Genomic DNA, 288,358 nt, shown 5'->3' on the forward strand with positions numbered 1-288,358 from the left:
TTGGCAAATCGTTTTATACAAAATTATTTGAGCCCATCTGCCGCACGTCAAGGCGATCTCTGTTAGACAGGTTCCTACACTAAATTCTACCTGTTAGGTGCCATGACGGCTACCATACACTTCAGGGAGTGTAGGCTTCACATGCATGCTGGGTCTGCTTCAATAACTGTGATTTTGGGTGCCAAAATGGCCTCCACTGTATCCAATGAGTGCAGGTACCAACATGCATGCAGGCCCACTCCACAACACCCCCGGCGCCAAATGGCCACCAAAGACTGCAGTGAGGGTCCACAAACTATCTCACTCCTGGTGCCAAATGGCTTCAGTGAGTGAGGGGGAGCAGGCCTGACTATATACTCACACTAATTAAAATCAGCCTATAGAGCAGACAGGGTGGTCAGGAGTGCATGACTGAGGAGGCAGCCACACCTCCAGTACAAACTGCAAAGAGAGACAAAAAAGGGGGTCAGTCAGCACATACCAAACCGCAGGAGCACATTGCTATGGCAGGGAACAACATTAAAAGACAAAAACATGCAATGCGACAACTCACTGCAATATAGTGTACAAAATTGCATAATAATTACAAGTGCTACACTATAAGTGAGAGATACTTGGCAAATCGTTTTGTACAAAATTATTTGAGCCCGTCTGCCGCACGTCAAGGCGATCTCTGTTAGACGGGTTCCTACACTAAATTCTACCTGTTAGGTGCCATGACGGCTACCATACACTTCAGGGAGTGTAGGTTCCACATGCATGCTGGATCTGCTTCAATAACTGTGATTTTGGGTGCCAAAATGGCCTCCACTGTATCCAATGAGTGCAGGTACCAACATGCATGCAGGCCCACTCCACAACACCCCCGGCGCCAAATGGCCACCAAAGACTGCAGTGAGGGTCCACAAACTATCTCACTCCTGGTGCCAAATGGCTTCAGTGAGTGAGGGGGAGCAGGCCTGACTATATACTCACACGAATTAAAATCAGCCTATAGGGCAGACAGGATGGTCAGGAGTGCATGACTGAGGAGGCAGCCACACCTCCAGTACAAACTGCAAAGAGAGACAAAAAAGGGGGTCAGTCAGCCCATACCAAACCGCAGGAGCACATTGCTATGGCAGGGAACAACATTAAAAGACAAAAACATGCAATGCGACAACTCACTGCAATATAGAGTACAAAATTGCATAATAATTACAAGTGCTACACTATAAGTGAGAGATACTTGGCAAATCGTTTTGTACAAAATTATTTGAGCCCGTCTGCCGCACGTCAAGACGATCTCTTTTAGACGGGTTCCTACACTAAATTCTACCTGTTAGGTGCCATGACGGCTACCATACACTTCAGGGAGTGTAGGTTCCACATGCATGCTGGGTCTGCTTCAATAACTGTGATTTTGGGTGCCAAAATGGCCTCCACTGTATCCAATGAGTGCAGGTACCAACATGCATTGAAGCCATTTGGCACCAGGAGTGAGATAGTTTGTGGACCCTCACTGCAGTCTTTAGTGGCCATTTGGCGCCGGGGGTGTTGTGGAGTGGGCCTGCATGCATGTTGGTACCTGCACTCATTGGATACAGTGGAGGCCATTTTGGCACCCAAAATCACAGTTATTGAAGCAGACCCAGCATGCATGTGGAACCTACACTCCCTGAAGTGAATGGTAGCCGTCATGGCACCTAACAGGGTGCCAAAATGGCCTCCATGTTGGTACCTGCACTCATTGGATACAGTGGAGGCCATTTTGGCACCCAAAATCACAGTTATTGAAGCAGACCCAGCATGCATGTGGAACCTACACTCCCTGAAGTGTATGGTAGCCGTCATGGCACCTAACAGGTAGAATTTAATGTAGGAACCTGTCTAACAGAGATCGCCTTGACGTGCGGCAGACGGGCTCAAATAATTTTGCGCAAAACGATTTGCCAAGTATCTCTCACTTATAGTGTAGCACTTGTAATTATTATGCAATTTTGTACTCTATATTGCAGTGAGTTGTCGCATTGCATGTTTTTGTCTTTTAAGGTTGTTCCCTGCCATAGCAATGTGCTCCTGCGGTTTGGTATGTGCTGACTGACCCCCTTTTTTGTCTCACTTTATTTTAGTGAAGCAGGTATATCGCAGGCCTTAATCAATATTTGGTGGAAGTTGGTTATATCAAACCCCTTAATCAGTACTTTGTGGAATCAGGTATATTACACCCCTCAATTATTTTTTTTGCCACAACAGTTATATCACACCACCCTGTTTATTTGGGGCAACAGGTATATCGCAGCCCTCAATCAGTATTTTGTGGAAGAACGTATATCACACCCCTCAATCAGTTTTTTTGGTATATTACACCCGTTGCAATCAGTTGTTCCAATAGCGTTTGTCCCTCTATATAGCTGCGGTATCGCAGCAGAACCGCACACAACTGCTGCACAATACAAATGCACTATAATATACTTTCTATGTTAGAAAGTATATTATAAGGATATGACACCCCTCAGTATATCACACCTATCGATAGCACACCTATACCAGTCCTTAAAAGGTCTTTTGTGGCCCTATTAGCTAGCGTTTGGTGTCCCTAACAGCCTGTCCCTGCTCCTCAAAACAGCCTCTCCCTACATTGGCAAAACACAGAATTTAAAATGGCTGCCAGATTGGGTTATTTTACAGGGTGGGGGTGTGTCCATGTGCTGAAACATCTCAATTGGCTGTCCTGTCCCACCTGATGGATGTGTCATAGGTCAAAGTTCGGCGCAATGCAAAAGAATATGGCGCCGGCGGACATGGCCATATGTTCGCATGTTCGTTGAATCGCGAACACGCAAAGTACGCCGCGAAACGACCGCCGGGCGAACCGCAAGGCCATCTCCACTCTCCATTCATCACTATGGGAGTTCAGAAAATAGCCAAGCAATTGCTCGGCTATAAGGAACTACCAGAAATAGCTAAGCCAGCACTTGGCTATTTTTTCAACTCCACAAAGGTGAATGGAGGGGGCCACTCATGCATTGTTACTCTCTGTTCACCTTGGGGGTCCAATTCTGCAGACAAAAGTGTGCCCTAGAGATATGTCATCAATGTCCCAGATGGGAATATCCTTTTAAGGCCTCATGCACACGACAGTATTTCTTTGCGGCCCACAAAACGGGCTTCCGTTGTTCCGTGATCCGTGTCCGTTTTTGCTTCCGTTGTGTTTCCGTGTGTCTGTGTTTCCGTTTTTTTTTGCGGACCGTCATTAAAGAAGGAATGGTGTTAAAAATTAAATTTTACGGGGCGTGGCCTGGCTATGGAGGAGTAGAGACGTTCGTCGCTTCAGCTCCCGCTCCTGAATCTTTGGAGAGACCGTAATATAGCCCTAATAGCACTGCAAACATTTCAGAATGGGACCTAAAAGACCGAAGAAAAGTGGGTCTGCGCTTTCCAGCCAACCCGAATACCTCACCCCGCAGGGAATTGAGAAGTTCCTGACCTCTGGTTCACAGCGCGATCCACCGGCGCCATCATCCTGGGATTCTCAGGACGCACAGACAGAGACCTGCAGAGCGGGATCTCCGCTCGAAACATCGGCGGTCCGGAGGTCTGACGAGGTGGTGCCGTCGCCTCGATACAGCCCAGCAATGTCCTCAGAGGTAACGGGGGAAAGAGAGAGGCGGGATACCGCTCCATCTTGCCAGCAGCACCAGCCTCAGGAAGGGCGGGAAACCACCATAACAGAGGAGTCGTCTGACGCATGGGGAGAGGGGGAATGGGAACAGGGCCTGATACAGGGCAATAATATCTCTAATCCTCAATCCCCTAATGCACCTTCAACCTCCCCTATATCTGAAGAATGTAGTGGTTCACTGGCTGCATCTCAAATCGTCCAGGGCTCACCTACCCTGGCTGAAATAAGGGACCTTCTCACTAGAGTCGCCTCAATCCCCACAAAAGATGATATGGAGACCTACGTGTCCAGAATAGAAGCAGGATATAAAAATGAGGTCCTCAACATTAAAAATGAGATACTCGATATGGGGGAAAGGGTGACATGTGTGGAGCAGGACATTGGGGCAGTGTCCACCAGACAAGATCAGCAGGATTTCAAGATGGAGTCCCACACATACCAGCTGCAATACCTAGCAGACCTACTCGATGATATTGAAAATAGAGGGCGCCGCAATAACATCAGAGTGAGGGGGCTACCTGAGTCTGTGGCCCCTAAAGATTTGGACACTACCCTGCGCCTCATCTTTAATGATATATTGCAAGCACCACCCGACACTCCGTTGGAACTGGACAGGGCCCACAGAGCCTTAGGTCCTAAACCGGATAACACGGATAGGGTTCGGGACGTTATATGCCGCGTCCATAGATACCAGCTGAAAGCAGCCATTATGAATAAGGCTAGACAAGCCGGTCAAGTGCTATATAACGACACGCCACTTCAAATCCTGGCGGATTTATCCAGAGTCACCCTGCTGAAAAGGAAGGCCCTGCGCCCTCTTTTGGAAGTCTTACAGCAAAGCAAAATCGCATATACCTGGGGCTTTCCGTTTTGCCTACAAATCCGCATGAATGGCAAATTGGTGTCACTACGTCACCCCAGGGACATACCATCTTTTGCAGAATCCTTGGGTATTGCCCCAGTGAGGATACACGATTGGCCATCCTTACCTAATGGCCCCATGAAAGGGGGGGCACCACTCCCTCAGAGAGCTTCTAGATCGCCTCGCCAGAAGAAACAACACACACCCAGAGGCTTGGATGCGGATGACGGGTCTCACACGGAGTAGACTCTCGATTTATTTGATTGGGCAACATTTATAGGACTCACAGGTCCTACACAATATGATCTGGCGATCCTAACTCTGGGACATGAATCTTAGAGGCGCGATATTTGAAAGTGCTAACATGTCTGTATAGTATGGGATGCGCACAGTCAGTTCTTTGGTTGATTGATGTTCCTATCTGTTCTGTGTTCATGTTCCACTCAAGATTTCATGTGGTTAGAACGCCATATACAAGACTGACCCAGGGTTTGAAGGGTGGTCTTGTGTAATCACATGTCCACAACAGGACGTGTAGAAAATGTGGTGTTTGGGCTACAGTTCCATATAAGATGTTCTATTAGGCAGATATCTGTTGGAATCGTATGAGAAGCCTTTATGTAAATTTCAGACGCCTCAGTCAAATGTAGTTATCGGCACATACCCAGCATGGTAGATATAGGTATACTTTGGCAAATTATGTTATACAGTTTGAAGATTGCTTCACACCCTTGTGTAGTGAAAGGTATGCAGCATTAAGCATGTGCCTGACTCAACCTTTTATGGGTCATCACATATTTTTGCAAAGAGTCTCCTCATAGACAGCAGTAGATACTAGTATGGCGACATTAGCAGATTGGGGCGTACTGAAAAGCTCATGTGGGTAATCATATTGTAGTTCATATTAATGTAAAATATAGCCAGACGAGTCAGTGATACAAAATCAGTTTTTATTGATTCTTGGGGTGACACTGGTTTTTCATCCTTGGCCGCCTTGTGGGGATCTGCTCCCTTGGGGTTTCCTTAGAATTTTCTGGGGGGCGCCCGGGGGGGTCCTCATGACCGTGGTTAGGGATGGAATATTAGAGGGAAGAGATTCCAGATACATTATATTCAGTGGGTCTCACTCTAATTAGTAAGTAAACCATAGACAGGTCTGCTTATACACGCCGTCTCATGGTGTGCAGGTGTTAATATACCCAGCTCAGGGATTTAAGGCATAATGGTCTGATCACTTACTTGTGAATCTGTTAATGTACATTGGTCCTATTGTTACTGTGGTTCTGGTCCATTGTATTTAATTAGTCTATTTCATGCAGTGTTTTTGGTGCTTTACTTACCAAGTTCAGAATATTTGTTCATGATCTCTCCGGGATGGTTGGAGGGGAGTAGCTCCTCTATTGAAAGTCCGTCCCCACTTAGGGATCACGTCACATAGTTGGGGTCACACTTTTCCTTGTGTCCTCACCAGACGTGTTTAGTACCCTACTTATCTTATTTCTACTGTACCTTTTCTTTAATTCCTTTTCACCCCCCTTTCTAACCTGATCTTCTTCCCCTACTTGTTTTTCCCATTCCATCCCCTCTTCCCCATTTACAGTATCGAAGAGAGATGGCTACCCTAAAGCTAGGATCTTTGAATGTCCGAGGTTTCAGCACTCCCCAGAAACGATCTAAGATTCTTTACCATATGCATAAACAGAAAGTTCAGGTGTTATTATTACAGGAAACACATTTTAAAAAGAACCACATACCATCTATTCGAGATAGATATTATTCTCAATGGTTCCACAGCCCTAGTTTGGATTCTAGGTCCAAGGGTGTATCGATAGCATTGCACAAATCTGTACAGGCATCGGTGGAGGATGTAAGGGTGGATGGAGAGGGGCGCTATATCTTCATCAAATTAAGAATACATTCCAACCTGTTTACTATAGTTAATTGGTACTTGCCTAACCAAAAACAGATTTCTATTTGCAGATCTTTCCTAGATCAGATGTCCGACTTTGCGGAGGGTCGGGTGTTGATCGGCGGAGATTTTAACTTCACACTAGATCCAGTTATGGATTCCAGCGCGGGTCAGGGATCCTCTTCAGGATGGCAACTGAGATCTTTGCTCTCGCGGATTCACTCCCTTCAACTTGTGGACATATGGAGAACTATATACCCACAAGGTAAAGACTACACATTTTACTCAACCCCTCACAATTCATACAGCCGTATTGACCTTTTCCTGGTCAGTCATCAAACACTGGCATGGAATCCAAAGGCATCCATAGGAGATATTCTGTTTTCAGACCATGCTCCCATTTATGTCTCTGTAGACCTTCCTGATTCAGCACACAAACCATGGAATTGGAGACTGAATGATAACCTTCTCAAAGACGTAGTTTGCGCCGCAGATATACATAAAACAGTGAGTGAATTCATTCAGATCCACTCCACAGACAGCACCTCTTTACCAATGCAGTGGGAGGCATTAAAATGTGTTCTGAGAGGAACATTAATCAAACATGGGGCCAGATTAAAAAAAGAAAAGGCATTCAAGTTAACCACACTACTATCTCAGGCTCATGACTTAGAAATACGGCATAAAAGAACGTTATCCCCAACAACGCATGTAGAACTACTAAAAGTCAGGGACTCTATTAAATCTCTGATTGATCAAAAATATAAAAGATATTCGGATAGAGGGAAGGGCTTCTTCTACGAATACTCTAACAAATGCGGCAGACCGTTAGCACGTTTTATACACCCTAGGTCGACCCAAACCTTTATCCCTTTCATAAAAAAATCTAATGGCCTTAAAACTCATAATCCTACCGAAATAATGGAAGTGTTCCATTCATATTATTCCCAATTATACAACATAAAAGGGCAATTTGCAGACTCACCTGCTGAGGCTCTAAATACCCGTATTTAAGATTATATACAGGAAACAGCTCTTCCTACAATTTCAACGCAGGATAAAGAGACTATAGAGTTAGACTTTACAACTACCGAGGTCGCAAACGCCATTTCCGCCTCCCCTACTGGGAAAAGCCCCGGTCCTGACGGTTTTACACCAGCACTTTACAAGCAATTTAAGGACCTTCTGTCTCCTTTTTTGACGAAGGTTTTTAATAGTATTGATACTAACTCGCCATTTGTAACGCAGTCCCTGGAAGCCCACATTAGTATTTTACCTAAACCTGGTAAAGATCACTCTGTTCCAACAAATTACAGACCCATATCCTTAATTAACATAGATATCAAAATATACTCAAAAATGCTCGCGGATAGGTTATCCCCTTTACTTCCATCTATAATACATTCGGATCAAGTTGGCTTTGTAAGAGGTAGGGAAGCTCGTGATAACACAATAAAGACTTTATTGCTAACTAATGCGGCGAAATGTAACTCCTCCCCTTTGTGCCTATTAGCGATTGACGCCGAAAAGGCATTCGACCGCGTTCACTGGAGTTTTATGGACGCCTCCCTAAGACAAATAGGGCTAGGGTCTAAATTTATGAGTAGAATTCGTGCATTATATTCCACTCCCACAGCAAAGGTGAGGGTAAACGGTATATTCTCACCATCTATAAAAATAAGCAATGGCACTAGGCAGGGATGCCCACTATCTCCCTATTTATATGTTATTGTAATGGAACATTTGGCCAAAGCAATTCGCATGAATACCTCAATACATGGCACCACGATAAATGGAACACAATATAAAACAGCCTTATATGCTGACGATCTGATGCTGTATGTTTCTCAACCGCATATTTTTCTTCCTTCAATCTTAAAGGAGTTTGAGCGCTTTGGACACTTAAGCAACTTTAAGGTTAACTATTCAAAATCGGATATCCTTAATATATCCATACCACAACAAGAATTCAGCAACTTACTCACATCATTCCAATTTAAGCATCAATCCTCAGCAATAAAGTATTTGGGAGTCCAGATACCAGTGGATTCGGATTCGTTGTATACTTTAAACTACCTCCCACTATTAGATAGAACGACAAAAGACCTTGCCAACTACAATAAAAAAGGGTTGTCATGGTTTGGGAGAATGAATGTCTTAAAAATGGATATCTTGCCAAAATTCCTATACATCTTTCAAACAGTTCCGTTGATACCCCCTTCTGCATTTTTTCGCTCTATGCAGACTTTAATTACCAGATTTGTATGGGGCTCGTCCAGTCCTCGAATCGCACGTTCCACATTGACCAGACCCAAATCCTCGGGTGGGGCGGGTCTTCCAGATTTGAAGCTTTATCACGCGGCCTCCTCCTTTCTCAGATTGCTTGACTGGCAGCATCATAGGCGTTCTAAACAGTGGGTTCAACTAGAACAGTCCCTTTACTCCTCTCCACTTCACCATACTCCTTGGATTGCGACAGAGATGCGTCCCAAGTTTAAAAAGTGTAATAAACTGACACAACAAACTTTGAAATTATGGGATTCATTTATACAGAGAGGCATCTGTTCTAGAAAATTCAGTCCCTTAACTCCACTTTTCCACAATCCAGCTTTTCCAGCTAGTTCCAATAGGGATTTCTTTCTGGGAATGCAGGCATCTGCAGATCCACGCTTTTATCACATCCTATCAGGATCTCCTTTGCCGTCCTTTCAGGACTTGTCCGCAAAACACTTGAATGCTCGTGTTTCCTGGTTGGAATACGAGCAATTGAAATCATACATTTCCTCGAAGGGTGAGGAAGGTTCCTTTGGAAAATCCTTATCTGAAACTGAGAAATTATTTCTGTTATCATCTCCGCCGACTCACCTGATTTCTTTGCTATATAGGAATCTGATGGAAGATACATATCAGGGCAGACCGAGTTTTATTTCAGTTTGGGAACAAGAACTAGGTGCCTCCATAACAAAGGAGGAACAACAGAAAGCATTTATATTCTCTCACAAATTATCAATGGCCTGTTCTGCACAGGAAAAAAACTATAAGATTATGGCTCGATGGTACAGGTACCCAGTTAGATTACATAGGATATTCCCGTCAGTACCAGAAACCTGTTGGAGATGCAGCACAGAAAAGGGGACTATGTTGCATATCTGGTGGGGCTGCAATAAGGTAAAACCTTTCTGGAATAAAATCTTTGACATATATAGGAAAATGACTGGGAAGTCAATAGAAAACACACCTAGAGTGGCGCTCCTCTCCATCCTACCAGGTTCCATCGCTTCTCAGAAACGCAATGTGTTGAGATTTTTTATCTCTGCAGCCAGGTCCGTGATCCCTAGACATTGGCGCACTGTACATGCACCTAACATTAGAGAATGGTATCAAGAAATGTTGCATATAAACAGAATGGAGGAGATTTCTGCAGAGGCTTCGGACCTTTCGAATAAATTCCAAAAGGTATGGTCGCAGTGGATCGAGTTTCAAGACTCTCCAGAACTTCTGTCAATACTCACTTCATAAATGGCAGGCACTCTCATCATATACTTCCCCTCCCTCCCCCCTTCTTCCCCCTTCCCCTTCTCTCTCCTTATCTTTACCTTTCTTACCCTCCTTCTTTCTTTTTCTCTTTCTTGTACGTTTAGCAGTGGCGTAACTACCAGGGAAGCAGGGGAAGCGGCTGCTTCAGGGCCCGGGCTGACAAGGGGCCCGGGAGCAGTGTCTCACACACACACACTTACTGTGTGTACATCATTTTACGTTTTCAGGCCGGCCCCACCCCCGAAAACAACACCTCCAAATCCCCTCCCCTTTACATTTGGTGCGGTCACATAGGGGCCCGCCCCCCTCCCATCCATCCTACTTCCCCATTCATTAACACAGGGCCTGCTTCGGCGGGCGACTCCGTCCATGATTATCTGCTGACTCGCTGCCTCTTCTGCCTGCATAGTGTGACACTTGCCAGAGAACAAGTCGGCAGCACACTATGCAAATGAATCTCTTCAGGCAGCACAGTGGCAGCCCGCCCCCAAATGAAGTCCTCCTCAAGGGGCGGGGAGAAGAAGCACAGCAGAGGGCGGAGGGAGGCACAGCAGGCATGCACAGCACTCGTTTTTTCAGGTATGTGCCTGGGCCCCCATGTTTCCCCCTCCCCCCCTTGCCTGCTGCAGCTGCAGCTGCACTAGTGCACAGTGGTTCTGGGGCCTCTCTGGGCATGAGGAAAGAGGAGGGCAGGGCAGAGTCAAAGTAGTTAACCCTTTCCTCCTCTCCCAGTCTGTCAAGTTCACAGACTGGGAGAGGAGGGGAGGTAAGACCAGGTACAGCAGCAGGCAAAGTTCTGAGTGTGCAGCCATGGCAGGCTGCAGCATGTAGCTGCCATCCCAGTCCCACCAGCCTCCTATATAATAAAATGCATTCATCTGCTTCTGTTATAGTACAGGAGGCTGGCAGATGCTGGGATCGCCCCCTGGCAGCTGCATGCTGAAGCCTTCAGCATGTAGCTGCCAGGTAGCCAGATCACAACCTCTGCCCACGCTTCCTCTGCCAGCCTCCTGTACTATAGCATGCGGGACATGGCAGCCTCCCCTCTCTGCCTCCACTGCTCTGCCATGTACTAGTGCTTATTATGGCACTCTCTTAAGTTACATATACACAAATGTGATGCCAGGATGGTTCTGGGCTGGCATCGGGTGCATGCATATGTGTGCCATAATAAGCACTAGTACATGGCAGAGCAGCGGAGGCAGAGAAGGGAGGCTGCCACGTACCGCATGCTATAGTACAGGAGGCTGGCAGAGGAAGGAGTGGGCAGAGGTTGGGATGAAAGTTCCAATCACCCCCTTTCACAGTGTTTTAAATATAGGTAAATAAACATAAAAAAAAAAGCATTGCCATGTCCAAAAATGCCTTCACTATTAAAAAATATAAATAATTTTAATTCAAAAAGGGTACCAATAAAAACTACAATTCATCCACCTGAAGAAAAGCTTCAGCTCTTTAGGCAGAAATCTAAAAAAAAGTTTTAGCTGTCAAAAAAGTGATACAAAGAGAAAGAGAGGTTTTTTGAAAGGTTTTATTTTAAGTAAGGGTCCATTCACACGTCCGTTGTTCTGGGTCCGCATCCGTCCCACAATTTTGCGGAACAGGTGCAAACCCATTCATTTCAATAGGGCCACAAAAGATGCGGACAGCACACCGCGGACCCCGCAAAATAAGATGGAACATGGCCTATTCTTGTCTGCAATTGTGGACAAGAATAGGCATTTCTATCATAGGGAACTATCAAAATGCGAAACGCACGCAGCTGGTATCCATGTTTTGCGGACATTTTGTGGACCGCAAAACACTTGCGGACATCTGAATGGACCCTAAGGGAGGGGGGCCCTGTAAAAAATTTGCTGTGGGGCCCAGTCAGTTCTAGTTACGCCCCTGACGTTTAGTATCTTCTTTCTAAATTGTGGTGGGGTTTATTCCTCACGCCCTATTAACATGTCACATTACAGGGATATTTTTGATAGTATGTAATTTGTTTTTGCATATATATTATGTACTTCATGGATTGAAATGTGAACATGTTAAATGTTTTTGAAAAATGAACTGAATAAAAACAGTTTAAACATAAAAATTAAATTTTACTAACTCCACCCAGGATACTGGTATAAATGAAGTTTACCTGAGTTTGGTTTTGTAGCCATTTTCTGGAGTCTTCACAGAGTACAGAGGTTATTTTGGTTGCTTGTCTTTGCTGTTTCACCATGGATGATGCATGTGAGGACGAGGTCTTAATGCATTGGCTTGTTTCTCGGCGATGGGGACCGCGCACTCCTTTGTTGCCTGAGGAACCTAGTAGAAGGCGTAGATTTTGGGTCCATCCGATTGTTTCTCAACGTTACCGGAAAGGACACTTTCATACCCTATACAAAGATCTGCGGCTGCATCCAGAGAAGTTTTGTTCCTTCTGCAGGATGACAGTCAATACATTTGATTGTTTGCTGTCGTCTCTACGTACTGTCCTTACTTTTATGGACACCAATATGAGGCGCAGCATTTCTCCTGTGGAAAGGCTCATCGTCACGTTGAGGTAAGCAATATTTAATTTGTCAAGCTTCAGCAGTAATGTGCAGTGCTTCTGTCTGGAGGAACATGTCTTTTAAAATGGCTGCTGTTAGACATGTGCTTCTGTTTGCTGAAGTAACCTTTCTTTGGCCCTAATGTTTTGTGCTATTTAATTGTTTGTTTTGGGATTGAATAACCGCCAATCCCTGCCACATATCCAAAGATTGAATGTTGTCTATTCTTTGGTGCAAGTTTCAAAATTGCTTTAAGCTAACGTCCTCCAGACACTCCACTAATCCACAGCACTTGCCTGTATTTTGCGACAAAATGGAGTTTTTAGTCAGTCAGGCAGCCAGGTTACAGCAGCCTGTATCCTGGCTGTGTGAGTGACTAAATCTAGATTTTGAAACAAACTATTGTGGAGTGCATCGGATTATTGGAGTGTGTTGAAGCTTTGGTACCCTCACTCAGGATCACTAGCTGCATGCAACACCCTGCTTGAAGCCTATCTACCGGTCTGTACCCTCTTTTGTGGGATTGTGGTGTTGGAAAAACCCAGTGTTTTTCTACTTTCGTCCTCATCATGCATAATGTTCCCATAATTTTAAAGTCACCAATAGCTTACAGCATTTCCAAAGTGCTAAAGACAGTACTTGGAATTTAGTTGTGGTCGTACTGGCCACACCCCATTAGCTGGTAGTGTTTTGCTCCTTGACCCCAAATTATTTCGTAACATTTTGGATAAGTCCACCATGGACATAGGGTGTTTCAAATCATATCTTGTGTACAACATTATACGTCATTCATGTATCTGATGTTCCCTTTGATTTGCTGTTGTCTGATTTTCTTTGTCTACATTTTTCAACAGATTCCTTGCAACGGGGAACTCTTTTGCAACCCTGCATTTTGAGTTTCTTTTGGGAACCTCGACGATCTCGCGAATTGTACGACACACTTGCCAGGTCATCTGGCAGCAACTCCGAGAGACGGTGATGGCGCAGCCCAAGGTGGACGATTGGCTTTGGATTGCTGAGGGCTTCCAAATTTCTGCGCAGTTTCCAAACTGCCTCGGGGCAATGGATGGCAAGCACATCCGTGTGAAGAAGCCTCCTCACTCCGGGTCCCGATTCTTCAATTATAAGCAATATTTTTCGATAGTGCTGATGGCTGTTGCTGACAGTAAATACCGGTTTATAATGGTTGATATCGGGGCCTATGGAAGTACTGCTGATGCTCGCATCTTTAGTTCTTCTAGAATGGGTGAGCGGCTTCGTGCCAACCAGCTTGCCCTGCCTGAGTCCAGAAGACTGCCCGGATCTGCTGGTCCGCCGGCTCCATTTGTTATCGTGGCGGATGAAGGGTTTGCATTGACTCACCATGTTATGCGGCCCTTTCCAAAGCGTGGTTTGGATGTCAGGAGGCGTATTTTCAACTACCGGTTGACTCGTGCCCGTCGGTATGTTGAGTGCGCTTTCGGGATACTCTCTAGCAAATGGAGGTTGTTTTTGTCATCCATACAGATGGATCCGGAGAATGCTACCCTGGTGATTCAAGCTTGTGTTGTTCTACACAACTTCACCAGGATTCACGAGGCTTCCTCTTCTGTTGACATGGAAGATCTTCCTACGTCATCAGATTTGGGTTTGGAAAGGACCCTGCATAGACGACCTGGGACTGCAGGCATTGCAGTTCGAGAACTCTATGCAGACTACTTTTTAAGCCCAGAGGGGTCCTTGCCATGGCAGAGGGACGCGATTCGTGGCAGTGTTTGATTTCTTCTGTGCTCGCTAGTTTTTTTTTTTTTTCTAGATAGCTTCTGTAATTTCAGACATAGTTGAGTGTAGGGACTCGCAAAACAATGAGGACCCTTGACGTGGGCTTGCGGGCTGAGGTTTTTAGGAACTAAAAGTTATTCAATCTATTTTATCCAAAAAAAGATGTTTCTGTTTTTAAATATTAAAACATCATTAAAGGATTTGCTCTATGTTTCTAAAAACCTTCTAATACCTCTATAATTTGCTTTTTGAAAGTGGGCCACACCATGTAAAATAAACTTTGTTTACTACTACAAGTATTGTTTGTGTCTTTTGGAAGTGTCTTATTAGATTGGAATGTTATAGATTTCATATCAAGCTGTAATTTATCAATTAACACTATCACATTCTACATGTATTCCATGTATATAATCATGATATGTTTTTTGGGCACACAAACACTCAATAGTAAGTGTTGTTTGTTTGCAAAATCACATATCCAATAGGATTTCAGTACAAACATTAGAATAATATTATATTTCTCAACCAACCAAATCGAAATCAAAGGGAGGTTTGTGCATTTGTGCCTTCTACTCTCAACTATTATTAGTTTCCATTGCTCCCCATACAAACTGATGTTGGGACGAACACCAATTCAAATGGTCTATCACAGTGATGGCTAACCTTGGCACTCCAGCTGTGTTAAAACTACAACTCCCAAGAGGCCCCCCTTGCTTCGCTGCTTTCCAAACCCGCTACTAAAAAATGGATCATGCTGGGTGCTGTAATTTGACCACAGCTGGAGTGCCAAGGTTTGCCATCGCTGCCCTATATAATTTGTTTGGCTACTACACCATCCAAAGGTTAAGTTGGTTGTAAAGCCACATCACATAGTTTTTTGGGTTTAGTTTTCAGTCCCAATTGTTTTTGTTTGTTAAAAAAAAACAAGACACATTGGGTTGTAGGAAATTTTTTAACATAGGAAACACAAGGTCTCCATAGAGATTAGACCAAATGTAGTATGGTCCAAAAAAGGCAATAAAACATTAATAAACACAACATAAACTAAAACATAATTCGAACTCTAAAGTTCAAATAAATCCCTGGTAAAGGGACCAGGCTGGAAAGAACTACCTGGCCTAGCCTGAGGCTGTTGCTGTGGGGCAGTGGCATAGGTTGCAGCCTGCGGATAAAAATGGGATGGCTGTCGGCTGGGTTCCTGTGCCACCTGGTAAGATGGGCCAGGTACAGGTGGGCCATGGTGTTGGGGTTGTGGTTGTCTTGGCATCGAAGCCTGGTGTGAGCGCGCTGCCAGAATGTTGCGCCTCACATTATATATTTCCGAGACAATGTCTTCCTCGTAGGGGGAGGAAAACAATTCTATAACCATCGCAAGCCCTGCGACACAAGGGCTGAATCTGTGGGCAGGGACGCCCCTTAGTAAAGGACCCAGGCCCCTCACCACTGCTTCTTCCGGTCCCTCACTCCTCCTCTTGGCCAGAAATTCTATGACTCGAGAGTCAATTTGCTCTCGAGCTTCTGGGACCGAGGAAGCCTGGGGGACACTTCGACGCCGCCTTGGGTGAGGCTGCTGTGTCGTCTCCATTGTCCCCTGGGAAAGGGTTGGCGGCGCAACTGTTGGCGTCTCCTCAGCCTGTGTATGGGTGGGGCTACTTTCTGGCGAGAAAATAGCTGGTGTGTCGCTCCCACCCACATCCGATTCCTCTGGATCATCATCCAAGCTGTCCACTGTACTGTATGGAAACATTCAAAAGAAACATATATTAAATCTATGTATTCCCAAATTTTGGCTTTGACATTAGGTTTAAAACTAAATAAAAATAAAAAATTGGCCTCTAGTCGTAGTGTCTACAAGTCAAAATTGATAAAATGTGCAAAATCAGCGTGAGATGATAATGTAACACATCCATCTAAACACAAATTCTCGGAGGATTCCTATTTGGAGCAGCAACCCAATTTTACAAACAAAATCGAAGCTCAATGATAGTAGTTTGGGTATGTCCTGGACAAAAACTGGTGGACACATTCTAGGAGCTAACCAAGTGCTGAAATTCGGTACATCTGCATTGGACGTGTTTGTACACAGTCACACTCGTTTATGTATATTAAAGTTTTAAAAATACAACTTCCTGAACATTTGTAATGCTTCATAAGACCATGGTGGAAGTTTATAATCAAATTGTGCAGCAGGAACGCAGTTGGTGCATCATTAATCAATGTATAATAGTACAAAGTATTGTGCCTTTTTATTATAATCTGATCACAAACAGATTTTTCCAAAGAAATAAAACTTGCGAATACTGTAAAATGAAATATACATTGCGACGAGGTCCTTTTTTTCATTTTGTTTTGAACAGAAAAAAAAACATTTAGGTCCAAAAACAAAGGAATACAGAGAACAATTCCAAAATGGGAACACTATGCAGGCACCTAGTTTTGCTAAGGCCTTGGACAATCGTTATCATATTTGGAAGATATCCAATGTCAAGGTACACATTATCATATTGACGAAGTACAAACTCATGGAAAAATATATGCCAATCAGCCATATGAAGAGAAAATACGTGCAGTGCACAAGTGGCATCTCCCTTCTCATTTCCAGCACTGATAGTACTCTATTCCATCAAATATCTGTGACTACATTTAACATAAAGTGCCACACAGGAGGAAGAGAGACGGCAGAGGGCAGGGCAGGTGTGATGTGCTTGTGTTGACTCGTCAGACTGCTGAAGAGCGTGGGTGTTCGTTGGTGTGTTTATTTGGGTTTGCAAAAATTGGACCTACACAGAGGTGAGAGATGATCAATAGTCAAACACCATAATAACCATACTTACGTCCTCAAATCCATGACTGGTTTCAGGAATTCCAATTGGGCCGTGTAAATATAGGGCCTTTTCCTGGCTCCACCTTCACCACTGCGTCCCCGATCATTTAGCTCCCGCCTAAACTGATCCCGGCAGCTGTTCCACCGGGTCTTGGTCTGCTTTACTATTGGGATAATTTAAAAATTCCAGTTTAGATTTATAAACGGAAAAAAAAACATTTTGACAATTGAGTAGAAGTATAAAATGGAAGAAAATACACCACATGCTACAGTAGTGCCAGTGTAGCTATACTAATGAAATACGTTCATGAAAGCATAGAAAAATTGTGCGAGCCATTGGTATGTAAATTTAGGCACAATATGCGTAAAGTACAAACAATTGTATGCTCAATTAAAACTCAAACAAGTGCCACCAACTAGCAGGTGCACATGCATAGTATCCATTACTACAGTTTACAGTATCCTAGCTAGGGCCAGGCATTTAAAATACACCCAATGGTAGTAGTATATGGTATTTAGTTTCCATTTCTTTTCGAATTTCCAAATATAGACGTTTATAAAGTAAAGAAGACAATTTAAATATACAGTTTAGAAACATGGAGCTAAGCGTTCCGCCGTAACACGGCCTAGCATCGTGTTGAGAACAGAAGTTCACACCATCATTGGTTGCTATGACGCCGTGCGCTTAGTCCCGCCACTGCAGTACCATTATACACTCGTATGATCTATACCAGTGTCTGACTGTACTTCATTGTCGACACAAAGCACACCGCATCATAGCAATAAAAGAGGATGCCAGGCTGGGATAACGCAGAACGCTCACCTCCGTGTTCCACGCTCGTAAGCAGTTGTTAAGACATCATGGAATTAATAGCAAGTTCAAAAGTGACAAGACTGGGGCCAGGACAGTGCAATAACATTGCTGGCACTTACCTAAATCGGCCCGGACTCTGGCATGGGCTTTTTGCCATTCCACCCGCCTCATGGAACGGGCCACTTTCTCCCACGAGACCTCCTTGCGGACCTTGTCATGGTACACATTCAGCCTGCTGTCCCAAAGCTCTGGCCTCTCCTGTAACAGAGTTATTAATTTTTCCACATTCCATTTTGGCATGATGAAAAAAGTTAGCAAAATGCTCCACCAAACACCACACCAGCAGTATCACCACAGGTCACTAGCAAACTGCTATGAGGTAACCTATGACCTGCAGCTTCCTTCCTGTATTGAATTTTTTTTTTTTTTTTTTTATTTGGCACAAATCTGGCAGACAGTTTTGCCATGTTAAAGATTAATAAAACGGACGTGGACGCGGACACGGATGACAAACGGTTGTGCATCCGTGATTTTCGCGGACCCATTGATTTGAATGGGTCCGCGAACCGTTGTCCGTGAAAAAAATAGGACAGGTCATATTTTTTTGACGGACTGCAAACACGGATCACGGACGCAGATGACAAACGGTGCATTATCCGAGTTTTCAACGGACCCATTGAAAGTCAATGGGTCCGCAGAAAATCACGGAAAACGGAACAACGGACACGGAACCCAACAACGGTCGTGTGCATGAGGCCTTAGAAATAAGATTTAAAATCAATCAGTAGGTCTACAAAAAGTTTCTGTGTAGCCCCAGCCTAACCGACAACTGTTCTTACTATTGTCCTGTCCATACTGTCAGACTATATAGGGACACAACCCTTTCACAATAGGACTGGTAACAAGCAGTTGTCAATTTATTCACAAATATCCAGTAGGAATAACAGAAGAACAGCACAGTGCATAGATTTATCACAAAGACAGAATTATTTCATAAATAGGGCACATGTTTCTTCTGCCATCTTTATAATGCACATTATTTGCAGCAGATTTCAGTTGATAAGTTTCCAATGAGTTCCCTAAAAATCACAGTAAAATGGAAACCTAAATCCATTACATTTCATAGAGGAAATGTATTTTCAATAAATATTATGTTCAAAATAAAGATGGCAGAAATGGCTGAACGCTATTGGTCAGTTCCTGCTCACGTCACAACCGTGTCACCAGGGCAACTGTGGTGCCCGCATCTGAATGGTAGGTGGCAGTTGGAAGTGGCAGTTAGAGTTGACTGGCGACGGAGGACATACCTGTATCTGCTGACCTGATGGAAAGCGCTACAATGGATTCGGAGGAAGAGGAGATTGTGAGGAAGAGAGGAGCGAAGAAAAGAAGAGGAATTTCTGACTCATCGGCTGATGAGCAGAAGGTAAGGGAGGAAGAAGAGGAGACTCTCATCAGGAGGAAAGGAGGGAAGAAGAGACGGACCATCCTGACCTCAGCGGATGAAGAGAAGGAGACACCCAAGAGGAGCAAGAAGAGGAAGAAGAGAAGAACATCCGGCTCCTCTAAGAAGACGTCTCCTAAGGATCAGCTCATTCAAGTGGATAAAGATGTGACTACACCGCCCAAATGTGCCAAGAAGAGAAAATTCATCCTTATCTCTTCAAAAGGAGCAAAGAAGTCCCTGATCAAGAAGGAGGACAACGTCCTGAAGACAGAAGACCAGCAGGAGGACCAGAGAGTCTCAGGTAGATGCATAAATGCAGGAATGCAGAAGTTATACGTCCTGGACACATTGGGCCTCATTTATCAAAACTGTCTATAACAGTAGAGCAGTCTTAGTTGCCCATAGCAACCAATCAGAGCAGAGTTTGTTAATTTTTAATGGGCCCTGAAAAAATGAAAGGAAAGTAATTCCACATTTAAATTTATAGCTGGGGTGTTACTAGGAGTAAGGGAAGTGGTGCTAGCGGCCATGCACCCTGGGTGGTCAGTTCCATGGGAGCGACAACAAGCCATTCTGTCTTGGTCAGGGTATTTAGATACTGGGCTGGGACAGTGGTGTGTGAATTAGGCCGTACACAGTCCCATTTAAGAATTTCATGTTATTAAAGGAATTATTTCTAATCCCCCCGATAGTGTCCTGTATGAGTTGTCAGCAGAGCCTGTGCATGGACAGAATACAGGCTGTCATAAAGAGCAGCCTATAGCGTGTACAGTACACACTGTAACAACCCTGCATGCACAGGAGTGATCCTGATACATGGAGCAATGTGCCCCTAATGGAAATGGTTAGAAGTGGTCAGGAGCTCCATGTCCATAGAAATGTACAAGGCCACATGTCAAGCACATGTCTACACATCACTGGCCTCCAAGGTGACTTCTAATATTCCGCAGCTGCTGCAGAACTTCTTTCTTTAGGCCATTTTCACATGAGTATTTGGTTAGCATTTGTCAGCTCTGGGAAAAGAAAATACATAAGAAATGTAGAGGTTTCCATGATCTCATGGCTCTCTGGGTTTAGTCTCCCCAATACTGACCTGTATATGTAAGTGGGAAAGAGCCCCCAGTAATGGACTGGGGGAAGGTCTGCAGCATCTGAGCTGTGTAATGCTGTTCTGCAGCAGCTTTGGCCCAAAACTGTAGTTATTTAGGTGGTTTGCGGTCTGTAATTATTATGGGGCATGTATTTACTCCGGGGTTTGTATTCGGGGGTCTGGTCTGTAAGCTTACAAACGTTTTGTTTCTGTGTCATTCACTGTGTAGTAAAAATGGCGCCATCTTTATCCCGCAGGTCAGTACAGTTATGGAGATACTTAATGTTCAGAGTTTTTTGTTTACTACATGTATAGAATAATATATTCTGAGACCCAGAACCTGTGCACTTATTCTGTGAATGGAGCGTGTGAGGCTGTTTTTTGAAGACTGAGTTGTAGTTGTTAATGATATCATACATCCAACTTTTTGACCACGTTTTATTCCATTTTTTGGGCGGTGAACTGACCAAAAAGCAGCAATTCTCATGTTGTGTTCACCATGTGGGATATTTTATTGGTTGGAAGTTTACAGACATGGTGATAACAGTTATGGGTATATGGTTATTGTTTGCATTTTTATATGATAAATGTGAAAGAAGGTATAATTTTTGCGTTTAAAATATTTTTTTAAATGTTATTGAACTTTTTAGAAAATATTTCACACCCACTGGAGGAGATTTATCAAACTGGTGTAAAGAAGAACTGGCTTAGTTGTCCATAGCAACCAATTAGATTCCACCTTTGTTTTTGACAGCTCCTTTGGAAAATGAAAGGTGGAATCTGATTGGTTGCTATGGGCAACTAAGCCTGTTCTACTTTACACCGGTTTGATAAATCTCCCCCATTGTGTATGAAGCCTACTCTGTATATTCCCTTATGAAATGTGTCATATTGTATATGATAAAGCGGTTGGTCCACCATTATTAGGGCCAGTTCACACAGAGTTTTTGGAGCTGATTGTGGAACGTTTCTGCCTCAAAAGGAGCTCCAAAAATGCCTCAAATCAGCCTCCCAATCATTTCAATGGGAAGCCGCACTTGCTTTTTTTTTTTTATACAAGTGAAAGAATGCCTATGCCCCCTTATACCTTAAACTGTGCCCCTAGTCATATTCTGTACTGTGCCCACTTATATCCTATACTGTGCCCCTTTATCGCACCCAGTACTGTGCCCCCTTATACTCTATACTGTATGGCGGTGTTATCTGGTCACTGTATGACAGTGTTATGCTGTCCCTGTATAGCTTTGTTATGCAGACACTTTATAGTGATATTATCCTGTCACTGTATGGAGGTGTTATCCAGTAACTGTATGGTGGTATTATCCTGTCACTGTATGGAGGTGTTATCCAGTCACTGTATGGTGGTATTATCCTGTCACTGTATGGAGGTGTTATCCAGTCACTGTATGGTGGTATTATCCTGTCACTGTATGGAGGTGTTATCCAGTCACTGTATGGCGGTGTTATCCAGTCACTGTATGATGGTGTTATACAGTCACTGTATGGCGGTGTTATCCAGTCACTGTTTGGTGGTATTATCCAGTCACTGTTTGGTGGTATTATCCAGTCACTGTATGGCGGTGTTATCCAGTCACTGTATGATGGTGTTATCCAGTCACTGTTTGGTGGTATTATCTAGTCACTGTTTGGTGGTATTATCCAGTCACTGTTTGATGGTGTTATCTAGTCACTGTTTGGTGGTATTATCCAGTCACTGTATGGTGGTGTTATACAGTCACTGTATGGCGGTGTTATCCAGTCACTGTTTGGTGGTATTATCTAGTCACTGTTTGGTGGTATTATCCAGTCACTGTATGGCGGTGTTATCCAGTCACTGTATGATGGTGTTATCCAGTCACTGTTTGGTGGTGTTATCCAGTCACTGTTTGGTGGTATTATCTAGTCACTGTTTGGTGGTATTATCCAGTCACTGTTTGGTGGTATTATCCAGTCACTGTATGGTGGTGTTATCCCGTCACTGTATGATGGTGTTATCCAGTCACTGTATGATGGTGTTATCCAGTCACTGTTTGGTGGTGTTATCCAGTCACTGTTTGGTGGTATTATCTAGTCACTGTTTAGTGGTATTATCCAGTCACTGTTTGGTGGTATTATCCAGTCACTGTATGGCGGTGTTATCCAGTCACTGTATGATGGTGTTATCCAGTCACTGTTTGGTGGTATTATCTAGTCACTGTTTGGTGGTATTATCCAGTCACTGTTTGATGGTGTTATCTAGTCACTGTTTGGTGGTATTATCCAGTCACTGTTTGGTGGTATTATCCAGTCACTGTATGGTGGTGTTATACAGTCACTGTATGGCGGTGTTATCCAGTCACTGTTTGGTGGTATTATCTAGTCACTGTTTGGTGGTATTATCCAGTCACTGTATGGCGGTGTTATCCAGTCACTGTATGATGGTGTTATCCAGTCACTGTTTGGTGGTGTTATCCAGTCACTGTTTGGTGGTATTATCTAGTCACTGTTTGGTGGTATTATCCAGTCACTGTTTGGTGGTATTATCCAGTCACTGTATGGTGGTGTTATCCCGTCACTGTATGATGGTGTTATCCAGTCACTGTATGATGGTGTTATCCAGTCACTGTTTGGTGGTGTTATCCAGTCACTGTTTGGTGGTATTATCTAGTCACTGTTTGGTGGTATTATCCAGTCACTGTTTGGTGGTATTATCCAGTCACTGTATGGTGGTGTTATCCCGTCACTGTATGATGGTGTTATACAGTCTCTGTATGATGGTGTTATCCAGTCACTCTATGGCTTTGTTATGCAGGTACTGAATGGTGGTATGATCAAGTCACTGTTTGGTGGTATTATCAAGTCACTGTTTGGTGGTATTATCAAGTTACTGTATGGAGGTGTTATCCATTCACTGTATGGCAGTGTTATCCATTCACTGTATGGTGGTGTTATCCAATCACAGCATCAAGTTGTTATTCAGTATGATAGTATTATGTAGTCTCTGTATTTTGGTAATATGTAGACACAATATGGATTATTATTTGGGGATAGGGCGAAGCTCGTACAGTATAAAGATTCCACTATATTATCCTGTAGTGTGCCCTGTTATAAGCCTTGGGGAACACACCACTGATCACAAGGACCCGGCTGTGCGCTACGTAGCAGGGAGCGGTGATTACCTTTATTTTTATCGCATCACTGCTAATATTCAGTGATAAACCATAGTTTTATCATTCATCTTCTCCTTTGTTAACATTGACCACTTTATCATGACACTTGTGGAGAAATCACTGCAAAAGGTGCACCACAATGATATGCAACTGACAATACTGGCTAATCCCTCAGGCTGATGTTAAAAATTGAGACTTTAGCCAATGTATTCCTGTCAGGAACACAACGGAGCCCTTTTGCCCAACCATCAAGGTATCTGTGTGGCATGGGTCCTACCACTAGACTATCTATGGGACTGCTGGAGGTAGCCAAGCTCCGTACTCGGCTATGCAGATTCATGACTGTTGTCAACTATGGTCTATGAGAGTAGCAGAAAGGGCCAAGCCAATTGATATGGTATAAAAAAAAATGCCTAAGATAGCAATATCCCTTTAAATGTCTTCTCATGTTTTTCTATTATTTCCCCCTCAAGTTGAGGACAGTGGTGTTCGGCCAACCTGCTCTAGAAGCACAATCTCCGAGAACATCAGGGAGAGATTAATATTCCATCATGTGCTCGGGCAGGGAAGTTATGGAAAGGTCGTCTTGGCTGAGGACACTTCTAACCATCAGAAGTATGCTGTGAAGATCATCAGCAAGAGAGCCATGCTTGCCGACTGTGATGAGGCGGATGTGTTGGTGGAGCACCGAGTGTTACAGCTGGCATCTGGGAGCCCCTTCCTTGTCCACGCGGCCTTTGCATTTCAGACCAAGGTACACTACTGACAACTTCACTTTTATCAAATGTCTCCACTTGTAACCCAATCAGTATAAAAGGGGCAGCAGCAGTCGCTGGAGAACCCAAGACCTTTCACTGTAACACCTGACAGAATGAATAGCCATGTGAGAGCAAATGGGTCTGATAGGACTGCAGGGACCCCCAGTGATCAGAAGAAAGGAGGTCCCTAAGTCCCCATGTGAATTAAGAGGTAGTTTGAATCAGTGACCACTGCCCCATTTACATACTTCTGTGGGACTGTCAGAGATATAGCTATCTCTGCAGACTCGAGGACCTCTGGTCAGGGCCATACACAGATCTCATAGGACCCTATAGCTGTTGTGTAATCTGCCTCCACAGTAGCCCCACCACTGCCTCTGTTCCAGTAAATTAATTACAATTACAAAAAATAATTACAATTTAGAACCAAATATATTTATTATAACGACAAATTCTTCTTCATATTTGCATTAGTTACTAATTAATACTCTAATACAACTTAGCTACTCGAATTTACAAATAACGACAATACCAAGAAACTGTTATAAAAGTTTTGTTTATTGATCTATTAATTTATTTATCACATAAAAAGATAGTAATGTAACTTTTAAATACATTATAAACCAATAAAAATTTACAGATGAAATTTGTTTTTAGAATCTTTGACTATATAGAAAGAATAACCTTTACTTAATGAAACTGGAATATCTCTTCAAGGATTTCAGAAGCCACTGTTATATTCTGTACAGTAAATGTGTAAATGTGATCTGATGGTTGGGTAATGAATGGCGTCTTCTATGTCACAGATGCTTGTTCTACTTGGGCTGGAATACATGAGCTGCGGGGACTTTGACCAATTCCTGAGGATGAAGGGGCGGCTTGACATCCCCAGCGCAAGGTAAGGCTGAATATAAAACCTCATCAAAACAGTCAGAAGATGCCATGAAAGATGAGATATAGTGTCCGGCCTCATGTACATCACTCTGATGAGATCTCCTCACTTGTTTGGAGAAACATTCCTCATGGAATATTAGGGAATGTTTCCCCTCTTCCTTGTGCTGAGATCCTCCTACTGATATTAAACACATACAGGAGAACAGATCTCCCCAGTGTGATGTGAAGGAGCCTTAGTCACATTCCCAGGTATTAAAGGGGTTCTCCGGGAATGGTTATTACTGGCCATAAGTAACCTGTCCTAGAATGTGACTAGAACTGGTTTCCTCCAATTGCAGAGCTGTTTAAGGCGGTGAGGGTAGCGTCCTCACTATACACTGAGCTCTGCTACTGACTGCACTTTACATTGGTGAGTGTTTCTGTAAGGGTCATAGGATGGATCCATTACTGTGTATTGTAGACCAGGATCCTGTAGGTATGATATGCCATCAGGCCTTAGTAGATGACAACCCATCCTAGTCAGGTTATAGGACAGGTTGGTTTTGGCCATTAACAATCATTCCCACCCTTTAGCCCTAGCCATAAGAAATTGCCTTATCAGTTGACAGTGATGACATTGTTTGCCTCTTATTCCAGTGACTGGTAAGAATGTGTAAGAATGTGTAAGAGTCTTCTGTGTTATCCTCGCATTATATTCATTTAATTATTTTTCTGACAGATTCTATGCCGCTGAGCTCGTGTGTGGCATCCAATTTCTCCATTCTAAGGGCATCATCCACAGAGACCTTAAGCCCGAGAACATCCTGGTGGCTGAGACGGGCCATGTTAAGATCACGGATTTCGGTCTCGCACTTGAGAACATGCTTGGAGACCGAACAGCCACCGAATATGCTGGGACAAAGGGCTATGTGGCTCCTGAGGTGAGAAAAAGGGAGGTTTCACTGATCTATTTGAATTAAAGGGGTTTTCCAGGTTCATTATATTGATTGCACATCCTCAGGATAGGTCATCAATATCAGATTGGTGGAGGTCTGACTATTGGCATCCCCAACTATTACCTCTTTGAAGTGTATACTTCTGCTTTGCTGTGAATAGTTATTTCACAGGCATTCATTTACTGAGTGTACAGAGGTAATAGGTCTGGTAAAATGGCAGGCCTGGGGCCCTTCTAAGAGCGCCTGGCTGCCATGACATCCATTTGACAACTCGCGATTTCAGAAGCACCTCCCTCTGTCTAGCCATTTAGACACTCTGGTCATTATTGACTGTGGCATCAGAGAGGTTAAACAGCCAGGAGCAGAGTGATCACTGATCCCATCTGTAGCAGGTGGGTGTTACTTGTATAACACAGCTGGCACCCACCATCTATGGTGTAGGCTTAGCTCTTGAGCTTCCTCCATACACTCCTGGTGTACATGGGATGTAAAATTAAGTCCAGGTGCAAAAAGGGGATAATAGCAACATCAAGTTTTCATGGAGTTGTTCTAGTTATTGTCATGAAATGTGGACAATACAGGATGAGACAGGCTTCTTTCCATGACAGTAGATTTTCTATTCACTTAGAGACATTTATGAGGGCTAAGTGATCTTCCAAGTGATTGGATATTTACTCTGGACACTTCTTAGATTAAAGCCACCCCAATAGTCCAGGGATCACAGTGCGTCTGACTTTTCTAACCCTCAGGGATCAGCTGTTATTGCCAGGGGAAGCTCAGTGTGGCTATTCATTTTCACTGCAGTGGGTTCTGGTGGAGAAACCTAATATTGTAATGCACCTGTTCCAATGAAGGACCCACCTTGTAACACTTGGTCACACTGAGCCTGTAAGAGTGAGGTTCCCTCTGTCACCTTCATATGAAAGCCATTTATCAGAAACATAAGGGCTACAAGGCAACGTCTGTCCCTACAGCTGCAGATGACTTTGTGGTTACAGTTTATCTGCAGCTGGATGGAGGCAGAACATCTTGTCCTCATTCAGCTAAACACCTTGTGTGACCCAATACTACGCTATGCCGGCATGGCCACAGCCTGAGCACCTACAGTGCGGGTTTATAGTATAAGCCGTGTAGTCACTCTTCTCTCCTTTCTGGCAGATGCTGGCTAAGGAGGAGTATGGCGTCGGAGTGGACTGGTATTCATTTGGTGTCATCTTAAAGGAAACGATTACCAGTCAGTGCACTTACCATCCTGCACGCTCCGGCGCTAAAGACATCATTAAAAAGGTCAGTATGTTCCTACATGACACTACTGTACTGTATACAATGTTACATGACAACCTGTGATAGGAGACATCTCCCCGACAATACCCCATAGTGCACCATGATCTCCTTCACTAATACTCACCACTGTAGTGTTCAGGAGGGGTTGCCCCCGAAGAATTGCTGCTAGCAGGATAGCAATACACAACCAGCACTTCTGTAGTATACAAGGTGACAACACTGGTCTCCGCCAGAGAGGATGCCGAGTAGTCACCCCTGGAGCCACAACTTCTCCAGCACATACTCAGCAATCGCACAATGTCTGCCTAGAGTCCCAAGGGCTGCCCTGGAGCCAGGTTAAATTGGAGCAGCAGGAGCTGCCATTTTTATCAGCATGGATGCAAATATTATTTTTATTCTCCTATGGTTACATTTTTGGGAATTACTGACCTAATGGATATCTGGAATGAGAGCTTCCCTTTAAAGTAAGAGTCTGTTAGTGAATGTACTAAGGACATGTCTACACACCTAGTCCACCCCTCCCATTGCTGACACTACATCCTGAGTCCAGCATTTAGGCAGAATAAACATTAGGGGCAAATTTATCAAAATTAGTGCAAGAGAAAAGTGAAGTCGCCCATAGAAACCAATCAGATTGCAGATTTCATTTCCCAGCTAGCCTCTGAAAATGTAGGATCTGGAGTCATTGTACTCAGACGTCGTTATAGTCACTAAGTTATAATTACATTCCTCATTTTCAGCTCCTCCAGAGAGATCCTGCCAAGCGCTTAGGAGTCCACGGGAACATCAGAGGCCATCATTTCTTCCAGCATATTGACTGGGTCTCTGTGGAAGCCCTTCGGATGCCCCCACCACACATCCCTGTAGTAAGTAAATGAAGAGAAGATCTACCCTGATCTAGATACACTTTATATACTACATAGGATTCTCTATGGGCTTGATAGGGGGACATGTTGGCAGGTGCTGAGGAGGGGGGCACAGGACATGGCAGTTTGGTGACTGGGTCACTGAACTCCAAATTCAGGAATACATGTCACTATACAGAGCTTTTATGTATGACTTAGTGGAGAAGAGCACCACAACCCTCATGAGGCTGTAGCGGAGGACAAACACTACTGAATTAAAATGTCAGGTTCTGGACAGTGCTTGAGGTCCTGTTCTGCCACATAAATCCTCCATGGTGTTCAATTATTCTTTATGAAGCTTTTAGTGGGGGTTTTTCAAGATGATAACTTCTGTCCATAGGGCTTAGTAGGGTATATATGTACATGACATAGAGTAGTCCAGAAGGGAAAGCTGCTTTGGCAGATCTGATGCCTCCAAGCACTTACTCTATTAAGGAGCTGTTTCCACTAGTCCATGTACTTAATGTATTTCTGAAGGTAAAGTCATGATTATAATTATAACTAATAATTGTTATAAGGAGATGGTCGTAGGCAGACCTCTGTAATGAGTGCAGGCTACTACCCTAATATGGCATTTAAGATGCTTTATACTCATGTAGAAAGACTATGGGGTCATTTACTAATCTGAAATATGCCTAAATTAGGCGTATTTCAGGCGCAGACAACAGCGCACCAGTTAGTTGCGCCGCTATCTGCAACCTTTCCCCTCTCACGCCAGGTCTCAAATTGTGAGCATGGGGTGGGCGTTAAAGGGAACGGACGGGGAGGCCCTTCTCATTCATCATTTTCTAAGCCTCTTTTAGGCGTAGAATATGGTCTAAATGTAAGACAGCTCGGAAGCTGCTTTATATTTAGAATTGGCGCTGGATGCACCAAAGTGATGAAGAGGCCGGCGCCTCTTCATAACTTTGCTGGATCCTCCGCCAGCTATAGGGCTTTATTAAGACTGGCGTCTAAAATGTTGATCTTAATAAATGTGCCCCTATATCTTAATATGGTGGAGAATGATCACATAAAGTCTATGACAACTTGTGACAATTATATCCTCAATTTCGTCTATTTCTTTTTCTTATAGCCATCTATACCTCAACGCCGTGCCAGACGAATTAATCTGGACGGAATGGAGGCAGCAGCGGCCAAGAAGGGACCTTTACCATCTAAACATCAGGCCATTTTCAGAGGGTTTTCATTTGTCACCCGGTAAACCCTCCACCAGCTCTAATGTCATCAGAGCAAGATGTCCTCCTGAGCTCCTGGAGAAGATGGATGCACGGACAGAAGAATGGACCCAGGTATATAACTGGAAATAAGTGGTGTTCCTATACAGCTGTATGAATATCCTAATGATTCAAGATTTAAGGTGCCCCAAATGCATAGCTTCAGTTTTATGACCATTAGGCCTCATGCACACGTCTTACAGCAGACAGCAAACCGATGACACCAATGTGCTGTTTGTGGCCCCATAGTAATAAATGGGTCTGCATGCGATCTGCAAAAAATGCAGACCACACATGGATCGAAAATACGGTCATGTGCATGGTACCTTAAATGGTTGTGTAAGATCTCTCATCTTCACATGTAGCACATAATCTTTGTATATTATACCACATTATATGGTATCTGTACTGATTCATCCTGTCATATATCCTACAGTATGAAGATCATAAAAGAATATGAAGGCTGGATAGCAATTGGCACTGGACTGGAACATCTGGAAGACCCTTGATGAGAGCAGTGATGGCCAGTTCGCAGTGTTCGCCGACGAACACATGCGATGTGCCATCTTTTTTCCCAAGTCCGGCGATGCCGAGGTAAGTCCTTACCTGTGCCTGCCCCGCGAGCCGCTCTGAAACACATGTGGTCACCGGGAGCAGGCAGTTCTGAGAACAGCCTCCGGGGGCCTTCATCGGGCTGTTCTCGGAACTGCCTGCTCCCGGGTGACCACATGTGTTTCAGAGCGGCTCGCAGCGCAGGCACAGGTACGGATTTACCTCTGCATCGCCGGACTTGGGAAAAAAGATGGCAGATCGCATGTGTTCGTCGGCGAACACTGCGAACTAGACATCACTGGTCCTGAGCTCACAGATCTACGCTGGATTACTGTGAGTATGTGTACGGGCATTTGATCCAGGGACTATATTCCCACTGCCATATTTGCAGTCAGGAAGGAGTGTTTTTCCCCTTAGATCAGGACAGATTGGCAAATGTCATAAAGGGTTTTTTTCTCACCTTCCTCTGGATCAACACAGTTGCCCTCCCCACAATTCAGCCATTCCCCTAATTAAAAGTACAATTCGGACCACCTTTTGTGGACAGATTATTTAGTCATTGATTCAGGGACTAATCTGACTGCCATGCGTGGAGTCGGGAAGGAATTTTTCCTCATGTGAAGCTGATGGCTGAGGCTCAGTGAGGTTTTTTCGCCTTCCTCTGGATTAATAATATCAGATCCAGGGAAATAGTCTGACTGCCCTAAGCGGAGTCGGGAAGGAATTTTTCCCCCTACAGGGGGTTTTTTCGCCTTCCCCTGAATCAATAAAAGTCAATAGATCTAACATATCCTTGACTTTGATTTGGAGTTTACACCAAATCATCTGTCCCATCATTAATAAAATTATAAATTAAATTAAATTCTCTATTCCCCCCTATATCGTTGTGTGCCTGGTTTTATTTCCACTGACGAGCCATGTGCTGCTCAGGTCTGTATTTCACTGGTCTCCTCATATGGTTGGTTACATATTAAGCTTCTGCTCTTTACTTTCTGTAAGTAAAAAGAGAACATAAGAATTCATGGTTAAGAAGATTAATATTGAATTTTAATCTATATTCAGCAATTTTAAAACTGAGAACATCAGTATAGAACAGGGATGCTCAACCTGGGGCCCTCCAGCTGTTGTAAAACTACAACTCCCACCATGCCCTTCTGTAGGCTGATAGCTGTAGACTGTCTGGGAATGCTGGGAGTTGTAGTCTTGCAACAGCTGGAGAGCCGCAGGTAGAGCATGCCTGGTATAGAAGATAAAAACGTAATAAAGAGGAGCAGATTGAGGATTTCAGCAAAGAATGAATACAATTACTATTACAGATCACAGCAGGGGCCACATTCACAGTCACCTTATAATGTACCTGTACCAGGTCACATTTATACAGAAGCACCTATCCAGGGGTGTACATAGAAATCATTTGGCCCCATAGCAAAAATTTGAATTGGACCCCCATATCCTGCCCCATCCCACTACCCATCTCTAGCCTCTCTCACTACCTGCCCTGGCTACTCTAGAACAGAATACTGGAATCTGATTGGAAGTGTGCACCTAGCCTTACCTGATGAACTGTGCCCACTACCTTTTATATAGTGTGCCATCCTTCCCCCATGGACTGTGTCAGGTGGTGCTTATTATATAGTATGCCATTAAGGGCTGTTTCACACGAGCGAGTCCATTGCGGGAATCACGCTCCGGACTTGGTAAAGACTTGGTAAAGTTCAACAGGTTTACTTGAATAAACTTGCATCGAGACAATATTTGATCTGGCTCTGGCTCCAGCAGGTTTTGGGGTAGACTGGCAGGTAAATTTTAATATCTCTCTGCTGTGCTAATCAATGGTTCCAGGCTGTTTACAGGACTTTGACAGTTCTGGTAACTTTGAGTGGGGTGCCTTTTACGTTGACCACCTCGCAATACTCAGTCCATGAACTACAAGATGTCAGAGTGCTTTAAAAGCTGCTTTCCAGGGCTCCTGCTGCAGGTGGGGGCGGGGCTCCCCCTCACTGCACCATGTTGTCTCATCTCCTTCCAACTCTCAATTCCCACTATCGACTCATCATAGCTTCCTGCAACCTTTCCCATGGTAGGAAGCAGGACTAGCCCACTTCTGCCTAAAAAGGGGTAGAACTAAATGGTAAGTTCCATTCTATCTAAACATCTATTTTTACTAGGTACACTGCCACCTGCTGGACAACCAGGCACATTACATGTAATACAATACATAAGTTAAGTAAAAGAATGAACAGGCACAACCACCTCCTGGATTGTATACTAGCAGTTTAATTCAGCAAAAGGCAATAAAAACGTAAATAAAATAGGTAATAAAATCTGGTATATGTATGAATATGTATTTACATATACCAGATTTTACCGACCCGGGTCTGCTCTGCATCCGCTGGTGACTGTGAACCGAACAAATGCCTCTCCAACAAGCATGCGGTACCGCAGTGTATGTTGCTTTGCTCATCAGCTCTGATCAGCATTCCTGGAAGCAATCCTCGTTTCTCTGGACAGGATCAGGGTCTTGGACATGATCAGCTTCACATAGCTGCAGCTCTGGTCACTGAAGTATGCTCCCACACCTGGATGCCGACGGATCCTCTGTTCACACAGTTCCTCAGTCTCAGGTTCCTCTAAGATGGTTGCTCCCTTTCTTCTTCAGCTTCTTCGTTAGCTGTGTTTAGGAAACAGCAACATCTTGTGGCCAAACAGCAGAATGTCAGTCCAGATCATTTAACTTGATTTACATAGTGTTCAGACAATGAGAGCTGTTTCCCCATCTCACATGCAATGGCAGATTACAATAGGGGCGTTTAGGTCAGCAGCCCCGAGCCCAGCATCGCTGGGGGGCCCAACGCCAGCCCGAATGCCCACATACTGTGGCGGGGTCACTATTTTTTCAGCAGTATAGTACCTGGGGCATTGGGGAGCACCACGGGCACAGTATTGGGGATGGCAGCAAGATGAAATTTTCAGGGGAAACCAGGATGGGGAGGTTGATGGAAAAATTTAGAAATCTAACCTGTTTGTGTAACAAACTCTGCAAAGACGAGATGTGGCTGAAAGAATTTGTCATAGCGGTCTGGGTCAAACGGAGGAGAAGAAGAAAGAAAAGATCTACATGACAGGAGATGTCCCTGGATGTAAGAGGTATGTGGTGCTGTATTCTCCTCCAAGTCTTTTTTATTATAATTATATGTATTTTAAATTTGGCGATCAAATTTTTGAGATTAGGAGCCAATTTGGTGTAATTTGGGTTATTTTTTTAAGTCTGGAGTTGTCATATGGCCTAGGAAGAGACTGTGGTGCTCACAAAGCACCGCAGCCTCTTCATACAAAACAAAAAATGTAAATAAAATGGAGGGAGAGGCCCAAGTTCGGTAGACAACCCCGGGTCTATCATGCACTTAATCCGCCCCTGGGGTTGTCATCCTCAGCAACCCTCCCCATAAAAACTCATCCTGGGCATAGCTATGTGGGGACACACCAGCATTGAGCCTGGTTGACCTTCGCAGAGTCATAGGCTCAGAAGCACTGGGGAAATCAGGCATATCTAATGGGGGAGGAGCTGCTGACTGCTCAACACTTTCCCTGTGTGGCAAACTTGCCATGGCCGGAGCCTCTGTGGGTACCGGGGCAGGGACAACCCACCATTCCTCCTCCTCCTCCTCCTCTAAAGGGATTTCCTCTGTACTCGGAGCAGGAGGAGGCATCTCCTCAATGCACAAGGCTCATCAAAATCATAACGCCTCAACATGTTACGGTGCAAGTTTCATGAGGGCCCCTCAGTCCCTATTGGCTCTACCTTATAGACCAGGATGGCAGAGTCTACCCTCCTCTTCACAGTGTATGGGACCAACTCCCACTGCCCATCCAACTTCGACCATCACTCGATCATCCAGGGCATGCTCATCCCTCTGCACTGGTCTTGGGTTAGGGTGTACCACTTGTCTCAGGCACTCCCCCACAACCTTGTGGATTGCTCTCAGACAGCGACGATGCTCTTACACCCATGCAGTGGCCTTTCTCGATCAGTTCAGGTAGGTACTTAGGTCACCGAGCCTTTTGGCAGTCCTCCAGAGTCCACATCATCTGGAGCAAGGTGCGGTTGATTCGCTCGCACGTCCCGTTCCCCTGGGGTGATATGGGGTGGTGCGGGAACGTTTGATCCCATACAGTTGGTACAGCTCATTCATTAGAGTACCCTGAAAACATGCCATCTGGTGCGAATGTATCCTCCATGGACACCCTAACACCTGTATAAAGTGTTTGCAGACCGCTTCAGCGGCCGACTCTGTTGTCTGGTCTCTGGTGGGTACAGCCACAGCATACTTTGTGAAATGATCTGTCATGAGTAGACAGTACGAGTGTCCCGAGGTAGAGTACCCAATCTGTACATAATCAATCATAAGGAGCTCTAGGGGCACGGAGGTCCAGATGGCCTGGGCAGGAGCCCGCTGTTCAGTACTCTTACTCAGCTCGCAGGGTAGACACTTAAGACATTCCTCGGCCACCATGTCTGCCAAATCTGGACGGTATACCAGCCCTTGGAGCCATTTTAACTATTTGTCGCTCACGAAATAGGTACCCCCCTCATGGGCTTCCCAGGCAGCCTCTGGTCCCAATAACATGGGGATGACAATCTGTTGCCGGTACTGCAGCTCTAATTGCAAGTATATGGTCTGACACAGGAGACCCTGGGCAACAGTCAGCTTATCCCACTGCCTCAACAACTTATGGTCCTCTGGAGGCAGTCGGGCCCGCTTTTCTGGCCGAGGCCAGATCTTGGTCCGGACCCATTCTTTCACTTTTCACAGGTCCAGGCAGCCATTCTGGATCCTCTCCCAATCAGCCAACGTCTTTCCCAGCACCACTGGCATCCCAGACGCCACCCCACTTGAATGTGCCACGTCCTGGAACATGGGCAATCGACCAAGGTCAGGACTTTCAGTGTACTCTAGCTCCTCATCGGCACTCTGAGTTGATAACTCTACAGGGACTCGGGAGAGTGCATCAGCGTTGCCATTCTCCCTCCCTGACCAGAACTTGATGCGGTATTGGCACTTAGAAAGGCGAGCCATCCCCCTCTGCTCAAGCACACCGAGCTTGGCATTATCCAGATGGGCTAACGGGTTGTTGTCCGTCATTACGGTCACCTCTGCACCTTTCGGTCATGGCCCACACCAGCGCCAGTAGTTCCAATTTAAAGGAGTTATAGTTGTCAGGGTTGCGCTCTGACTCCCTCAGAGACCGGCTGCCATAGGCTATAACTCTCTCACATCCATCCTGGACTTGGGATAACACGCCTCCCAGACCATGCAGACTTCCGTCAGTGTACAGCAGGAATTGGGTGTCGAATCGTGCATAAGCCAGAATCGGAGCACTGGTCAGCGCCTCCTTAACTGCTTCAAAGGCTTCTTGTTGCCGGGGTCCCCACTATATGGGACGATTCTTTGGGCCCCCCACAGTGCCCCTTGATAACTCATTTGACGGGCCCACCAAATGAGCAAATTTAGGTATAAACCTATGTAGTAGCGAGCCAGTTCCACGAATGCCGGCACCTCTCGTAGTGTACGTGGCTGGGGCCACTTCTGGTTGTACTTCACCATGCTGGGGGACGACTTTACCCCCTCCCGGGTGACCAAATGTCCCAAATACTCTATCTGCTGTCGAAACAGTTGGCACTTCTTGGGCTTGATCTTAAGTCCCATAGGTAGGATGAAGGCCGTCTTCGCTTTGTCCTTCTTTGCCACCGGTACCTGCCAATACCCACTGGCCAGGTCAAAAGTCAAGAAGAACTTTGCAACGACTCCTCAATCCGTGGAAGCTGTAGGCATCCCAGATGGTCTGGACATTCAGCTTCCAATAATCCACGCAGAATCGGAGACTCCCATCTTTCTTCGACACCAAGACTACTGGAGCAGCCCAAAGACATTGACTCTCCTGGATCACCCAATTTTCCAACATGCTGGCCACCATGTCCTTCACCTCCTGGTACATTTTGGGCAGGATTTTCCGGTAACGTTCCCTGATCGGCGCAGCATCGCTGGTGGGGATTTCGTGCTCGATGGCGGCAGCACACCCGAAATCCTCATTATATCTCAAGAACGCCTCCTGAAATTCCCAAAGGGTGTCTTCCAGAAACTTCTGTTGTCCTGGAGTCAGGGTCTTGCAGTCCACCCCCATCCGGGCCATGATCATTCGACCGTTCCACTCCACTGTCGGGGTCTCCCTTTGATGGACCTCTACAGCATAGGTCCAGGCTGATCTCATATCTGGCTGTAGCATGGAGCCCCTTTGTCGAGGTATGTCCCCTTTGGATATATAAACTTTGGCCAGCAAAGTATTCCCAGGAACGGTTAACTCGCAGTCTTTTTGGGGAAGTTTATCAGCTCTCCAGTGTGAAATGTCACTTTAAATTGTGGAGTTATTGCAATGAACAGTATCACTGCTGTGATACTGACACAAACAGAAACCCTAACTAACTACAGGCCTGGTCTCAGTCTCTAGGCGCCAACACTGTGGTGAGGTGCATGCACGATCTGACCGACCCGGGTCTTCTCTGCATGAGCTGGTGACTGTGAACCGAATAAATGCCTCTCCAACAAGCATGCTGTACCACAGTGTATGTTGCTTTGCTCCTCAGCTGTCATCAGCATTCCTGGAAGCAATCCTCGTTCCTCTGGACATGATCAGCTTCACATAGCTGCAGCTCTGGTTACTGAGGTACGCTCCCACACCTGGATGCCGATGGATCCTCTGCTCACACAGTTCCTTAGTCTCAGCTTCCTCTAAGGCTACTTTCACCCTGGCGTTTTTGCTGGATCTGGCAGGGTTCAGCAAAAACGCTTCTGTTACTGATAATACAACCATCTGCATCCGTTATGAACGGATCCAGTTGTATTATCTTTAACATAGCCAAGACGGATCCGTCATGAACTCCATTGCAAGATCCGTTTTCTATTGTGTCCGATTGTGTCTGAGAAAACGGATACATCCCCATTGACTTGCATTGTGGGTCATGACGGATCTGTCTTGCTCCGCATCACAGGAAGGAATGAGAATGGAATGGAATGCATTTTGAAGCATTCCGTTCTGTTCAGCTACGTTTTGTCCCTATTGACAATGAATGGGGACAAAACGGAAGCGTGTTTTTTTTTTCCATTATGGAGACCCTATGACGGATCTCAATACCGGAAAATATTAACACTAGTGTGAAAGTAGCCTAAGATGGCTGCTCCTTTTCTTCTTCAGGCTTTGTAACTCCACCTCTCATGAATATGGAAAATATGCAGTCTGTTAGCTGTGTTTAGGAAACAGCGGCATCTTGTGGCCAAACAGCAGAATGTCAGTCCAGATCATTTAACTTGATTTTACACAAACAGTGTTCAGACAGTGAGAGCTGTTTCCCCATCTCACAAATTAAACTTGCTCACCAGCGGATTGCTGGGCATGTAAAGTTGTTTCCTGGCCACGCATGCCATAATCAATGGCTGACGATGGAGCAGAGGAGGAGGAAGAATCTTAGCGTGAGAAACAGAAAGGGATGATGACAGTGTGAAAGATATTATACTGCCCATGGATGCGGCCTGGCTGCCGCAAGGGGGACCGTGAGAATTTGGGAACACCTGTTTCGGAAACTGGCTGCCACCTTTGCTTGCTCTTCATGTGATTCAATAGAGCTGTGGTCCCTACATTTGTGTTTGCCTGCCCTCTTGTTATTTTGTTCTTGCACATGGAAATTCTCCTTTCTTCCGGCAGCGTGAAGAAAAACTGCCACATAGGAGATACTCCAGCAGAGCTAGAGGCAGCCGAGCACGGCTTAGTGCTGGCACATTTTGGGCTTAACCCAACTACAACATCAGTGGCATCACTAGATCCCGAAAAATATGTGGCTTTAGCTGATCTTTGAGAGGTCCGGGGCCTTTGCTTTTTATTGCTGCCGCCACCACCCATCTTCTCTAATGTTGCCTCCTCCTAAGCACCCGATAGGGCTCCCAGGTCCTATCCAGCACACAATCGTCATCAGAATCCTCACCCTCCTTGCCGCTGTGGGATATAATGGTAGGTTTTTTGGCCTCTCCTGCTTTGCATTTGCCCTGACTGCCACTGTCGCTGCCTCCAATACCATGGTTATGGGTGCCACTAGTACCACCACCAACACAGTTATGTAGGGGGTCTGAAGCCTCCTCCTCAACTTCCACCTTAGGGCGGTGCAAATGCATCTAAAATGGCCGCCGAAGGACTTGTAATTGTTTGCTGCACCATCACTGAGCAGCTTGGCGGTAAAAAACTAAAGACACTCCCCCTCTGAAAGCGGGAAAATTTGGCGCCACTGCATTTTGAAAGTAAACGGTAGAAATATTTCTGCTGCGCCACAGACCAAGCCTCATTAGCATGGATTACAATATGTGCACCGCCTCCCCTATACTGGATTACCTAGGGGGCGTGCCCGAACAGAGAGGAAGTCTGACGGAGCAATGGAGAGAGTTGTTGAATGTCCTGCGGTCTGCAAGCATGTCAGAGACTGCGCTCCCAAGAGCGACGGGCACCGGAACAACTACCGAAACTCCAGCATCTGCCGATGCACAGCCCGGAGCCACAGTATGTGAAATGGGTGAGCCACCAGCTTACTCTCCGGGACCGGAGAGGCCGCCCTGCCCCTGCCTAAATTTGAATGGAGGTTTTCCTAGGCCGGATCCCTTATGGCCTACCTTGATGCAAGAAATACGTGCCGCTGCTGTACGCAAAACGACACAAGCCAAGATCTACTTCGAAAAAGAAGTTGCCAAAACCATATATGAGAATGTCAGCCCCGCCTGGAACGGAGGTCGGGCACCGTCATCACCTTTGACAAAGATCGTGGGTTTGGCTTTATAAAAGATCTTACCACTGGCCATGATTTATTCGTAAATCGCAGATCGGTGAAGCGGAGCTACTTGCCGGGATACATGCACAATCTCCGAGAAGGTGAACCCGTTGAATTTACCCCTGCGGAGGGCCTGAGAGGTCTGTACGCCACTGCTGTGACGCGCCCGCGGCCTAAGTCTGAAAACTGGGAGGAAGCTGATGAACTATCCGAAACTATCCCAGAGGTTCCTAGTAAGCCGATCCATAACACCAACCAAGAGAGAGCCACCTTTATTGGACCTAATATTTTCTGGCAACCTACAGTCTTGGAGCACCCTATCAGCCCATATCCATCACCGGAGCTGCCGCGCAAAGTTCAAACACAGGAAGACCTTGTAAACCAGAAACGGTTCAGCGCATACTTATATCAAATGCGTCAAGACAAAATGAAACCTACTGCTGCCAAAGTCCAAAATCTACAAGAAAGAATTGCCAGACTAGAGGTACATCTAGAAGATCTATGCCACATTGCTGCACTCCAAGCAGACCAGACTCGACATGGTGAGTGTGAACAAATGCAGTCACATGAGAAAAACCGCACTCCTATGGACTCTGCTACATCAGAGCCAATTGACACTGTACCTTTAAACACAAAAGCTGTTCCTGATGAGCCTATGATTTTAGCATCTGCAAGAAAATTATCCTATGCTACCAGCAGGGTCCATCTACCAAAAGCATCTGCCCCACAACCCAAAGAACCAATGCAATGGGTATGTCCTTTCCCAATTTACTTACCAGCAAATGCCATTACAAAGGTTAACCCTTTATTTGATCCAAATTACCGACCACAGCTAAAAGCAGAGCCTGGATTCACCATCTTTGATGACCATGGAGGAATGGACACTAAGGCTAGGTCTACACGACGACATTTGTTGCGCAACATTTTGTTGCACCAATGTCGCGCAACAATTTTTATAATGGCAGTCTATGGTGTCGCACTGCAACATGCTGCGACTGCGACGCAAAAGTCGCAGAAAATCCAACGAGATGGATTTTTCTGCGACTGTTGCGTCGCAGTCGCAGCATGTTGCATGTTGCAGTGCGACACCATAGACTGCCATTATAAAAATTGTTGCGCGACATTAGTGCAACAAAATGTTGCGCGACAAATGTTGCGCCTTATTTGTCGCGCGACTTATTGTCACGTGACAAATGTCGTCGTGTAGACCTAGCCTTACTTGTAATAGGCCTGCTCACTTAATCCAATTTGCCATGACTTTTCCAGTTTGGGATTTCCATTGTTGCTACAATGTTTAGCTGCTGCCAGTTCACCATGGCTAGTGACAAGTTCCTGAAGTCACTCTTTTGATCCAATGCCACATTGTGCCTGTTTCAGGATTCCCTACTGAGCAACAAATATTCTTCATCACCGTTGTGCCTGTTTATTTTTGCACATTTTTCCCTTTTAAACCCCCTTTTCAGGTTGATTAGGGATTTTTGCAATGGACCATGTTTTATAATGTTTTGAGCCAAATGCCCAGAAAGAAATTTTCTGTGATTATTGCACTAAACTATTTCTTAAAAGTTTTATATTAATATTATATTTGCACTTTGATATATGCCAATGCTTCTAAGGACTCTTTATTGCCTGCCATGGACTCTTTTATTGCTCTTACTTATGATCTTCGCCCATATTTCCCCGTCAAGCACTGAAAGATATCAACGCCCATTATTCACCCAAACTACTGATATGTATTATGTGACATATTTGCCTATAATGTATTTGCATTACATTGGCAAAGTCAACATTTTATATTTGCTCTCTTTTTGGAGGTGATTGTATATGGCGTATGTATTGGTGTTTTTCAGATGACCATCTTCCTACTACTGGATGTGTCGGGGGCGACACATATTATACTACGGATCTGTAACGCCACAGAGGTGCATTACCACCTTTTACACCTCTCTACTATCTCCTATGGTTGATTCAATGTCATCCCCTTTATTTATTTCCAGGTCCTGCACATTGTGTACTTGCATTTCTTATTTGGGTACTGTTAACATGTAATGTACCTGGTTTACCAGCAGATGGCGGCATCAATGGCAGAGCTATTTTGCCTAGAATGGAGCCCTTCTTTCCATTCTAGCCCTCTCTAGAGAGGGAGGAGTTTAGTTAGGAGAGTTTAGTCTAGCCTACAAAAACTCACTGAAAAAGCTGAGAACTTTGCCAATATCTTCCAGTCAGGAACATATCGGAGCCCCTCATGCACCACATCACGGTGTCTCAGCAAGCATGAGGTCCTACCACTCAACTGCCCGTGGTGTGTGAACAGGGTCTGAACAGTGCTAGAAACAAACTCACAGCCAGACTCTCACATACCTCCATAGTGGTATCACCAATGCACTGTGAGGTAGGATAAAGCTGTGAGCCGCACCCACAACAGACCATGTGACACAGAAGTTACCAGGTGCAAAAGAACGTTACCAGCAAAATGAAGTGGCACATTCCATACACATAAAGACAAAAACTCACTGAAAAAAGTGGCCTAAATCGGTGGAAATGCTCCAAATCCAGACACTGTAGCGTGTCTATAACCGGGGGAGCAGTTCCTCCCCATGCGGTCCAGCAAAAAATGCGTACAATGGAGGATGCCGGGGCGGACCGCATGCACCACAAGGACATCTTACACAAAATGATACATTGTGCAGATGAAAAAATATATACATACACAAATCACTGCAGAAAATGCACCAAAATGATACGCAACTGACAATACTAGCTAATTCCTCAAGCCGATGTTAAAAGCTGAGAACTTGGCCAATATCTTCCAGTCAGGAACATATTGGCATGGGGCGATTAAGACCCTGAGATGCAGCCAGCAACCGAGGAAATTTATGTCTCGCAGTGGCAGCGACCCTCTCAACAGGTACTGCGGGCATTCCCCGTGCCAGCTGGCGCGGCGGAGGCGGTCGGAGCTTCCACTCTGCCACCCAGAAGACACGGCTCGTTCGAGGGACTTAACCCCATGGTCCCCAAGGAGATCATGGCCCAAGCGCAAAACATGTGGCAATACTGCAAGGCCATAGAGGACTGCGCAGAAAGAGTATGGGACCGGCCTCAGCCCTGGGACCCGGTATTTGAGAGGAGGACCGGAAGTGTTGTATGGTTTTCGGTCGAGCGGGGGTCTGGACAATAGGACTTACCGAGAACTATACGTTAAGCCCGCCACAGCTCCTACATGGGGCCCGTTTGCTGTGGCGGTAGTCTGTCTGCCAAAGCCCATGGTACCCTTGACCACACCTGAGGAGTGACCAGACGATCCCAATGCTACCGTCAGAGTGCACTGTCTACAAGTGGCAGACGATGGTGTGCTCCGTTTTTGAGAGAAACCCCAGCCAGAGCCAGAGACGCTCATACCAGACCTGCCAGCGCCCCCAACACTTCCTCCGCAAACGTGTATGTCTACCACGTCGGTGACCATCAGCCCAACCGTTGTTAACTATCACTTGCCGTGGAAGGTGGAAGCAGAGATGAGGAGGGCAGCGCAAGATTCACCGCAAAGAGAGGAAGACTGTTTGCCGGCCCGTATACAGCTGGACATACTGGACCCCTTTGGGATGGTAGGAGCAGCCACCTCCGTGAAGCAGAAGATGACAGCTGCTGTCAAAAGTGTCATGACCCGGCCGACACCAAGTTCAGCCACAGGAGGGCAGTGACGCCCCACCACTAGAGCCAGAGTGGATTACCAGAGGCAGGACAGACCTCTCATGAGCTTCAGCAGCTCCAGCAGCGAGGAGGACGTCAGGCCCTTCTTCTAAAGAGCTGTTTTCCTTGGATCATCATTTAAAAGAACAGTAACATTTGGGAGCCACTTCGTGGACTGGATCTGAAGGGTGAGGGCCTGTTGGCGTGTTCTTTGTTTTTATGTTTGCAGGTTGCCCCTGTTTTTAGCTCTCACCCAGATGGCCATGTGATTTAGGACTCCCCCAAGTTACCATCATCTACCTCCCAGTTGCGTTTAACAGCACCAATTCTTCCTTTCCCCCCCCTTCTCAGGTTATTTGGGAGCCCCTTCGCCTAAAGGTTCTCATAACCTGTGCTGCTATTTTATTGCTACCCATGTGAATTACAAATAACTTTGCTATTTCCCGTGGATTACAAATATTGCCTTATTACCTCATTTGGATTACAGATAATGATATTATAATTTCCCCTGGATTACAAGGGACTTGGTTGTACTTAAAGTTCCCGTTTGGTGCACTTTACCTACAAGCACTGAAGAAAGTGACTCTAATGTGTTTCTATTACATTATTGCACTATTCTATTGCATTAAAGATGTGCCTTATTGTGATTTGCACTAACCTTTTAAGTTTTCAGCAATGTTTCAAGTATATTGCCCATTGTGTGTATTCTCTTGCAGGAGCCGCAATGTGATCTCTTATGCACTTTTTGTATGGACTTTGGTGTAATTATGCAGTTAACCAGATAGTCAGCACTTTACTGCTTAGCTTATTATGGACTGCCTCTGAGGACGTTAATATACGTCACAAGCACGTCTAACATCGCCGTTGCTCATTATAGACTGCCTCTGAGGACGTTAAAATACTAATGGTTCTTATTCTCAGCTTGTGTTATATAGCCTATCGCTACACAGGGGGAACCAAGTGGTAAAGGTCACAAGCAGATCTAACACCGTGAAGGGTAACCCGCTGCTATTATGTGTATGGAGCGATTGTCTTGTCTCATCCTCCTAATTGTTATATGTTTCAGGGCCTTGTGCTTAGCCAAGGTTATTTATGTCCTAAGGCCTTGTGCACCGCCTTAAGGAAAATTGTGTGTAGCTACCTGTTCAGTCATCAAGGTGACAAAGCGTAAAGCATTATAAGGCCTTGGTGCTAGGAAGGGAATATGGGATGAAGCCACCCTTCTATTTGCGGGCGTATCATGAGGGATTACGGTACATGACACCCCCACGCTCCATATACAACTATGGCCAAGTCGTAGAGTATTGAGTGCCTTGTTCAGTAAAGTGCTGGTAACCAAGACAAAGTTGGAAGATTGTTTCCTGATGAATGTTTATTCAAGTAAAGCTGTTATCAACTTCAATACAAGGTCTGGACTCCATTTCTTTCTTCATCCCTTTCATCAACTACCCCTTGATTTGCTTCGCACGACAACGCCTGAGATTCCAGCGTATCCAGGTAGGAGCACTGTGACAAGTGCAACACCATTAGGGACATTTAGGCCACCCTACACCACTCTGGCATTCCTACACTGCGTACCATCATATCACTAAAGAGGGTCCTGTGCCCTCGTTTCTGCAATGCAACTGGCGTCACGACAAACACTTTATAACATCTTAAAGGGATCCCATGGACGTTAACCTCCCATGCGCTACAGATCCTTTTTCTATTGTGTCAGATTGTGTCAGAGAAAACTGATCCATCCCCATTGACTTGCATTGTGGGTCATGACGGATCCGAGGATGGAAAGCAAACCACAGCATGCTGCGGTTTGCTGTCCGGTATGAGAACGGAATGCATTCTTGTGCATTCCGTTCTGTTCAATTACGTTTTGTCCCCATTGACAATGAATGGGGACAAAACAGAAGCGTTTTTTTCAGGGAATTCAGACCCTATGACGGATCGCAATACTGAAAAATGTAACCGCAAGTGTGAAAGTAGTCTCAGCGCAGGGCGCACTATGAACGGCACAGGCAGTGCACTGAATGTAGGCAGACTGTTATAGCTAAATGATAAAGTACATGGAAGATATAATGTATTGGTATTCAGGTTAAATTGCTGTGTTGGCACTTTGTGATAAATATGTGGGTTTTGGGTTGCAGTTTGGGTACTCGGTCTCCAAAAGGTTCACTATCACTGCTATAGAGAATTGACTGTTGATATCAGTGTTTCACTTATTATAATCGACCTATGCTTGAGCCTCTCTGTGTTGCCATTCCCAATGTTTAACCTGATGAACATATTTTTTTCCACCATACTATCTATGGAAATATGTTTCTATGTAACGCTAATTTGAACAGAGCCTAATACACTGATCTGTACTAAATAGAAAGCACCACTAGGTGGCACATGGGCCTTGTTCTCCTGCAAAGACAGCAATATGTGCTATCACATGTGTGCTACCTGATAGTTTACTGCATATTATGGTCAGTGTTGTTTTCTTTTTCAACATCACAATAGCTTTCTAGTTTTTATTAACCTACCATCCGAACGACACTTTCTCCCTGTATAGATGTGTGCTTCTCCACTAATTCCAGTATACTTTGTGCCATCTTGATCCATGGCCCCTATTCAGAGAAATAATCCTTTTTAGTTTATTCTAATGAGCCCTTAGGTGCAGGAAAAGCATTGCTTTTATTCCTCGTTGCACCCAGAGGTTCTGCTCCTTTTCTTTGCCGGTCACGTCCCCACCACTTTGACGGACAGGGCCAGACAGTGTAGATGTAATCACACCTGGCCCTGAAATCTCTCAGCATTCGGCACACTGCAGTACAGGGCTGGAGATCACCCGGCGATCTTTCTAAAGGCAAGAAATCCCCTTTCTCCACTGGTCTCTGTTTACTTCATGCAGCTACATTCTACACATATGACTTCTGCAACCAGTCACTGGCCTCAGTGGTGTGCATACAAAGGAGACTGCTAAGACTAGTGATTGAGAGTGTTGAATTTTTTTATTTTAGATTTTAAAACATTTGCTGCTGTTAGATACAAAGGGGAGATTTATTATCTCCCTTGCGCCAGAAAAGGGGCTTTAAAAAGTCGCAAAATCGTGGTGGCATAGCTAGGGTGGGAAAGAGGCATAGTCAACAGCAGAGACAAATGAAGCCAGAAATCTGGCTATGGTTGCTCAGAGCTGTCGTAGATTTCTGTTTAGGAGCAAGGACTGCCGGAGGATGCATCTAATTTATGATGAGCCCTTCACTTCGTCATAAACGTGGTGCATCCTCCGACAGTGCAGGGGACATCAAGACCGGTGCAGAAAGCACCTGTCTTGATCAATTTCACCCAATATATCATGAACAACTCCTTTAAAGGGTGAAGAACCTTTAGTAAAGAATGGCTCCCTCTCTGGCACACCTGGCCTGTACAGGTATTACAACAGTTTTAAGTTTTAGGAGGCAGATCCACAACAATCAGCTGAGGATGTGGACAGCTAGTTTTGGAGACGGGGCTGTCTAGATGAGACAACCACTTTAAAGCCTAGTGGACACTCTAGGGCTTCAATACAAAACCTGTACAAGTTCCTACCCCCTATCCTGGGCTCTCCAACCAGGGGCGGACTGGCCATAGAACTTACAGGGAAATTTTCAAGTAAGCCGATGCCCAGGGGGCCGCCTGAGCCCTCCTTTTGGGTGGCCAGTGGAAGTTTTTGGGGCAGTATTTTGTGCTGCTGGGGCAGTATTTTGTGATGGACTGTGGTATTTGGCTCTGTTGGGGAGGTATAATGTGCCACAATATGGTATTGCTGGCCCTGTCTACTTCTGTTGGCCCTGCCTTCCATCAATTTGTACCCGAATACAAAACAGGGCCACTTTTAGTATTTTTGCCAGGGCCACTTTAAGTTCCCAGTCTGCCCCTGCCTCAAGCTGTTGCAAAACTACATCTCCCAGCATGCCTGGACAGCTTACAGCTGTTTGGGCATGCTGGGAGGTGTAGTTTTGCAACAGCTGGAGGGTATCCATCCAACACCCTAAGTTAAGAGATTCATGGTGAGATTTTTACACAATTTTCTCTTGGGTCCTATACTTTGGGTCTGACATTGACACTACTGCCGGCAGGGCTGTAGAAGTAAGTACCCCAGCTCTTGTGCTGGGAGATGCTCAAAGGACATTCTTCCACATTGGAAGACACCAGTATGATAAATGGCAGGTGGAGGCTCTGTTAGATTGCATTGGGGCTAGGAGGCTGAAGCTGCGTCTCTGATCACTGGCCCCGGTGATAAAGACGTTGTGGTTGAATCCATCACTTACATATCTAGGAAATGAACATCAGGCAATTGCCTCTATCCTTAATTTTTATGTCCTAAATATACAGTAGTGGGCGTGCTTACTGCAGAGTCATCTTGTAGCTTGCAGATATACCACGCTATGCTTGCAGAGCTGCTGCATACTCACTAAATCTTTATCAGGCCTCAGAATCAACATATTGGCAAAACTGAAAAGTCATCCTCCCTGGATCACTATCTGTATAAAATACTACGCGCCATAATACACTCGCAGACCTGCGGTCATCATACTGTACTTGTAGCATGCAGAATCCCAGCTCTGCACAGCCAGTGCCTGTTCTTTGCAGACTTGCAGAATCACGGTACCAACAAAACGACAATATCATTACCCCGTAGCCCTGCAGTATCCACATCCTAGATTTGCAGCAGAATCCCTGTAGTAGGCCTACAGCCCAGTGGAAAAATGTACTGACAGAACTGCTCTATCCCTGCCTCCCCTGGATCACGGTCTAGTTTTGCAGTCCTTAGAATAGTTTTTAATTTGAAAAGTCTGCTGTCCTTCAAATAATCAAATCATGGCTTTTCTCCCAGGATCCCGGTACAGAGCATATTATCGATTGCCCGGCACTGCCCGATACGTTTGTATTAGTGACTACTTGCATTCCCCATGCAATAACGATTCTGCGGCATCTTTTTATATACTAACTCTACATTGTGTCGTTCCTCAGTTATTGCTACTAGAAGATTATTCATGAATTTGCATCTGGGTGCAGGAGCTTAACTATGATTCATAGGGCCCCATAGCAAATGAAGATGGGGCCCCACCTAGGTGTAACAGCAGCATAAGTGGTAATAATAAAGATATGTATAATAGCCCCTTATATTAAAGGGGTTCTGCAATTTGTTTAAACTGATGATCTATCCTCTGGATAGATCATCAGCTTCTGATAGGCGGGGGTCCGACACCCGGGACCCCTGCCAATCAGCTGTTTGAGAAGGCAGCGTTGCTCCAGCAGCGCCGCAGCCTTCTCACTGTTCACCGCAGGCCCAGTGACATCACGACTAGTATCAACTTGCCTGGGCGGGGCTAATCTCTGTTCACTTGAATGGAGCTTAGCCGCGCCCAGGCCAGTGATACTAGTCGTGACGTCACTAAGCCCGCGGTAAACAGTGAGAAGGCCACGGCGCTGCTGGAGCGCCGCTGCCTTCTCAAACAGCTGATCGGCAGGGGTCCTGGGTGTCGGACCCCCGCCGGTCAGATGCTGATGATCTATCCAGAGGATAGATCATCAGTTTAAACAAAGTGCAGAACCCCTTTAAAAAAAAACACATTTTAGCAAAAAGCCACCATATTATTATTTCCCACAAAAGGTACAGTGTTCTTGCACCTGATAGGGCCCCATAGCGAGTGCTTTGGCTGCTATGGCTATAGTTTTCACCATGTCTGGTTGTTACCGGTTGGAGAGGTGTCTCTGCACAGACCCCCCAAATGATAACACCCAGTTTCACAATCATTAATAAACTTCTCGAAGCAGTAATTGAGGACTGGAACAACATAGAGTTCTATGAAATGATGCTCCAGATTAGTTATTGCATGGAAAATAAAATTATTTAGTAAAAATAAAAAATAAAAAAGACATGTCAGGAGCCCCTCTTTAAATGACCCAAGTGCTAGGTGACAATATTGACAGATTTCGATGACCTCTAAGTTGAGACACAGGTGACACCAACAGGGGCTGCTCCCTCCCTATTGTATAACCTGACACCCGGCTCTCAGGCACATCCTTCCAGGGCCAGAACTGCAACCATTGCATTAAGTTTTATCTCTGAAAGTTTTTTGTTTTTTTTCATGTGAATGAAATGATTTTGACATTGCTGGTTCAGTAGAGAAAAGGTTAAAAGCAGCGGAGTGGCTTCCTGCCTGATCAGTATGGATGCAGAGTGACATCATAATTCAGCCAGCAAAGGATGGGAATAATGAGGAGGAGGGGAGTTTGGAAGCAGCCAGCGCGCACACAGATCTGCAGTCAGAAGCCAGCAGCTCAGGCGCCTGGTCCCCCTGCTCTGACACAGCTCTGTATGACTGTCACCAAGGTAAGTTGAGCCAGTGCTGATGTATGCGGAAGATGGAGAGGGACAAGGAGGGGCAGAGACCGAGATGGAATAATGCATACAAGGATGTCATCATCCGCTCCATCTGGAGATTAAAAGCTTTCATTCTGCAGGAATTCCCAATCTCCTGGGGTAAATATTGCATTTTATGGGGCCATTACATGGGATGTGGGAAGTCATTGCGGTTATGCTCATGGACTTTTGAGACTGTAGAAAGCTTCTGCAGCTCTATGATCCCACAAGGCACAACCGCACAAGAGTACCCAACAATCAGCCGGTAATCTCCTAGATCCAGACCAAGCAGAGGATTAATCAGGGGATAGCACATAATGCTGCTTTGCATGTAGTGGTGTCTTATGGTCTCCCCTGTTAATCTTCAGACATCTGTAGGGAGAACACATGGCAACCGAACCTCACCATTTGTGCAACCTGCTGCTTAAAGCTTTGTGACGTGGGGGCGTGGGTGAGGAATAGCTGAAATTCAAGGGAGGGGAACAGTTAGGTGTTGAGCAACGCAACAGACTGTAGTAGGGTACAATGAAATGAGGGGGGTAGTAGTTAAAGGTGGTGAAGCTAGTTGTAATATGCAAGGGATCGTGGTACGTTGGCATCTGAGAAATTATAATACAGACTGAGATACCGGCATGTGGTTGAGTATCAGGGTATAGACAACATAGGATGAAAATGTAGCTGAATGCAACGGAACTGGCTGTAGGAACAGTGGCGAGTTTAGGAAATCACAGGTTCATTGGCAGGTACAGCTACAGAAAGGAAAAAAGGAACATTGACCTATCAGAATATGAAGATTAGGGTCAGAGAAGCTGGATACTGGACTAACATAGTTGCCAAGAGTCCCGAATTTGACTGTCTCTAATTTTCAGAGGAAAGCCCAGGCAAATTTGGGCTGTCTCAGGTCTAAAAACAGGCATACATAACCCCATAAGCCCTGTCAGATTTAGAGCATTCACGGGGCGAGGCTTACATTTCCCAATTGCAGTGTTAGTAAATATTGTATGACCAGGGACTATGACATGACCATTGGTTACTGGATTAATTAACAGAAGACTGCTTGAGTTTTAAAGGGCATCTGTCAGCAGTTTTGTACCTATGACACTGGCTGACCTGTTACCTGTGCACCTAGCAGCTGAAGGCATCTGTGTTGGTCCCACGTCCATATGTGCTTGCATTGCTGAGAAAAATGAAGTTTTACTATATGCAAATGAGCCCCTAGGAGCAATGGGGGCGTTGTCATTACACCTAGAGGCCCTGCTCTCTCTACAACTGCTCCGATCAAAGTGCAGGGGGCTCAGCAGTTGCAGAGAGAGCAGAGCCTCTAGATGTAATGGTAACGCCCCCGTTGCTCCTAGAGGCTCATTTGCATATTTTGCATATTAAACATAATTTTTCTCAGCAATGAGGACACATATGAACATGGGACCAACACAGAGGTCTTCAGCGGCCAAGTGCACATGTAACAGGTCAGCCAGTGTCATAGGTACAAATCTGCTGACAGGTGCCCTTTAAAACAAGTTATTTTTCTGTTTTCAGGATTAATATAACAGGGCGGTATGTGTGAATGTGGGGGATGGAAAGAGTGGGAAGTATCTGCACCTGAACCTTGGATTTCTGCCAACTGCATTTCACAACTGGCCCTGGTCTGCATATGGATTAGCCTCATTGAATGGGCCTAATCTGTGTGTGGCCACCTGCCACAGTTTTCATGTTTGGAAACCATTTCAAAATAGGACATGACAATTTTTTGCCCGCGACACAGATTTCAAATGTGTTGGTGGAAAATCCCAAACAATATAAACTACGCCGCCGATTTTAAGACAGATTTTAAGCCGATTCTATAGACTATGCTCCAAAATATGTCATCTGAACATAGGGATAAGTCTGGTCTGCAATACATGCACACCTTGTAAATGAGCTTGTTCAGGAATACATACCTGTGCTTGTAATAAAATCGTGGAACAGTGTAGAGAAGTATAAACGGATTCAAGCTGATGTCCTCCGGCTTTTCAGGTTTCCCCCTACCCTCTGAAAGCATACTCATAGGTAACTTGTTTCCAATGAAATTGTCGCCACTGAATATGAGAGAGAGAATGTGAGCCCCATTGGGGATAGGGATGGATGTAAGTATGATGATCTGTGTACAGCGCTGTAGTATATGTTGGCACTATAGAGAATGGCTGGTAAACAGATATGGATCAATAGAGTAAAAAATGTAGCTGAGCCACAGAAAGTATAGCAGATGGATGAGCTGCTTTTAGACAGAGCAGCTGATTCAGGGAAATAGGGATGGATCTACTGGAGGTGCGTTCTGATTTATTAACTCTGCCATAGGAACTGTCAGGGAATTACTGGTTTAGAAGACATGGATGTGTTTAGGAGAGGGCAAACATGTCAGAAGTTCTTCTGAGGAGCAAGAGGTAAGAGAGTTAGGACTGCTGAGAAGAGTGGATTCGGGAAGGTACACTATAGTTGGGCATTGCATAGAGTTGAAGAATGATATATGTTTAATGTATTCAGAAAGTGATTTACATGAAAAAAAAACAACGAATTTAGGCCTGTTTCACACTTGCATTGTGGCTTTCCCGTTACGAGATCCGTCAGAGAATCTCAAAACCGGAATTAAACGGATCTGTGTCATTTAATTAATACATCCGGATGCATCCGTTTCTGTCGGCTCCAGTTGTATTAAATCTAAACTGAACACAGTGGATAAAAAAAAAAACTGATCCAGCACCATTGGCTTATATTGATTTTCATGCCGAATCCAGTTTGTTCCGTTTCGTAGACCGAACACAAAACCGCAGCTTGCAGCGGTTTTGTGTCTGGTTAAAAAAAAATAATGGAATGGAAAGGAAAGAAATGGAATGCATCCTGATCAGTTTTGTCCCCATTGACAATGAATGAGGACAAAACTAATCCGCTTTGGCCCGGTTTGAGATCCTTTGCTGGATCTCCAAACTGGAAAGCTGCAACGCAAGTGTGAAACAGGCCTTAGGGACATGCATGAATCTGGATCTGAAGAGATATGGATTAATGAAATCCAGGTACAAGATATAAAAGGAACATAAGGAGAGAAGTAATGGTAAAAGGAGTAACATAAAGTATCGATGTGGGCAATTAAGTGATTGATAAAAAAAAAAAATAATAATCTAAAAGCTAATATGGCCTGTGTGTTGGCCAGATCTCCTAGACCCACTGCGGCTCCTCTGACCTAAACTCACTGCATCACAGTGATTTATGATGCAATTGAATTTGGGTCAGAGGAGCTGCCATCAGTCCAGGAGATGCAATGAGTTTGGGTATGAAGAATCGCTATCAGTCTGGAAGATGCAGTGAAGTTTGGGTCTGAGGAGCCACCATCAGTCCAGGAGAACCAACCAACAGACTGGCCATATTTCCCGGAGTGAGCATGGTCGCGTTCATGAGCCCTAAGAAAGTGCAGAAATGTATGAGAAGGTTTAAAACGGTTGTCCGGGTTCAGAGCTGAACCCGGACACACCTATAATTTCACCCCGGCAGCCCCCCTGACTTGAGCATCTGCGCAGTTCATGCTCCGATGCTCTCCTTTGCCCTGCGCGATTTAGCAAGGGCTCTTTTGTTTACAATCACACACTCCCGGCTGGAAGCTTCCGCCCGGCAGTGTGTTCGGTGACGTCTTCGGCTCTGATGGGTGGGCTTTAGCGCTGCCCTAGCCGTTTTACTGGCTAGGGCAACACTAAAGCCCGCCCATCAGTGCCGGTGACGTCACTCGGCTTCCTAGCAGCCCCATGGAGAGCCCGGTACGTCACCGGATCTCCAAAAAATGCGTTTGCCCTGCGCAATTTAGTGCAAGGCAAAGGAGAGCATCGGAGCATAAACTGCGCAGATGCACAAGTCAGGGGGGCTGCCGGGGTGAAAATGGAAGTATGTCTGGGTTCAGCTCTGAACCTGGACAACCTCTTTAAAGATAAAGCATAGCTAGAAGCTGTTTATGGGGAAAATATATGTAAACTTAAACTAATGAGGTTAAAGTACAGATCCACCTTTGAGGTACCTGCTTCATGTAATATTAAAGTGTAACTGTCATTCTGTTTTTTATTTATGCAATGTATAGGGGCAGTGATACCGACCATTTTTGTAATATACTTTTATCAGTGAAATCATATATTTCTAGTAGAAAAATTGCTGTAAAGTGGCCCATTTTGGTCCTTAGCAACGCTCCTCTGCCTTCTGTTTACATAACACAGTCAGTGTTTACAGTGTTTACAGAAGACAGAGGAGCGTTGCTAAGGCTCAAAATGTGCCACTTTACAGCTACTTTATAATAGAAATATACAATTTCAGTAATAAAAGTATATTACAAAAATGGTCAGTATCACTGCCCCTATACATTACAAAAAAAAAAGAATGACAGTTAAACTTTAAAGTGCTATTCCCTTAGCAAATTGGGACCTTCCACAAGCTGACTACATGCTGCCGGAAACCATTGTCAAAAATCTGTAGTCAGCAGGGGATGAACAGCTGTATGAATGCTGAATTCCTGTCCTCGATAACAATGCATACATCCGATTCTGGAGAATATTTACAGATACAAGAATATAAAAAAATGTTATGAACACTGCAGCTATACTATATGTAAAACCCCTTTGAGATGACCATTCAAATTTGCATTGAAAGTGGTCGTTTTAGCAAATAGGACCAGTTTTAAAATATCCTTCTTCCCACATACCCATTCATTTGAATAAGTGAGTCGTGTGGGGAAAATGGACAAATATATGAGTCTATTTTCTCAGCATAGATTGATGATCCCCACAGAAAATTGCCCATGTGAATTTACCCATTCAATTGAAAAGGTTAGTATTCAATCCGGATGCTCCATGTTCTAAACTCAGACAGCACCCAGAAGGAAACGATGCCCATGTGAAATTAGCCTAAAGGTTAGTCTTCTCAGAGAAGACCAGTATCCATCAAACATGGTGGAACTGAAGATCTGTTACAGGGTTAGGAAATCCAGTCTGTAGAAGGTGGTGGTCTTACTAAAGAGGTGGTCTTTTGGAGAAGCTCCACTATATTTTAATAAATATGATTAAAAATAAATTAAACAAATTCTCCCTAAAATCTTTTGATCGAAGACCATGATGCAATGGAGCAAAACATATGATTTCCTAGCTTGGCCTTCCTTCATGGATAGCTCTGCCTTCACTAGGTGGCAGAAGCGAAGGGACAACCCATCTGGGCACCATGTGCCGTCTTTACAATGTTCAAAGAGCAACAAAAGTATGAAAATAATTCCCCCCTTTCCTTGAAATATAGCTGTAGAGGTATCATAGCAAGTTATGGGGACATGTTCATGATGCATGGGCATGGATTTGTAATTTAATATAAATACGGCCCTGATGGTACTGTATACCCTCACATATGACAGTACCAGGTCTGTACTGAGAGAGTTAATGCATGTTTATATACCCCGCTGCTCTTGCATTAATTATCATGCTAGAAGCACGCCAAAGGCACTCTAGGTTTCATGGTTGCCTAACTATCAATACATTCTTAATCCCTAACTTTAACCATTTGTTTTTGGTCTTGTTCATGCCAATGATGTTAATTGTTCAGAACTGAAATGAATAAAGTAGTTCAACTATACCTAAAGGTTCTGGAAGTAACACGTCCTCACATGAGGTGTCCTGTCACCTTGAATATTTCTGTGTATTCCCGTACATGGGGAATGCTGCAGTGGGGGAGGTTCCTTTATATTTATACTGTCTGCAGCAACCAGGCAGAAAAGGTGGCATCACGGAGAACTCTGTACGGTGACGTGCAATGTGTGCGTGTCCGGGCCATGGCAGAAGACTCAGGTCACCATTATATATCACCATTAACCCTAATAGCTGTATACAAACAACATCTAATAGTGGTTGGTTTACAGGATTGATCCAGAATATTGAGCAGCTGACAATTTTCCAATGACTGTGTTTTTTTGACCATGTAAACCCTATAGGAAAAAGGAAGATAGCAGAAGTAGGAGTTAATCGTAAGCCATTAGCGATCAGACATCATTAATAATGCATGAGCTGGACGTTCTGCTTATTTATGGAAAAGTGGATGCAGACGGTTTGGTTCGGTTATGTTCCTGCCTTGCCATTGTAAAGTGATTGCAAGGTCATTTCTTAAAGGAGTTAATTGAAAAGCTAAATATATGTCATCCTTAGCCACAAAAAAAAAGGAAGAATTATGAGCAGTATTTGGGTAGAGACTCTTGGGATTGGAAAAATTAGTGGAAAAGTTTATAAAGGGAAGTAAGAGGCAACTTGACAGAGCACAAGCATAAAGTATCTGGAACATTGATCTCAGGGACTACATCCGCAGGAACCCAGGAAGAGCTGGAGTGGAGGGTGAGAGTGGTAGTGTCTCTGGCTGTTACAGTCTATCACAGTGGCTATCCTCACACCGTTGCTCCCTAGGGCCATGCAGTGAAAGGAGAGGCACTCCCTTATTCTGGGGCTCCTGCCTGATGGTAGTTGGGGTGTCTATAATTTAGGGTGCTTGCATGGGTGCAAGGCAGGGAGTGTAGAGTGTAATGGCCAGCGTATGGTGTACGAATCAGAAAACCAGGCCAGATGTAGAAGAACAAATTACTCTTTTACCTAAAGGGGTTTTCTGAGATTTTAATATTGATGACCAATCCTCAGGATAGGGCATTAATATCAGATCGGTGGGTCCGTGTGGGAGCAGCCTTTCCTTCATTGTTTATCTGCTCGCCGTCGACAGCGCAGCAATGAGCAGGTGTAACTACAATCCGTCCTATTCACTTCTAGCTCGTTGCTATATACTTGACTAGGAAGGAGTTGTCCCATTAAAGTGAATGGCTTTTTTACTTAAAGGGGTTTGCTGGGTGTCGGACCCTCACCTATCATGAGGATAGGTCATCAATATTAAAATCCCGGAAAACCTCTTTGAAGTGCAAAATGGGTTGTAGTACATCCATCAACAATGAAGCACAGTTCCACACTGTTCCACACAGTGCAAATCCTTTAACCTTTGAAAATGAAAGGTGGAATCTGATTGGTTTCTATGGGCAACTAAGCCAGTTCTATTTTACACCAGTTTGATAAATGACCAATGCACAATGCCTGTGCCTGTTATTGTAAGTGATAACCAGCACAGGTTTACCAAGAACAGAAGTTGTCAGACTAACCTGGCATTTGATACTGTCCCTCATATGCGTTTAATAGGTAAAGTAAGGTCTAGAGCACGGGTGTCAAACACAAGGCCCGCGGGCCGAATCCGGCCCGCCAGACCTCGTCATGTGGCCCGCGCAGCGAGCGAGCTGGCGGCGGCGGCTGGGCACAGGGAGATGAGCGCTTCCATTGTGGAAGCGCTCATCTCCAGTCATCTGTATCGCCGTCCTCAGGACAGCGATACAGATGCCTGCCTGTGCTGCGGTAGGGGAGGGAGAGGCGTGTCCCTTTCCCTTCCTCTGATAGGCTGCCGGCCTAGTGCCTGCAGCCTATCAGAGGCCGGCGCAGGCGGCGCGATGACGTCATCGCGCTGCCTGAGCCATACAGCGTGGGACACAGGCCAGAAGAGGCCTGCATCGCATCACTGACATGGAGGTAAGTATGTGTTTTTTTTTATTATTTTTATTATGTACAATACTTTTACTGGCGGGGGCTGTTATTACTGGCAAAGGGGGGGCTGTTTGTTATTACTGGCAAAGGGGGGGCTGTTATTACTGGCGGGGGCTGTTATTACTGGCAAAGGGGGGGCTGTTATTACTGGCGGGGGCTGTTATTACTGGCACAGAGGGGCTGTTATTACTGACACAGAGGGGCTCTTATTACTGGGGGCTGTTATTACTGGCACAGAGGGGCTCTTATTACTGGGGGCTGTTATTACTGGCACAGAGGGGCTCTTATTACTGGGGGCTGTTATTACTGACACAGAGGGGCTCTTATTACTGGGGGCTGTTATTACTGGCACAGAGGTGCTGTTATTACTGGGGGCTGCTATTACTGGCACAGGGGGGCTGCTATTACTGGCATAGGGGGCTATTATTACTGGCACGGGGGGGGGCTGTTAATACTCGCACATGATTGGGGGCACTATAGGGGCATCTACTGAGGCCACAAAGAAGGGGTATTTTATATGGGCTCTCTGTACAGTACAATTTTATAGTGGGACACATGGTGGGTACTATGGGGAAGGGGGGAGAGGAGTACTATGGGGTCATCTACGGGGGACACTAAGAAGGGGTATTTTATACTGGCACATTATGGGGGCACTATTAGGACATTAGCTCAAATGGGGGCATTACAAGGGGGTATTTTTTGCACTGTCACATTATAAGGAGAATTATTACTACTGGGGGGGCATTATGGTGGGCTTTATTACTCCCCCATGGTATGACCCCCTAGTAGCAGCACCAGCCTCTCCCTGCTCTGCTATCCCTCTGCATCTTCTCCAAATACTTATTATGAAATCTTTCTCATTAGGATAAAACACCTCAAGAGCTCCACAGAGCCCCCAGCCAAAGTGTGGAAGTGGCGTCAGAGATCCCCAAGGGCCAAGCCAAGTTTTCCGGCCCTTTGAGGGTGACCAAACTGCTGATGCGGCCCCCGATGAATTTGAGTTTGACACCCCTGGTCTAGAGGCTTGGAAAGTATAGTTTGTAATTGGATTGAAAACTGGCTGATGGACTGTGTCCGATAAGTTGTGGTCAATGATTCCCGGGTTATAAGTGGTGTACCCCAAGGTTCAGTGCTGGATCCTCTATTATTTACCGGTAATTTATTTATTAATCTTATCGAGGACAGGCTTAATAGCACAGTTTCTACTTTTGCAGATGACACCAAGCTATGTGCAGTCTATGGAAGATGTCCATAAACTACAAGCTGACTTGAACACTCTGAGTGTTTGGGCATCAACTTGGCAAATGAGGTTCAATGTGGACAAATGTAAAGTTATGCATCTTGGTAGTAATAATCTCTGTGCTTCATATGTCCTAGGGGATGTAACACTGGGGGAGTCACTTATAGAGAAGGATTTGGGTGTCCTTGTAGATCACAGAGTACATAACAGCATACAATGTCAATTAGCTGCTTCTAAGGCTAACAGAATATTATAATGTATTAAACAAGGCATGGACTTGCGGGGCAGGGATGTAATACTACCACTTTACAAAGCGTTGGTGCGGCCTCATCTGGAATATATAGCTCACCTTTGGGCACCTGTCCATAGAAAGGATGCCCTGGAGCTGGAGAGAGTACAAAGGAGAGCGACTAAACTGATAAGGGGCATGGAGGGTCTTAGGAATGACTAAAAGAATAAAATGTATTTAGTCTTGGGAAGAGATGTCTAAGGGCAGACATGATTAACCTATACAAATATATAAATGGGCCATACAAAAAATACAGTGAAAAGCTGTTCCATGTAAAATGCGCTCAAAAGACAAGAGGGCACTGCCTCCGACTGGAGAGGAAAAAGTTCAGTCTCCAGAAGCGTCAAAGCTTCTTTACTGTAAGAACTGTGAATCTGTGGAATAGACTTCCTCAGGACGTGGTCACAGCAGGAACAGTGGACAGTTTTAAAAAGGGTTTAGATGAATTCTTAAAAGTAAATGACATTAATGCTTATGAATATATGTAGAAATCTGGGTCTCATTCCCCTTTTTCTAAAATTCAATCCCTTGGTGGAACTTATTGTCTTTTGTCAACCGTATTAACTATGTAACTATGTAAGTATTACATAACATTAAATAACAAACCATTTGCAGATGTTCCCTGCTCTGGGGTACTGCACATCGGAGCGGTGTGGTGAGGGAGCACACAACTTTGTCTCATCTATACTTTAGGGATAAATAATGTGTGTAGCAGGAACCTACATAATTATTCTGATCTGTACAGTATTTTCAAGTCGATTAGCAAGTATGTACAGTACAGACCAAAAGTTTGGACACACCTTCTCATTCAAAGAGTTTTCTTTATTTTCATGACTATGAAAATTGGAGATTCACACTGAAGGCATCAAAACTATGAACTATGAACATGTGGAATTATATACATAACAAACAAGTGTGAAACAACTGAAAATATGTCACATTCTAGGTTCTTCAAAGTAGCCACCTTTTGCTTTGATTACTGCTTTGCACACTCTTTGCATTCTCTTGATGAGCTTCAAGAGGTAGTCCCCTGAAATGGTTTTCACTTCACAGGTGTGCCCTGTCAGGTTTAATAAGTGGGATTTCTTGCCTTATAAATGGGGTTGGGATCATCAGTTGCGTTGAGAAGAAGTCAGGTGGATACACAGCTGATAGTCCTACTGAATAGACTGTTAGAATTTGTATTATGGCAAGAAAAAAGCAGCTAAGTAAAGAAAAACGAGTGGCCATCATTACTTTAAGAAATGAAGGTCAGTCAGTCAGCCGAAAAATTGGGAAAACTTTGAAAGTAAGGGCTATTTGACCATGAAGGAGAGTGATGGGGTGCTGCGCCAGATGACCTGGCCTCCACAGTCACCGGACCTGAACCCAATCAAGATGGTTTGGGGTGAGCTGGACCACAGAGTGAAGGCAAAAGGGCCAACAAGTGCTAAGCATCTCTGGGAACTCCTTCAAGACTGTTGGAAGACCATTTCAGGGGACTACCTCTTGAAGCTCATCAAGAGAATGCCAAGAGTGTGCAAAGCAGTAATCCAAGCAAAAGGTGGCTACTTTGAAGAACCTAGAATATGACATATTTTCAGTTGTTTCACACTTGTTTGTTATGTATATAATTCCACATGTGTTAATTCATAGTTTTGATGCCTTCATAGTCATGAAAATAAAGAAAACTCTTTGAATGAGAAGGTGTGTCCAAACCTTTGGTCTGTACTGTAGTTAGGGGTGTTTCAGAGGTGACAGTCTCATGAGTGTCTTTGTGCTGGAGGAGGCCTAAAGGTTCCTCTACTACATACTAAGACACCTGCATTATGAATAGCATATGGAAGATGAGGACTCTGGTACACAGCATTGTGATCAAAGACAGCAACAAAGAGAAAGAAATTTGATAAAATGAGTAGATGTTTACTAGATACAATAACCTGCGTTCCATTAAGGTTAACCCATGCAGCTGATGTGGGACTCTGCTCAAGTTACCTTCCTTTCTCAACCTCACTTTGCTCACTTTCAATATAGACCCCATAATGTTAACAAAAAGGGAGGGGGAACAGGAGCAATACTGCCACAGCAATGTTCTCCTCCAAGGGAATCAACAAGAGCAAACATAGGGATGTGATTGTGTCAGCATGCACTACGATGGTGACACTGTATTGATGGTTGTCTTGAAAGTGGTTTCTGAAGCTCCACATACAGTAGTTTATCGGTAGAACTGGCAGGATCACTTACCACAGAAAAATCTAATGAGATCAGTTTGCATTTACCAGACATAAAACAATATGAGTCCTTATTACTAGTTTACTAATTATTACTACTTTACTATTACTATCATGTATTATATAAGAGCAGCTGGCCTAAACCATTTGTGATCTGAACTGTTCCAACCCTTCATTAGACAGTAACTAGAACAGACAAAGCCCAGTAAAGGTAGACTAATTCTTCTTAGTATATCTACTCTTTGCTTGCCTATTGGTATTAAAGGGCATCTGTCAGCAGATTTGTACCTACTATGACACTGGCTGACCTGTTACATGTGCACTTGGCAGCTGAAGACCTCTGTTTTGGTGCCATGTTCATATGTGCCCGCATTGCTGAGAAAAATGAAGTTTTAATATATGCAAATGAGCCTCTAAGAGCAACGGGGACGTTGTCATTACACCTAGAGGCTCTGCTCTCTCTACAACTGCCGTGCCCCCTGCACTTTTATTGACAGGGTCAGGTGTGGTGACATTTTCACTGCCTGGTCCTGTCAATCAAAGTGGAGAGGGCTCAGCAGTTGCAGAGAGAGCAGAGCCTCTAGGTGTAACGGCAACACCCCGGTTGCTCCTAGAGACTCATTTTCATATATGCAACAGGTCAGCCAGTTTCATAGTTACCGATCTGCTGACAGATGCCCTTTAATCTTGTTAAGATGTCCATGAAATTCTATGTTGGACCATTAACACAAAACGGCATTCTTATTGTTACCTATGTGCCCCAAATTAAACATTTTTAATCAAATGTTCATCAAGTAATAATTGTCCATTATCCATAAAAATCATGTGACCAAAAGGAGAGCCATATTCATCTTAGATACCCGCTGAAATGAAATGAAGAGTCTTGGGAACTGTTGTCACCATGCATAAGTGTCATATGGAAAAGCCACAGCTGTGTCTCTACTCCAAGGGGACCGACAGCCCAAGCAGCAACCATGGGAATTTATTACCCTCATCTAGCAGATATTATTCCGCAATTGTAGGCAGTCATTTAGAAGAGAGTGGAGACTGAACCCATCAGTGATCCCATAAAGGTTGTCAGACACACATGCACAACTTTTGTTGAGTAGGATTTGATAACGTTATTAAAACAGGAACAAATAATCATAGAAACTGTAAGCAAGAATGTCCAAGATTTAGTAACAGGTCATGGTGGGCAATGCTTAACGCCAATATATGCCACATGCTAGGCTGGGGCTGCACGGCGACATTATGGGGTGGCAATTTGACTTGCCACAACTACAAGGTAACAGTTGGACACAATGGATCATGGACACAATGCAAGTCACAAGCAATGTTGACCTGCCTGTGACTTTTCTGCTTTTAACTATCGTAAAGGGGACAACTGTGACCTAAATTTAAAGTGCAAATCTTCCTATGACAGAAGAATTAACATAATGGGGGCATCTCTGCACAAGGTCATAAATAGGAAATGGTTGACCCCCATAGCAAAGGTTTACCCCAGCCCAAAGTTAACTGTCACTTACACTCAGGGGCATAGCTATAGGGGATGCAGAGGTAGCAGTTGCTCTCGGGCCCAGGAGCCTGAGGGGGACCAAATACCCTTGTACCACATAAGAAGACACCGCTATTATAGAAAGTGCATGGAGGTCAAGTTACACCTCTGGCTGGAGGGAAGGGGTCAGGTCGAGAATTTGGCATGGGGGGGTCGTTTCAATTTTGGCCCTTCAAGCAGCACTAAGGCTATGTGCTTCCCTGCCCCTGGCCACAAAGCACTGAGGGAAGCATGGTCCTCTTGAATGGTGAAGCAGGAAGACTTCTCCCCACTCCACCATTCAACCTGCAGACACAGATCGCGCTGCCGGCCTGTGTGGGTGGAGCCTGCAGCCCGGAAATCTGCATAAGCTCTGCCCACACAGTGCTGCAGAGCGATCTGTGCCTGCAAGGAAGAGAGGACTGTGAGCTTCAGGAACGGGACAAGGTGAGTAGTTACTTTGTTTTTCTTTTTCTTTTTTAATACAGAGGGGGCACAGAGAGCTTTATTACTATGGAGGGGGCACAGAGGACTTTATTACTATGGAGGGGGCACAGAGGGCATTACTACTATGGAGGGGGCACAGAGGGCATTACTAATGTGAAGGAGGCACAATGGGCATTTCTACTAAGGAGGGGGCACAGAGGGCATTATTACTGTGAAGGGTACACAGTGGGCATTATTACTGTGAAGGAGGCACAGTGGGAATTTCTACTATGGAGGGGGCACAGAGGGTATTACTAGAACAGTGGGCATTACTACACAGTGGGAATTTCTACTATGGAGGGGGCACAGAGGGTATTACTAGAACAGTGGGCATTACTACTATTAAGGGGGCACAATGGGCATTATTACTATGAAGAGGGCACAATGGGGATTATTACTACAGTATGAAGGGGACACAATGGGGATTATTACTATGAAGGGGGCACAATGGGTATTATTACTCTGAAGGGGGCACAAAGAGGGCATTACAACTGTGAAAGGGGCACAGAGAGGATATAACTTCTATGAGGGGGCAAAATATGGACATAAATACTGTGAGGGGGCACACATCTGTACATAACTACTGTGAAGGTTGTACAATGAGGGCAATACTACTGTGAGAGGGTACAATTTTTTCAAAGTATTGGGGGTGTCACGATGGGAAGTGGGGGGGAAACTCCCCATCAAACACCGTTGGTAAACAGAAAATTAAACTAGGCCTGGATGCCGGGATAAGGGAGCAGGTCACCTCCTATTGCAACCCTGTTCCTAGCCCTGACTCCTATCCGTATGAGCGGACCCAGATGGTAGGAGGGCTCATACACCGGAACCTCGGACCCTGAGTCACCCTGATGATCCCTGAAATTAAGGTCAGGAACTAGAGACGACCTGTTCCTCCGCAACACGGATGAACAGGAGTCTCCACAGGCCTAGCAGCAAAGAAAGGGGAAGACAGTGAACAGCAACAGGATCGGCAGGTAAGAACCCAGTGATACAACAACACACCGGAACAACAAGCACTTACCTGCCGCAGTAACAGGGTAGAACACCAGCACCAATAACTAGCTGGACCCCTATGCGGACAGGACGCGTGGTGGCACCAGGCAAAACTGCTCTCTGACTTGTAGTTCCCCCTCCGGGGAACCCAGGAACCCTCTCACCGAAGGCACAGACAGACACGGGAAATGTCTAGCAACCATGCTGGACTACAAACACCAAACAGACCAGACATGGAACACCAAACTAGACATAACAACACACCCTGAACATAAACCACACCAAACAAAACAACAGGTGAGCATGGGTAAAGGAAATAGAAACAAAGGGAAGAAATAGGAGAGACATTGATGTCAAACTTAGGTGGCCCTCACACTGGACAGATGGAATCTCCAGCACAGGACCATAACTCCAGCGCACACCAAGGCTGGAGTGCAACTAAAACTTCTGCTACCAGCCACAGGCAATATAACCTAGTAACCACACCCAGCCAGGTAGTTAAAACCACACACACCAGACAGGGAAGGGAAACCAACCATAAAGGGAAAGTGTACACACATGCTGCAAACAACACGTTGCCCCTGGCAACCAGCATGCATGGCTAACGTGTCACGGTGCACAACAACAAGACTGTGACACAGCCGTGACAGGGGGGTGCCAGAGAAAGGACCCGCCCCGGGTGCCAAAAACCGTAGGCACACCACTGATGTCTGGCAAGGAATCTTGGCATAATTTTCAAATATTACCTTTACTATGTGCCAGTAAGGTATAAATATAAAAGGAGGTATCCAGTAACTATCATAATCAATATTTAACAGCAATATTTTCTATGCCCTTGGACAGTTCCCTGTTCAGGATCCAGGGACACAAAAATTCTCTCACATCTAGCATGATCATGCATTACATAAACACCACATTGATTTACATGAGAACAGTGTAATTCTTTATTTCTCCTGTGGGGGTGCTGCTGAGAAATTGAACATTTGCTCCCAGGCTCCCCAACACTTCACAACTGATTGCTAGGTACCCCAACAGCAGCAAACCTTGTGATCATTTTATCATCAGAGGATCCTTGAAATAAAAAGTGATTCTCCAAAACAGAAAACCAGTTTAACGATGCCTTGTTTCAATTTATGCCTTAGGGTCCTTTTTTTACAATGGGCCAATAATGAGCAACAATTAACTATATTTAAAGGGGTTGTCTCACTTCAGCAAGTGGCATTTATTTTGTAGAGAAAGTTAATACAAGACACTTACTATTGTATTGTGATTGTCCATTTTGCTTCCATGCTTATGACCACCCTGAAATCTATCAGCGGTGGTCGTGTTTGCACACTATAGGAAAAAGCACCAGCCTCTCTGGTGGCTGGAACTGTGGAGGCACACATAGGCTGGTGCTTTTTCCTGTAGTGTGTAAGAACAGCCACTGCTGATGGATTGCTGGGTGGTCGTAACCATATTGTCAGCACAACATTCCCTGATGCCAGGGACAATCTTCGGTGAAGCATGAAAAATGCAATCACTCAGCAAATGAGCATTTGACTTATTTGTGGGTTAACTGGAGGCTGTACACGGGCAAGTTATCTGGAACAAGTGTTTGAAGCCATCAACATACCTCCCTGATAATTGGTACAATCCTCACACAGTGTAAAAGGGCCTATAGAGAGGGTTTATGCCTCCACAAATTGAGGGACTCGTAGTAGCTACAGCTGTAACCCCCATGCTATGCATATGCAAGTTTTTTTAAACATATTTTAACTGCATCAGCGTAATATGTATATAAAGATACATGCTTTGACAAATTTTGTGTAAGTCTTTTGTGGGAAAAAAATTGTAGGGAAAGGGGATAGGGAAAATAGGATAAGGATAGAGAAAAAGAGAAGAAAAGAAAAAGAGGAAAGAGAGGAAGACTAGGAGAAGAAGAAAAAGGGACAACAGAAATTATTGCAGGCGTTCACTGTTGTAAGGGCATAAGCAAAAAAGTAACCAAATAATGAAAACTACAACAAATAGAGCCAACCACGCCAGCACCTCTCCAAGAGCCAGTGTGAATATTGACCCATGTCATGGTGCACACTCCCTTTATTAGTCTAGGGAGGTCCATCTTGTCCAGATCACCCTGTTGGTCCCCTATCCACTAAATTGTCAGTCTACAAGGGTAGGGAACCTCAAGTCAACTGTTCTTGATGCCAGGTTGTTACATAGTTTCCTTATGTAAGGATGCTTTCACCCAATCCATTTAAAAAATATATATTCCAATTTACCCAGACATAAGCAGAAAGGTGAAGCCTGTTTTTGTAACCAAACTTGTAAGATTGCTTTAGTACCCACTGTAGCCATGAAGTGTAGCAGTTTCCGAGCTCCTGTGGATCAGGTATAGTTCTCCAGATCCAAGTAGTCAAATATGGTCCACATTGGATCCCTAGGAACTAAGTTACTGTATTTAAATTAAAGGTGATGAGAGACCGCACTCTCTCCCAACATGGCTGCATCAGTTCCACATACAGGGAGCCCTCTAGGTTTACACCACATGCTTACACCCATTTGACAATCATTTTCTTTGTGCTTTATAAACATTTTGGGGTGGCTACCTAACACTGTAGACACCCACTTGCTTGAATCATTGAATCTGTTTTATAATGTGTCTTGTACAGGTTTACTTTGGAAATATTTACTCCACATAATGCGTAAGATCATGTATGGAACTGTGTGGATTTATTGGAGGATAATTGAGAACATTCTTCCAAAATATTCACAAGGGAACAAAGATCAAGGACAAAGATTTGCTCAACCTTCATTTTAAAAGCCTGAATTCTGTCAATTGTGTAATCATCCTATTTATGATTGAGACAGTATCTCATCAAGCTGTAACCTTGGCAACAAATATTGTGTGATTTATATACTCTTCATCTCTTCCTATGGAAACTGTAGCCGTGATATTACATAATTATGTAAGTAGAAAAAAAGAAACGAGTCCACCACATTCAACCTTTCTCATATAATTTATACAGTACATCAATGTCATTTGTTTTATCATCTAGTCCCCTTTTTTTAAATGCTGCTATAGTGGTTGCCATTACTACCTCTTGGGGTAGGGCATTACCTAGTGTGACTGCTCTAACTGTAAAGAATCCTTTTCTTTATTCATGTCTATTGCCTTTCCTCCACCCGCAAATAATGCCCCCTAGTCCACTGTGAATGTATTTATACATGTAAATTAGATCTCATCTCAAGTATCTTTTTTCCAGTGTGATTTTCAAGCCTCTCTTTGTAAGACAGACCTATAGAATATAGAGCCCAAAGCTCAATCCTTTATTCAAGATAAGATCTTAAGAGTGATTTATAAAGTGGTAATATTACATTAGGATCAGTAGTTTATTATAATAGACACGATCAGAGCTGAGATGTCTTCTAGGTATAGAGGAAAGCTACCAGTGTCCTCTTCTCCCCAGAACCCTGCAGGGACCCCCATATTCAATAATCTGGTAGCATCTCACTGCCGTGTGAGCAGGTAATATTTGAATGTATGCATATGGTGGGCCCCCAAAATACATTTTACTGGTGGGCCCTAGGCACCCCAGTCTGACACTGCTTATGTGTATTAGTTTACTTTTATCTACATTACCATTCGTTTGCCATGTTCTTGCCAATGCTGACTGCTTCTCTCGGTCTGTCTGTAATATTTTAGTCATACTGAGTTTTAAGTATGCTACAAAATTTTGTGTCATCAGTAAAAAGTGATTCTTTATTTTCCCGTGCCACAAATTTTAGCACATGTCCTATTTTTGTCAGTTTTGTGGACAAAAATAGGCATTTTAGCAACAAGGCCTGTGAAAAGTGTGGGACCACAACCACATTTTTCGTTGAGAACCACAAAACGGTTGTGTGAATGTAGCCTATGATGACATTCACATCAGAGTTTTTCTCACTTGGTTGTCCTTTCTGAGGTACAGAGGTTTTGCACGGGTCATTACAAATAATTCACAAGGGATTATAAATCATTCTCCAACACCATGAATTATTTTGGTGGGATCGATTGGTTGATCTACTAGTCCAATCATACCCTGGGCAACACATCTTTTGGTGGGGAAAATTCCCATCCAAACCAAAGGCATCCACATAGGATGACTATAGGCCCATGTGGATCCCTCCTTACAGCTGGGCTCCTGCCATTGCAAGTCTATAACCCATTAGAGGCATTCATTTTCTTATCGTCCATCAGGTACATTTTGCATTAACAGCAGAAACATGCAGTTAGGTAGTATGAAGTGAGAGGTGGAATAGCAATCTGCTTACTGCTGCTTACACTGCTAACAACTGTTGCTTACATTGATTACAACTACTTCATATAACTACATCTTATTACTACAGGTACTTCTTACACTGCTTACAACTACATCTTACTCTTATAGCTCCTTCTTACAACTACATCTTACTACTACAGGTCCAACACTCGGCCATGCAGACTCTATGTTCTCTAGTTCTCTCCTTCTGTAGATCATGCAGAGATCAGTGAGTCTCTGTAGCTTCCTGGGCCTATGAAGAGGAGGCATAAGTCACAGCTTCCTCTCCCTTCCAAACTCTAGTCTATATTGACTTAAAGTTAGGGGTGGGACCAACCCACACCTAACCTCCTACAAGGCCTCCAGGATTGTTAACCCCGGCTATGCCATCCATACCTGGTTATACATAGCATGTGCAATACATAGCATGATATAGCATTACATTATATAACATAATAAAATGAACAATTTGGAGATATCCCCTTCTCTGGGGTACTGCGCTTACAACTACTGCTTACTCTGCTTACCACTACTGCTTAACCAATCACAGCACAGTTTTAATCTGTATTCTGCTCTTGAAAAATTTTAGTGATTGGTGCAGTGATTGGTTGCTATGGGAACAAATAATACTTTTATTTTACAGTTTCATTAATCTGCTCTATTTGTCCCTGAGTCCATACTCTGGTCAGTACATATTATACAGACATGTGACGCTCACTTATTCAGGAATACGTCACCAATCTCAGTGGATCATTTTCCAATAAAAGTGACGTACAGGGTTAAATAGATAGAGAGAGTGTGAAGGGATATCAGATGAAAAGAGTTTGATTACAATCATTGCTGTTAAAGTGGTTTATCCAGTTAATAAAGGGGTTGTCCAGGATTAGAAAAATGATCCTTCTTCACTTGAATGGGGCTTTGATGCCAGACCAAACACTGGGCAAAAGTGACGACCGGTCTTTCTAACTCAGGACAACTCGCTGTTTCTATCTCACATGGGTTATAAAGTTGGGGGCTAACTTTTTGCATTAAAGGGGTTGTCTGGGTTCAGAGCTGAACCCGGACATATCTCCATTTTCACCCAGGCAGCCCCCCCTGACTTGAGCATCGGCGCAGTTCATGCTCCGATGCTCTCCTTTGCCCTGCGCTAAATTGCACAGGGCAAAGGCATTTTCAAGAGTTCTGGTGACGTACCGGGCTCTCCACGGGGCTGCCAGGAAGCCCGGTGATGTCACCGGCACTGATGGGCAGGCTAAAGCACGCCCATCAGAGCCGGTGATGTCACAAACACACTGCCGGGCGGAACCCTCAGCCCGGCAGTGTGTTATTGTAAGCAAAAGAGCCCGTGCAGTGAGCGATCTAGCGCAGGGCAAAGGAGCGCATCGGAGCATGAGATGCTCCGATGCTAACATCAGGGGTACTGCCTGGGTGAAAATAAGGGTATGTCCGGACAACCCCTTTAAGATATAAAAATATTATGACTTTTACTTAGTGCACAGGGATATAGTAATAGAGGATGCAGAGGTAGTCCATAGGACCCCTCTACTGCATACAAATACACCAGCATTATACATGGCACATGCTCAGTGGGCTCCATTAGAGATCATGCATTGGGGCTCATGAGGTCCGATATACACCTCTGTTCGTTCCCTTTGTTTGATAACTAGATAGATAGATAGATTGATTGATATTAGATGAATAGATGGGTATTAGGTGGATAGATAGATAGATAATCTATACATAGATAGATAGATAGATAGATATTAAATAGACATTACATGGATAGATATATAGATAGATAGATAGATAGATAGATAGATAGATAGATAATTTACAGTCAGGTCCATAAATATTGGGACATTGACACAATTCTAACATTTTTGGCTCTATACACCACCACAATGGATTTGAAATGAAGCTAACAAGATGTGCTGTAACTGCAGACTGTCAGCTTTAATTTGAGGGTATTTACATCCAATTTAGGTGAACGGTGTAGGAATTACAACAGTTTGCATATGTGTCTCCTACTTGTTAAGGAACCAAAAGTAATGGGACAATTGGCTTCTCAGCTCTTCCATGGCCAGGTGTGTGTTATTCCCTCATTATCCCAACTACAATGAGCAGATAAAAGGTCCAGAGTTCATTTCAAGTGTGCTATTTGCATTTGGAATCTTTTGCTGTCAACTCTCAAGATGAGATCCAAAGAGCTGTCACTATCAGTGAAGCAAGCCATCAATAGGCTGAAAAAAAAAAAAACATCAGAGAGATAGCAAAAACATTAGACGTGGCCAAAACAATTGTTTGGAACATTCTTAAAAAGAAGGAGCGCACCGGTGAGCTCAGCAACACCAGAAGACCACAGAAAACAACTCTGGTGGATGACCGAAGAATTCTTTCCCTCGTGAAGAAAACACCCTTTGCAAAAGTTGGCCAGATCAAGAACACTCTACAGGAGGTAGGTGTATGTGTGTCAGTCAACAATAAAGAGAAGACTTCACCAGAGTGAATACAGAGGGTTCACCACAAGATGTAAACCATTGGTGAGCCTCAAAAACAGGAAGGCCAGATTAGAGTTTGCCAAACGACATCTAAAAAGCCTTCACAGTTCTGGAACAACATCTTATGGACAGATGAGACCAAGATCAACTTGTACCAGAGTGATGGGAAGAGAAGAGTATGGAGAAGGAAAGGAACTGCTGATGATCCTAAGCATACCACCTCATCAGTGAAGCATGGTGGTGGTAGTGTCATGGCGTGGGCATGTATGGCTGCCAATAGTACTGGTTCTCTTGTAGTTATTGATGATGTGACTGCTGACAAAAGCAGCAAGATTAATTCTGAAGTGTTTCGGGCAATATTATCGGCTCATATTCAGCCAAACGCTTCAGAACTCATTGGACGGCGCTTCACAGTGCAGATGGACAATGACCCAAAACATACTGCAAAAGCAACCAAAGAGTTTTTTAAGGGAAAGAAGTGGAATGTTATACAATGGCCAAGTCAATCACCTGACCTGAATCCGATTGAGCATGCATTTCACTTGCTGAAGACAAAACTGAAGGACAGTTGAACTGAAGACAGTTGCAGTAGAGGCCTGGCAGAGCATCACCAGGGATGAAACCCAGCGTCTGGTGATGTCTATGCGTTCCAGACTTCAGGCTGTAATTGACAGCTAAGGATTTGCAACCAAGTATTAAAAAGTGAAAGTTTGGGTTATGATTATTATTATGTCCCATTACTTTTGGTCCCTTAACAAGTGGGAGGCACATATGCAAACTGTTGTAATTCCTACACCGTTCACCTGATTTGGATGTAAATACCCTCAAATTAAAGCTGACAGTCTGCAGGTAAAGCACATCTAGTTCACTTCATTTCAAATCCATTGTGGTGTATAGAGCCAAAAATGTTAGAATTGTGTCGATGTCCCAATATTTATGGACCTAACTGTAGATAGATAGATAGTAGCAGCTTGCTGGTTTATTCTATGTGCTCCATACTCATCTGCCGGCGGTCTGAAAAGATAATCTTCTCTGCCAGCTTTGGCGTTTATAGGGTAAGCCTCTTAGAGGTGGAGGTAGATAAGACAGAAGCATGGGTCAGGTCTTAGTGTGAGGAGTCAGTAACAGATAAGCGGCTCGGCCATCGACTGCTGTATTTTCATTTGATGTGGACTCCAAAGGGAAAAAGGGGTTTGCAAAAGCTCAGAGCAAGTAACTGGCACAGACTCAGCTGATCTTCCTCCAAGTTTTTATCTCTGCAGGTTCTTTTTTTCTGCTAGGAGGTTTGGAAATTTCCACTAAATTAGTTGAAGACTCAAAATTAAGAAGTAAAAGGAAAGTAGATACGAAAGCATGCAGCTACCTGGCCAGAGAATGAACTCCTTAAGCGGCTTTATTTTTAAAGATTGGGTACAGTCTACGGTTATAAAGAACGCACCTTATAAGGGCTCATTACATAACATTGTGAAATACTTAAAAAAGGGCAGTAACATAATATAGGGGTGTCCAGGACTTACCGTATATTAATTAAGTACCGTTAGGATAGGTCATCGGTATTGGAGGGGGTCAGACTCCTGGTACCGCACTCTATTTATTTCTATGGGAGAGCTCAAAATAGCTGAGCACTATATCAGTATTCCCATAGAAATGAATGGAGGGCGGGCGCACATGCGAGGTGCACTGAACTTTGGGCGCTCTCTTCTAGAGACCTATCTGACATTAGTTTTAGCATGGCAGTTATATATAATATAATGATATTCAGAGGTGATGACTGGTATGTATTCATAATGATGGATAAAGGAGGACCTGTCACCCCTCCTGTCCTGACATGTCTGCTTTAGTATATACTTGTATTACTCTTAAAATAACAATCCCGAGGCATCTTTATTAGAGCTCTGCAATATACCTCTGTTATTCCTCCTGGAAAAGTATGAGTAAATTGACAACATGGCATTACTATACCATTGCAATTTTTAAAGATCTGGCAGCTCTCCTTACATTAGTAACTACTTGCGTTCCCCAGGTAATATCAATTCTGGAGCATTCGTTCTTATGACTCCGTGTTGCACATTTCCACTATTATTCCTACTAGAAATTTATGAATGAATTACCAGCAGTCTGCAATAAAGGTACAACTGTGTGTTACCTGTTGAGGGGGTGTCCCTGCACAGCGTGACACTGGCAACACTGATTGGATAGTGTCATGTGCAGGGACACCCCCAAAGGGTAACACCCAGTTGAACATTTATTGCTGGCAATTCGTTTATAAATTTCTAGTAGGAATAAGTAGTGGAATGCCACAATTGCTCCAGAATTTTCTATTACATGGCATTACTAAAATAGACATGTCAGAAGAGGTTACAGGTCTCTATAGCTGTATATAAAATATATCAAATTTATACACAGTGCTAGGAAAAAAGGATGTAACGTAGAAGGAGGGTCGCTGTTAGTGTACCGCAGCCTAGAATGCTTTCTACTGTTTAGTGCTGTTTATGGGTCAGCACACAATGGCAGCACTGCTGCGCTAGTGAATATGCTGGGGAAGGGGGGAGATCTTTGCTAGGTCATTCCTTGAGGGGACTCTGGTACGAGCCAGGAGCATTGAGGACCAAGGTCATTGTAAGCTGGAGCTGAACCGTGTTTTAGAACTGCCTATTTTATTGATTTTAAGCTACCATATGGGGCTTGGAAAAGTGGGGCAGTCAATGAGAATTAGGCTACACAAGGCTGCACTAAGCCATTACGTGGAGCCAGGTTAAGTGCCTGAGCCCCATTCCAAACCCTGAACCAGGCCTCATGTACTGTACATGACGATGGTATTAGTTATCCTGCTCGACCTTCTCTACCTAACTACAAATACCCCCCATAAAATAAGACTCAGACACCAGGTTGGATTGAATCGGCCACATTAGCCGTTGTGTTTAAACCAATTAAAAATAACATTACAGTAACCCATATACAACAGCATATGAAACCCATTCAACCGATATGTATAATATATAAATAATGACGAGGGAGGTCATGAAAGCCTCAAGCCTCTATCTTGCCAATGAGCGCCACCTCGGAAGCACCCGCCACAACAAACCGCCAACCATGGGAGTCCAGCCCCACCGTGGAGCCCTTTCATCCTCCACAACCTGCGAGTCTACCAACTTTGAGGACTTCCCACCGCCACGACTGACTCCACAAAACCATACAGAACCCAACCACCCGCAGAAACCGTCAATAATATCAAAACATACCAAATAACAAGGGTCGGAAGGCAGGAGCTGTTAAAAAAAAAATACTTAAAATGGTGTCTGCTTCCTCCCTTTCCTCCTCACTTGAAGGGGTTGTCCGGGCTCAGAGCTGACCCACCGACATAACCCATTCTTCACCCAGTCAGCCTCTCCGAGAGGAGCATTGGAACATTTCATGTATCGCACAGAACAAGGGCTGTTTGTTTAAATTTTTACACTGCTAGGCAGAGGCTTCCACCTAGCAGTGTTCCCATTGACGTCACCAGCTCTATTAGGCGGGCTTTAGCGCTGTCCTAGCCTGTTTTACATTACATTAGTGACGGTGACATCACTGAGCTCATTGCTAGGCGGAAGCCTCTGCCTAGCATTCCCATGGTAAGACCTGGTACATCACCGCATCTGCTAAAAAAAAGCCCTTGCTCTGCACAATTCAACGCAGTGTCACGCTGTGCAGGGACACCCCCTCAACAGGTAACACCCAGTTGTACCTTTATTGCAGACTGCTGGTAATTCATTCATAAATTTCTAGTAGGAATAATAGTGGAAAGGTGCAACACGGAGTCATAAGAACAAATGCTCCAGAATTGATATTACCTGGGGAACGCAAGTAGTTACTAATGTAAGGAGAGCTGCCAGATCTTTAAAAATTGCAATGGTATAGTAATGCCATGTTGTCAATTTACTCATACTTTTCCAGGAGGAATAACAGAGGTATATTGCAGAGCTCTAATAAAGATGCCTCGGGATTGTTATTTTAAGAGTAATACAAGTATATACTAAAGCAGACATGTCAGGACAGGAGGGGTGACAGGTCCTCCTTTATCCATCATTATGAATACATACCAGTCATCACCTCTGAATATCATTATATTATATATAACTGCCATGCTAAAACTAATGTCAGATAGGTCTCTAGAAGAGAGCGCCCAAAGTTCAGTGCACCTCGCATGTGCGCCCGCCCTCCATTCATTTCTATGGGAATACTGATATAGTGCTCAGCTATTTTGAGCTCTCCCATAGAAATAAATAGAGTGCGGTACCAGGAGTCTGACCCCCTCCAATACCGATGACCTATCCTAACGGTACTTAATTAATATACGGTAAGTCCTGGACACCCCTATATTATGTTACTGCCCTTTTTTAAGTATTTCACAATGTTATGTAATGAGCCCTTATAAGGTGCGTTCTTTATAACCGTAGACTGTACCCAATCTTTAAAAATAAAGCCGCTTAAGGAGTTCATTCTCTGGCCAGGTAGCTGCATGCTTTCGTATCTACTTTCCTTTTACTTCTTAAGGGAAAGCATCGGAGCATGACATTTTCCGATGCTCATATCAGGGGAGCTGGAGGGGTGAAGATGGGGATATGTCCAGGTTCAGCTCTGATCCTGCTAAAACCTATATACCCCACCCAATGCTTGTCCCCTTTGTCTCGCTAAACCAGACCTCCATCATGCTGGCCTCCCCTAAAGCTACGCCCCCAGTCTGGCCTTACTTTATAGCTCCCTGTATGGCACTGAGATAGCGCTCTCATAGGGATCCACTAATGTGGTTTGATGGACATTTTCTCCTTATGAAGCAGAAAACCTCTCATATACAGCACCCAACAGTGGCACGCAACTCCGTGTACTACTGATGATGAGGCCTAACCATTACATGCCATTGTATATATAGAGTAAAACAGCTATATATTTAGAAAATTGTACAGTATGTCTACAGCTTTTACATTATTCTGTCTTGACATCATGAACTGCTACCATTCTCTGTCTAGACTCTGGGTCTGAGCTACAGCTATGCCCCTGCATGGGGTGCAAACTACAGCTAAACCCATGCCAAAAGTTATCAAGTTTATCTTTCATTACGTTGACCTGCTTCCCACAATACACTGGTGTATGTAGCATGTATGACTGAGGACAACGCATATTGAGTATACCAGGATATGATCTAGATCAGGCATCCTCAAACTGCGGCCCTCCAGCTGTTGTAAAACTACAACTCCCACAATGCCCTGCTGTAGGCTGATAGCTGTAGGCTATTCGGGCATGCTGGGAGTTGTAGTTTTGCAACAGCTGGAGGGCCGCAGTTTGAGGATGCCTGATCTAGAAGGACCATACACCAAGGAGGGAGGACCCCATATTAATATCAATGAGAACCAACCTCCTGGAGAGGAACCTGACGATAAATCATCTCCATACCATGCTTTCACTATGTCGCTGTATGACATAGCGTCTGTGGTTCTGCAGATGTACAAAGAGATGGTGTAGGGGCAGTGTCCATGGCACCCTCCTGCCCAAACCCAAATGATTTACAGCTGCATAGACTCAATCGCCTCATTTATAGAAAAAAACGGAGGTGTTGGCCATAGCAATCACATTTTTTTTATAAGGAAGCTAAAAAAGTAAAATAATTTCTCTTGTTGATATTTTTCATGGACAAATCTTCCAGATCTTTTTGTCAGCATTAGTGAGGCCCTTATGCCCTGAGGATATTGCATATGCTCTCAACTGAATGCAAAGTCCCATGAGAGGAAAGTCACATATGAACACAATGTCAATTATTTGTGAGCTTCCTGCACTCATGGTGCATTTGTTAAAGCGGCAGAGGAGGGGGAGTCAGACATTAGAGATGGGGCTTCTTCTATTCAATCTGATGGGATCTGTGTTCACTTCATTGTCAAGTCTGATTGAAGATTGTGAAGCCAAAACATCTGAAAATAAATCAGTTGATTAAAAATAAAAGTACAGAATACCCTAAAGATGACTTATAGTAAAAGGATTCTGTCCAGTCAGGATGATGGTGGTTTTACATGAGTTTTTGTCAGGGTCCTCTGATGGAGCAAGATACTGTTGTGGCAAAAAGTGACTTAAAGAGCTTGTCCCATAAAAAATATTCTACAGTTTTCAAACCAGCATCTGAATCTGAATTATTTTGTAATTGCATGTAATTAAAAATTTAGCATAGCCACTGAGTTATTCAATAAAATGTATCTGTATAGCGCCACCTGCTGCTTTTTTTTTTCTTATTTCTTTGACCTGCTCACTGAGATGGCCGCACATGCTCCTGAGCTGTGATAGGGAGAGCATGGACACGCCCCCTTAGCTGCAGCAGAAAAGACACTCCCCTGAGCTGTCAGCTTGATATAAATCTAGCAGAGCAATGAATGGGGAGATCTCTGGATCCATGCGAGGTACAGGGCTGGTAATGGCTTTGTTAGAAAGAGAATAGCATGTACTACATGATGTCTGTTTTTCATTTTTTACATTAGTCATGGGATAACGCCTTTAACTTTTATGCTTTTTGTTTCCAAAAAAGCCAGGTTGGTAGTCATGCCGTGTCTCCACTGTATATAAGTAGCTGGGTCCTTCTCATGGTTTGTAAAATGGCTGCACTTAGCTGCAGTCTTTTCTGGCACCGTCAGTGTTTGGCACAGATCTGAGCAGCCCCCTCACCCAGCTGCAGAGGTCTGTGAATAGGATCTTTCTCTGTCTTTCCGTCTGCACCAGCTTCTGTTCACTCTGCCTTCACCAGCCTTTCAGGACACGCAGCTTTACAGACAAGACAAGAAGGGAGTTGCTTGTTGTCAGCTCTCTGATCTGGCCTAAATTCATATTACAGATCTTTATTCTGCTCCCAGAAAAGAACAAAAAGTTACAGAACCAGAACCAGACTAAGGGCTCATGCACACGAATGTGTGCAGCCCGTTCCGTGCTATGGGGACTGCAATTTGCAGTCCCCAATGCACGGGCACCGTCTGTGTGGCTGGGAGCAAACGGGTGGATCAGTGATCCGTCCGCAAAGCAGAAAAATAGTAGTGCTTCCATCAGTTTCATGTGGTTCTGTGCCTCTACTCCGCACTGCGGGCCACAATACAGGCATCGGCCGACAACGGTCGTGTGCATGAACCCTAGGGCTCCACAGCACCACTATTGTAGATGGCTGTGTCTGGTACTGCTTTTGTAACAGTCCGGACAGACGCAGTTTCCAGTTACACCTAGGACCCAGGCTTGGAGACATAAACCTATTTGAACGCCTGTCAATCAAGGGGTTATAGGGACCAATCTGACACTGAACATTATAATTAACCCCTAAACCCATGTAGTCCACCAAGCAATTTACAAACCAACTGTAGAGTTATTTGGGCAGCTTTTTTTTACCACTCCATGTTGGTATTAAAAATTATATTATAGTCAGGGAATCAGTTAAGGGTCGGAGGCTGACTGGGCATGTTTCCCTGGAGCGGGGTGCCAACAAGCCACTCCGGCATTGCCAAATCCATACGCAGGCCAGGCGCCTGGTGGAGCATTCTGTAGCCCATGATAGTCATCTAGCTGAGTCGCCTGATGAAGCAGTAGTAACGACAGAAGAAAAGCATAGGAATCTTCACAATTTAGCCCTAGGTCAAGGGTTTACAGGGCTTTCTAGTGGAAGGTGTAGGCTTCTGACGGGGTCACTCTTGTCAGGGTGGTTACTCCAATGCTAATAGGGAGGAACACGGACAGTGTCTCCCATGCTCATGGATGCACCAGAAGAGCTGGCATTCTTCCAGTAGATATCTTTGGGACAGTTCTTCAGTTGAGGCACCAGTCACCTTATTATTACCCAGGCCTCCTAGGCGATACTTGGCCCAGTAAGGACTATCCCATTTGCATCCTGAGATTCTATTCTGTGATATGGACAGTTGCTGGTGGCATGATCACTTATCACTTGTTTTGTTTTGTTGTGGTTTTTCATATGGTGTTTTACAATGAAAGGTAAGTTTTAATGATATATGTCACCTATTAAAATAAGATTGAAATTCTGGCGTCAGATCAAAGCCTTTGTACATGTGGGACCCTTGACTTGGATGTGCCTGAATGATCACATTAAGGGCTCATGCACACATCGTCCGTGTGCATTCCGTATTTTGCGAAAACGGAACAGCTGGCCCCTAATAGAACAGTCCTACCCTTGTCCGTAATGCGGACAATAATAGGACATGGAATGCACACAGAGTAACTTAATTTTTTTTTGCGGACCCTTTGAAATGTATGGTTTCGCATAACGGACACGGAAAGAAAATACTTTCGTGTGCATGAACCCTAACGATCATTCAGGCACATACAGTGCAGATGATTGCTCCATGATCTACATGCTATATCATTGATCGGCACTTGTTTTGGGCAAAAAAATCTGGCCATATAAAAGGACTTTGTGGACCATTAAAGGGGTTTTCCGGGAGTACAATATTGATGTCCTATCCTCAGGATAGGTCATCAATATGTTATTGGTGGGAGTCTGACTCCCAGCCCCTGACAATCAGCTGTTTGAAGAGGCCACAGTGCACCGAAAAAGTGCCGTGACCTCCTCACAGAATACCAAGCATAGTGCTGTACATTGTATAGTGGCAGGGCTTGGTCCATTCAGTTGGGCCAGAGACCTGTAGGCTCTTTAAACAGCTGATCAATGGTAGTCACCCACTGATACATGATATATATTGATGACTAGTGATGGCCAGTTTGCAGTGTTCGCCGACGAACACATGCGATCTGCCATCTTTATTCCCAAGTCCGGCGATGCAGTGACTGCGCCGCGAGCCGATCTAAAAAAACATGCGGTCACCGGGAGCAGGCAGTTCCGAGAACAAATCCCAAAATTCCAGTTTGCATAGCAAAAGTAATTTCCCACTAAACAGATCCAGTACTGAATAATACGTTTCTCTGATGGCTGAGACAGCAGCAGTAGATAGTGATGGCAGTGTTTCTTCACTGAACAATAGCCCTCTTGTCATATCGTCCCCGCCATGTCATGCAGTATGGGGGCCGATCTGTTCTTCCCTGACTACAGGACTGAGGATGCAGGGTCATTGTCTGTGCTGGGCTGCAAATCCAGGAAGCAGGGCACACTAGAGAGAGAGTCCGGACATGTGTAGGACATATGTTATGTCTAGGGATACAGATTATCAGGGTATATTCTTCATCTATGGATCGTGTTCAGTGAATACTAACTCATATACTGGCCTGAAATCCTAAAGATTCACTTGTATCTTTCATTTGTCTGCACCACATTGTCTTTTGCAATTGTTATATCTTAACCCAGTACGACAATATTGTACTATGTACTACGCTATGGAAATTGATTCTACAATAAGAATTAACGGGATGGTCCAGTGTTTAAAAAACACTAAAAGCAGGGAATGTGGTAAAATAAAAATAAATTTATATTTTCTCACTATACATCACTTAAAGGGGTTGTTCGGGTTCAGAGCTGAACCCGGACATATCCCCATTTTCACCCAAGCAGCTCCCCTGACAAGAGCATCGGAGCAGTTGATGCTCCGATGCTCTCCTTTGCCCTGCTCTAAATCGCGCAGGGCAAAGGCATTTTCTGGAGTTCCGGTGACATACTAGGCTCTCCATAGGGCTGCCAGGCGGAGGCTTCCGCCCAGCTGTGAGCCCGGTGACATCACCGGCACTGATGGGCGGGCTTTAGCGCTGCCCTAACCTGTAAAATGGCTAGGGCAGCGCTAAAGCCCGCCCATCCGAGCCAGTGACGTCACAGAACACACTACTAGGCGGAAGCTTCCTCCCGGCAGTGTGTTATTGTAAATAAAAGAACCCTTGCCCTGCGTGATCCAGCGCAGGGCAAGGGAGAGCATCGGAGCATTTTATGCTCCAATGTTAACATCAGGGGGGCTGCCTGGGTGAAATTATGGGAATGTCCGGGTTCAGCTCTGAACCCGGACAACCCCTTTAAATGGGTTTATTACATAAATCAAGACATAAATCTATCCCCTATCTACAGGATAGGGGATGAACATCTGAATGTAGGGGTTCAAATAAGGGACCTTATCTAACCATGAGAAAAGGGGTCTAGAGTCTCAGAATGATTGGAGAGATGGTGGAGCATCTGTGTTCACTATGAGACTGCCAGAGATTGCCAAGTACAGCAGTCTGCTAGCTCCGGCAGTCCCATAGAGAATGAATGAAGCAGCCGTAAGCATGCTTGATCGCCTGTCTATTCTTTCTGGGAATTCAGGACCCCTATTGTCATAATCAATGAAAAAATTAATTATCTCCTATCCTGTGGATAAGGGATATGCTTATATCTTGGGACAATGCCTATAATACTATTACAACTTGCATGGGGAACTGGTTTTCAGGACCTAACAAGTCTTCAATATCTGACTGGTGGGTGTCCGACTCCCAGTGCCTCCACCAATCAGTTGTAAGGGGTTTTGTTCTCAGCCTGTGACATCACACAGTGGCATGCCAAGGGGGGTTCATCCCAGGTGCCAGCTCTCAGGGGGGTGCCGTATGCAATAAATCATTGCTGAGAGCTAGCGGTCCTTTCACTTACTGACCACTCAGCTCCCCGCGCTCCTTCCTTCCTCTAGACAAGTGCACTAAATGGTGAAGCAGGGAGACGTCTGCTCTCTGCTTCACCATTCAGCCCTGCAGGCACAGATAACGCTGCCGAACTGTGTAGGAGAAAGGTGCAGGCTCGGGAATCTGCCTGTGAACTCCTCCCACACAGTGCTGCAGCGCGATCTGTGCCTGCAGGAGAGTGCCGGAGGTGATCTGATCATCAATGGGACAAGGTGAGTATTACTTGTTTTTTTTATTTTATTAAGGCTACATGCACACGAACGTTTTGTGTTTTGTGGTCCGCAAATCGCGGATCCGCAAAATACGGATGGCGTCAGTGTGCGTTCCACAATTTGCGGAACAGCACGGACAGCCTTCAATATAACTGCCTATTCTTGTCCGCAAAGCGCGGACAAGAATAGGACAGGTTATTTTTGGGGGGGGCGGACCACGGAACGGAGCAACGGATTGAAGTGAATGGGTCCACATCCGAGCCGCCAAAACTGCGGCTCAGATGCGGTCCAAAACAACGGCCGTGTGCATGAGGCCGAACACTGAGGCGGCACAATGTTAGAACTACTACTGTGAAGGGGGCACAGAGAAGGCCTTACTACTGTAAAGGGGGCATAGAGAGGACATTACTACTGTGAGGGGGCACAGAGAGGGCATTACTACTGTGAGGGGGCACAGAGAGGGCATTACTACTGTGAGGGGGCACAGAGAGGGCATTACTACTGTAAAGGAGGCACAGAGAAGGCATTACTACTGTGAAGGGGGACACAGAGAGGGCATTACAACTTTGAGGGGGGCACAGAGAGAGCATTACTACTGTGAGGGCGCACAGAGGGCATTACTACTTTGAGGGGGGACATACAGAGGGCATTACTACTGTGAATGGGGGCACAGAGAGGGCATTTCTACTGTGAAGGGGCCACAGTGATGGCATAACTACTCTGAAGGGGGCACAGAGAGGTCATAACTACTGTGAGGGCGGCACAATGAGAGCATAAATAGTACCCATCTGTAAGGCCACCCAGAACAGCACTATACACCGCCCACTTGAGCCAGTCACATCACGGGGATAACTGAAAGGTGGAAGCCTCCGCCTAGCACACTGATGTGAAGCCCGCTACGTCACCAGCTCAGAACAGGCCTTGCGATACAGCGCAGGGCAAGGGGAGCATCAGAGCAAGAAAATGCTCCAATGCTCCTATCCTACATGATAAAGGAGTGAAGGGGAGCTTATGTCCGGGTTCAGTTCTGAACCCGGACAACCCCTTTAAATATCTCTAGTTTTCAAACACTGCATAAATCCTAGGGATGTAAAGCCAAATTTCAGATATCCTATATAATTAGATACATGTGTAATGGATATAGGACATGGATTTATTAAAGAAAAAACATTACTAAAATGCTGAATTTATAATAAAACCACTATGAAAGGGGTTTTCCAGTGTAAGTAAAGCCTAATCATTATGTAAATTAAAGGTTCCACTACTATCTAATATACTTTGTATTCCAAAGCATCAATGGATATAGTTTGCTATCAGTGAATGAGAACATGTGTTTATTTTCAGAGATAGTAAGGGCTCATGCACACGACCGTATGTATTTTGCGGTCCGCAAAATACGGATCCGCAAAAAGTACGGATGACGTCCGTGTGCATTCCGTATTTTGAGGAACGGAACAACTGGCCCGTGATAGAACAGTATTATCCTTGTCCGTAATGCGGACAATAATAGGACATGTTCTATTTTTTTGCGGAACGGAAATACAGACATACGGAAACAGAATGCACACGGAGTGACTTCCCTTTTTTTTGTGGACCCATTGAAATGAATGGTTCCGTATATGGTCCGCAAAAAACCCAGAAAGGACATGGAAAGAATATACGTTTGTGTGCATGAGCTCTAAACATGTACAAGCCATTTCCAACTGAGATCCGTTATTTTAGATGGAAAAAAAAAACATATTTAAGCCTCATGCACACGAACGTATTTTGTTTCCGTGTCCGTTCCGGTTTTTTTGCGGATAGGATGCGGACCCATTCATTTCAATGGGTCCGCAAAAAAGTATGTCCGTTCCGTAGCCCTGCAAAAAAAATAGAACATGTCCCATTCTTGTCCATTTTAGGCATTGTGGCATATGGATGTCATCCGTTTTTTTTTCCAACAGTGAAGGGGCAGGGAAGGGTGGCGTGGTTACCGTGACTTGAAGCAAGGAGGCCGCTGCCTCCGTGACTTCAAGCCTGACTAGAGAAGCGCGCCGGCAGGGGATTAAAAAAACGTTTTTACAGCTTTTGCTTTATCTGCCTGCAGGAAGAAAATTATCGTTACAAACATGCTGCTGGCTACTCTCAGGTACTGCTGCCGGCTTGGGATGTTTGTTGGAGGTGACAGGTTCCCTTTAAAGTTGCAGATGACTAATGATGCAAAATTCATAATAAAAACGAACGAGACTCCTCCATGATAACTAGTTACGCGACCCCCGGCGGGTTAAGGATTGTGTTAACCAGACTCTTGGATAGTGAGACTGGACTTGTAGATGAGGGCCTGCTGGTGAGCTGACCCTCTAAAAAATTATATGCAAGCGCCTGCAGGTGAGCTGACCCTGTAATACTTTATATGCGTGAGCCTGCAGGCGAGCTGACCCTGTAAAAGATTGTAGGTGAGAGCCTGCTGGTGAGCTGACCCTCTAAAAAAATTATATGCGAGGGCCTTCAGGTGAGCTGACCCTGTAAAAGATTGTAGGTGAAGGCCTGCTGGTGAGCTGACCCTGTAAATAATTATATGCGAGGGCCTTCTGGTGAGCTGACCATGTAAAACATTATATGCGAGGGCCTGCTGGTGAGCTGACCCTGTAAAACATTGTAGGTAAGGGCCTGCTGGTGAGCTGACCCTCTAAAAAATTATATGCGAGGGCCTGCAGCTGAGCTGACCCTGTAAAACATTATATGCGAAGGGCATATATGTGAGGGCATTATATGCAACGAATAAGCATGTTGATATGATGGAAGAGAAGGAGGATGAGAAAAGGAAGGAAGTGGAAAGGGTGCATGGGTATACAGCGTATTCAGTATATTATAAACAACACATTTAAAGTGCCTTTATGTTCATCAGCTTTCTTCTAGGGGAGTCGAGAAGTCTTGGTCAATCCAGGCCTTGTTCATTTTTATAAGAGTCAACCTGTCAGCATTTTCAGTTGACAGGCGGCTACGCTTATCTGTTATAATGCCACCAGCAGCACCAAATACCCGTTTAGACAAAACGCTGGTGGCAGGGCAGGCCAGCAACTCCAAGGTGTAGAGCGCCAGTTCGTGCCACATGTCCAGCTTGGACACCCAGTAGTTGTAAGGCACTGAGGGATCATTGAGGACGCTGACACGGTCTGCTATGTACTCCTTCACCATCTTCCAAAAATTTTCCCTCCTTGTGACTCTAGGCTGCGCATCAGGGTGAGGGTGTTGGCGGGGTGTCATGAAACTGTCCCAGGCTTTGGAGAGTGTTGGAACTGCTGTGTGTTCCCCTTGTCTCCCCTCTTCGTCTGGCCAAGGAACTACCGACTCTGCTGCCAGAGTTGTCAGATGGAAATTTTTGGAGCAGTTTTTCAACAAGGATCTTCTGGTATTGCACCGTTTTGCTCGTCCTCTCCACCAGAGGAATGAGAGATGAGAAGTTCTCTTTGTAGCGGGGGTCGAGAAGGGTGAACAACCAGTAATCCGTGTTGTCTAAAATGCGTATAACGCGCGGGTCGCGGGAAAGGCAGCCTAACATGAAGTCAGTCATGTGTGCCAGAGAACTAAAGAAAAATGGAACTCACACAATACCATTATAAAAATATAAACTTTTATTGTAACATAGTATAAAAAGTATATGCCATTAAAAAAGGGGAAAAGAGTGACAGAAAAAATGCCATCCTGGCGCTACACACGTACCAAAAAAGTATAAATGTATCACAATATATGTAAATACAACACCTAATAACAATAATGGATAAGATATAAATAGGAAGAGTCAGCCTCTGCAATAATAGCAATACCCCAATGTTAGTGGTGCTGGCAAACAAATGCTCAAATGCTGGAGTAAATATTCAAAAGTAACTCGGTAAGAAATTATCCAAATGAACAGAACCAGAAGGGAGACTACCAAGTTGGCGTTACCCCGACGCGCGTTTTGGCGTGCCTTCGTTCGGCCCCGGACGAAGGCACGCCAAAATGCATGTCGGGGTAACGGCATCCTGGTTGTCTCTGGAAGCGGAGGAGGAGAAGTGGGGGTTGGAGCCACTAACGTAGGTGCTGGCGGTAACCCTGATCGATGTAGGGCCCGCAATCCTTGGCGTCGGTAGCAGCTGTACCATCCCAGGGTACGACTTGCTCCCGGCCTCCACAACATTCACCCAGTGTGCCGTCCCTGGCCGAATGCACTTGTCCATGTGTCCGTGGTTAAGTGGACCTTCCCAGTAACTGCGTTGGTCAGGGCACGTGTGATGTTATGGGACACATGTTGGTGTAAGGCGGGCACGGCACACCTTGAAAAGTAGTGGCGGCTGGGGACTGCGTAACGTGGGACGGCCGCCGACATAAGGGTGCGGAAGGCCTCAGTGTCCACAAGGCTAAATGGCAACATTTCCAGGGCCAGTAATTTGGAAAGCTGCACATTTAGTGCTATGGCATGTTGGTGGCTGGGTATTTGCGCTTGCGTTCAAATGCCTGGGGTAAGGACACCGTCAACGGAAAAAGTACACTGTATGTCACAGATAAATTTTAGAATCGCACACGTTACACTGCAGATGTGGCACAGCTAATGTCACTGTCCGCAGCAGACACCGTCTATTGAAAAAGTGCACTGTATGTCACAGATATTTTTTAGATGTGCACACTTTACACAGGAGATGTGGCGCAGCTAATGTCACTGTCCGCAGCGGACACCGTCTACAGAAAAAGTACACTGTATGTCACAGATAAATTTTAGAATCGCACACGTTACACTGCAGATGTTGCGCTGGTAAATGTCACTGTTTGCAGTAGACACCGTCTACAGAAAAAGTACACTGTATGTCACAGATATTTTTTGGATGTGCACACTTTACACAGGAGATGTGGCGCAGCTAATGTCGCTGTCTGCAGCAGCCTAACTATTGTACGCTATTTAGCGCAGGATGCGCTAAATATAGATATTGCTGCCACACACAAGAGTCCTTAGAAGGACTTTTGGGTCTGTAAAGTTTTAGCTATTTAGCGCAGTTTGCGCCAAAAAAAGATATTGCTGCTGCAACACACAATAGTCCTTAAAAGGACTTTTGGGTCTCTGAAAAGTTTTGGTGGTAATAATATTCTTAAATCACTCCCTACACTGTCTGTCCCTTCCTCAGCACAGCTCTCCCTGACTAAGAATGAGCCGAACATGCGTCATCGGGTGCTATATAGCACCCGATGACGAGTTCCGGCCAGCCAATCACTGTAATGCCATCAGCCAACATGGCTAAGGCATTACAGTGAGGGCAGTACTTACCTGCACGTTTATTGGCTGCGTAGCAGACTCGAGCATCGCTGGTGGAGACTCGAGCATCGCCGAGCATCGAGATGCTCGAGCCGAGCATGCTCGATCATCACTAGTAACAGGAAGACCAGTCTTACAGCTGGTGGACTGATGAGGAAGGAGACAATAGTGAGTCTGACACTGGATGAATTGTATATTAAATGCGGGTGCGCAGGAAGTTCTGTCTAAATATAGAGTAAATTTTGATGGTTGTAGAATTTTTTGGAACAGGGTCATCAAATTAAGCTGAAAGTCACAGAGGAAATGGTTAACATTTTGTATCAGTGGGAGATGCCACAAAGAGAACACCATTCATTATAAGGAAGATTGTAGGAAGGGGAGTAACAGGAGGGCAAGGGGCAATAGACAGTGAAGCTTTTGTCACCCCTCACCCTGCGGCACATTGAATTCTTGAACAAGCATGTGATACAGACCATGCTTTCATTACGGGCACTCAAGGTCAAGACTAAGCTGACCTTGAGCCACATGCTTAAATATCATACGTTGCCCTGTAACATGGAGTCTTATTATCTATAATGTAGTAGGAGTACATTATCCTTAGAAGAACGCCCAGAGACAAATGTAGAAATGGAGATGATCTACCAGATAAATACCATCTTCTTAGTCCCATCTTCTAAGTATCTAGATACAGAATTATGAATGAGCAAAGGGGCCAAAGTTAAAATGTCGTCTCCCTGAAAAATCTCACTACTCAAGAGCAACTTGGTACCATGACCAGAGTTCTTGGAAGTGCACAGAAGGGATGTCTACCTCAAGTGACAGCTGACTCTTTATCACACCCATAAAAATACACCCTTGGCCCCATGTCCCCTATGGGGAATATATTGCATCCAGAAGCCTGGAGCATGCTGTGGGAAGGGGAAAATTTTAAATAAAGGTAGCGACTATTATAATAGGGGCAGTTATTGATTGTAATCCAGTTACTGTTTGGATTGCCATTTGTTTAGAATGTGTCAGATTCCCAGCAACAGAAATCAGTACCAAAGGGGTTTGGTTTTCTCTAGAGTCCTTTAATTATGAAAATCAATGGTGGTCTGAGATCTCATATATCAAGAGATCTTTTAGATTAAATTTCCCCTTCAACAAATCTTATGTCCCATCAATTCTGAGGATTTATAAAGAGTCTATCGGTGTAGACGGCATTCGAGTTGAAAGTCAACCTTTTCTTGCATCCTTTTGATAAAGTAGTCTAGAGTCAAAGGAAAATCAACATCAAATGTACATGTACCAAACCTCACATCACATCACTGTACTCATAAAGGTTGTCTAAAGGTAAAAATCATCTCAAAACAGAGTCTACTTTAAAATAATGTGTCATCTAAAATAGTTTATTGCTTGAATCAAGTTGTTTTTTGTTAAAGAACATTTTTGTGATTTTTATATTGTTCACCATCTCCTGTATATTGAAAAACTCCCAAAATTCTACAGTTTTTGCACTGGTCACTGAGCTTGACACCTCCTGTTCTGTAGAGATGACTTGTCTTATCTCCTCATCATCACAGGCAGGATTATAATAAAAGATAACAACTATGTACAAATTGAATACAATAGGTGATGTTACAGCTCAACTCTTCCCCCTCCCTGCACAATGAACTCTGCACAGAGCATGTCCACAACACTCTCCCATAAATGTTAATATATATATATATATCCAGATCAAAAGTTAAATGCTGCTAATAGCAGCTCTTCTTTACAGATTAGTAGAAAAGAACATGTTTCAGTATCTGGTTTTAATTAGTAAAACTTTTAAGTTATATGTTCCCTTTGAAGGGTTTGCCTTATTATGGGACCTGTGGCAGTGTTCAGCTGATTGCCTGGGGTCGGGGTTCTGAGACTATTGGAAAACAGCTGATTCTGCCAAGGGAAGTCACAACTGGCCAGATGGTAAGAGTAGTAGTACATGGTGGGCCAGGTCTGCATTGCTCTATGATAGTCCATAGGCCTTAATGGCGAATTTCAAGACCATGGGAAAGGGAACACTATTAGTATTACCGTGTACTGTATCTTCTAATATCTGATGCATTAAAATTTACATGGGTCAGCCTTTCCTAAACTGCTGTATTTGATCCAAACTTTCTGATATTAAATCTCTTCAAAGAACCTTTCGACGTTTCATTTGGGGCAATACCTGGAGAAGTCATATCAGCCTAAATAAATTTCAGCAATCTCGTATATTGGGGGGTCTTAACTTCCCCAATACTGCACTGTATAACCTGGCTGCCAACTTTAGATATGTTCTGGATTGGATTCGAGGTCGAACACATTTTGCCAACGTGGAAATGGAGAAACAATTCTTCCCTTATATTTCCCTTACGGCATTACTGCATCTCCCATCAGCAGTATTACCTCCTAACATAAGAGATTTTCCTGTTCTATGGAACACGATACAGGTTTGGCATAAAGTGAGGAAACTCAGTAAGTTGGATGGCATACACACATATTTTCAACCCTTTTTGGGTCATCCGGGGTTTCTGGAGGGTAGACCATCTGGATATATGACACTTTGGCATCACAGGTTGTATATGGATCCTTGACATGTTAGACTCGAGTTATTCAGTAATTTCTTAAACAGAGGCCTCACAGAAATATCCTGCGTTTAGCCATAACCAATTTATATATTTACAAGATTGTAGTTTTGTTATGTGTTGTATGAATAATATCCCAGAGAACTCAAGAGGGGCATGTTTAAGCATATTTCTTGAAAGAGCCAGAACTATCTACGGATTTATTAGTCCATTAATAGACTGGGATTTAGTAGATACGGGACCCAAAAAATTGATTAAAGACTTTCCAAATCTTGAAGTCAAAACATTATTGGAGGCTACATTAAAAATACACAAGCATTCCCTGGTTAGCAAATACGCAGATATGGCCTTAATGATATTTCATAGGGCCTATGTGACGCCCTATATCAAAAATAAAATGTCTCCTGAAGGCACCTATTCTTGTCCTAAATGCAATACGCCTAATACTGACCTATTCCATCATTTGTGGAGTTGCGCATGTATTCAGGATCTGTGGGGGCAGGAGGGATCCCATATACTAACGACTTACAATATATCCTTTACTGCTTCTCCTCAGTGGGCCATTTTTAACATAATATCTGAGGAGCAGCAGTGTCTCTCTAGACGAGATAAAGCTTTTTTACATGTTTGTAAGGAAAAGTATTCTACAAAAAAAAGTATTCTACATCAATGGCTGGACCCGGGGACCCCTTCTATCCCCTTTATCCAGGCTAAAATAACATTTCTATTTAATATGGACTGGATAATCACTTTGTCAGATAAAGAGAAATTAACCAGACGATTTTTTGAAAAGTGGTCTTTATTTATAGGTCCCCTTACCACTTCTATTAAATCCAAACTCATTTCACACTTTGAACACACCACCTGGTATTTGTCTTGCACGGACGCTCGCCTATTAAGACATCAACTAGTACTTGAAGGTTTCCCAGAGGGGCTCAATTTCCTGGGAGGTTGCGCACTGGATTGTGGGATGGGGGAGGGAGGGAAAGGGGGTTATGTTCTTGATTCATCTGTTCAGCGATGTCTGTACTCACCAATACGTATTGACATATTGCATGCTATGTTGCTATGCTTTTGTTGACTGATTTGATGATAAACTAATAAACAGATTCGGAAAAATAAAATAAAATTACATGGGTCTTATTGTTTTACCTGTAGATGTCATGGCGCCCACAGTACCGAAGCTCTAAATTCCGAAATGTGTACGGCAAGGTTGCAAGCCGAGAGAACTGTTATGAATGTATCCCAATTACCAAGAATGTGCATGATAACCCCTTCTGTGCTGTCAACACCAAGTTTCTAGCAATTGTCACCGAGAGTGCAGGAGGGGGCTCATTCCTTGTTATCCCCCTTCATCAGGTAGGTGTCATAATAAATGAGTATTACAATTACACTTACATATGTCAGCTCCTGAAAATGGCATCACTGCCTACAGCTACATTACTGATCCAGGACCACCGGTATGACAGGGGAATTCAAATTCCTGGCCATGTTACTAAGAGTCTTCTTACCTTATGCCAGGCCACTAATGAGCATCAGTCTGATCAGTGCTCGTTTACAGGACTTTTCACACAACCTGATGCAAATTAAATGGGAGATAATCAATTGTTATAATTGTTTGTCCCCATTTAGTTTGCATATTCCTGGTCGCACCTCCTTGATTACATAGGGCGATTTAAAGGGGTTTTCTGAAACTTTTTAACTGATGACCTATCCTCTGGATAAGTCATCAGTATCTGATCTGTTGGGGTCTGACACCAGGACCCCCGCTGATCAGCTGTTTGAGAAGAGTCGTGGCCTTCTTGCATCTTACTAAGCACAGCGCCGTACATTTTATAGAGACTGTGCTGGTAACGCAGCTCAGCCCCATTCACTTCTACAGGACTGAGCCATGTGACCAATGAACATGACATCACTGGCTGCAAAAAGGCAGTGGTGCTTACAGGAGCCCGATGGTCCCCAGTGTCGGACCCCCACCGATCAGATGAATAGGTCATCAGTTAAAATGTGTCAGAAAACCCCTTTAAAGGGGTTCTCCTAGAATTAAGAAAATGGAAATACTTAAATATGACTTTATTATAAATATATTCCCAAATACCGTTCATTAGTTATAATGGCTCATTTTGTCTAGGGAGCAATCACTAGGAGAAATAAAATGGCCGCCGTCCTATTAGTACACACAAAACCTGTCCTAATCACACAGGAGAACAAGTTACTTCAGAGCAATGAGCTAAAGAGCTGCCTCATCCTCCTCTCTGCTTGTCAGGGATTATGATCCGGAATACAGTTTAATAAGATCTTCAGCTGAATCTCTGTAGGAGATCTCTGAGGAGATATGAAGTACAGAGAGGACAGACAAGACAGACTGTGGTAATGTAGGGCTTTGGTAATGGAGACTGTATACAAAAGCTGCTGCTCATTAGTCACATCCTCACCTCCTCTCTGTACTTAATGTCTCATCATGATCTCCATTCCTACAGAGATTCAGTTGAAGATCACATTAAACTGTATTATAATCCCTGATAAGCAGAGCAGAGAGGAGGATGAGGCAGCTCTTTAGCTCATTGCTCTGAAGTAACTTGTTCTCCTGTGTGATTAGGACAGGTTTTGTGTGTAATAATAGAACGGCGGCCATTTTATTTTTACTAATGATTGCTCCCTAGACAAAACGAGCCATTATAAGTAATGAATGGTATTTGAGAATATATTTGTAATAAAGCAATATTTACGTTTTTTCATTTTCTTAATTTCCAGAGAATCCCTTTAAGGTGCATGTACGAATGGGGTGACCACCTGACAAATCAGCATCTACTTGTTTGTCGGGGATCTGCAGCACCTTTACACCAGCCAATTATCAGGAATAAACTTCCTATACCCAGCCGCTGTAAAAGGGCCCTAACTCTCCATCAAGACAGAGGAAAGCATCTGTGGTCTAGGCCTTACTTGTAACATATGGTGGGTCATAAACACCAATCTGCAAATTTTAGACAATAAAACATTAGGGTGAATTTGATTCCCCAGAATACAGGTCAAAAGTTTCCAGCCCTTCCCACAATTAACAATAATACAAATGAAATTCTATTCAGGTAATTGATGATATTAAATGGGTTTTCTGGGCTATGGATATTGTTGACCTATCCTCAAGATAAGTCATTCCTAACAGAACGCAGGGATCTGACAACCTCCACGAATCAGCTGCCACCAGAACTATCACAGGGGACGCAGTCAGAAGAACAGCTCCATTTTCCTTGTAGTGGCCATGCCAGATTACTGCAGCTCAGCTCCCATTCAAGTAAGGCTACATGCACACAACCGTTGTGTGTTTTGCGGTCTGCAAATTGCGGATCCGCAAAACACGGATGGCGTCCGTGTGCGTTCCACAATTTGCGGAACGGCACGGACAGCCATTAATATACCTGCCTATTCTTGTCCACAAAACGGACAAGAATAGGACAGGTTATATTTTTTTTGCGGACCATGGAACCGAGCAACAGATGCGGACAGCACACGGCTCAGATGCGGACCAAAACAAGAGTTGTGTGCATGTAGCCTAAGGCCCGCTTTTCGCATATCAGTTGTGTCCAGCCAGCTATTTTAGCCTGAGAGCCGGACACAACCAATATATGCGTCATGCACTTTATGGCACAGATCCGGCATCTATCCACTGCAGCGTTTTTCTGTCCGGCTCTTTTTGGCATCTGGTATCATAAGTGGTGCGCTGGATGTATGAGAACAATCCCAAAGGAAACTGTGGGATCAGTTCTACCTTCAGTTCTCCTCCAACGTTTTCTACACCACGTCAGAGGGGAACTGAACCGGATCACTGGACATATATGAAGGGGGCCTAACCATATGTGAATGGGCCTAACCTGTGCTTTTGGCTCCTTTCTCTGTGCTAGTTCTGGTAGTTGATCAGTGGGGGTTTTGGACACTTCTTCCAGTTCTGGTATGGATGACTTATCCTAAAGATTGGTCATAACTATCTATACACATGGAAAACGACGTATGTATTATTTCACCTACATATGTATTTGACCTTTGAGTAGGATAATGTAGAAGACATGGGGTAATGGTTGCATGGAAGCTTGGTGGTTGTATTTAGAGATGATAGATATGAAATATCAGACGGTATTAGACAGCACTTTGTAACCTGTGTGCAGGTGGAGGGAGGAGCTACTGACAGGTGTATCTGTCTGTCCTCCTCCCCCAGGTCTGCATGGTTGGAGGTTCACCTGTGAAATCTTCTGTGCCTCCCCCAGACTGGACGCATTGAGTTCAATCATCCCAAGGTGTGTGGGCACCAGGGCACAGTGCTGGATATTAAATGGAACCCCTTCCTTGAGAATGTCATCGCCTCCTGCTCCGAGGACACTTCGGTAAGTATTTCTCTTCTATAGACATTATGGCACTATTATTAATCGTGAGATCTTATAGAATTTTCCTTATAAAACCTTATACACACAACATAAAATGTGAACAGATATATTCCTAAGATAAAGTGGCAATATTCCTTCTCCCTTTATCTTAAAAGGGTTGTCCGGGTTCAGAGTTGAACCTGGACATATCCCCATTTTCACCCAGGCAGTAGCCCCCCTGACTTGAGCATCGGAGCAGTTCATGCTTCGATGCTCTCCTTTGCCCTGCGCTAAATCGCGCAGGGCAAAGGCATTTTCTGGAGCTCCGGTGACGTACCGCAAGTGCTCTCCACAGTGCTGCCAGGCGGAGGCTTCCGCCCAGCAGTGGGCCCGGTGACGTAAAACGGCTAGGGCAGCGCTGAAGCCAGCCCATTAGAGCCGGTGACGTCACTGAACACACTGCTGGGCGGAAGCCTCCGCCCCGCAGTGTGTTATTGTAAATAAAAGAGCCCTTGCCCTGCGCGATCCAGCGCAGGGCAAGGGAGGGCATCAGAGCATGAAATGCTCTTGTCAGGGGGGCTGCCTGGGTGAAATTATGGGTATGTCCAGGTTCAGCTCTGAACCCGGACAACCCCTTTAAGGAGGACCCACCAGATATCTGATGTGTCTGTTTATAACAATTGTGGAATAACTTTTCTTGTAACGTGTGGATTTTCCACACGGATTTTGGTGCTTCAAGTCCGCAGCGTAATACAGTACCAGCTAAGTAGATGAGATTTTAAAAATGTCATCTACACAGTGCGGAAATTTCCTGAGTGGAACTGTGGTTCTTTGTGCTGATTTGTATTGCAGATTGCATTTTGACAAGGATTAGTGTGAAAAAAACTGTGAAATGCACTTTAGACAATCTGCATCAAATACATTCCTGAAAGTGACCATTCTGTAGGCCAAGCCAAATCTAGTTATGAGACCACTGATACAAAACTCACCTACATATCATCCCAGGCTGTAGTTATATTGTTGTAATTCTAGTGCATCCTTTTCTAAGGTGAGGATATGGGACATTCCAGACGGAGGTCTCAAGAGGAACATGACTGAGGCAGTACTGGAGCTCTATGGACACAGCCGAAGGGTGGGACTCATAGAATGGCATCCTACTGCTAACAATATACTGTTCAGTGCTGGATATGACTACAAGGTCAGTAATACCTCAATTTATAGACTTATATTTAGATATATTTAATCAAGTGCTACATATCTTGTGTGGAGAGGGAGCTCAGTGTAGTATGGTATCCTTCTTACCTGGAGTATATTCACAGGGGTCAAATTTGCACTATATCTTACCTCAGAATCCTAGATGTGTGATTATGGCCCTAAAGGGGTTACCCACAATTTAATATATACATTTTTTTTTTATCTTCCTACCTAGCACGTGGGACCTGTAATGGAAACCATACTTAAAGGGGTTGGCCAGTTTCTCACTACTATTGACAAATGTGTTTGCAAAATGACTATATGACACTTACTAATATAACATTTCTTTAAATTTTGTGCCTTTTTGTATATTTAATAAGGTTTGCCCCATTTTGCCAAGTCTTTTGTGCTGTCCACAAGGAGGGTCCATAAGAGGCTGCTGATGTGACCAGACACATAACTCAACCTCCTCCATTCAAACACTCTACATCTCCACTAGACTCCCAACAGTATTGGCTTCTACCTCACAGGTTTTTTTTGCCTTCCTTTGGATCAACTTGCAGGATAACAGGCCGAACTGGATGGACAAATGTCTTTTTTCGGCCTTATGTACTATGTTACAAGTGCAGATAGCAGGCGCAGTGTATGCAGGGGCAGATCGGGAACTTAAAGTGGTCCTGGAAAGAAACCTAAAAGTGGCCCCATGTTGTAGGCAGGTCCAATTAGACAGAAGTAGACAGGGCCAGCAATACCATAGAGCAGAACCAAATACCATAGTGTAGCACAAAATACTCCTGCCCGCACCACAGTATGAAACTGTATCATGGTCCTGAGGACAGCAATACAGTTGAATGCAGGAGGGCACTTTCTTCTGCAGGCCAGGTGCATAATTGCTTGATTCTCCTAAACTAATTAATGCTGAAAACATCAGATCTATATATACCTGGCTGGCGGCCAAGCGGAGGGCTCACCGGGAAGTTTCCCTGTAGGGTCTACGGTCAATCCACCCATGAGTGTATGTCAATGGAGAAAACATCTATTAGATGTGATTTGCCTGGTCACATGACCCTCCATCTGCAGCCATTTTATGGACAGGACCACTGTATGGACAGCATAAAAGCCTTAGCAAACAAGTGGGCAGCATACTGTATAAAATATAGAAAATGGTGAAAAATATCAACAAAGGCAGTGGTTTAACTGTAAATGGCTGGGCTGCACAGCAAATTTTTGAATGGCGTTCCCCAGCAACTTCTTCACAACCTCCTCCTCCTGTGCAGCACTAGTCAATATCACTTTCTCAGACAAAGGCCGGCAGCCGCTCCGTCCGTTTCCTATAGCGTCTGTATATAATGTCATTTTATAACACCATCGAGGTGGCCCAGACAATAAAATCTTTTAGTCCTCCTCCTGGGTGGGCCCATTCTGAGTTCGGGCCCCAAAGTAGCCGCTTTCCCTGCTTCCCCTATAGCTATGCCCCAGAACAATGGCTATATTATCCATCCATCCAACAATGGTCAGATAATCAACAGTAACCAGAAAGTGGCCAAAGTTGACAAAGTGGAATTCAATCTGAATTTCAGGAAAAAATCGATTTGCACTGAATCCGAATTTCCTCACGCTTCGTGGTAACGAAACGCATTTTTTTCCTAAAATGGCTGCTGCACGTGTGAGGACATGGAGCAAGGAACTCTGGGAACACGGGATCACCCATAATGCCATGCATGCAGCCAATCAGCAGCCAGCCCTGTGATGTCACAGCCCTATAGAGTGCCTTGCAAAAGTATTCACCCCTTGACTTTTTTCGTGTTTTGGTGCCTCACAACCTGGAATTAACATGGATTGTTTGAGGATTTGCATCATTTAATTTACAGAACATGCCCACAACTTTGAAGATTTTTATTTTATTTTATTGTGAAGCAAACAACAAATAGGACAAAATAACAGAAAAAGTCAATGTGCATAACTATTCACCCCCCTAAAGACAATACTTTGTAGAGCCACCTTTTGCGGCAATCACAGCTCCAAGTCGCTTTGGATAAGTCTATATGAGCTTGCCACATCTTACCACTGGGATTTTTGCCCATTCCTCCTTGCAAAACTGCTCCAGCTCCTTCAAGTTCGATGGTTTGCACTTGTGAACAGCAATCTTTAAGTCTGACCACAGATTTTCTATTGGATTGAGATCTGGGCTTTGACTAGGCCATTCCAACACATTTACATGTTTCCCCTTAAACCACTCAAGTGTTGTGTGTTTGGGGTCATTGTCCTGCTGGAAGGTGAACCTCCGTCCTAGCCTGAAATCACACACAGAGTGGTACAGGTTTTGCTGAAGAATATTCCTGTAGCACCATCCATCTTTCCCTCAACTCAGTCCCGGCTGCTGAAAAACATCCCCACAGCATGATGCTGCCACCACCATGTCTCACTGTGGGGATGGTGTTCTTTGGGTGATGTGATGTGTTGGGTTCGCGCCAGACATAGCGTTTTTTTTGATGGCCGAAAAGTTCAATTTTAGTCTTATCAGACCGGAGCACCTTCTTCCATACATTTTGTGAGTTTCCCACATGCCTTTTCACAAACTCACAACGTGCCTTTTTGTTTTTTGCTGAAAGTAATGGCTTTCTTCTGGCTTCTCTGCCATAAAGCCCAACTCTATGGAGCGTACACCTTATTGTCCTCCTATGTACAGATACTCCAGTCTCTGCTGTGGAACTCTGCAGCTCCTCCAGGGTTACCTTAGGTCTCTGTGCTGCCTCTCTGATTAATGCCCTCCTTGCCCGGTCCGTGAGTTTTGGTGGGCGGCCGTCGCTTGGCAGGTTTGCTGTTGTGCCATGTACTTTGCATTGGTTATGATAGATTTGATGGTGCTCCTGGGGATCATCAAAGATTTGGATATTTTTTTATAACCTAACCCTGACTTGTACTTCTCAACCACATTGTCCCTTACTTTGGAGAATTCCTTGATCTTCATGGCAGTGTTTGGTTAGTGATGCCTCTTGCTTAGGTGTTGCAGCTTCTAGGGCCTTTCAAAAAAGATGTGTATATTTAATGACAGATCATGTGACACTTAGATTGCACACAGGTTACATCATTTCACTAATTATGTGACTTCTGAAGGAAATTGGTTGCACCAGAGCTTTTTATGGGCTTCCTAACAAAGGGGGTGAATACATACGCACATGCAAATTTTCTGTTTTCTATTTCTAAACAATAGTTTTATTTATATATTTCACTTCACCAACTTAGACTATTGTGTTCTGATTCATCACATAAAATTCAGATTAGCAAAACATTGAACTTAAGGCTGTAATGTAACAAAATACGAAAAAATCAAGGGGGTGAATACTTTTGCAAGGCATTTGTAAATAGCCTCAGCCATCTTGGATTCTGCCATTTTCCAGTGTGCTTAGTGCAGGGAGAGATGTGACAGGTGCCAGGGACAGTGGTAGGAAAGACTTTATTGTGCTAAAAAAAAACTATTTACAAGTTCAGGGAAAAATTATTCCAGGTGTAGGGAAAGGATAGGGAGGAATCATTCCACAGCATTTATGTAGAACAGGGTTCAGTAGGGGAGGTTACAGCCTGGGTAATAGGAACAATCCTATTATACCTTGCTGCACTGACTGGGGATACAAATTGCCATTATACAGCTCTGTAATTCCAGCAAACCGTTGTTATTGGGGTGCAAGTGCTGTTTGATACAGCCATTAACAGGGTTTATTACAAGGAAATATTTCTATGTCTTATTTGCCCTTGTGCGGTGCAGTTATATGTTCTATAGCATTTTTTGATGTGTATTAGTGGCCCAAATTTTTTTTATTTGCCATTCAGCGGTGCAGTTATATGTTCTAAAGCCTATTGTCGAGTGTATAAGTGGAAAAAAGTAAGGGCCTATTTGCCGTTCAGCGGTGCAGTTATATATTCTAAAGCCTTTTGTGTCGTGTATAAGTGGAAAAAAGTAAGGGCCTATTTGCCGTTCAGCGGTGCAGTTATATGTTCTAAAGCCCTTTTGTGGAGTGTATAATTGGAAAAAAGAAAAATATATATTTGCCATTCATCGGTGCAGTTATATGTTCTAAAGCCTTTTGTGGGGTGTATAAGAGGAAAAAAGAAGAATATATTTTTGCCATTCAGCGGTACAGTTATATGTTCTAAAGCCCTTTTTTGCATATTAGTGGCACAAAAAAATTATTTGCTGTTATGTGGTGAAGTGAGAAAATTAGAGCCCTTTTTGGCATGTATTAGGGGGAAAAAAGGGCTTATTAGCCGTTGTGTGGTGAAGTGAGAAATTTACAGATTTTTTGGGGGTGTTTTAATTTCCTTTTTATTTATTTATTTGATCTAACAGTATGTCAGACAGAGAAGTGCCAGGCCCTGCACAGGGGAGTGGCAAAGGCCTAAATGTTTATGGCGCAGGCACAGGTCTCAGCAGAGTAAGGGGGCGTGGCAGCAGGAGTAGCAGAGAGAGGCCTGAGCTTCTGGTGTCATCTAGCAGTCGTGTCTTGACCAGAAACCCAGTGGTTCTTGAATGGTTGACTCGGTTGTCCACTTCTTCCCAAGTGACATTAGACACCCCCAGCCAAGAGTCGGTGGGTTAGTCAGACACAACACCTAGTTGGCATGGCCCGGGAGCAGGCCCTGTGCCCTTACCTGTCCTCAACCTGCCTCTGTCCTTTTCTGTTCCCTCAGCCAGAGAAGTATTATATGCTGTAGGCTCGGCCCCACTATATAGCGAGGACGAGCTACTAAAGAACAGTCAGCAGCTACTGGCCAGCCAAGATGTGGAGGAGACATCCGCCTCTTTCTCCGCTAGGCGGGCAAGTAGTGATGAGGAGAGTGGCGTGGGAGCTGGTGTTGCGAGTGGTGGGGCTCCTGACCAAGAGACCGTTGAGGAAGACATCAGTGACGCGCAGACAGTACAGACAGTACTCGATGATGTAGCTGATCGCACTTGGGAGCCTGGTGAATTAGGGGCTTCATCATCATCGGGAGAAGAGGGTGGCAGCTTGCCCGTGAGGCATCGGCGGAGCCAGCAAGTTGCTAGCGTGGCCGGGAGTCAGCAAGGTGGCAGCAGTGGGAGGTCGGTAGCCAAACGTGCCCGGGGTAGACCACCCGCTTCGCAGGAGCCTACCTGCCCAGAAAGTAGTGGTGCACGGGTTCACGGAAGCAGGGGCGGTAGCAGTCAGTCAGTGCGTAGTGTTGGGGGTAAAATCACCTACTTGGCGGTGTTGCAGTTTTTTAAGCCGCCAGAGGAGGTGAACATGGCCATAAGCAGAATCTGTGGGCAGAAGTTGAAGCGTGGCCACCAGGGCCCTGCGTCAACATATGCAGCGTCACCATAAAGTGGCCTGGGAGAACCATGGCTCCAATGTGGTGGTCCAGCCTGCTCAGCAACTGCTGCATCACTGAGTGGCACGCATCCGGTTTCAGGCATTTAAGGCTCCACCACCTCAGCCGAAGGGAGCTGTCTGTCCTTCCCATCATCTGCTGGTCCTGATGCTCCTTCTCCTCCTCGTCAGTCATTCCGTCAGCAATCGATCACCGAAGCGATTGTCAAGAGACAACAGTATGCATGCACTCATCCAACGGCGCAGTAGCTGAATGTGCTCCTGTCCAAGTTGCTGGTGCTGCAGTCCCTCCCTTTCCAAGTGGTGGACTTTCAGAGAACTGATGGCTTGTGCAGAGCCGAGGTGGAGAGTCCCAAGCTGTCATTTCTTTGCCAAAAAGGCAGTGCCAGCCCTGCACACACATGTAGAACGGAAGGTGGGCCAGTCCTTGAGCCTGTCGGTGTCTGCCAAAGTGCACGGCAGCGCCGACATGTGGAGCTGTAACTACGGTCAGGCAGGGCCGGATTAACGTAGGGGCGGATGGAGCTGCAGCTCCAGGCCCCTGCATAAAAATAGGCCCAGCAGCCCACATAGGCCAACCGGAGCTAGGCCCGCATAGGCCGCCTCGCTGAGGTTGCCTGGCGGCCGCCCCGCTGCCCTTTAGTAGGCGGCCGCCCCGCAACCCTTTAGTAGGAACTCACCAGGACAGTGACAGCTGACAGATCAGGTCAGGTGACAGGTCAGCTGTGCATGCCGCGCTGCGTCGTCACGTCAGACTCCTCCCCTGGGGCCTAGGCCATGCCGTAAAGTGAAAGACAGTGACGGCTGCTGCGCGCGGGAAGTTCAAAATTCTTCCTGCATGGAGTCAGGGGTGCTGCCAGTGGTGAGTCGCGTTCAGCAGCCTTCAGTGTACTGCCCAGAAAACAACTCATAGGCGGTAAGTAAATCAGCATTGGCTCACCTCACCTATTATACTGTATACTGTATAATTTATACATGTCATTCAGGAGCATGGAAAAGCTGGGTGATGATTTTTTTCACCTAGCTTTTCCATGCTCCTGAATTGCATATCTGCTTATAGGCATATATATCTTTATAATAGCTGAGCCTGATCTATTATAAACAGATATGCCATTCAGGAGCATGGAAAAGCTAAGTGAGAAATAGTCACCTAGCTCTTCAATGCTCCTGAGTGGTATATCTGCTTATAATAGATCAGGTATTATAAACAGATATGCCTAAAGGCAGATTTGCCATTCAGGAGCATAGCATGGAAGAGTTAGGTGAGAAATTGTCACCTAGCTTTTCCATGCTCCTGAATGATATATCTGCTTATAATAGTTCAGCTATTACAAACAGATATGCCTAAAGGCAGATCTGCCATTCAGGAGCATGGAAAAGCTAGGTGACTGTTTCTTACCTAGCTTTTCCATGCTCCTGAATGGCAGATCTGCATATAATAGCTTGGCTATTATAAACATGTATGCATATAAGCAGATCTGCCATTCAGAAGCATGGAAAAGCTAGGTGACTATTTCTTGCCTACCTATCTTTTCCAAGCTCCTCAATGGCATATCTGCTTATAATAGATTAGCTTTTATAAACACATATGCCATTCAGGAGCATGGAAAAGCTAGACGTGATGACATATCCAGCAGCACTAGTTAACTCCTTGGGGGGTGGCTATACATAATACAGCCATCTATATAGATGGCTGTATATTTAAACTGTGGCCAGAGATGTACACTTAGGCTAAGTTCACACAGCAGATTTTTCACACGCAAACCCGTGCGTAAATCTGCTTCAAAATTACGCATGAACTTTAGTCCAATAGACTTGAATGGGATTACGCAGACCCGTTCACACTTCAAACTTTATGCATGCGTATTTTCACATGTGTAATTTTGCGTAAATTCACACTTTATTTGTGCTATAAAAAGTTGCTCTGCGTTGCGTTTTCATTTTCTATAAAAAGGCCCATTAAAATCTTCTGCACCAGGCCCATGATGCTCTTAATCCGGCCCTGCGGTCAGGGACAATACATGTCCTTTACGGCCCACTGTGTGAATGTGGTTCCTGCACAGCCACACCAGCAACTTGGCCAGGTGATGCCGCTTCCGCCTCCATGTTGTCACGCTGTTGGTCCTGCGACAATGCCCGCCTCTGCCTCCTCATCCTCCACCGTGTCCTCAGCCTCCACTGCAGGGACAATTCACAGTGCCTTTCCAGCATACCAAATATGCAGGGCGAGGCGGTGTCACGCTGTTCTGCACCTCAGGAAATCGAATCCTGGCTTTCTCTGCGACAACTCAAAATCGGAACCATGGTAACCGACAACGGGAAGAACATGGTGTCTGCGCTGCGTCAAGGAGGGCTGAGCCATGCGCCCTGCATGGCATGTGTTCAATCTGGTTGTCTAGCGGTTTCTGAAGTCTTCCACCCATCTGCAAGACATCCTAAAAATGGCCAGGAAACTTTGCATGCACGTCAGTCACTCGTACACCGCAAAGCAGACCCTCCTTGACCTGCAGCGGCAGAACTGCATCCCCCAACATAGGCTGTTATGCGACATTTCCACCCGTTGGAATTCCATCCTCCATATGTTGGACTGACTATAAGAACAGAGAAAGGCCATCAACGATTTCTTGATTATTCAAGCAGACAGGAGTACTCCTCTGTGTCACGCTGTTCTGCACCTCGTTTGCCTGGGCGACCGGAGTCACACTGGGGAGTAACTGCTCCATGTCTTTCATCAGGAAATTGAATCCTGGCTTTCTCTGCGACAACTCAAAATCGGAACCATGGTGACCGACAACGGGAAGAACATGGTGTCTGCGCTGCGTCAAGGAGGGCTGAGCCATGCGCCCTGCATGGCATGTGTTCAATCTGGTTGTCTAGCGGTTTCTGAAGTCTTCCACCCATCTGCAAGACATCCTAAAAATGGCCAGGAAACTTTGCATGCACTTCAGTCACTCGTACACCGCAAAGCACACCCTCCTTGACCTGCAGCGGCAGAACGGCATCCCCCAACATAGGCTGTTATGCAACATTTCCACCCGTTGGAATTCCATCCTCCATATGTTGGACTGACTATATGAACAGAGAAAGGCCATCAACGATTTCTTGATTATTCAAGCGGACAGGAGTACTCCTCTGTGTAACTTCAATGTCTGCCAGTGGCAGCTCATGCGTGACACCTGCTGTTTGCTCAGGCCCTTTGAGGAGGCCACGTTATTGGTCAGTTGCTAACAACGTCATTCCACTGCTTCATGTCCTGGAACAGATGCTGGTAAATCTGGCTGGTCAGGGGACTGGAGACGTGGCACCTAGATCTCACTGGACATTGGAGCACAAGCAATGTGTACCAAAATGGGTGGTTTTTACACACAGGTGACAGGAGAGGAGGAGCAGGAGCAGCCAGAGGAGCTACAGGCCGATGAGGAAGACGAGGCAGAGGACCCAGACACACCTTGGCAGTATGCAGTGGAGATGGAGGATGCAAGTCCCTACGAGTCACTTGCACAAATCACCCAATGCATGCTCACTTCTGGCTCTCCACCTTGTTGAACCCTCGCTACCTGTCCAAAATGGGAGCCTTTTTTACACCCACTGAGAGGGAGGACAAACTGAACTACTATAGAGACCTCCTATGTAGTGAGTTGGCCGCTGCCGATCTGCGCCATCGTCCATTCTCTCACAGGTCTTACCGGGGGGGCCCTCAGCGCTCCATCAGCAGCAACTTGAGTCTAGAGTTGCTGATGCTGGTCTCCTGATGCTGCTGCCACCTCCACACTATGTCACCTTGCCACTCTGTGGTCTCCTGATGCTGCTGTCACCTCCAAACTATGTCACCTTGCCACTCTGCGGTCTCCTGATGCTGCTGCCACCTCCACACTGTCATTGTGCCACTCTGTGGCCTCCTCCTGATGCTGCCGCCACCTCCATACACTGTGATTGTACCACTCTGTGGCCTCCTGATGATGCAGCCACCTCCACACCCTGTCATTGTGCCACTCTGTGGCCTCCTGATGCTGCCGCCACCTCCACACTCTGTCATTGTGTCGCTCTGTGGCCACCTGATGCTGCCGCCATCTCCACACTATCATTGGGCCACTCTGTCGTCTCCTTATGCTGCTTCCACCTCACCACTATGTCATAGAGCCACTCTGTGGACTTCTCATGCTGTTCCCACCGTCCCCACTTCATGACTGGGCCACAATTTTGCCTTTCGGCCTGGCTGACATAATCATTTATCTGACCCTTCTTCTGATCTGTCATAAGGAAGGAAAAATGAGACGCACAACGGATCCTGTCTGTGTAGCAGATGTAAGGCCTGTATGGTCCCATTAGAATTGGCTTGTTATTTGGTAGACAAAAGCAGGAGTGGGTACAAAACACATATTCTATTCATGTGTCATCTCTGTTTTGGATCCACTCCTGTTTTTTTTTGGCATTAGCAATACTGATGGATTACTGACCAAATGCTGACCGAGTGAAGGCGGATGCTCCACAGACAGGATCCGTTTTTCGGGGGTTATTGTTCTGACGGATCAGAGGAAGGGCAAAATAATCTGTGAAGTCAACACAAACGTACTGCTGACACCCTCTCCACTCTGTCGGGGGAGGGGGGGCTCTACTTGTATAAGCGTTTAATAGAACAGGTTCTGTAGACATCTATGTGGAATCAGCTGACGACGGTGTAAAAGGAGTGCGCTTCTTCTTTACGCTAACATCGACCTGAAAGGCTGAGTTCATACTTGAGTTATTTGGTCAGTTTTGGCCCCGTGACTGCCCAAATAAGTGAAGTGTGCAGTGATTCTAAGAGCGATGCCTGTCATCTGCATGTCATACTGACTCACAGTATTATTTAATTACCACAGCAGACTCCCTATGCGTGTTACTGCAAGGCACAGTGTTCTACACCACTATAAAGGCTCTCTGCAGCCAGGAAATAGCTGTTTTTTAACGCGATTCGCCACTAATAAATTCGGCGAACCGGACGAATAGAATTTTTGAAAAATTTGCTCATCTCTAATCGGGAACCAACCGTTCATTGCTGATCATAGTCTGATCGATCAGCTGCAGAAGACCTTTCCTGTACAAGCAGCAATAACCACCTCTGTATGGGGATGAATGATCACAACTGCCATTATTAGTCTCTATACATATTTAATGTTTGTCAGCAGCACATCCATTTTCACCGTGTGATGTGCTGTAGATAAATTAGGATTTTAGGTGTCGAAAGATCACCTGACGAAAAAGTGTTTGTTTGTTGGATGACTGATGGCACCTTTACACTGCGCAATTATTGGGAAAAGCTGTTGTACCAACATTCGTCCTAAGGGCCCTTAGTATTTTAGTATTGTTGGTAATGTTTATTCAGTTTCCTTGGTGGTAATAACAATATCTGTTCAGATATTGATATGGAATCTGGAAGAAGGGGAAGCAGTGAAGATGATAGACTGCCACACAGACGTCATCCTCTGTATGTCGTTTAACACGGATGGAAGTCTACTGGCTACAACCTGCAAAGACAAGAAATTGCGTGTGCTGGAACCTCGCTCAGGACGGGTGCTGCAGGTAATCACTAAACACAACTATTACATTTGTACTAAACTTCAACTAAACAATCTATTGATCTGTTGCAACCTGAGACACATCGTATACATTTTGATCAAAATACATGGGCCTGCCCACCACGGCATGGTGGCCACGTACGAGTCGGTTCCTACACTCTTTCTTCCTAGATTTTTTAAAGCTTGAGGACTGGGAAACAAATCAATTTGGCTATATCTGTAGGTAGCCAAACAATGTATGATAAAGTAATTAAAGAGGTTCTCCGGGCTTTTTGATATTGATGACCTATCCTCAGGATAGGTCATCAATATCAGATCGGCGGCGGTCCGACACCCGGCACTCCTGCCGATCAGCTGTACTGGTAGACGGCGCAGGCTGTGTGCACATGCTGTCTCCCTTATCTCTTCCTGCCCGCTGCTGCTGTCCCATACTCAAACAGCTGATCGGCGGGGGTGCTGGGTGTCGGATCCCTGCCGATCTGATATTAATGACCTATCCTAAGGATAGGTTATCAATATTAAAAAGCCCGGACAATCTCTTTAAGCCCTAGCTGACTTTCACCTGGCCAATATTTTTGATCAGTATCTGTTTGCCAAAACCAGATGTGGTTCTAACACATGGAAGATCTGCAAATCTTTCAATCATGGTTTTTCTCTGTAGTTTCATTCCTGGTTCTTGCTTACAAATACTGACTGCATGAAAGCGACCTTAGGCCATATTTCATCACTACTGTACAGCTGCAATATAAGATCTGTGCTTGGAAACATTTCAAGCGGCTATAGTGGAGATGGGATGTGGATCCAGGGATTTATTCCGATTGTCAGATTTGGATTCAGGAAGAAATTATCCTCCATTAACATTATGCAATTGATTAATCAATGATTATATGTACCGAAAAGGGTGCATTAAAAACTATAACTTGTCCTGCAAAATTAAGCCATCATACAGGAACATTGATTGAAAAACAAAACATTTTTAGATGCTAAAAAATGTGTGTGGTCACTAAGGGGTTACACCTCCAGTCATAGTGTACTAAATGGTATCCTTCATATAACAATCTTCATTCTCTTACTCTTTCAACAGGCAGCAAGCTGTAAAAACCACAGGATGACACGTGTTGTGTTCCTGGGAGACATGAAACGTCTGCTAACAACAGGCGTCTCCAGGTGGAACACCCGGCAGCTAGCATTGTGGGACCAGGTGAGCAAAACTGGGCTACAACAACACCTGCATCCTCCATGAGAGATTCCCATACACTTATGATGTTGTAGATATTCCACATGATTCACAATGTGGTCGTTGCCTTAAAACATGATGCCTACAACCCATTGCTATGGTCAACATCTACTGAAAAGTTAGCCGTTCACTTGCCACTTTGTACAAGTGCATTTTGCTATCTCCCAGTTAAGGGTTTGTTCACATCTGTGTTCATTGCCTCCATCATAGACTCCATCAAAACCAGTGGTGAGAGGTCCTTCATGCACGCAGGACTTTTCTCTTTGCCAATAAAGCAGATTCCCAAACGGAAACCAGTTGAACCCCATTATAGTCAGTGGGATCTGTTTGGCTCTTTTGGGGTCAGCTATGTGCCAAATCCAGCACTTCCATTATTTTTTGTTGTGATACTCCTATAAAGGAGCAGAAGAATGGTAATTAATAGCAGTGGTGTGAATCCAGCCTTAGTCTGTTTTGGATCAATTTGTATGGTGGACAATCCAAAACGTATGTGTACTGCCAGCATAAAGAAGCACTAGCACAAAAATCCTATTCTTTGGTCCATTACTGAGTTACATGATGTAAACAGTAGGACAGGTAGTCTGCTTACCGGTGGCTTTATTTGGGAGAAAGAGCTCCATTCCGGCTCTCCGCCGACCACCACTCTGACTTATTGAATCTTACAGCATTTCTGTGTCTACAACGCTCATGTGTACAGTTAGCCTTGCCTATTGGAACAAAACTGTGACATCTGTATGCAGGAGGACCTGTCAATGCTATTGGTTGAGGAGGAGATAGATGGGCTTTCTGGACTGCTCTTTCCCTTTTATGATGTGGACACACACATGCTGTATCTGGCTGGAAAGGTAAGCTGCCATCTTAGTTATCTTCTCCGATGCTACCTACACACATTCCCTACCTAGTTCTCACATCACTTCTCAAACATTCTACATGTCTCGCTGACACAATTTTACATCATTGTCACCCATACTTGGTTTCATAGACTAACTTTATTCCCTTAGCTTCTGAACATCATCTGCTTTATTTCTGGTGACCTCAAAGTATTTACGATTGCCTTTATTTTTATGTAAGGGAGACGGGAACATACGGTATTATGAAATAACAGTGGAAAAACCATTCCTGACATACCTCATGGAGTTCCGTTCTGCTGCGCCTCAGAAAGGCCTTGGTGAGACACAAAACAGTAATATGGGAAGGGAGTCTAAAAGCTGGTGAGTTTGGCTGATCATCTAATGTGTACGGTGGTCTCCCAACTCTCCTCCAATGGCTTTCGAGGGAGATAAGGGTGTTGGACTGCAACACCTGATCCTTCTGTTAGCAGAGAAAGAAGCCATTTCCAGGAGTCTGTCAGCAGCTTTCTCCCATTTCCCATTGACTACAAAAAGATAGCTTTCTGCTCATCTCTGTGTATGGCCAGCTTAGTGAACCTGTCACTATCAAAATGTGAATTAATCTACAGGCAATATGTTATAGAGCGGGAGGAGCTGAGCAAATTGATATATAGTTTTATGGGAAAATATTCAGTAAAACTTGTATTTCATTCATTTAAATTCCTACTCATTCTGGGCTTTGAAGTCCAGAGGCGGTCCTATCAGTGATTGACAGCTATCTGTGTATGCACAGTCATAGAGGGAAGTCTGTCAATCACTGATAGGACCGCCTCCTGGACTTCAAAGCCCAGAATGAGCAGGAATTTAATTGAATGAAATACAAGTTTTACAGAATCTTTCCCCATAAAACTATATATCAATCTGCTCAGCTCCTCCTGCTCTATAACCTGCTGCCTGCAGCTCAGACACCATGTTCTATGTGACAGGTTCCCTTTAAGTGGTTATTATAAAACTTTTCACAATGAGCAATAGTGTAAGGTATTGTGAAGAAAGTGAGATAATGAGTGTTATACCTACCTGTATAATTCTCTTTGAAAACATCATACTAGGATCTTTCTTTCATAGGGGTGATGCCAAAACATGGATTAGATGTGTCCGCATGTGAGGTATTCCGCTTTTACAAGCTCATCACTATGAAGAACCTAATAGAACCAATATCTATGATAGTTCCAAGACGGGTGAGCTTGTATGCATACATGCAGTTGTGCTCCAAACACACTAATCTAGAAAATTGTCATATGTTAAAATAATGATTTCTTTTTTTATAGTCAGAAACTTACCAGGAGGACATTTATCCTATGACACCAGGAATGGAACCTGCACTAAGTCCTAAAGAGTGGCTAAGCGGCATGAACAGAGGTGAACATGGTGCAAGTCAATTAGAGCTAGCGATGGAGTTGGCACATCATTGATGGGCTGTGCGTAACGTGTTTAAAAGGAAGATACATCATTGAAGCAAGTTTAACCTTTTCAGGACCGAGCCATTTTTCATTTTACGTTTTCGTTTTTTATTCCCACCTTCCCATAGTTATTTTTCCGTTCACATAACCTTATGAGGGCCTTATTTTTTGAGGGACCAAGTTGTACTTTCTAATGGCGCCATTTATGGTTGCATTCTATGTAGTGGGAAGCGGGAAAAAAAATTCCAAATGGGGTAGAATTGGGAAAAAACACAATTTATTTTTTATTACACTGTACACTGTACACTATGCGGTAAAATTGACCTGTTATCTTCATTCTCCAGGTCAGTACGGTTCTAACGATACCACACTTGTATAATTTTTCTTGCGTTTTAATAAAAAATTAAAACCTTTAAAGAAAAAAAAATAACATTTTATAACCATATTCTAACCCCTATAACTTTTTTGTAGTTATGTGTATGGGGCTATGTGAGGGCTCATTTTTTGCAGGACGATCAGTTTTTTTTCACTGATTCCAATTTGAAGTGTGTACGACTTTTTGATCACTTTTTATTAAAAAAATTATTGGGTAGTTGAAGTGACAAAAAATGGCTGTTTTTTTTTTCCGTAAGCCCTTAATTTTGTTATATTTTAATAGTATGGGCATTTTTGCACGCGGCAATGCCCATGATGTTTATTTATCGGGCGCCATGTTTAAAGACTGGACCGATGACGTACATGTACGTCATCGGGCGTGAAGAGGTTAAGATATGGTGTAGTGTATGATGAGTAATTTTCTAATTTTTTCGTAAGTACATTATGACAGCTCACACTGGTAAAAGGAACAATTAGATTAGAATGCACACGTTATGTAATTGTGCATTCTTTCATATACAAGAGAAGATCCACCAAAGGTTAACCTTTAGCTAACAACAGTGATTCTCAAATTTATTAAGGGGGTGCCAAACAATTGTTTCCACCTCTGTGGAACTCTTATTCTCATATCACCCTCAAAGAAACTTGATGCAGGGGTTGGTAAAGCATGATATAATTACATACACCAATCACCATAACATAAAGCCACCTGCCTAATATTGCATACAGCTCTGACCCATCAAGTCATGGACTCCACAAGACCTCTGAAGGTGTCTTGTGGTATCTGGCAGCAAATCCTTGAAGTTCTGCAAGTTGAGAATTGAGGCTTCTGTGAATTGGACTTGTTTTTGTCATATGTCCCACAAATGTGTGATCAGATTGAGAGCTGGAAAATCTGGAGGCCAAGTCATCACCTTGTACTATTTGTCATGTTCCTCAAACCATTCCTGAACAGGTTTTCTGCACTGGGGCAGGATTCATTACCCTGCTGAAAGAGGTCCCTGCCACTACAGAATAAAGGGTCTTGCAAATGATCATTTGCTCAAACAACTTGATGATATCATACATTACATAGATGCCTGAATGAATATGAATTGTGAATGGTGCTATAAATGGGCCTCCTGTTTTTTAACTGCTGCACATAGTCCCCACTGTTATATCCATAAAAGTGTTCCTCCAGTTTAATATAGGAATAAGAATGTGCTAGGATTTACACGTATAAGCACGCCTTCAATATAATCAGTGAACCTATATATTAGTGGCAGGCAACCCATATTTCCTTTCTGTGCACTCTCCATGAACTGTGAAAATATGGGCCAAACCAAACCAAGCTTGGGCTATCACGTTACATCCAATCACAATCAATAGGAACAAGATTATGTGCATAAATAATGTATGGGCAGCCAAGAATACATTTGCACGGCATGCAAAAAAATAATAAACTGGCTCACAAAGGATTGTAAATTTGGTACTCAGCATATCAACAGTGTGTACACTAGCAATACAGATAACATACTGTATATTAAAGTTATCCAAGAGTAATCAAACCTCTTTCAATAGATCCTGTTCTGATGAGTCTCAAAGAGGGGTACAGAAAGGAGCCCAACGCTGCATTCAAAGCACCAGTGAGGGACAAGAAGAGTTTAGTAGTAAATGGCATCGATCTACTAGAAAATGTGCCACCTCGGACTGAAAATGAAGTGAGTGATTATTACCTTCTACTTTTCATATAATATCATTTTGGAATTTAAAGGACACCACCCCCCCAGTTGTAAAGGAATGACACCTGGGGTTGCACTGCTGCAGATTCTTAAAGTGTAACTGTCATTCTTTTAGAATACTTTTATCACTGAAATCGTATATTTCTATTATAAAAATAGCTGTAAAGTGGCCCATTTTGAGCCGTAGCAACGCTCCTCTGTCTTCTGTTTAAATAACAGTCAGTGTTAAGCAGGTCTCCACAGTTATGCAAACAGAAGACAGAGGAGCGTTGCTAAGGCTCAAAATGGGCCACTTTACAGCTATTTTTATAATAGAAATATACGATTTCAGTAATAAAAGCATACTACAAAAATGGTCAGTATCACTGCCCCTACACATTACACAAATAAAAAAAAATGATAGTTACACTTTAAGGCAGATTTGCCACTCAGGAGTTTGAAAAAGCAGAGTGACAAAAACAGCCATATTTTTTTTTTTTTTTTTTTTTTATCCTTTAAATGATGGAATCCTTGTTATATTGTGAGGGGGGAATTCTCTCTAGCCTCCTACTATCTTCACAAAACCCTATCAAATGCACGGCTAATGACGGTCACCCACAGACTTCTGCTCTAAACACTGCACACGTTGTATGGCATGTATGTTACTACTTGTGCTTTTCACCTGCTCACCTACCTGTGCCCTGCAGTTGCTGCGCATGTTCTATCGACAGCAGGACGAGATCCGACGTCTGAAGGAACAGCTTGCCCAGAGAGACCTCCACATCCGACAACTGGAACTGGAACTTAGAAACCTGAGGAATAGTCCCAAGGAAAGCTAGCCACACTCATCATCACTAAAGAGATCATAAATTATACGAGAAACAGACAACTTCTCCATATATAAGAGCTTGGGAAGTTTCTGCATATAGATTAACTAGCCCTACAATGGCATGTAAAGGACTGGGTATCCAACTGCACTAATTGCACAGATTATCCATTTATCCAGCAGGGTTCCTGCATATAACCAAATGGAACTAATTCCTCCATCTTAGTCGACCACAACCAATCTAGATGGATTACTCCCAATAACTATATTCAACCAAGACACAATCAAGAACAAGGGGAGCAGGAGGAATCTGGAGGTCTCATAATGTATTAACTTCTTTCAATCTTCTCTTACCAGCCTTGGGGCAAGATTCGAGAAATATATTTATTTATGCAACCAATGACGATGGAGGGTACCTCCTCCTTAAAGCAGGGGTTTTTACAAGACCATAAAGCCATAAAGATTATTTCAGATATAAGAAATAAAGCACTAGGGGGCTTCTCCCTCAACCTTCTACCATGCTCATTCTCTCTTATCCTGTAGTATTTCCCATGGAACCACATCCTTTACTACTCACCTTTCGCACATTCTCACGCTAGTTAGCCCATGTTTCTCACCTCCAGCAGAGCACTTTAAATCCGACGGACCTGACTCTAGCTGGTTGGCCTTTTATTTATTGCTAATCATCACTTCCTATGCAAAGTGAAATATTAAAATAATTAACCTTCTAAAAAGACCGTGGACATTTATTATAAAGAATGTTCTGTAACTAATGCTGAGAATAAAGGTTGAAAGCCAGTGTGCTTGTTTTCTTTTCAAATGTAGTGCAACTATAAAAGTAAAATGGATCTGTACAATTTCTGGCATGCATCTACGGCACTGAAGATATTACTAGTGATGAGCGGCATAGGCAATATTCAAATTCACAATATTTCGCTAATTTTTAGCTGAATATTTGCCATAAATTCACAAATTAAAAAATTCGGAATTGCAAAAATCGGCAATGTATTATGCACATATTGCACGCACAATTTCATTACCTATAATGTATAACAAACTATTACACAAAGGATATGTGCCAAAAGCCGGGTATGTGCAAACCAACAACCTATCCATGAGACAGGTACAGTCAGCATACCTTACAATAGCAGCCTTGCATGCAATGAGACGTTCAAGACCAGCTCTCATCTGACTGAGAGCCAGTAAGCCTCAAAGTTGCTTAAAGGGTTTCTGTCACCCCCGCAAAAACTCTTTTTTTTTTTTTGGATAGTTAGATTCTTCATAGTGCGATATAGCAGAATATAATGCTCTTACTTACTTTCATGCGGCCGATTCTTTATAAAACAAACTTTTATAATATGTAAATGAGGGCTCTACCAGCAAGTAGGGCGTCTACTTGCTGGTAGCTGCTGCAGAAATCCGCCCCCTCGCCGTGTTGATTGACAGGGCCAGCCGTGATCTCCTCCTCCGGCTGGCCCTGTCAGTAATTCAAAAATCGCGCGCCTCGCGTCACTCCTCAGCACTCCCTCAGTGCGCCTGCGCCGATGACGTCTTCTCTTTCGGTGATGTCATCGGCGCAGGCGCACTGAGGGAGTGCAGAGGATACGAGCCTCCTCATCTCAGAGCGCCTGCGCCGAATGACCAGAAGCGTGCGATTTTTGAATTACTGACAGGGCCGGCCGGAGGAGGAGATCCCGGCTAGCCCTGTCTATTTCTGCAGCAGCTACCAGCAAGTAGACGCCCTACTTGCTGGTAGAGCCCTCATTTACATATTATAAAAGTTCGTTTTATAAAGAATCGGCCGCATGAAAGTAAGTAAGAGCATTATATTCTCCTATATCGCACTATGAAGAATCTAACTATCCAAAAAAAAAATAATGAGTTTGCGGGGTGACAGAAACCCTTTAATTTGAGTTGGATGGCTTGGGGGACCTGCGAACCTAGATCATTATCAGTAGAGTAACAAAAAAAATTTTTTAAAAAAATTATGCCAGCTAACTCTTCTCTCACTGCTTAGGGCCGCATAAAAAAATTTCTGTTTTCTAATGGTCCTAACATTTATATTCAGTAACCTTTCTATACTGTTTTGTCATGTAAACTCATTTACATAAACATGACATATGGGAAGAACATGTAAATTAGCAGAATCTGCCTTGTTTTTAGCTGAAACACTATTTGCGTGTCTTTCCTGAATGCTCAGATTACCACCTCCCATCCCATCTTTACAATACAGGGGTCCCTCAAGATACAATAGCCTCCGGATACAATATTTTCAACATACAATGGTCTTTCCTGGGCCATCATAAGTTGAAACTAGTAATATAGAAAAGAATGGGCACTCTTATAACTGGACCGCAGAGTTTGTAAAGTGACACTGATTTAATAATAGCGGTATATAGATTGGTACATATAATTATATATTGTCACTATAAACAGATTAAAACGAAATAATATACCCTAAACAGAACTAGGTCTCTAAAAATACGTTAAAATGGTTGATAAAACATTAATTGATAAAATACTGTTCAATCTAATATCAGTCCACTGGTATGGCTGGTAGATAATAGGCTGCAAAGTCTGGTTTCCCGGCCAAGAGTAGATGGTATCTGAAGTCTGAAACAAGTCTATTCAGGCTGCAGATACACCGACAGACTGGTTGTGATCAATTAGCTACAGCATGACTGATACCTAATGAATATCCGTAGAATACAAAATCCAAAGTGCAGAAGTGTTGAAGATAATACAAAATGAATAAATCAATAGTGGTCATACATGGGTGCTAAACAGAATGGTAAATAAAAAGAGTGATGCAAAAAACAGTAATCAATGCAATAAAAAATGTAGAAAATAGTATCATGAAACGGTCTTTGGCTTCTGATACTGCTGGAAAGTGCACGTGCAAATTTAAGTGAAATATAAATATAAATATAACAGTGCTCAAGTCCTTGGAATATTCAATATCAATAGAGCTAGGTCGGCAATACTAGTGGACAGTCCGTCTCACTGATTTGTTATATTGTTGATACTCAGTCTTTCTGCTATAGTATAGCAAATCTCCTGGGAGTTGACCTTATATTAAAATGTTGCAATCCACACAATTCCTGGGAGTATGCTCAATAATGGACAGTTGCTATCCACTAAATTATAGATTCAATAGCACCAATGCGGTATAAATGCGGTAAAATTGAGCGACGATCAATGCAGTTACAGCAGTGTTGGTTTGCTACTCACATTTAGTCTTGCTGTTCACACCGTGGCGTCCCACGTAGTGTAAGTTCAGGGTAAGCTTACCTTTTGGCAGCGTATATCAAGGCTGTCTTACTGCTAAATGAAGTTACTATGCAGCCTGGTCTTGCGGTTTTACAGGTCCGGCTGTAGGTGAGAGCGATGCTCTATCACACCGCAGATTCACACTGGGCTTCTTTAATTAGTATAGGTGTTCCACCTCTCTCTGGCAGCACAGATGGATCTGTTTCACCTGTAGATCGCTAGGCTGTATCCAGAAGGGCCGCGGTTCCTTTTTCTTTAAAGCGCTTTCTTATTACAGCAAATAATAGCAAGCTGTTGTAATTGCAGATTAGCCGGTTTTTGTCAGGTCCAATTCCTCCACGCCAGACGCGTTTCGAAGGTTATCCACCTTCTTCCTCAGTGGACTGATATTAGATTGAACAGTATTTTATCAATTAATGTTTTATCAACCATTTTAACGTATTTTTAGAGACCTAGTTCTGTTTAGGGTATATTATTTAGTTCTAATCTGTTTATACAGGGAGTGCAGAATTATTAGGCAAGTTGTATTTTGAGGATTAATTTTATGATTGAACAACAACCATGTTCTCAATGAACCCAAAAAACTCATTAATATCAAAGCTGAATATTTTTGGAAGTAGTTTTTTAGTTTGTTTTTAGTTTTAGCTATTTTTAGGGGGATATCTGTGTGTGCAGGTGACTATTACTGTGCATAATTATTAGGCAACTTAACAAAAAACAAATATATACCCATTTCAATTATTTATTTTTACCAGTGAAACCAATATAACATCTCAACATTCACAAATATACATTTCTGACATTCAAAAAACAAAACAAAAACAAATCAGTGACCAATATAGCCACCTTTCTTTGCAAGGACACTCAAAAGCCTGCCATCCATGGATTCTGTCAGTGTTTTGATCTGTTCACCATCAACATTGCGTGCAGCAGCAACCACAGCCTCCCAGACACTGTTCAGAGAGGTGTACTGTTTTCCCTCCTTGTAAATCTCACATTTGATGATGGACCACAGGTTCTCAATGGGGTTCAGATCAGGTGAACAAGGAGGCCATGTCCTTAGATTTTCTTCTTTTATACCCTTTCTTGCCAGCCACGCTGTGGAGTACTTGGACGCGTGTGATGGAGCATTGTCCTGCATGAAAATCATGTTTTTCTTGAAGGATGCAGACTTCTTCCTGTACCACTGCTTGAAGAAGGTGTCTTCCAGAAACTGGCAGTAGGACTGGGAGTTGAGCTTGACTCCATCCTCAACCCGAAAAGGCCCCACAAGCTCATCTTTGATGATACCAGCCCAAACCAGTACTCCACCTCCACCTTGCTGGCGTCTGAGTCGGACTGGAGCTCTCTGCCCTTTACCAATCCAGCCACGGGCCCATCCATCTGGCCCATCAAGACTCACTCTCATTTCATCAGTCCAGAAAACCTTAGAAAAATCAGTCTTGAGATATTTCTTGGCCCAGTCTTGACGTTTCAGCTTGTGTGTCTTGTTCAGTGGTGGTCGTCTTTCAGCCTTTCTTACCTTGGCCATGTCTCTGAGTATTGCACACCTTGTGCTTTTGGGCACTCCAGTGATGTTGCAGCTCTGAAATATGGCCAAACTGGTGGCAAGTGGCATCTTGGCAGCTGCACGCTTGACTTTTCTCAGTTCATGGGCAGTTATTTTGCGCCTTGGTTTTTCCACACGCTTCTTGCGACCCTGTTGACTATTTTGAATGAAACGCTTGATTGTTCGATGATCACGCTTCAGAAGCTTTGCAATTTTAAGAGTGCTGCATCCCTCTGCAAGATATCTCACTATTTTTGACTTTTCTGAGCCTGTCAAGTCCTTCTTTTGACCCATTTTGCCAAAGGAAAGGAAGTTGCCTAATAATTATGCACACCTAATATAGGGTGTTGATGTCATTAGACCACACCCCTTCTCATTACAGAGATGCACATCACCTAATATGCTTAATTGGTAGTAGGCTTTCGAGCCTATACAGCTTGGAGTAAGACAACATGCATAAAGAGGATGATGTGGTCAAAATACTCATTTGCCTAATAATTCTGCACGCAGTGTAGTGACAATATATAATTATCTGTACCAATCTATATACCGCTATTATTAAATCAGTCACTTTGCGAACTCTGCGGTCCAGTTATAAGAGTGCCCATTCTTTTCTATATTACAATTTTCTCTTGGTGATCGGGGTACAACATCTGTTTGGTGCACCTTGCCATCTTGAGCCAGGGAAGAGCCGTCCTTTACCCTAGTTTATAAGTTGAAACTAGACTCAACATACAATGTCTCAGATTCAGATCCAACCAATCAAGGCCACTTCTCTGGTAAAATAGCTGGATAAGGCCTCATGCACACGACCGTTGTTCTGGTCCGCATCCGAGCCACAGTTTTTGTGGCTCGGGTGCGGACCCATTCACTTCAATGGGGCCGCAAAAGATGCGGACAGCACTCAGTGTGCTGTCCGCATCCGTTGCTCCATTACGTACGTAGCCCCGCAAAAAATATATAACATGTCCTATTCTTGTCCGTTCTGCGAACAAGAATAGGCATTTCCACAATTGGCCGTCTGTTCCGTTCCGCAAATTGCGGAAGGCACACAGGCGGCTTCCGTGTTTTGTGGATCCGCAATTTGCGGCCCGCAAAAAACGGAACCGTCGTGTGCATGAGGCCTTAGTTGCTAGTTATTAGCTATTTCTGACTATTATATGTAAGGACTTGTTTTATCTGCCTTAGTTATCTGCTTATTTTTCTTAAATCTTCATTTTCTCTTATCTTGGATGACATTTTGGGGCTTTGGAACCGATTACTCAACTTACAATGGTTTCAACATACAATGGTCCTCCTGGAACCAATTAATATTGTATCTTGAGGGACCACTGTGCTATACATGTTGAATGTGATTATATAGTATGTGTTACAAGCACTCAGTAGACAAACACTATACTAGTCTGGTCTTTTGTTTGCCACCTTAAAACTCTGAAACTATCAGGATTCTTATTGTACGCCACTTGCCCAAACAGGTAATGTATTTTGTAACCGGATAGTTCAAAGTCCAAGTACATGGAACACATCACTTTGATATCAGGCCTGAATTTTTTACACTAGGCACTAGAGGTCCAGTGCCTAGGGTGAAACGTTGAGGAGAGTGGCAGCATGCCCCCAAAATCAAAAATTATATATACTCACACATAAAGACCACTCCAGTTTCTTTGGTTCTCATGGGAGGAGGAAAGTGTATGAGATGAGACCTCATCTTCCATGGATCTTCAGTGCAGGTTTTTATGGCAATATGGCTCCTAAGGAGTGAGCACTTAAGTGCTTAGGTTAGGTTGATACAACGAGGCAGTAGTAGAACTTGCCAATTTTTATAGCATCTGCCACCAATCTAATGTGTGTAGTAAATGCCTGGTGGTGCCACAAAAATCTGGCTCAAGATAAGCAGACACAAAGGCGTCAGGCAGCTGCTTTTCTCCCTTCCAGTACTGAAACAACATGCTCATTGGGCCAACAGACATTTATGAGGGTGTTGGGGCTGAAGTGATATGCCACAATGAAGATATTAGATTATTTAGCAGAGCCTAAAACTTCAACAAGATCCACAGACAATCTTCTAATATGTTCGCTCCCAAGGATTAGTAGTGACAGTAGCACCATATTTATAGGTGAAAATCCCCAACTAAAATCACACTAGTTCGCCTACTGGAAAGGGTAGAACCAGCTGCTGAAAATCTGGCACAAATAACATATAGTGGATTTCAAAATCTGCAGCACATCCTAAATTTCCTTCTGCAGTTGATAGGACTCTATCAATAGCAAGTGCTGTCAAAACCTCTGAAAAATTAGAGTAGCTTGCCAACACATAAGACAGCTGACAGCCAAACAACCAATTTTCTTATAAAACTGCACAACAGTCTCCGCCAAACATGTACCGTATGTTTTTGTAGCACGGGAGAGAGAAAAACTGACAGCAGTCCTGCTGAAGCCCAACAAGGTCAACCCTTCCATATATTTGCCATCAGCTCTTGAAGTGCCCTCATACATGTTATAGTACATTGATGTCTAATCCACAAATCTTACGTGTATGGGCAGGCCACCAATTCCACCTTACTGCATACAACTTAAAGGGGTTTTCACCTGGATAGGTCATCAGTGCTGCTGCCTTCTTGCAGCTTTCCGTAGGCCATGTGACATCCCGCTAATCAGTTACATGGCCAAGGAGCAGCTCTGCCTCACTGAAGTGAATGGGTCTGAGCTGTAATACCAAGCACAGCCACTATACAATGCACGGCGCTGTGCTTGGTGAGCTGAGAGAAGGTTGCGGCACTTACAGGAGCGGTAGGGTCTTCTCAAACAGCTGATCATCGGGGAGCGCGGATGTCGGACCACACCGATCAGATACTGATGGCCTATCCAGAGGATAGGTCATCAGTAGTAAAGTCTTGGAAAACCCTTTTAAATGGAATGTGTTGAAAATGTCCCATGTTAAATCAAGTTTTTATGTTTTAAGTTTTCCACGTCACTATATTTGCTAAGTTATACCATTTGTATTCCTACCATCACAGGCAGTATTACAAATAACATCTACATACAGTTGAGTCACATTATTATGACCACCTCCTACTTTCAATGTTGGGAGCGCATAGCTCATGAAGGAATTCACATGTGGCTAGCTGGCTTGGTGGGTATATAAGGTGTGGTAAACTGGCTTGGTGGGTATATAAGGTGTGGCGAGCTGGCTCGGTGGGTATATAAGGTGTGGTGAGCTGGCTCGGTGGGTATATAAGGTGTGTGATAGGCTGTCTGCACACACATCCCTCGTTGCTGTCATGGGTAAAAGGGGTGATTTAAAAGAGTTACAAAATGGAATGTATTGGCTTTCAGGCAAGGGTGGCAGTATTTCTGAAACGGTGCAGTTTTTAAACTGTTCTTTGCTGTGGTGAAAGTGTATCGTGACAGGACAAATGGCAGCATTGTGAATAAGCGACGTGGAAACTGCAGAGCACCACACACCATTAAAGGGGTTGTCCGGGTTCAGAGCTGAACCCGGACATCCCTCCATTTTCACCCCGGCAGCCCACCAGACATGAGCATCGGAGAAGTTCATGCTCCGATGCTCTCCTTTGCCCTGCGCTAAATTGCACAGGGCAAAGGCATTTTTAGGAGTTCCGGTGACGTACCGGGGCTCTCCATGGGGCTGACAGGAACCCCGGTGACGTCACCGGCACTGATGGGCGGGATTTAGCTCTGCCCTAGCCAGTAAAACGGCTAGGGCAGAGTTAAAGCCCGCCCCTCAGAGCCGGTGACGACACCTAACACACTGCCGGGCGGAAGTTACCGCCCAGCAGTGTGTTATTGAAAACAAAAAAGCTCGTGCCCTGCGTGATTTAGCGCAGGGCACGGGAGCGCATCGGAGCATGAGATGCTCCGATGGTAGCCTCAGGGGGGCTGTCTGGGTAAAAAAAAGGGTATGTCCGGGTTCAGCACTGAACCCGGACAACCCCTTTAATGTGAGAGGTAAATGTCAGCTATGAAGGTGTGTGAGGGGGACCGATACACTTCAGTGGAGCAGGTCAATGCTAAAATGCACCAGGAGGCTAACAGATGTGTCTAAAACAACAGTTCAGACAACCCTACTGCGTATGGAGCCTCAAACCAGACCTGAAAATGTTTAAATTTTCGTGTCAGTATCAGAATTGGACCTCTGCAGATTGGCAAAGGATTGCCTTATCTGATGAGTCACGTTTTCTGCTTCATCAAACGGATGGACGTTGGTGTGTCAGGAGAGAAACATCAGAGAACAAACAACCATTACTGGAAGAACACAAGCTGTTGGTGGCATCGTTATGGTCTGGTCATTGTTTTCATGGTATTCTCTAGGCCCAATTATCCATGTGGAAGGCACTCTCAACTGATTTGGGTGTGAAACCATCCTTGCAGATCACAAACACCCACACATGCTGATGGTCTTCACTGGGGCACATAGGATCTTCCAGGAAGACAATGAGACATGTCACACGGTTAGCAAAATCTGACATTGGTTGGAAGAGCATGACCAAGACTTCCAAATACTACCCTGGTCCTCTTATTCCCCAAACCTAAACCCAACTGTGCATTTGTGCGATCACCTTGATCATCATGTGTGCTCTATGGATCCTCCACCACGCACCCTCCAGTAGCTGTGGAATGCGCTGCAGTCAACATGGCTCCAGATACCTGTGACAGGGGCGGGGCGGAGCCGGACCGCAGTGCTGGATGGCTGCATCTGTTTGAGCTCCCTATAAGAACTGGCCTTCTAACCCACTTATCAGCACTCCTGATCTAAAATGGGGAAAAACGGTAGGGAGAAGCTCAGAGATCCTGTGGAAACCACTCCTGCTCGGACAAGGCAGCCAGATATGGAGATATTAAAAAAAAAAAACTTCCCCAAGATGGCACCGGGTAGAGCGCACCACTCTGACGCGGACGACCTTTCCGAAACTGGCAGCGTGTCAGATGCCTAGACAGGAGAACCTCTTGAATAGACCCACTGATCTCTAAAGCAATACTCCAAGATGTTGTGGAGTCCACGCTTACACCCCTAAAGAGAGACTTATCAGACATTAAGGAAGACCTGCGCCACTTGGGGCACAGAGTTGTGGCCCTAGAGAACACTCAGGAAGCTATTCTGTCATTTTGGGAAAAAACAAGAAATGCCCTTCAGGCGCATAAAGACCTGCTGAATGATGCCTTCCTCCGGCTGGAGGATCAGGAAAATCGCAGCCGCAAATGGAACCTATGAATCCGCGGTCTACCTGAATCGGTAGCGCCAGAGGCGCTGCCTAAAATTGCGAGGGAGATCTTTCGACCTCACTGCTGGGGACCGACAGAGCTGCCTCAATTGTTATAGAGAGGATCCACAGAGCACTGCGCCCAAAACCCACACCGAATGAGCCACCATGAGATGTTATTTGTGGGCTGCTCAGCTACGTGGACACCGCAGCGCTCTTGAAGAGTAGCAGAGAAACCAGTCAGCTCTGGTATGAAGAAGCCGACATTTTGATTTTTCAGGACCTGGCAGCTTCCACACTGGCAAAATGCAGAATGCTGCGCCCTCTCTTAGAAGCGCTGAAAGCGTCTGCTACCCCGTTCCACTGGTTGTACCCATTCGGTCTGGCCCCCCAAGACCTAAGAACAGCCTGGGAGCCACTTGGTATCACACCTATAGATCTACCATCATGGATGCCTGCAGATCAGGGAGACCCACTTCCATCTCCACCACACCCTGAAACATGGCACCTTGTCTCTCCAGGGAAAACAGAGAAAGCCAGACGTGGCAACCCCTCTAAATTCAAGACCTAAGTGAGTTATGTTGACTTGCTTGTTACTGCTCTTTGTCTGAGCTTCTCAGGCGGTTACCCACCCGCTTATAGGCCCAGTACGTGGCAATGACAATCTCCATCCCTTTCTGTTTTCTTGTTCTCTGTTTTACTTTTCCTCTAACCAGTCATTTTAGGGTGGAGACTGCACAGTGGCCGAGGCTTGTATACTGTGCATACAAGTGGCCCTCAACATCAGCCCTTTTCCTATGGGAGCAGTTTTTTTTTTTATGGGAACTGCTGCCCCATATGCTGAAGGATTTACTTTCTTCATGCATGCACACCACTGGGCCCACATCAACCTGACAAGACATGGCGACCTAGGCTTGGACCCACCTTGGAAACTTTAGAGACTCAGGACCTACCGTTTACACACTCTCTACATGAAAATGTCAGAAGGACTATTATATAGTTCCTTTTATGTTGTTTTTCTTTTCTTGTTTTTAACCTGTTCGATGTGTTCATTTCATATCAGGGTTTTAGCCAGTTGAGAATCCATTCTGGTTTCTTTTCCCCGATGGCTTACAACTGGCCCTTGGGTACTATACGAGGCCCTCCACCTGGGAGGATACTTCTCCTCACTAGGGATATGAGATACCTCTTGTTGACCAGGTGGTCGGTAGAGTACTCATTTTTATTAGCCTTATGGCTCTAAGTCTACTTTCACACTCACGTTTTGGCTTTCCGTTTGTGAGATCCGTTCAGGGCTCTGACAATCGGTCCAAAACGGATCAGTTTTTGCCCTAATGCATTCTGATTAGAAAAGGATCGGCTCAGAATGCATCAGTTTGGTCTCCATTCTGCTTTGGAGATGGACACCAAAACGCTGCTTGCAGCGTTTTGGTGTCCGTCTGATGAAACTGAGCCAATGGCACACAATGTAAGTCAATGGGGACGGATCCATTTTTACTGACACAATCTGGCACAATAGAAAACGCATCCGTCCTCCATTGACTTTCAATAGTGTTTAAGACGGATCCGTCTTGGCTATGTTAAAGATAATACAAACGGATCCGTTCTGAACGGATACAGACGGTTGTATTATCTGAACGGATCCATCCATGATAGATCCGCACAAAACGCTAGTGTAAAAGTAGCCTTAGCCATTCATTGTGCACCTTATCATTCCTTTCCATTTCTTCAACTATCCCCATCTCCACCCAATATATGGGAATCCCATAAATCAGTGATCCGGGGGAAACTCCTAGCCCTAGGCTCCAGACTTAAAAAACAAACGCTCTGTCGCGATCAATTCCCTATCGTCCTAAATCTCCAAGCTAGAAATTTCGCACAAAAAGACCATTGCTGAGGCCACAGCCCAAGAACTTACCTCAGCACTGAGTTAAAAAAACATGCTTAATGTCAACTCGGCAAAGATCCTACTTAGGGCTAAATTTAAAGCTTATGCTCATGGAGACAGAGGCAATAAACTTATGTCCGCGTGGACGAAGAAGCAGCAGTCTGACTCCTTTATTCCAACTATCAGAGACGCTAACAGTCTTCTACATAAATCCACCCCAGACATTGCAAAAACATTCCATCAGTTTTACGCAGCCCTTTATAACCTCCCTTCCCCATACACATCCTCTCCAACCACAGTCGCTTCAGCCACAGAAACCTTCCCCTCCTACAACTACCCACTCTCTCCCAGACTGACTCTGCTCAACTATTGGCCCCTATCACTGAAACAGAACTTTGCCAGGTTCTCTCCTCTATCCCTTTGAGGAAGAGTCCTGGACCAGACGGTCTTCCAATTCAATACTACAAAACTTTCCGTGATACCTTAATCCCTCACTTCCAGACCCTGTGCAACTCACTTTTTCTTGGAAACAAACTACCAGCTCAGGTATTGGAAGCACATGCTACTGTTATCCATAAAGAGAAAAAGGACCCACTAGATTGCGAGAGCTCCCGTCTGATATCGCTGCTCAACGCAGACGTCAAATGGTGGGCAAAGATCTTGGCCCATCGCCTCTAAAAGGTGTTACCAAACATTATTGGTCGTGAACAGGTTGGCTTTGTTTCTGGCAGACAGGGCAAGAAAAACACCATTTGCTTAATTCGCCTGATCTCATGGGCAAAACGCTTCAATACTCCTCTTACATTGCTGAGTATGGATGCGGAAAAAGCGTTTGACAGGGTTAGTTGGCATTTAGGGCTGCAGTAAACAATTATTTTAGTAATCGAGTATTCTTATAAGAAAAAATGAATTAATAGACAGTTTTCCTTTATAAAAACTCATCAGACCCCCTGCCATCAGTCCCCAACACCCTTCGTTCCTCCCTGTGAGATCAGCCCAAGTGCATCAGTTCCCCCAGTGCCATCAGCTCCACTATCCCCCCAGTGCCATCAGCTCCCCCACCCCAGTGCCATCAGCTACATTCCCCCAGTGCCTTCAGCTCTCTTCCACCCCAGTGCCTTCAGCTCCACTCCCCCAGTGCCATCAGCCCCTCCATGCCATCCATTGCCATGTCCCCCACTCCCCCAGTGCCATCAGATCAGCCCCAGCCCCTCCATGTCCCCCACTGCTTCTTCCTTTTCTTCTCCGCGCGCTGCACTGGATCCTGACGTTACACAGCATTGGGTCATAGTGTGCGCGCTTATGTGCACTATGACCTGACCATGTGTCAGGATCCAGTGCAGCGCGATACCGGCCGGCGGGTGACCACGGAGTGGTAAGTAATAGCAAGCGCTTTACTCCCGCTCCGTCACATGACACAAACGAATCCTCAATGCAAAAAATTTGCATTGATGATTTATTTTGTGTCGAATTACTCAATTCAATTGAGTAACCGTTTCAGCCCTATTGGCATTACATGACCGCAACCCTATCAAGCTTCAGTATACCCCGCCAATTTCTCAATGCAATACTCACTCTGTATACAGCCCTCTCTGCCAGGATCAAAATCAATGGGACACTATATCCTTTATTTTAAATACTTAATGGCACCCGTCAGGGTTGCCCATTATCCCCGGCACTATTTGTAATCGTCATGGAGACTATCCTACAGTGGCTTAGACAAGACCCACTCATTAAAGGGATTACTATTGACCCACATACATACCTGATGGCGGCATTTGCCGATGACCTGCTCATTTTGACTCAAGTATCCTTCCTTACGCTACTGTCCATCTTCAAAGACTTTGGTTTTATATCCAACTTCAAAATCAACTATAGTAAATCAGAAGCATTAAACATCTCTTGTCAACGATTATACAACATTTCAAAAGGTCAACCCCCTTTACTTGGACGTTGAAAAGTATACAATATCTGGGGATCCATATTTCAGCAAATCCAGCCAAGCTATTGGCTCTCAATTATACCTGTACGTACTCAACTTAGATCTGTAAAAATCCCATTTATCTCCTGGATTGGAAAAAAGAACTTCCTTAAGACATACATAGTCCCTAAGTTCCTTTACCTAATTAAATCAATCCCTATTTGGCTTCCACTTACCTATTACGCTGACATCCGCAGGCTATTTTCCTCCTTCCTCTGGTGTGGTAGTGTCACGGATGGTGTACAGGAAACAAGACAATACCATATAAACAATGTCTCTCTGGATCCACAACTAAGGAACAAAGGGAGACCCCTGCAATAGACCTGCCGCTCTCCCTCACTGCTCAGCCTATGCGAACACCCCAAAGGTGGATGGCCGCATATCCACGTTCCTCGGCTATCTATTACCTGAAGACCCTACAATAGTGAAGGGACACGACCACCGGCTCCCTACACTGACACGGAGGGAGTCAGGGTCACCTGGATCCAGAAAAGACAAAATCATAAATACATAAACAGCACTTATCTTGCAAACGAATGACGACTGACGACTGGGAACAGGGAACAGGGAACTGGGAACTGGGAACTGGGAACTGCATGCACACACACTCCAGGAAGTTGTATCAGCCGCACACTACTGCATTATGGGGAGGAACTTAAAGGGTAGCGATCAGTCTAACTGCATGACAGCTGAGATAGACTAACGAGATGACAAACTAAACCAAAACAAAGAAATTCAAGGAGGAGGATCGGAGAAGCTCCTGTGAGCGCTTCTCAGCTGTCTGGCTGTGACAGGTAGACCTCCTAGAATTGCATATTCAATTCTTACTAGAGAGAAAAGATTTGGGGGCTTTGGGCTACCCGACCTGCACATATACTACTAGGCAGTGCAAGTGACTAGGGGCATACTACTCACAACCTACTCCCCCGAACTTTGCTCGGATGTTGAACAATATCTCCTGACCCCGGCGGAGAAACTTGTCCTACGGGGGATACGACAGGTCTCACCCAGCGTTTTAACTCAATCCCCCCTGATGAAAGGGACCCTGATAATATAGTCCACACTCTTCAAATCGCATGAGCTTAGATTTCCACTCTCCAATACTCATCTAGCTTTACTACAAGCCTATATCCACCCTCAGGTTCAGGAGCCCTCTGGAGTATGGTCAATGCTAGCTAATGTCTCTGAGAAGGAGATCTCCCTTACCGATGGCTCATTGGATTGGGACAAAGTATTAAACTTACCCAGAATATTAACAGCACCATTTTTACATCTTCTCGACTTTTGCAGGGACATGAGAAAGCTCACACTGCCACACCCACCTGGCCAGAAAAGCTAATCTCTGTAGAGCAACTTTCCAAACGCCTATTATCTCTTTCTTATAAATCGCTCAGATCTGCGGTACCACCTAGGTATACTTTCTAGCGGCTTGGGAGACAGAACTTGGGATAACACTTTCAGACCCTGAAAAGGCTTTCATTTTGTCTCATTCCCATGAGTTTAATAGGTGGATTAAGATACACGAGAACCCGTACAAGTCACTGACTAGGTGGTACAAAACCCCCAAATTCCTTCATAGGTTGAATGCTGATATACCTGATTCATGTTGGAGGTGTTGCGGCAGAATAGGGTCCCTATCTCATATCTGGTGGACTTGTCCACACATCCAACCATTTTGGTCAGAAGTGGAGAAGGTAATAAACAGCATTTGCCCTACAACCCTCACCTTGAACCCCAAACTGGTATTACTTTGGTGTCCAAATGCAAACTTCACCCCTACCAACTATAACTTACCTACTATGCTCATCATGGCTGCCCGGTACTCATACCGTATTTATGGAAGAGCAGCTTCACACCCACTTTGTCGGCCTGGGTAGACAAGGTAGACCAATTATTCCACTTTGAGGAACTAGCACACTGGGAGACCCATACCCGATCAAAATTCCTGAAGATTTGGAACCCATATAGAGGCTTCGGCCCTTAAATAACATATAATTATGGTCTTAAGTACCACTAATGCTTATCTGCCTGCCGACCCAGCCGAAATCGTGAGAGACCTGCAACCACATAGGCATTTGCCGTGCCCCACCATGGGTCTCGCGCCCTGGTTAGGATATGATCAAGCCACAACAGACCCCGTCCGCTGTATCAGCTGCTACATAGGTTCCTCCTTCCTCAACTCATCATATCTCTAGCAATAGACTCTACCTACCCCACTGCCAACCCCACCTCACTTCCTATGACTACCCCCTTATCCTCTTCTCTCCTGTCTTTCATGACCACTTACTTGGTCACTACTATAAATTACGTTTCACAGTAGTGCTCCTTCTCACTCTCATACATATGCAAAACATTTACCTGTGATACTAGTACTTATATGCATGTTACGAGATCAGAAGCTTGTAAGCGCCGTTTACCATATTTGTTTTGTATCCATGCTGTTTTACAGACCGTGTGTTTTTATGCTTCTACTCTTTAATTATTGCTTTTATTATTGTTTGTACATTCTTATCTCTTCTCAATAAAAAGATAATTTACAAAAAAAAAGATACCTTTGACAACCTACCAGGACCTTATTGAGTCATTCCCATCCTGTCTAGCTGCTGTCCGTACTGCACACGGCGGATACTCTGGATATTAGCTGGTGGTCAGAATAATGTAACTCTACTGTGTATGTAGATAGATAACAAAATGTTAAATATTCACAATAGGTAATAGTCACAGCTTAAAGAGGACCTTTCACTAGTTTAAAAACTAACTATATCAGTGGGCAGAGCGGCGCCCAGGGGTCCCCCTGCACTTACTAGTATGTCTGGGCGCCGCTCCGTTCTCCCGGTATAGGCTCCGGTGTCTGCAGCTCCCTCTGTTGTACGGGGCAGAGTTTTTGTATTAGGGTTGTCCCTTGCTGCAGCGCTGGCCAATCGTAGCGCACAGCTCATAGCCTGGGACTCCCAGATGCCTTCTAGACTGCACCTTATTTATCCAGTGGATTCTCTTTTATGTTTTAGGGGTTGCCAGGAAATTGGTAATACTTTACATATATGGTGGACCTGTACAAATGTTAGACGATTCTGGATCAATATCCGGAGAAGATTATTTGAGGTGTTTGGGAGAGATATCCCCTTGTCAGCACCTTTTGGAGGTGGAGGCCCCCTTCACTTTCTATCTCGGCAGTTATCCACAGGGACTACAGGATCTCATTATATGAGAAACTTAATGCTACTCTAAATGATACCAGAGAACGATTTTCAACAATATGGAGCCGATGGATGACCTGTGCCAATTCTCCTAATTTATTGTACTTTCTCTCTTTATGACCCTTTAGGATGTAAGCCTTCCATTTAACCACCAGGCTGGTCTGACTGCTACTCATGGAAAGTCAGGCTGTACTTGAAACTTCAGTAGAAAGATACTGCTTCATAACAGATTACACCTGAACATGCACAAAAAGCAATTTTTCTCATATGTGAATACAGTTGCATCAATGACAGAGGCTGAAGCATGGTTACAGAACATGCACACTTGGCTTTACTAAATGGGTAGCTTAACACGTGCCAACCTTGTCCTTGATCTATTGCATTCTACACCATAGGTGTCATGAACCAGCTGCAGTGAACCCACTGTGCCACGTGTCCTACCTCTTCTAAGGGCGTTGTCTAAGTGAACCCCTCGATCTTCACAGTACCCCTGATGGTGGTGATAGACTTTCCCGAGGAGAACACCAGGTCACTACCTCTTGAGGAGGATAGGCACACGAGGCAGCTGGTCCAGGCGGATCAGGAGGTACCTGAGAAAGGTACCAGAGGTGCAGGACCCAAGGACGAGGCAGAGGCGTAGTCAGACAGGCAAAAGGTCAGTGCAGACGGCACAGGTACAGGTCAGGCAACAGGAGAGTCAAGGCAAGCAGGCAGGGATCTAACAGAAAGCAGAGTCCAGGAATTCAGGTCTGAGTCAGGAACACAAGCGGAAATCAGGAAGCTTTGCAGGACACAAGGACCTTGACACTGAGGCATCTGGGAAGGGGCTGAGCCACTTATATATGAGCAGGAGGGCTAGGATTGGTCAGGGAGGTCACATGACCTAACCCATAAAGTCCAGGAAGTGACACGCGCCGGCCCTTAAGGAAGTGCTGGAGGAACAAGCAGCAAGCATGCCATGGTCAGGGCTGAGAGGAAACTGTGGAGCGGATCCCAGAACAACAGTATCTACACAGATAGATCCCAGGAGTGCAGCGGTGAATGAGAAGCACTGGCCGCAGATCACCGCTGAACACGGCACCTGGAACCGCGGCAGTAAGCAGGGGAACAGCGGCACACAGCAGCCGCTGTTACAATAGAAAAGGGCATTGTCACAGGGGAGCATGTCTCATGATAAATCCAGCTTCTAAGAATAGAGCTAATTTTGTAAACTGTACTGGAAAAATAAAACCTAACCATAACTGGTGTCCATAACAAAGCCACAAATCATGTCCCCGAATAAATAATGGTTTAGTCTTAAAGGAGAAGTTTGAAGGGGAATGTAACTTAAAACTAAAGCTTCATGCACACAACCGTGTCTATGTAGAAAGGGCTACAGTTGTGTTCAAAATAATAGCAGTCACACATCCCTAACCTGATCAATCACTGTTTTTGGTAGAAATTATATTTATACATGGCAAATAATTTACTAGCAGGTGTAGTAGTGTAATAGAAATCCAACAGACCCAACAGTTATGCCATGCATGCTGCTGATTCTCTGTAATTCAATCACTTATTGACAGGGGCATGTTCAAAATAATAGCAGTGTGGAGTTCAATTAGTGAGGTCATTCATTCTTTGAAAAACAGGTGGCAATTATTGCCCTTAATTAAGGAAGGAAGGCAGCAAATGTACATGCTTGTTACAGTGCATATCTCTCTGAAATTCTGAGGAAAATGGGTTGTTCCAGACATTGTTCAGAAGAACAGCGTACCTTGAGTTGATCGGAGAGGGGAAAACATATAAAGAAGTGCAGAAAATGATAGGCTGCTCAACTAAAATGATCACAAATGCTTTAAAATGGCAACTAAAACCTGAAAGACGTGGAAGAAAGCGAAAAACTGCCATTCGAATGGATAGAAGAATAGCCAAAATGGCAAGGACTCAGCCAACAATCAGCTCCAGGAAGATCAAAGAAGGTCTAAAGTTACCTGTGAGAACTGTTACAATTAGAAGACGCCTATGTGAAGCCAAGCTATCTGCAAGAAGCCCCCGCAAAGTCGCACTGTTGAAAAAAAGACATGTGTTGAAGAGGTTACAATTACCAAAGAGCACATTGACTGGCCTAAAGAGAAATGGTGCAATATTTTTTGGACTAAAGAAAGTAAGATTGTTCTTTTTGGGTCTAGTGGCCGGAGACCGTTTGTCAGACGACCCCCAAACACTGAATTCAAGCCACAGTACAATGTGAAGACAGTGAAGCATGGTGGGGCAAGCATCATGATATGGGGATGTTTCTCATACTACGGTGTTGGCCCTATTTATCGCATACCAGGGATCATGGATCAGTTTGAATACATCAGAATACTTGAAGAGGTCATGCTGCCTTATGCTGAAGAGGAAATGCCCTTGAAATGGGTGTTCCAACAAGACAACGACCCCAAACACACCAGTAAACGTGCAACATCTTGGTTCCAGACCAACAAGATTGACGTTATGGAGCGGCCAGCCCAATCCCCAGATCTTAATCCAATAGAAAACTTGTGGGGCGACATAAAAAAAATGCAGTCTCTGATGCAAAACCAAGAAATAGAGAAGAACTGTGGAATGTAGTCCAATCATCCCGGGCTGGAAGTTGGTTGACTCCATGCAACACAGATGTACAGCAGTTCTCAGAAACAGAGGTTATACAGCTAAATATTAGTTAAGTGATTTAAAGGAGAGCTAAATCTTCAAACATTTTTCAGTTTATATAGTAAATGTTTGAGTTTGTAAAGAATATAAACACTACTATTTTTTTGAACAGTCTAATATTCATTTTATTCAATTTTTTAAGAGGAACAACACGAATTTGATATATTTATCTTCATGTTTTGATTTGGAATAGAATGTGTAGTGTTCCCAATGCATTTGTGTGTATGGAAATAAAAGCTATTAGAAGGATTTTGAGCTTTATTCACTTTTTTAAACACACTGCTATTATTTTGAACACAACTATATGTCCACAATATGGGCAAGAATAGGAAATGTTCTATAATTTGCAGAACAACCACATGGATCCGCAAAAATCTGTATGTGTGCAAGGCCCCAAAACAGGAGGAGAGGACGCGGATAAAATAAAAAATCTGGTCGTGTGCATGGAACCTTATTAAAGTATAAATATGGGAATGACTTTAAAAAAAATAATAATAATCTGGGTCTCCCCTCCATGACTACCAGTACATAGGGAAATGCAGAGAAGACACAAGTCGTGTCTCCTGTGCATTCCCTTCTGCAATCACTTCTTATACTTGCCAGGAAAGGAAATCTATAACATACCATGGATGAAGAATAGAGTAACTGGAGCCATCATGTGACAGATGTGTTGCAGAAATTTCTGCAACTAATACACTCATCTGTATGGGGCTTCCAGAAACTCATGCTACAGAAAATCTCCATTCAGAATTATAAAATACAATTTTAACTCCCAGAAATTTCTGCAAGACATCTGCTATGTGTGAATTCAACCTAAGAGGGCATAACAAAGTGATGGCCACGTACGAGTAAACTAGAACTTAAAGGGAACCTGTCACCGGGATTTAATGTATAGAGCTGAGGACATGGGATGCTAGATGGCCGCTAGCACATCCGCAATACCCAGTCCCCATAGCTCTGTGTGCTTTTATTGTGGTAAAAAAACGATTTGATCCATATGCAAATTACCCTGAGATGTGTCCTGTATGTTAGATGAGTCCAGCGTGAAGGAGCCCAGCACCGCCCAGCATCCTCAGAATCTCCTCCTTGCTCCCCGACGTCACAAAGCCAGAGCGCCATAATCTCGCAATGCGCGAGCTAGCGCATGCGCAGTTCCTTCCCTGAGGCTGATGCCAGCACAGGGAAGGAACACTATGATGACAGTGCGCATGCGCTAGCTCGCGCATCGCGAGATTACGGCTCTCTGACATCGGGGAGCAAGGAGGAGATTCTGAGGATGCGGGGCGGTGCTGGGCTCCTTCACGCTGGACTCATCTAACATACAGGACACATCTCAGGGTAATTTGCATATGGATCAAATCGTTTTTTTAACCACAATAAAAGCACACAGAGCTATGGGGACTGGGTATTGCGGATGTGCTAGCGGCCATCTAGCAACCCATGTCCTCAGCTCTATACACAAAATCCAGGTGACAGGTTCCCTTTAAAGCATCTGTGTACTTTGGAAAAACCCTCAGATATGTTGTAGCAACATATCAAAAGTTTTGATTGGTGAGGGTCTGTGTGTTGAGACCTCCACCGATGGCTATAACAAGAAGAAGTGCTCGCATATCCCCACTGCAGAAGATGGAAGCAAAACGGTCTCAACAGAAAGTCTATGAGTCCATCTCCTGCAGTGAGGAGACAGAACAGGCTATGCAAGCGCTTCTCTCTCCTTGCTCTAGTGATTGGCGGGGATCTCACTAGACCACCACCGATCAAAACATTTTGTATATCACTGTGACATATGAAAAGTTTTCCCAAAGTACAGGGCCACTTTAAATTACTTGGTGTGTGATGGAAGATACTAATCTAGGAATTGGAGTAGGATAAGTTCACAGTCTTTTAATAAATTTTAGCATTTCGCAATCAGACTGTCCAAGAGGCATCATTCCTAACCATTTTAATTGGTTTCTCCAAAACTTAAAGGGGTTGTCTCATCTCGCCGTTACTAAGGCGAGAGGAGACACAGTTCCGACCACCTCCAGGCTGAGAAACAGTGGAGCGCTTCGGCGCTCTGCTGCTTCAGTAGCTCTCATTGCTGTGCATGAGAGCTACTGAAACAGCGTAGCACTAGCAAGCTGAATTTGAGCTTCAGCGCTTGCATCGCTACTCAGACCAGCGGAGCAGGGCCCAGATTGTCTTCACCTGTGGGGAAAGTGCCTCATGAGTGAAGGACTAATGAGAAAAATTGATTTTTTTTAATCGATTTTCTCATCCCTAACCCTAAGACAGGGGTGCACAACCTTCTCTGGTAGGGGGCCACATTGTCAGACTGAACCACTCCCATGGGCCGAAAATAAAACTTAAAGGGGCATGTATACACCATAAATGCTCAGTGTAAAGGGCCCTTAAATAGCAGATCAACAGATTAGAAGAAGAGAACACATGGAGAGGTAAATCATTCTTAAAGGACATCCGTCAGCAGATCTGTACCTATGACACTGGCTGACCTGTTACATGTGCACTTGGCAGCTGAAGGCATCTGTGTTGGTCCCATGTTCCTATGTGCCCGCATTGCTGAGAAAAATAGAGGTGTTACCATTACTCCTAGAGGCTCAGCTCTCTCTGCAATTGCCATGCCCTCTGCAGTTTAAAATTGACAGGGCCAGACAGGTGTGAGGACATTTTCGCTGCCTGGCCCTGTCAAACTGCAGAGGGCACAGCCTCTAGGTGTAAGGCTACATGCACACGACAGATGTTTTTTGCGTCCGCCAAAAAAACCGGATGCGGCATACATTTTTTCCCACAGATCCCTTGTAATAAATGCCTATCCTTGTCCGCAAATGTGAAAAAAGTAGGACATGCACTATTTTTTTTGCTGAAGGGAAACACGGACAACAGACGCGGAACACAAACGGATGAACTATCAGCATTTTTTTGCTGACCCATTAAAATGAATGGGTCCCCATCCTATCCGCAAAGAAAAACGGAACGGAGGCCGAGAAAAACTGTCGTGTGCATGAGGCCTAATGGTAATGCCTAGAGGCTCATTTGCATAAAATAAAACTTTATTTTTCTCAGCAGCCAAGTGCACATGTAACAGATCAGCCAGTGTCATAGGTACAAATCTGCTGACAGATGTCCTTCAAAATCTTTAAAGGGGTATTCCAGGTTTTTAATAATGATAGCCTATCTTCAGGATAGGCCATGAATATCAGATCGGTGAGAGCAGGGCCGGCCTTTGGGGTGTGCGGGCTGTGCGGCCGCACAGGGCGCCATAGCAACAGGGGCGCCGGGCGGCCGACAGCCCGCCGTCACGCGAATCTTTATTCTGCAGGGCCTGCGGGCGGGCGGCGGACTTACACAGTCACAGTGTGACACAGGTAGCGCTCCGGTCCGGACTGAAGGAGTGAGGAGGGGGCGGGGCTCGCGGCCGCTCTGAGCTCCGCTCTCTCTGCTGCCTGGCTGGCCTGCGTCTGCCTGTCTCTTTAAGAGAGCAGACGGCAGACCAGTGGCTGCTGGAGACAGAGCGTAGCTGCCGCAGCCCGCACTGCACAGGCACGTCTTTCCTTTTGACGTTGCCAGTGCCCCCCAGTCACCATGGCATTGGTACATTTCTCCCTGTCCCCTCCAGATGGGAAGCATCAGCACATCTCTGCTCCCCCCTTCCCCCAGTCACCATGGCATTGGTAACCAATGCCATGGTGACTGGGGGGGGGCAGAGATGTGCTGATGCTGCCCATCTGGAGGGGACAGGGAGAAATGTACCAATGCCATGGTGACTGGGGGGGGGGGGGGGGTGCCGGAGTGGGAAAAGTGTGCAATGGGTGAGGGGGGGGGGGGCTCAGAGAGGACTCAGGGGGGGCTCATAGAGGACAGGGGGACAGTGTGCTTTCTTGCTACTACATCACCCCCCCCCCCCCCTGATTTTGGGGGCCATTAAGGGTTGGACTTTAACTCCTTTCTGCTGATGTTGAGTGTGCACATAGCCACCAATCATATTCCTCTCCCCAGCACATCAGTTACCTTTAGGAGGGGGGGGGGATATGATTGGTGGCTATGTGCACACTCCGCATCATCCAACCCCTAATGCCCCCCCAAAATGCCCGGTGTGGGGGGGGGGGGGGGTATGACAGGCAGGAGGAGTAATGTGCATGCGGGCCCTTGCCCTGCACTCGCTCAGCTGTGCTTGCATACATATTGTGCCCTGTGTCCACTGTCCTGTGCCCACTCTGCTAAAGCCTGGCATAGCCCAGCTATGCCCAGCTTTACCAGAGCAGACAGGCAGGAACTGTGATGTGATCATATTTATCATATGTATGTGTGTGTGTGTCCGTCCCTGTGTGTGTGTGTGTGTCTCTTCCTGCCTGTCACCATCACCATGCCCACTGTTCCTATGTCTTGACGCAGCTGCATCAGGACGTTCTGTGCAGGGCAAGAAGAAGAAGATGGAAGAGGAGGCAGCACCGCCAGCAGGGAGTCCGTGCGATAGACACAGGGAGGCACACTAAGGACTAAGGTAACACTACCACATGATCTACACTAGGGTTATCTGTGGTTTTACATAGGACTGCAGGTAACACTACCACATGATCTACACTAGTGTTATCTGTGGTTTTACATAGGACTGCAGGTAACACTACCACATGATCTACACTAGTGTTATCTGTGGTTTTACATAGGACTGCAGGTAACACTACCACATTATCAGCACTAGTGTTATCTGTGGTTTTACATAGGACTGCAGGTAACACTGCCACATGATCTACACTAGTGTTATCTGTGGTTTTACATAGGATTGCAGGTAACACTGCTACATTTTCAGAAATCAGAGAGCCATCACTGTCTGTGTTATCTGTATTCAGAGAGCTAAGTGTTATTTGTGGTGTTACATAGGACTGCAGGTGACATGTACTACATTATCTGTAGACTGTACTCAGAGAGTTATCACTGTGTTATCTGTAGTATATTTGTTACAAAGATTTTTTTCCTCTTGTGTGTGTTTATGCGACCAGGTGTAAGGGGGGGGGGGGGGGCCCACAAGGTTAGCTCGCACAGGGCGCCTGAACACCTAAGGCCGGCCATGGGTGAGAGTCTGACATCAAGTCCCCCACTATCCTGAGGATAGGTCATTAATATTAAAACCCTGGAACACCCCCTTAACAGTCCCGTTAAAATTGGAAAAACCATCCCACAAATGTCACTTTTTTTTATTGTAGATTTTTAATGTGTGTCTGCAGTAAATCTTGTTGGCGCAAGTGACATAGTGACATAATTAATTTTAGCATTAAGGGCCAATAATATTTCCCCCTTTGTGTTCTAGCAGACATAACTTTTACATTTTTTCTTCTATTTTTTTTTACTTTGCAGGATTAGGCCCCATGCACACGACAGTGGTCTGTGTCCGATTTTGCTTCAGTTGTGTTTCCTTGTGTCTTCCTTTTTTTTTGTTTGACAGGGGGAAAAAAAGGAAGGTTAAAGAAAAGTGAAATTTTATTGCACCAAGGTCTTGTAGAAAAAAACGGACACGGATGACATACCAGTTGTACATCCGTTTTTTTTGACGGACCCATTGACTTGAATGGGTCCGTCCTCCGTTTTCCACTGAGAAGAATAGGACAGGTTATATTTTTTTGACGGACTGAAATCACAGAGAAAAAACGGAGGACTATCAGTTTTTTTCACAGCTCCATAGAAATGAATGGGACCTCCGCTAAACTGTGAAAAATGACAGAACGGACGCGGATGCACACAACGGTCGTGTGCATGAGGCCTTAGTTGTAGGTTTTTTTATGAACCATTTTGGGGTTAATATGGTGTATTAAATAACTTTTATTATTTTATTTTTAGGGGGAAAGATAAAATAAACCTGCATTTTGTACATTATTTTTTCTATTTTTTTTTTACGGCGTCCACTGTGTGGTATAAATAACACAATTTTATTATGTGGGTCCATACAGTGATGATAATGTCACATTTCTATAAATTTTTACTATTTTTCTCTCCTGCAGGCTGTCAGATCTGCAACTGCTCCCTCATTCTCCTCCAGACTGAAGGGGAGGAAGGGGGCTGCTTTATCTGCTCATATCTCTGGTTTGGTACCAGCTAGAGATGTGGGCTTTGTATTGTTTGAAAGCTGGCATTGAATGCCGGAATGAAAGCAATATGTTCAGTACATGGGAAGATATCACTGTTAGAAATCAATGATAAAATGGCTGCAGCTCTCACCTCTGACTTTAATGCACGAAGCACGGAAAAAAGGCCAGAACTGGGCCTAATAGAATATCCAATAGAAAGAGAGAATCCAGCTTCTTTAAGATGGATTCTCTCTTTCTACTGTTAGAAATCAGGATGCAGCGAATGCAGCTGAAAGTGTACGTAAAAGCAGGTTTTACCAGCGATTATTCCCGACTCGATTTCTAACAGTGAGATCTCCTCTGTTGCTTGGACCAATGCTGACTGGAATGCCAGCTTTCAAAGACCAGTTCCATGCTTCTAGCTGCTACCATTGAGGAGATATCAGCAGCTAAAGCAGCCCTCCCTCCTCCACTTTCTGCCCGAGTTCAGCTCGGGCAGAACACCTACAGTCAGGTCCATAAATATTGAGACATCGACACAATTGTAACATTTCTGGCTCTATACACCACCACAATGAATTTGAAATGAAACGAACAAGATGTGCTTTAACTGCAGACTGTCAGCTTTAATTTGTGGGTATTTACATCCAAATCAGGTGAACGGTGTAGAAATTACAGTTTGCATATGTGCCTCCCACTTGTTAAGGAACCAAAAGTAATGGGACAATTGGCTTCTCAGCTGTTCCATGGCCAGGTGTGTGTTATTCCCTCATTATCCCAATTACAATGAGCAGATACAAGGTCCAGAGTTTATTTCAAGTGTGCTATTTGCATTTGGAATCTGTTGCTGTCAACTCTCAAGATGAGATCCAAAGAGCTGTCACTATCAGTGAAGCAAGCCATCAATAGGCTAAAAAAAAAACAAAAAAAGAGAAATAGCAAAAACATTAGACGTGGCCAAAACAACTGTTTGGAACATTCTTAAAAAGAAGGAACGCACCGGTGAGCTCAGCAACACCAAAAGACCCAGAAGACCACGGAAAACAACAGTGGTGGATGACCAAAGAATTCTTTTTCTGGTGAAGAAAACACCCATCACAACAGTTGGCCAGATCAAGAACATTCTCCAGGAGGTAGGTGTATGTGTGTCAAAGTCAACAATCAAGAGAAGACTTCACCAGAGTGAATACAGAGGGTTCACCACAAGATGTAAACGATTGGTGAGCCTCAAAAACAGGAAGGCCAGATTAGAGTTTGCCAAACAACATCTAAAAAAGCCTTCACAGTTCTGGAACAACATCCTATGGACAGTTGAGAAGGAGATCAACTTGTACCAGAGTGATGGGAAGAGAAGAGTATGGAGAAGGAAAGAAACTTCTCATGATCCTAAGCATACCACCTCATCAGTGAAGCATGGTGGTGGTAGTGTCATGGCGTGGGCATGTATGGCTGCCAATGGAACTGGTTCTCTTGTATTTATTGATGATGTGACTGCTGACAAAAGCAGCAGGATGAATTCTGAAGTGTTTCGGGCAATATTATCTGCTCATATTCAGCCAAATGCTTCAGAACTCATTGGATGTCGCTTCACAGTGCAGATGGACAATGACCCAAAGCATACTGCAAAAGCAACCAAAGAGTTTTTTAAGGGAAAGAAGTGGAATGTTATGCAATGGCCAAGTCAATCACCGCACCTGAATCCGATCGAGCATGCATTTCACTTGCTGAAGACAAAACTAAAGGGAAAATGCCCCAAGAACAAGCAGGAACTGAAGACAGTTGCAGTAGAGGCCTGGCAGAGCATCACCAGGGATGAAACCCAGCGTCTGTGTGTTCCAGACTTCAGGCTGTAATTGACTGCAAAGGATTTGCAACCAAGTATTAAAAAGTGAAAGTTTGATTTTATGATTATTATGTCCCATTAAAAATGTATTATATCGCACTCTATTCAACGTATATGGAACGCACTTAAAGCTAATTTAGGAATCACGCATATATTCAAATTTACCCCAATATGGTATAATGTGCACTTTAATGAATTTAATAAGATGGGAGATATAGAATTTTGGGAAAGGAAGGGAATAACCAGGGTAGAGCAACTGATATATAATGGTAATATTAGGACCTTAGTGGATATATTTGGGCACAGAGATATTAAAATATTGGAGAAGTATAAATACTTTCAGGTTAAGCATGCATATATATGCGCACGAAAGATAAAGAGGTGTTTTTGGTTAAATCAAATGAATTTATAGACTGATGTTTTAACTCATACCAGAATAGTACGTCCCTCTAACTAATCTACAGTAAATGGAGAATGGAAATGGCCAAACTGAACAAATTTAAAAGTCAGGAGAAGTGGGGTCAAGATATTGGTAATAATAAAACAATAAAATGGGAACTAATCTATAGGAATGTTCAGAAAAACTCCATATCCGGGAATCACAGATTAATTCAGTTTAGGATTCTACACCGTCTATACTACACACCTGCCTCTCTCGCCCGGTTCTATAGGAATGCGTCAGACAGATGCTACCGGTGTAAGGCACAATGTGCAGATTTCATACATCTGGTTTGGTCGTGCCCTATGGTCCAAGTTTTTTGAAATAATGTTCTTGCCCTGCTCTCCAGATGCTCTTCATCTGATTCTCAAATAGATGTAACTACTGCAGTCAATCACACTTCTGTGAAATCAAACTGTCCACTTAGGAAGCAATACTGAGTGACAATTTCACATGCCGTTGTGCAAATTAGCAAGACACCCCCAATAAAGGAGTGGTTCTGCAGGTTGTGACTACAGACCACTTCTCAGTTCCTATGCTTCCTGGCTAATGTTTTGGTCACTTTTGAATGCTGGCGGTGCTTTCACTCTAGTGGTAGCATGAGACGGAGTCTACAACCCACACAAGTGGCTCAGGTAGTGCAGCTTATTCAGGATGGCACATCAATGCGAGCGGTGGCAAGAAGGTTTGCTGTGTCTGTCAGCGTAGTGTCCAGAGCATGGAGGCGCTACCAGGAGACACGCCAGTACATCAGGAGACGTGGAGGAGGCCGTAGGAGGGCAACAACCCAGCAGCAGGACCGCTACCTCCGCCTTTGTGCAAGGAGGAACAGGAGGAGCACTGCCAGAGCCCTGCAAAATGACCTCTAGCAGGCCACAAATGTGCATGTGTCTGCTCAAACAGACTCCATGAGGGCTATATGAGGGCCCGACGTCCACAGGTGGGGGTTGTGCTTACAGCCCAACACCGTGCAGGACGTTTGGCATTTGCCAGAGAACACCAAGATTGGCAAATTCGCCACTGGCGCCCTGTGCTCTTCACAGATGAAAGCAGGTTCACACTGAGCACATGTGACAGACGTGACAGAGTCTTGAGACGCTGTGGAGAACGTTCTGCTGCCTGCAACATCCTCCAGCATGACCGGTTTGGCATTGGGTCAGTAATGGTGTGGGGTGGCATTTCTTTGGAGGGCCGCACAGCCCTCCATGTGCTCGCCAGAGGTAGCCTGACTGCCATTAGGTACCGAGATGAGATCCTCAGACCCCTTGTGAGACCATATGCTGGTGCGGTTGGCCCTGGGTTCCTCCTAATGCAAGACAATGCTAGACCTCATGTGGCTGGAGTGTGTTAGCAGTTCCTGCAAGACGTAGGCATTGATGCTATGGACTGGCCCGCCCGTTCCCCAGATCTGAATCCAATTGAGCACATCTGGGACATCATGTCTCGCTCTATCCACCAGTTGCACCACAGACTGTCCAGGAGTTGGCAGATGCTTTAGTCCAAGTTTGGGAGGAGATTCCTCAGGAGACCGTCCGCCACCTCCTCAGGAGTATGCACAGGCGTTGTAGGGAGGTCATACAGGCACATGGAGGCCACACACTACTGAGCCTCATTTTGACTTGTTTTAAGGACATTACATCAAAGTTGGATCAGCCTGTAGTGTGTTTTTCCACTTTAATTTTGAGTGAGACTCCAAATCCAGACCTCCATGGGTTGAAAAATTTGATTTCCATTTTTTTATTTTTGTGTGATTTTGTTGTCAGCACATTCAACTATGTAAAGAACAAAGTATTTCAGAAGAATATTTAATTAATTCAGATGTAGGATGTGTTATTTTTGTGTTCCCTTTATTTTTTTGAGCAGTGTATTTTTGTTATATCATGGCTGTTAAATCTGTTAATGTTTTGGATGGAAAATAAAAATTAATTAATAAAAAAATAATAATAATTATGTCCCATTACTTTTGGTCCCTTAACAAGTGGGAGGCACATATGCAAACTGTTGTAATTCCTACACCGTTCACCTGATTTGGATGTAAATACCCTCAAATTAAAGCTGCCAGTCTGCAGTTAAAGCACATCTTGTTCGTTTCATTTCAAATCCATTGTGGTGGTGTATAGAGGCAAAAATGTTACATTTGTGTCAATGTCCCAATATTTATGGACCTGATTTCCCACTAAAGTTGCGGTGTTATCAAAAGTGACACAGTAACATTTTGTCTGGACATCTCCTCACAGAAGTCACACTAGGAATACAATATATACAGAGAGAATAATTAAACAACTCTATAAAAAACAACTTTATTAAAAATTAGTAGTGAATAAAAGACAGTTGTAATATTTGAGTTTCCAGCAATCCACCTGTTCTGAAACTACTTCTCCCAGAATGCTCCAGTCACTAAGGAAGAATGGCCCAGCAAGTGTGCATACTGGGAGTTGTAGTTTCCCAGGAGCTAGATTGCTAGAGGTTGCCGACCCTAGTCCTATGGTTATAAAACAGCTGGGTCACCTGAACCTAAACCAGATCAGATTAGTATGGACTCATCAGACAGAAACAGAAACGCACATGACACTATGATTTCAGTGACTGAATAAGGCCTCATGCACACGACCGTTGTGTGCATCCGCGGTTCCGTTTTTTTTCGCTGACCCATTGACTTTCAATGGGTCCGTGGAAAAATCGGAGAATGCACCGTTTGGCAGCCGCATCCGTGTTTCCTGGCCGTGAAAAACATATGACCTGTCCTATTTTTCAACGGTTCGCGGACCCATTCAAGTCAATGGGTCCATGAAAAATCACGGATGCACACAAGATTGTCATCCGCGTCCGTGATCCGTTTTTCCTATCATTTCAATGGCAAACTTGACTTAGATTTTATTTTCATTTTTCATGTCCGTGGATCCTCCAAAAATCAAGGAAGACCCACGGACGAAAAAACGGTCACGGACCAACGGAACCCCGTTTTGCGGACCGTGAAAAAATACTGTCGTGTGCATGAGGCCTAAGGAAGGTTACCAACATGCAGCAAATCTGTTGTCACTGAAAAAAAAAAGCCTAATGACTTCCTAGTGGTTGCACAGTATAATATTCATTGATTTATACACTCACTGCTCCAAGTTACTTGGATAGAATCATTTATGTGCCAATTTTATATTCATCAACCATATAGATGGTTCCCTTTAGTATAAAAGTACTAGCCAGGGGAAAGAGAACTAAGAGAACAAGCCTGTCCTCTTCTCCAGTATAAAACACTTTATAAAGGGCATATCTCTGCCGCGTGGCCTTCAAATGGGTACATAATTGTATTATAATTGTCTAAAAACACTCTACCCTGTCAGATCTGTGGTATATATTTACAGACAGCCGTTTTACAAATACTGATTTATTATCGGGAACACTTGTCTAAATGTGCTGCCGAACACCCAATTAACAAGCAAAACGCTCATTCTTCGGGTGATCCTGTCATTAGTGCGGGAACGTAAATGATCATTTTTGGGACATAGATCGGTCTGTCTAAACAGCGATCTGCTGCCCAGAAACAATGCAGCTTTATGCCTCATTTACACATCGGTGTTTTCCATCGGTAATTGTGAGCCCAAACCAGGTGCGGCTCGGAACACAGAACAGGTGCAGATCTTTCCCTTAGACCTCATGTCTGTGGCGGCTCCAATCCAGGTTTTGGCTCACAATCACTGATGGAAATCACTGACTTGTGAATGAGGCTTTATGTGGACGAACGATCACATTAGTGATGTCTTGTTCTCATTGCTGTTGTCTCCTTCATTGAGCGAGCAGCACAGGCACCGCCAGCACACAGTCATGTGCATGGGTCCTAATTCTGTAGATTCAAGGACTCTAATGCCTTATTCACATTCAGTGTTCGGTCAGTGATTTCCATTAGTAATTGTGAGCCAAAACCAAGTGCAGATCTTCCTATTATACCATATTTCTGTGTAGGATCCAATCCTGGTTTTAGCTCACAAACAACGATGGAAATCACTGATCGAAGCACGGACGTGTGATCGAGGCATAAGGGTTACACAACATTATAAATCTGTATAGTGCTGTGTGATCCTGTCAGCGGAGCGGGGGTCAGAACAGGACCTCACATGCATGCTCGCCTTGATTGAGCAGAAATAAGTCTTCAATGGGGACCAAGTGTTAAATTTAAATGTGCCTGATCCTTTCTCGCCTGAACATTATCTGTAGACTAGAGATGGGAGCTCACCATATACATGGGGTTAACAGCCGGTACAGCCAACAACAGTTTAAAGGGAATCTGTCACGTTGAACATGGTATCTAAGCTGAAGACATCATGTTATAGATCAGGAGGAGCTGAGCAGATTGAAATATAGTTTTATAGGAAAAGATTCAGTAAAACGTTTCCATATTTTCCATGCTCATTCTGGGCTTTGAAGTCCAGGAGGCGGTCCTATCAGTGATTGACAGACTTCCCTCTATGACTGTGTATACAGATAGCTGTCAATCACTGATAGGACCGCCTTCAGGACGCCAAAGCCTAGAATGAGCAGGAATTTCAATCAATGAAATACAAGTTGTGCTGCATCTTTTCCCACAAAACTACCGTATTTTTCGCTTATGGGGCGAATGCTGCATTTTGCTGAATTTTCAATGATACGCCGCACCGCGGGTGTATCAGCTGAGAGGGAGGAGGGGCTGGGGGCCGGCGTCTGCTTTTATAATGACAGCGGGGCCCGTGCAGTGACTGTATTCTACTACACCGGCCCTGCTCACTGTATATAATCGTATCTGTAATTGTTATGTATATAATCGGGTAATCAGCGTCTGTATACTTACAAGCGCTCGGTAGCAGAGAGGAGGGAGGAGGAAGGCCGGGAGGATGGGCGCTGGCAGCGCGAGTCACTACATCACGCGCCTGCGCTGCCCCACTTTATGAATGAAGCAGGCGGCGTGGGAACATGACGTAGTGACTCACGCTGCCAGCGCCCGTCCTCCCTGCTACCGAGCGCTTGTAAGTATACAGGCGCTGATTACCCGATTATATACATAACAATTACAGATACGATTATATACAGTGAGCGGGGCCCGTGTAGTAGAATACCGTCACTGCACAGGCCCCGCTGTCATTATAAAAGCAGATGCGACCCCCACCCCCTGTATTGGGGGTCATTCACACTACAGGGACACTGTTATGGAGGGGATCTGTGGATGACACATAGCATAAGATGCTATATATGTGTCACCCACAGATCCCCCCCCATAACAGTGTCACCCACAGATCCCCCATAACAGTGCGTCATCCACAGATCCCCCATAATAGTGTCATCCACAGACCACCATTAGTTCAAAACCCACCAAAAGCACACCTTTTGGTTCAAAATATTTTTTTTCTTATTTTCCTCCTTAAAAACCTAGGTGCGTCTTATAGGGCGAAAAATACGGTATACATCAATCTGCTCAGCTCCTCCAGCTCTATGACATGTTGCCTGCAGATTAGATGCCATTGTCCATGTGACAGGTTCCCTTTAATGTACAGTACAGACCAAAAGTTTGGACACACCTTCTCATTCAAAGAGTTTTCTTTATTTTCATGACTATGAAAATTGTAGATTCACACTGAAGGCATCAAAACTATGAATTAACACATGTGGAATTATATACATAACAAACAAGTGTGAAACAACTGAAAATATGTCATATGCTAGGTTCTTCAAAGTAGCCACCTTTTGCTTTGATTACTGCTTTGCACACTCTTGGCATTCTCTTGATGAGCTTCAAGATATAGACCCCTGAAATGTTTTTCACTTCACAGGTGTGCCCTGTCAGGTTTAATAAGTGGGATTTCTTGCCTTATAAATGGGGTTGGGACCATCAGTGGCGTTGAGGAGAAGTCAGGTGGATACACAGCTGATAGTCCTACTGAATAGACTGTTAGAATTTGTATTATGGCAAGAAAAAAGCAGCTAAGTAAAGAAAAACGAGTGGCCATCATTACTTTAAGAAATAAAGGTCAGTCAGTCAGCCGAAAAATTGGGAAAACTTTGAAAGTAAGGGCTATTTGACCATGAAGGAGAGTGATGGGTTGCTGCGCCAGATGACCTGGCCTCCACAGTCACCGGACCTGAACCCAATCGAGATGGTTTGGGGTGAGCTGGACCGCAGAGTGAAGGCAAAAGGGCCAACAAGTGCTAAGCATCTCTGGGAACTCCTTCAAGACTATTGGAAGACCATTTCAGGGGACTACCTCTTGAAGCTCATCAAGAGAATGCCAAGCGTGTGCAAAGCAGTAATCAAAGCAAAAGGTGGCTACTTTGAAGAACCTAGAATATGACATATTTTCAGTTGTTTCACACTTGTTTGTTATGTATATAATTCCACATGTGTTAATTCATAGTTTTGATGCCTTCAGTCATGAAAATAAAGAAAACTCTTTGAATGAGAAGGTGTGTCCAAACTTTTGGTCTGTACTGTATATAGGGGCCTTTAATCCTCCAAGTTACAAGGTAGGGCCTACATGGCTGACATTTGGGATCTCACAGGTGCTCATGTGTCTTTGTCATGTTCTTGAAACTATTCTTGGACATGTTTGTAGTTTGGCAGGTTCATCATCCTGCTGAAAGAGACCACTGTCCATAGCTGGCTTGTGTTGTTCCCATAATGCATCCTGGTGCCATGTCTTCCCCAGGTAAGCAAATCATATGAACCACGCTGTCTACACGATGTAAAGGAAACACAATTCAATTGCTCCATGGTCCAGTTCTGATGCTCACGTGCCCATTGTAGATGCCTTTAGCATTGGACAGGGGTCAGAATGGAAATTCCAACCAGTTTGCTGCTACACAGCACCATACGCAGCAAGCTGGGTGTCCTTTGGCCAGGGGGAGGGCTTTATTATTAGGAGAATTTTGCAGCCAGCGACTCTTGAGTCAGTGTTGCCATAATTTGGGCCAAAGGATTGAATCAGCCCAGGCTGCATCCTTAAACATAAGACTGGGGTCCAGCTGAGCCAGATCCAGGGAATTCCAGCAGGCTGTTCTCTGCTGGAATAGCCTGCAGGATGCTGCAGATGTGTACATATATAGACAAGTAATTGGGATGTGTTTACTCCTGGCTCCAGCTATACCTCCTTTAATGTGTGTGTGTGTGTGTGTGTGTGTGATATATATATATATATATAAAAAAAAAAAAGGGCAATGTGAATGGTTACCTTGACTAACATTTGATCTGTATGAGAGCCAATTGAGATCTCTCATGTGAATGAGGCCAATCAGGAACTCTAACACAGATGACTGAGAAGTATTAGTACACAAACTGCATTAAACAGGTCTACTTTAGACAAGTGTGTGTGTATGTATGTATGTATGTATGTATGTATGTATATATATATATATATATATATATATACACACACACACACACACATAGCAGTAGTAGGGCATGGAGAGGTAATGGAGGGCCTTCTAAAGAGGACTCCCCTTTACTACAGCCACTTCAGCTGCTGCTGCTCTCCCCCTCTAGGACACTGCAGAGGTCCACTGAAAGTAATGGAGACCCACTAATTCCAATGGCCATCACAAAATGCTTTATACTTTCCAACAATGGTTAAAAGGAAAATGAGAATTTACACTTTGGTACCCAGAGATAAGAAATAATCTTGGGGATCTCTAGCAGCTCCATTATCAGGCTCTGGCACAGGAATGATCTAAAAGGAGTATTGCCCAACATAAGCAATGCTTAGCTTTACTGCAAATAGCTGTAGGCTGGGCATCCCTGATTTAGGCTATCAGCAGGGCATGGTGGGGGTTGTAGTTTTACAATAGCCGGAGGGCCGCAGGTTGAGCATCCCCAAGATTCTGCAAAAAGTCTCCAATGAAAATGTGAACAGAGCTTTCATTGCTCTTTCTAGGATTAGGAGTCACATGGGCGGTCCTATTGAGTGACTGACAGCTAAGTGCAGAGAAAGCAGTCAATCGCGGCACTGCCCACAGGACTCCAAAGCATAGAAAGAGCAGGGATTTCAATGGTTAAAATAAAACTTTTGATCAATCTGCCTAGCAATTCCTGAGCGCTAACATGCTGACCGCACTGCAGTTGCATCAGGTCAGGTTCGCTTTAAGTAAGATTTTTCTGGGCACTTGTGACTAAATGCACCGTACTTTGTCCAAGGGTCAGTAGCATCGCCTGCACAGCGTGGAAGACCAGTCTTGGGGATCAGCAGCAATGTTCATACATACACAATCCTGTCAAATTTGCAGTGACTGTAAAGAGCACTCCCCACCTCGGAATATTTCATGCAGCACCACTGGATCTCAATGGATTTAACAGACTGATCTAGAGAAAGACCAATTTTTTTTTGCATGTCTTGGTCAAAGGGCCACAAGTTCTTTATTTTTCAGGTTTTTAAAGTGATTTTTGCTTCTTTTTGACAAATGTTTAGCCTCAGCGATTGCTTTTTTTTTGTAGAAATATTCGCCTTTTATTCAGTAAAAATATTAAAAATATGCACTTTTTTGCACTCACTTTTCTAATCACGTAAAACCACATAAATAGAATCTAAATTTTTGCCTACCAATGGCCACCATTTATTTTCGCAACACATGTTCAGATATTTCAGGGGGTATTTATTTTTATTAATGTTATGAGTTGTTGTTTTATTTTTTTTAAGGCCCCCAAAGGTCCAGAGACATTTCAGTGACTTGATTACGTTGCTAATCTGTATACCACACACATTTCTCCTATAACCAGAGAGGTCATAGCAGCCTCAGTGACGGCCTTGATCTGTGACAAATATCGCAATTAGGCCTTATGCACACACCCGTAGTTTCCACCTGCATCTGTAGATCCGTTCAGTTCAAATTCATTTCACGGTGTGCTGTCCTCAGCCATATGTCCATCCATCCAAAAAAATGAACATGTCCTATTTTTGTCCATTTTGCAGACAAGAATAGGCATTTGTAATATACTGCAAAACCCGTGGAAAGGAAAATGTGGGATGCACACAGCCGGTATCTGCGGATCCACAAATTCCAGACCGCAAAAAAGGATACAGTCATGTGCATGAGGCCTTTGGGGTTTGTGGGTCTAATTAAACCCTGGGTATGAATGCCATCTACAGCCAATCACCTGAATGCTATTGTCTGATGCAATGTCATATGGATACCACCTCTCTACAGCAAAGGGGGTGAGTAGTCATAGTCACTCTATACGAATGGAGCCCCCCAATAAAGGGGTTGTGCAAGAATGAGTTTGTTTTTTTTGTTGCGAGACCTGGGAAGATTACTTCACTGACTCCCCACGCCTATGCTCCGCTGGGTTTTCTTGCTGTAAAAGTCCGCAAGGGGATCCAGTCTCCGATGCGGTCAGCGATTGGCTGCAGGCGAGGTCAAACCGGATGTTTAAAGTGAGGGAGTCCAGCGGAGCATTGCAGCCAGGGAGGAGAAGGAGTGGTAAGCTAGTGCTGGGATGCAGGTACGTACGCTTTCCTTTACAGGTCCAGCCAAGGGTGGGGTTGCCAAAAAAAAAAACTCATCTTGCACAATCCCTTTAAGGACAAACCAGGAGTGGAGCACAGCAAATGGATTCTCACTGGTCCTCACATATTAACATATCTCAAATAAAAGCAATCCTATTGCCCATAACCAGCAAAAAACAGCTTTTTATTTTATCGTTTGCAATTAAATAAAAAAGTAAGTGTGTATGGGTAAAAAGACCACTTTTTCTCTGAGACAGATTTAATGCATGAGGCCCAAAGTAACTAAGTCTTTCTTCAAAGGCAGCTGGAAGGACATGGAGTAAAAACTAAAACTAAACTCCCCCCCAAAACAATAAAACAAGTAATGGCCACTGGAAAGACTGGGGCTGTACTGAAATAAGTGGCAAAACACAAAATAAACCTCATAATTAGAAAAACTTGCAAGAACAGCAGTAAAAATACCAAGCGTGACTCTTCTTGTGGTTTCTGTCCGGCACACGGCAACCTTACAAATCAGGAGATAAAAGGTCAGGGCAATTCAAGGTAAAAACAGTCAAAGTACAACAGGGTTTTCAAAAAAAGGTTCTTGGGGTTCAGTCCTCTTTGTCAGTCACAAGGCGCGCTCCTCATGTACCTTGTCCTGTGGATTAATCATCCTCGTCTCCCTCATCTTCAAGCTCCCGTTTTCTTTTCTGACCTTTTTCTGATTTGAGGTGAGAAACAAGACATTAGTGGATCTCAGACTGCTGAACTGTCAGGCCCGAGCTAGTCCGGGGGCACTCACTTGTGCCGATTTGGTTATTACGGGAAGATGCAGAGCTGTAGTGAATAGGTTTTTGTGAAGGTTGCGCACCATCTTTATCCCTGGGGTTAGGCTTGAGCGAATCGAGCTCCATGTAGTCAAATTTTGTCTGGGCCAAAGTTCCACGAGACTTCGGTGAATGACTTTAGTATTGCTATCTGCGTATTTAAAAATAGGAATCCGAAATCGGCTTTGGTACCCAGGTACCAGCCAGTACAGACTTCGGATTCCTATTTTAAAGTGTCTTTTAAATACGCAGATAGGAATACCGAAGTCCCGCGCAACTTCGGCTGAGGCGAATTTTGGCTACACGAAGCCCATACATTGCATTATTGTATGGAAACAGCATTACCAACAAAGTTTTTTTTTTAACAAATCGACTTCTGATCTATGATCCGAAGCTCGATTCGCTCAAGGCTACCCCGGGTATGTTTGCTTCCCGTCAGCCCCTCCTTATCTTTCTTGATTGTTGACTATTCAGGAACAATCAAGAAGGAAAAGGTAAGGAAAGGTTTCCTTACATTCAGCTGAGCTACCACTACAAGGCATTGTGTGTGGTGACAAGTCCCCTTTAATTTGAGAAGCATTACACCGCACAGCCCGCAGACAAGAGCAACACTGTTTCCAGGAGGTAAAAAAAGCAGATCCTTATTTTTTTTATCTCATACAACTCCTTTAAATACACAGAAATCTCTTTAAAAAATAAAAGATAAATTAGTCACATTTTTATGTGTCTTTCATCTTAACTACTTTGTGCCAAATGTCAAGAAAAAAAATAAAATAAATAATAATAAAATAGGAAAAAGCCACCTACCGTCCTGGTCAGCCTCATCCTCATCCTCCTTTGGGGAAGAAAAAAACAAAAAAAAAAAACAGATTAATGGTGGATTTTTTACGCTTCTCAAATGCTGATTAACCACTGAAGTGCAGTGACCTGGGCAGCACATATTTAGGCAAACCTTGTGCGTCAATGCATTTGCAGTACTAGTATTGTGAGGGGCACTGTAAAAAATGACATGGATGTACCATTGTACATCCATGGACAGGATCGGTACAAACACTGACAAACACAGTGCAAGGAGCAGTCATGTGACCACCCTACAGTGCATCTTCAAGACTGCAAATATATTAGTACGTGGCACATATGTCGGAATTGATTGAATTAAAGGGGTTTTCTGGGATTTGATAGGCTATCCTCAGAATTGGTCATTATTAGGAGATCAGCAGGGGTCTGACTCCCGGCACCCCTCCCCTCCAATCAGCTGTTTAAGGAAGCCCTTGGCGCTCACTGGAGCACTGGTGAGCGTCGCATCCTCCTCGCAAATTACAAACAGCGTCATCCACTGGATAGCAGCCGTGTTTGGTATTGCAGCTCAGCCCAATTCACTCAAAGGGCACCGAGCTGCGCTTAGGCCACGTGACTGATGAACGTGATGTCACATGGCCTAATCGCTCATTGAGCGCCATGGCCTCTTCAAACAACTGAAAGACGGGGTCCCATGTGTCGGACCCCCGCCAACCTGATAATGATGACCTATCCTGAGGATAGGCCATCAATATCAAAATCCTGGAGAACTGGTTTTTAATAACCAGATAACCCCTTTAATGGTCAACCTCAGTCTCTGTTGCAAAATCTTTCTAGATTATAAGACAGGAAATATAATAGCAAGCAAACATCTAAAAAGGAAAAGGGTTGTACCTCTTCTTCGCCGCTTACTTCCTCTTCTTCTCCCTCCTCTTCGTCATCGTCCTCCTCGCCCTCTTCACCAGGTGGCACGTCATCATCGAAGTCTTCCTCTGTGTGAGGAGGGGCAGCCTCAGTCACCAACAGACTGGAGATGTGTGTAATTTAGTCTCCAGTCTGTGAGCCACAGACAGAGGGAGTAATAAAATATCAGCTGATACAGAGTATGTGATGGGCGTCTATACGTGAAGGCACCATGTACAGTACAGGTTTTACGTCAATGGGGAAGCCTAGAACTAATATAAGACATACAGTACCTGCTAAACAGCGGGTGTCAAGACTTTACTAAAGCTGCTACTAGACTGCACAGTTATCGGGCAACTAATTGGGAACGTTCATAGGAACTTGTTCATTGGCAGATGGGCGTCTTTCATCAGGCTGAAAGATGCCCAATTATCGGTAGCGCCTCTCTCTGTGTAATCAGGCCGGGACAAATTAGCGCTGACAGATGTGTTATCATCCATTGGTGGTCACACTGCCCAAAGACCGGGCAGTGTAATACCAAGTGATAGCCTACCCAATCAGCTGTTTGGGTGTAGCTCTATCCTTGGAAATACCCAGCTCTGTTAACCTTATAGAGAAGGGTGCTCCCATTTTGTCTTCTTTCTCGGGTCCCCTACCGTCTTTGATTACAGAGCAGACTTTAGAGACCCGGAAAGTCCGCCATATAGGTTACCCAGTTAAAGTGGATTTGTCACACTGACCGTGCTACTCTATTTGCAGGACCAGATCTGGCTACGTTCATGCAGCACTTTGCAGCGTCCATCAGACCTATACATCGGACTAATTTAGCAGTACACCACAGAGCAGGGTGAGGAAGGACCATTATACACCGCATAACATATTAGATTGTATTAAAATTAATTTGAATACCTTCTGCCTCAAAATCAACTCCAAAATACACCTCAAATCAGCCTCGCATTCATTTCGATGGGAAGCAGGACTTGCTTCTTTTCCATGTGGAAAATAGAAGCAGCATGCCCTATCTTGGGGCAGAATCTGCTCTTAATCTCGAGTAAAAATAAATAAAAACACTGTATAGGTCTGTGCCAAAAACCATTGAAGTAACCCCCCCCCCCAAAAAAAAAGCGTGGATTCAGTGCTGAATTTTGTAGGTGGATTTTCTAAATCGGCCGTGTGAGCATACCCTAAATGTAATTCCTCCAGCACGTGTAGTAGGAGAGTTCCCGCTCCCACATTACAAACAGACTATAGGAAATAACGTGTTAATAAGACAGCAGTTAATAGTCATAGTGAAGGTTTCCAAGAGAACAGCACATGTAACAATGGAGAATATTTTTATACCTTCACACTAATGGGGCTGTCAAGGTAAAGATAGAATGGATGCATTACTCCCCCACATAGTATTATCTGCCTCATCCATTTTCTTTAATAATGTATCATCCTCTGACATCACAAGCAGTCCCATGTCAGACGAGTTTAGTCAATTACTCTCTCCGCTCTGCCATCCTCTGATTACACCCCTGAGTATACTGCAATGGTTATGCAGGGAAACATCCACCCTCAGTACGTCTCTCCTCACCCTAAGGGCTCATGCACACGAACGTATTTTCATTCCGTGTCCGTTCCGGGTTTTTTTGCAGACCGTATGTGGAACCATTCATTTCAATGGGTCTGCAAAAACACACGGAAGGTAATCAGTGTGCATTCCGTTTCCGTATTTCCATCCCGCAAAAAAATAGAATGTGTCCTATTTTATTGTCCGCATTACGGACAAGGATAGAACTGTTCTATTAGGGGCCAGCTGTTCTGCAAAATACATACGGTCGTGTGCATGAGGCCTAATATTCAGGAATGGCAGCAGTTAACCTCAATATCTCACCTAAGCTGAAATAATGGAATCGTTTGGGCAGGATTTTCACAATAGATCTCAAGTGATCCCTAGCGATTTCCTTTCCTGAGGCTAATATCTAGCACTGATTCTGCAGCGCAAAAGCCCTAAATTCACATTCAAAACTCTACCAATAGATTCCCATTGACTTCAATGTAAAAAAACTTCATCATGCACCCACCTCATACAAATTGTGGGGGTGGGGTTTCAGTAGCGGATTTGAAAAGCGCTTGAGACGTGACTTAGCAGCAAAACCTCAACCAAAAACTCTGCTAAAACCTCCACCAAATAACAAATCTGCCACCAAAAACTACCTGTCTTCAGCTACTGATTCTACAACCGATTTTTCTGCCATGGATTCAAGCCATGTGAATACGAAAAGTCACAATCTCTTTAGCCGTGAAAAGAAACTGGCCTGTGACCAGCAGATCTCCAGTTTGAGGACCCTAGCAAACAACTCCTAATATATCGACTATCTGGATCCACGTAGACAGCAGGGAATATTTAGGTTCAGTATAATCAGTATGAAAAAGAACTTCAAAAATCAGGATCTGCTGTTCCCCACTACTCACCATCCTCCTCTTCGTCATCATCATCATCCAAGCCCTCCACGTAGGCCTCAGCATCAGAGTCAGGAGCTTCCTTCTCGTCACGGTCATAGCCATCTAAATAAGTGAGCTGGGGCAGGAGCTTGAAGACATTTTCTCGATAGTCGGTGAGGTTGGTGACCTCGCAGTTGAACAGGTCTAAGCTCTTTAGGCTCTCTAATTTTTTCTGGAGTTAAGAAAAAATTCTGCTTAAACAAGTTGCAGCACTTATCACGGTAGTTATAATAAAATAAAGACGCATATTATATACTGTATAGGTTTCAGCGGGCTCCATAGACTCACCAGAGGTTCTAGTGTGCTCAGGTCCTTTATCCTGTTGCCACTTAGGTTGAGGTGTGTGAGGCTTGGACACTTTTCTGCCAGGACTTCCAGTCCACCAGAGATGTTGTTATCACTCAACTCCAACTACAGGTCAAAAGGAGACACAAAAGGCTCTTTTATCTGTATATGACGGCCCAAAGAGGGCGACTGGATAAAGCAGACCATGACCGCCGTATATTAGAATATATATTCATTTATACACCAAACTACAACCTAAGCACCAGGAATACTTTGCTACCACAGTCCGGGCAGTGCTATTCTAGGCTCAAGGCATGCCAGTCTGAAGCTTCAGTCTTGTTCTTTAAGACACCTATAAAATGTCCTATTCATTCCTAGTGTTACTGGGGCAGACTACAAAATGAAGACATGTGTAGATCCGGCCATTGTAGCGTGCCAATTATTTCAGTGAATCTGTCCTAGTGAGCGGTCCTGCAACATATTTCATTAGGTATAGAAGCTTTCCTCTACTAGGCTGCACTGTATTAGCTTGCTATACAAGACAGGGGTATTCTGGTTACTACAAGTAATCCCTTATATGAGATACCTGATTGGTGGGGGTTTGACCACAGGAACCCCCACTGATCCCAAGAATAGGGGGTCTGGTTCACCATCCTAATGGAACTAGTGGAGATAGCAGAATACAGCATTCAACTGCCTCCAAAAGTCCCATAGAGAATTAATGGTGGGGCACATGCTCGACCTTCTGCTCCATGGGGGAACCCTATTCTCTGGATTAGTGAGGGTCCCCAATAGATAGGAGATCACTTGTAGTAACTAGAATACCCCTTTAATGTAAAAAAGCGCAACCTAGGTTTACACTGCAGCAGGTAACACAGCCAAGGTGGATTTCACCTTTAAGGGGTTCTCCGAGCCCAGGACCCCTTATTCATATAGAAAGGCAGGATGCAGGGGTTAAAAAGAAAAGACCCATCTGTTATAGATGCTCCGATTCTAGCGCAGAGCTCCCTTCTCCTCCTACACTTCTGGTTTATACACGTCACTGCTGCGAGCCCATCAATGGCCTCAGTGGAGGCAGTGGTCACTGACTGGCCAGCAGTGGCGATGGGCACACAGACGGCATGTCACACTTCTGGTCAAAAGGGGCATGGAAGCAGAGGATACCGTAAAAGTTTGGTCCTGGAAATGGGTCACCAGTACCAGGTGAGTTTTTTTTTTTTTTTTAACCCCCTGCACGGCCATAAGAAAAGGGTTCCAGGTCTTGGAGAACCCTTTTAATTGGGTTGTCCCAGAATGACAACTTATCACCTATCCAGTGGATAATTGACAACTGCCTGACTGGAGGCCCCCAACCACTGGAGGCCATCATGAGAATGGGGGTTCTGTGTCCCCCCATTTGAAAGAAGCAGCACCCGGGTATAGTGCTCAGTTATTTACGGTAGTCCCATAGTGTAAATGGAGTGGTGGGGGGGGGGGCACGTCTGAAAGCCTTTCTACTCAAACAAGGGATAAGGGACCGACGTTCTTGTGTGCCAAGAGGGTCCCAGCGGTCGGCCTGCAACGATAAGACACTTCCCACGTATCCTGTATTCGGGTGAAAAGCTGCAGTTCTGGGACCATCCCGTAAAGGGAATCCGTTACCACAATTCTGGACTACCATCAGCAGTAATACAGATAAAGAGTCCAGATTACAATTTTTTAGGTTCCTACTGCCGCCCGTTCCCCCCCGTTGCGCTGAAATTCACACTCCGGAGTCCGGACTGCTGTGCTGTTATGATAGCGATGACTCCTGAGCGCATGCACAGAGGTCCTGACATCGTGGAAACAGGGGCAGTAAGAAAATAAAATAAAATAGTGATCTGGACTCCATATCTGCAGTGCTACTCATGTATTACTGCTAGTAATAGAACACAATCCTGGTGATGGATTCCCTCCAAACAATCCATCACTGGAAAACAAAGTACAATCTCCTTTACCTTTTTTAATTTGTTTAACTTTGGTAAATTTGCGACAGAGCTGAGGCAGACATTGATTGTGCTTAAAAATTCCAGTTCTTCAAATTCGTCTGTCAACCCCTCTATTTTTCCATCTTTTGACCGGCAATTATCCAGGACAAGCTCTTTTACCTGAGGAAAAAATATATAGTGCGGTCAATGTAAAGCAGCAGTCATGTGTGTACAGAGTATGTACCTAACCGGCCCCCACACATCAGTCCCTGTGGGGACCACAATCTGATTTGCAGTATGTTTTTGCAAACCATAGTACCATTGTGTAAAGCCGGGTGTGGTCCATGACCCAGACACTCTTTGGTGGTCTCTGAATCCCTGTGTCATGTACACTACTTTCACACGCACTGCTATATTTCCAGATAAAAAAAAAAATTAAACGGAGTTGCTTCAGATGAGGTTAGACAACCCATGTGCAATGCAGCCTGCCATCTGCTGGTGAATGGGGACCATTACATGGGAGATATTTACCTTCCACCAGCAGGTGGCAGACTGCATGACATACACAGCAGTGTGTCGGAGAGATTCACATCTCCACATGACGGCTTCTTGGATCAGTCCAGGGATGAGGGATGATTCTAAGTTTCTAACAAATCGATCTCATTAGCAAGAGTTCTTCATCTGTGAGGGGCTGTTGCCACAGGTGAAGAAGGGCCTACCTGCATGTTGATTGACCAGACCCGACATATCGTCCGGATCTGTCAATCTCGTGCCTGAGCTGCAGCTTCGAGTAGTGACGCAGGCGCTGAAGCTCAAAATCCCTTTGAGAGCAGAGAATGTGCAGGCGCCGCTACACTGATTCGCTCATCCCTAGATCAGTCCTGCTGTGGCCACCGCTACCTTCATGAAAGAAATCCAGCACAAGTCTGTATATACATGGGCGAGTGAATTACCGCATACACTATGGGTGGAATTTACAAAGGCTTCTGTGTTAGTTTCCCGGCAAATAAAAGTTACTAAATTTTACGCAATATTTTGTCGATTTATTCTTGCTCACCACTTTTCTAAAAAACAAAACAAAAAAAAAAAAACACAACACACGCACAGCCTAATTACTGAAACCAGAAAAATGGCGTAAACATCACCAAGTCTATGCGAGCTCCTAGCTGGCATGAATTTCCGGTTCTGCCGCACAGACCTCCCAACATGTGCAGCTCTTGAGGTCTATATTACTAACCGGCATAATGAAGTGCTACCCCTCTGTGTGTAGGAGGAACTGTGGAAGAACTTTGATAGCGACACAGCAAAGATTTTGATTGGTGGGGGTCCGAGAAAGGGTTGCCCACAGAGCTCCCCCTCGCTGCTGAAGACAATAGAAAGTCTATGAGCCCATCTCAAGTCTGTCTGCGAGGAGAGAGCGCACGCCATGTGAGAGCTTCTCTCTCCTCATTCTAGGGATTGGTGAGGGTGTCAGCACTCACACCCTCAACCTTTGATATGTTACTATGACATGACATTTTTTTTATGACCTATCCTCTACTTGTGCACAATGTGTGTATAGATATACATGTAAATTTCCCCACACAACGCACAAGCCCCCGGTGCTAGGCCCGAATGTATCGCCCACAAGACAATAGTCATTTACGTCACCACAGCGCGCTGCTCTCCTCTGTTTAACCAGACACAGCGCTCACTGAAACCCACACCCGCGCTCTCTTATCAACGTGAACACACTGCCGCACACTACATTCCGGATAACTGCTCAACTGACAATTGCCTAATGTGGCGTTATTACCAGAGGCTGTCCCCGGGGGCGGCTCTTCTGAGAACATCCCTATTATCAGAAGGTACATGCACCAGGCAATTGCTGAAGTAACAACCAGCCACAAGACATCACGCCGGTCTTTCTTGACATAGCTTAGAAATAAATGGCCAATACTTTATTTTTTTTGGACTATTAGAGGCACCTTTTCTCCTGTACTGTGCTGTATCCATAGGAGATATACAGTTAAAACTGTATTTTCTAGGCTTCTTATTGTGCATCCTATGGTCCGAAAAACTAGTTACCAGGACCCTCAGATGATGTAGACAGCGCCAAGCATCCACTGGAGACAGGAAAATTCATTTAACCCGCCATCCAGTAGTCCAAACAGTGACCGGGGTCCCGGGCTACAGGGCATCGTCACGTGGCTTCCATGCTGTGTGACCACAGTTTGGTGGTTTGTCTAGGACTTGCTGTGGCAATGAATTAGCGCCACTATCAAAAAGAATCAGCGTGCCCTATCTGGGGGCAGAATCAGCGCGGAATCTCCCATTGAAATTAAAGCTCCATGAAAGTCCATGCGGATTTTTGTGCATTTTCTGCACATATTTTGCATTGAGGTAAACAGCCAATGCTTAAAAAAAAAAAACACGCACGTTTATTCCACGTCGATTTTTTAAACGTGTAGTCGTGTGAACTGGCCCCTAGGCAGCCCATCATCTGAAGACAAGAGATGTACGTGACACTATTCTCCCTCTTAAAGGGGTTGTGCAGCCAGTACATATTGATAACCTAATCTCAGGATAGGTCATCAGCATCTGATTGTGGGGGTTTGTGAAGAGGAGGCAGAACTGGGCCGCGCACTACTTCCTCTTCAAGATTACACTGCGCATCATCTCGGCGCAGTGTAATTACACCTTCAAGTGAATGGAAAAAGCACTTGTAATTACACCGCGCTGCTGAGACTTCAAACAGCAGTCCCGGGTGTCAGAACCCGCCAATCAGGGGATAGGTCATCAATATGCACAGACTGCACAACCCCTATAAATCTGATGGAATTTGCAAAGAAGCCTCTCAAGTAGTGTTGAGCGAACTTGTGTTTTAAGTTTGGCGTCTAAAGTTCGGGTTATCGAAGAATCGCGTTATGGATTCCGCTACCACGGACCATAACGGAATTTAGAATCCATAACGCGATTCTTCGATAACCCGAACTTTAAACACAAGTTCGCTCAACACTACTCTCAAGCAAATGTAAACAGAGCCTTGCACGTGACCGGCTATTAACCTCAGACTACATGCACACAGTGTAGATTTTCGCAGCATAATACCGTACTGGGCCTCTCCGGCAGGCTGTTCCCGTATAGAACACCAGGAATCGACCGCACAAAGACCGTTTCGTACTGTTTTTTGTCCGGTCGATTCCTAGTGTATTTGCCAGGTGGCAGCCGAATCTCTGCCAGACCTCATTATAGTCAATGGCGTCTGGCAGGCAATATCTGGCAATGCCCCCCACCACAATCCCAGACAAAAAGTGTGAAAAAGAGTGGTGGCCCCTCACGCAGATTTGACTTACCTCACTCCCCGCCACCCGCATCTCCCTGAGGGGGCAGCCAATAGCAGGCCTCAACAGGGACAAACCTCCCTAGCGCCATCAGCGATGTTACGGAGGCTCATTCCCGTCGTGGCTGCCTCCGTCACCAGATGTTTTCATCTGCGCGACAGGCTGTGTCGGCATCAGAAGCAAGCGGATGCCGGGGAGCAAGTACAACCTCTGTGAGGGGCCCCGGCCTTATAGGTCTTGGGTAACCCCTTTAAGGATAGGGCTACACGGCGATATACGTGCCGCTCAACAAAAAAAGGGCTACAGATACACGCGTTGCTGAAAAGTCATGCAACATTTTTTGTAACGATAGTCAATGGTGCCGCAATGTGACAGTTGCAAAAAAGTCCACCTTGGAGGGATTTTTTTGCATCTGTTGTGTCACAGAATGTCACATTGCGACACAACTGACCATCGTTACAAAAACTGTTGTGCGACTTTTCAGCAATGAGTGTCTCGCTGTGTAGCCATGAAAGATAATACAAGGAATAAACTGCGTCCATCGATCGGTAAGAGATTTACTGAAACTAAATCATTCAGGGGGACACGGTCTCTACTTGATCGGGCGGGACCCTCTTCCACTCTGAAAAATGAACTGCGCACCAGTCTGATGAATACGGCGTGTGCTACACCAGTAGTATATACCGCCTCATGTAGACGGAACCCGCTGAGGACCCCTCCATGACCCAGACCACCCAATAGAGAGATAAAGGCTGTAATGCAGGTCCCAGCGCCATCATCTTGGCGGGCACGTGAGAACACCGGATCTATGGCCGTCACCATGAGGCATCTGCTGTTTCTAAGCAACCTAAACACATTTGGGTCACTCCTTGGCAAACAGCATGGCAGGGAAGTGAAGAAACAGGAGGGACGATCCAGCACACAGGGGTCACTGGTGCTGAGCAGGGTGTACAGGGGCAGATACATCCCAGGGCACAGCTCTACCCCCTGGGTGGTCCATGGGGGGGCTATTCAGCCGTGCTACTCCTCATGTTTATTGGAAACCCCCTTCATATCCTATGAAATGTCCGATCCAGCCTCCAGATCGCAACACAACCTCCACGTCTATGGGCAGATCGGTCAGCGATCGGAGAGGAGGGGGGATAGGAGCGCTCGGCTGACGCGATCGCATAGGACAGGTGCATACAGTAACCAAACCGATCGTTCATGCATAAAACCGTGCACGACCCCGTCCTCAGGACCGCACGCATGGCCACAGCGATCGTAAGACACGGAGCACCCCGGCTACAGGTATCGGGGCCTGTGCACACGGCCAGCAACACCCGCTGCGGGTCCCGGCTGGTCCCCGTTTCCCCTGCCCGATCATTCCCTCCCCCTCCGGGCAGCGCTCCTTACGTCGGCCGGTGTCCTGTTCCGAAGCTCCAGGTGGATCCTCTTCTTCATGTCCATTTTGCGGCTGCTGCTTTGTCTACAATGGAGTTGCTCCCGTCGAGGTGACGTAAGTGTCACGTGCCATCCGGGCGGGGTCAGCTGACTACCCTTGGCTCCTCCCCCTTTCCCGTTCAGTTAACGGCCTGTCTCATGCGGTCGCGCTGGGACCGTGTAATGGAGGATGTGTGACGGGGGCTGTATAGAATGTACAGGGTGCTGGCAGAGTATATAGGGGATATATACTGAGAAGGGGATGGAGACCGTATGTCGTTTGTCGTGCTGGGTCAGGGGCTTTGTTGATTGACACTTTCCCTGTCCAATCACGTTGCGTCTTCTTGCATAGGCGGATAATAGCGTTCTGCCCAGCGTGTAATGGCGGGCAGGGAGGCCCAGTGCTGCTTAGAGAAATGGCGCGAACAGGGCAGACTCCAGCCGAGAACCGCTTTTCTAAAAACTCTTCTGTACAGATTCATTTTATAATAGAGCATTACAGGGCTGGGCCACTAGGGGGAGCTCACTGCATATGTATTTATACTAGTTTTATTAACACTCACTGAATGCCGTATAAAACTCCCCCTAGTGGAGAATGCAGGTAAACGCTGAGACTGAAGTACAAAAAACTGGAAAACTAAAGGGGAATCTGTAACTAAAATCAGCCTCTGTAGACGAGTGCTTGTCAGCAGATGCTAATTGTCCCATCTCAATATGTGCCACCAATCCAGAGAAAAAAAGCCTTTTTTATGTTATTAGACCCAGTGGCGTACCTAGGTCGTTTGGCACCTGGGATGGGTCCTTTCTCTGATTCCCCCCTCCCCCCCCCCCCCCCAAATACTTATAAAAAAATTGTATCCCCTCACAGTAGCATTGCCCTCATTGTACAACCTTCACAGTAGTTTTGTACAGATGTGTGCCCCCTCACAATAGTTATGCCCACATTGTGCCCTCTCAGAGTAGTTATGCCCTCTGTGCCCCTTTCACAGTAATAATCCCCATCGTGTCCTCTTCATAGTAATAATCCCGATTGTGTCCCCTTTATAGTAATAATGCCCACTGTGCCCCCTTCACAGTAATAATGCCCACTGTGCCCCCTTCATTGTAGTAATGCCCTCTGGCTCTGTGCCCCCTCCATAGTAGTAATGACCTTTGTGCCCTCAGCTGTTTGAAGAGAGGGCAGTGCTCATATGAGATCTGCTTTCTCTGTTCTGTTCACCTGCTCGCTGCAGCATTTACAGTGATGAGCAGGTAACAAAGCAGAGAAGGCAGCGCTCATATGGAAGAAAAAAAAGCGGACAACCCCTTTAAAGGGTTTCTGTCACCCCACAAAACTCTTTTTTTTTTTTTTTTGGATAGTTAGATTCCTTATAGGGCGATATAGGAGAATATAATAGTCTTACTTACTTTCATGCGGCCGATTCTTTATAAAACGAAGTTTTATAATATGTAAATCAGGGCTCTACCAGCAAGTCATTCGGCGCAGGCGCTCTGAGATGAGGAGGCTCGTCTCCTCAGTGCGCCTGCGCCGATGACATCACCGAAAGAGAAGACGTCATCGGCGCAGGCGCACTGAAGGAGTGCTGAGGAGACGAGCCTCCTCATCTCAGAGCGCCTGCGCCGAATGACCAGAGGCGCGCGATTTTTGAATTACTGACAGGGCCGGCCGGAGGAGGAGATCACGGCTGGCCCTGTCAATCAACACGGCGAGGGGGCGGATTGCTGCTGCAGCTACCAGCAAGTAGACGCCCTACTTGCTGGTAGAGCCCTCATTTACATATTATAAAACTTCGTTTTATAAAGAATCGGCCGCATGAAAGTAAGTAAGACTATTATATTCTCCTATATCGCCCTATAAGGAATCTAACTATCCAAAAAAAAAATAATGAGTTTTGTGGGGTGACAGAAACCCTTTAATGACATACTTGGAAAACATTACATACAGCGCTACAGAACATACAGGGTCATACAGCGCCACATATGTACCTCTTACATCCAATGACTTCTCTTCTCTGATGCAGATATTCTCTTTCCTCTTCTTCTCCTGTCAGACCAGACCACCATGGTGACTTCTTTCAGCCGCGCCTCATCTCTGTGGAACAGACATCTTACTTTACTACTTTTCTATCATCCTCCTCACCTTCTCAACACCCCATCCTGCCACCCCCAATACTGTATCCACTGTGCTCCCCAATACTTTCCTGCAGAAACAGTCCACCTGAAAATACTGGTACCACCCAGTTTTAAACCTCAGATCAGACCTCCATTAGACCTCCATGTAAGACCCTGACCCAATATCAGACCTCAGATAAGACCCCCATTAGACCTCCAGACCCCCATATCAGACCTTCAGACTCCCACTAGACCTCCAGACCCCCAATCAGACCCCCTTTAGACCCCCCAGTTAGAGCTCCAGACCCCCAATTAGACCTCCAGGCCCCCAATCACACTCCCGCCTGGCCCTGTGGCAGCACGTTAGGCACAGTTCATGGCTAGAAATCACCGGGCAGATGTAATCATGCATCTGCCCGGTGATCTCCAGCCATGTACTGGATGTGCTGCTGCGAGACCTTAGGGCCAGGTGTGAGGAAATCTATGCTACCTGGTCCTTTTAGTCAAAGCAGTGGGGGCACGCCTGGGGAGAGGACCCCAGCATAACGTAAACCGGACGGATCCGTTATGCAGGCCATAGACTTCTATTATAATGGAATAAATAACGGAATGCCTCTAAAGGCATTCTGTCATGGAATTGCATTATGGTCCGTGGTAACTCAGTAAATACCACAACACGAACCCGCACACGAACTTCAAAATATGAAATTCTCTCATCCCTAATCTTCTTGTATATATGAAATGGACAACCATAACCTGGGCATCTCCTGTATAATACAGGAGATGCCCAGGTTATACCAGCATGGTACATATCACTATATACAAAAAGATGTATAACATATACCAGCTGTAGATATATAAATATAAACAGGAGATGCCCAGGTTGTACCAGCATGCTCCATATCACTATATACAAGAAGAAGCCGCATACTTTAGTCACTCTCTAAGATGGCGCCGCTGCCTCCGTGTTGTTATTGCGCTGCTGAGTCCTCTTCCGGATGGAAAAAGGAGGAGGAGGAGGCGGCAGCAGCGCAGCAATATGGGTTAGGCGGTGCCCGCTTTCAGCCCCGCACAGAACGTCCTGATACAAGTGTCAAAACATGAAGCGCTATTGCACTGTCGCTGTGGGAGACAAGTATGGGCACTGCCATTGCGGTGAGCGGCACTAATTACTCACATATATTATGGGCCTCACAGGCAGGCCTCGGGCCTTGTATTTTAGACATGTGCTCTGAAGGAGCAGCCTCTATATTTTTCACCCATATGTTTTTTTTTCTTTGCTGCTGCAATGCTCTACTTTGTCACCAAGTTATGTATATACACTCAGGTCCATAAATATTGGGACATCGACACAATTCTAACATTTTTGGCTCTATACACCACCACAATGGATTTGAAATAAAACGAACAAGATGTACTTTAACTGCAGACTGTCAGCTTTAATTTGAGGGTATTTACATCCAAATCAGGTGAACGGTGTATGAATTACAACAGTTTGCATATGTGCCTCCCACTTGTTAAGGGACCAAAAGTAATGGGACAGTTGGCTCCTCAGCTGTTCCATGGCCAGGTGTGTGTTATTCCCTCATTATCCCAATTACAATGAGCAGATAAAAGGTCCAGAGTTCATTTCATGTGTGCTATTTGTATTTGGAATCTGTTGCTGTCAACTCTCAAGATGAGATCCAAAGAGCTGTCACTATCAGTGAAGCAAGCCATCATTAGGCTGAAAAAACAAAACAAACCCATCAGAGAGATAGCAAAAACATTAGGCGTGGCCAAAACAACTGTTTGGAACATTCTTAAAAAGAAGGAACGCATTGGTTAGCTCAGCAAAACCAAAAGACCCGGAAGACCACGGAAAACAACTGTGGTGGATGACCGAAGAATTCTTTCCCTGGTGAAGAAAACACCCTTGACAACAGTTAGCCAGATCAAGAACACTCTCCAGGAGGTAGGTGTATGTGTATCAAAGTCAACAATCAAGTCAAGACTTCAGCAGAGTGAATACAGAGGGTTCACCACAAGATGTAAACCATTGGTGAGCCTCAAAAACAGGAAGGCCAGATTAGAGTTTGCCAAACGACATCTAAAAAAGTCTTCACAGTTCTGGAACAACATCCTATGGGCAGATGAGACCAAGATCAACTTGTACCAGAGTGATGGGAAGGGATAAGTATGGAGAAGGAAAGGAACTGCTTATGATCCTAAGCATACCACCTCATCAGTGATGCATGGTGGTGGTAGTGTCATGGCGTGGGCATGTATAGCTGCCAATGGAACTGGTTCTCTTGTATTTATTGATGATGTGACTGCTGACAAAAGCAGCAGGATGAATTCTGAAGTGTTTCGGGCAATATCTGCTCATATTCAGCCAAATGCTTCAGAACTCATTGGACGCCGCTTCACAGTGCAGATGGACAATGACCCAAAGCGTACGGCAAAAGCAACCAAAGAGCTTTTTAAGGGAAAGAAGTGGAATGTTATGCAATGGCCAAGTCAATCACCTGACCTGAATCCGATTGACCATGCATTTCACTTGCTGAAGACAAAATTGAAGGGAAAATGCCCCAAGAACAAGCAGGAACTGAAGACCGTTGCAGTAGAGACCTGGCAGAGCATCACCAGGGATGAAACCCAGCGTCTGGTGATGTCTATGCGTTCCAGACTTCAGGCTGTAATTAACAGCAAAGGATTTGCAACCAAATATTAAAAAGTTAAAGTTTGATTTATGATTATTATTCTGTCCCATTACTTTTGGTCCCTTAACAAGTGGGAGGCACATATGCAAACTGTTGTAATTCCTGCACTGTTCACCTGATTTGGATGTAAATACCCTCAAATTAAAGCTGACAGTCTGCAGGTAAAGCGCATCTTGTTCGTTTCATTTCAAATCCATTGTGGTGGTGTATAGAGCCAAAAATGTTAGAATTGTGTTGATGTCCCAATATTTATGGACCTGACTGTATATGCTTGCTTCATAAAGTGTCTCCAGGTTACCCTGATGTCAGGATTTCTTGCCACCTAGTAGGAAGAACTGTTGCACATTTTTCATGATCAGATCATTTATATGTAAACTTTTTTTATTTTAAAGGTATTTTCAAAAATATATACTGTGGAGTTACATCACTCCAAATGAATAATTGAAAACATTTCTTTACATTTTTGAAAAATAATATGCATATATCCATTTATAACGATGACCAAGAACAGGGAAAATCTGGATCATGGTTGCCAGGTCTGAAATTCTAAATCTGGCAGAGACAAAAAAAAACAAAAAACACAAATAGCCAAAAAAATACTTTCATTATAGTCTTATGTCTACATTGGAATAGACTATATTGTGGTATATTTTCCTTACTTTAAACAGTTTAAATGTATATTGAGAAATTCCGTACTTGATGGGAAGATGACCATTTACCCTCCACATTAAAGTGGTTGTCCTTTTTCCGATATTGAACTTATCCTCAGGATAGATCATCACTATCAGATTGGTGAGGGTCCGACTCCCAGAACCCACGCCAATCACCTTTTTGAAAAGTCCACAGCACTGGTATGAGCGCTCTTCACTGTTTACCTGCTCGACATCGTAGCGGCGAGCAGTGTAATTACAGCTCCTCCACCCATTTCACTTTAATGGGATGGAATGTAACTACAACTTTTCCTTCCCATTTAAGTGAGTAGGATGGAGGAGCTGTAATTACACTGGTTGCTGCAATGTTGATGTCGAGCAGGTAAACTGTAAAGAGAACGAAGCGTTTATAGCATATGGGGTTTTGTTGCCTTTTCTTAGTAAAAAGTAAAAGAAGCCGCCCACTAGGAGGGGGAAGTGAAGACAGAAAGGATGCAACTGAAAGGCTTTTCTGGGGCCACAAGGGGGAGTAGCAGGCGGAATACTGTAATCCGGGGGAACCAAGGCACAGTATCAGACTCAGATTTGACCTCAACATCATCCTGCTGTGACTGAAAGTAGTAAGCCATCCAGTGCACAATGTCATCTTTGTCCTCAACAATAATGTGGCACCTATCGAAAGCAAGGGAGAACTGTGGCCTGCTACTACTTTTGGCTGGTGCTGCTACTGCTGATTGCACCACTACCAACATTCTGACTCTCGGATGATGAGGCATGGGTCTTTAGTTTTCCATTCTTCCATTTAGCAGACATTATATTATGAAGCCTATATAAATGTCGCAGGTTTGGTGCACAGATTATTAAGCAGTAGCAAAATTATTAGTGTTTTTTTCTGTAATTTATAGACAGAGGTGCAATTAAACAACAATCCCCTTCAATAAACACACTGCACACCGGTATTGACAATTTACAATGGTAATAATCCAGTTATTGAAGTACAATTTGTTTGCCGTAACTACACAGTATCTTGAAGTAATATAGCACGTTCACTAACACGGATTTACTAATGCTGTTATTGGAGTAAAATGTGTTTGCTGTAACTGCACAGTATCTTGAAGTAATAAAACATGTTAACTGAAATGGGTATATTAATGCGATTATTGCAGTAAAATGCATATTAAATAGCTGGCAGAATTGTTATCTTGATGTAATTGGATGCTATTAAAGGGTAATCCAACTTTAAACTTTTTTTTACAGACCCCTTCAGAGTGGCTGGACCCAAGGTGACGTTCATTCTTACCTGGTCCATACCTCCTGGCTCTGGTTCTATTGCTCCAAGGCCCTCTCCGCTGGTCCTGGGTCTCTTTGAAACAACATCCTGTTGTGTTTTTGTTTTTTTAACTTCTAACATACAGTACAGACCAAAAGTTTGGACACACCTTCTCATTCAAAAGTTTTCTTTATTTTCATGACTATGAAGGCATCAAAACTATGAATTAACACATGTGGAATTATATACATAACAAACAAGTGTGAAACAACTGAAAATATGTCATATTCTAGGTTCTTCAAAGTAGCCACCTTTTGCTTTGATTACTGCTTTGCACACTCTTGGCATTCTCTTGATGAGCTTCAAGAGGTAGTCCCCTGAAATGGTCTTCCAACAGTCTTGAAGGAGTTCCCAGAGATGCTTAGCACTTGTTGGCCCTTTTGCCTTCACTCTGCGGTCCAGCTCACCCCAAACCATCTCGTTTGGGTTCAGGTCCGGTGACTGTGGAGGCCAGGTCATCTGGCGCAGCACCCCATCACTCTCCTTCATGGTCAAATAGCCCTTACTTTCAAAGTTTTCCCAATTTTTCGGCTGACTGACTGACCTTCATTTCTTAAAGTAATGATGGCCACTCGTTTTTCTTTACTTAGCTGCTTTTTTCTTGCCATAATTCAAATTCTAACAGTCTATTCAGTAGGACTATCAGCTGTGTATCCACCTGACTTCTCCTCAATGCCAATGATGGTCCCAACCCCATTTATAAGGCAAGAAATCCCACTTATTAAACCTGACAGGGCACACCTGTGAAGTGAAAACCATTTCAGGGGACTACCTCTTGAAGCTCATCAAGAGAATGCCAAGAGTGTGCAAAGCAAAAGGTGGCTACTTTGAAGAACCTAGAATATGACATATTTTCAGTTGTTTCACACTTGTTTGTTATGTATATAATTCCACATGTGTTAATTCATAGTTTTGATGCCTTCAGTGTGAATCTACAATTTTCATAGTCATGAAAATAAAGAAAACTCTTTGAATGAGAAGGTGTGTCCAAACTTTTGGTCTGTACTGTATGTTAATTAAAATTTGCCTGATTTAAAGGGGTTATCCCAGCACTGTACCACACATGGATCCAGAGATCTCCCCATTCTTTGCTGTGCTAGATTTATATCAAACTGACAGCTGAAGGGGAGTGTCTTTTCTGCTGCAGCTAAGGGATCGTGTCCATGCTCTCCCTATCACAGCTCAGGCTACTTTCACACTGCCGTTTCTGGGTCCGCCTGTGAGATATGTTTCAAGGCTCTCACAAGCGGCCCAAAACGGATTAGTTCAGCCCCAATGCATTCTGAATGGATAAGGATCCGTTCAGAATGCATCAGTTTGGCTCCGTTCCGCCTCCATTCCGCTCTGGAGGTGGACACCAAAACACTGCTTGCAGCGTTTTTGTGTCCGCCTGGTGATGCGGAGCCAAACGGATCCGTCTTGACTTACAATGTAAGTCAATGGGGACGGATCCGTTTACATTGACACAATATGGTGCAATGGGGATGGATCCGTTTGACTTACACTTAGACTTAGATTTTTTTGGGACAGAATAATGCAGACGGATCCGTTCTGAACGGATACCAGCGTTTGCATTTATAGGTACGAATCCGTCTGGACAGATCCGCACCTAACGCAGGTGTGAAAGTAGCCTCAGAAGGCAGTTGAAAGATGAAACTGAGCATGTGCGGCCATCTCAGTGATTCGGACAAAGAAATAAGATACAGATACATTTAATTACATACAATTACAAAAGTATTCAGATTCAGGTGCTGGTTTGAAAACTTGAATATTTTTCATGGGACAACCCCTTTAAGAAATATCCAGATTTCCTTGATTCTATTACATAAATAGACTACATTGGATGCTTTGCTGTCATGACCAGACTTCCATTAGACATTCACCAACCTGTCATGTGTACAATCCTTGTATTGTTCCTATGCAATCAATGATAGCTCTCATATATAAAACGAGCCCTGTCACCTCCAAGTGTGTATCCCAATTACACAGAAGAGGCTGATACTGAAGGAGAGGACACTATCTCACCTGTAAGTGATTTTATTCTTAACCAATTTGATGTAAGTTTTATTAATGGATCACGTTAATAATAATGTTAAACATCTAATATCTAGAATCAATGTATGTTTTCCGGACAGAAATATACCTAAGGCACGATGCGTTTAGGGAAGGTCCACCCTACACATATTCTGACATGTTACTGAGACATTTTAGAAGACTTTATTGAAGATCTGTATATTGTCACCTATACCCCTTTATACACAGCGATACCGGTATATAGGGGTAAGGCTTGATGCACATGGCCCTGTCTGTATTTCAGTCTGCAAACAACATACGCATACCTTCAATGTGCATTTATATTTTCCTCATCCCCATCAATAGAAAGGACTCTTCCTGTCCTAAATGCGGGTAGGAATAGGGCATGTGAAGCACTGGTATAAGATTACTTTATGTATAGGCTTTTTACTTGGCTGCTATATGCTGGTCTTATTTGAGCACTGTACGGTGGTATGGCATTGTGCACATTGCTTTGTAAGCACCATGCAGTATATCATTTTACCAGTGTATAACAGGCTGAACTGGATGGAAAGATGTCTTTTTTCATCCTTATAAACTATGTTACTATGTATGGAGAACACACCGTACATGCGGAGTCACCCTCCATTCACTGCTATGGAGCTTCCGAAAAGAGCCAGGCACAGACCCTGCCAGTCCCATACCAGCGAATTGAGGGGTAGCAGTACATGCATTGCTTGTTCCCCATTCATTTTGGGACCCCGTTCTTGAGATAGAAGCAGTTTCCAGAAGTGGGACCTGCACCTATTGGACGCTTGTGGAATATCCTATCGATAAGCATACATGTCCCAGATGGAAATACTACTCACTTTAATACCTTATTAACACAGCAAGAAAATTTAGACTAGCACAAGTCACAGGTTATCCATAAAGCTAGCATGCAGACTGCAAACTAAATATGTATGACAGCACACAGTTATACATGCAAACAATAGAACTAGGGATTATTTCAGATTAGTGTTACTATACATGAAAAATGGAAGCGGTTCGCGCACATATTTGATTAAACGTGTGTCGGGCCCATATACCAACGTCAAGGTGGCTTCTGCAGATGGGTACCTAACACTAACAGAACTGCCTCTGCTGAGCCTAACCTAAGCCTACAATGTGCAGTGAGTTTTGGAGGGTAGCTCCCTCCTTTAGATTAAGCACTCCCTGCCCATCTGCCCAAGGCTCCTCAGCAAGGTATAAATATAGTGGCTTCCTACCACCGCCCTGAACATTGTAGGCTTAGGTTAGGCCCCGGAGAGGCAGTTCTGTTAGTGTTAGGTACCCGTCTGCAGAAGCCACCTTGATGTTGCTAGATGGGCCCGACACGTGTGACCAAGAATGTGCGCGAAGCATAGTAGGTATAGTGCCACTGTAATCCAAATTGATCCAACTTTCTTTTGTTTGCATGTAAAACAGTGTGCTGCCATATGTATTTTGTTTGCTGCTTTAGAGTGCATTCACACGACCGTAAGTGTTTTGCGGTCCGCAAATTGCGGATCCACAAAACACGGATACATGGCCGGCGCTATATAGAAAATGCCTATTCTTGTCCACAACCGCGGACAAGAATAGGACATGCTCCATCATTTTTGTGGGGCCGCGGAACGGAACAACGGATGCGGACAACACACGGTGTGCTGTCCACATCTTTTGCGGCCCCATTGAAATAAATGGGTCCGCACCCGTTCCGCAAAATTTCGGAATGGATGCAGATCCATTTATACGGTCGTGTGAATGCACCCTTATTCACACGTCAGTGTTTGGTCAGTAATTTCCATCAGTGATTTTGAGCCAAAACCAGGTGTGGGTCTAAACACAGAACAGATGCAGATCTTTCCATTATACCAGGGGACTGCAACCTTTAAGACATAAAGAGCCACTTGGACCCGTTTCCGAAGGAAAAAAAAAACTGGGAGCCGCAAAACCATTGCGACATTTAAAACAAATATAACTGCATATATTGTTTCTTACCTTAATGCTATATACAGGATCGTGCAGTCAGCTGTCAATCTGCAAATTAATAGCTAATTAAAATATTTAATTTACCAGACCCCCCCCCAATCATGTGCCAGTAATACCAGACCCTCCCAATCATGTGCCAGTAATACCAGACCCCCCTCCAATCATGTGCCAGTAATACCAGACCCCCCCCCAATCATGTGCCAGTAATACCAGACCCCCCCAATCATGTGCCAGTAATACCAGACCCCCCCAATCATGTGCCAGTAGTAATACCAGACCCCCCCCAATCATGTGCCACTATACCAGACCCCCCCAATCATGTGCCAGTAGTAATACCAGACCCCCCCCAATCATGTGCCAGTAGTAATACCAGACCCCCCCCCCATCATGTGCCAGTAATTCCAGGGCCCCCCAAAATTCCCCAATCATGTGCCAGTATAATACCAGGGGCCCCCCATTATGTGCCAGACTGCCAGTAAAAAAAAATAAAAAAATTAACACTTATACTTACCTCTTTGGAGCGATGCGATGCAGGCCTCTTCCGGCCTGTGTCCCGACTCCAGCGCTGTATGGCTCAGGCGGCGCGATGACGTCATTGCGCCGCCTAAGCCGGCCTCTGATAGGCTGCCGGCCTAGTAGTGCCGGCAGCCTATCAGAGGAACAGGAAAGGGACACACCTCCCTGCCCTGCTCCTCCGCACAGCCTTCTGTTTGTATCGCTCTCCTGAGGACGGCGATACAAACAGATCACTATGGAGATGAGCGCTTCGCTTCCACAAAGGAAGCTCTCATCTCAGTGCCTGCCCAGCTGCCGGAGCCACGGCAAAGGTTCAAAAGAGCCGCGGGTTGCCGACACCTGCATTATACCTTATGTAGAAATGCCCCTGTGCCCCCTTATTAATAAAGACCTCTGTGCCCCCTTCATAGTAATAAAGACCTCTGTGCCCCCTCCATAGTAATAAAGTCCTCTGTGGCCCCTCCATAGTAATAAAGTCCTCTGTGCCCCCTCCATAGTAATAAAGTTCTCTGTGCGCCCTCCATAGTAATAAAGTCCTCTGTGCGTCCTCCATAGTAATAAAGTCCTCTGTGCCCCCTCCATAGTAATAAAGTCCTCTGTGCCCTCTCCATAGTAATAAAGTCCTATGTGCGCCCTCCATAGTAATAAACTTCTCTGTGCGCCCTCCATAGTAATAAAGTCCTCTGTGCGTCCTCCATAGTAATAAAGACCTCTCTGCCTCCTCCATAGTAATAAAGTCCTCTGTGCCCCCTCCATAGTATTAAAGTTCTCTGTGCCCCCTCCAAAGTAATAAGACCTCTGTGCCCCCTCCATAGTAATAAAGACCTCTGTGCCCCCTCCATAGTAATAAAGACCTCTGTGCCCCCTCCATAGTAATAAAGACCTCTCTGCCCCCTCCGTAGTAAAAAAGTGCTCTGTGCCTCCTCCATAGTATTAAAGTCCTCTGTGCCCCCTCCAAAGTAATAAGACCTCTGTGCCCCCTCCATAGTAATAAAGTCCTCTGTGCCCCCTCCATAGTAATAAGACCTCTGTGCCCCCTTCATATTAATAAATACCTCTGTGCCCCCTCCATAGTAATAAAGACCTCTGTGCCCCCTCCATAGTAATAAAGACCTCTGTGCCCCCTCCATGGTAATAAAGACCCTGTGCCCCCTACATAGTAATAAAGTTCTCTGTGCCCCCTTCATAGTAATAAAGTCCTTTGTGCCCTCTCCATAGTAATAGTCCTTTGTGCCCCCTCCATAGTAATAAAGTCCTTTGTGCCCTCTCCATAGTAATAAAGTCCTTTGTGCCCTCTCCATAGTAATAAAGTCCTCTGTGCCCCCTCCATAGTAATAAAGACCTCTGTGCCCCCATAAAGTCCTTTGTGACCCCTATGTATTAAAAACTAAAAAAACACAATACCTACTCACCTTGTCCCGTTCCTGAAGCTCACAGTCCTCTCTTCCCTGCAGGCATAGATCGCTCTGCAGCACGGTGTGGACGGAGCTTATGCAGATTTGCGGGCTGCAGGCTTCTCCCACACAGGCCGGCAGCGCGATCTGTGCCTGCAGGCTGAATGGTGGAGCAGGGAGAAGTCTTCCTGCTTCACCATTCTTTCCGCAGCCAGCCTGAAGTAGGGGAAGAGCGCGGGGAGCTGAGCGTTGAGTGACAGGACCCAGCTCCCTTCGCTCCAGCAATGAGCGCTTCCATCTGTATTGGTGGAAGCGCTCATTGCGTCTGGCAGCTGTGCTGTGGGCCCCCGCAGGAGCTGTGGGCCCCATCACTTGCCCGGGTATGCCAGGTTCTGACGCTGGCCTTGGTGTGATCCACATGCAGATCACTGCTAATTGCATTGCCATTCCTGTACTTGCCGAGCTACACCTTTTGGGTCCATTCACACGTCCATATGTGTTTTGCGGATCTGCAAATCACGGACACCAGTAATGTGCTTTCCGCATTTTGCGGACTGCACATCACCTGCACTCTCATAGAAAATGCCTTTTCTTGTCCGCAATTACGGACAAGAATAGGACATGTTCTATTTTATTGCAGAACAGAAGTGCGGATCTGGAAGTGCGGATACGCAAATGCGGACAGCACATTCCGGCCCCATTTAAAAAAGAATGAGTTCGCATCTGTTCCGCAATTGCGGAACAGATGCGGACCCATTTTGCGGATGAGTGAATGGACCCTTACTTGTCATTGTTTCAGATGGCAAGTACACATGCAGCCCAGCAATTAGTGGTAATCCACATGGAGACCCCCCCACCCCCGGCCGGCACCCTTGAAGTGTTATTGGAGCTCAGTGCAGTGGTATTAATAGGTGTGTAATCCATTATTTTCTATGTTGTTTTATATATCAATCTCTGTAGCAGCTCAGAAAAGAGAATCATTGTCCTTAAAAATAAAGCACACAAAGCCCTCTCTGACCATATGAGATATGGGGATTATTGTGCAGAAGTGGGATTTGATTGCCAAGTATGCATGTAATAGGCCAACTGCATTCTGTAAAGCATCTGTCCCTATTAGAAGCAAACATGACTGTCTCTTTTGTTTTACACAAAGGAGAAGACCGGCACTCGCTAAAATAGATGCAATGCTTCTTTTTATTGCCACATGGAGGAACCAAGTTACTTTAGCAAGTGCCGGTCTTCTCCTTTGTGTATTTGCGAGACGCCGACCCTGACACGTGCACCGTGCATAAATAGTGGAGTGCCGGCTATTTCACTTTGTTGATTTGTCTCTTTTGTTTTGTGACCTCTCCTGAAGATATCAGGACTGTCACGACCAGAGGACACTTAGCCTGATCCACAGGTGCATCTGACACGACACATAGCATGTTGTGATGAATCCCAGCCAGGACAGATGCTACTAGAATGCTATTCTCTCAGTCATGTGCTTGTCATCCTTCAAAACATGTTTGCTGTAGTGATCACACCCCTGCTGCTTTTCCTTTAGGATCTTAGACTAATGTAGGTTAGTTATAGGAAAATATTTATAGATAGTATTAGTTATTCCAGATATTACTAAGAATATCTTGTGTGGTAAAGTTTATGGTAAAGTCCTGGAAGGGGTGTATATCCCACCCAGTTTCCTCAACTGGGTGAGGTAAGTAAAATCCAGGAAGATGACGCTGGCATCAGCAAACGTAGTTGCTGGAGCTATTTTTTGTTAAAGTTCAAGGGCTGGATTTTATTTGGACTGGGAAGGTAGATTTGGTAGTGGGACCTCCCCAGTCCACCCCCATTCCAGGGCTTGTTTTTCCCTAGCCTGAGGGATCCCCAGGTGTAGTTCAGCTGGGATCGTTAGGGGAAAATAAAAGCACATCCCAAGCTGTCAGTCTGAGAAGGAGTTATGCCTGGAAAAAGCCTAGGAAGCTGGCTGCCTTGCTGGCTAGGGAAGCCTGATTCTCCGTGTGTGACCTGCGCTCAATAGGTGAGCTAGAAACAAATTTGTATTAGAGCCCAGACGGGCAGAAGTTTATTTTGTTTGGTTTATGTTTTGGTGATGCTGGAACCTCATCTTACCCAGTGAGTTATAACTGGGTTCGCCTGTAATTGCCAAAGTGCCATAAAATAAAGCGTCGTTTGGACTTTTATCCTGTTGTCTGTGAAGGAATCTGTCATTGCCACCCTGCTGGAGGCCCAGCAGCAGGAAACCAATCGGTTGCTGTTGGAGCAGATTGCTGCATTGAGAGAGACTGTTGTAGCTCCAGCCCAACGAATGGAGGTAAGCCCCCAGAGACTTTTAATGTAAGGAGGGCTGTGCAACGGGCCTTGCAAAAGTTAACGCCTGATGACGACATCGAGGCCTACCTCACCGTGTTTGAGAGAGTGGCGGAGAGAGAGAGACTGCCAGTAGCAGAGTGGGCAGAGGTCCTTGCACCCTTTCTGTCCGGTGAACCACAAAAGGCCTACTATGACCTCAGAGAGCAGGATGTCCTGGACTATGCCAAATTAAAAATGGAGGTCCTCACTCGCTTGGGTGTTACACCGGCGGTTCATGCCTGGAGGGTCCACATGTGGAGCTACACCATGGACAAGCCTGCCCAATCTCAGATGTATGACCTCATCCATCTCGTATGGAAGTGGCTAGAACCTGAGTCCTCTACACTGGCCCAGATTGTGGAGAAAGTGGTGGTGGCTTATTATTTCAGAGCCCTCCCTGCGGAGCTACAATGGTGGGTCGGAAATTGAGACCCCCAAACTGCTGACCAGCTCATCAACCTGGTGGAAAAATTCCTGCCGACTGAAGACTACCTCTGTGATGTCCTGGCCGCACCAACACCTCTCCGGAGTGTCAGACCCGTGTCATCTGTGGGTAAGAGAGTTACGGCTGTTGGGGGTGTGTGGAAGGGTGCAAGAGGGAGAGAGGCTCTAGAGGTTGGGCGTAGGCATAAGACTGAGTCCCACGGGCAGTCTGGTCCCGCAGAGGTCTTTCCACCGAGGAGACCTGGGATGCTCCAGTGCTGTAAGTGGGGACACATTGCTGCCCATTGCCCTCTTACCTCAGAGCCCATGGAGTGTGAGGGTAGCCGGAGACAGTCGCAGTTTGTGCTGCCTCCTCAGGATTAGAGACTGAGCTGCAGATATGTACTATGGTGGTAAATGACTGCTCCGTCACCTTAGTGCATGTCAGCTTCATGGCTGGGAACTATGTGCTGGACAAAAGCATAAATGTGCTGTGCATCTACGGGGATGCCAAGTCTTACCCGGTGGCTTGGGTTAAGTTGGTGACTCCGGCTGGAACTACTGTGACATATGAAGTCGGGGTGGTCAAAAGACTTATGCAGGATGTGATATTGGGCCGGGACTTCCCATTGTTTTGGAAGTTATGGATGAAGAAACTCCTGCAGAATCTGTGCCTTCCCCTTTAAATGGTCATTTCAGTGAACTGCACATTGAAATCAATGGTTCAAATGAAATGCATAGTGAAAATATAGGGTTATGTGAAATACATGATGATGATGACACTTTTCCATTGCAGGTGTTAGCTGGGGAAGAAGAAGTTCCCCATCTGGGCAAAATGTGTTGGATAGAGATAAGCGAATTTCCGTTTATGAAATTTGTTCACACTTCGTTTGTTGGTTAAAAGTGAATTGCGTTATGGATTCCGTTACCACGGACCATAACGCAATTCTATAACAATGCATTTAGAGGCATTTCGTTATTCATTCCGTCATAATAGAAGTCTATGGGCTGCAAAACAGATCCGTCCCATTTCCGTTATGCAGGAGAGGACTCCCCTGCATAACGGAAATGGGACTGATCCGTTTTGCAGGCCATAGACTTCTGTTATGATGGAATGAATAACGGAATAGAATTGTGTTATGGTAACGTATCTGTGGTAACGGAATGCATAATGCAATTCACCTTTAACCAACAACGAAGTGTGAACGAATTTCAAAATATCAAATTCGCTTATCTCTAGTGTTAGACTTAGAAGTGTCTCAGGCTAACTTTGGTACTGACTGAGCAATTGAGAGATCCCACTCTTGTGAATGCTCAAGGAAACATTACTGTGTTAGATGGTGTACCACAGGAACCAGAAGCTGACCAGAAATTTCGGCATTTTGCCATGAATGGAAACCTAGTGTGTCGAGTTACCAAATGCAATAACGAAATTGTGGGGCAGCTTCTGGTACCAAAACCCTACCGAGGTATGGTACTAGACCTACCACATAACCATGTACTTGGGGGTCATTTGGGGACTAGCAGAACACAGAAGAGGGTACTACAAAGGTTTTACTGGCCTGGAGTGTATGAGAAAGTAAAATCATACTGCGAGTCGTGCCCCACTTGTCACATAAGTGCCCCGGCATCACACTTCCGTAGTCCCTTGGTACCTCTTCCCATCATTGAGGTACATTTGAAAGAATTGCTATGGATTTGTTGGGTCCCATTTTCAAGTCGACTAGGGGACACCAATACATTTTGGTCATATTGGACTATGCCACTTGGTACCCGTAAGCAGTTCCCCTATGAAATATGGCGTCCAAAAATATTGCCAGGTAATTATTTCACATGTTTTCCCGCCGCACAGGGATACCTAAGGAGATTTTTACTGACCAGGGTACACCCTTTATGTCTAAGGTGATGAAGGAACTATGCAAATTGTTCATAATCGCCCACATTCGTACATCTGTGTATCAACCCCAGACAGACGGGTTGGTCGAGAGATTCAACAAGACCCTGAAGCAGATGTTGAAAAAAAAGGTAGAAAAGGATGGTCGGGACTGGGACTGCCTCCTACCCTACCTTATGTTTTCTATCAGAGAGTTGCCCCTGGCTTCTACAGGGTTTTCACTGTTTGAGTTAGTATATGGCCATTACCCAAGGGGTTTACTAGATGTGGCCAAAGAAACCTCGGAGACCAAGGCTACTCCCTACAAAAGCATCATCGAGCATGTGGCTCAAATGCAAGACCGGATAGCGACCGTGATGCCCATAGTTAAAGAGTATCTGCAAAGAGCTCAGAAGGCTCAAAGCAGAATTTATAACAGATTTGTCAGGGTAAGGCACTTTAATCCCGGGGACAGGATGCTAATTTTATCGCCCACTGTAGAAAGTAAGTTTCTGGCAAAGTGTCAGGGTCCCTACGAGATTGTGGAAAAAGTGGGCGAGGTGAAGTATAAGGTGCACCAACCAGGAAGGAGAAAACCCTTTCAGATTTACCACGTAAATCTGATCAAGCTGTGGAAAGATCGTGAATCCTTGGTGGCCACACAGACCATTATTAAGGAGGTGTCGCAACCAATTCCCCTGGTAAAAATTTGTGAGGCACTGTCAGTGCACCAGAAACAAGAAGTAAAGGAGTTTCTGCTGAAAAATAGAAGGAGGTTTTGTGATCTATCAGGCCGTACCCACCTGATAAAACATCACGTGAGAACTGAGCCCCACAGTAAGGTGAATCTAAAGCCCTACAGAATACCAGAAGCACGCAGAAAAGCGGTATCCTCTGAGGTCAGGCGCATGCTTGAATTAGTGGTCATTGAGGAATTTACCAGTGAGTGATCGAATCCTATTGTACTAATCCCGAAGCCCAATGGCACTTGGAGGTTCTGTAATTATTTTCAGAAGCTAAATGAGGTGTCAAAATTTGATGCGTACCCCATGCCCAGAGTAGATGAGCTGATTGAGAGGCTTGGGAAAGCAAGGTACATCACGACCCTTGACCTTACAAAGGGTTATTGGCAGATACCATTGTCAGGTGAGGCTAAAGAAAAGACGGCATTCTCCACCCTAGAGGGGCTGTTTCAGTACACAGTGATGCCATTCGGGTTACATGGAGCCCCTGCTATACTTCTGAGGTTGATGGACCTCATCTTGAGGCCAAATCGTAACTATGCTGCCGCATACCTTGATAATATAATTTTTTCACCTGATTGGAAAAGTCACCTCTGGAAAGTACAGACCGTGATAGACTCCATTAGTGATGCTGGCCTAACCATAAACCCTGAGAAGTGTGCAGTAGGTCTAGAGGAAGCAAAATACCTGGTCTACATTGTAGGTAAAGGGCTGGTTAAACCCCAGGTCAATAAAGTAGAGGCAATTCAGAACTGGCCTAAGCCCTTAACGAAAAAACAAGTCAAGGCCTTCCTTGGCATACCTGGGTATTACCGCCGGTTCGTACCGAATTTTGCCTCGATGGCAGCACCATTGACTGACTTAACGAAAGGCCCTAAGTAAAGTAATGGTGAAGTGGACCCCAGAGGCAGAAAAGGCTTTTCAGAGCCTAAAGTCTGCACTCGGACAACAGCCAGTGCTCATTTTCCCGGATTTCGGAAAAGAGTTTCTGGTCCAGACTGATGCGTCTGATACAGGCTTGGGAGCGGTCCTGTCACAAGTGGTAAATAGGGAGGAGCACCCAGTGATGTACCTAAGCAGAAAACTGACCCCAGCAGAAAAAATTACCCTATAGTGGAACGAGAGTGTCTGGCCTTTAAATGGGCTCTGGAGTCTCTGAAATATTATCTGCTGGGTAGAAAATTTGTGTTGGTGACAGACCATGTTTGCCTGGATGAAGCAAAAAAAGGAGAAAAAAGCAAGAGTGACAAGGTCGTTTCTACCCTTGCAAAATTTCAATTTCAAGGTAGAGCATAGGTCGGGATAATTGCAGGGTAATGCGAATGCTTTGTCCAGGATACATTGCATGTTTACACCAATAATGAAGGCCCAATACCGCAACCAAATAACCTATTGCTTTTATCTAGTTAAACCCATGCCTATGGTAAAAATACAATACATATAACCTACAAAAAAGTTAACAGACCGCATGAAATACAAAAGATTTTTATTACATACAATAAATGACATCACAAAACAAAAACAAGTGCAGGGACAAGGCGACATCACAGAGGGAGAACACGCTGGTAATATCCTCACTGCTCCACAAGTTGATTGGTAGGTAAAGTGCAAGTGCAAATATACAAATAATACAAATATCAAAGACAGGACATATTACCCATGCTGGGTTTCCTCCGGGATGGCAACCCCGACGCGCGTTTTCGGCGAACCTTTGTCTGGGGGTGGCGTCATCACTGCAAGGCTCACAATAAATATCCCCATCAACCAATCACAATAAACTGTGCAAGCGTGCACACCTGGGCCAATGAATAATAGTGAATCGCATCTTAGGGATGCGAGGCATCACATGACTCCTTGGTCATGTGACCCACATCGCGTCAGGTGATGACATCGGCACATCCCGTGAGATTGTCGGGGATAGTACCCGTGGCATCAAATTATAAATAGCGCATGCGCAGGCCTGCATAACAGCGCTGCAAAGAGAAAAAACACTGAAGGGGCAAAACAATTAATATTAGTGCAAGAACAGGCATTGTAATATCCCAATACCGGCATATGACAACAAGTGATATAATATATATTATGCAAAACATAAATCACGGCCATGAACATCAATTGTGAAAAAACGCATCACACTTATGTGAACAAGGTGAATCACTTAGACTATAAAAAACTCAAACAATTAATTGTGTGTGTGCAAAAAGGAGAAGAAAAAAAACAGAAGAAAAAAGAACCATGATGATGACATGAAATAATAAAGTAATTGAAAATTATTGTGCAATATAGTGATGATGAGGTAAAATATGTGAATGCGATAAAATGATGTAATCATAATGAATTAATAAATTAAATATCATGATAAGTGGTAGACACATATTAGAGTGATGAAAAATATAGTTGCCATGATTTTGTAGGTTATATGTATTGTATATTTACCATAGGCATGGGTTTAACTAGATAAAAGCAATAGGTTATTTGGTTGCGGTATTGGGCCTTCATTATTGGTGTAGTCTTTGATAGTCTGTTGTTTTTACAGATTTGGCTACCGCTAAAATTATGGATTTTAAAGCCAGAGAGCAATCCTGGCTTTCGTCACTTGATGTTATGTTTAACGAAGCCGGTGCAGGAGGAGTTGCTGACCTGGGAAATGCCAGGGAGACACAGGCCATTTTAAACAATCTGTTACACAGACGAACCAAAACTTGGCGGAACAGAGTTTTTGGGGAGAGGTACTTGAAGAGAGCTTGTATCCCTAGAGGTTTGAGGATACAGGTATTTCCGTCATTTGATGTAGAAGATGAAGTATTTTTGTGAAAATGGGAAGAAATTTGTAATGAAGCAGCCAACAAATTTATGGGGCTTTTAATTGACCATGATACAACCACTCTGGACACATTAGATACCGAGATTGAGAAGATACAAATAACTTTAAGACAGAAATGTAGTCAAGAAACACTTGCGATGTTTAATAAGAACTTCGAAAAATGGGAGAGATAAATCCAGGAAGTAAAGGCAAATAAATGTATTCGTGATTATAATAATTTCCAATCCAAGAGGGTATATAAAAGGAGATGTAAGGATGGGATGTCATCAAGGAAAGAGGGTATTCCATTTCGTAACCGTACATCTTCTATTTCATCTTTATCCTCAATTTCTGATTACTCGGAATCCACAAGCAGGATGACAAGATCTACTTCCTCCAAAAGAAAAGAGACCCCTGGGCCCACGTTCAATGGGAAGAGGGGAAATTACTTTGAAAAAAAGGGAGGTACACAACAGGATACCTTGAAGGTAATTAATTTTTCTCAGCATGTGCTATCTTCGGTGGATATATCGGTGTTGGCAAAAGGTCTTACTTTTTCTCCTTGTGCCCCCTTTGACCACTTCACAGCGGTGAAGGATTTACATATCTTTGCCCGCTTGTTACTTCTTAAAAGGTGGCACCATAAAGAGGAGGACATTATTGTTTTTACCACTAAAGAGGAACAGGCAGCCGTGCGAGTGTTGGAAGAATTATTAGATGAAATTGAACAAGTCAGAGATGATGAGATTCCATCATCAAATAGATGTAAGTCTAATAAATTTCGTTATGTCCACCAATTGATCTTTTTGTTAAGTTAGTATCTAGTGAGTTGACAAATATCTCTACATTAATATCCAGGGATAATTTGTCAAAGGCACAACGTGTGAGTTTAAAGAAATTGTCCAAACTTCCTGATGTGCTGTTTAAACCTTCAGATACGGGAGGAAACATTGTGATTTGGCCCCATTCATTATATGAAAAGGAGGCGTATTGGCAGTTGAGAAACAAAGAATCCTTTAAAAAAAACTTACGCTAAGGCTACATTCACACGTCAGTATTTTTCTATAATCCGATTTTCTGTCCGTTTTTTGCGGATCCGTTTTCCTGAAAATGTTTCCGTATGTCATCCGTTTTTTGCGGATCCGCAAAAAACGGAAACATGTATAAATTTCAATAAGCAAATAAAGTTGTTTGGATTTCTTGAAAAAAAAAAAAAATAATTAAAATGTAATTTCCAGGAACGGATTCCGTATAAAACGGATGACATACGGAATGACATCCGTATGTCTTCCGTTTTTTGCGTATCCATTGACTTTGTATTGTACCAGGATCCGATTTTTCAGGAAACGAATAGGACATGTTTTATATTTAAACGGACATGCGGAACGGAACAACGGAAACGGACAGCACACATTGTGCTGTCCGTTTTTTTCCAGGACCCATTGAAAATGAATGGGTCCAGATCTGTTCCAGAAAAAACGGAACAGATCAGGAAAGAAAAAACGGACGTGTGAATGGACCCTTAATCCATTGCAGTCTTTTGAAGGGAGTATGAGACAGATTCTGGAAAAAGCCTTGGATGACGATGCAATATCTAAGTCTCTACATGATGCCCTTATTGTGAAGGAACCCATAAGAATTAAAGAATACCTTCAGGTAGGCCCAATTTTTTCTGGTAGTGGGAGCCTGACGGAGAAGGTGAGGCAATATTTAGACTCACAATTTAAAAGTATAGTGACCAATCTTCCGTCATATATACAGGACACCACCGACTTTTTGCGGAGGGTCGATGGCGTACATTTGGAAGATGACATGTACTTAGTGACATGTGATTTGGAATCTCTATACACTAGCATCAAACATCAGGATGGAATTCAGGCGGTGGAATTCTTTTTGGAGAGAGAGAATGTGGATAAACGTAAAAAAAACATTTCTGTTGGACCTCTTGAATTTTGTTCTGACACATAATTTTTTTTTGTTTTTCAGGGGTCTTTCTACCTGCAGCTCTAGGGGACCGCAATGGGAGCCCCCTCGTATGCTAATCTCTTCCGAGGGCTGTGGGAGAAAGACCACTTCCTGTCAGATCTACACCCGTTGATGGACCACGCCATTTTTTGGGCGCGGTACATCGATGATGTGTTTTTGATCGGGCAGGGGTGCATTCATGATTTACATGAATGGTTCAAATTGTTGAATCTGAATAATAAGAATATAAGATTGACATATAAAGTTGATAAGGACATCATAGATTTTTTGGCTGTACAGGTCCGACGGGTGAAGATGGTTCCATTGTGACAAATGTGTTTGGGAAACCAACTTCTGTCAACTCCTTCCTTAATGCTTCCTTGTCTCATCCTCCACAGTTGATTCGATCCATTCCAGTTTTACAATTTCTTAGAGGACGTATAATATGTTCCACTGACCATAATTTTGAAGAAAATGCGAGTGATTTGAAACAACGTTTCTCTGATCGTGGATATAGTCAATGATCCATTAAAAGTGCTTACAGAAGAGCAAAATCATGTTCCTGTTCGAATTTACTGTACTCTAAGACAGAAAAATCTAAAGATGATAAAGTGAGATTTGTCACTAATTATTACTCTAGATGGTCTGAGATGAAGGCCTGTTTGGTTAAATATTGGCCGGTACTACTGACGGATCCGATTGTTGCGAAATATGCCACGTCGGGCCCATCAGTAGTAGCAAGAAGATCTAAAAATCTGAAGGATCATTTAGTGAGAAGTTTGTATATGAAACCGGTCCCTCCAATCTTTTCAGGAATTAGAAAACCCAAATGGGGCTTCACCCCCTGTGGGAAATGTATAGGATGTACCAATATGGAAAGGGCTACTGAGTTTTGTGATGTTACTGGTGAATGGGTTTATAAAATCACACATAAACTGACTTGCACTAGTACAGCAGTGATTTATTATGCGAGATGTCCATGTTCGAAAGTGTACGTGGGCCTCGCCACAAGGGAGTTGAAAGTCAGGGTACGTGAGCATGTTCGTGACATCTTGGCTGCCAGACACTTTAAGATGTATCATGCCTGTGACCCTAAGGGTCTAAAGGTTCGGGGGATAGATTGCATACCCAAAAATGTTCATGGTGGAAACATATCTAGGAAACTTGCTCAATTGGAATGTAAGTGGATTTGGAATTGCTCCCCCGGTTATAGACACGGTACAGTGTCTGGGTTTGGAGCATTTCCACCCGTTTAGGCCACTTTTTTCAGTGAGTTTTTGTCTTTATGTTTATGGAATGTGCCACTTCATTTTGCTGGTAACGTTCTTTTGCACCTGGTAGCTTCTGTGTCACATGGTCTGTTGTGGGTGCGGCTTCTGTGTCACATGGTCTGTTGTGGGTGCGGCTCACAGCTTTATTCTACCTCACAGTGCATTGGTGATACCACTATGGAGGCATGTGAGAGTCTGGCTGTGAGTTGGTTTCTAGCACTGTTCAGACCCTGTTCACACACCACGGGCAGTTGAGTGGTAGGACCCCATGCAGGGCCGTTTGAAGGAATTTGGGGGCCCCAAGCAAAATAGACATGGAGGCCCCCCTCTCCACGCCCTCCCCACCTTACGCACGCAAAGCCTACAGGAACCACAGTATAGCCATACAGTCCTTCTTACTTCCCCCTCCCCCTCCCTGTGTCCTACTTACTCTCCCCCGCCCTGTTTTTTTTTTTTTTTTTTTTACTCCCTACCCTACCTTAGATAAATTCCTAAGTTAATTCAGTCCTCCGGCTCCTTCCCTGGACCCTGTAGCGTGGCCGAGCTCTTCGCTCTCTACCTCCAGTCCTGGCTGTCACTCAGTGCGGCCGGGAACCGCGTGGTACAGGTCAGGAGATTCAGTTTCCTGTTCCCGGCCGCGGCCGGACTAAAAGGAAGTGAGCACTCAGTGTACACTTCCTGTCAGTCCGGCCGGGAACATGAAACTGAATCCCCTGTTCCTGTACCGCGCGGTACCCGGCCGGACTGAGTGACAGCCAGGAGGTAGAGGAGGAGAGCTCGGCCACGCTACAGAGCAGCAGTCAGCAGAGGAGGAACTCGGGAGGTAACCAGGAGTGCTGCAGCCGCCTGAGGCTCTCTATAGAGCGCTCAGGCGGCTGCAGCCTTAAAGGAAGCAAAACAAGCTGGGGCCCCGGGCCAGCTCGGGGCCCCAAGCAATTGCTTGTTTTGCCTGTCTGTTAGCGACGGGCCTGACCCCATGCATGCTGAGACACTGTGACGTGGTGCATGAGGGGCTCCGATATGTTCCTGACTGGAAGATATTGGCAAAGTTCTCAGCTTTTAACATCGGCATCAGGAATTAGCTAGTATTGTCAGTTGCATATCATTTTGGTGCATTTTTTGCTGTGATTTGTGTATGTATATATTTTTTCATCTGCACAATTTATCATTTTGTGTAAGATGTCCTTGTGGTGCCTGCGGTCCGCCCCAGCATCCTCCATTGTACGCATTTTTTGCTGGGGATTGCCGTTATCTGCGGACCACATGCGGAGGAATTGCTCCCCCAGTTCTAGACACGCTACAGTGTGGGTTTGGAGAATTTCCACCCGTTTAGGCCACTTTTTTCAGTGAGTTTTTTGGATTTGGAAACTCAACACATTGCGTCCAAATGGACTCAATGAACTTTCTGGCTTTTCGTCTTTCCTATAGGCTTTCCCTGGTCAGCACACGCTCCTTGTTTTCAATACATAATCATGGTCACTATATTTTTCAGCACTCTAATATGTGTCTACCACTTATCATGATATTTAATTTGTGATTAATTCATTATGATTACATCATCATTTTATCACATTTACATATTTTACCTCATCATCACTATATTGCACAATAATTTTCAATTACTTTATTATTTCACGTCATCATCATGGTTCTTTTTTCTTTTTTTTCTTCTTCTCCTTTTTGCACACACACTTGCACACACAATTAATTGTTTGAGTTTTTTATAGTCTAAGTGATTCACCTTGTTCACATAAGTGTGATGCGTTTTTTCACAATTGATGTTCGTGATTTATGTTATGCATAATATATATTATATCACTTGTTGTCATATGCCGGTATTGGGGTATTACAATGCCTGTTCTTGCACTAATATTAATTGTTTTGCCCCTTCAGTGTTTTTTCTCTTTGCATCGCTATTATGCAGACCTGCGCATGCGCTATTTATAATTTGATGCCACGGGTACTATCCCCGATAATCTCGCGGGATGTGCCGATGTCATCACCTGACGCGATGTGGGTCACGTGACCGAAGAGTCATGTGATGCCTCGCATCCCTAAGATGCGATTTGCTATTATTCATTGGCCCAGGTGTTTACGCTTGCACAGTTAGTATTGTGATTGGTTGATGGGGGTATTTATTGTGAGCCTTGCGGTGATGACGCCACCTCCAGACGAAGGTTCGCCGAAAATGCACGTCGGGGTTGGCGCCATCCCGGAGGAAACACAGCATGGGTAATATGTCCTGCCTTTGATATTTGTATTATTTGTATATTTGCACTTGCACTTTACCCATGTGCTTTTATTGTGTAAAAAAAACGATTTGATGCATATGCAAATTAACCTGAGACGAGTCTTGTCCCTGACTCATCGCATCACACCCCATTTAACTCTGTGGGGTGTGATGTTGTTACCTGTGATTTTGTATCCTAGAATCATGAGCGCAGATGATGATGCAAAATGGCTGGAGTGGGTGACCAAGCAGTTTGAGAGCATTGCTGGAGAAAACAAAGAAATTGATCTAGAAGAATTCAAGATCGCTCTGAAAGTTAAAGAGGTTTGCGCCTTTTGACCTGTTATTACTTAGATAATTGACGATAGGCCCGGGCAGATTCCCAGTTGGCACGTCTGCCAGGAGGCTGCCTGACATGATAAACTGGAGCTACACCAAGATGCAAACCCTGCAGCATGAGTACAATTCCCAGGTGATGAGGGCTTAATGGGGTATCCCTAGCTCAGACAATGGGGGCTTATCGCTAGGAACGAAGCAGACAAAGTGGCTGCCAGTACACCACCTATCGTTCCTATTGACCCACCGAAAATAGCCGAGCAGCGCATTCAGCTATTTTCGGAATCCCCATAGAAATGAATGGGAGCGCACCCCGTTTGCGTGGCTACCGCTTCCAATCACTTTTATGGGGCCAACGGAAATAGCCTAGACAGCGCTCGGCTATTTTTGGTGGCCCCATAGAAATCAATGGAGGGCAGGCGCGATGCGCCCTCCTTCACTTTGCCGGCTGGATTTACGAAGTAGGTGCGGGTTCTAGGGGTGAGAGTACAAGGGCCACACTGTTAATCATTGTAGTTTCAAGGTTAGGAGCACTCAAGGACCTATGGGGACATCATTGCAGGTACTTAACCCCCTAAGAGTACAGGAACTGCACTGATAATAGTGCAGTTCTGAGGTTTGGAGGGGTAAGGACCTGGCTGTGATGACCCTGAGAGTACGGAGGGGAATTAGAGGAGAAGCATCTCCCTCTAGCTCTGGCCTCACTGCTTTTATCCTGCCCTGACACTCTGCAGGCCAGGTTTGAAACTTAACCCCTTCCTGTCATCAGCCATACATATACAGCTGATGTCTTTAGAGATGGCGTCACTATGTAGCTGAGTGGATGGTAGAGCTGCTGAGTGTCTGCTGTTTTACAAAGCAGACACTTGGTGGCAGAGTCAATAATTGCTGATAATGTACTTTTTAAACCCCTCAGATGTGAGCGGTCAATTTCTGGGAGTGCTGCTCTCCCAGTGACCCATTGGCTTCCATGTGCTATGGCATCCTTGGGCCTTCTGATGGGTCACAGGCCTGCCATAGCATAGTTCCTGTCAAGCCCTGTCACAGGCCTGCCTGCCTGCCACTTCTCCCACTAAGCCTCATCATTTTTCTCGCCACTTTAGAAAAGTGGCAAGAAGCTCAAAAAGTCACAAATTATGGCGCAACTATGGTGTGCACCATAATTTGCAACTTTTTGACACCACAGTGATAAACGCAGTGATAAATCTTACACAATGGAAGAGATTTATCAAACTAGTGTAAAGGAAAACTGACTTGGTTACCTATACCAACCAATCAGATTCCACCTTTCATTTCTTAGAGCTCCTTTGAAAAATGAACGGTGTAGTCTGATTGGTTGCTATGGGCAGGCGAGAAATTGGTATCACTTCTTTGCTAGTTTAGTCCAATCGCTCTCGCTGCTTGGGTTTTAATTTGACTTAGACAATCATTTATGACCAGAAGATGGCAGTATTGTCATAATCTTCAGTCGAATACTGGATTTGGCTGAAATCGTAACTGGAGACAAATACTGTACTTTAACTAATATAGTTGTAAACTGAGGGGTAAGGGGAAATTTCTGTGCCACAATGCAAAATCTGTAACAGTGCTTCCCATTCTGCTTCTGTGTCAGAAGGGTCATTCGGCCTTCTAAGGCCTCGGTGCTGCTTCAATCTCCTATTTTATGATCAGTTTGGCTAGGAAACAAAACAAATGCATTCAAAAAGTGCATGCACATAGCCTAATGCAGCCAGGAACTAGGCTAGATGATAACTTCACATACATGACCGTTCTCCAACTTCTTGGATTTGTGTTGCAGTTGCCTATCCATAGGAATGCATTTTGTTCTAAAATTTGGATATTGATACTTCTTGTATAGCTGTTGTGTAACAGTTCCACTCTACAAGTGCAGCCAGCCAATAGCGCAGGGGCAACACGTGAGGTGCACGGTGGACCGATGAGGGGTCAAATAATAACACACAGTTCATCAGTTTACTCACGGTTAGCAGATAGCCTCCCTGGGCTGGCAGCACAGTGTTGAGGTGGACAGCACGAAATCCTCCGGGGCACGCTCTGTGGTAGGGAAGCATCAGCCAAGATGGTGGTTGAGGTGCCCTTGATGTTAGTGGTGCTTAGGGTGCTTGTTGCAGCTGAGTCCCTTGATGGTTTTTGTCGTGACGCCAGTACCGTTAATGGTGGTACAACCAATAGTGGTAATAATGAGGTAGACAGTGGTAAGATGCAACTCACAACTTTTACTGTTGATGACTTTGATTGCAGCAGTACAACAATGCAGTCTCTTGATGGTTTTAGAGTTGGTCTGCAAATCCACTGTTTCTAGGCTTTTTAGGTTAGATTTGATCTGTGGTTAAGGTGTACCTTGTTCCTGTGGATGTGCTCAGTCCTATTCCTTGTCCTTTCCCTACAAGCTGAACATTGGGGACAGGTAAACTCATCTGTTTCCCAGAGTTATGGTGTGGCTGCCAGAAGCTATAAGTCCTCCACCATGCGCAAAGGTGTCTGTGGCCCTAAATATTGGCTCTTATCACCGATGATTCTTTAGGAAGCTTGTTTCTATTACAGGGAGGCAAACTCTCTCCTACTGGTCAGGGTTGCAAGTGTATAGTCCAGCCACAGAGGGAAAACGCTCTTCTGCGCCTCACATCTTAGTACTACCTCATAGCGAAGTTGGTTCCACTCACTAATCTGTGTCATGGAGTCTTCACTCTACATTCTCTCCCACTAATCTAATCTGATCTCCTCAGATCTGCTCTAAACAGTGACTACATTCTCAACAACCTGATCTGATCTCTGGTCTCAACTGACTAACTAGGCCTGAACTAGATATATATAGAACCTAAGTTTTATCCCCATCTAGTGGTGGGATGTATAAATTACACCTAATCTGCCTGGTAACAGGGATTTTGCAGCTACATTAATACAAAGTCGCACAATACAGCACAATGCAATTGTCAAGATAAAAAGTGCTTTTAAGCAGTGGCCACACACACGTAGTAGGACGCTGCACAAGTGCATAGGGATTGAGGACTGGTAGAAAATGTAATTTGTAAAGTATGGTTGTGTCGTTATAGTACTTCATTTCACGTCAGTGTGTATCATGTTGAGGTATGGCGTTTGATCCCAGGGTTGGGACTGAGTCTTATTGCTGCCACGTTGGCAAGTAAAATACTGCTGTTTTGATGTTCAGTTTTTTTTGCCTTTTATGCCTTTTTTTTGTACAGGTTCTGGTGGCTCTCAGGAGATAGGTGTAGTATGCCCTGTGTTCAGGCTAAGCTGACAGAGGGGAGTACGGCTCTGGGAGTCCAAGATTGGCATGAGAACACGCAGGCATAGGAACACCACATGCTAATGTGGACAGAGTAACCAGCCCTTTAAAATAGACCCCCAGAGAGGGTGCGATGCTTGGTGTGTAAAGAGTGCCTCAGTACCAGGCTGTTATTGAGTGAGATGAGTCTCCCCACATGATTGAGGCAGTAGGTGGAGAGGGAGTCTTCTCACACAGAGTCATAGAGCCGAGTTCGGGGAGAATATGGCCTCTTCCACACGGGCGTTGCGGGTGACGTGCGGGAAAAGATGCAGATGAGTTGCGGGAAAATGCGTGATTTTTCCCCACGAGTGCAAAGCGTTTTAATGCGTTTTGCACGCGCGTGAGAAAAATCGGCATGTTTGGTACCCAGACCCGAACCTGGACTTCTTCACAGAAGTTGGGGTTTGGGATCGGTGTTGTGTAAATTTTATTATTTTCCCTTATAGCATGGTTATAAAGGAAAATAATAGCATTCTTAATACAGAATGTTAAGTAAATTAGGGATGGAGGGGTTAAAAAAAAATATTTAAAATTAAACTCACCTCATCCACTTGTTCGCGCAGCTCGGCTTCTCTTCTTTCTTCTTCTTTGAGGACCTGGGAGGAAAAGGACCTTTGGTGACGTCACTGCGCTCATCACATGGTCCATCCCCATGGTGATGGATCATGTGATGGACCATATGATGAGCGCAGTGACATCACCAAAGGTCCTTTTCTCCCAGGTCCTCGAAGAAGAAAGAAGAGAAGCCGGGCTGCGCAAACAAGTGGATGAGGTGAGTTTAATTTTTATTTTATTTTTTAACCCCTCCATCCCTAATTTACTTAAAATTCTTGTATTAAGAATGCTATTATTTTCCCTTATAACCATGTTATAAGGGAAAATAATAAAGATCGGGTCCCCATCCCGATCGTCACCTAGCAAACATGCGTGAAAATCGCACCGCATCCACACTTGCTTGCAGATGCTTGCGATTTTCACACAGCCCCATTCACTTCTATGGGGCCTGCGTTGCATGAAAAACGCACAATATAGAACATGCTGCGATTTTCACGCAACGCACAAGTGATGCGTGAAAATCACTGCTCATGTGAACAGCCCCATAGAAATGAACGGGTCCGGATTCAGTGCAGGTGCAATGCGTTCACCTCACGCATTGCACCCGCGCGGAAAACCTCGCCCGTGTGAAAGGGGCCTATGTGTTGTAGCTGTCATGGGTGGCGAATGGGTTCCCCGTGGATACAGAGATGGAGAGTCTGAGAGACAGGTGGAGTCAGAAGCCTCTATGCAATCTGTATGGGAAAGCTGTGTGAGAGACCTAGGACAGTGGCAGAGCGGGCCTGTGGAGAGACTTTACCAAGCGTGCCCTGTAGCTGGAAGGATGTATATGCAGTTAACAAAGAAGAGCCACCATGTAGAGGTTGTTGGTTGGCCTAGACATGGCCATGATACGGCCGAAAACCATGCTGGTGTGCAGCTTTTCCACAAATTGTCATGGTTTTCAAACTGATTGTTAATGGTTGCACAGTTTAACCTTTAATATACGTGTGACACTTTTATGCAACAACCGGACAATTCAAGTGCGTGTGTGCCGATATCCCCAATCGGTCATAACTCAGATTCAGTCCAAGAAAATGCACATGATTCTTGTCTTCAATCCTTTAATCAAAAGCTTGGTGCATAAATCCAACATTTCATATCATAAGCACATATTTTATGATAGTTCAACTGGACTTGATGTAAAGTATGGACATTTTTGAACTGTCATGAAATATGTGCTTATGATATGCACAAAACTGCTGATAAAGGATTGAAAATAAGAATCATGCAGTTTCTGTGCATTTACTTGGACTGAATGGTTGCACGGTTTGCATGTCAGCGCAATTTTTGGACCATTGCGACCACGTCTCACCCAACCAACTTCAGGCCAAAGTTTTTTGTCTACTCATACAGACATCAGGTCTAGGTGCACATGCAGCGAGACGCAAGGGAGGAGAGTAGTGATAGCAGTAAGAATGGTGGTTGTAGTACTCACTCTGTCGCTCCCCTGGGCCGTGCAGTGATGGGAAGGGCGCACCGTTCAGCCCTTAGGGGCACACCCTGGTTTTTGGTTTCTCCTGCTTGATGATAACTAGTGCAGATATAAACGTGACCTACTGTAATTCTATAAGCATTCACCACACAGGGCACATAATGTATAGGAGTTCCTATAACATTATAATAATTCACATGTCAATACCTTTCTTCTAATTCCATTCCTTCTTCAGTCTTTCTTTGCAGAGCGCTTTTTTGATTTATTTGATTCAGACGGCAGTGGCTCCATCAGCCTGGATGAGTTACTGAAGGCTTTTAACCTCCTAATACATGGAAGTGATACAGACAAACTGCGATTTCTGTTCCAAGTATATGACGTTGATGGTAATTGTATGCAATGTTAATATAACATGCTGTGATCACAAATCTACGGACCTGAGAGGAGAAGTCTCTGCTTTTCTTTAGTTACAGAGTTACATTTTCCCATTGCAGGTTAGAACTTAAATCTTAAAGACGGTATTGCAGGCTTTGGGCAACAAGGACCCTTTTATGTAAGATTGGTGTGATACATGAGGTCCCTATGAGACATGGATGTGCCATGTCTACGATAGGCCTCAAGTGTTGAGGGTTCGGATGTGGCCTCTAGAAAAAGTCACGTGAAGCTGAAAAAATAGGAATGTGTTTTCATAGAGCCACTTTGCTCACTGAAGTTGGACCACTGTCAATTGGCCATTGATAGTCTAAACTAGTGATAGGCCTCAAGTGTCGTGATTTAACCCCTTTCTTGGGTGTCACTAATTTTAAGTACTCAATTAAAGGGATTTTCCATCCTTTTTAAAAGCCTCAGTATAAGCTGCATGAGCATGGATGTCTGGGTCTGCCAGAACCATAGTTGTTAGTAGTGATCCGCTCTAACTAACAGAAGGACGTCTAGGTTAGAGACTCTCCCTATGATGTCCATATGGAAAGGGGTTGTTGTCATACGCTGATCCCTCTAAAAGGTTTTTCATTTTTTTTAAAGACAATGGTGTAAAATAACAAAGTGACCAGTACCTTACCAATCTCCCATGCCAATGCCTCCCTGGTCATCCAACGGTGTCTGTTCACCCAGCTTTAGTGATGTTGTGTTGACACAACTTGTGACCAGTGATGTGAATATGTCAATGCTACAGCTAGTGATTGTCTACAGTAGTCACGTGTCCACACACCATGTCATCACTGAAGCACGGTAAACAGACACCAGCAGTGAACCAGAAAGCACTAGCAGAGGGCCGACAGGGGATTGGTAAAGTTAGGATTACTCCTTTTTTATTTTATACAACTACAAACTGTAAAAAAGCTGTACTGTAGTATAATGATCCCTCAAGAGACAATGGTCTCAGGATAGAATATTTTCAACATACAATGGTCTTTCCTGGGCCATCGTAAGTTGAAACCAGACTCAATATACAATGTCTCAGACTTAGGGCTGTATTATACTGGCTGAGGGTCGGCCAGATCATCGATAAGCGTTCATAGGAATGCTCATTAGCGATGATCTGTCTGTGTAAAGGTGCCCCCGATTACCCGATGAATGACCATCTTTTCACAAAAATCGTCATTTGCTGGCAGAAGATCATGCCATCTAAACAGCCTTTGCTGCTGGAAAACAATGATTCTGTATGGGGACAAGCGATGGCATTAGCCATCTCTACTCCCGATACTGTGGAGGAGATCGCTGAATGTAAATGCAGCAGTCTCTTCCACTGACGAACAGCCGATTGTCAGGAAGAAACGTTTCCTTCCCGACAATCGTCAGCCTCATCTGCCAGTGTAATGCAGCCCTTAGATCAGTGATGGCTAACCTACGGCACTCCAGCTGTGGTGAAACTACGACCCCCAGCATGCTTTATTAATTTCTGTGGAGTTCTGAGAACAGCCTTGCAACTCTTGGGAGTTGTAGTTTTATCACAGCTGGAGTGGCGGAGGTTAGCTATCACAGCCTTAGATCCAACCAATCAACCTGGCCATTTCGCTGGTAAAACGCCTGTATTGGTTGTCCAGTAGCTCCTCCTTACAGTACAGTGCTGCCATCTGTCAGTGCCATGATCAGCTGCTCCTTCGGACACCAGATGAGGGCGGCTCCATTTAATTTTTTTAGTACACTGTGCGCTTTACGGGACCATAAAGAAGCTCCTGTCCTCATCATAGAAAGTGATTTACAGCTTCTAGCATCTATTACTGACTGTTAACTGAGTTATGGACTCAAGTTACAATGGTTCCAACATACAATGGTCATCCAGAAACCCATTAACATTGTTATACGTAGGTAATCTAAGAGCCAAAAACATGAGATATTTTCTCCTGCTAATAATAGATGGTAATGGTTTGGGGGCTGGTATTTGAGTCTGCCCCTGGGTTACTGGCTGAATAGTTTAGTGCTCTAATTACCCTTAATATAATATGAATGAATAAACCACTCTGAAATCGATTGACTGCCTCTTCATAATGGACATGGACTTCTGTATCACACAGGTAGTGGTTGCATTGACCCCGATGAGCTGCGCACAGTACTGAGATCATGCCTACTGGAAAATGCCATCTCACTGCCGGAGGAGAAGCTAGATGACTTAACTCTTGTACTTTTCCAGTCTGCTGACAAGGACAACAGTGGATCCATCACTTTTCAGGAGCTAAAGGAAGAACTGGAGCGTTTCCCAGAAGTCATGGAAAATCTTACAATCAGGTACCTGGATCTGCAAACAGCAATTTACTCTGATGCTTTACATGGGCCGTTTAGTTCATGTGTGGATTATTGGACTCCTGAATCATGATGGTGTCTTCAGATGCTCCATGCAATGAACATCACAACTAATTGTAGGAATAATATATCATAATATGTGCAATTTCAGTGCTGCGAACTGGCTGAAGCCTCCAACCCTAAAAAAGAAGAATCACACACCACGTTATCTGACCCGAGCTTACTGGCACAACAATCGCAGCAAGGTCCTCTTCATGTGCTCCTACTGCTGTGTTAACATCCTGCTCTTCACCTTGGCAGCTATCAATCATTCCAGTCTTGGTGGCTGGATCATGGTGGCCAAGGGCTGTGGTCAGTGCCTAAACTTTAACTGCACGTTTATTGTGGTAGGTGGTTAAATCAGACATTTTCAATTTGTAGACCATGTTCAGAACCCACTGTCCAGAGGCCTTATGTATAAATCATTGTCCATTGTCAGGTTTTGATGCTCCGTCGGTGTCTGACATGGCTACGTGCCACCTTCATTGTGAATTTCCTTCCATTGGACCAGAACGTTATCCTGCATGAACTGGTGGGATATACAATACTAATTCTTACTGTGGTTCACACTGCCGCCCATGTTATAAATTTCAGTAAGTAGAAAGTTATTTTCAGGGTTAAAGGGACATTCTACTAACACATTATCCCCTATCCATCACATAGGGAATAACTGTTAGATCGGTGGGAGTCCCGATTAATAGGATACCAGACGATCATGAGAATGGGGGTCTTTTGTTCCTCCATATGAATGGAATAGTGGTCGAGCATGTGTGCTGCCGCTCCATTCATCTCTATGCGACTGCCATAGCTGAGAGCGGCACTCGTCTCTCTCTGGCCGTCTGATGCTCAACCATCTAAACCAGGGTTGCCCAACCTGCGGCCCTCCAGCTGTTGCAAAACTACAACTCCCATCATGCCCAGACAGCCTACATTTATCAGCCTTCACAGGGCATGATGGGAGTTGTAATTTTACAACAGCTGGAGGGCTGCAGGTTGAGCATGGGAACCCCACTCTTGTGATCAGTGGGGTCTCAGCTGTTGGAGCCCCAACAATCTAAAAGTTATCCCCTAAGGGATCATTTGTTGTAACCAAAATACCCCATTAAGCTATTGGGAAGTTTTACTTTATTCTGCCATTAACACCTATGTCTTCCTGTAGTAAACAAGGCCATAAACCCAGGATCCTATACATTTTTGGAATATCTCCTTACACTGCGGCCTGGTATTGGCTGGGTCTATGGCAGTGCCTCCATCACTGGAATCTTACTGCAGCTTCTCATCTGCCTCATGCTGGTGTGCTCCAGCACCTTTGTTAGGAAAGGAGGACACTTTGAAGTGAGTATTGTATTTAAAGAACGTAGCCTAATTAGCAAATAGTTTAATATAAAGATTAATATACAACAGGATTATTTGCGTGGGCATTGGTCGATAAAGGATTGTGCAAGAGGCTCCATTTTGATCTGGAATTGGATCATCCTCTGTTCTATAATTAGCAACATTTAATTTGGTAAATTCAGGGCATCTAAATCCCACCCCCTGTGAACATCCCAACTCCACCCAGGAACAACATCTTGTGGGTGGGATATCATTAGTCACGCCCCCTTTTTTTGGGCCCAGGACAGTTCAAATTTGCCAGGACTGTCTCTGAAAATAAGGGACAGTCCCGGAAAATTCAGGAAGTTGGCAACTATGTTGTTGTTGTTATTATATTTCCTATTTGCCTCTGTTTACATAGCGCCAATATATGTTTTCCTTTATGGTGTGTAAATATGTTGTAGCCCATGTTAAGTGCATGCTGCCTAAAGGTTTGCTCCTTTATACGAAATTTGTTAACAATTTTTTTTGTGCCAGTTAACACCAGATAGTGATACATATCCTTTTTTTCTCTAATCTGTTTTTTATTTACTGATTGTTCCCGCCCCCAGGACCGAAAACAACACAGAAGCACATGATTTAAAAAAGGCCTCCTCCCGTTACCTATTCAGTCATTGTTTCCTGTCCTCAGTTATGCGCGGAAGCCTCTCCTGGAGTGCCAGGAATAATATCTTTATCGCTCAGCCTTGAATCCTCTTCCCTACAAGGTGGGAGGGCTGGAGCAAGGAATGGGAACCCCCGGGACGCATCGCCTCCCTTACCCGTTCCTAGGACTAAGCCCTGCATGCAGGCTTCCCTGGGCTTGCTATATTCCCAGGTAAGGGGAAAGCGCGCGGGATCCGACGTGGTGACGTCACCAGGAGAGATTCTCCTTTGGCAAGAGAATCTCACGCACAAGCGTACTTCCGGTGGTGCGGCGTGCAGGACCATTTAAACGGAGGGAGAAGGGTTCTATTCACTGATATTTCTCGTACAAAAACCAAACGGTTCCTTCCGTTTGATAATAAATTTAAAATCCCTGAACATATCCATCATCTACAAGAGATTTAAAGTGGAGACGATAAAATCCACCATAAACTTACTACCTCAAGGCTGTTTCATGGCGACTATGGACCTTCAAGATGCGATATACCAAAATCATGAAAAATATCTAAGAATTGCTGTTTTTATAGGGATTCAGCTACGCCATTTTCAGTTAGGAGCCCTCCCATTCAGACTTTCCTGGGCTCCAAGAGTTTTTTCAAAGATCATGTCAGAGGTCACAAAGTACCTTCACTTAAAGGAAATTCTAATTGTACCATATTGGACGACTTCCTGATTGCTTCACCCTCAGAAGAAGTTCTACGATCCCACCTTTTCCAAGTGAAAAAATGCTTTACTACCTTGTGGTGGATTATAAATGTAAAAAAAATCTGACCTGTCTCCAGATCAAAGAAAGCTCTTTCTGGGGGTACTCCTAGACTCTCGTCGGCTAATTTCTTTTTTACCTCTAGAAAAACGGAACAGTCTAATTTAGAAAATCTCTCAGTTCTGCAGCCAAAGGGTTTCCTCCATAAGGAATATCATGACCATCCTAGGTCTTCTGACGGCAACTATCCCGTCGGTCAGATGGGCTCAAAGTCACACGAGAATCCTTCAGGGCTTCCTCTTATATTCCTGGGAAGGTACCAATTCCGCTCTAGAAAAATATGTTCTCATTCCCAAATCTGTAAAAGAATCTTTGATGTGGTGGAGAATAGAAAAGAACTTGCATGCAGGGCTCTATTGGCGCCAAGAAAAACAGATGATCGTGACCACAGACGCCAACAGTTCAGGATGGGGCAGTCACTCAGAAGGCAAAGTAGTTCAGGGCAGATGGGGAAAAGATATGTTAAATGCTTCCTCCAATCTGAAAGAACTCTCAGCTATCTACAAAGTCATTGTCTCTCTACACACACCTTCATGACCAAAACGTGTAAAAGTGTTATCGGACAATACCACAGCAGTAGCCTACCTGAACAAACAGGGAGGGACCAGAAGCTGTTCCCTAGGGGCAGTGTCTCAAAAGATTTTTCTTTGGGCAGAAAATAATCTTATATCCTTGACAGAAGTTCATGTGAAGGGAGAGAACAACGTAATAGCTGACTTCCTCAGCCGCCAGACTTTGAAGGAAGGAGAGTGGTCCCTGAAATATCAAATATTTCAGCAGATCTGTGGAAAGTGGGGAGTCCCGGATCTAGATTTATTTGCCACAAAGGACAACAGGCAGACCAAAAAATTTGTCTCCCTCTCCCGACGGGACCAGCCGTTATGGGTAGATGCACTATCCCAACCATGGCCAAAGACTCTTCTTTATGCTTTTCCTTCCTTCAGTTTGATTCCGAGAGCTCTAATGAAGATGGAGGAAGAAGGGGCTTAGGTAATATTCATTGCTCCATTTTGGCCAAGAAGGTCTTGATTCGCCCTTCTGCTCAGGCTGTCTGCAGGGATATTCTGGACTCTTCCATCAACCCCGGACCTTCTCCACCAGGGTCCGGTATTTTATCCCAAAATAAACCAATTAAGACGAAAAAGTTTATCTGATGCTGTAATTTCCACAATGATGTTGAGTCGAAAGCCGATAACATCTAGAATTTATTTAAGAACCTGGAACGCTCTTTTGTCCTTTTCAGATAATCGCCTTTCTCTAGACATTCCACAAATTTTACGTTTTTTGCAGGCAGGGTTGGATAAAGGTCTATGACCTGCAACGCTCAGAGTACAAGTTTCAGCTTTAAGTGCCTTTCTGGATATAAAACTGGCAGACTCCACACTAATTAAGTGTTTTTTGATGGGAGCTACGAGAAGGTTGCCCACCTTCCGTTCCATCATTCCACCATGGGACCTGAACTTGGCCCTCTCAGTCCTGATGGAACCTCCGTTTGAACCAGTTGAACAGATTTCACTAAAACTTCTCACCTACGAAACATTTTTTCTTGTAGCCATAACGACTGCTAGGAGGGTTGGAGAAAGCCAGGCTTTTAGTTAATTACTCTTACTGGTAACTGGTTTTTCCAATAGCCTCCACAATGGCACTGGGATTTTCCATCCTTTTTTATTTTCTTTTTTCAAATGATGTAATTTTTTTATGTTTAATACATGTTTTGTTCTTGCATCACTTCCATGTCCTCTCTTATTGACTGCAATAGGTAAGGGGAGGAGGCCTTTTTAAATCATGTGCTTCTGCGTTGTTTCCTGTCCTGGGGGCGGGAACACCCTCCTATGAGTGCTGTTGTGGAGGCTATTGGAAAAAGCAATTACCGGTAAGAGTAATTAACCCTTTTTTACTTCTATTTTCTGAGCATGATTATAGGGGCGGCCATCTTGTCTGAACAGTTGTTAACAGCATCTAGAGATATACTTTACAGCAGCAACACGGGCTATAGACACAATGGACACGAGGGGACCTCGTTGACTTCAATGGGAGATTTTTTTAGGCATGTTCTGTGACCTAAAAGATCTCTAACGCCAAGTAAATGGACTTGACAGATTACTCCCAATAATAAATGACAAAATATACTGATCCCCTAGGGGACAAAGGGGTAAAACTTAACATTTATTACTAAATCTAAAAATGTGTAGCACTGACGTAAAGCACTAGCCCAGAGGGCCTGGCAGACAAACTAACATGAAGACAGCCCAAATGGGCCTGGACACACAAACACTGAATAGTAACACAGGTAGGAAGCAAACAAAAGGAACGTTCTCACCCATCAGATGCTGTAGGCGTGGATGGTGTCACTTGGATAGATGCAACCTCCCATACGATAGATTAGGTTGATGTGTTACCATACGGAGATGATGCCAACGTAAAAGCCTCAGCAAAGGCAGGAGACGGGAACAAGAAATCCCTAGTATACCCTGGTGAAGGGGCAGGGACTAAATTACCCTACCTGCCTATACGAGGTACTTGCCCCACAAGGAGCGTCCCCGTCCGGATACCTATCCCTAAAAGCGGGCGGAATCCCTAGTACACCCTATAAAAGGTAAACTCCCGACGTGTCACGTTTCATTCAGGACGAACTCATCAGGGAAGATGTACATATGCAATGACAAGCTAATGATGGAGCTTGCATTGCCAAAAAGCAAAAAGAGGGGAAAGGGGAGGGTTGTAGAAACAAGCACGCAGTGGTTAAAGCTGCATATACAAATGTTCCAGCAAATATAGAAGGGGCCCGGCCAGTGGAGCCAAGACCACCAAAAACCACAAGTAGCTTGAATGCAGGCTCACCAGTGGGTGATGCCTGCGGGAGTCCAAATATGACCCAGGATAAATATTATCCAAATCGGCTGTCAGCAAAGGGCGCTTACCTGTCAGCGCTTTTAAATACTTGGACAAGCGCGCCAGTATCCCGGACCCGCCCCCACTTCCGACCACATGACTCTAGGTAAAGGAAGTCACGTGACCGGTGGAACGCTGGGAAGAGAGGCGGCGCATCGCGGCGATGCACCCCAAGGTCCGCAATGCCATCTAGTGACGTCGTGGGTCACGTGACTACATCACATGATCGGACCAGACTGACCAAGGAGCCCAGCGCCGCAAACAAGCCACATCCTCCAAATGCATGCGTGCCACAGTAGGGGTGGTTAGACGTGTAGTCAGGGGGCGGGCTGTATGTAAAGCAACCCAGATGCCTCAGACTAATGAGCCGGGCGTCATGGGTGGCGATTGGAGCATGTAGTGTAACAAAGCCCCTAGTAACTTTATTTAGAATATTAATAATACAGAGCTATAAATGGCTGGCTGAGGGGACACCAGCCTCAATCAGATAACTAATTAGCTGGAGTTCACTATAGGGACCAGAGCAACAAAAAAAAAACAGAGCAATGCATAATATGGAACGAAGATTTTCAAATGTAACAACTGAAATTCAGTTGTTCATTCAAGCCTAATGGGGCCATAGTTTTTAAATAATAAATCCAACGGATCTCGCGTTGGAGAATGGCACGGTCCCAATCCCCCCCACGCCGTGGAGGAAAAACACGATCAATACCCATTACTGATATACAGGCTTTCCCATTATGGTGGCTATGAATGTGATTGGCCACAGGTGTATCTTTGGCCTTAGAAATATCGTTTAAATGTTCGCCAACTCTTCTACGGAGCTCACGGATGGTCTTGCCCACATATCCCCTACCGCATTTGCATGTCAGGAGATATATCACCCCACGGGTGCGGCAGTTAATAAAATGATGGATAGAATATTCCTTGCCCATAACAGTGCTACGGAACGTCTTCCCGGTGCGTAAATGAGTGCAGGCAATGCAGCCACTGCACCTATAGCAACCCTTAACATTAGATTTTAACCATGTAGAGTCAGTCAGGGTAGGCGGAATAAATTCACTGGAGACTAACCTGTCGCGGACACTACGCCCGCGACGATAAGTGAGGTGTGGGTATTCGCCCACCACCTCTCTCAGATCAGGATCCAGTAGAAGAATTCCCCAATTTTTCCGAAAAATCTCTCAAATCTCTCCTGCAGCCCTATCAAATGTAGTACTTGGGCGAATTAATTTAGTGGTCTGCACTTGATTGGATTTAGGAGTTAGGAGACTGGTTCTATTCTCATGAAGTGCAGATCTAAAGGATCTCCTCAAGACTTTATCTGGGTAGCCTCGCTGGTGAAACCTAACCCAGTCATTCGCCTGCCTGATAAATTCGCACTTGGTGAAACAGTTCCTCCTAAGCTGGAGGTACTGTCCCTTAGGGATACCACGCTTAAGCGGGAGAGGGTGACTACTCTCCCACCTAAGCAAAGTATTGGTGGATGTGGGTTTTCTATATACAGAAGTTTCAAGCTCGCCACCATCTGTCTTTGAAACAAGAACATCAAGAGACGGCAACCGATTGCAATCTGCCTCACAAGTGAAGTGTAAACCGATATTGTTATCATTGAGCAAATCCACCAGGGAACGGAACGAATCCACGTTACCGCTCCATATGATGAAGATGTCATCAATGTACCGCGCCCACAGACCCACTTGGTCCATAAGTGTAGATTGTTCCTCTCTAAAAACCAGGGTCTCCTCCCACCAGCCCAGGAACAGATTAGCATATGACGGGGCACAAGAACTCCCCATCGCTGTGCCCCTGAGCTGGTGGTAGACCCTGCCGTTAAAAGAAAACACATTACAGGTCAGTGTGAATTCTAATAAAGAGAGGACAAAGAGGCTGTGGGCGCGGTACTGACATCCACGGGTACTCAGAAAATGTTCAACTGCTCTGATACCCAGGGAATGTGGAATACTGGAGTACAATGCTTCAACGTCAATGTTAGCTAGCATGCTGTCATCCTCGATATGAATTCCTTCCAATTGTTTTAGCAAGTGCGTGGTGTCTCGGGTATATGAGGGTAGTGCAGTAACAAAAGGGGCCAGAACCCGATCAACATAAATCCCCACATTCTGGCAGAGATTCCCTACTCCAGATACAATGGGATGCCCCTTAAGAGGGTGCATCCCCTTGTGTAGCTTGGGAAGACAGTAGAACGTTGCCATACGGGGATGGGTAGGTAGCAGAAACTTCCTACCCAACCTCCTTTCATGCAGCGTTTAAGGAATTAACCGATATTTACAAGGATCAAATTCTCTCTTGGTGGGAAGTTCAGAGCCTGGAGAATTATCTTAAACACAATATTGTCCCAAGAGGACTTAGGATCTCGCTATTGCCAGCGGCGAGATTCAGAAGTCCGGGTTTCCTTAGCAAGTGGGAGAAGGAGGCCACTGAGAGTTCCTTACGGCTTATGCGCCTTCTCCTAACAGAGGAGAAAAATAATTTAGAAGCACTAAATAAAAAACTGACTGCAGGTATTGAGGTTGCTCAGACGTTCTCACAGGAGGCGGAGTTTGCAAATAAAGAGAAACAACTATATAATTTCCTTGAGAAATATCAGTATCATCTCAAGGAGCGCAAGCACCGCCAATTTGTGAGAGACCTAGCAGACTTCAAAGAAAACAGAATTTACTTCTCTATAGCCAACAGGAGAGATATTGTGGGTGGCAACACTGACCAATCTTCAACCGAAACTGATTGCTCCGACTCCGATAGCGTGTCAAAGGGAGCTAGATTGTCTCCTCGGGGGGGGGGGGGGGGGGGGGGTAACCGTCGTGGGCGACAGAGAGGAGGTTCATGGGGGAGGGACCGGCATTTTTTAGGGGGGACTGGCCAATATCAGAGCCAACCCAATCCTACCCAGACCTACCCATTACGCAACCGTGCCCAACCACCTCCAAACCCCTAGGACCCAGGTCGTTAACCTCTCCTCCCGCTCTCTTAGTACGGTTGAGACCGAGGTTCTTTAACTTGGCCTCTCTTTTGTACCGACCCCCAATTTCAATCAGTTTGACATTATCAAGGACCTTAATCTCTTTGTTCGCAAGCTCCGCTGGCACAAATTCTATAAACTACAAGAGAAAAAACAGTGCCGCGAGCTAGGCATTCCTTTAGACATCCTCTCGGACATACGTTTACTGTACGGTCTCAATAGGGAATTTGAGCAGCAAGAGGGTTTGGGTCAGTTTACTAACTTAAAGCTTAAAAGCAATAAAATGCCACCTAGTTCTGGCGAACTGTCGTGTGTGGATGTTTTCCTCAGCACGGTTTCGCAACAGATTGAGGATCTACATCCTTCTCATTGTTCTAACCTTGACCGGGCCCATGCCTCTGTTATTTCTGACTTAGAAAGTGATCATTCAATAGTTATTAAACCCTCAGATAAAGGAGGGAATACGGTGGTTATGGACCATGGTCAATATAGAGCTATGTGTGAGCCCGTGTTGAGGGACTCTTCCACATACCAAGTTTTGGCACGTGACCCCTCTGAAGAGTACAGAATGCAATTGAAGATCATTCTGGATGAAGCTAGGCTGTCACGGATTATTACAGACGATGAATATAAGTTTCTGCTACCTACCCATCCCCGTATGGCAACGTTCTACTGTCTTCCCAAGCTACACAAGGGGACGCACCCTCTTAAGGGGCGTCCTATTGTATCTGGAGTATGGAATTTCTGCCAGAATGTGGGGATTTATGTTGATCGGGTTCTCATATACCCGAGACACCACGCACTTGCTAAAACAATTGGAAGGGATTCATATTCATATCGAGGATGACAGCATGCTAGCTAGCATTGACGTTGAAGCATTGTACTCCAGTATTCCACATTCCCTGGGTATCAGAGCAGTTGAACATTTTCTGAGTACCCGTGGATGTCAGTACCGCGCCCACAGCCTCTTTGTCCTCTCTTTATTAGAATTCACACTGACCTGTAATGTGTTTTCTTTTAACGGCAGGGTCTACCACCAGCTCAGGGGCACAGCGATGGGGAGTTCTTGTGCCCCGTCGTATGCTAATCTGTTTCTGGGCTGGTGGGAGGAGACCCTGGTTTTTAGAGAGGAACAATCTACACTTATGGACCAAGTGGGTCTGTGGGCGCGGTACATTGATGACATCTTCATCATATGGAACGGTAACGTGGATTCGTTCCTTTCCCTGGTGGATTTGCTCAATGATAACAATATCGGTTTACACTTTACTTGTGAGGCAGATTGCAATCGGTTGCCGTTTCTTGATGTTCTTGTTTCAAAGACAGATGGTGGCGAGCTTGAAACTTCTGTATATAGAAAACCCACATCCACCAATACTTTGCTTAGGTGGGAGAGTAGTCACCCTCTCCCGCTTAAGCGTGGTATCCCTAAGGGACAGTACCTCCGGCTTAGGAGGAACTGTTTCACCAAGTGCGAGTGACTTACGGGTTAGGTTTCGCCAGCGAGGCTACCCAGATAAAGTCTTGAGGAGATCCTTTAGATCTGCACTTCATGAGAATAGAACCACTCTCCTAACTCCTAAATCCAATCAAGTGAAGACCACTAAATGAATTCGCCCAATTACTACATTTGATAGGGCTGCAGGTGAGATTCGAGAGATTTTTCAGAAAAATTGGGGCATTCTTCTACTGGATCCTGATTTGAGAGAGGTGGTGGGCGAATACCCACACCTCACTTATCGTCGCGGGCGTAGTCTCCGCAACAGGTTAGTCTCCGGTGAATTTATTCCGCCTACCCTGACTGACTCTACATCAGTAATGGGGAACCTTGTAGAGACCGAGTGCCCAAACTGCAACCCAAAACCCACTTATTTATCGCAACGTGCCAACACGGCAATTTACCCTGAATACTGCAGTCCAGTATAGTACATTCTCCATGTACTTTATCATTTAGCTATAATAGCCTGCCTACTCACAATGCTCTGCCTGTGCTGCGCCCTGATGAATGGCAGGAAAAGTCTTGGTACATCATAGACTTTTTCCAGGGTGCGGGTGCCCACAGAGAGGGCTCCGAGTGCCGCCTCTGGCAACCGTGCCATAGGTTCGCCACCACTGCTCTACATGGTTAAAATCTAATGTTAAGGGTTGCTATAGGTGCAGTGGCTGCATTGTCTGCACTCATTTGCGCACCGGGAAGACGTTCCATAGCACTGTTATGGGCAAGGAATATTCTATCCATCATTTTATTAACTGCCGCACCCGTGGGGTGATATATCTCCTGACATGCGAATGCGGTAGGGGATATGTGGGCAAGACCATCCGTGAGCTCCGTAGAAGAGTTGGCGAACATTTAAACGATATTTCTAAGGCCAAATATACACCTGTGACAATCACATTCATAGCCACCTTAATGGGAAAGCCTGTATATCAGTAATGGGTATTGATCATGTTTTTCCTCCACGGCGTGGGGGGGATTGGGACCGTGCCATTCTCCAACGCGAGATCCGTTGGATTTATTATTTAAAAACTATGGCCCCATTAGGCTTGAATGAACGACTGAATTTCAGTTGTTACATTTGAAAATCTTCGTTCCATATTATGCATTGCTCTGGTTTCATTTTGTTGCTCTGGTCCCTATAGTGAACTCCAGCTAATTAGTTCTTTGATTGAGGCTGGTGTCCCCTCAGCCAGCCATTTATAGCTCTGTATTATTAATATTCTAAATAAAGTTACCTGGGGCTTTGTTACACTACATGCTCCAATCGCCACCCATGACCCCCGGCTCATTAGCCTGAGGCATCTGGGTTGCTTTACATACAGCCCGCCCCCTGACTACACGTCTAACCGCCCCTACTGTGGCACGCATGCGTTTGGAGGATGCGGCATGTTTGCGGCGCTGGGCTCCTTGGTCGGTCTGGTCCGATCATGTGATGTTATCGCGACGTCACTAGATGGCGTTGCGGACCTTGGGGCACATCGCCGCAATGCGCCGCCTCTCTTCCCTGCGTTCCACTGGTCACGTGACTTCCTTTACCTGGAGTCATGTGGTCGGAAGTGGGGCGGGTCTGGGATACTGGCGCGCTTGTCCAAGTATTTAAAAGCGCTGACAGGTAAGCGCCCTTTGCTGACAGCCGATTTGGATAATATTTATCCTGGGTCATATTTGGACTCCCACAGGCATCACCCACTGGTGAGCCTGCATTCAAGCTACTTGTGGTTTTTGGCGGTCTTGGCTCCACTGGCCGGGCCCCTTCTATATTTGCTGGAACATTTGTATATGCAGCTTTAACCATTGCGTGCTTGTTTCTACAACCCTCCCCTTTCCCCTCTTTTTGCTTTTTGGCAATGCAAGCTCCATCATTAGCTTGTCATTGCATATGTACATCTCCCCTGATGAGTTCGTCCTGAATGAAACGTGACACGTCGGGAGTTTACCTTTTATAGGGTGTACTAGGGATTCCGTCCGCTTTTAGGGATAGGTATCCGGACGGGGAGGCTCCTTGCGGGGCAAGTACCTTGTTTAGGCAGGTAGGGTAATTTAGTCCCTGCCCCTTCACCAGGGTATACTAGGGATTTCTTGTTCCCGTCTCCTGCCTTTGCTGAGGTTTTTACGTTGGCATCATCTCCGTATGGTAACACATCAACCTAATCTATCATATGGGAGGTTGCATCTATCCAAGTGACACCATCCACGCCTACAGCATCTGATGGGTGAGAACGTTCCTTTTGTTTGCTTCCTACCTGTGTTACCATTCAGTGTTTGTGTGTCCAGGCCCATTTGGGCTGTCTTCATGTCAGTTTGTCTTCCAGGCCCTCTGGGCTAGTGCTTTACGTCAGTGCTACACATTTTTAGATTTAGTAATAAATGTTAAGTTTTACCCCTTTGTCCCCTAGGGGATCAGTATATTATGTTCTGTGACCTGTTTTGATTTGCTACTATTTAGACCTCTAACAGTGGTTGCCTGTACTGTACTCGCACACTCTACATCCTGTTGTTGCATTCGTTATTATGCTACGAAATCTATATTTTTTTCATGCAGTTAGGATGGTGAGTTCAGTGAAGTGTGGAGAAGTCCTAAGGGACAGTGCTCTACATGTAATTTATTGACTGCCTGGATGGTTAAAGAGGACCTGTGACCACTCCTGATATGTCTGTTTGAGTAGAAAATTGAATTTCCCATTAAATAACAATTCTTAGGCATATTTCTCCTAACTCTAAATTGTACTGTTTCTCCTGAATAGTTATTGATGCATTGACAACTGGGTACCATGAATGGCACAATGTAGAGTTTAAGAAAACAATTTTCCAGAATTTTCATTTCATGAGGAATACAAGTATCTGCTAAGAAAGACATGTTAGGAGTGATGACAGTTCCTCTTTAATTAGTTTAGTGCAGGGATGCCCAACAACTTCCATCTTGCCTGGACAGCCTACAGCTATCAGGACAGCCGGACGGTCGCAGGTTGAGCATCCCTGGTTTAGTGCAACCCACTTTTTGCAATGCAGATACCTACTCCATACGATCAATATGATGACCCTTGTTTGCATTATGGCAATATGTTGTATGTATGTACCATGCCCATAAAAAGAACTGCTAAAATATTCCTTATATACAAGGTGCACATATTGTAATGCCATTGGTATCTAGAAATGGAGATTTCATCTCCACAGGGTTTCTATCGAATGCCCCTACAATTCTACACACATTTCTACCACTGATAAATTCATGAAGATCATATGGAATTTCTACTTCAGGTATTTTACTGGACACATCTGTCTTACATCTGGATTTGGATTCTGTTGTTCCTCCATACTCCCAAATTCTGGAAATGGTTTCTAGTCCCTGGACTCCTATTTGTGATGGAGAAAGTATTTGGAATGGCTGCATCACGTATGGGAGGCCTGTACATCTTAGAAGTGAATTTGCTATCCTCAAAGGTGCGCTGTCTGTGGTTGTAGTTTTACTCTGAAACACATACGCTGTATATCATTCAGTCATTCTTCATCTTTCTTCTTAATGCAGGTGACGCATCTTGTTGTTAAGAGGCCACCATCCTTTCAGTACAAGCCTGGCGACTATGTATACCTGAATATACCAGTTATTGCCAAGTATGAATGGCACCCATTCACCATTAGCAGCGCCCCCGAGCAGGAAGGTAAAATAGCCAATAATATTTGCTGCCTGTCAATACTTTTGCAGTTATCTCTGGTCTTAAATAGGTTGTCCAGTCCTTTTATATTGATGGCCTATTTTTAGGAAAGGCAATCATTATCTGATTGGCAGGGTCCCCACACTCCCCTAATTAGCTGTTTGGGAATAGCTCTGGTGCCAGGAATACACAGCTCCCTCTATTGCGTAGAGCAGGGATGCCCAACCTGCGGCCCTCCAGCTGTTGTAAAACTACAGCTCCCACCATGCCCTGCTGTAGGCTGATAGCTGTAGGCTGTCCGGGCATGCTGGGAGTTGTAGTTTTGCAACAGGTGGAGGGCTGAAGTTTGAGCATCCCTGGTGTAGAAGATGGAGCTTGCTAACATTCACTTAATTCAGAACAGCTCTGCAGTAACCAGCTCATTTAACTGTAAAATATACAGAGCTAGGATATCAATATAAAAGGACTGGACAAGCAGTTTAAAGGTTATGTACACCTTTGGGGGCAATTTTTCTTTATCACTGCATTGTGCAGATTATGAGCTAAAAATCGTTTTTCCATTTGCTCTATATTAAAAATTTGGAGCCATTTTCTCTGTGCAGGGCTGAGATGCTGTAGAAGCAGGATTAGAATTTTCTCTCTTCCGTCAGCCAGCTCACCTGACGGGCTCCTTATTTCTGCTCTCTGACCTTTTAAACACTCATTATAGCTCAGTTCTGAGGTTACTGATAAGAATATGGCTAAGGCCTCTTTCACACTTGCGTTGTCCGGATCCGGCGTGTACTCCACTTGCCGGAATTACACTCCGGATCCGGAAAAACGCAAGTGTACTGAAAGCATTTGAAGACGGAACCGTCTTCCAAATGCTTTCAGTGTTACTATGGCACCCAGGACGCTATTAAAGTCCTGGTTGCCATAGTAGGAGCGGGGAGCGGGGGAGCAGTATACTTACAGTCCGTGCGGCTCCCCGGGCGCTCCAGAATGACGTCAGAGCGCCCCATGCGCATGGATGACGTGATCCATGCGATCACGTGATCCATGCGCTTGGGGCGCCCTGACGTCACTCTGGAGCGCCCGGGGAGCCGCACGGACGGTAAGTACACTGCTCCCCCGCTCCCCGCTACACTTACCATGGCTGTCAGGACTTTAGCGTCCCGGCAGCCATGGTAACCACTCTGAAAAAGCTAAATGTCGGCTCCGGCAATGCGCCGAAACGACGTTTAGCTTAAGGCCGGATCCGGATCAATGCCTTCCAATGGGCATTAATTCCGGATCCGGCCTTGCGGCAAGTGTTCCGGATTTTTGGCCGGAGCAAAAAGCGCAGCATGCTGCGGTATTTTCTCCGGCCAACAAACGTTCCGTACCGGAACTGAAGACATCCTGATGCATCCTGAACGGATTACTCTCCATTCAGAATGCATTAGGATAATCCTGATCAGGATTCTTCCGGCATAGAGCCCCGACGACGGAACTCTATGCCGGAAGACAATAACGCAGGTGTGAAAGAGCCCTTAAATAAGTGTTTATGACCTCTTAGTAATTTAGAGATAAGGGGCACATTTATTAAGACTGGCGTTTTAGATGCTGGTCTTAATAAGCCCGTGCACTAACGGTGGATCGCAGAAGTTATGTAGAGGTGCTGGCTTCTACATAACTTCTGCGTATCCAGCGCTGGTGTGAGTGAGGAAAAGTTGCAGATTCTGCTGCAACATGGCTTGCGACAGAATCTGTGCCAGATATACACCACAAAAGTGGCATATATCTAGTCATAAATGACCCCAAGGATTATTATTAGACTGGCACAAAGTGAAAGTTAAAGTACCATTCACACAGCTAGAAACACAGTTAACCGGTTGTGACAGAACGGCTCAATATTTTTAATAAAGGCCAATTGAAAAATTATTTTTAGCCCAAAATGAGTAAAATGCAATCATAAAAAATTGCCAACGGAGGTGTACATAGCCTTTAACCTCTTTAGGACACATGACGCACCGGTACGGCATGTTGTCCCGGTACTTAAGGACACATGACGTACCGGTACGTCATGTGTATTTCCGATCATCGCCGCTCCGCAGGCGGTGATCGGAACAAGGTGCCTGCTCAAATCATTGAGCAGGCACCTTGGCTAATTCAGACCTGCGGTTTGCGGCTTTTCATGGTGCGGCGGCGGCGGGCGGTGATGCCATCGGGTCCCCATGGGGCTGTAGGGGGGACCCGATGGCATGGAAGGCAGGGTGATACCTTCCTGAGGCATCGCCGCTGCCTTCCTGTGAAGTGCCTGTGAGATCCAGCCCCCTGGATCTTACAGGCCGGATGCTGTATGAGTAATACACACATTATTACTCATACAGCCAATGCATTCCAATACATTAGTATTGGAATGCATTGTAAAGGACCCCCAAAAGTTTAAGTCCCAAAGTGGGACAAAAAAAAAGTAAAAAAAAAAGTTTTCCCCAAAAAAATTAAAAGTTTCAAGTAAATAATAAACAAAAACGTCATTTTCCCCAAATAAAGTAAAAAAAAATTGGTAACAAATAGGGAGGGGGGGAGAGTAGACATATTAGGTATCGCCGCATCTATATCGACCGGCTCTATAAACATAATCACATGACCTAACCCCTCAGATGAACAATGTAAAAAAAAAAAAAAAAAAACTGTGCTAAATAAACCATTTTTTTGTCACCTTACATCACAAAAAGTGTAATAGCAAGCGATCAAAAAGTCATATGCACCCCAAAATAGTGCCAATTAAACAGTCATCTCATCCCACAAAAATCATACCCTACCTAAGATAATCGCCCAAAAACTGAAAAAACTATGGCTCTCAGACTATGGAAACACTAAAACATTATTTTTTTTGTTTCAAAAATGAAATCATTGTGTAAAACTTACATAAATAAAAATAAAAGTATACATATTAGGTATCGCCGCATCCGTAATAACTTGCTCTATAAAAATATCACATGACCTAACCCCTCAGGTGAATACCGTAAAAAAATTAAAATAAAAACGGTGTAAACAAAGCCATTTTTTGTCACCTTACATCACAAAAAGTGTAATAGCAAGCGATCAAAAAGTCACACGCACCCAAAAATAGTGCCAATCAAACCGTAATCTCATGGTGCAAAAATCATACCCTACCCAAGATAATCGCCCAAAAACTGAAAAAACTATGGCTCTCAGACTATGGAAACATTAAAACACGATTTTTTTTGTTTCAAAAATGAAATCATTGTGTAAAACTTACATAAATAAATAAAAAAGTATACATATTAGGTATCGCCGCGTCCGTGACAACCTGGTCTATAAAAATACCACATGATCTAACCTGTCAGATTAATGTTGTAAATAACAAAAAATTAAAACTGTGCCAAAACAGCTATTTCTTGTTACCTTGCCTCACAAAAAGTGTAATATAGAGCAACCAAAAATCATATGTACCCTAAACTAGTACCAACAATACTGCCACCCTATCCCGTAGTTTCTAAAATAGGGTCACTTTTTTGGAGTTTCTACTCTAGGGGTGCATCAGGGGGGCTTCAAATGGGACATGGTGTCAAAAACACAGTCAAGCAAAATCTGCCTTCCAAAAACCGTACGGCATTCCTTTCCTTCTGCGCCCTGCTGTGTGCCCGTACAGAGGTTTACGACCACATATGGGGAGTTTCTGTAAACTACAGAATCAGAGCCATAAATATTGAGTTTTGTTTGGCTGTTAACCCTTGCTTTGTAACTGTAAAAAAAATATTAAAATGGAAAATCTGGCAAAAAAGTGAAATTTTGAAATTGTATCTCTATTTTCCATTAATTCTTGTGGAACACCTAAAGGGTAACAAATTTTGTAAAATCAGTTTTTAATACCTTGAGGGGTGTAGTTTCTAGTATGGGGTCATTTTGGGTGGTTTCTATTATGTAAGCCTCACAAAGTGACTTCAGACCTGAACTGGTACTTGAAAAGTGGGTTTTTGAAAATTTGCTTCTAAACTTCTAAGCCTTGTAACATCCCCAAAAAATAAAATGTCATTCCCAAAATGATCCAAACATGAAGTAGACATATGGGGAATGTAAAGTAATAACTATTTTTGTAGGTATTACTATGTATTATAGAAGTAGAGAAATTGAAACTTGGAAATTTGCAATTTTTTTAAATTTTTGGGTAAATTTGGTATTTTTTTATAAATTAAAAATAAATTTTTTTTTACTTCATTTTACCAGTGTCATGAAGTACAATATGTGATGAAAAAACTATCTCAGAATGGCCTGGATAAGTCAAAGCGTTTTAAAGTTATCACCACTTAAATGACACTGGTCAGATTTGCAAAAAAAAGCCTGGTCCTTAACCACCTCAGCCCCCAGTGCTTAAAAACCCTGAAAGACCAGGCCACTTTTTACACTTCTGACCTACACTACTTTCACCGTTTATTGCTCGGTCATGCAACTTACCACCCAAATGAATTTTACCTCCTTTTCTTCTCACTAATAGAGCTTTCATTTGGTGGTATTTCATTGCTGCTGACATTTTTACTTTTTTTGTTATTAATCGAAATTTAACGATTTTTTTGCAAAAAAATGAAATTTTTCAATTTCAGTTGTAAAATTTTGCAAAAAAAACGAGAGCCATATATAAATTTTGCTCTAAATTTATTGTTCTACATGTCTTTGATAAAAAAAAAATGTTTGGGTAAAAAAAAAATGGTGTAGGTAAAAGTTATAGCATTTACAAACTATGGTACAAAAATGTGAATTTCCGCTTTTTGAAGCAGCTCTGACTTTCTGAGCACCTGTCATGTTTCCTGAGGTTCTACAATGCCCAGACAGTACAAACACCCCACAAATGACCCCATTTCTGAAAGTAGACACCCTAAGGTATTCGCTGATGGGCATAGTGAGTTCATAGAACTTTTTATTTTTTGTCACAAGTTAGCGGAAAATGATGATTTTTTTATTTATTTTTTTCTTACAAAGTCTAATATTCCACTAACTTGTGACAAAAAATAAAAACTTCCATGAACTCACTATGCCCATCAGCGAATACCTTGGGGTGTCTTCTTTCCAAAATGGGGTCACTTGTGGGGTAGTTATACTGCCCTGGCATTCTAGGGGCCCAAATGTGTGGTAAGGAGTTTGAAATCAAATTCTGTAAAAAATGACCAGTGAAATCCGAAAGGTGCTCTTTGGAATGTGAGCCCCTTTGCCCACCTAGGCTGCAAAAAAGTGCCACACATGTGGTATCTCCGTATTCAGGAGAAGTTGGGGAATGTGTTTTGGGGTGTCATTTTACATATACCCATGCTGGGTGAGAGAAATATCTTGGTCAAATGCCAACTTTGTATAAAAAAATGGGAAAAGTTGTCTTTTGCCAAGATATTTCTCTCACCCAGCATGGGTATATGTAAAATGACACCCCAAAACACATTCCCCAACTTCTCCTGAATACGGAGATACCAGATGTGTGACACTTTTTTGCAGCCTAGGTGGGCAAAGGGGCCCATATTCCAAAGAGCACCTTTCGGATTTCACTGGTCATTTTTTACAGAATTTGATTTCAAACTCCTTACCACACATTTGGGCCCCTAGAATGCCAGGGCAGTATAACTACCCCACAAGTGACCCCATTTTGGAAAGAAGACACCCCAAGGTATTCGCTGATGGGCATAGTGAGTTCATGGAAGTTTTTATTTTTTGTCACAAGTTAGTGGAATATGAGACTTTGTAAGAAAAAAAAACAAAACATAATTTTCCACTAACTTGTGACAAAAAATAAAAAATTCTAGGAACTCGCCATGCCCCTCATGGAATACCTTGGGGTGTCTTCTTTCCAAAATGGGGTCACTTGTGGGGTAGTTATACTGCCCTGGCATTCTAGGGGCCCAAATGTGTGGTAAGTAGGTAAATGACCTGTGAAATCCGAAAGGTGCTCTTTGGAATGTGGGCCCCTTTGCCCACCTAGGCTGCAAAAAAGTGTCACACATGTGGTATCTCCGTATTCAGGAGAAGTTGGGGAATGTGTTTTGGGGTGTCATTTTACATATACCCATGCTGGGTGAGAGAAATATCTTGGCAAAAGACAACTTTTCCCATTTTTTTATACAAAGTTGGCATTTGACCAAGATATTTATCTCACCTAGCATGGGTATATGTAAAATGACACCCCAAAACACATTCCCCAACTTCTCCTGAATACGGAGATACCACATGTGTGACACTTTTTTGCAGCCTAGGTGGGCAAAGGTGCCCAAATTCCTTTTAGGAGGGCATTTTTAGACATTTGGATACCAGACTTCTTCTCACGCTTTGGGGCCCCTAAAATGCCAGGGCAGTATAAATACCCCACATGTGACCCCATTTTGGAAAGAAGACACCCCAAGGTATTCAATGAGGGGCATGGCGAGTTCATAGAAAAAAAAAATTTTGGCACAAGTTAGCGGAAATTGATTTTTTAGATTTTTTTTCTCACAAAGTCTCCCTTTCCGCTAACTTGGGACAAAAATTTCAATCTTTCATGGACTCAATATGCCCCTCAGCGAATACCTTGGGGTGTCTTCTTTCCAAAATGGTGTTATTTGTGGGGTGTTTGTACTGCCCTGGCATTTGAGGGTCTCCGCAATCATTACATGTATGCCCAGCATTAGGAGTTTCTGCTATTCTCCTTATATTGAGCATACAGGTAATGAGATTTTTTTTTTCCGTTCAGCCTCTGGGCTGAAAGAAAAAAATGAACGGCACAGATTTCTTCATTCGCATCGATCAATGTGGATGAAAAAATCTCTGCCAAAAAAAGAAAAAGGAGGGGAAAGGCGTCTGCCAGGACATAGGTGCTCCGCCCAACATCCATACCCACTTAGCTCGTATGCCCTGGCAAACCAGATTTCTCCATTCACATCAATTGATGTGGATGAATAAATCATTGCCGGGATTTTTTTTTTTATATATACAAAGTGTTTGCCAAAGTATATGAACACCGCCACCTCCTCAGCTCATATGCCTCGGCAAACGTATCTTTTACTGCAGAGGAGAAATCTCGTCTTGCAGCGCCGCATACACCGACTTGCGTGTAATCTGACAGCAGCGCAAGGCTTCTGTCCGAATGCACATCAGTGCTGCAGCTAGTCGATCGGTTGGTCCACCTGGAAGGTAAAAAAAACAAAACAAAAAAGAAAAAACCAGGCCGCAACGCAATAAATTTATTAACTTTTGAACAGAACATATAAACTTTTTTTAACTGAACGTTAACTTTTTTACTTACCGGTATTTTTTTTTTGTTTCGTTTTTTTTACCTTTATAGAACAAACCTCTCCTTCCCCATGGGACAATGTGCAAAGCGCAAATCGCCCAAAGATGTGGCGAAGTACGTTATGCACTTTATCCCAGGTGAAAGGAGAGGTTTGCAGCAGCTGTGAGAGAAAGGGCCCTAATAGCCCTGTGTGCCTGTCCTGGTGAGATGTGATCCCTATGCTAGGTGTACCTGTGTGTGGTACTTCCGGAAACACTCTCCAAAGCATAGGGCAGGGTGGTCAGGGCAGTCAGGACAGAAATAGCGGGTGTCACGCCTTATTCCACTCCTGCTACAGACACAACATCTTTTTCGGGGTGACGGTTGGGTTGAGGTACCAGGAACGACACTGGGGAAATGTCGCTCGTGTAGACGGCTAACTACACTGGTCGATGGGGCCACGGAACCTCCTGGATAAAGGAGGTTCTCGATGATCTCTTCCTGGAATTTGAGGAAGGATCGTGTTCTCCCAGCCTTACTGTAGAGAACAAAACTATTATACAGCGCCAATTGAATTAAATATACAGACACCTTCTTATACCAGCGTCTGGTTCTGCGGGAAACTAAATACGGAGACAACATCTGGTCATTGAAGTCCACCCCTCCCATGAGCGCATTATAGTCGTGGACACAGAGGGGCTTTTCAATGACACGGGTTGCTCACTCAATTTGTATTGTCGTGTCTGCGTGAATGGAGGAGAGCATGTAAACGTCACGCTTGTCTCTCCATTTCACCGCGAGCAGTTCTTCGTTACACAAGGCAGCCCTCTCCCCCCTTGCAAGACGGGTGGTTACAAGCCGTTGGGGGAAGCCCACGCGACTAGTTCGCGCGGTGCCACAGGCGCAAATCCGTTCTAGAAACAAATGCCTAAAGAGGGCCACACTTGTGTAGAAATTGTCCACATAAAGATGGTACCCCTTGCCGAATAAGGGTGACACCAAGTCCCAGACTGTCTTCCCACTGCTCCCCAGGTAGTCAGGGCAACCGACCGGCTCCAGGGTCTGATCTTTTCCCTCATAGATCCGAAATTTGTGGGTATAGCCTGTGGCCCTTTCACAGAGCTTATACAATTTGACCCCATACCGGGCACGCTTGCTTGGGATGTATTGTTTGAAGCCAAGGCGCCCGGTAAAATGTATTAGGGACTCGTCTACGCAGATGTTTTGCTCGGGGGTATACAAATCTGCAAATTTCTGGTTGAAGTGGTCTATGAGGGGCCGAATTTTGTGGAGCCGGTCAAAAGCTGGGTGGCCTCTGGGACGGGAGGTGGTGTTGTCGCTAAAATGCAGGAAACGGAGGATGGCCTCAAATCGTGCCCTGAACATAGCAGCAGAGAACATGGGCATGTGATGAATCGGGTTCGTGGACCAATATGACCGCAATTCATGCTTTTTAGTTAGACCCATGTTGAGGAGAAGGCCCAAAAAAAATTGAATTTCGGAAACTTGGACTGGTTTCCACCGGAAAGGCTGGGCATAAAAGCTTCCCGGGTTGGCGGATATAAATTGTGTGGCATACCGGTTTGTCTCTGCCACGACTAAGTCCAAGAGCTCCGCAGTCAAGAACAGCTCAAAAAATCCCAGGGCCGAACCGATTTGAGCCGTCTCAACCCGAACTCCAGACTGGGCGGTGAAAGGGGGAACTAATGGTGCGGCTGAAGTTGGTGACTGCCAATCAGGGTTTGCCAGCACCTCAGGGATTCTAGGGGCTCTACGGGCCTGTCTGTGCGGTGGCTGCGACGGGGTAACTACTGCACATGCCACCGTACCAGCTTCAACTGCCCTTCTGGTGCTCGCCACGTCACCATGTTGTACGGCAGTGCTGGTACTAGGTCCAGGGAGGGCTGCGCTGCTGGTGTATGCCTCACCACGTGATCCGGCAGCGACAGCCCCACTCTGCTGCTCTTGAAGCGGATCCTGCACAACCTGTGGTCTAGCGACATGGGGCCGGGTACGCCTGGTGCTGTCAGGGACCTCAACCTCCTCGTCCGAACTTTGGGTCAGAGAGCCACTGCTTTCTACAGGTTCATATTCTGACCCGCTAGATTTGTCAGATGAGGGTTCCCATTCCTCATCCGACTGGGTCAGAATCCTGTAGGCCTCTTCAGAAGAATACCCCCTGTTTGACATTTTGGACTACTAAATTTAGGGGTATTCCCTGAGACTACCCAAGAAAAAAAGCAAGCCTGTCTTACAAAGAGGAGGCTAGCGAAGTACCGGAGGCCGCTGCGGTTGATAAAAAATATCAAAACTGATTTTTTTATCGCCGCAGTGCGTGTAAAATGAATGTGCAGTGATCAAAAAAAAAATAATTTTTTGTCACTGCGGTGGGGCGGGCGTGGGTGAACGCACGTGTGGGCGACCGATCAGGCCTGATCGGGCAAACACTGCGTTTTGGGTAGAGGGCGAGCTAAGGTGACACTAATACAATTATAGATCTGACCGTGATCAGTTTTGATCACTTACAGATACTATAAAAGTACAAATGCTGATTAGCGATACGCTAAACAGCGAATAAGTGACTGCGGTGCGGTGGGCTGGGCGCTAACTCACGCTAAACTACCTAACCAAGGGGCCTAAACTGTCCCCAAAACCTAACAGTCAATACCAGTGAAAAAAAAAAAGTGACAGTTTACACTGATCACTTTTTTTCCTTTCACTAGTGATTGACAGGGGCGATCAAAGGGGTGATCAAAGGGTTAATTGGGGTGCAGGGGGGTGATCTGGGGCTACAGTGAAGTGTTTGGTGCTACTCACAGTTCAGTCTGCTCCTCTGCTGGATCCAACCGGCGAAAAGGACCAGCAGAGGAGCAGAGAAGCCATATAACAGATCATATTTACTAATATGATCTGTTATATGGCTTGTGATTGGATTTTTTGAAAATCGCCAGCCTGCCAGCCAATGATCGTTGCTGGCAGGCTGGTGACGAACTTGTTCTTTAAAGAGGACCTTTCACCGATTCTTACCCTATGAACTAACTATACAGATATGTAGAGCGGCGCCCGGTGATCTCACTGCACTTACTATTATCCCTGGGCGCCGCTCCGTTCTCCTGTTATGCCCTCCGGTATCTCCGCTCACTAAGTTATAGTAGGCGGAGATACCAGTCCCTAAGTTATGGTAGGCGGAGTCTGCCCTAGCGCTGGCCAATCGCAGCGCAGAGCTCACAGCCTGGGAGGTTATTTTCTCCCAGGCTGTGAGCTCTGCAATGCGATTGGCCAGCGCTAGGGCAGACTCCGCCTACCATAACTTAGGGAACGGAGATACCGGAGGGCATAGCAGGAGAACGGAGCGGCGCCCGGGGATAATAGTAAGTGCAGAGAGATCCCCGGGCGCCGCTCCACATGTCTGTATACTTAGTTCATAGGGTAAGAATCGGTGAAAGGTCCTCTTTAACTTTTGCCGGCCCGCGATGCGCATGCGCGGGCCGGCTTTGAGCGAAATCTCGCGTCTCGCGAGATGACGCGTATATGCGTGACTGTGCGCAGCGCTGCCACCTCCGGAACGTGAATCTGCGTTAGGCAGTCCGGAGGTGGTTAAGGTGAAAATGAGCCCGGTCCCTAAGGGGTTAAGGACCAGACTAATTTTAGCTTTCATAATAATGCAACACTTCGCCACTCCAGAACGAATAACTTTTTTTTATGTTTCTATTGACGTAGTAATATGGGGGTTTTGTTTTGTGCAGGACCAGTTGCACTTTCTATACATAGCATTTTGTTAGGAACAAAAAATCCAGCACATGCACTACGGATAAAATCCAACCTTTTTATTGTGATTCTTTTAAAAATTCCATGAATAAGACAGTTTGTCAGACCGTAAAGCACTCTGATCAGCTGATGGAATTTTTAAAAGAATCACAATAAAAAGGCTGGATTTTATCCGTAGTGCATGTGCTGGATTTTTTTTGTTCCTGAAGAAATTGTTTCCCTGATTCGGGGTTCCTTCCACGCCTATAGAGAGGAGCAGGTGAGCTGGAAATATTTTGCTGTTTGATCGCATTTTGTGAATTACCGGTATTTATCAAATTTATTTTGTGGGGAGTAGGAGAAAAAAACTACAATTCTGCAATTTGTTATATTTTTATGTAATTCATTGCTGAACTGCAATAAGTGTATTGTTTATAGTACATTGTGTGACGGTTATGGGAGTACCAATTATGAGGGAGTTATATTATTTCATATCTGTTTGTTTTTTTAAAACAAAATGTATTTATTTAAAAACGTATGTGGAGGTGTAATTACGCACTTCTAATTTCTAGTTTTCTCTTACTTTTTTATCCCATAAAGCATAATTCATTAACCATTTTTTAAATTACAATATTCATAATTACAATACAATACAAATACAAATCAACTACAATATTCAATTAAAAAAAATCATAAATCATCATAAAGTTCCATTATATCAGGGTGTGAAAAGGGGCTTAGAGCCTTGCTGGTAAGAAGCAGGCAACTGATATTGTTTACATTGTATACAGAGAGGCTGAGCACTCTCCCAATGGACCACACAAAGACTATTCAAAAATTATTAGATTTATTACACCAATATATAGATCTAAAAAAAACAAACAATGAAACAAATTCCACAATAAAATTACACATTAAGAATAATATTAAAATTGTTGTTCAGATAAAAAGCATAAAATTTTATGATTGCGGTGGTATACAAAAGGGTAACATATACAACTTAAATAAAAAGGATGTGTCCTAATTGGAAAAAACAAGAGGATCGATAATGGATTATTCGACACTATGAGAATAAATTTTCGACTATAAGAAGATATATATTCGAATAAATATGAAAATTTTCGGATGATTGTCCAAACTGAAATTTTCGATTATGTGAAGATAAATATTCGAATGAATAGGAAAATAAATTTTCGAATGAATGTCCAGACTGAAATTCGATATAGACTTATAGTTATTCTATCGATAATAATCAGTCCATATTCCCTGTATGGCAAAACGAAATACACACTAATAGCGTCTGACTATAGCACACGGTGGCGTCCCACGTGGCTGATAGAGTCAGAGTCGGCGGTACCTGTTTGTAGCAGTTCAGCAGGTGCAGTGTGAATATTGTAGCCCTCAGTCCACTGAGGAAGGGGCTAGGAAAAGACCCCGAAATGCGTCTGGTTTCAAAAGACCCACACATCAGCTGATGGACGTCCTGATTCTAACAATTTGAATCGACCCCTTTTTACCCTGATGGACTCTTATGGCACATAGCGAACATTCAAACCATTTAAACCCTTGACGTGACAGAGCTGAAATCAATCTCTTTATCAAAGAATCTCTACACGGAGGGCTACTATATAATCACACTGCACCTGCTGAACTGCTACAAACAGGTACCGCCGACTCTGACTCTATCAGCCACGTGGGACGCCACCGTGTGCTATAGTCAGACGGTATTAGTGTGTATTTCGTTTTGCCATACAGGGAATATCGACTGATTATTATCGATAGAATAACTATAAGTCTATATCGAATTTCAGTCTGGACATTCATTCGAAAATTTATTTTCCTATTCATTCGAATATTTATCTTCACATAATCGAAAATTTCAGTTTGGACAATCATCCGAAAATTTTCATATTTATTCGAATATATATCTTCTTATAGTCGAAAATTTATTCTCATAGTGTCGAATAATCCATTATCGATCCTCTTGTTTTTTCCAATTAGGACACATCCTTTTAATTTAAGTTGTATATGTTACCCTTTTGTATACCACCGCAATCATAAAATTTTATGCTTTTTATCTGAACAACAATTTTAATATTATTCTTAATGTGTAATTTTATTGTGGAATTTGTTTCATTGTGATTTTGTTTTTAGATCTATATATTGGTGTAATAAATCTAATAATTTTTGAATAGTCTTTGTGTGGTCCATTGGGAGAGTGCTCAGCCTCTCTGTATACAATATTAACCTTTTTGACTGGGTGAATCATTAGGCTTAGCAGCACCCACCCATAGTTACAGGCGATAGTGAGCCACCATACTTTTTATATTTTTTATATTATTGATATTGTTTACAATTCTAGTTCCCGCTAGTGGCGGAAACAGACAGATGAGATTTTGGCAAGTATGTTTGTGGGCTAAATGAAAAGCACAGGTTCAACTACGAGGTACGAGTTAATTTTTCCAGCAAATGCAATATCTTGCACCTTGCAGCCACCGTACACGTTAGATTGTCACTGTAAAAAATGACCAGAAATAATACAATAATTTAAAAGCTGTAGGTCTGAACTGTTATAATCCAACCTTTTTTTCTTAACCTGTCATGCCACTTTTTCCCTGCAGATACTCTATGGCTACATATCCGTTCACTGGGACAATGGACAAACAGTTTGTATGAGTACTTCTGTTCCCCAGAGACTGCAAAGAGATGTAATGATAAAAGATTGACCAGAAATATGAAGAAGAGAAAACATCAAAGCCAGGTATAATCAATGACATACATAACGAAAATGTTACTTTATATCAGGGGTACCCAAAATGTTGTAGGTCATGAGCTACTTTCAAATACAGCAGATGGTGTTGATCCATGGGGTAATGAAAGAAAAAATATATATCTTTTTGTCTTCTCCTGTCTATTAATTTGTTTGGGGCAGCAGCTATGCAATTGTCTCACGGCGGATCCAGACTCGTTGGCTTGTCTATAAATATTTCTGCCTTCTGCGGTGAGTGGCTGGTTATAGCATCAGCTCTGAGCATTAAAATCCAGTAATCCTCGTATATCTAGTATCTTGTTCCTTGTCTAGCTTAAATGTTACAGAGAACAAATGAGTCATACTCAGGACATGTACATAAGCTCATGTACACATTCCCTCACCAATTAGAGGGAAATATTGCAATAATTAAATAGTCTATAGTATGTATGAAATGATCAGTTTTCACAGTGAGAATCTACAATTGTAGAGGAAACAAAAGATAAGGCGGCACTGCCGAACGTCACTGACATATACACCAGGTCCTCAACTACCTGTCTCTTTAAAAACCCTGCCGCCAACTCCATCCGTGTATACCTGCACTGTATGCTCTAGCCCAAAGATTTTACACATGAACGAATAAAGCATCGTTTTATCTACACTGGTGAGTGCCGCCTTTTCTATTGTTCTCCTCTCGGTTTAAAGAGAATCTGTTTTGAGCATGCAAAACTGTTGATAGTACTAGGGAGGAGGTGGGGACAGATGCTGGTTGGATGCTACAGCTGTCACTCAAAGCAGAGGCGAGGAGCTGTGAAGCAGCTCAATACAGAGAGCATTTCACTGGGAAGATCCACCTCCTGGGCACTTGAGGAACACAATCTGGCAGAATAAAACTTCATATTCTCACTACTCTTGGTCAGGAAAGGTGCTCAAACGATATGTTTAGACTGTTTTTCCCCTATGTAGTTCTGTCAACAATATACCATGGTCAAAAGTGCTGAAAGAATCCCCTTTAGACAGAAATTAAAGGGGTTGTCCGGGTTCAGAGCTGAACCCGGACATACCTCCATTTTCACCCGGGCAGCCCCCCGACTTGAGCATTTGGAGCAGTTCATGCTCTAATGCTCTCCTTTGCCCTGCGCTAAATCGCGTAGGGCAAAGGCATTTTTAGGAGTTCCGGTACGTATCGGGGCTCTCCATGGGGCTGCCAGTAAAACGATTAGGGCAGCGCTAAAGCCCGCCCATCAGAGCCGGTGACGTCACCGAACACACTGCCGGGCGGAAGCCTCCGCCCGGCAGTGTGTTATGATAAACAAAAGATTCTGTGCCCTGCGCGATCTAGCGCAGGGAAAGGTAGCGCATCGGAGCATGAGATGCTCCGATGCTAGCCTCAGGAGGGCTGCCGGGGTGAAAATAAGGGTATGTCCGGGTTCAGCTCTGAACCCGGACAACCTCTTTAAAGGTGATCGTAAATGGCATTTGCTTTGCACATGTATAAAATAGGTTGTTTCCTATAAAAAATATTTCAGGCTGAGTAGAGTGAAACTGTAGTATTATTTAATAAGATTAAATAAACATGGCTTCTTTATTTCAAAAACAGTGCCACACCTGTCCACAGGTTTTGTATGGTATTGCAGATCAGTCCCATTAACTTTAATAGAGAAGAACTGTAATACCATACACACTGCCACTCCATTCAAAATGTCTCGCAGAAATAGTTGAGTGCTGTACCATATCCAGTCTATCAGATATATTCGAGTGCTGTACTGTATCCAGTCAGGAACAGATAATCTGGTGCTGTACCATATCCATATGACAGTATTGTAGACTTCGAATGCAGCAGCTATGCACATGCTCAACCAAAACTCCATTCTCATAATCGTTGGGGGTCCCGGCAGTGGGAGCCCACCAATCAGACAACTAGGTGATAACTTGTCCTTCTGGAACAGTCTTTTCTTTTTTCTTACACAGTGGTGCTCCCAGGCACCTGCATAAGCAGGGAACTTTTTTTTAATAAACTTTACATTTATAAACTGTATACTGCAGTTCTCCAGAAAAGTCATAGACATGTTTATATTCCCTGTTAATTCATTTAGGAACAATTGGCAATTGCCAATAACATAGATGACCAGATTGAACTGACGTCATACAAACCACGTAGAAGCCAACCAGGAGATGAAATCTGCATTAGCTTGGAGAAACGAGGAAGCATCCAGGGTCGAAAAGTAAGACTATCAGCCAGCACACACATACTAAAATGCTCCATAAAGAAGATACTGAGTATATAACTTGTTTTACGTAACTTATGAACCTAGTAATGTCAGAGCAATAATGCTAAAATTAAATACGGTATGTCTATTGAGAATTGGACTCTCTGTTACTTCTAGGCATTGGGTTTAGATCAGGCTGTCCAAACAGGATTTTGTAGAGATTCTATGGAGGGGTCCGCAAAAGACGACAACATCTAGGGTTATCTTTTCGGCACAGTGGGGTAGCTGGAGCAGTACCTTGGAAGGGCAATTTATTTCAGGGTTTCTCTGGTATAGATTATACCTGATGGTTGTGGGATTGTGTTAGACTGGTTGAGGTCGGGATCACCAATAACCACCTCCACATGTGTCCTTTACAGAAAACAGTTGCATAATATAAAGAAATTCGGAAATGTTTCTTTTTTTATAACTAAGTTCAGTTTTATTACTGAGTTAATGGTGTGATAACCATGTTTTAATTACTTTTCAGACTGGAGAAAATCATCAGATATGTAATATTAAGGCAAGTATCATGACATCACATACAACATTCTCACTTGAAAAATACTTACGGGTGTAAATGAATGGGTTGGTCCTGTAGATCCTCCATGCTGCTCTTCTTTTTCATTACAATCTTTGCATTCTGTCACATGAATGTCTTTTATGATCCATCTGATACATTTTTTATTTACCCATATCCATTACGCTTCCTTCAGGTTTCCAGTTCCCTTCCTGTAGCTTGCTACATTATCTTGACCATCAAAAAGCACCAGAAGCTTGACAGATAATAACTAATGTAAGACTGTAGTCAGCCTATAGCTAAATGTTGATAGAAGGGCCTTTGGTCCACCTCAGATAGCAGGACCTAGTCACGACTGCTAGCTCTACAACTCCTATAGCTACACCCTTGTGAATAAACACTGCAAGGGTGAGGTTATCCATAATGATTGAGAAAGCCGGTCCTATGCTTGTTCTAACCGGAGATACATTTCTAATGATTCTGTCCTAGCAGTGCTTTATCTATGCATATGATGTACAAATAATGTCCCATACACCCGTGTAGCCATTGGCTCCCTTCCTTTACCTGTGTAATGTAAGTGGAGTGGTGGCTGCACATGCATGTTAAAGGAGCTGTGGCAAGTTTTAACTTAAAAGGGTTTTCCGACATTTTACTGATGATGACCTATCCTCAAGATAGGTCATCAGTGTCTGATTGGAGGTGGTCCGACACCCGGGAACCCCATTGATCACCTGTTTGAGAAGGCAGCAGTGCTCCTGTGAGCGCCGCAGCCTTCTCGCAGTGCCGTACATTGTATAGCGGCTGTGCTTGGTATTGCGCTCAGCCCTATGCACTTCTATGGGGCTGAGCTGCTCTTAGGCAACGTGACCAATGAACATGTAGTCACTGATCTAGGAAACGCTGCGAGAAGACCACTGTGCTACTGCGAGCAATGCTACCTTATTAAACAGATGAGTGGCAAGGGGCCTGGGTGTGGGGCCTCCACCGATCAGATACTGATGACCTATTCAGAGGATAGGTCATCAGTAGTAAAATCGCAAAAAAACACTTTAAGGCGCATTTACATGTGCTGACTGAGCAGGAGGTTAAGGGACCGTTCCTTCCTGATAATTGCCTGCACGTCAGTAGAGGAAAGAGCTGCATTTGCATGCAGCAATCAACTCCACTGTATGGAAACGTGCTTGTGTAACGCCCCAGAGTGGCATTACCACTTCTGCACCCCGCTACTGTCTCCTATGGGCTAATATAGTGTCATCTTATGCATTTATTTTAGGTCCAAACACTGTGCATTTCTAATGTTGGTAACTGTTATGTTAAAGTGTAATTTACCTGGTTCACCAGAAGGTGGCAGCAAGCATGGCAGTGCTACAGTTAGAGGGAATGGAACCCTTCTTTCCATTCTAACTCTCCCTCTAAGGAGGAGAGGGGACTAGTTAGTTAGAGGTCAGTCTAGCTTACCCCCTGCTAAGGGAAGGAAGCAAGGGCTGGGCACGTTGCCGTTGAACGTGTCCATGCCCATGCCCAGCAAGTCAGCCAGAGTGTAAGCCGTGTTCCGAGGTGGGCTCCCCAGAATACAGTGAAGTCACGAACGAGGAAAGCAACCCCAACACCAGCTTTTGCCAAAACAGAATTTTACTGACAATAAACACAACCACAAATGCCGAGAACATACAATCAATTTACATACACACAGCCCGAAGGCTGAGACCCTTGTGCTGCACAACACGGCGCCCTCCGATATAAAAGGCAGTCATTTACCTACTGGCGGGCACAACTAAACTGCCACACCTTACCTGTTATTACCCTAAAAGAACAAGAATCACTGTATAGGTGTGTGGTACGGGCTGGCCTGCAGTGAAGGACAGCAGCTTACAATCTTACACAAATCTACAGTATTCCCCCTCCCATAACTGGTCCTGTAGCACATGCCTATTTATTTTTTTGCGTTTTTAAAGGTCTGCGCAAAACTGGATCCGTTTTGCCAGAATGCATTTCAATGGAAATTAATGCCGGATCCGGCATTCTGGCAAGTGTTCCGGAATTTTGGATGGAGAAAATACCGCAGCATGCTGCGGTATTTTCTCCGGCCAAATACCGTAAGAGTGACTCAACTGAAGACATCCTGATGCATACTAAATGGATTGCTCTCCATTCAGAATGCATTAGGATAAAACTGATCAGTTTTTTTCCGGTATTGAGCGCCTAGGACGGAACTCAATACCGGAAAAGAATAACGCTAGTGTGAAAGTACCCTAAGATGGATGCTGCCTTCCCCTCCAGACTCTGTGTGTAAACTCCACCTCTCTCATGAATATGTAGATATATGTGCAGTCTGTAGCTGCGTTAGGAAACAGCGGCATCTTGTGGCCAAACAGCAAAATGTCAGTCCAGAACATTTAATTTAATCACACAAACAATGTTCAGACAAGGAGAGCTGTTTCCCCATCTCACAAGAGCACCTTCAGCTCTGCTGTATGTGGAGGCCACAGCTTAAAGCCTCTGAAGTCAGGAGGAAAAGTTCCCTGGATTAAGCTAGAGTCAGACTACCAGAGAGAAGTTGCAGCATACAGCAAAAGCAAAGTTATTCAGTCAGCTTGTCAGCACAGCAGAGCCAGAGAGCAACAGATGTAGCAGAGTTGAGTGTCTTCGCCTGCCAGAGTTAATGCTAAAGCCTGCTGGGAACCAAGACATAGCCTGAAACTGTTGGAGAAACGTTTATTGAAAGTAAAGCTGTTATTGAACTTCATCATAAGGTCTGGACTCGATTTATTTAATCATCCCCTTCATCAACCAGCCCCCTTTCATTGCTTCGGGTCCAACCCCTGGGGTTCAGCGTATCCAGGTAGGAGCACCGTGACACATGCACCAACATTAAGGGACATTTAGGCCACCCTACATCACTCTGGCATTCATACACCTGGGTACCATCCACAATATCACTAAAAGGGGCCTCACAAAACAAGTACCACTTCTCTTAAAGGGCCCTGGGGGGAGGCGCCCACTGCACTTGCCCTCATAGAGATTTATTGTTTTTGGGCAGCAGATCCTTGTTTACACAGCACGATCTGCTGCCCAGAAACAATGACTGAGGAGTCTGCACCAAAGATCATTTCACCCGATGAACAAGTGTTTTGCAGGGTTGCCAACCAGAATTTTTTTTTTTTTTCTGGACAACTTATCCGAAAATCACGGACAGCTAACATTTTTATGGAAAAATTGGAAAGCTATAATGAATGATAAATATTCTAAGTAATACATGTCTATAGCTCAATATACTGATAAGATCTCATTACTGTAAAATGATGATAATTGCCACCAAAATAATCTAGTCATGTACGACCAGCCTCAAAAAATCATGGACACATCTATTTATTTTGACGGACATGGAGAAAAAGTCACCTATTTTTACGCACTGTCCAGAAATTTCTGGACGGTTGGCAACTCTGGTCTTCTCCACCATCGGGGGCAGAAGGTGGTAAGTCAGGAGCTTTTTATAAATATTAGATTTTCTGCCAGTCCATCCGGGTTTCGCCAGCAATACTCTAATGTGTATTGAGCCTTAACATGACACTTGGGCCGTACATAACTTGTGCCAACCACTACCCCAGCAGTGAGAATTAACCGCCCACAAAACAATGTAATTAAACATACATGAAAGAGCATGTGACAAATATACATGGCGGCAAAAATGATTTACCCCAGTGGACTCCTGGCACACCTCACTTTGGTAAGTTTGGTGGTATGCTATCTACAGTATTTTTTTCAACACTTTTGTACTGACCATGCATATACAGTATGTGTGTTATATATTAGAGCATGTTTTAGTGTGTTGTTTTATGTTTCTTATGTTTGTAGTGTTACATTGATGGTCCATTTGGAACTCCAAGCCGAAGGATCTTCACCTCAGACCATGCAGTGTTGATTGGAGCGGGGATAGGCATAACTCCATTTGCTTCAATTCTACAAAGCATCATGTACAGGTTCATATGCAGTAAAGGAGTACTTATAAAAAAAATTAGATACAGCCTAAAGGGGTATTCCCATCTCAGACAATGGGGGCATATCGCTAGGATATGCCCCCATTGTCTGATAGGTGCGGGTCCCACCTCGTAAACTGAGATGGCAAAGTGAAGGAGGGCGCACCGCACATGCGTACCCACCCTCCATTAATTTCTATGCGGCTGCCAAAAATAGCAGAGTGCTGGCTCGGCTGTTTTCATCAGCCCCATAGAAATGAATGAGAGAATACTGCACTAGCGCAGCCACCAATTCCATTCACTTAAAGGGATTCTGTCATGAGATTTTAGCCCTATAAGCTAAACATATGCCCATGTCCGTACTAATAACATGAATCCTAAACTGGCCTTATTAAACCTGCTTATGGCTCTATCAGCCCAAAAAACAGGTTTTTATAACTGGTCACTCGCCTACCTAAGGTGCCCAAGGGGACGTCAGTTAATACAGGGTGCCCGGCTGTCTGGTGCCCAGCGCCTCCTTCCCAGTCTTAATCGCCACCCTCCCTGTCTACAGTGCCGCCTTTCTCACCTCAGAGCCGCCTCCGCCAGATTCGGCGCCTGCGCACTATGCTCAGCCTGATATGCCGCGGACTCCTGGCAGTGGATTCGTTGATCGAAGTGCGCATGCGCACCAGGTTTAATAAGGCCAGCAGGTTTAATAAGGCGAGTTTAGGATTCATGTCATTAGTACGGACATGGGCATATGTTTAGCTTATAGGGCTAAAATCTCATGACAGAATCCCTTTAAATGGGGCTGATGCTAATAACCCAGCCAGTTTTAAGCAATTTTCGGCGGCCCCATAAAATGAAAGGAGGGCGGCTGTGCATGCACAGCGTGTCCTGCTTCACTTTACCGGCTCAGTTTACAAGATAGGTGCAGGTCCCAGAGATGGGACCCATACCTACCAGACAATGGGGGCATACACTCACCTAAAGAATTATTAGGAACACCATACTAATACGGTGTTGGACCCCCTTTTGCCTTCAGAACTGCCTTAATTCTACGTGGCATTGATTCAACAAGGTGCTGATAGCATTCTTTAGAAATGTTGGCCCATATTGATAGGATAGCATCTTGCAGTTGATGGAGATTTGAGGGATGCACATTCAGGGCACGAAGCTCCCGTTCCACCACATCCCAAAGATGCTCTATTGGGTTGAGATCTGGTGACTCTGGGGGCCATTTTAGTACAGTGAACTCATTGTCATGTTCAAGAAACCAATTTGAAATGATTCGAGCTTTGTGACATGGTGCATTATCCTGCTGGAAGTAGCCATCAGAGGATGGATACATGTTCTCATTCTGTTTACGCCAAATTCGGACTCTACCATTTGAATGTCTCAACAAAAATCGAGACTCATCAGACCAGGCAACATTTTTCTAGTCTTCAACAGTCCAATTTTGGTGAGCTCGTGCAAATTGTAGCCTCTTTTTCCTATTTGTAGTGGAGATGAGTGGTACCCGGTGGGGTCTTCTGCTGTTGTAGCCCATCCGCCTCAAGGTTGTGCGTGTTGTGGCTTCACAAATGCTTTGCTGCATACCTCGGTTGTAACGAGTGGTTATTTCAGTCAACTTTGCTCTTCTATCAGCTTGAATCAGTCGGCCCATTCTCCTCTGACCTCTAGCATCCACAAGGCATTTTTGCCTACAGGACTGCCGCATACTGGATGTTTTTCCCTTTTCACACCATTCTTTGTAAACCCTAGAAATGGTTGTGTGTGAAAATCCCAGTAACTGAGCAGATTGTGAAATACTCAGACTGGCCCGTCTGGCACCAACAACCATGCCACGCTCAAAATTGCTTAAATCACCTTTCTTTCTCATTCTGACATTCAGTTTGGATTTCAGGCGATTGTCTTGACCAGGACCACACCCCTAAATGCATTGAAGCAACTGCCATGTGATTGGTTGACTAGATAATTGCATTAATGAGAAATAGAACAGGTGTTCCTAATAATTCTTTAGGTGAGTGTATACTAGCGATATGCCCCCATTGTTTGAGAAGGGAATACCCCTTTAATTCTACCGCATAACTCCACAACTAATTCTGATTATGGTATTTTATTCCTGATGAAACTAAACAAATGTGTTTTCATTCTCTGATAACATGATAATAAGTCATTGGGGGTTATTTATCAAAGAACAGCGTTTTATGTCGGTCTTTGATGTCCACTGCACTGCCAGAGTATTTACTTAATTTATGATGAGCCACAGGGGGTTTGTAACTTCTTTATGCCAGTTTCTATAATAAATTACCCCCAATAAGTGGAGACTATGGAGGAGGGACTTTATCATGGAGGTAATATTTGAAGTCAAACGGCACACATTGTTTGTTAAATTTGTCTCATCTTTAAACCTAACACTTTTGTCTACAAATGCCACTCCAGTTTTCTGGACCACCCCCTTATTGGAGTTGCTTTTTTTTTTTAAGTCAGAAAAAGTACAAAAACAGTTATATACACTGCTCAAAAAAATAAAGGGAACACTTAAACAACACAATGTAACTCCAAGTCAATCACACTTCTGTGAAATCAAACTGTCCACTTAGGAAGCAACACTGAGTGACAATCAATTTCACATGCTGTTGTGCAAATGGGATAGACAACAGGTGGAAATTATAGGCAATTAGCAAGACACCCCCAATAAAGGAGTGGTTCTGCAGGTGGTGACCTGACCACTTCTCAGTTCCTATGCTTCCTGGCTGATGTTTTGGTCACTTTTGAATGCTGCCGGTGCTTTCACTCTAGTGGTAGCATGAGACGGACTCTACAACCCACACAAGTGGCTCAGGTAGTGCAGCTTATCCAGGATGGCACATCAATGCGAGCTGTGGCAAGAAGGTTTGCTGTGTCTGTCAGCGTAGTGTCCAGAGCATGGAGGCGCTACCAGGAGACAGGCCAGTACATCAGGAGACGTGGAGGAGGCTGTAGGAGGGCAACAACCCAGCAGCAGGACCGCTACCTCCGCCTTTGTGCAAGGAGGAACAGGAGGAGCACTGCCAGAGGCCTGCAAAATGACCTCCAGCAGGCCACAAATGTGCATGTGTCTGCTCAAACGGTCAGAAACAGACTCCATGAGGGTGATATGAGGGCCCGACGTCCACAGGTGGGGGTTGTGCTTACAGCCCAACACCGTGCAGGACGTTTGGCATTTGCCAGAAAACACCAAGATTGGCAAATTCGCCACTGGCGCCCTGTGCTCTTCACAGATGAAAGCAGGTTCACACTGAGCACATGTGACAGACGTGACAGAGTCTGGAGACGCCGTGGAGAACGTTCTGCTGCCTGCAACATCCTCCAGCATGACCGGTTTGGCATTAGATCAGTAATGGTGTGGGATGGCATTTCTTTGGAGGGCCGCACAGCCCTCCATATGCTCGACAGAGGTAGCCTAACTGCCATTAGGTACCGAGATGAGATCCTCAGACCCCTTGTGAGACCATATGCTGGTGCGGTTGGCCCTGGGTTCCTCCTAATGCAAGACAATGCTAGACCTCATGTGGCTGGAGTGTGTCAGCAGTTCCTGCAATACGAAGGCATTGATGCTATGGACTGGCCCGCCCGTTCCCCAGACCTGAATCCAATTGAGCACATCTGGGACATCACGTCTCGCTCTATCCACCAACGTCACGTTGCACCACAGACTGTCCAGGAGTTGGCAGATGCTTTAGTCCAGGTCTGGGAGGAGATCCCTCAGGAGACCATCCGCCACCTCATCAGGAGCATGCACAGGCGTTGTAGGGAGGTCATACAGGCACGTGGAGGCCACACACACTACTGAGTCTCATTTTGACTTGTTTTAAGGACATTACATCAAAGTTGGATCAGCCTGTAGTGTGTTTTTCCACTTTAATTTTGAGGGTGACTCCAAATACAGACCTCCATGGGTTAAAAAATTTGATTTCCATTTATTTTTTTTGTGTGATTTTGTTGTCAGCACATTCAACTATGTAAAGAACAAAGTATTTCAGAAGAATATTTAATTAATTCAGATCTAGGATGTGTTATTTTTGTGGTCCCTTTATTTTTTTGAGCAGTGTATCATTAACAGCTAATCATGCTCACTTTTCAAAACTGGAGTGAGTGGTGTGAAAATACAAAAAGTCACAAAAATTTCAGGCAAGTATTCTCAAAAAGTCACAAAAGCCCTATTTTGCAACATTTTGAAGACAGCCAAAGGAGTGCACCCATCTAACCAGCCATTAAAAAAAAGCTACAGTGGTGGAAAATGGTCTTTTAGGGGTTAAAATAAATAAAATGATTACTCAACTCACGCTCCTTTCTTGATGCTGAAGGAGAGCATGGTGACATCACATCGGGACAGCAGGCCCTTTACCTTCAAGAGAGGAAAGACTGCCTCTGCACGTGCTAGCGTTGAGGTTTTCAACAACAAAAAAATGTGCACATTATTACTGCTGGGGGCACACTATGGAGTGTTGTGCAGCCTGTCTGTATTGATGACCTATCCTCAGTATAGGGCATCAATATCTAATTGGCGTGGGCCCCCGCCCCCCGAAAAACAAGCTTCAATGGAGTGAGTCCTTGTAATTACACTATGCCACTGCTACAAGGGAGACGGCGCATAGTGTAATGAAGAGGAAGCAGCTGATCGGCGGGGTGCCGGGTGTCAGACCCATGCTTATCAGATATTGATAACCTATCCTGAGGATAGGTCATCAATATAAACAGGCTGAACAACCCCTTTAATGCTGGAGGCCACTCTGGGGCCTGGGGGACATTATTACTGTAAGGGCCACAAAATCGTGATTTCTGCAAATGTCTATACTGTTTTCTAATATTTCTGATCTGGCAGATACCGAATGAGAAAACAGAATTGCCCCAACTGCAAGTACTCATGGTGTGAAACATTGAAAGACAATGAAATGAAGCTCAGAAAGGTGGGGGAAGACATAAAATAAGTGCAAACCCAGCTATAGTGCAATAAATGAGACACCAACTGTCCATATGCCTCCCTGTACTAGTTCACACTCTGGAGGACAAGATGTATTATATGGTGCTATTATACCAATGTATTTAACACATACAACTTGTAGATACCATGTTCTAATAATAATACTAATTAACTTTATTTATATATAGCGCCGCCATATTCCGCAGCGCTTTACAATTCAGAGGGTGCACATTTTCATATTTAATATACACTTATATACAACAGGAAAGCACACAAATCCTCACGGCACGTCATTAAATATTATGTCATGTTTGGTAGGTGGATTTCATCTGGATTAACAGAGACCAGAAATTTTTTGAATGGTTTGTCAGCCTGCTAACTAAGCTTGAGCTGGACCAAGCAGATGAGGAGCCTGAGGGTAAGCATTTCGATCTAGGACTGAATGTATGAGGAAGACCTGGATTGCCTATGTAAGGCCTCCTGCACAAGAAACGTGTGCACCTCGTGGACGTGCTGCGGCCCGCAAAATGCGGGCCGCAATGCACGAATACAGTCCATGGGGCAGCCGCAGTGGATCGCGGACCCATTCACTTTAATGGGTCCGCGATCCGGCCGTTCCACAAAAAGATAGGACATGTTCTATCTTTTTGCGGAACGGAAGTACGGGACGAAACGCCACGGAAGCACTCCGTAGGGTTCCGTTTCGTGCTTCCGTTCCGCACCATTCCGCATCTCCGGATTTGCGGACCCATCCGTGATGCAGAATGCCCACGGAACGGCACCCGTGTATTGCGGATCCGCAAATGCAGACCGCAATACGGCAATTTGGTCAATTTGGTCAATTTGATTATAATTACAGTAGTTTTTTATATCATTTAAAAAGTTTAATTCATTTTTGCATGTCCCTATGATTTAAAGCAGTATTCATGGTCTTACATTGGGTATTATAAAAAACTTTGTCCTATTGTTGTCTGTTTTGTGGACAAGAATATGCATTTCTAACAGTGGGTGGGATGTGCTGATCCGCAAAATGTGGAACGACATGGCTGGTGTTTTGCAGATCCACAATTTGCAGACTGCAAAGTGGATATGGTCTTGTGAATACCCCCTTAGTGCATAGCTATTTACTGTACCCATATAATAGAATGGGAGCTGTATAAATCTGCATACACTCTTCACCTAATAGAGGCAGTTGCAGACAGCCACAATTTTATAATATATCATGTATTATATATGTAAGAAGAAAAGCGGGATTTGGCTTCATATAATACTCCAAGCCAGGGATGGCCAACCTGCGGCTCTCCAGCTGTTGCAAAACTACAACTCCCAGCATGCCCAGACAGCTTACAGCTATCAGTCTACAGCATGGTGGGAATTGTAGTTTTACAACAGCTGGAGAGCCACAGGTTGGCCAGCCCTGCTCTAAGCCATAGGCAGTGCCCAATTGCTAAATTATCAGTTCTTTCATGGGCCTTATAATGTTTGTCTGCCCAAAATGAAAACTGAATTACAGGGAGGGTGTGTAAACAAAAAAATAAAAAACACTAATCTTTTAAAAGTCTTGCCGTTCTAGCACCAAAACTTCTGTTTCCACCTGCCACATGCCGTTCTTGCACAAATAACCACTTTGGCCAGTGATTGACTGTATCAGGTGAAAGAAATGCTGTTACTTAGGCCCCTTTCACACGGGCGAGTATTCCGCGCGGATGCGTGAGTTGAACGCATTGCACCCGCACTGAATCCCGACCCATTCATTTCTATGGGGCTGTTCACATGAGCGGTGATTTTCACGCATCACTTGTGCGTTGCGTGAAAATCGCAGCATGCTCTATTTTGTGCGTTTTTCATGTAACGCAGGCCCCATAGAAATGAATGGGGTTGCGTGAAAATCGCAAGCATCCGCAAGCAAGTGCGGATGCGGTGCGATTTTCACGCACGGTTGCTATGAGACGATCGGGGTGGAGACCCGATCATTATTATTTTCCCTTATAACATGGTTATAAGGGAAAATAATAGCATTCTGAATACAGAATGCATAGTAAAATAGCGCTTAAGGGGTTAAAAAATAATAATAATATTTTAACTCACCTCAATCCACTTGATCGCGGAGCTGGCATCTCTTCTGACTTCTTTATTTGCTGTGTGCAACAACAGGACCTGTGGTGACATCACTCCGGTCATCACATGATCCATCACATGATCTTTTACCATGGTGATGGATCATGTGATGACTGGAGTGACGTCACCACAGGTCCTGTTGTTGCACACAGCAAAGAAAGAAGTCAGAAGAGATGCCGGCTCCGCGATCAAGTGGATTAAGATGAGTTTAAAAAAAAATTAACCCCTCAAGCGCTATTTTACTATGCATTCTGTATTCAGAATGCTATTATTTTCCCTTATAACCATGTTATAAGGGAAAATAATACAATCTACAGAACACCGATCCCAAGCCCGAACTTCTGTGAAGAAGTTCGGGTTTGGGTACCAAACATGCCGATTTTTCTCACGCGAGTGCAAAACGTATTACAATGTTTTGCACTCGCGCGGAAAAATCGCGCATGTTCCCGCAACGCACCCGCACATTTTCCCGCAACGCCCGTCTGAAATAGACCTTATAGTCTGGTGGAGATTAGAAACCAGGGGGAAGGCAGCTGCAAATGGTGTAGCAAACATATGGATTACTGCAAGCTCCATTAGGGTGAATGGAACTGATTTTCAGTCGCAGAATTTTCTGCCACAAAATCTGCTGCCTGTGAAGGCATCTTTAACCCCTTAAGGACTCAGCCCTATTTCACCTTAAGGACTTGGCCATTTTTTGCAAGTCTGACCAGTGTCACTTTAAGTGCTGATAACTTTAAAACGCTTTTACTTACCCAGGCCATTCTGAGATTGTTTTTTCGTCACATATTGTACTTCATGACACTGCTAAAATTGGGTCAAAAAAAGTTAATTTTTTTGCATAAAAAAATACCAAATTTACCAAAAATTTAGAAAAATTTGCAAATGTCCAAGTTTCAAGTTCTCTACTTCTATAATACATAGTAATACCTCCAAAAATAGTTATTCCTTTACATTCCCCATATGTCTACTTCATGTTTGGATCATTTTGGGAATGATATTTTATTTTTTGGGAATATTACAAGGCTTAAAATTTTAGAAGCAAATCTTGAAATTTTTCAGAAATTTTCAAAAACCCAATTTTTAGGGACCAGTTCAGGTCTGAAGTCACTTTGCGAGGCTTACATAATAGAAACAACCCATAAATGACCCCATTCTATAAACTACACCCCCTCAAGGTATTCAAAACTGATTTTACAAACTTTGTTAACCCTTTAGGTGTTCCACAAGAATTAATGGAAAATAGAGATACAATTTCAAAATTTCACTTTTTTGGCAGATTTTCCATTTTAATAATTTTTTTCCAGTTACAAAGCAAGGGTTAACAGCCAAACCAAACTCCATATTTATGGCCCTGATTCTGTAGTTTACAGAAACACCCCATATGTGTGGTCGTAAACTACTGTACGGGCACACGGCAGGGCGCAGAAGGAAAGGAATGCCATACGGTTTTTGGAAGGCAGATTTTGCTGGACTGTTTTTTTTTACACCATGTCCCATTTGAAGCCCCCCTGATGCACCCCTACAGTAGAAACTCCAAAAAAATGGCCCCATTTTAGAAACTACGGGATAGGGTGGCAGTATTGTTGGTACTAGTTTAGGGTAGATATGATTTTTGGTTGCTCTATATTACACTTTTTGTGAGGCAAGATAACAAGAAATAGCTGTTTTGGCACCGTTTTTATTTTTTGTTATTTACAACATTCATCTGACAGGTTAAATCAGGTGATATTTTTATATACCAGGTTGTCACAGATGCGGCGATACCTAATATGTATACTTTTTATTTTATTTATGTAAGTTTTACACAATGATTTTTTTTAAGCAAAAAAAATCATGTTTTAGTGTCTCCATATTCTGAGAGCCATAGTTTTTTCAGTTTTTGGGCGATTACCTTGGGTAGGGTATGATTTTTGCGGGATGAGATGACGGTTTTTTGGCACTATTTTGGGGTGCGTGTGACTTTTTGATCGCTTTCTATTACACTTTTTGTGATGTAAGGTGACAAAAAATGGTTTATTTAGCACAGTTTTTATTTTTTATTTTTTACGGTGTTCATCTGAGGGGTTAGGTCATGTGATATGTTTATAGAGCCGGTCGATACGGACGCGGCGATACCTAATATGTATACTTTTTTTTTTTTATGTAAGTTTTACACAATGATTTTTTTTAAGCAAAAAAAATCATGTTTTAGTGTCTCCATATTCTGAGAGCCATAGTTTTTTCAGTTTTTGGGCGATTACCTTGGGTAGGGTATGATTTTTGCGGGATGAGATGACGGTTTTATTGGCACTATTTTGGGGTGCGTGTGACTTTTTGATCGCTTTCTATTACACTTTTTGTGATGTAAGGTGACAAAAAATGGTTTATTTAGCACAGTTTTTATTTTTTACGGTGTTCATCTGAAGGGTTAGGTCATGTGATATTTTTATAGAGCCGGTCGATACGAACGCGGCGATACCAAATATGTATACTTTTTTTATTATTTATGTAAGTTTTACACAATAGCAGCTTTTTTTAAAACTAAAAATGTTTTAGTGTCTTCATATTCTGAGCCATAGTTTTTTTATTTTTTGGGCGATTGTCTCAGGTAGGGGCTCATTTTTTGCGGGATGAGGTGACCGTTAGATTGGTACTATTTTGGTGGGCAAACGCCTTTTTGATCGCTTGCTGTTGTACTTTTTGTGATGTAAGGTGACAAAAAAATTGTTTACTTAGCACAGTTTTTTTTTTTTATGGTGTTCATCTGAGGGGTTAGGTCATGTGATATGTTTATAGAGCCAGTCGATACGGACGCGGCGATACCTAATATGTATACTTCCCCCCCCCCCCTATTTTTTACCAATTTTTTTTCACTTTATTTGGGGAAAATGAAGTTTTTGTTTATTTTTACTTGAAACTTTTAGGTTTTTGGGGGGAAAACTTCATGTTTTCAAATTTTTTTTCACTTGGCCGCCGCCACCCGCACAATAAAAAGCCGCAAACCGCAGGTCTGAATTGACCTGCGGTTTGCGGCGATCGCCGACATGGGGGGGTCACGGGACCCCCCCACGCATTTAGACGTGGTGCCTGCTCAATGATTTGAGCAGGCACCATGTTCCGATCACCGCCGGTGATCGGAACAACACATGACGTACTGGTACGTCATGGGTCCTTAAGGACTCGAGAAACATGCCGTACGTCATGCATCCCTAAGGGGTTAAAGGGCAAATAAAGTTTATTTTTGTTCTTTTTTTTTTACACACCCTCCTAAATTAATTTTTTTTATTCTGGTTGGACAACCCCTTTAATATCCATGGAAATATAATGCAGGATTTATGTTTGAAAACACCCCACATCTTTCATAGATGCCTCATTGCAGTCCTTTAAGCAGTTTATCCAAAATAGGATATTCCCCTTTTTTTGCTCGGTGATAGATATACGGTATTTCAGCTCCCAGTATACAGACAGTACCATTATTCAAGAATAAAATCGTTTGCAATGCACATGTATATTTTCCCCAACGGATGCTTTCAACGAACAGACCCGTTCTCAGCCCCATACTGATCAAGCTGTAAACTGCAGAGCTAAAACAATAGAAGCATAAAAATCTTTATACAGATAGCTTGCCGTGCCATTGTACATATGCCAGTCAGTTACACAGCAACGCGATGCATAAAAAATACTCAAACCAGAGAATGCTATGTACAGTGTAGTCATGACATTGCAACAATGCAAATCTATCAACCTGCTTCCACAGCTCAAAGTATTTCTGACATCTATGCAATGTCACGCATTGTAATACGTGCAAAATAAGCTTCTTCTTAATACCGTATATGATGGTACAGGATTGTCTTACTGGAGTTGGATCTGGAACACTGCCAGGTTGCTGAAATGTTGCGAATGCTATATCTGGGTCCTTATTTGGAAAGCATACCGTATACCCAGTTCTTTTTTACAGGCAGATTTCTAGAGATGCATATGTACATGACGTCAGCTCTCGGCAAGAATGACATGAAAGCCATTGGACTCCAGATGGCACTGGACCTTCTCGCCAAAAAAGAAGAAAGAGACTCTATCACAGGGCTAAAGACCCGAACCCAGCCAGGGCGTCCAGACTGGAATAAGGTCACATTTACTTCTTTTGTCCTTCTTTACTTCGTCTTTCTTGTTATTACAATACATATATTTTATTATGTTTAGGTTTTCCAGAAAATAGAACAGGAGAATAAGGGGAAAGTGCAGGTCTTCTTCTGTGGATCTCCGGCCCTGGCTAAAGTCATCAAAGCGCATTGTGAGCAGTTCAGCTTTAAATTTTTCAAAGAGAATTTTTAGAACTTGGCATTTTATAACTCAAAATAAACGGACCACTATGAGTACTGAATTCTTGTGAAATGTGAATGTGTGATAGATATGCATGGGCTGAAGAAGGGGGATTTCTGCAGTGCATAAATACAGCTGTAATCACCGATTGTCACCTAGCTGTGATATCCTGGCCAAACGGAATTTGATCTACTGCCGGCAAAACCATGATTTAGGTGTCTGCACCAACGGTCCTGTTACCTGATGTATGACGTAGCGTTAGCGATTTAAAGTCATGCTTTCTCAGTAAATGTCTTTTAAAAGGATTACAGGAACATTCTGGAAGTGGTGGTGTCTTAGTATGGGGGAAAGGGGGGCATGTCAGGTTTATAGACACCCCTCAATGTATGGGACCCTAACAGCTGAGGGGTTCAAAGACAATGTATGCCAACAAAGCTGCCATAAAGGATCAATATCTGGATATGATATCAGGTGCTTGGAGTGGCCAGTCCTACACCCTATTATACATGATTTGCACTTGGGCAATGTCTTTGAGAATTTCTGCTAGGATTGTCTTCAGACAATTACATTTTATACTTTTATTCCCTTAGTAGCTGTATTTTAATTGCCACTATGATCCCAAAAATGCTATCAAATATTAACAGCCTTCCATCAGCCTCAGATCAGACTCTCAAGTCAAGTCAAGTCATTTTGCGTGCCTACGTGTACTATGTCCTGGCACTGTTCGCAGTGCACAGCGGGACCTGGAGGAAAACCAGGGAAGAGTAATACAGCCAGCGTAGCCCTGCTCTCACTTTCCCGTGCCTCCCCCATGGTAATAACTGCTTCCATAATGGAAATAGTCATACTATATATATACTCTTATTTATTTATATTTTTTACAAAAAAATTTGTTTTGTTTTTCAAGTCACTGCATGTATTCTACTTCCTGTCCTGGTTCTTTAACTTTCTCTTTGATTGGACCTTAAGCACAACCTCACTTGAGGTTCGACTTTAACCCCTTGAGTACCGAGCCACTTTTCACCTTAAATCCCAGGCCTATTTTTGCAAATCTGACATGTGTCACTTTATGTGGTGTGGGGGTTCGCTCTGGTAGGCAGGGTAAGCGGATGCAGTACAGACGCAAAAAAAACTGTTTGTAAAGCAAAACTTCAGTGTTTATTCACACATAAGGCCAAAACATAACGACACTTTTCAGTCTTGGTGTTAGTTCACACAATGGAAAGTCCACAGAACAAAAAATCAGCTTGTTTGTAGTCTCATCTCCATCTCATCTCCAACAGTCCACAGCTGGCTTTAGGGGGCCTGTTTCCCAGCATGCAGCTCTCAGCCCTCCAGCACGGCACAAAGCCTCAGATCCCAAACACAGAGACTGGCAGCGCTCCACTGTCAGAGAGGAGTAATCCACACCCAGCTGACACTGCTGGCTGGGTTTTATATAGGCCAGTCAACAACCGGCCTGGAACGTGGGGAGTAGTCACCCACCCAGCACTTTTGACTACTCCCAGTAAGAGCTGTGTTGTGCGGTTCCGAAATTTTCACCGGAGACATTGAGGTCTGCCAATTCAGGGCCTGGCGGCAAATCCTCCACGTCTCCCACCATTACACTCAGAGGTGTTGTCTTCCCCTCTTCCACCAAAGTGGTGGTCACCCCTACCGCTGGCACTTCGGTCTCAGGTTCCCAGGGTTCCAGTTTCCCCCCTGAGCAAGGCCACTCTACTGGGGTTACACCTGTCTCATGGGTATTGGTAACTTTCGTATCAGGCCACAGTGCCGGGAAACCCGGGAAGTCTCTCCCAATTATAAGTTCATAATGTAAATTGGTAGCGACGGTCACCTCGTTAGTCCACCTGCTGGCCACTGTGGACAGAGACACCAGGGCGGTGGGATAGTCCTTTAGGTCTCCATGGATGCACACAACCCTGACTTTTCGGCCAGTATACTCGGCGGGCAACACCAGGGCAGCTCTTACCAGGGACACCAGACTCCATGAGTCCAGCAGAGCCACCGCCAGAGTGTCTCCCACTTCCACCTGGCACAGGTGGCTATTGTCTATAGTCTCGGGGGTACCTGTTGCACACAGCTTCCTGGCATACAATGAGTGGCGGTCGCCATAGTTAGTATCCATGGGTTCGCCCCGATGGGGACAGTCGGCCCTTATGTGGCCAGGCTCCTGACACCGCCAGCAGACCATCGAAGCTGGGTCTGCAGGGGGTACATCCTGGGTGGGTTTTCCTGGCACCAGCTGCTGGCTCTGGGGTGGAGATCTCCGGGGTTTGACTGCCCCCCTCCCAAAAGAATTCCCCTGTAGATTCCTGGTAGCCTCATAGCACTCCACCAGGTCGACCATCTCAAGGGCATTACCAGGAGACACCTGGCCGATCCAGTGCTGGAGAGGGTATGACAAAGCCAACAGACAGTTCAGCATAGCAGTGGAACTCAGCACGACAGGCTGCAGCCATTTTTGCAACTGGTGTAACAGATCATAATACTGAGGTCTTGCGGGTTCAGCTGGGTTAAACTCCCACTGATTCACCCGCTGGGCCCGGACCAATACATTCACTGCCAGTCTTGCCAGAATCTCACCCTTTACTGTCGTGTAATCGGCCGCTTGATCATCCGGTAAGTCGAAAAACACCTGCTGAGGTCCGGATGCCAGGAACGGATCGACGACCTCAGCCCATTGATCTCGGGGTAGCTTCTCCATCATGGCCACCTTTTCGAACACCGCCAGATAGGTCTCGACGTCGTCCAAGGGGGTCATCTTAGGGATCGCCGCACGGACCGCTTTCCGGGCATCGTGGACATTCTGGGACACTCCTGCCGCTTGTAAAGCCATCACATGCTGCAAAAGCAGCTGGTTGGTTTCCTGCTGCTGCTTATTAGCCTCCCGCTGCTTCAATTTAGCCTCCACGAGGGCTTTCACGACAGCTTCCATTTTGTCCAGGGACACGGGTTGTAATCTCGCTGGTTTGATGTAAGACATGCAACCGTGCCCAAAAAACAAAAATTTTTCGGCCTTCATGCACTTGCCCGCATCCTCCATCAATTGTGGGGATTCGCTCTGGTAGGCAGGGTAAGCAGACGCAGTACAGAGACAAAAAAAACTGTTTGTAAAGCAAAACTTCAGTGTTTATTCACACATGAGGCCAAAACATAACAACACTTTTCAGTCTTGGTGTTAGTTCGCACAATGGAAAGTCCACAGAAAAAAAAAATCACCTTGTTTGCAGTTTTATCTCCAGCGGTCCACAGCGGGCTTTAGGGGGCCTGTTTCCCAGCGTGCGGCTCTCAGCCCTCCAGCACGGTACAAAGCTTTAGATCCTAAACACAGAGACTGACAGCGCTCCACTGTCAGAGAGGAGTAATCCACACCCAGCTGACACCGCTGGCTGGGTTTGATATAGGCCCGTCAACAACCGGCCTGGAACGTGGGGAGTAGTCACCCACCCAGCACTTTTTACTACTCCCAGTAAGAGCTGTCCCGGATCAGCTATACAACCATACTGCAATAACAAAAGTGTTAATCAGCACTAGCTGCCGCTGACACCTGAAGTTACCAGCTCTTATTTCACCGAGTCCAGGAACCTCGTTGACACATACCTTCCGTCAACGACCGACCCTTGCGCCTTCCTACATACCTCCCCCCTTTGTTCAACCCTGAGGGGGCGAACACTTGCCAGACAGTGTATCCGGGACAGGGCATCCGCGTTTCCCTGTAAGCGGCCTACCCTGTGTTCCACTGAGAACTTGAAGTTCTGTAATGACAAGAACCATCTGGTGACCCGAACATTCCTCTCTTTGGCCTGGCTCATCCACTTGAGAGGGGAGTGGTCGGTGACCAGACGGAACTTTCTCCACAACAGATAATAGCGGAGAGACTCGAGTGCCCATTTGATGGCCAGGCACTCTCTCTCTCCACTATACTGTACCTAGTCTCGACTGGGGTGAGTTTGCGGCTCAGGAAAACAACTGGATGTTCCTCCCCACTGCTGGCTGGGTTTTATATAGGCCAGTCAACACCCGGGCAGTCAACACATCGTACTTCATGCTAGAGATACATTTTCAAGAACATTTCCAAAACCATTTTTTTAAGCACCAGTTCAGTTATAAAGTGATTTTGAGGGGCTTACGTAATGAAAAACCACCCATAAATGACCGCATTTTAGAAACTAAACCCCTCAAGTGATTCAAAACTGATGTTACAAACTTTAATAATCCTATGGGTCGACATAGGATCTGTTTTCCCCAATATTGAAATCGACTACTGGACGGGGATCTGTTTTCAGATTGCCCTGACATGTAAAATCTATATATGCAGAGAAGAAACTGATCCACCGACATATATAATTTTTAAACCATTGATGTATATCTATCCAGTGGCGTCGCCAGGGGGGGGCCAGAGGGGGCCACAGCCCCCCCTACATCATGCTGTGCCCCCCCATGTGCCCCCCCAACTAAAATGCAGACCCCCCCCCCCCCCCCAAGTGAGCCGCCGCTGCCAGGCACAGGGAGATGAGCGCTTTCATTGCGCTCATCTCCATTGTAAACTGCCTGTGCCAGCGGAGGTGCAGGGGAGGGCGAGGCGTGTACCTTCACCTTCCTCTGATAGGCTGCAGGCAGTGGCTATGGGGCCCCGAAGTGGAGGAGAGGCCCCGCCCCCTATTTGCTCCTGTTTATCTTTCTAAGCTAAAGGACCTTTGATGATGTCATCACAGGTCCTGTAAGGGAACTTCACAGTGTAAAGTGTAGTTCCCAGGTTAGAACAGTGCATCTGCCAGGACCTGTGATGACATCATCTTCAACATCACAGGTCCTGCAGAATCTAGCAGAGGAACTGCACCAAAAATGGTGTAGTTCCTAGGTTTCAAAGGTATATCTGCCAGGACCTGTGATGACATCATCACAGGTCCTTCAACCCCTAACAGCAAGTATTAGAAGTTCACAAGCAGCTCTGCATGGATCCATACAGACTGGAATGGAGTGGTAAGAGGAGGTCCTCCACTTTTCATAATTTACCCCCCCTCCATGCCCTGTTTTTACTCATTGCTCACTCATGTATAATACTTCAGACAGTTACAGTGACCACTACCTCATGTACCTCACACACACAGCGACCATAATGTATAACTGACCACATATTTCTATAAACAATGCATCTACAGTATTATACCTTGTATGCCTCACATCAATACACTGCTCTGTGTGTAATATATATATATATATATGATACACACACACATACATGCACACACACACTGCATATATTACACAGTATTATACATGCAATATGTACAGATATATAGTATATACCGCAGTGCACTGATATTTGAGGTACAAGGTATAATAGATGCTGTGTGTACAGATATCAGTACACTGCTGTATATACTATATATGTGAGGCACGAGGTATAATAGATGCAGTGTGTACAGGTATATAGTATATACAGCGGTGTACTGATATCTGAGGTACGAGGTGTCAATACACTGCTGTATTTACTATATACCTGTACACACTGCATCTATTATACCTCGTACCTCACATATTACACTACTGTATATACTGTATACCTGTATACACTGCATATATTATACCATGTACCTCACATATCAGTACACTGCTGTATATACTATATACCTGTACACACTGCATCTATTATACCTCGTACCTCACATATCAGTACACTGCTGTATTTACTATATACCTGTACACACTGCATCTATTATACCTCGTACCTCACATATTACACTACTGTATATACTGTATACCTGTATACACTGCATATATTATACCCTGTACCTCACATATCAGTACACTGCTGTATATACTATATACCTGTACACACTGCATCTATTATACCTCGTACCTCACATATCAGAACACTAGGGAATATACTATATACCTGTACACACTGCATATATTATACCGCGTACCTCACATAACTGTACAGTGCTGTATATACTATATATCTGTACACACTGCATCTATTATACCTCTTTTGTGTGCCAGGGCTGTTTTGTAATCCCAATCCGGCCCTGATGGCATAAATTATAAAACGCAGCAGCAAGAATAGTTCATGGAACAAAGGGAGGGGCTATTAAAGGGGAATGGGGGCCCAATTTAGATTCCTGCTATGGGGCCCAGTGATTTTTATGTACCCCCCCTGGCTGCAGGCAGCCTATCAGAGGCCGGCGCAGGCGGCGCGATGACGTCATCGCGCCGCCTGAGCCTTACATTACAGCGTGGGACACAGGAAGAGGCTGCATCGCATCGCTGACACAGAGGTAAGTATAAGTGTTTTTTTTTTTGTTTTTTTTTACAATAGTGTTACTGGCACATTGGGGGGACTTATTACAATACTGGCATGGGGGGGACTTAATACTGGCACATGATGATGGGGGGACTTAATACTGGAACATGGGGGGCTTAATACTGGCACGTGATGGGGGGCTTATTACTGGCACGTGATGGGGGGCTTATTACTGGCACGTGATGGGGGCTTATTACTGGCACGTGATGGGGGCTCTTGTTACTGGCACGTGATCGGGGCTTATTACTGGCACATTGGGGGGCTCTTGTTACTGGCAGTGGCACGTTATTGAGGGCACTTATTACTGGCACATTATTGGTGGGCACTATAGGGGCATCTACTGAGGCCACAAAGAAGGGGTGTTTTATATGGGGGGCTCTGTACAGTAGCATTTTATACTGGGACACATTATGGTGGGTACTATGGAGAAGGGGAGAGAGGAGTACTATGGAGTCATCTACGGGGGGCACTAAGAAGGGGTATTTTATACTTGCAAATTATGGGGGACACTGAGGGCATCTACTGGGGCACGATATATGGGACATTTTATACTGGTACATTATGGGGGGCACTAGCAGGAAGGGGGAGAGGAGCACTATGGAGGCATTTACTGGGGCACTATATAGGGGTATTTTATACTGGCACATTATGGGGGACATTAGCTCAACTGGGGGCATAAGGGGGTATGTTTTGCACATTATAAGGAGAATTATTTCTACTGGGGGGCATTATGGTGGGTTTTATTACTCTCCCATGGTATGACCCCCTAGTAGCAGCACCAGCCTCTCTCTGCTCTACTATCCCTCTGCTCCTTCTCCAAATCCTTATTATGAAATCTTTCTCATTAGGATAAAACACAACATCAGCTCCACCGAGCCCCCGACCAAGTGTTGAAGTGGCGTCCGAGATCCCCAAGGGCCAAGCCAAGTAACTGTAAGTGTTCATGTGAAATATGTTTATTTTATATATGTACACTCCTGTGAGAGGCGGGAGGGAGATCTGTGGATGACACTGTTATGGAGGGGGAAATGGGGATGACACTGTCATGGGGTGGATCTGTGGATGACACATATAGCATAAGACGCTATACGGTATGTGGCATCCACAGATCCCCCCTCTCTATAAAAGTGTCATCCACAGACAGCTGGACTTTTCTTCCCTGTTGCAATTTTAGGTATTGGGTAAAGTATCGCAGCATTTCTAAGCGTACTTGTGTAAATGTATCGTTGTTATAGCTGCCCCCCCTACTTTTGTCCTGGCCCCCAGTGTGCCCCCCCAAAATTTGAAAGCTAGAGACGCCACTGTATCTATCCGGTCTATAACCTATTAAATTTTCCATCTAAATACCCTAGGTAGCGCCTCCTGTGATTGTACGGAGTGACGCACCTCACCTGGCCTTATTAACCGGAATAACTGGTGACTTGTGGGGAGTGGAAACAGCCCACCTCCATCTCGCTACAAGCGCACCAAGGCATCCGCCCCCTCTAACTGTTGGACCTATCAAATACAGAGGAGATTCGTCCGCAACATAGGGGCGGCAATGTTTCAGCGCCGCTCCCGATCATGTGATCCCGGATGGTGACGTGACTATACACGTCATGAGTCACGTGCTTAATTATGTGCTGTTGGGGGTGGAGCCAACTAGACGCGCAAGGCTTAAAAAGGACGCCAGCGCTAGCACTCGTTCCCACTGCCATATGCAGGAGAGGAACGGACCCAGGACGCAAACAACTTGGCAAGCTAAGTAAACTCTGATACACCTACAGAATTGTTTGCTAATTGCTACAGCCGATAACTTAGGCTGAAACAGGCACATATTGATTGTTTTTTTGATTGTGGTCCTGGTATTGGTTGGTCCCCTGATGATCTGGCGTACAGCCAGTGAAACGCGTAGGGACATTCTTTGCTATATATTGGTCTGCCTGCCCTAGTATGTGACTGGTCTATGTTGTTTCCGACGAAGATGGGCAGTCATTGTATAGTCCTGAGGGCCATCTAGGGACAGTCAGAGAGGGGTTCTATTGTAACAGTTAGGACACAGGGACATTTTTAGGGGAAGAGACCCAGCATCCCTCTTATAGTCTATCCCTGTTTTTTCCTAACTCACCCTCTAAATGAGCCAGTGAACACACCTCCTGGCTGCTTAATTAACTCCCTACCAGTTCACTTTGGTTGGCAGTTGAGAGTTACCTCCTAGTGAGGTTTATGCTATACAAAAAACTTTTTGGGCCTTTTATTTTAAACGGTACTAATAAAAGTATGTTTTAAGGTTTCCCATTATTCAATTCATTGTAGTTTTATGTTAATCATTTTTTTTTCTTTTTGCAACACAGCAAGGGTTAACAGCCAAATAAACCTCAATATTCATTACTCTGATTCTGCAGTCGGGAGCACCCTATGGTGTTTGGAGGCAGATTTTGCAAGAATGGTTTTTGGGCACCATTTTCTATTTGAAGAGACCCTGACCTACCCCTACAGTGGAAACCCTCAAAAAGTGACCCCATTTTGGAAACTACACTCCTCACAGAATATATTAAGGGGTAGACTGAGCACCCCATAAGCGTTTTACGGAATTTGGAAACACTTGGCTGTGAAAATGAAAAGTTAAATTTCTTCCAATAAAATTTTTCATTTTCAGAAGGGGTAACAGGAGAAAAACCACCCAATAATTTGTTACCCATTTCCTTCTGAATACGGCAACACCCCATATGTGGTGGTAAGCTGCGGTGGTGGCACATGGCAGGACTCAGAAAGGAAGGAGCACCATATGGCTTTTGCAGCGCAGATTTTGATGGATTGGTTTACGGGTGCCATTGTTTTTTATTTTTTGAGTGATTGTCTTAGGTGGAAGTTCATTTTATGCGGGATGAGGTGACGTTTTCATTGGTACAATTTTAGGGTATATATGACTTTTTGATCACTTGATATTATGCATTTTTTAGGGCGAGGTGGCAAAAAATGACTGTTCTGGCATAGTTTTTATTTATTTTATTTTTACAGAGTTCACCTAACAGAATATATCATATGATATTTTTATAGAGCACGTTGTTGCGGATGCGGCGATACCTAATATGTCTATTATTTGTTATTTTTGTTAAGTTTTACACAGTGAAAGCATTTTTTAAATCATAAAATCTTGTTTTTGTGTTGACATGTTCTGAGAGCATTTATTTTTCTGGCAATTGTCTTAGGTAGGGTCTCATTTTTGCAGGATGAGATGACGGGTTGTTTGGTACCATTTTGGGGTACATACGACTTTTTGATCACTTGCTATTACACTTTTTGTGAGGCAAGGTGACAAAAAATGGCTGTTTTGGCACAGTTTTTATTTTTATTTTTTTACAGCGTTCATCTGACAGAGTACATCATGTGATATTTTTATAGAGCAGGTTGTTACGGATGTGGCAATACCTAATGTCTATTATTCATATTTTTGTTAAGTTTTACACAGTAAAAGCATTTTTGAACGGAATAAAATCTTATTTTTGTGTTGCCATTTTCTGAGAACCATATTTTTTTTATATTTTGGGCGATTGTCTTAGGTAGGGGCTCATTTTTGCAGGATGAAATGACTGTTTGATTGGTACCATTTTGGGGTACATAAAAAAAAAAAAAAAGATCAAAAATGGGCATTAAAAACGGCCAAACGACCAGAAAATGGATGCTCAAATGGTTGAAAAGTGTCCATGAAAAACTGACCGTGTGTCTGTTTTTAACAGCTTTTTTTTTTCACTGTCATGTGCATGTGGCCTTACTCTGTGATATCTAAATTATTATTGTAAGTAGTGAGCTGTCCTGGAATCCCCTAGGCCTGTAGCTGCGGCTGCCGCTTATTGCTTGCTTATTGGCAGACGAGCCTCTAACCACTCTGGTAAATGAACAGGGAAAACCTGAGTACCCCGACAAGTGCTTGTGCCTCTTGCTCTTATCCTCCCAGCGGTCCCCTTTAACGTCTTCATTTAGATAGAAGAACAAGTAACTGCTAACAATCCAATTTACAAAGCATGACTCCTCATTTCATCTGTTTCTTATCTGCTCACACAGGATTGCAAATCTGTCTCTCAAGGATGTCCATAGGCAAGGCAACTTTGTTTATATTAGACAAAAATTAATGTATGAAGGGAAGCCATTTATAAAGACATTTTATTGTCTTTAAAAAGCTCGGCTTTACTCTTAAAGAGACATCTTAGTAATAATGAATATAATTAGTTTAAAGGGTTTAGACTATACTCTTTTATGAAGATAATATATAGGGGGAGGGCTCGCTCGTTCAAGATCTCCATTAGTAAGGGTCCTTTTAAACAGGCCAAGGATCAGGAAACTTAAAGCGGATGAACATTTGTACAAATGATTGTTCCTTATAATTGCCTTAGGTACAGGTGCTGTTGATAAATCCACATTATATCCTTTATGTGTGAACATACCCTAAATTATTTATTTATTTAATGCACTTATATAGCCCTGCTATATTTTCCGCCGAGCTTTACAGACATTATCCAAAGTTTTGCAGGGGAAAAAAAAATCTGACTCACTGAACTTTTGACTTGAAACTCTATACACGTCCATGACAATATTTCTATTTAGGCTGTGCTTCTCCACTCCACCCCTCCCATTAGAAGGTTCTAGTTCAGTTAGAAACTATATATGAGAGCAGTCAGAGCCCCTAGTTGTTTGCATATAGGGACCCTTGTTTAGTAAAGGATACTCTGCCAGACTGTATGAGTGACTATGAGAAGAGCCATAGAAAGCCACAGACCATGTGTCACCAGCCCTTTGACCAGGGAGCCAGCCGGACCTACAGAGAAAAAGGTAAAATAGAGATATTTCTGCCACTTTTGTGTTTTGGACTCACTCCTGATTCTCACTTACAAATACTGATGCCAAATACTGACAGAATGAAACTGGCCTTAGCCACAGCAGAGAGAGCCTGCAAAGAGTGTCCTTCTCTACAGAGAGCTTTGTCTATCCATTTATTGTATGGCTTAAATGGGCACCATGTAATTGTCTGTTTCCTCTGTGATGGCTCTGCAGTAGAATTTAACATTTGCTGCTGGGTTTACATTACAAATTAAAGCTGATAGCTGGGGGTCTCAGCAGCAGGACAACCAGTGATCAGCTTATTTTCAGGGGATCCTTGTAATATAAAGAAATTGTTAAAAGTGGATAACACCTTTTCAAATTATAAACTGATCATTCACATTTCTGAGCTGTATCTTCAATAGGAAATCTCACCCCAGAATCCTCAAGCTAAGAATTCCATATATGCCTCTTGACTCTGCTGTGATTCCACCCAGGCTCAATGAATGATGAATTCAGTATGAAAACAAAAAAACCTATACAGAGTTTTGATAATTGTAACGCAGTAGGTGTGAACCCAATGAGTCACTGAATGGTTTTGGCTTAGGGTTACACCTAAGTGAGCCAACTGGTTATCACCCTTTAACTCCTGTACAGAGATCTAGACTCCACTGCAAGTGTCATGGTGCGGTGTGGGGGGGGAAACTCCACACCGAACACCGATGGGAAGCGGGAACAAATACTAGGACTGGACACTGGGCAAAGGGAGCTGGTCACCTCCTAGAACAACCCTAATGCAGTTCCTGGCTAACTATCAGTATGAACGGGCCTCGATGGTAGGGAAGTTCATACACCGGAACCTAGGGCCTTAACTCACCCCGTAGAACCCTGATAATGTCAGGACTGGAGACAACCGGTTCCTCCACCATAAGGACAAACCAGAATCTCCCTCAGGCCTAGAAACAAAGGAAAGAGAAAGACAAAACTTACTGTCATGTTCTAGCGTGGGTCCACCTGACCCCTAAAACATCTAACAACAAGTTTTCAGTGATGTTCTAGTAGGAGTCCACCTGACCCCTAGAACATCCTACAACAAAAGTATAACACCAATACACACACACACAGAGATGACAGTCAAGAACAACCACTGGACCAAGAGAACTGGTATATTAGGCCACTTACCTGCCGCAGCTGCTGGATGAAACACCAGCAGTCAACACTACAACGACTGGAACCCATGCATATGTACTGTAACCCGAACTCCATACAGGACACAGTACAGACAACAAACACAGAACCCAGCACACCAGTAACTGCCTGAACCTCCATGCGGAGATGATGCATAGCGGTCTCAGGCAGAGCTGCACACTGACTCATTGTTCCCCCTCCGGGGAACCCAAGAGCCCTCTCACCGAAGGCGCAAACAGGGGAAATATCTAGCATCCATGCAGGACTATACACACACCAGAAACAGACCAGACATGGGACAACAACTAGACATACAACACCAACCCGTTACATAAACCATACCACACAAAGAAATAGAGTAGAAAGGGAAGGTGCCATTGATGTCTCACTAGGTGGCCCTCAAGAACTGGGCAGATGGAACACCCAGGACAGGAGCATAGCTCCAGCACCAAACAAAGGCTGGAGGACAACTAAACTTCTGGCCCCCAGCAACAGGATAAATAACACCTAGTGACCACACCCAGCCCAGGAACTTAACCCCATGTGGCAGGCGCAGCACTATGAAGTGCCTTTTGCGCTGTGGCATTAGAAGAATTCAGATATCTCTGACTTTTAGTCTAACCAGACTGTCTATTACTCTGTAATTCCTCTAGCGCCATTCTATGAAAACAGCAGGTTTAAAGAGCACACCAAATGCTTGAAATAACTTCTTTATTAACTTCAATTTTTCTTCATATAACATTGCCGCCTCCGCACGCGTGTTGAAAAGATATTACAAAATGGCGTAAGATGGTGGTTCAACTGTTCAATCTGGTCATTCAACAAAAAATGGTGGATATATTTCTCTCTTGAGTATTTGTACTCTCACTTTAAGTTATTTAAGCACTTTATGATCTCTCTGAGAGGCATATCTGAGGTCTAACTAATAGTTCTACTTGCTGAATTTGGTCACAATTTGCAGTATGCAGTTAGCAGTAACTATTTGCAGATTGGTTGATCTGGTATGGTTGTATGCAATTTGGATTGCTATATGGAATTTGAATTTGGATTTTGAACTTTGTAGTTTGCTATTAGATGCAATTTGCAATTGTATGCTTGCAATTTGGTGGAAATGTAAGTAAACACACATAACTAGTTCAGTATACAGTTCTAATCATAATACTAACAATATTAACATTATAACTGTTCAAAATACCTATTTTGGCCTCTTGTTCCCATAAAACTGGACTCTGACTGGAACTGTGTGTCTGTTCAGCTCCTCTCTCTGGTGAGTAAAGATTCCAGCAGCTCCTGCTAGGGGAATTCCCAGACAGGCTGTATGTGAGGCTGGCTGTGATTGGTGAAAACTCTTGCTGTGTGAGAAGCTGGCTGTGATTGGTCTAGACTTCTGCCCAACAACAACAGATTAACACTATGCTTTGTTGTTTCAGCTGTGTCCCTGAGCTTACCTTACATTACAAAATGAATCTTAAAGGCATATTATCTTTTTCTGCTTCTGTAAACATAAAATATAACAGTTATAGGACATCCAAAACATGATGTCACAGTAAATAACTGCTTTTGTTTTTAACACATAAACATAGGAACTGCATTAAGGTTATTAACAGGTTTAGCTGTATACACATATAAGCTATACTAGCAAACTAGGACAGGTCTTAGCTGGACAGCTACACCCCACAAGTACCAGACAGGGAAGGAACCAGGATACAAGGAGCAGTGCACACACATGCTGCATAAACTACACATTGCCCAAGGCAACCAGTATACACGGCAAACGTGTCACAGCGAACAACACTGAGACCATGACACATCATTGACAGCAGGGTAACAACCAGGCTGCTATCTCTCGGAGTAGTCTTCGTTCAGTGACAGCTGACTCAAATGGGTTAAGTGATACCTGTGTAAAATTGTAGTCAATGGACTAGCCAAGGTCAGGGGATGCAGCATACATTCAAATAACAGTACAAAGATCAGGTCAGGCAGCACAGGGTAACAATGTAAAACAGGCTGAGGTCTAGGACAGGCAGGGAAAAACAACAAAGTGATGCAGGCAGAAGTCAAGTACGGTAAATCATACGAGACAAACATTTTTGCAGGTCTCTAGCAAGCTAGAGGGACTTTGTTGCTCAGGCACCCTCCCACAAGGGAAGGCATGGGAAATACCCAGAGAAGGTCAGTCATAGGCTGGCGACAGGTTAGGGTGCGTGTGCGCTGACTCAAAGAGGCTGCAGACAAAAAGTGAATAGGCTGCAAAGACCTAGCATAGAGGGGATGGGGCATCAGTAGTCTGGCGACTGTGCACTCCAGGAAGAAGCAGGGAAATGTCACTAGGTATGGATTGCTGGAGCAAGTTCAGCACACAGGTGGGCATTCCAGGAGCCGTGCCTTCCAGGAGTGGGTATACTCCACGAGGCACTGACCACTGGCGTTACAGGAATATTATGCTTTAGATAAAAATTAGAAACAGAATGCCCAAACCTTATATATCACAGAGGTGCATCACAGGAAAAACATTTCATCAAGCCAGCCTCTATTCACATTTCTTCACTATTTTAATATATAGCTACTGTATCTTAGAAAGCTAACATTTGCTGAATCCATGGTATGTTTTACTACTGTGCATGCAAATGCTATTGATCTTTATGATATAAAAGCAGTGTATAAAGTATATCTCAGTACAATTTGATTGCTTCTTCAGTAGTTAGGAAGTTTATTACTTTGATCTGTAGATGCTCCGTGTTTAGACCACTCTCTGACAACCCAAGTGTTGCAAGAACTATAAACTTGTTATTGTTGATGCTGACCTTCTCTTAAAGGGGTTGTCTCACTTCAGCAAGTGGCATTTATCATGTAGAGAAAGTTAATACAAGGCACTTACTAATGTATTGTGATTGTCCATATTGCTTCCTTTACTGGCTGGATTAATTTTTCCATCACATTATACACTGTTTGTTTCCATGGTTATGACCACCATGCAATCCAGCTGTGGTGGTCGTGCTTGCACACTATTGGAAAAAACACTAGCCTATGTGCGCTACCATGGTCCCGGCCACCAAATAGTTTGGTGCTTTTTCCTATAGTGTGCAACCACGACCACTGCTGATGGATTGCAGGGTGGTCGTAACCATGGAAACGAGCCACTCCGTCCACTAACCATTTCAGTCGCCCATCGCGTCCCTCCAGCCCGCCCTGCTCCTGTTGATTGACGTGAAACTTCTCAGTATCTCGTACCAATTCCAGCGCCTGCGATGGGCGGCTGAAATGGTTAGTGGACGGAGCCCTCTAGGTGCTAATGACGCCCACATAGCACCTAGAGGCTCATTAGCATATCTATAAAAGTACGTTTTTAAGGTGAACGGCAGCAGACAGATGATAAGTAAGAACACTGTTATGGACTGCTGACACTAGCACATTGCTAGTGTCAGTCAGCTAAATAGGACCAAATCTGGTGATAGAAGCCCTTTAAAGGATTTTTAAACTTTAGACATGTGTCATATCCTTGAATATCTGGGACCACTTATCTGGAGAATGGGGGTCCCCTGACCACTGTCCTACAAGCCAAGGGTTCTGGTGGCAAGACTAAAAGGATAGATGATAATGATTGCTCACTCGTTTACATAAAGGTGGTGTAGGAATTTGCTCTGGTAGGCAGCGTGAGGCAAGACCACGGTTGAAAAGCAAAAGTTCAGTGTTTATTCACACAAAAAGGCAGAAAAGAAAAACAATACTTTGCAGGGTCCTGATGTTAATTCACACAGCAAGAGCTACAGAACAAAACATGTCACCTGGCAGTTCACAGCAGGCTTTAGGGCGCCTGACTCCCAGCAGGCGGCTCTCATGCGGCTCTCAGCCTTGCAGCGTGGCAGAACTGCTCAGCACCCAAACACAGAGCTTCCACAGTTCCACTATCACCTGAAAGATCATTCTACACCCAGCTGAGCTGCTGGCTGGGTTTTTAAATCCCAGCCCAAAACCTGGCCTGGAACGTGGGCAGTGGCGTCTCTAGCTTTCAAATTTTGGGGGGGGCACACTGGGGGCCAGGACAAAAGTAGGGGGGGGGCAGCTATAACAATGATACATTTACACAAGTACGCTTAGAAATGCTACAATACTTTACCCAATACCTAAAACCGCAACAGGGAAGAAAAGTCCAGCTGTCTGTGTATGACACTTTTATAGAGAGGGGGATCTGTGGATGACACTGCTATGGGGGGGATCTGTGGATGCCACATACCGTATATAGCATCTTATGCTATATGTGTCATCCACAGATCCACCCCATGACAGTGTCATCCCCATTTCCTCCTCCATAACAGTGTCATCCACAGATCTCCCTCCCTATAACAGTGTCATCCACAGATCTCCCTCCCTATAACAGTGTCATCCACAGATCTCCCTCCCCGCCTCTCACAGGAGTGTACATATATAAAATACACATATTTCACATGAACACTTACAGTTACTTGGCTTGGCCCTTGGGGATCTCGGATGCCACTTCAACACTTGGTCGGGGGCTGAGAAAGATTTCATAATAAGGATTTGGAGAAGGGGCAGAGGGATAGCAGAGCAGGGAGAGGCTGGTGCTGCTACTAGGGGTTCATACCATGGGAGAGTAATAAAACCCACCATAATGCCCCCCAGTAGAAATAATTCCCTTTATAATGTGCAAAACATACCCCCTTATGCCCCCAGTTGAGCTAATGTCCCCCATAATGTGCCAGTATAAAATACCCCTATATAGTGCCCCAGTAAATGCCTCCATAGTGCTCCTCTCCCCCCTTCCTGCTAGTGCCCCCCATAATGTACCAGTATAAAATGCCCCATATATCGTGCCTCAGTAGATGCCCTCAGTGTCCCCCATAATTTGCAAGTATAAAATACCCCTTCTTAGTGCCCCCGTAGATGACTCCATAGTACTCCTGTCTCCCCTTCTCCATAGTACCCACCATAATGTGTCCCAGTATAAAATGCTACTGTACAGAGCCCCCCATATAAAACACCCCTTCTTTGTGGCCTCAGTAGATGCCCCTATAGTGCCCACCAATAATGTGCCAGTAATAAGTGCCCTCAATAACGTGCCACTGCCAGTAACAAAAGCCCCCCAATGTGCCAGTAATACACCCCCATCACGTGCCAGTAACAAGAGCCCCCATCACGTGCCAGTAATAAGCCCCCCATCACGTGCCAGTAATAAGCCCCCATTACGTGCCAGTAATAAGCCCCCCATTACGTGCCAGTAATAAGCCCCCCATCACGTGCCAGTAATAAGCCCCCCATCACGTGCCAGTAATAAGCCCCCCATCACGTGCCAGTAATAAACCCCCATCACGTGCCAGTAATAAGCCCCCCAATGTGCCAGTAATAAGCCCCCATCACGTGCCAGTAATAAGCCCCCATCACGTGCCAGTAACAAGAGCCCCCATCATGTGCCAGTAATAAGCCCCCCATCACGTGCCAGTAATAAGCCCCCCATCACGTGCCAGTAATAAGCCCCCCATCACGTGCCAGTAATAAGCCCCCCATCACGTGCCAGTAATAAGCCCCCCATTACGTGCCAGTAATAAGCCCCCCATTACGTGCCAGTAATAAGCCCCCCATTACGTGCCAGTAATAAGCCCCCCATTACGTGCTAGTAATAAGCCCCCATTACGTGCCAGTATTAAGCCCCCCATCACGTGCCAGTATTAAGCCCCCCATCATGTGCCAGTATTAAGCCCCCCCATCATGTGCCAGTATTAAGCCCCCCCATCACGTGCCAGTAATAAGCCCCCATCACGTGCCAGTAATAAGCCCCCCATCATGTGCCAGTAATAAGCCCCCCATTACGTGCCAGTAATAAGCCCCCCATTACGTGCCAGTAATAAGCCCCCCATTACGTGCCAGTAATAAGCCCCCCCATTACGTGCCAGTAATAAGCCCCCCCATTACGTGCTAGTAATAAGCCCCCATTACGTGCCAGTAATAAGCCCGCCCATTACGTGCTAGTAATAAGCCCCCCATTACGTGCCAGTATTAAGCCCCCCCATCATGTGCCAGTATTAAGCCCCCCCCATCATGTGACAGTATTAAGCCCCCCCATCATGTGCCAGTATTAAGTCCCCCCCATCATGTGCCAATATTAAGTCCCCCCATCATGTGCCAATATTAAGTCCCCCCATCATCATGTGCCAGTATTAAGTCCCCCCATCATCATGTGCCAGTATTAAGCCCCCCCATTGTAATAAGCCCCCCATTGTAATAAGCCCCCCTCATTGTAATAAGCCCCCCCATTGTAATAAGCCCCCCCATTGTAATAAGCCCCCCTTTGTAATAAGCCCCCCCATTGTAATAAGCCCCCCCATTGTAATAAGCCCCCCTCATTGTAATAAGCCCCCCCATTGTAATAAGCCCCCCATTGTAATAAGCCCCCCCATTGTAATAAGCCCCCCTCATTGTAATAAGCCCCCCATTGTAATAAGCCCCCCTCATTGTAATAAGCCCCCCCATTGTAATAAGCCCCCACAATGTGCCAGTAACACTATTGTTAAAAAACAAACAAAAAAAAAACACTTATTATACTTACCTCAGTGTCAGCGATGCGATGCATACTCTTCCTGTGTCCCGCGCTGTAAGGCTCAGGCGGCGCGATGACGTCATCGCCCCGCCTGCGCCGGCCTCTGATAGGCTGCAGGCACTAGGCCGGCAGCCTATCAGAGGAAGGGGAAGGGACACGCCTCTCCCTCCCCTGCACCTCCGCTGGCACAGGCAGATTACTAAGGAGATGAGCGCAATGGAAGCGCTCATCTCCCTGTGCCCGGCGGCGGCGGCTCACTTGAGGGGGGGGGCATTTTAGTTGGGGGGGCACATGGGGGGGCACAGCATGATGTAGGGGGGGCCGTGGCCCCCTCTGGCCCCCCCCTGGCGACGCCACTGAACGTGGGGAACAGCCACCCACCCTGCTCTTTGGCAGCTCCCAATAAGAACCGGCCTGGATCAGCTTTACAGCCATACTAAGTAAAAAAAAAAAAAATGACTCCCTGGTCGGCCACTTGGTGGGATCATTCATACTAACAATCCGATGGACAGCCGATCATTATCTCTAATGTGTGGCCAGCTTTAGGGCTCATTCACACGACCGTATATTTTTTCCATTTCCATTCCGTTTTTTTGTGGACCGTATGCGGCACCATTCATTTTAATGGGTCAGCAAAAAAAACTGAAGGTACTCCGTGTGCATTCCGTTTCCGTATTTCCATTCTGCAACATTTTGAGTCTTGTCCTATTATTGTCTGCAAATCACGTTCCGTGGCTCCATTCAAGTCAAAGGGTCCGCAAAAAATTCGGAATGCATATGGAACACATCTGTATGTCATCCGTATTTTGTGGCTCTATGCCTACTTTGCCCATATGTTTACTGTTCAGAAACATTACAGTACATTACAGTAATGATTCCAAATTTTCTGTTTCCGTTTGCGATCTGCAAATAACGGATCGCATACAGAAACCATACGGAGATTTTTTGCGGAAATACAGAACGGAAATGGAAACACTACGGATACAAAAAACGGAACAACGGATCTGTGAAAAATTGACTGCAAAAGACATACGGTTGTGTGAACAAGCCCTTAGGCCTCTTTCACGCGAACGTAAGGGCTCCGTGCCCATGCTGCGGGCAGCATACGGCGGTTCCGCAATACACAGGTCACCAGCCGTGTGCATTCCGCATCACGAATGCAGACCCATCCACTTGAATAGGTCCGCAAATCCGGAGATGCGGTGCGGAACGGAAGCACGGAACGGAACCCCACGGAAGCACTACGGAGTGCTTCTGTGGTGTTCCGTTCCGTGCTTCCGTTCCGCAAAAAGATAGAACTTGTTCTATCTTTTTGCGGAACGGACGGATTGCGGACCCTATTCAAGTTAATGGGTTTGTGAATCCGCATGCGGCTGCCCCACAGTCGGTGCCCGTGCATTGCGGACCGCAATTTGCGGTCTGCAACACGGACATGGAGTCCTTCCGTTCGTGTGAAAGATGCCTTACTCACAGAGACCGGCACAACCTCTCCACCTTGCTGTTTTTTTTTGTTTTGTTTTTTATTTTATTTATATTCATTATAGAAATACAATAAAAAAAGATTGGACAGCAAAGTCATGGTTGACTAAATGACAATAAACAAATTATGCAATTGAACAAGTATGATATGGGACAATAACATCAGAAGACATCAGGATTCTCAGACTCTGTTGAAAATTCTTATAATAAAAGAAAATAATGAAAGATCCCCCCCGTCCCGTCTGAAATCTCTCCCTCCTCCCTCATTATCCCTTTGTCTCATTGTCTTGAGGGCCATGGAACGGAACAAATCCCCTTTGGAAAAAACAATTATACATGCTCTATATTATGTGTCCCCGGTTTGGAATATTATGCATGGCCAGAGGACGGCAGGATACAGATTAAAGGGAACCTGTCATCAACTTTATGCTGCCCATACTAATGGCAGAATAAAGTAGAGACAGGTGAGTTGATTTCAGCGGTCTGTCATTTAAAAGTTAAAAGTAAGTGGTTGCCGAGAACCAACATCACAATCATTACATACTGGGGCTCGAAAAGAGTCACGGCCACCTGAGAAGAGTCCTGGTTATTCATGAATTCCTGCTCTCTCTGTCTACCTGCTGATGACTGACCGTCTTCTAACTAGTTTTCTCCCTTTCTGTCTAAGAGAGAACTGCCAATCATCAGCAGATGGACGGGGAGCGCAGGAGATTATAATAACCAGGACTCTTCTCAAGTAGATTTGACTCTTTTCCAGGCCTGTGCTGCAATGATTATGATGCTGGTTCTCAGCAACCACTTACTTTTAGCTCATGACTGACACACCGCTGAAATCAGTGAGGTCAGCATAAAGTTGATGACAGGTTCCCTTTAAGACCAATATACCCATGTTTTTTCCCACTTTATTTTCTGCCAGGTGCTCTGAATAGCAAGTCTCTCATAATTCTTGACCTTCCTTGTTAAGTTTAGCCACTCCTCCAGTTCCGGTTGTATACTTGATCCCCATTTTCTTACTATTATTACTCTGCCTAATAATAAAGTCTTAAGCCAAAAGATTTCTACCCTCCCACACGTTTCTTGGGGGGGGGGGGGGGGGAGAAAAAAGGCCCAATATGGCCAATTGAGCGTCAAAGGAGGGTTTAATGGTGGTCCTGCTAACTAGCAACTCAAAGACTCTACCCCAGAAGAGCTGTATCGGTGGACATAGCCAAATCATATGAAGGAAATCTGCTTGTTCCTTTTTGCACTTCCAGCACCTATAGTACAAGTTTTTATATATTCAAGATAGAATAGCCGGAGTATAATACAGACGATGGAGAATGTTAAACTGAATTAGCCTATGGTTGCTAGATAGGGAAGCCTTTTTTACATTCTTGTATATAACCTTCCAATTTAGTGAATTATTTATACCCAAATCTTGACCCCATTTTAACTCACTTTTAAACTTAATTACATTACTTAAACCTTTTTTAATCTTCTTATAAATCTGTGCAATAGAGACTTTATTCTCTTTAACAGCTTAACAGCTCGTCCTAAAGGGCCGGTACTTTGCGCCCCAGGATGAGAATTCTCATCCTGCGGTCCTTCCTCCCCATGTGTGCTGCTGCGATCAGTAGCATGGATCTGGCTGTTACTTACAGCCCGATCCGTGCTGCATCCACCAGCATCGGTGATAACGCAGATGCCGGTGGCTTAACCCCTCATATGCCACAGTCAGCGATGACCGCGGCATATAGGTTTGCGCTCCCTCTCCCCCTTAGCCATCGGGTCCCCGCGCTGCAGTGGCGGGGACCTGATGATTGCCATGGCAGCCCCGATGCCTTACGCAGGCATCGGGGCCTGCCAGCTACGGAAGCCCAGAGATCCAGTTAAATTCAGTACAATACAGAATGATAGAATTCAATCAACATCTGAGCCAAGGACCAGGGCAGGCGGATACACCATATTGTACCAGGCTTGATTGATATTTGGCACCATTTGTATGGGGAAAAGAAGCATTCTCTTGTTTTAGTCGTTCATATTCAGCTATGTCAAGAATCGATCTTGCCCTGGTAATCCCTGATTTTATTGATAAAGTTGTCCGTATGGAGTATGAAGTTCATAGTATTTCCGATCATACCCCTATATTGCTATTGGTGAATGAAGCTAATGTGATCCAGGGCCCTAGAAGATTTAGGCTGAACCCTCATTGGTTCAACTTAATTAAGGATCATGAAAAAATATGTAGTGAAATTAAAGAATTTTGGCTTATGAATTTTAGCTCTACGCATGTACATTATGTTTGGGACGCCCTAAAAGCATTTACTCGTGGATTTTTTTTTAGCCAAATAAAAAAAAAAAAAAAAAGCTAATTTCGCAGAAAATGAGAGACAACTTAAACAGAGGGTTAGATCCTTACAGTCCGAGATTAGTAATAATCAAAATTCAGAAGTATAATGTTGTCTTAGGAGAGCAACTGAGGAATATAAATTATACCTTCAAGACAAATCCCAACAGCGGGCTTTTTTTTGCAGGTCCAAAACAATATTGTGAAGCAGGTCGCTTCCTTGCTACTATAATCCAAAATCAAAAGGTCTCTAACAAAATTAAATCTATTAGATAAAGAAATGGTGGCCTGTCTTCTGATAGTGAGGAGATTAAGAAGTAATTTACTGTCTATTTCTCCTCATTATATAGGTCTGAGACGGATAGGGAGGAAAGAGATCTTTATACATTTCTTGATACTATCACCCTGCCAGCTCTATCAGAGGGGGACAGGGCCTCACTAAACCTTCCTATTCAATTAGACAAACTAAAGGAGGCTTTAAGTTCTATCAGTGGCAATTCTGCCCCGGGCTCGGACGGACTTCCTCCACCTTGCTGTTTAGTCTGCTTCATAAACTACTGATAACTTTTGACCATGAACAGTGATTTCCAGTGATTCTGCTAAATTAGCACATTAGGTAAATAACGTACTGTGTGTTGCTGTTGTTGGCCAGAGACCATGACAAGTAAATACAGGGAGTGCAGAATTATTAGGCAAATTAGTATTTTGACCACATCATCCTCTTTATGCATGTTGTCTTACTCCAAGCTGTATAGGCTCGAAAGCCTACTACCAATTAAGCATATTAGGTGATGTGCATCTCTGTAATGAGAAGGGGTGTGGTCTAATGACATCAACACCCTATATTAGGTGTGCATAATTATTAGGCAACTTCCTTTCCTTTGGCAAAATGGGTCAAAAGAAGGACTTGACAGGCTCAGAAAAGTCAAAAATAGTGAGATATCTTGCAGAGGGATGCAGCACTCTTAAAATTACAAAGCTTCTGAAGCATGATCATCGAACAATCAAGTGTTTCATTCAAAATAGTCAACAGGGTCGCAAGAAGCGTGTGGAAAAACCAAGGCGCAAAATGACTGCCCATGAACTGAGAAAAGTCAAGCGTGCAGCTGCCAAGATGCCACTTGCCACCAGTTTGGCCATATTTCAGAGCTGCAACATCACTGGAGTGCCCAAAAGCACAAGGTGTGCAATACTCAGAGACATGGCCAAGGTAAGAAAGGCTGAAAGACGACCACCACTGAACAAGACACACAAGCTGAAATGTCAAGACTGGGCCAAGAAATATCTCAAGACTGATTTTTCTAAGGTTTTATGGACTGATGAAATGAGAGTGAGTCTTGATGGGCCAGATGGATGGGCCCGTGGCTGGATTGGTAAAGGGCAGAGAGCTCCAGTCCGACTCAGATGCCAGCAAGGTGGAGGTGGAGTACTGGTTTGGGCTGGTATCATCAAAGATGAGTTTGTGGGGCCTTTTTCGGGTTGAGGATGGAGTCAAGCTCAACTCCCAGTCCTACTGCCAGTTTCTGGAAGACACCTTCTTCAAGCAGTGGTACAGGAAGAAGTCTGCATCCTTCAAGAAAAACATGATTTTCATGCAGGACAATGCTCCATCACACGCGTCCAAGTACTCCACAGCGTGGCTGGCAAGAAAGGGTATAAAAGAAGAAAATCTAATGACATGGCCTCCATTGAGAACCTGTGGTCCATCATCAAATGTGAGATTTACAAGGAGGGAAAACAGTACACCTCTCTGAACAGTGTCTGGGAGGCTGTGGTTGCTGCTGCACGCAATGTTGATGGTGAACAGATCAAAACACTGACAGAATCCATGGATGGCAGGCTTTTGAGTGTCCTTGCAAAGAAAGGTGGCTATATTGGTCACTGATTTGTTTTTGTTTTGTTTTTGAATGTCAGAAATGTATATTTGTGAATGTTGAGATGCTATATTGGTTTCACTGGTAAAAATAAATAATTGAAATGGGTATATATTTGTTTTTTGTTAAGTTGCCTAATAATTATGCACAGTAATAGTCACCTGCACACACAGATATCCCCCTAAAATAGCTAAAACTAAAAACAAACTAAAAACTACTTCCAAAAATATTCAGCTTTGATATTAATGAGTTTTTTGGGTTCATTGAGAACATGGTTGTTGTTCAATAATAAAATGAATCCTCAAAAATACAACTTGCCTAATAATTCTGCACTCCCTGTATGTTGTCTTCCTAGCAGAGACTGCATTGGACTGAGAGACCACGGTCCACAGGACACAGTATTGTACAATGCTTTCCTTTCACACTCCAAGAAAGAACATACTGGTAGGTTAATTGTTCTTCTCTGAAATTGGCCCTAGTATGTTTGAGATGGGGAAAACAGACTATGAGCCCCAAGCAACCTTGGACTGACATAATACGTAAGGCTGTGAAGATCTGAATGTCCTCTCTGGTGCTCTGATCGAGTCACCACCCCTAACTCCTTCCTGGTCTGACAGAGTGTTAAGTGAGATGCTGTACCATGCTAAAAGTCTAGAAAGAGAGGAAGTTAAAGACTCTTGATAAGAACTAGTATACGTGGTGTGACTTCAAAAAATCATATCCAGAAAACTATCCACTCATATAAGTTGTTAATATGTACAAATATTTTTGTATCAGTGTTCCTTTAAGTGTCAACAGAGTTCCTTCATTAATGATACTAATTATAATTTCCCTATAGCAGTGATAGCCACAGGCCCCCTAGAAAGAGAATACCCTTTAAAGAGAAGGGTAAGCTGGTTCTCACTTAGTGGTACCACGTCTTTAGATCTTCCCCTTCTACTGCCTTCTTGAAGCCCCAGTGTGCTGTGCATTCATTTAGTGCTGTGGACTGAAATGTCCACAGTGCTGAACTGAATGAAGCCCAGGATACTCTGCACAAGTCTGAAGTCTATTGGAGATTGAGTTTGACAGTCACTGACCACTGGACTAAAGTCCCCTTTACACTGCCCGATGGTCGGGCAGTACAAACGCTTGTTAGCGATAATCTGCTGGCGTAAAGGTGCCACCGATCACCAGATGAATGAGTAAAACGCTTGTTCATAGGGTAATAGTATCGTTGGTGGCAGCAGATCATGTCGTCTAAACACCGCTCTGACGACCATACTGTGGAGATGATCGCTGCATCTAAATGCAGTGTTCTCCTCCACTGACAAGTAGGCGATTGCCAGGAAGGGACGCTTCCTTCCCGATAATCATCTGCTCCATCAGGCTATGTAAAGAGTCCTTAAGGCATTAGTGATCTACTCAAAACCTGTTAGAGATCTACCAGTAGACTTCAATCTACTGGTTGCCTGCTTAGGCTCTAGAGCAGGGGTGCACAACCTGCAGTCAATATCATTCTGTGCGGCCCCCAACCATCTGGTAACAGACATGTATGCCTATGTCTTGTGGCTGCTCACATGTATCTATCATGTATTCCCCCATTAGATGGGAGTTCTGGAGGTGTAACTAGATATTTAAGATATATACTGTGTATTCAATATGCAATACAGTATTTCAGTTAGTAATACCCATTTAAGTTTTATTTTCGGCACTTGGAATTGGTTCAGGCTAACAATGTGGCCCCCAACCAGAAAAGTTTGTGCACCCCTTCTCTAGAGTCATTTTCCTAGGGCTGATTGGAGTCTGAGTTTTAGGCCACCCCAAAGTAGGCTACGTTCAGACTATACATTGTGGTATAGCTCTCATTTCTGGCACTATTCTACAGACTTACTCCCTTCCGCAATTACACATTTTCATCTTAGGGAGCTGCAGAAAGGTCCACAAAAGGAAAATGTGCAAACCTTCTAATTCTGTAAGTCTACCTTCCTACAACTTTAACTGTTCTTAGTACTTTTGGAGGGGATCTGCATATATGGATCCTAAATGGGGCATGGCAGGAATACAGCTGGATATTATTTTTGTATTACGCCTGCAACACTTGGACCTTCTCCCAATTGCTCTACAGAACCAAACATATATTAGCATTGGGAATTTTTGTTCTTTAACTCCTAATTCTAGGAGATTGAAAACTTACATAAGGATTAGCTCTATGAAAATAGTCATTGTCCTTGCGAAGTTTTTAGGGCACTTGTAGATAGACAGTTTTCTTCCTACTTTAGAAGTAACGCATAAGGGTTTATACATGATTTTTGGTGCCAGTTTTTTTTCCGGTACCCTTGTACATTTGTGCCCCACTGTTTATGGGCCCAGCTTCATGATGACTGGCATATTTACATATGTGGTAAATGTAATGCTTCATCAATGACTAATTTATAAAATGTTATCTTATCAAGCCGATCCAGTCTAGTTTTTGCTTGAAAACAACTCACAAAGCCACGTATAACAGCATATGACAAATCATTACTGACTCAGCTAATGGCCACTAGTTTTCTCTTTTTTTTCTTTTTACGCACAGATTCACAGTTCCTGGTTGTAGCATAAATTCAGCTTACAATGACAATATAAAGAATTACAGCATGTACAAAGTTTGGGTCAGAGACACATATCACTGCAGACCTGGGCCAGAGGGGAAAATCAGCATGACGGAAAGCAAGGTCAACAGTTGAGTGTAACATAGTTTTAATGTTATACATGCACAGCAATACAATAGCATAAACCTCAGGGATTCTTCACACAATAACCTTCATGTTGAAGTCTGTTGTTTTCTTATCAATTGATCTACAGGGAACAATTGTTTAGAGGAAATTTTCCCCTGCAGGCTTTGATTTACAATGGCAGTATGTGCTAATGCACTAGAGTTCATCTGTAATTAACCCTTCTCATTCATAGAGGCTATAATATTTATGACCCTGACCCAAGCGTCCACATATCTGCCAATATCTCTCTTGGAATACTTGGCAGTTAAATAACACTGGCAGTGTAAAAGGCGACGATTATTAGCAGCATTAATAATACCAGCCTTTGTGGGTAGAACTGTAGGCATATTACTAGAGGTTTGTGATTTGGAAATTACACAATTAAGTTGGCTATAGGCATAAGCTTACAGTTTACTATATTACATTAAATACCAGATCTGCACAGCCTTCTCCTCAGAGCAAATGGAGACTATGGGGCACATTTATTAAGACCAGTGTTTTAGACGCCGGTCTTAATAAGCCCTTGCGCTGGTGGTGGATCACTGAAGTTATGTACAGGCGCCGGTGTATCCACCGCCGATTCAAAATGTTAGACAGCTTCCTTGCTGTCTTACATTTAGACCATTTTCTACACCTAAACCAAGCGTAGAAAATTATGAATGAGACAGGCTTAGCAGCCCGCCCACTTCCTTGCCTACGCCTTGTTCATTTTTTTAGACCGGGGGGGGGGGGGGGTAGTTGAAAATTTCAAAAGGACCTTTGCGCTGCAATCTGCACCAGAAATATGCCTAATTTAGGCATATTTCTATTTAATAAATGACCCCCTATATGCCAAATAACCTTTTGATCTGAGTGTGCAGATTCAAGATGAGAGAATCGATTCTACCAAATCAGAATTAGCCTAGTATGCTACTCTGGGTTTCTGGGCAATATATATCGGATGTCTGTTGGGTAATTTTTCTCATTATGGAGGACACCTAGTATACGTAGTACGTGTTCAGAGTATTGTAGGGCAGGCAATGCTCCTCTGGGTTTTCGGGAAAGATATTCGGATAAGTTTTCCTAAGACTATCTGATGACAGCAGATGTAAGGTGTTCTAATTTTCATATATTTTTCCCAGAAACACAGAGGAGCGTTGGTGTCACAGTAGGGAGTGGGGGAACTCCCCACCGTACAATGTCGCCAATTACTAGGCCATAGGCAGGGAAAAGGGAGCTGGTCTTCTCCTAAAGCTTCCCTGAAATAGCTCTAGTCTCCTGGTTGTATGAGCCACCTTCAATGGTAAGGGGGCTCATACCCACGAACCTAGAAGTCTAGGAATCCCTGCATCGCCCTCAACATCGTGACAGGGCAGAGACCTCCTGTTCATCCAACACCACGGATGAGCAGTAGCTGACAGGGAGAAAGACAGAATGCAGTAACTGCACGGCAGGTAAGTACACAGTGTAACAACAGAACACTAGAAAACAACCAACACTTACCTGCCGCAGTAGAGATGGAAAGACGGCCCCAACATCTACCCGGACCTCCATGCGAACACCGGATGCATGGAAGGTCCAGGCAGGACATCACACTGTCTTGTCAAGCAGTTCCCCCTCCGGGGAACCAACCCCCTTCCGGAGGACACACACATAAAAGGGGAAAACGTCAAACGTCCATGCCGGCCAGTACACACCTACATGAAACAAACACCCAGACGTATAACAAACCTCCAACTCAAACCTACACCATAAACTACACACCAGGAGGGGAAGGAAGACAAGGAGGAAACACACCGTATGACATCGCAGATTACATTGCTGAGAACATCGATGTCAAACTTGGATGACCCTCAGATCTCATCCATGCACAGAGTAAGCATCTCACATGCAAGGCAGACAAACCAACTGATCTCAGTCTCCAAGCCAAAGGATATAAAGAGACCTGAGACCACACCCAACTCCCCACTTTACTCCAAACTAGCCAGTGAATTAACCCCACGCACACCAGACAGGGAAGGGAAACAACTAAAAGGGAAATAGCTCACACATGCATAAACAACACATTGCCACAGGCAACTGAATGAGTGGCAAACGTGTCACGGCACAAACATAGGCCGTGACACTGCCCCCGTATGCAACCACAACACCACGTTGCCAAAGGCAACAGCATGTGTGGCCACCATGTCACGGCGCCCACCACAGGCTGTGAAAGTTGGCTAGCTTACAATACTCCTCATGCATACTCTGTGCCCTTTGTAAAGAAAAATAGTACCAAAACAAGGCCTCTCAGGGAGCCAAGCAAATTTTCTTTGCTCAGCTTGGTTAAAGGGTAGTTACCCAGAAAGCTGGCTTCCTGGTATAAGGCACTTTGTTTTCCTTTTCTTTTGGAAAGAAGACTGGCTTGCATGTCTATTTTTCACAGAAGGGGGGAACTAACTCCCCTTAGGGAGAGAGCACCTTAATCAGTGTGAGGAGACTTATAGGCTATACATACAGTACAGACCAAAAGTTTGGACACACCTTCTCATTCAAAGAGTTTTCTTTATTTTCATGACTATGAAGGCATCAAAACTATAAATTAACACATGTGGAATTATATACATAACAAACAAGTGTGAAACAACTGAAAATATGTCATATTCTAGGTTCTTCAAAGTAGCCACCTTTTGCTTTGATTACTGCTTTGCACACTCTTGGCATTCTCTTGATGAGCTTCAAGAGGTAGTCCCCTGAAATGGTCTTCCAACAGTCTTGAAGGAGTTCCCAGAGATGCTTAGCACTTGTTGGCCCTTTTGCCTTCACTCTGCGGTCCAGCTCACCCCAAACCATCTCGATTGGGTTCAGGTCCGGTGACTGTGGAAGCCAGGTCATCTGGCGCAGCAACCCATCACTCTCCTTCATGGTCAAATAGCCCTTACTTTTAAAGTTTTCCCAATTTTTCGGCTGACTGACTGACCTTCATTTCTTAAAGTAATGATGGCCACTCGTTTTTCTTTACTTAGCTGCTTTTTTCTTGCCATAATACAAATTCAAACAGTCTAATAAGTAGCTGTGTATCCACCTGACTTCTCCTCAACACAACTGATGGTCCCAACCCCATTTATAAGGCAAGAAATCCCACTTATTAAACCTGACACGGCACACCTGTGAAGTGAAAACCATTTCAGAGGACTACCTCTTGAAGCTCATCAAGAGAATGCCAAGAGTGTGCAAAGCAGTAATCAAAGCAAAAGGTGGCTACTTTGAAGAACCTAGAATATGACATATTTTCAGTTGTTTCACACTTGTTTGTTATGTATATATATAATTCCACATGTGTTAATTCATAGTTTTGATGCCTTCAGTGTGAATCTACAATTTTCATAGTCATGAAAATAAAGAAAACTCTTTGAATGAGAAGGTGTGTCCAAACTTTTGGTCTGTACTGTACTCCTCTGGAATTCTGGGAGGGGAGGGATGCAAATGAGCTCCTAACAAGCTCTGCCTCTAATGCCACCAGATGTAAGGCAGCTATCCTATAAGTCAATGTTCAGCTCTTAAAATAAGCCTTGAGACAGGACTTGGATATTAAATAAGCCAGCACCTCATCTGCAAACAGCTGTTTTGGGGTGATTGCTCCTCTTCAGTGCAAAGCAGAGAATACTGGCTTAACTGGGTGAGAGGCCTGTGTCCAGGTAAGGGGGGAACTAACTCTCCTTAGGGAGAGAGCACCTTAATCAGTGTGAGGAGACTTATTGGCCATACATGCTCCTCTGGAATTCTGGGAGGGAAGGGATGCAAATGAGCTCTTAACAAGCTCTGCCTCTAATGCCACTAGAGAAGCATTATGTAAGGATACAAGCACAGCAGTAAATTAAAAAAGCACTGATTGAACAGTTTGAGGCTACCACCAAAAACTTAGCGTATAAAAAATAGCGGGAAGCTGATCTATGAAGCACAAAGAAGTATGTATAAATATATATACTAGAGATCAAATCAATTCTAGCAATTTAGAATTTGTCCTGAATTTTTCAAATAACGTGGATTCTAGGATTCTAACAAACCCAAATATTAAGCAAATCATTTCAGGTAAATCAAGAGTGAGATCCACACATGAAAAATATGTGCAATTCAGCTTTCTTTCCAAAAGGATTAAAAAAGCTGAGTGTTTCACAACTACAGCATAGCCCTCCAATCATTGCTCAGCCTTTTAAACAGGAGAAATCAAGAAACTCATTTTATTCTGGTATGTCACTATAACATGTCAAAGGTTTGTATCGTTAAATGATAGGTACCCTTTAAGTACACACTTAGACTCTATAGTCACAAGATATACATTAGGTAGTTGTTGGCCAAACATTTATTGTGGATGACTACCTCTTCTGACTCCCCTATAAACTTGCTAGCTTGGATTGAGGGGAGGGGAATAAGCCGATGCCAGGCGTGTCTTCCTGGGGATTAAATCCCTGGGGAACAAGGGACTGGGCATGTTAGGTTACACCCAGTTCTATTGGCCAAAATTAATGCAGATAGTTATTATAGCTAATTAATATTATAGCTAATACAGTGAGTACCTAATACTCCTGGCAGGTGAGGGCATGTTATGGAGGCAAGAGCAGCTCCTTATCTAATCCACCCAAGACCATCACATCACAGGGTTACACCAACTATGTCCACATCAGTGGGAAACAGGATCTTTATCAAATTTGCTCATGTGTGTTGCAGACAGTTGTCCTAGAACTCCATTTGAGAGATGTATGGCCAGAATGGGATCAGATCCTGTCAGAAGTAGGGTGTATCTCTGCTTTGATCAGACATGACCCAGTGCATTCTTGGGACACATATTCAAGAACTGAAGGAGATGGCTGGTCTACACTGCAGTGGAGGTGGTCAGTTGATAAGATTAGTCATCTTTCTATTACCTAAACCTCAGATGTGGATCTTGGCTTTGGAGGACCACTGCAGATTTCCCTTTGAGCTTGTGGTACTGCTTTGAACAACACTCTAATGCAAAGTCTATGTCTTCCATATTTACTATGCAAGAATACAATAGGTGGCCTATCCTAAAGATGCCCATACACATTAGATTAATATCAGTAGAAACCACTAATTTCAGTGGTAGCTCTCCCCCGACAGAAGGATGGAGCATGTTGGATTTCAGCTTCCCCAATCATTTGTTGTCATGGGAGATAGGCCACTGCCAGAGATTTCTGGGACAAGAGATCAAAGGATAGGGTTAAATGTTTTTATGTAAAAAGTAAAAAAAAAAAAAAAAACAGGTATCGCCGTGCCTGAAAATGTCTGAATTATTAAAATGTAAAAATGTTTTTCATGTGCGGTATACGCCGTAATGGAAAAAAAATGAAAAACACCCAATTCACGATTTTTTGTCACTTTGTCCCCCCAAAATAGCATAACAAAAATGGTACCAACAAAAAACTACAGTTCGTTCTGCAACAAACAAGCCCTCATACAGCACCAAGGATGGAAATTTTAAAAAGTTATGACTGTTAGTAAATGGCGATGCAAAGACATTATTTTTAAAGTTTTTTTTATTTTTTTTAAATAGTAAAACAAAATAAAAACTATACAAATCTGGTATCTTCGTTATCGTAATGCCCCATAGAATAGGGATGTCATGTCATTTTTAGCTCATATTGAACGCCGTAATGTCAAAACCCCAAAAACCTTGGCAGAATTTAGTTTTTTGTTCAATTTCTCCCCACAAAGAATTTTTTTCCCCATTTTCCAATACAAGACATGATGGAGCAGATTTATCAAAACTGTGTGTAAAGGAAAACTGGCTTAGTTGCCCATAGCAACCAGATTCCACCTTTCATTTTTCAGAGCTCCTTTGGAAAATGAAAGGTAGACTCTGATTGGTTGCTATGGCCAACTAAGCCAGTTTCCTTTACACCAGTTTTAATAAATCTGCTGCAATAAATTAAATGGTCCCATTAAAAAATACAACTTGTCCCGGAAAAAATAAGCCCTCATATGGCTATGTGAACGTAAAATTATGGTTAGAAGGGGTTAAATGTATGGCGCCCTTTAGATAAGCAGCAATTATGTAACCTATTTTCACTATTAGGCCCCTTTCACACGGGCGAGTTTTCCGCGCGGATGCAATGCGTGAGTTGAATGCATTGCACCCGCACTGAATTGGGCCCATTCATTTCTATGGGGCTGTGCACATGAGCGGTGATTTTCACACATCACTTGTGCGTTGCGTGAAAATCGCAGCATGCTCTATTTTGTGCGTTTTTCACGTAACGCAGGCCCCATAGAAGAGAATGGGGCTTAGTGAAAATAGCAAGCATCCGCAAGCAAGTGCGGATGTGGTGCGATTTTCACGCACGGTTGCTAGGAGACGATCGGGATGGGGACCCGATCATTATTATTTCCCCTTATAATATGGTTATAAGGGAAAATAATAGCATTCTGAATACAGAATGCATTGTACAATAGGGCTGGAGGGGTTAAATATTTTTTTTTTAACTCACCTTAATCCACTTGTTCGCGCAGCCGGCATCTCTTCTGTCTCCTTTTGTGAGGAATAGGACCTTTGATGACGTCACTACGTTCATCACATGGTCCGTCACATGATCCATCACCATGGTAAAACATCATGTGACGGACCATGTGATGAATGTAGTGATGTCATCACATTGCGTACCTACTTGCGCGGGTTTGCCGCAATGCACCGGGAGGCATCCGGACACGCTCGTTTGAAAGAGGCCTAAGGCCCCTTGCAGACGAGCATGTCCGGGTTAGGTCCGGATGCGTCACGGTGCATTGTGTTTTGCACGCGCGTGATAAAAAACTGACTAAAGTTCAGGTTTGGGTTAGTCGTAGTGTAGATTGTATTATTTCCCCTTATAACATGGTTATAAGGGAAAATAATAGCATTCTGAATACAAAATGCATACTACAACAGGGCTGGAGGGGTTAAAAAATAAAAATAATAATTTAACTCACCTTAATCCACTTGTTCGCGCAGCCGGCATCTCTTCTGTCTTGTTGTGTGAGGAATAGGACCTTTGATGACGTCACTACGCTCATCACATGGTCCGTCACATGATCCATCACTATGGTGATGGATCATGTGACGGACCATGTGATGAACGTAGTGACGTCATCAAAGGTCCTATTCTTCACAAAAGGAGACAGAAGAGATGCCGGCTGCGCGAACAAGTGGATTAAGATGAGTTAAATTTTTTATTTTATTTTTTTAACCCCTCCAGCCCTGTTGTACTATGCATTCTGTATTCAGAATGCTATTATTTTCCCTTATAACCATGTTATAAGGGAAAATAATAATGATCGGGTCCCCATCCCGATCGTCACCTAGCAACCGTGCGTGAAAATCGCACTGCATCCGCACTTGCTTGCGGATGCTTGCGATTTTCACGCAACCCCATTCATTTCTATGGGGCCTGCGTTATGTGAAAAATGCACAAAGAGGAGCATGCTGCGATTTTCACGCAACGCACAAGTGATGCGTGAAAATCACCGCTCATGTGCACAGCCCCATAGAAATGAATGGGTCCGGTTTCAGTGCGGGTGCAATGCGTTCACCTCACGCATTGCACCCGCGTGGAAATCTCGCCCGTGTGAAAGGGGCCTAAGGCTTCTTTCACACGAGCATGACTGATTGGCTCTGGATACGGTCAGTGAAACTCGCACCATTTTGCAAGCAAGTTCAGTCAGTTTTGTCTGCGATTGCGTTCAGTTTTTTCTGCGCGGGTGCAATGCGTTTTAATGCTTTTTTCACGCGCGTGATAAAAAACTGAAGGTTTACAAACAACATCTCTTAGCACTTGCTTGCGGATGCAATGCGTTTTTCACGCAGCCCCATTCACTTCTATGGGGTCAGGGTGAAAAACGCAAAATATAGAACATGCTGCGATTTTCACGCAACGCACAAGTGATGCGTGAAAAACAACGCTCATGTACTCAGACCCATTGAAATGAATGGGTCAGGATTCAGTGCGGGTGCTATGCGTTCACGTCACGCATTGCACCCGCGCAAATTTCCGCGATTGAAAATCAGCTTGAATGGGCTGGTAAGATTTCTGCAAGCCACGTTCAGGTGAATAGAGTTGATTTTCAGTCACGGAAACTTCTGCCACAAAATCTGTGAGTGCACCCTTATAATGAACTGGTGGTGACATTTTAATAAATATATCACAGAGCTAAATGTGATTAGTGACAGTTTTCACACAAGGGACATTTGCTCCTGTGACAGAATGATACATTCGCCCGCTTTGTCTGTCTGTTCTGGAGGTGAGAAGATGACGTGATCTGTCAGCGATAACCGCCTGGGAGTTAATACAACAAAGTGGTGAGTAATATCCCCACCATCTGTTTGTTTCTTCTGAATTCTTGGTAACATATGAATCTTTAATTTAGGTCTGAAAACTATCAAGTTATGGAGAATATATAATTCTGGATACAACTGAGGTGTATTTATACTTGATAATTAAAAGGACTTCAATATAAGAAATGTGTTGTGTCTGCATACAGCTTGCACAAGCCCCGGAGGATGGGAGTGGCAGTGGCTCTGGCTGCAATAATCATTCACAGTGGTAATACTCACACCGATGCCCCCTAGAGTCAGGGCAGTGATAGGAGGGCACATCCTTTCTTACCTTGGAGCACACACTGATGTTGGGGCTCCTGTCTGATTCTCCTTAGGGTCCTCTTGATGTTGTGGGTTTGGTGTGAGTGAAGTCAGGAGCGCTGGGGTGCTGTGACCGGCAAATAGTGCGTAATCAGTAACCAGGCCTGTTGTAGAAGATAAACATCTCTCTTTACTAAGGTGCCACCTGCAGAGGTGATATGCAGGTGGTCATAACGCCAGCACTAAGGACAACAACCGAAACAACAGTAATGAGCACCGGACTGGTGCAACACAGGTCTTGCAGTTGAGTAATATTTATTTTGCTATTATTGCACATCCCCTCTATTTTCTGTAATTTTTAAATGTCCCAAACAATACATGTGTGTTATCATTCCAGGTGTATTCTCAGAATAACCTGTCATGTGTGTATTATATATGTTCCAGCAGATCTCCTCCTATTCATGCTCTATCTGATTGTCCGTTTTTCTGCTGCAGAAGGTACGGAGATTAGATGCCATGATGTTCTCCCACACTCAACAGCACGGATCTATCTCCAGACCACAATTCTGAGCCCCAGTAATTTGGCAGAGTGTCATGGCTTCCTTTACAAATGGAAGCCATATTGTCCATACAAACAGATAAACGCGGATCCGCCAAAAATACGGATGACATCAGTGTTGCATCAGTTTTTTTCTTTGTATTTCTAACTGCAGCTGTTCTCTCCTCCTCTCCTCTCCACAGACCTCTATGAGTACTGATGGGGTATAAGTAACTCCATTTTGTCCTGTCAGCAATGTGTATTACATTACATTTGGCCAGTGCACTTACAAAATCTCCCTTCTCCTGTGCGGTTTCAAGATACCCATACATTCCTTAGTTTGTAAGTTTGAACAGTCCTACCTTATAGGGTTATCTTGGCTCAAATGCATGCTGGCCTATGTGTATATACCTGATTGGTCAAATGCTGTTACTATGAGTCATCTATTATGTTAATGCAGAGCTCATGTGTGATCATACTATAGGTCAAACAAATGCTAACATATGATTGGATGTCAAGGAAGCTCAACCCCCTCTATTATAACTGTTTGCCAACTGTGAAATAAACCAGAATGGATTGGAACTACACACGTGTTTAAGTGTTTCACTCTGATTCATTCTCCCGGTACCAGATAAGACTTAATTCAAGCTGATCACCGAAATCGTGTGTCAGGGACACATTAGGCAAAAGAGTCTATATTGCCTTACAGCTTTGGGGGCTCGTCTCGAGATCGAGAGGGTCATCTTTGGGTCTGTTGCAAGAGACATCAATTTTTGTCTTCTTCAGACCTGGAGGCACTGACCAAAATCTCGAATCAAGTAAGTTGAACCATCTATTTGTTGATTTCGGTGGATTGCTGTGTCCGGGACACACGCAAAGCTCAGGGAGCTAAGTTGATTGTAAGAGGCTCAGGGAGTCCATATCATTAGATATAAAAGTGCACTATGAAAATAGAAATCTGTTCAGGGAACAGAAGGTTACAAGCTTGGATTAACTCTTATGTATATATAGTATAAGTATTTTAGAAGTATTAAGATTATCTGTCTGTGTGAGATGTTGACCGGGTGGTAAGTGTACGGTCACATCCCACTGTGAAATCATTCTGTTTCCATCACTGCCAACATGTAAACTTTATGTTGCATGGTCTAGTCCCACAAATTACTTCCTAGTTAACCCATGGGTAGACAATTTGGCAGGATGTGAGAATTGACAGTTAAAATGTGAAACAGAATGTTATGCCCGGCTGGCAACAGGGATGAAAATCTGTAAGAATCTGTGAAGTTAGAGCTTACAGATTGTGTACATCAGAACTCCTGTGATGGTGAATGAGAAAGCAGAGCAGTGTCAGGAAGTTAATTCATGGCAAGGGAAAAAGTGCCCCAGTGTCTGCAATCAGAAAGGGCTTGTGTTAAACGTTCAGAAATGAACTGGTTAAGTTTTGTTGCCCTAATGATATGTGTGTGTTTAAATAGGGACGATCCATGGCCCTAGAATTAGAGATTACAGCACTAAAAGATGGTCAGTTAATAGATAAGTGTATTGATAATTGAAAAGAGAAGTTCGTTGAAAGGATAATAATAGGCTGGTGCATACTGAGTTATGGTTTAAAGTGTCCATGGAAGTAACAGAGAAATTGAAAGTTGGAGAAATGAGTAGCAATTCTTATTACAAGATGGAGGATTTTGAATCCTATAGAGAACAAATTAGTTGCCATGTGGCATCCCTTCCCCCACCACATCTGCTGTAAATTCCAAAATGTGACTTGCAATGCCACAATAACTTTTCCTGTTCTCTCTGAAATGTGCTCTCAGAGAGAACTTCCTCCCATCTCACATCCCCCTCCTGTGCTCAGGAATTCCAATTCCATATGGGGGTTGGGGGGGGGGGGGCTGGTAATTGGTAATGCATCTGCAGACTGTGAAGATACTAACCTGTGTAATCTATAGATCTTCCAGACAGGGCTCCAGTATTGGATTAGATCCAATGATGTTTGCAAAAATAACCTTTCCAAATTGTATGTTCCGATGGTTTAAAATGTGCCTGCAGTGATTATTCCCATGATGCTAATTGGAAGTGTCCAATCCTATCAATCTAAGGTTGCACCCATTCTAAGTCCTTATTCAGATATGAGTAAAAGTTTGAGGAATATTTGGGACAGCTGAACGTCCTGTGATGGATTGCTTTACTTCCCCTGCCTAAACATTCCTGAGATAAGAGACACAAGGCAAAGGAAATGGGGGAAGGGGAATTATATAGAGTAAGTAACGATGTGTGTAATACTAAACTAATAAAATTAATTATACCACCGCTATTGGTGTATATGCAGTGGTATGTGATTACACCCAAATATAGCTGATAAATTTTGTAAACTGGGACTAATTAAAACGTAACCTTTACTAGGTCATTTAAAATATTGTTTCACACTTAGTGGGAGACGACAGTAACAGTAAATTACCTCCACTATATCACATTATATATGGTCATAGAAAAAATGCAAAAAGGGTAGATCTCACCTCGTCCGAGCTGGATCCACATCCGTGGAGGTAGGTCCTGGCAGTTAATGGTGCCTATGACCGGTGTGACCAGGGTGCTTGTGTTGTATAGGCATTACATCCACTCCTACGCCACCCTATAATGGCTTTCCTGCCTGTCTAGGGGTAGGGGGCTGTAAAATGGACCTGCCTACCACACATGGAGCACCCGCCCCGACAGGGGCGACCCCACACCGAACCTTTCCCTGGGGTATGGGTCTAGTGTTCTATAAAGCCCTAATTACAATGCCCTACATGCCATGTTTCTGTCTTTCTTGACATCATGAGGGGCTTCACATATGTATTCAAGGACAAACTACAAAAAAAGTTACAGACATACACTCAATATAGGTCACAAATGGTACAGAGTACCGCAAACGCAAAAACTTGTAAGCAGACTCAATGTACTTACTAGAGATCAAGGTGGTTTTAGCCTCGTATCATCACACGGGATAGTGGGTAATTCTTATCCTCTCTGTATCATGGGAAGTGTCCCATGTCAGTCTGTGTCTCACCACAAATAACAATGATTTGGGTGAGCACTGGATACTTGTCAGCCTCCTCCTCATATACCTCTCCTCCCGGTGAGTGTACGCCCCCCTTAGTTACTTGCCTCACCTGTCCGGATCCATCCGAATGCATGTTACTCCATGTGGAACGCACGCCGCTCGCGTGCGTTCCACCGGACCGGAAGTTCAAGTCACATGGTGCGGGCTAACCGAAAGTGAGGTCATGGCCTGCGTCGGAGCGTTGCCAGTTGCATAGCAACCTCCAAGCTCATGACGCACGGCCAGATCACAAAGCAAATGATGACTTGCCTCCTCTTTGAATATGCACAATCGCATTACGGATTTAAAATTGACAGGACAACCAAGCACCTGCCGTAACACTAAAGGTGCCAGTTGATAGGAGAGCCAAAGGCTGGCAACGCTCCGACGCAGGCCATGACCTCACTTCCGGTTAGCCCGCACCATGTGACTTGAACTTCCGGTCCGGTGGAACGCACGCGAGCGGCGTGCGTTCCACATGGAGTAACATGCATTCGGATCAATCCGGACAGGTGAGGCAAGTAACTAAGGGGGGCGTACACTCACCGGGAGGAGAGGTATATGAGGAGGCGGCTGACAAGTATCCAGTGCTCACCCAAATCATTGTTATTTGTGGTGAGACACAGACTGACATGGGACACTTCCCATGATACAGAGAGGATAAGAATTACCCACTATCCCGTGTGATGATACGAGGCTAAAACCACCTTGATCTCTAGTAAGTACATTGAGTCTGCTTACAAGTTTTTGCGTTTGCGGTACTCTGTACCATTTGTGACCTATATTGAGTGTATGTCTGTAACTTTTTTTGTAGTTTGTCCTTGAATACATATGTGAAGCCCCTGATGATGTCAAGAAAGACAGAAACATGGCATGTAGGGCATTGTAATTAGGGCTTTATAGAACACTAGACCCATACCCCAGGGAAAGGTTCGGTGTGGGGTCGCCCCTGTCGGGGCGGGTGCTCCATGTGTGGTAGGCAGGTCCATTTTACAGCCCCCTACCCCTAGACAGGCAGGAAAGCCATTATAGGGTGGCGTAGGAGTGGATGTAATGCCTATACAACACAAGCACCCTGGTCACACCGGTCATAGGCACCATTAACTGCCAGGACCTACCTCCACGGATGTGGATCCAGCTCGGACGAGGTGAGATCTACCCTTTTTGCATTTTTTCTATGACCATATATAATGTGATATAGTGGAGGTAATTTACTGTTACTGTCGTCTCCCACTAAGTGTGAAACAATATTTTAAATGACCTAGTAAAGGTTACGTTTTAATTAGTCCCAGTTTACAAAATTTATCAGTAACACTAAACTAAACTAAAACCACATGGTATATAAGATGATTTGAATTTTAACAAAATGACTGTATGATTATAACATGTATATTGTCTTCTTATAAGAGTTGATTAATCACAGAATGAAGATCAGAAGATATTGGAAAAGGCAGCTTAATAGTGACAGACCATTAGCAATTCTGGGTGTGGTGTGGATATCTGTTTCCAGGAAAGCTGTGTTTGTCTGTGCTGCAAGTTTTGGAATGTAACAAAGAAATTGTGTTACTGGATTGAAAGATACATGATTCAGTGGAATGTGAATGGGTGTGGCTTTGAGTTGTAGTTGAGGCGAATATGTGTGAAAATTGATTATGAGCTGTTTGTGAACATGAGTACATGAAAACGTGAAAAAATGAATGGGTATGGAGTACGGTATTTGCTTTTTTTATATAATATGCGCATTGAGGATTTTATTTTATTTTTCTTGGAAGTTTTTCGTTTTTATTGGTACCAACAGCATTGATCAAGCTATAAATTTTTTATTTATTGAAGTCAATGAAAAGTTTTTATGGGCCCTTTGTGTGTTCATGTCTGTATTGTCAAATCTGTTTGTTTCAATGTTTGCAGTTACGTGTTACATGTTAAGTGTTGTGCTTAACATCTGAGCTCTGTTCTTATGGGCAGCTGGGATACTAATGACTGACAGAAGGAGGACCACAGAGTCCGACTAAAAGGGGTGGACTTAGATGACAGAGTGGGACGAAGGAAGTGTGAGCCTTCTATGTGAATTAATGGGGTTTTGACAAAAAAACTTTCAAAACTGACTCACTACCACTCGAGACCATGGACAGGGAATACATCACAGATCATGTATTTAGCATTATACTAGATTGCCCAGTCAGCCTGTTAGGGAGAGATTTGTTCATTAAGCTTGATTTGCAGGTATTAGCAAAGAATCAGGACATAAGAGTACACTCAGATCTCATTCCAGTCTCTACATCAGTGCCACTGATTCTTGCAAACATACAGGACCACTCAGAACTTAACAACATTAACCCTGCATTATGGTCTTCAAATGAATATGACACAGGATTCATAGATTGCACACTTTACAAAGCTACTGTGAAACCAGGTGTCATCTCAGTGTTCCAGAAACAATACCCGTTGTCAAAAGAGAAACTTGATGGACTTAGGCCAATGATAGAAGAATTCCTACAAAAGGGAATCCTGGAAGAGGTGATTTCACCCTACAGCACGCCCGTGAATCCAGTGACAAAGGCAGATGGTACTGCCCGCTTTGTACAGGATTTAAGGGCCATCAACAACATCATTGTGCCTATAGCCCCTGTTGTACCTGATGTCACTCAATTATTATCTGCCATTCCAGCAGACGCTGTTTGGTTCAGTGTGATAGATCTGAAAAATACATTCTTTTCTATCCCAGTTGATAAGATAACCAGACTACTTTTTGCTTTTTCCTTTGACAGACAACTGACCTGGTGCAGAAATGCCCCAGGGATATGCTGATTCACCTGTAGTGTACAGCATAGTCCTCCAAGCGACATTAAAACTATGGTACCCCCCCAAGGTTCTGTGCTGCTGCAATATGTCGATGATTTGTTACTGTGTAGCATGTCAGCGGAGGCCAGCATTCAGGATGGTTTATCACTGTTATAATGATTGTCAGGATATGGTCACTTAAGAAAATGCAATGGTGTAAAATGCAGGTTGAATACTTGGGCTTTGTCCTCACAAAAGGTGAAATGAGAATCAGCGCAGAAAAAGTCCAGTCTATTGCGGGTTTGGTCACCCCGCACACCAAGAAAGAAATGTTATCTTTCCTTTGTATGATAAACTACTGTAGACAATGGATTCCTGATTGCTCCTATTATGACAATGTTTTGAGGCAAGCCACTCTGGAAGAAAATCCAGATTTGATTAAATGGTCTTCTGAAAATGTACAATGCATTTGATTATCTGAAATGTTCACTCATGTCGAGTCCAGGGCTGGGCCTCCCTGACTATAATATGCCCTTCCACATGTTTGCACGCCAAAATTGTAAAACCATGGCGGGTGTACTGACACAAGAAAACGGAGGCAAGTTGCGTCCTTGTGTGTTTTTTTGAAAGGTAATGCCCACCCCTGTTCAAGGGATGCCGGCATGTCTGTGTTCTCTTGCAGCCTGTGCTATGATGGTAGAGTCGGCAAATTCTTTCACAATGTGACATTACACCATTTTGCACACCACTCATGATGTTGTGGGCCTACTCAAGGACATCCGCACTCAACACAGCAGGCAGCTGAGCTCATTGCACTCACTAGGGCATGTATTCTACATACTGATAGACCTGTCACCATCTATACTGATAGTAGGTACACACATGGGGTAGTGTGGGACCATGGTATGATTTGGCAGAGGAGAGGATTCACGGCAGCAGATGGTAAGGATCATGTCTCACAGGGCAATGCACTGGCAGTTAAGGTGGCGAAATGAGTGGCCAAATGCAACCTCACAGGTTTGTGTAACCATTGGGAGATGCCATGTTTGGCACCTACAACCCCATAGATGTTGCAAATGCTTACTGATCTACAGTGGTATGCCACTGAACAGGAACAGTAAGACTGGTGTTATCCAGTATTGCAGAAAAATCCTAAAACAGGATTATTCTGCGAAGAGGGGAAGCTATGCATTCCCCAACACAGTGCTTCCATCTTAATAGCACATTTCCACCGAGTAGGACATAAACAGCATTGAGATACTCATGGGTAGGCCTTTCCCCACACCATGGGCAAGACGCCCCCTGGTAGTGCAGGAAGGGGACTTGGACCTGATCAGAGAGGAGTAATAATCTGATCAAGGTCCTCAGTAAAACTGAAAAAATAAGTTGCTTGTAAGTCTCCCTCCCTTCCACAGGAACCCACCCACCCATACAGGGTGGGGGATGAGGTGGTGGTTAAAACACTGAAGAAAGGAAGAGCTCAAGGTGATTTCGTATATGGCCCACCTACTACCGTGGTTGTAGTAACCAGAACAGCTGTGCTGACTGAACAATCTCCAATTTGGATCCACGCCACCCGAGTGAAGCCTTGAAGAAAAGAGAGGTACTAACGGGGGCAGACAGCCCTGACCTCCAACGAGGCCCAGAGGTACTAACGGAGGCAGACAGCCTTGACCTCGAAGAAGATACAGAAGGGGTACTAACGGAGGCAGACAGCCTTGACCCCCAACGAGATGACGCAGTCGGGAAATTCTTCGAGATGGCTGAAATATAGTGCCTTGATAATTGCAGTTTTGTGTCTCCTATTCACTGTCCCATGGCTGTGGAACAGACAGACATACCTGAAAACAGAATGCAGAGGGGAAGACAATCTATGGAAGACAAAGGAGAACTTATGGTTGTACTTGGCCAAAACTCTGAACTTAACTGACTTTTGTCTCCGAACCACTTTATCTGCATCTAACATTTTGGAGACATGTCTGATAGCAGTCCCCACCCCAGTAGATGTATGGACGGGGCTCCTACGTTCTCAATGGAATGACACAGATTTGGAGGATCATGGTGTTAAATATGGATATGTAAATCCTTATCATGCTTGTTATGACTGTCCTACATATGAGACTCTGCAAAGTAATATGATAGAAATAATTACAGGTCTTGTTACAGCCACAGAAATATGTTACAAGTTCTCCTGCAATGAGGAACTATTGCCTTCCTGCATACAAGCAAAAATGCAGAATAAGACTAAACCAAATATTTGTGATAGAGATTTAGGTAGTTGTAAAAAGATAGTATCAGGAAAGAATATGCAATGTAATATTACAAAAACAGTACCATCCCTAGACAAACATGTACCTTTACCAACAGGATGGGTATTGGCCTGTGGGAATACTAGTTACACATACATACCAGCCAATATTACAGAGGGACCCTGTACAATAGCTAGGTTGACATTAGCAATGATACCACTATTCCCAGCAATGCAGACACGACACACGAGAGACACTTCCCTACAGTTACCAGAAAATTGTGATTATAATGTTAATCTCCTCTCTAGATAAGAATATATGAGTTTAGGGATGTCTTTGATAGGGGTACCAGGTTTGGCCATATATAACCACAGGACAATATCAAAACTTGCCTGTTTTATGGTAAAACAGATAAATGTCACTAGTGCAGTTCTGCAAGATATGCTGCTGGATAAACAATCATATAAAAAGGCTATCTTGCAGAGTAGGGCAACTATTGACTATTTATTGCTCCAACATGGTATAGGATGCTCAGCGTTCGCAGGGATGTGTTGTTTCAGCTTATCAGACCACTCCCGTGGAATAAAAGATAAAATAGGCTAACTAAAAGAAATGATAAAACATATAAAACAAGATGTTGACCAAGGTTGGTGGGATTGGCTTTTGGCTGGATACCTGACTTTGGTCAAATAAGATATGTTTTAGGAGTGGTACTCGCCGTGATCGCTGCAATAGTGTGTCTCTGCAGTGTGTGCCCTCCCTTCTTACCATATGTCAAAATGTGGTCGAAAGAGGGGTACACTCAGCATTCCTCTATACTCCGGTAGAGGTAGAAGAGGTAAACACAACCTCAACAAAGCCTGAGGATTATACTCCTGAAGGGTATATGGAATACCTAAAGGCTTACAAGCAAACAAAGGAAGAGCAGAGAAAGAACCATATAGTATAAGGTTTATATATAAGGTTCTAAGAGGGGATTGATGGGGTATAAGTAACTCCATTTTGTCCTGTCAGCAACGTGTATTACATTACATTTGGCCAGTGCACTTACAAAATCTCCCTTCTCCCTTTGGAATGTGAGAAACTTCCTGTGCGGTTTCAAGATACCCATACATTCCTTAGTTTGTAAGTTTGAACAGTCCTACCTTATAGGGTTATCTTGGCTCAACTGCCTGCTGGCCTATGTGTGTATACCTGATTGGTCAAATGCTGTTACTATGAGTCATCTATTATGTTAATGCAGAGCTCATGTGTGATCATACCATAGGTCAAACAAATGCTAACATATGATTGGATGTCAAGGAAGCTCAACCCCCTCTATTATAACTGTTTGCCAACTGTGAAATAAACCAGAATAGATTGGAACTACACACGTGTTTAAGTGTTTCACTCTGATTCATTCTCCCGCTACCGGATAAGACTTAATTCAAGCTGATCACCGAAATCATGTGTCAGGGACACATTAGGCAAAAGAGTCTATATTGCCTTACAAGTACCAACTGTAGCCAGATTTTAGCAGTGAATTGAGAGGCAGGCATGACTGTCAAGTGGAGAAAGAGGCATTTATCTATATTAAGATAGATTTTTTTTATTCTAATATAAATGAAGAAGGGATTCAATAAACTGTATAACAATAAAAAGACAATAAACATGACTTAGGCTACGTCCACATTCTGGCAGAGAAGCAGAGTATCGGAATTGCTGTATCCAGTATAACTGGACACCAGTGGGGGCCCTGGATCCCTATTCACTATAATGGGATCAGTTGGGTGTCCAGCAAAAATACTAGCTTCCTGGCTGAAAAAAAACTGTTGCATGCAGCATTTTTTTTTCTGGCAGGAATCCGACATTTTTACTGCACACTAGATTGATACCATTTTAGTAAACAGGGATCTGGCGGGCTCGGCAGTGTCCAGCTAGTCCTGCTACTCTGCCTGAACGTGTGGAATGCTAAAATGTAGATGTGGGAATAGCTTAAATGAGTGACAGAATGGTACAGAGGGGGAGAGGTGGCTCGTGAGGGGCTTTCAATCTACAAGGGAAGGGGAGTCAACAATAAGTGTAAATT

General features: G+C 44.3%; 4 protein-coding genes across 5 annotated transcripts; 3 read left to right on the top strand and 1 right to left on the bottom strand.

Annotated features, from left to right (window-relative positions):
• The first annotated feature begins 25,885 nt into the window (after window positions 1–25,885).
• On the top strand, window positions 25,886–30,087 carry LOC120986953 (protein kinase C delta type-like). Its single transcript, XM_040415637.1, has 6 exons — window positions 25,886–25,899; window positions 25,956–26,157; window positions 27,331–27,459; window positions 28,197–28,322; window positions 29,437–29,561; window positions 30,015–30,087. The coding sequence occupies exons 1-6, from the start codon at window positions 25,886–25,888 to the stop codon at window positions 30,085–30,087; spliced, it is 669 nt and encodes a 222-aa protein (XP_040271571.1).
• An 18,854-nt stretch (window positions 30,088–48,941) lies between these two features.
• CORO2B (coronin 2B) lies at window positions 48,942–112,554 on the top strand. Of its 2 annotated transcripts, none has more exons than XM_040414330.1 (12): window positions 48,942–49,041; window positions 90,041–90,241; window positions 93,142–93,258; window positions 94,286–94,435; window positions 105,174–105,338; window positions 106,419–106,535; window positions 107,312–107,416; window positions 107,643–107,739; window positions 108,527–108,639; window positions 108,730–108,820; window positions 110,797–110,936; window positions 111,644–112,554. In XM_040414330.1, the coding sequence occupies exons 1-12, from the start codon at window positions 49,027–49,029 to the stop codon at window positions 111,773–111,775; spliced, it is 1,443 nt and encodes a 480-aa protein (XP_040270264.1). In that variant the 5' UTR covers window positions 48,942–49,026; the 3' UTR covers window positions 111,776–112,554. The 2 variants fall into 2 exon arrangements, with proteins under 2 accessions (XP_040270264.1, XP_040270265.1); XM_040414331.1 differs by lacking the exon at window positions 48,942–49,041 and adding an exon at window positions 49,091–49,191.
• Window positions 112,555–149,592: 37,038 nt separating this feature from the next.
• ANP32A (acidic nuclear phosphoprotein 32 family member A) lies at window positions 149,593–161,430 on the bottom strand. Its single transcript, XM_040414332.1, has 7 exons — window positions 161,288–161,430; window positions 156,600–156,749; window positions 154,627–154,749; window positions 154,309–154,510; window positions 151,840–151,937; window positions 150,955–150,982; window positions 149,593–150,041 (listed from the first exon to the last, which is right to left on the bottom strand). Exons 1-7 carry the CDS (start codon window positions 161,339–161,341, stop codon window positions 149,986–149,988), a joined length of 711 nt encoding a protein of 236 aa, XP_040270266.1. The 5' UTR covers window positions 161,342–161,430; the 3' UTR covers window positions 149,593–149,985.
• A 26,481-nt stretch (window positions 161,431–187,911) lies between these two features.
• NOX5 (NADPH oxidase 5) lies at window positions 187,912–241,814 on the top strand. The gene is made up of 16 exons (XM_040415648.1): window positions 187,912–188,031; window positions 193,615–193,765; window positions 195,896–196,106; window positions 196,273–196,507; window positions 196,600–196,753; window positions 197,320–197,495; window positions 209,574–209,756; window positions 209,842–209,974; window positions 223,550–223,689; window positions 225,774–225,902; window positions 226,417–226,449; window positions 230,302–230,426; window positions 235,276–235,360; window positions 235,693–235,792; window positions 241,433–241,599; window positions 241,675–241,814. Exons 1-16 carry the CDS (start codon window positions 187,912–187,914, stop codon window positions 241,804–241,806), a joined length of 2,274 nt encoding a protein of 757 aa, XP_040271582.1. The 3' UTR covers window positions 241,807–241,814.
• Window positions 241,815–288,358: the final 46,544 nt, after the last annotated feature.

Source organism: Bufo bufo, chromosome 1, assembly GCF_905171765.1.
Source record: "Bufo bufo chromosome 1, aBufBuf1.1, whole genome shotgun sequence".
Taxonomy (NCBI): domain Eukaryota; kingdom Metazoa; phylum Chordata; class Amphibia; order Anura; family Bufonidae; genus Bufo; species Bufo bufo.

Excerpts from the sequence above, each read along its gene's own strand:
- LOC120986953 (XM_040415637.1), top strand. Across the intron at positions 26,158-27,330 it reads AGGGCTATGTGGCTCCTGAG|ATGCTGGCTAAGGAGGAGTA; the intron begins GTGAGAAAAAGG and ends CCTTTCTGGCAG. Across the intron at positions 27,460-28,196 it reads CTAAAGACATCATTAAAAAG|CTCCTCCAGAGAGATCCTGC; the intron begins GTCAGTATGTTC and ends CCTCATTTTCAG.
- ANP32A (XM_040414332.1), bottom strand. The coding sequence starts at position 161,341 with ATGGACATGAAGAAGAGGATCCACCTGGAGCTTCGGAACAGGACACCG. Across the intron at positions 150,983-151,839 it reads AAGTAAGCGGCGAAGAAGAG|GAGGATGAGGATGAGGCTGA; the intron begins GTACAACCCTTT and ends TCTTCCCCAAAG. Across the intron at positions 150,042-150,954 it reads GGATGAGGCTGACCAGGACG|AAAAAGGTCAGAAAAGAAAA; the intron begins GTAGGTGGCTTT and ends ACCTCAAATCAG.
- NOX5 (XM_040415648.1), top strand. The coding sequence starts at position 187,912 with ATGAGCGCAGATGATGATGCAAAATGGCTGGAGTGGGTGACCAAGCAG. Across the intron at positions 209,757-209,841 it reads TGAATTTGCTATCCTCAAAG|GTGACGCATCTTGTTGTTAA; the intron begins GTGCGCTGTCTG and ends TTCTTAATGCAG. Across the intron at positions 226,450-230,301 it reads ATCAGATATGTAATATTAAG|TGTTACATTGATGGTCCATT; the intron begins GCAAGTATCATG and ends TTATGTTTGTAG.
- CORO2B (XM_040414330.1), top strand. Across the intron at positions 106,536-107,311 it reads AGCTAGCATTGTGGGACCAG|GAGGACCTGTCAATGCTATT; the intron begins GTGAGCAAAACT and ends ATCTGTATGCAG. Across the intron at positions 108,640-108,729 it reads CTATGATAGTTCCAAGACGG|TCAGAAACTTACCAGGAGGA; the intron begins GTGAGCTTGTAT and ends CTTTTTTTATAG.